At 36.1% G+C, this 288,358-nt stretch overlaps 1 protein-coding gene across 1 annotated transcript; it reads left to right on the top strand.

Moving 5' to 3' along the window:
• The first annotated feature begins 28,212 nt into the window (after positions 1 to 28,212).
• Positions 28,213 to 202,304, top strand: MMP16 (matrix metallopeptidase 16). Its single transcript, XM_054636924.2, has 10 exons — positions 28,213 to 28,682; positions 111,910 to 112,058; positions 119,593 to 119,715; positions 128,073 to 128,377; positions 148,027 to 148,188; positions 151,158 to 151,375; positions 173,979 to 174,117; positions 182,271 to 182,421; positions 186,365 to 186,480; positions 191,045 to 202,304. The coding sequence occupies exons 1-10, from the start codon at positions 28,551 to 28,553 to the stop codon at positions 191,377 to 191,379; spliced, it is 1,830 nt and encodes a 609-aa protein (XP_054492899.1). The 5' UTR covers positions 28,213 to 28,550; the 3' UTR covers positions 191,380 to 202,304.
• The last annotated feature ends 86,054 nt before the right edge of the window (positions 202,305 to 288,358 follow it).

Here is a 288,358-nt window from a genome sequence, read left to right on the forward strand (position 1 = left end):
GTTAAAAGGTTAAAAAAAAAATTAAAAATTAGAAATGTAGTATTGCAGCCAGAAATATTTTGTTTATTCACCTTCATTGACCATTTAAGTTTCAAGTGTTTTGACTGTTTTTTACCTGTGGGTTTAAAAGTTTTACTGTTGGTTGTTAGTGCTGAACCAATAACAACAGTTTTCTTGGTGGCTTAATTGTTAGGCTGAAGGCACCTTTTACAAGGACACCAGTAAGGACTGTCAGAATAATAAAACTTTGGGATTTAATTATTTGTTTATGTAGATAAATGAATCATTGTTCATGATTTTATGAGCCAAGAATGTGGAAATACCACACAGTGCAAAAGATTTCAAGATGCTTACAGTTACCGGGGTTTTGTAAACTCTGATATGCCAATGAGCACTTGTGCTTTTGTGCATTGCACTGCACTGCATATGTGGAGCTTTGGTTAACAAAACTGAACCTTTTCAGAATCTGGGCAAGTAACTTAGGATGTTAGTACAGGTGTATTATCTCTTTTTGAGCTATCTGGTGAATTTACATAGAAAAGTGCATTCAGCTGCTCTCAAACACTTTGGTGTACCTCAATCTCTCAATAAATCTAGTCCTCTGTCTGTCCCCAGAGAAGTTTATTACTCATTTTTGTGGCTCAGTTTGTGGTTGGTCCAGCCTTGAATAGGAAAACGTAACCCAGTGGGAATCAATTAATACAGAATTATTTGTCAGTTATTTAGTTTCTAAACTACTCTTCAATCCCATTAACCATCCTCAATTAACCATCCTCAATCCCATTAACCATCCAGACTGGAAGGAAACAGCAAATTTCTACTCTATAACTTTAAAATAACAAAAGTAGGGAAAGCAAAGAAGACGCAGCACAAATTGAGCCAACCTTATCATTGCTGTCATTCTGTAAACAAGATCTCTCTTTTGTCAGACCTGTCTCCATGATGTATTAGCTGCATTGAGACAGTTTTGAATAAAATTAAGAAGTCACTATGGTTTTGCCAGCTTTGCATTGGTACATCTTGGGGCTTTAAATATCCATTAAAATGATCTGTTTTCTCACAGAGCAAAGTAGGGAAGGTATTAAAAAATCTGCTGCCAGCATGCATTAATGACTAATCCAATAATGTTCATGCAATGCCAGGGCAATTAAAATTATTTTTAACATTTTAAAATCTGCATTCAAAAATACTAACCTACTAAAAAAACTACCTACCCACATTTTCCTACTTTATTTCAAACTCTTTATTTCCCTTGCAGATAAGCTATATTCCAATCCTCAGTTGTTTTTTTTTACTCAGGGAAATTATGTATCACATTTTAAGGCTCTAAATCAGCACTGTAATGATATAGTGAAATGGATGGCTCATTCCAATAAAAATATGGTAGTAGAAACAGAATAAGGTTGTTAACTCTTCCCTTCTCACTTCACATTATATCTATGAACATACGAGCACAATTATGAATGAGAAATTTTAAAAACTATAAAATCAAAGTTTAATCTACATGTATTCAAAATAACATTTCCAGCTAATATAAAATATAAAGCTGTTTTCCAGAGAGTCAATTTTCAAATGCCATGTCAGGGGAAATTTCTCAGTTTTCATGTGCTCCAAATATTTATTGCTAGCCAAAACATTGCACTAGAAGCAATGAGAATGGAAGCAAAGTGTGTCACATAAATGCTCTCATATCACAGCAAGCCATCAGCATCCACAGATGTTTATTTTTTTCCTTTAGCATGGAAGTATGTTCATCCCCATTGTGATGAAAAATTACAGGTATATTGTTAGGTAAGGCATATTTTTAGAGTATTCAAGTAAGAAGTACTATTATAATTACATCTTGTGTATATGAAAGGAAAAGAAATTCACCATATGCCCTTTAAATAATTTATTAATTAGACCATGACTTTTAGGAAAGCATTCAGTTTTCAATTCAGTGTCATGAAAATCCAACACAGTTCCTACTAAACTCAGTGGTTAATTGCTTCCATCAACTGAAGTAACTAATTTTGAAGTACAATATAATATGGTACCAATTTCTTGGTTTGTAAAATAAACCATCTCTTTAGAATATATTCCTACTTTAAGGTTAGATATTCTAGATTCAATCCAGAAATTATATTAAAACCCTGATCATCTGTTTGTGAAATATTAAAAATACTATTTACAGTGACATCTAAGATTAAAGTTGAATCTCTGATATTTTTTCCATAAATAGCATTAAATGGAATAAATCCCTGAATGAATTTATATATTTTGTAAGAATATCCAGAATCATCTGGAGAGCTTTCAAAATAAATGCATCATTTTCAATAAATTGAACAAAACAGGTATAACTGCCTACTTTAAAAAACAAACAAAAGAAAACCCTTCCATCATATTTCATGTCTACATGAGTCATCCAGTATACTAGCATACTTCATGGCAAAATATGTATTTGGTCTATTTTTACAGTACTTGGCACCATTTCTTTCATCCATGCTGCCTGTCTACAATGGATCAGCTGTATTTTTCATTTAAGTTAGATTCCATTCAGTAAGGCTACCTGAAAAATGTGAGTAAACTGTGAAACGGGCACTAGCACATTGTCAGCTCTCTTACAGTCTCACTGAGAGGAGCCTAGGGAAGGTGTTATCCTTCTAAATGCAATCTCACTGTTTCCCATCAAATTTTAACTTGCCCTTTAATTCCCATTTAAAACACTGAAGTTCCACTGGTCCTAATGTGGTAGACACCAAATTAAGAAACTGCTTTGAGTACTCTCATACAATTAAGTAAAACCTAAAATCTCTAACTAGTGTTAATTAGTAAGCTCTTCCCTGATACTGTGAAGAAAAACATTGTATAATTTTACTTTGATGTAATTATGTGACACTGATAAACAGTCCTACCTAGATTAAATTTAGAATGCAAAACACAGATAATCCATTTGTAAGTGTTCTATGAGCATATGAAATATTATTCTATATATTTCCTTAGTATCTATATTTTTCCTTAGTACTATATAAATAGGAAAAATGCAACATTTCTCACTTAAAAATCAAATCAGGGGAAAACTTGAAATTCTGCTTATTTGTGCTATATTTAATTAAACAGATTTTCATCCCTTTGTGTTTGCACTAACTGCCTAAAGAATCTGCACCAAATTAATGTATTGATAAATAACTCACACTTGGGAACATCTGATATTTTTAAGCTATTTTTTATGCATTTTCAGAAACTCTATGTGCTGTAATATCTTAGATATTAAAACAAAGTCTTAGATGGAATCTGGTGAAAAAAAGGAAATATCTTGCCATCAGTTTGAAATGGGTTTGATGTACAGTTGGCTAAATCCAGCTTTTTTCTTGGAGGATAATGGTTGATGATTACTTCTGAATCAGAATGGAAAAAGATCTTTTCAGAACTCATATCAATGTTAAAAAGATTTTGGTCTTTGAAAGTCAGAATTTGAAAGTATTGTTAGCACCTATGAGGATTTATTAGCTCATGTAACCCTTGTTGCAGATGTATTAGACATATTCATTTCTCATAGGATGTCACTCTAGGTCTCTCTGTAGCTATCCTTCTGTCCTTTATATACTGTCAATCTGCCAATTCCGTGCTGTTGTCCACAGTTTTCTCTGCACTGTTCTCTCAGTCTGTGTTTACCTTGCAGGCAGTATTTTCCACAGGAACATGGGCTATTGCCATTGTTTGGCAATTTGATCATGCGCCGCTGTAGATCTTCCTGGCTATGATGGCTGCCCACATTGCTTGAATTCTCCTAACTGTGACAGAGTCTGTCATTTCTCTGATGGGGTCCAGATGACTTCAGGGGATAAAAATGTTTTTCTAGCTCATCACACTCTGTTTTGTTACCTAGGAAGATGTTCTGCAGGATCCAACACTGCTAGGTAAGGATCCTTTTCTGTTTGTTTGCCCTTGTCATCAGTTTCTTGGATGTCTTTCCAAGGGATTATGCATGCCTACTGCTATCCATTATGTTTTCAGATTCCCAGATGCCACTGAACCACTAGAATTCTTCTGTAATATGTTGCTCATTTCCTGACTCAATGTCAGATAGGTCAGAAATCTATCTTTAGTTTTTCATGACACATTTTGCCCTCCGGATAGAGTTTCTACCTGAAATTGTAAATCAATCTTCTGGCATCCAAATATTTCCTAAATATTGATACTATCTTTTCTAGGTCTAGTTGAGAATGTTTGAGGCTATATGTCTTCTGTAGTGCTTGTACTCTTCTCACTGTTTAAATATATGCACAATAATCTTGCATACACAGACACTTGTCTGTATTTGTCCAGCATGGAACATCCATTTTTATTATGTCTGTTCCTAAATCTGCAAGGGCTACCTCTACAGCTCCATCGGTAATTTAGCATATTTTCCTTAAGATCTGTCCATCTATTTAGTACCCTTCTTAGCATTTTCCACAAGTAAGGGTATGCTAGCAACCAGATGGGATCAATATCTTGCTTTTCAGAGCTATTCTCTAGGAATCTTGTTTGTGCCATCTTGCCAACAGTTGTCAGAGGCAAAATACTTTCAATTAGAGGAATTTTACTTATGTTTTATTGACAGTTAACAGAAATTTTTGATTACAGATTCATGTATTTAAAAAAAAAAAAAGGAAAACACACAATTAAACACTAACATTTTCCTTCCTTCTTCCCAGGCTCACCGGCTTTTTGCTGCCAGTTAACATGATTCCAGTTTTTGAGACATTTTTACACTGCATTAGCCACTAACCAGAAGACTTTGTGTACATATACTGGGGCCAGTGATGCATCTGAACATGTTCCAAGGCTATTTTCAAGTCCATTACTTCTGCAAACTGACTAGAGCCTCCAGTCCCTTCACAGGTGGCAGCTCCTCCCATGGAGGGATTCCAATTAGCAGCTCACCACCTCCTGATCCCTGCAGTAATTTTACAAGATCTATGTGTAAACAAACTCCACTGTTTGCTTACAGCATTAAATTCATGATATGCTGGAGCTTCAATAGCCTGAGGAATTTGGTTTGCTCACATTGTTGATTTGCTGGCTACAGACTAATAAACTCACCTAGTCCCAATCAGGATCTTGAGCCAGTGGGTAAAGGTGAGCACATATTTTTGCTACATGGCAGTAGTTGTTCTTCCATCAGTGGGCTTTGAACCCTTGAAGAGAAAGATCAGGGCAGATAGTTTAGGACATAATCACAGTGATTGCTCTGTGCCTAGCATTGCAGTGGTATGCAGAATGTCCTCAACAGCAGCACAAACCTCTTACTCCCCAGAAATGTAGTTATTTTTGAATATTTTGTGGCCTTAGCACTTGAATCCCAACAGCTTGCCTTGCATTTCTTGAAGAGCTCATTTGCCATAAGCTCTTGCTGCTCTTGTCACAAGCTACCATTGCCTCCTGTGCTGGTGTATGGCAGAATTATTACATCTGTGTTTCTGACCAATACTAACGTCACACATAGGCTACCACCTGCTTGACCTGGTCAAAAGCTCAATGCTACTTCTCTTCCCTCTCAAAATTACTCCTTTTTTTTTTTTTTTTTTTGACATTATTATATCAAAGTTTAATCAATTGCCTGTAACTGAGGGTGGGCATATACCAATATGTACCAATGATCAAGGAGGGATTCTTTTTCATTCACCTCTGTGAAAGTATAGTTGAGAAAGGGCAAAACCTACCACACCAGTGGTTCCTGAAACATTTTTTAAATAACCTATTGCTGTTCTAGTTTCTGAAGAGGTAGAATCTGAATCTGTCCACACTTCCACTTTGCTTTGCTCAAAAGTATTTATTTTTTCCCTAATCAAATACTTGTCTTAACTCTGGATCTGGACCCTCAGACAATGCTCTGCCACTATAACTAGCATAACACTAGTTACTTTAGCTACATTAACTTATTATGCAGGTGAGGACATGTAAGATTTCTAAAGATAAATTGATTTTATTTTTAAGAAAATTCTTATTAATTTATTTACACTATGTGCAGCAAAAAGTCCAGTTGTAAATAAGCTGCTTTCTTTCTTCCTTCAAAAAAGTATTCTGCCACAGCTGCTGCTCTTCAAAGTCTGATACTATTCTGGCTACAAGCTAACGTATATGTTTAACCTTGGTGCAGACAGAAGAGACCAGTTACCTTCTGTCCCTGTATGCTTTTATGTTGTTGTCTATTATTACTGTATTTAATGTGCTCTTCCTTAAATATCAATACTCAGAGATAAGTGTTTTCACTTATAGGATGCTTGCAGAGAGAAACTGAATAACATCTTATGGCCACAATACAGCAGTAACAGGAAGGATGACAATATTATTACAATGAAGAAGTAATTTAGAAGCCTAATTTAGAAACCACTCCTAGGATAGAGGTTGGTGAATGTGAGTCATGATCCCTACGTCTGAAATTTTTGTTGGTGCTGCCCAAAGTTTTTAGGTTACATTGTACTGTTTAAAGGTTTCTTGTGTCTGGTATTTCAAAATACTTTGCAGAAATTTCAGGAAATATGGGCAACAGCAATTAACTAATACAGGTATATATGAATTTTTGACAGTTTAAAATGTTAGGGGATCCTTTCTCAATTATTTTGTTCTCTTGTGATATAGACATTGATACTTAAAATCAAAGTACATTACTTTGCATCCAGGTGGATATTTATTTGCCCTGATTTTGTATGGGGGAAAAAAGTGACTGGAGATGAACAAGGAGATATATGTAGTGCTCTGGCTGCATTTTCTCTATTCTTCCCTTTAATTAGCACTTCACACAAAAATCTGCCAGGCTGATCTGGGAGGTTAGAGCAGAAGTTCCACTGATACTTCAGCTATAGCCCTTCCTTGGGAGGGATAGCATTTGGGCCACCTGCTCAAGCAGTCCTTCTCCTCTTGCAAAACTCTGCCTATAGTTATTATTAAGGACAGTTCTGCATGACTGCTTGTCTTTTACCAGACACACTGTACTCTTTCTTACACACCATGGAAAGACCAGCTTCTGTCTCAATATTTTGTAATATACTTCAGGGTACTTGGAATGGAAAAGACAATTATTAAAACCAGATATTATTACATTTTATCATTAGCAAATAGAATAGGGGGGAAAAAAGGACAAGATAAGAATATAGGATGATACAAAAAAGCATTTTGAACTTCCTTATCATCCATTTGTTAAGCTGAGATGTCAAGTTTCATTCTGTGGAGACACAATTGTCTCATTATCAGGTGAGTGCAGACATCATTGTTCTGGTAATTTTTTTTCTTTTTATTACTATTTTGACTAAGTACTATGGGGAAAAGGGAGAAAAACAAACCTTTTATCTGCTTTACCTTTTACTTTGTTCATAATAATGTACATACTTTAGTGAAAATATAACAGAAACACTAACATTAGTTCCATTTCATTAGTATGACACAGCTACTTTCTACCTTGAAAAGAAATCTGTATATAAAGTGAAATGAGCATTTCTTTAAACATGAACACACAAAATTCTTTTCAAGGAGAATCACCAAAGTCACTTGTCATCCAAAGTGACACAGTCAGTGGATCTAAATCAGAGCAACTTGCTTAGAAATTCAATTTTTTTGCATCATTCTGACACTGCTCTACAAGGAGTTTGGGATAATAATGTTATTTTATAGTGGACTTGAGGCCACTTGAGTATAATGGCCCAAGGATATTCATTGCATAATTCAATAACTGATTGATAAAACTTTAAATTTCTAGAAAAAATTGCTACTATTTGTTCCTTTCTTTTGGGAAGTAATAGTAGAGGCCCATCAAGAAAGAAAATAGTGATTATTTTCATTCCTTTATTCACATTACCTTTAAAGAATTGCCAAACAATTCATACAAGGAAACTGAAAAAAGAAGTCAGAGAATAGTCCTTTCATGACTTCTAATGACATGAAAATGTGAATTAGCAAAACTTAAAAGTATTTTGACTGTTGAGATCAGACGTTTTAGCATGCCAAACAATTCAGGCCGCAGTTAAACTGCACTGATAATTATTGTACATCATCAGATCAGGGCATGCTGGCGAATCTCAGCCTGTCTTTGTGACTGACTTTACAAAACCTTAGAGGGCTGCATAAGCAAAGGCAATGCTTTGTAAGATCTGGACACAGATAATCACATTTTTGAACATCCTCTGTATCTCTCTATGTTAAGGTTTCACCCCACATTTCTTACCTTATTTGTCTGGTTCCTTGTGCCTTAGACACAAAAAACTGGTCAAAGACATGAGAAACCTTCCATTATTTTGGCAGCAAGAAACTACAGGCACTTCTGAGGAGCATTAACTACAAGGTATCAAGAATTCTTAAAAGAATATTTTAATCTTTCAGGGTCACCTCATTATAGATACAACTTCCTGAAGAATAATTCTAAAGAAAGGATTTTCTATCTATGCCAATGTCATTTCTTTCCTTAATTTTCTGAGGGAAAATAATTGGTAAAACAGATGGAGAAAAGGAAGATATTGAAACAAAAAGAAAATATCCCAAAGGAATACTTTAGCTTATAAATCAACGTTTCCCTATACTTTTTCATCAAAGGTTTATTTATTGGCTAGTACTTGAGAAAATTTACATATACTTTTCAAACAAAGAAAATTAGCAGATAATCTGATTCAAGCACAAAATAGGACTGCAAACATCCCGTCTATGATTCACTGGATATTAGTCCTGATTTTCTAGAAATACACTATTTAATAATCTAACCACCATACATAACAGCACAATTTCAGAATTCCAGAAAATTATATACAATTTAGAGAAGGCCTACATGTCTGGGCTCATCCTCAGAAAGAAAAAAATATAGCAATTTATTCTAAATATATTTTATTATAGTTATACCCATAATTATGCCTATGCTTTGGCTTCTTATATAATCTGTGTAGATAGTTTCCTCCAGAGGTAGTTCAGCATGTTAAGTTAAAGGAGGAACATTTCTCACTGACAAAAAAGAAAGCTGTGAAGATTATAATTTTTTCTACTCCACCTCCTGGCAAGTGTTAGTAACTCCAAAAAAGAACCCACTAATCCACTTAAAATTGCCTTATAAGGGATATTTGGTAGAAATCCAAGAAAACCTCAATCTTCTAACAGAAAATTAATAAGATTATATATTATTTCTGCTACTTGGATTCTGATCTTGGTTAGAGTGCTTAAGGTCCTTTTAAAAACATGGTGAAAATAGTTTTTCTTCTAAGTTGCTGAAGGATTAATTTGAAAAGTTTCCATATGCAAATAATAGAGGTTCTGAGTTTACTGAAAGTTCACCAAGTTACTGAGGTGTCCACAGACGAGGATTTCGCTTTCCTAAGAGCGAGTATTGCCTTTTGTTGCTGGCATGACACCTTCCTACCAATCCTGCCTTTCAACCATGGGGAATGAACATGTGATTTTAAAGTCAGGAGCACATAGTTCTTGAGAGATAAGACTTCACATATCATTTAATAGTACTCTTATAATGAACCTAATTTTGAGTTTGTGGGAACACAGTAACAGACAAAAATTTCATTGTAATAAAGTGTGGGACTTATTTCAGCTACGCTGTACCTGGATCTACAGTACTGGACATGATGGTTTAAGAAATAGCTAAGGTTAAGAGAACAACATGTTCACAGCTGGACGTGGAATTTATCTCTTCAAGGTTTTAAATTCAGACCCCTATTATTTCTGAAAGCTTTACAGTTATTATTAGTGAAAACTTGCTCAGAAGCTGATTTCCAAGAATCAGAAAGGACCAACTGCTTTGTTAGGGCCAGGGGCTGGAGCCCTGACACCAGTATTCACTGCATTAGGTAGAGCATATGTCTTTCCTGAAAGATTATTCCATAAAACTTCACTTGGACATTCTGGAGATAAAACCTATCTAGGCTTTTCCAATCTGAGTTTTAATATTTATATTTTTTTTCTTATGTACATACTACGGATATATCAAAATTTATACACATGCAATGATTTTACAGTTCCAGTACATTTTGGGAAAAATGGGAGAGGTTATGGACTTAACATTTAGCTGGGTAGAAGGAAAAGATGGTTTCATATTCTATTTCCCTTGCTTCCACATGCCTATCAGAAAGCACAGGGAATTCAGCAGCCCTGGTAAAACAGGGAATCTATGGTGTGCTACAGAGAAGGCTCAAGCAGAATATATTCCCCCATCCATCTAGTGCAACAGTTGAGACCTTCTAGTTTACAGTTTCCTCTTTGAATTCCTCCTAGAGCATATATCAATGTTACTGTATCTTCTGGATTAATTCAATGTTTCTACAAAACAACATTTACTCATCATCTTTGACGTCACATTCCAGTCATTGTAGCAGCATCTCCTTTGGCATCTGGAACATATTTCCATTTAAACTGATTTACCTATAATTTCATATGCATGTTTATTTCCTTAATCCATTTCAGACCTTGCATGTAAGTGTATGTGTGTATAGCAACTGGAGATATCATTAAAGCTTGGTTAATACTAGGATGAAATTTAAAGACAGATTTTATTTCTACTTTCACTGCTCAAATTAATTTGCAAGATTAGTTTTATAATGGAACAGAGTGCTGGATATTTTGTTTCCTAATAAATGCATGTTACTATTTTTCTCAGAATAATATTCTAACATAGTCTTTTTTTAATTTTGTCTTACTTACTTAATACATTTTTTCCTACCCACATGTCCTCTACCTCAAAGACCTAGACCTCTGAGAGACCTGACTAGTGCCACAGCAACTGAGTAATGTTTCTTCAAATTTCTTTAGCTGCTGTTCCCAGGATTCACAGTTAATGGCAATTTTTCCCTGGAGCAAAACTCTGTGGAGAGGACAATTTTCTTATAATACCAAACAGAATAGCACTTAGACAAAACCACATATAGCCTTTATAAAGTATCCAAATTTAGTTCTTGTTTTCTCTGTTAAACATCATTCAACCTTTTTCAAACAAACTAGCAACATTTGGTTATGGAAGGTTTTGTTTGGAATTAAATCTGCAACAGAGGTGTCAGAGCTCCTGAGTCTGAAGGATCTTCAAAGTACTCATAAAGACATAAAAATGATTTCTTTTCATGACTTCATTTTAAAGTATGACTTTTTGTAGACAACAGACAACAGTCATGCAGGGAATTAAAAAAAAGGTCTCTGATATTCACTAACTTTAGGAGAGTGTATTGGCATTGTTTGCAATGAGCATCAGTTGCTGCTTTTCTTCTCTAGTTGTGAACAGACCAGCTGATGTATCAATTCTTATGGTGGCAAAGCCTAAAGAAAAGTCTGATTTTCTTGGCATGGCAATAGAGGGCCATATGCTACACGTACATGCTAAAGCATGTAGTGTCTTTTGTGGTAATAAACATCAAAGTAGAAAAATCTAGGTGAAGGATACCAATAGACTGTTTAAAAGCTTTTGCTAGACTTTGCACTCCAATGAGTATCACAGAATTACAGAAGCACAGAATAAACTGAGTTGGAAGGATCAAATCCAGCTCCTGGCCCTGCACAGCTCCATCCCCAAGAGTCACACCATGTGCCCAAGAGCTTTGTTCAAACACATGAACTCTGTCAGGCTGGTGCTGTGACCACTTCCCTGGGGAGCCTGTTCCAGTGCCCAATCACCCTCTGGGGCAAGAACCTTTTACTGATATCCAACCTAAACTTCCCCTGACACAGCTTCATTCTGTTCTCTCAGGTCCTGTCATTGGTCACCAGAGAGAACAGATCAGTGCCTGCCCCACCTCTTCCCCTCACAAGGAAGCTGCAGACTGCAATGAAGTCTCCCCTCAATTTCCTCCAGGCTGAACAGACCAAGTGACTTCAGCCTCTCCTCATTCAGCTTCTCCTCAAGACTCTTCATTCTCTTCATTGCCCTCCTCTGGACAGTCTCTAATTGCTTCATATCTTCTATTGTTGTACCCCAAACCGCCCCCAGCACTCGAGGTGAGGCTGCCCCAGCTCAGAGCAGAGCAGGACAATCCCCTCCCTTGCCCTGCTGGTGATGCTGTGCCTGATGCACCCAAGGACAGGGTTGGCCCTCCTGGCTGCCAGAGCACTGCTGACTCACACTCATCTTCCCATCAAGTCTGAAATTGCATTGTATTTATCATTTTTGAACACTTTCTGTATAATCCATGGATTAAAATTAGGCTTTCCCTTACCATAGAAACCACTACTCATTTCATCAGATGTGAACCATACATGCTAGAAAGCTGCAGCAAAGCTCTGAGGAACAAGGTGGGAAATGACCAGAATATTTCTTTAGAAATATTCTTTTTGCTATTCCTTAGAGTCCAAACATTTTTGAAAGAGACTCCTAGCTACTCTTCTACCTTTTCTCTGATTCTTTATTTATGTTTTTCTTCTCATACTTTAAGCTTTAGTGTAAACTTCTAAAGCATAGCTTTAGAAGACACTGGTAAGTCTTTCTGGCACTTTGCAGATCAAAAAGGGATTTGATGATTTTACTTTTCCAACTCCTTTATGTATGTAAGGGACATTTTAACTAGTAGGACATGAAATTATTGTTGAGGATAAAGACTAAAGGTCTTAATATCTCAGATTGAATCACACTAGGTAAATGGAGTCCCTGAAATTCTCTGCTTACAAAATTGTCCTTCTGACATTTCCCATTCTCCTCATGGAAAAAAGGAATATCTGAGGACCAGTACATCTGTTTACCATTTGTATGCCTGGGATATGAAAAGTGAAGAAGCTGAATGAGTAGTGTTTCCAGTCTGGAGTCAGTCAAACACCCGGCCACTTAAATGGTTCCCTGTGCTTTTCCTTATTCACTTAAATATTTTTTAATAAAAATGAAATGTTGTTATTTCAGCTACATTAACAATGTTATTGCCCTCTAGTGGACTTATTTATTTGCAATTGAATAAATTAACCTGAAAAAGTTTTCAGAAACATATGCTCTGTAACATAGAACAGTGAGTCTGAACCAGAAAATAACTTTGATTGAAAAATATCCCATTAATTACTTTTCAAAAGGTATTTGCTGGGGATTATGAAATGCAAATTATATTGGAAGACAGAAAACTTCTTTTATTACATCAAACAATGAAAAAAGTCTGTTGCAATAAAGCTTCAAATATCTGTCTGGCAGTGGCATCAACCAGTCAAGAATGGCATGACTGCCTAAGGCTCAAAAAAATACATCAGGCATGTAGTGACAAGACAAGGGGAAATGGCTTCAAATTAAAAAATGGTAGGTTTAGGTTAGATATTAGGAAAAAAAAAGTCTTTACTGTGAGGGTGGTGAGGCACTGGAACAGGTTGCCCAGAGCAGCTGTAGATGCCCCATCCCTAGAGGTGTTCCAGGCCAGGCTGGATGGGACTCTGAGAAATCTGGTACAATTAAAGTCCCCCTGTCTGTGATGGGGTATGGGAGGGTTGGAACTGGATGATCTTTAAGGTACCTTTTAACCCAAAACATTCTACAGTTCTATGGTGTCAGCTCCTCAGTATGCATTATTCAGTCCCAATAACTCTAAGGCATTATTCATATTCTATTGTAGCTTCAATGCTTGGTTCAATTTCTGAAATTAGTAGCATGTAAAACTGTTTTGGGGACAGAGAGCAAGCCTTGAAAAATGTTCAATCTGAGAAAAAAGTAAAGGGTAAGCAGCACAGAAATGAAACAAAAGAAAATAGTGTCAGAAGAATATAAAAAAATTATCAGGCCATGCATAAAATATAGGAGTTTTTAAATTACTTTATAAAGATTAAAATTGAAGGTACTGGTCTAATAAAGACAGCTAAGATGAATAAAGATGTAGATGGATTTTAGAAAGAAACCACATAGGGAGGTCTAAAAGCATTGTTTAAGGAACCTAACTGGCCATTGCAAACTGTACTGAGCATTAATCTAGATAGCATGGCTAGATCCCTTCACATGTGTCTAAATGTGGCCTTTATATATGAAATGAATTGCAATTTGGATGTTTTAACTAACAAGAATCAGTATAAAATATGTCTGAATTTTTTATGAAATACTGAGTATTAATGGGAGTAAAATACGGCTTCACAAATATCACAAATTTCCATGTTGCAGCATGCATTTCTAACGTTAATATAATTTGGTAATTTAATAATTTTTAAATACCTGGTGGGAGTTGTTTTAATATTTGGAGTCCATCAATAATACTTATTTCACACAATAAGGAGCTACATAAATATTTATTAAATGATGCATAATTTTTCAAAACCATTTCTTAGCACATAGCAGGCTTGAAAATTTGACTGAGAGAGACCGATTACTGCAAATTCCATTGCTTATGCTTTGAAGTGAATTGGATTACTCCGGATTTACACAAGGGCCCGGAGTACATTAACAGGCTTTAGCTACCCTAAGCAGGCTCACCTGGATCTTCACCCAGCCACTCTTCTTATGGGCTTGGAGGTTTCATGAAGCTCATGCCAGGACACACAGCCCTGCCCTGCTGTGAAGGTGTCCCCGAGCCCACACCTGCCTCCTGCTGTTCTGGTCCAAGGGAACTGCATAGACCTGGAACATATGCTGTAGCAGCCTTGTATCCAGCCTTGTCCCTGTCACTCCTGAAGGAATCCCGGTGATCTCCCCAGACTTGACCCATGATCTCATCTTATCCGGGACTGCTGATGGATGCTGTTCCTCTCATGGCCCTGCCTTCCTGCAGGAGTGTTGTTCTTTTGTCAGAGCACTACCCTGCCTGTGCTCAGCTCTTCAACAGACCAGTGAACCATTCTCTTCTGGACTACACCAGAGCCCTTTAACCAAGGCTTTTGTTGCTCTCTGGAAAACAGATACATAAAACAAGAATTTTTCCCTAACAAGTTTACATCCAGTATCAGCAAATTAGGCACAAATTTATGCTTGCTTGAATTTTGTGAAACATGTTTAATGCTTCTGAGTTTTAAGGGCAGAGAGGACTTCTATATATCACTCATAAAGAATTAGGGATAAATTTTTCTACAATGTATTTCTTTGACAATTCTGAATATTTTTTAATCTGGTATTATTCTGCTCCTGTCATAAAGAACTCTAATATATTCATAAAACCCAGTCACTTATAATCCCTTTTCAGAGCTTTAACTGATAGATTGTATCTGCAACTTAAAATTTGGCTTCAGTTTGCATAATTTACCAAGTATATTCTCTCAACAACTGTTGATTTAGGAAAAAAAAATGACAGCAAAATCACTGTGAAAGAAGAGACATCCACAGCTGAAAATGAAAATTAGACAAAGACAAATCTTACTTTGACTCTTTGATGCCTACCTAGGAGTTTTCCCTCTGAGGGTAGGGGAAGTGCACAACATTGACCTGCTGGTGAAAATGTGGGCAGATATCTTAAACAGCCTCAGAGAAGAACGCAAGAAAATTTGGCAAGCGGGTGCTTTGCCTCTTCTATTATAAAAAAATGGATCAGTTTAAGTGCTTGCCAGTACAGGTATCACCACACAGATGTAAGTCATCATATACACAGCTTCTAAGGTGAACATGTTGAGATGTGTATCAGTCAAGCAACAATTCCACCCCGAACTATTCCTCGGGTCAGATCAACTACAAAGAAACTCTAATGCAGCTGATGAAAGCAAGCAGCCATTTGGTCATAACTGTGATCCATCCTTAGGCTGGGTAAAAAAATGCCACTAGAGTGGATTCCTCATATTAAGGAATCTCTGGTTATTCTGAGTTTGAATTGTGCTTGGCTTGTCAAGAATTTAATAACATTCTATAAAATTATAGGATTGACTCTATAAATAAAATTGACAGGATCCAGATTTACAGCAATATTTGTGAATGAGAATCTACAACTAGTTTTATCATAAATAAATCTATAGGCAAATATTCAATAAACTGGGGGAACTCACATCTCTGGGTTGTAATTATATGACACATGCCCCTTTGAATTTCAGTGGATGCAGGATTTCCTGATTTCTCTTGCAAGGAATAAAAAACTGCTTTCTGTACCGCACAAAAATTTTGCTCATGCTGTTTTAACATATACCAAGCAATTTCCAGACAAAGGATATTTTCTCCCAATTCAGTCAGGCAGTAATAAGTCTCATAGTTCCACTTCTTGATCTCATCCTATTACTTCACTATTTCTTTGTTCCATAGTTCCAATCATGATGTTCTCAGACAGTATCATTTTTCCTGCTTTCTCTTAGTGGCACTGATACTTCATCTTTACCATATCAAATCAATCTCTGGCCTACATCTAAAAAGGATATTGTCCCATTCAGATTGACTCATCATTTTTTATCAGTCATTATCTTTTTCCTTGTTGATGGTTTTGGTTTTGGGTTTTTTTTCTTTGGTTTGAGGTTGTTGTTGGTTGGTTGGTTTTTGGTTTTCTTTGGTGGTTTTGTTTCTTTGGTTTGGTGGGGTTTTTTTGTTTGTTCTTTTGTTTGTTTGTTTGTGGTTTTTTGCTCTTCCCTTTCCCTATTATGGAGCAATATGAAAGTGGCCTTCAGATGGATGTCACAAATCAAACCAACCCCTTTGAACAGGGAAGAGATTGCTTCTTCCATTCACCATAAAAAACCAAAATGTCTCCCCAAAAATGGGAAAAGAGGCAGAGGCAACAACAGAAAGTGATGCCCTTTTCCCAACTGTAAGTTTAGAGACTGTACTGGTAACTGTTAGGTGGACTCATGGCTTTCAGAAAATGAGATCACTTCCCAAAGCTGTACATGCTGTAATTACATCACAATTGTATTATTGTCATCATATTCTCAGAACGGCAAGCTCATGTCATTCCAAGCAAGTACATTTTTAATCATTAAATGAAAAGGTTTTAATTCCAGGAGCTAGGGCAAAATATATCATCTGTCTGCAAAGATGAAACGAGAGTATTCTAGTGCTTTGAAGAGTAGTCCCATTAGTCAGCACACTAATGTGTTCCACAAAAGCCCACAAAACTTCCCATCATGTGATGATCTTTCCTGACAAACTAAAAAAAAAAAAAAAAAACCAACTTATATTTAATAACCAAATCTATGATCTATGTACTGCAGAAATGCTAATATTTCTTTGTTCTGTATTCCTTCTCAAGGGCTGGAACTATTAAAAAACTTTTATACAAAATTAAACCCTGATTAAATATTAATTTGCTTTTTTTCTAAGGTTGATTGCATTACTTACCTGTAATTCATCAAAAAGATAATTAGTGGGTCAGTCATTTGGTCAATCTACTTTGCTCTCAGGCAGGAGTAGATTGAAACATTTTTAAGTTTGAATTTTCATGGCCTTTTTAAAGTAGCCTCTTCCAACATTTACATATTATTACAGCAAGACAAAAATTATGTCTAACCTAGCTATTGTGGGTTTAAATTAAGTCAAATTTATCCCACAGTGATGAGGAATAATTGTGTTCTTTTCATGATAGTTGTACATTTTCATGGAAGTGATTACCATGTCCTCTGCACTGTCTTTCTTTCTAGGCTATACAAATCCAATTTCCAGTTCAAGATAAAAGCTTTTCTCATCTGTTTTTAAATCTCTGATCACTTTGTTGCTCTTTTCTGTTTGTTTTCTCTTAGAGAATGGTGCCCAAACCTAATTTCTAGATGAAGCCTTGCCAAGACTGAGGAAGGAAGGAAAAAATACCCCTCATAGCTGTTAGTTTTCCATGAGCCATTCCCAGAACAACATTTACCTTTCTTGGCAAGCTATTATAAACCTTAATTCAGACTATGCCTTATTTTTCTGTAGTCTTTCTTGTGTTGCTCCTCCTCCTTTTGTAACTGCCCATATAACATCTTTGCCAATCACGGGACTTGTATTTACCACCATTACATTTAATCAGATTTGGAATCTTTTCTCTGACATAGTTGATCTCCAGAATACTTACAAACTCCACAGTGCCAGTTCAATACCATGATGCCAATGCCATTGTATGAGTACTGTCCAGTTATTTGAAATTTTCCAAAGGGCTGGAAAACTAAGTATTCAGTAATAATACTTTAAATTTAAGAAGTTCTGTGCACATGATACATGTCAGCAAACCATGCTACCTATATCATTGTCATTTAAAAAGTTAATAAAAATCCAAGGAACTGTAAAGCAAGATTAGAAAAAAGGCTGAAATATTTTAAGTGTTTGTAAAGTACCATAATGAAACAGTTCCCTTAATACACACCACTTTTGAATACTGAAGTAATTTTGTTAGACTGAAGACCCAAGTTCTACAGACTTTGCACTAACCTGATATTCATATAATAAAAAATAAACAAACTTATTTTTCAGCATTAATATTGCTTCTCTTATCACATAGACACTAAGCTGATCTCTGATGCATTAACAAAGTATTTAATTTAATCTCTTGTACTGTGCTACAAGAAATTATTTAAGTCACATACAAATTTCCTGAAACAAGTACTTTGGTAGTAAAAGTTAGTTCCATTGAAAACAATTAAATCACTCTACAGCACATGAAGCTGAATGGTGGAAGTGACTCTGTCTGCTTTACACTTCTTTTGGAGTGGAATTTTTAATCAAATTATTTTTAATTCATAGGTTACTTGCAGTCCACTTACTGGAAATTTCCAGGTCTTGTATGAGTCTGTGTAGCCTCCTAAGTCATCTGATTATTATTTATGGTCCCCAAGAATTTTCTGTATGATCACATACTTATAGATGTATTTGAATTCCTCATCTAAATATAAAACCAGCTATTTTCTTTAGACTATTGATCATTTATGTGCTTTGTGGATATTTAGATTTTTTAACCCTCAAATTTTAGTTTTTCAATGATAAGCTTTGCTCAGAATTACATTAAATCGGGAAAAAAAAAATTACAAAGCTTAGAGTTCATATAGACATAGAAGGATTTGTCTTGGAAGGGACCTTAAAGATCATCCAGTTCCAACCCTCCCTGCCATGGACAGGGACAGCTTCCACTAGACCAGGCTGTTCAGAGCCCCATCTAACATGGCCTTGAACATTTCTAGGCATAGTGCATTCATAATTTCCCTGAACAACCTGCTTTTGTGCCTCACCAGCATCACAATAAATAATTTCTTCCGAATACTTAATCAAAACCTACTCTCTTTCAATTCAAAACCATTCTACCTTGTCCTATCACTACACGTCCTTGTAAAATTTCTCTCCATCAGTCTTGTACTTAGAAACCTACAGACTACAACTCTATGTATGTTAACATCACTTTGGTTAAATAAATGAAGCACAAAAAATTAGAAAAATCCTAACTAAATTCTTTTATGAGCTCTAGTCTTCAAGTTGTAATGATAATTAAAAAATAAACTAGCTCTCTTATTTGTTTAACAAAATATGCTAATCTTACAGACTTGAGCTCCAGACAAGATAGAGCCAGTGAAACAGAACTTTCTCAAAGAACGAAGGAGAAAACTTTTGCTTCTATTTTAATCTAAGCTCCAATGTTTCAATCCATATTTAGATATATATGTTCGCACTAGGATTCAATGCATACATTTCACGCTTGTTCTTTTCAATACTAAACATATATGTTTGAAGTTAAGTGCATCTATGGGTTTGGGAAAAGCAAGAAGTTTCTGTCTCAGAACTCCACCTCTCACTCTACATTCTGGAAGCTCACTGGGTACCTCTGGTAACGAAGAAATAGACATCATATTGTGTTTCTTAAGACAATCTGGAACTCTGCCTTCTGTCCTCTCCCTCCCTCCCTCCCTCTCTCTCTCTTTCTCACCCACACCCACCCACCCACACACTTACACACGCGTGTGCACACACACATTGACAGTCTCTCATAGAATACCAACCTTAACATGTGTTATAATGAAAAACCCATGTATTTCTAAGGATGGTGTTTTGTCATCCTCTGTCCTTCAGAAATTCTATTCATCCTGACTACATGAATGACTGAACACAACAACAGTAGAAATAATAAGATTAAGAAAGGTTTTCAGAGAAGTTATTAAGCTGGACAATTGTAATATCAATCAATTAATGTAAATCTTGCGTAAATCTCAGGTGATGACTTAGCAACTAAGTAAACAGCAAATGCACTTTTAAAAACTATATATATTAGTAAGTCTCTAATTCTTCTGTTTGTAATTTCTTTCATTTTTATTTCATGCTTTCCAACACAGGACAATGAAATAGATAATGCGTAAGCCTAGTGTTTTCCAAAATGTCAATCAGTTTGACCAGTTCCAATAAAAAAATTAATGAGAAATAAGTGTTCTAATCCCATAGGTTCCTTTGAAATCTCAATCGGAAAGTATGAGTGCTCTTTGGAAGCTTCTCTCAAACTAAAGGTCTAAGCATAATTCTGCCTCTTCTTCAGTTATGCATCAGTAAGAACATATGCATAGGATTTCTACTGGAAGACTCCTTAATGATACAGAAATACAGTTCTTGTGCTTTTATGAAGTATCTTGCAATGCAGAAGTTAGAGGCAAATAAAATTGAGAAGACCAGAAAAATCCAGGCAGAGGAAAGATAAAAAGCACTGCATGTCTTAGATTAAGGAAGATTAGAAGATATATACATTAAAAACATAATAACTTTGTACTATCTATCTCCAAGAAATAATATCTTTCTCGGAGAAAGATAGTACAAAGCATCATAAGGACCAGGATCATATTTGTATTTACACTTTGTACAGAGCAGAACTGGGCTGGAAAGGGTGCAGGTAGGTGGTGTGTTACAAAAATCTTCAGTAAATTTTGTGTGACTTTGCTGTGCCTCAGTTATAGAGGTCACACTAAACTGAACAAGTGAGTGTTGATAAAAGTCTACAGCATAACCTAACTACTTTATATATGCTCTTTACAGAATACAGATTTAAAACTGGATTGCTTATTTGGACACTGGACACTTTCTTGCCAGTGTCACTGCCACCAGGAGTCACGTATACACAGATTTTTCAAAGCTAATAACCATCATCAAAAGCTGTGTCTCACCTTTTTACAGAATCATAGGATCATAGACTGGCCTAGATTGGAAGGGACCTTAAAGATCATCTAGTTACAGCCCTCTAATCTTCCCATCTTTTTTCCTTTACCAGTGTGCACTAGAAACATAATGAATTTAACTCTATTTTAATAGCTCTACACATACTTACCATACCAGCATATGTACAGATAGGTTTGAAATGTGACTCTTTACATGAGGTCATCACCACCAAAATGCTAGAGTAATATTGTAGTGCATCATCAGATATCTATCCTTTTCTACTTAACAATCTACACCAGCATCTTCATCCTTTCCCACATATTTTATGCTAACTATTACATTTTTGTTGCTACGGTCCTGATTGCCACTGGAATAGACAGGAACAGCCAAGGTGGCCATGAAGTTTGACTGATGAAAAAAGTTAACAAGGCAAAATTTGGTTTCAGCTTAATTATGTTAAAATAATTTCCTCTCCTCTCCTTCTAGAATGTAAATGAAAAACTACCTGTAAGAGGAAGAAGAGAATGTTCACGGTGCTCTAATTAAGAAGTACACTGTATTAAAAACAGAGGAACTGAACATTCTTTAGTCAGAGGAGCCAGGGAACAGGAAAACTGAGTCAGGTCCAAATTTACATTCCCCAAAGGTATGTAAAATCATCTATACAGTGCAACAAGAGTCTGTGAGTGTGCAATGCATTTTCAGACAGCAACATCCTGGTAAATATTATTGCCCTACTATTCTGAAGAATTCATTTTCTGAATCTTTTCTTAACTTCATTTTCCCAAATTTTTCACCTTGGGATTATTCTGACTATAAATATTCACCCACCTTCTAACATTCTTGCACTTAAAAGCTGCATTTCTAAATTTAACCTTTCTTACTAGGCCACTAGCATTCAAGATAAAAAGCTGAAATTGCAAATGGAACCTTTATGCTAGTCTTATGAGAGTATGCATTATTTTATAGTCTTCTATGACCGTACAACTACTTCCCAAATGACAAACAGTTAGTCAATTATAGCAAAAACATGCTAAGATAATCCTAACATGGAAGGTTGTCTATAAAAGTGGAAAACAGATTGTAGTTGGAGAAATAGAGATAACTGAACTCTCTGTGTGTGATTTTTCCTCTTTCACTTGAATAACTGTTTCTATCAGATATGCATCTGCCACTTTGGGTGTATCTGTATGGCAGAGTTAAGTAAAAATAACTGCAGTCTCGTCCCGCGGCCACTGGAGCTGACGGGTGCTGGCTAGCCACTCCCGGAGTGACCGGTGGAGACCATGAATCCCGCCACTCCCAGGTCCTCTGCGAGAACCCCTGGGTAGTGGCTCTGTCTACGGTGTGGTGACGCCGGCGAGAGCAGGACTGCGAAGCACGGAGGCGAAGGAAGGAAGGAGTGGACACGCGTTTGGATGCCAAGGCACTTTATTGACCCAGGCGGGGCCAGTAACAGTGTCAGGGAAAAACCGTTGGGGAGGCACTGATAAAGGGGAAGGGCGTGACACGAGGAGCCATGAGGGACCAATGAACGAAGCCCAGGGGAGGAGCAAGGGACACAACTGAGCCAATAGGAATGGCCCAGGGGAGGGAAAAGGCTCAGGAGACAAATCATATGTTAGATAAGGCAAAATTGACATAGAAAGTTCTTGAAATGAAAGCGGGTTATTTACAATGATAGACAGGTAACTGGCGGGAGGAACAAACCATTATGAGGGAGAACATGGGGGGAACTGAGGGTCAAACCAAATCTTAACTTATAAAAAATAACCAGCTTTACAATAAAACCCGTATAAACAATACAATGCTACAAATAACCTTAACCTTAAGAAACCTCCTCTTTCTTGATGGCTGGCCTCTCCAGATGTATTTTCAAGTATGTCCTTTTAGAACACATTTTCTTTTGTTAGCACTACTTTCCCTTCACAAGAAATATGTAGGTTTTTTAAAGCTCTCTTCTCAACTCTTCTTAAACAAAAGTTCATATGTACATGGTATAAAGTAAAATGATCTTAAGAAGTCATATGTGTCTGATGGTTTTGAGGGAAGTTCCTCCAGTTCTTGGGCTACTAAAGCTGTAGAACTGCTTTTTAGAACCTAAACTATAATTCATGCAGAAGTAAGTAATTAAAGAAATTATGCTGTCACAGTAAAGATATTCCTGAATGTGTATGTCAAGCATAATAATTATTTTCTTTCCCAAGACTGAAGAAAAATAGCTTTAAGAGGTGCAGTGATTTCATTAGTGACACTGGTTATTAACTCTGAAACACTCACCAGAACTCCAACACTCACCAACAATATTTAAATATTAACATTTCCATCTATTTTACTGATACTCTTTTGCCAGATACATCCCATCCATCTGTGAAATTCCAGTCTTAGGTTTACTTCTGCCAAACACAATGCTATTTCTCTCAAAATTCCAATTGCCAAGACTTATCTTTCCCCACATAACACTTCCAACATTCATTTATACTGTAAACATATGGGAAAATATGTATTAAGTATGTTGAAAGCTGAAAAGAAAAAATATATAAAATTCATTTTTATGGACAATGAAACAAATGACACAGGTTCTAAGTACAGTTGACATGAGGATGTTAATTAATGGAGTAATTTAAAAATTGCCTATTTTAAGCCATCTTGCTGTGGAATTTCCAGTTGGGTTTGAGCAACACAAGACCTGGAATATTTATCTTCCATTTAAAATTCAAACTGATATCCAGCTATGGAGGCCTTTGTATTTACATTGTAGCAGCCATCTAGACCAACTAGACCTTTAAACACCTCTGAAATATAATATTTATGACAGACACTTGTTTGTGTCTTTCTTGACCAAACCCTTCAATATTTCTTGGAGGACCTGGTTAGTTTTCAAGCCATTTAGCTATGCTTGTGTATTCTCTCAGAATCCCTCACGTCTTCCTCCTCAAATCTGCCAGACTCACCTGACACTGCTCTGTGTCATTTTTTATGTGTCATGTACTGTGCTCTTCTCTCACCTAATACCAATATCAATCTTAAACACAGGAAACCTTGTAAAAATCAATGAGATTGTTAAAATCTTACAACAATCACTGGACTGCCATTCAGACCCTACTGTATAATCAGTGAATAATCACCAGCACAGTCAAAAAGAAAGATGGACTGCTTTCTTACAGCTTTTGGCTGTAAACATTTTGGGTATTTTTTGATAGACTTGATGCTTGAATAGGCCTTTCTTGCCCTGCAAGAAAACAAAATATTAGAAAGCATGGAGACAAGGCATCAAGAGTGGGAGAGAAAAAAGAAGCATGAAAACTGTCATAAAGCAAAGAAAATAAAGTTTCATGTGAACAGTTTCACAGAGTAAACAAGAAAGGACTTGACTTCTTGTTGTGGTTTGAGAGGAAGTGAGTTTTTTTGGGATGCTGTGATCAAACCAATAAGTGCTCAGATTTGAATATTGGCACCTAGTGTGGCCACTGAGGACATGGATACACCTCTGAGAACACAGGGGGAGGTTGTGAGGTTTTACACTGTCATTTGTCATTACCTTTACTTAGGTTCTTTATAAAGCCATTGATGGAGCTGCAAGAAAACATAGTAAAGTGCACTGACAGTGTAAGTCAGTTCTACTTCCTGACAGGATAACCTTATGCCTACAGTGAACCTTGGGTAAACGGATACCTGAACACAGGCAATATGAAAGTGATCCTGACAGGAATATACATTCAATGTAATAATCCCTCCTATGCTGTTAAACTTGCTCATTGCCTTCACATCCTGTAGGACCTTTCAAACAGCCAAACAGAATTCATATGGACACATCTATGAAATTCTCATTCCATGAATAAAAGGCAAGGCGTTTAAAAAATCTTTTGCAAGCCAGAACTAAATATAACAGTCTAAAATATGTGATATCTACCTTCACTCTTTGCAGTTTGTTACATCTTGTAACAAAGCTCTCTTTTTTAAAAGTTCCAGCTGGTACTATCTGCAGCTAAGCAACACAAACCACAGAAAGGACAACATGCAGTATTTTCTTTTTTTTATTATTATTTATTATATGAATTTCTATTCATAACTGGTAAACAGAACAAGGAAAAATTTTTGCCTTGTGTTCGAAGCTGGACATAAGAATATATCATGTCTATGTCAGATTCTGGTATTTATCCATTGCAAACAGCCATCCATAAAAGATACATTCTAGAGTCTAAAAAACTCTTATGGTATATGAGCTGACTGGTAACACAGTAGAGAGACAGATCTCTTCCTGCCTTTATAAAAGGCTAAAAGTTTTAGAACTAAAACTTTCCCTTTTTAAATTTTGCTTCCCTACAAACTAGCTTACTGCTTAATAATTACTGCTGGTCACTGCCATAGGCAAGAATATAAAAATCATAAGGGTATTTGATAAAGATCTGTAAGATGCTTATAAACTACATGACTTGAATCACACAAGCACTTCAACAAACACTTCCCATTTCTTTCCTGTTTCATTATTCTGCTTTCTTCCTTCTTTACTTGTTTACTTACCCTTTCATCTTTGTTGCTTTTTTTTGTCTTTTCTTTAATCTCAATCATAATCCCATACACACATAAGTACAAACAGTGCTCTGTATGGAGATTTAAATTCTTTTCTATTTTCTTTTTCCTTTTTAGATGTCTCATGAGGCTCTGACCGTTCTCTTGTATGTTTCTGCCCGCAGCTTACTCATAAATATTCAAAGCCTTTTCCCACCATTGCTGGCATTTCTTCACTCAAACAAGCACTCCTGAATGACATCTTTCACTTCAAATATCTTCTCTGTCCTTCATATGCCTTGTCTCTCCCTTGGTGCTCCTATTCATACATTGCTACTCTCTTTCCTTACCAATCTCTCTCTACCTGTGTGATCTTTCCCACTCTTCCTCAAACATGCTTAAGAAATATTAATGTGCCTTTGTTGTCCACCACTCTCTTCATATCATTGCTTTTCTTCGTCTTTCTTCCAATGGATACAGTGTAAAGGAAAGAGATAGCTGTACTTATGGCCCTGAACCTTTCAAAATAAATTGCCACAGCAGTCCTGGCCGGGAAGACAAATGAAATTCCCATTACAGTAACTTACCTATTTTCACTTCTGTTTCCATTTCTGGACATTGCACTAATGGCAGACTGTACAAAATAGACCAGCAAACATAGAGCTAGTGTTTGCTGAGGGACAATAGGGACAGTATAAAGTTAGTGTTTCCTTCATACAGTTACAGTGATGAATTCACAGTAATAAAAGGAAAGAAATTACTGAATTACTTTTGCTAGAAGTGAAAAAGTTTACTAGATTTCATAATACAATCCACTTCCCTAAGATTAGAGAGGTTAACTAGAATAATCTTGCCTATCAAACCTACATATGGAAGAGATTCCACACTTTCACTAGGTAGGTATCTTGTTCCAAATGCTAAATTTGGGACATTATTCTTTGAGTCTATATAAAAACATATATATTTCAGTATATAAACCATAACACTTTAGAAAGTTTTGTCCAACATTGAATCTGAAATTTATGAATAATTTAGATGATTGGGGTTTTTTTTTTCCCCAGAAAGAATATTTTTGTCCTTTTCACAGCGACACTTACCACATAAAGAGATCATTTACTTCTATCTTCTTAAACAAGTGTTCTTCCAACTTCTATACCCATCTGTACTTTCTACATGTCCTACTATTTGGTAATTTTCCTCAGGACTGTCTTCAGTTTGAGACCAAACACAGTTGGCTTCATCAACCCCTTGCAGAAAGGTAATTTGTCCTGTCAGATGTACTGCACACCTATTAATACACTCCACAGTGACGCTGTCTTTTTTCTTTAATGGTAACACATTGCTGACTCATATTTACATTACAGCCCCCAGATTATTTTCTGAAGTGCTGTTATTTTACCAGTATCCTTTTGATTTTACTTTTTAATTTTTCTTCCCAAATATAATTTGCATGCGTCAGTATCACGTTTTCTCCTGCTTCTTCCAAGACATTTCTTCAACTTGTGCTTAATTATTCATTTCTTTAATTTGACTTCCCATATTTGTCACCAAAGTGCCAACAGGTCCATTTAGCTTGCTGACAGCTCTGTATTTCATAATTTCATCATTGAGATCACTAAGGATCAGAAGAACAGAAAACGCCTTAATATGAAAAAAGTGTATCACATAAGGAATTCTGCTTAAAGAGGATTACTTTGATTAGGCAGATCATGATTTCTTCACATAACTGCCTTACTCTTAATATACGGAATGGTGGACAACCTAATACAGTCCTACATTCTGCTACCAGGTGCAGTCAAAATTGCATACATGTAGTCTGCATGTGTTTTAGTTTCAGCCATTGGGCTCAACTATCAGATTATGGAAATTTCACATCGGGTACGTCTTCTTCTTCCTGTTTGTCCCATATAATGACCAAGATCTTGGCATATTTTTTGATAACCAAACAGAAAAAATAAGATTCCAATTTTAATTTTTTTTTTCTTGTCAGTAAACTTGGGAATTTTGGAGGTTTTTTTCCCCTCCCCTTCCCCCCCCCCCCCCCCCAAAATGCATTATTGCAATATCATGTCCACTGCTTATGAATCATCTCACTTTCCTTACACTGGATGACATATCAAAGGGCCGCATAAAAAATTCCCGTTTACTATTAAATCACTGCACGAGTAGTTCATCTGCGGTAATCGTAAGGCATTTTGAATATGATAATATCCAGCATGAAGTTAAGCCTGTGCTATAGTATTTCACACGCTGATTTCCCTTAAGTGTAAGGCCGTGCTTTCGGACGCATTAAGCAGAATTTCATCACCCAAGCAGCACCGCGGGGAGGGGAGCGCAGCGTTCCCGGGCACGGGCACCGCGGGTGGCTCGGGGCGCTCGCTCCGCGCCAGGCGCCTCCCGTGAAGAGGGCGGGGAGGCTTCGGCACTCGTTCGGCTCCTGGGGACGGGACCGAGGGGAAAGGCCGCGGGCTGCTCCCGGGCCGCCGGTCTCCAGCAGCCGCCCACCGAGGCTCCGGGCCGCGGCCCGCCGAGCGCGGCCGGGCGGCGCTGGCGCGCCGGGGCCGCCTGGTGGGGCCGTCGCCTCTAGGCCGCCTACGGGGCGGGGCCATGAAGGTTTCGCCTGAACATTCTGGAGTGGAGGGGAGCGGCGGGGGGCGAGGCGAGCCAGGGCAGGGCAGCGAGCCGAGCCGAGCCGGGCCGGGCCACGCCGGGCCACGGCACAGAGCCGAGCCGAGCCGAGCGGAGCAGGCCCGCCTTCCCCGGGAGGAGGCGGAGGCTGAAGGGGAGGAGGCAGGAGAGAAGGAGGAGAGGTGGAGGAGGCGGAGGAGGCGGGAGCGGAGGGAGGACACGGGGAGGCGGCTGCTGCTGCTGGGCAGAGAGGAGTCGTGCAGGAGCAGCGACTGTACTCGGACGCCACATTCCCTCTGTACGGGGCTGGTGGTGAGGATGAGCGAGAGCTGACCCTGCCGCGCCGCCGCCTGTGCTGTGAAGTGTCTGCTCCTCCTCCTCCTTCTCTTCCTCCTCCTCCCCGGCTGTGGGTGAACCTGCGCTACGGGCTCTTCACCGACACGGGGGAGGCTGGTTTGTTTTGTGCATTTGTTTAAGGCAAAGAGAGAGAAAGAGAGGTCTTCCACCCGCTGAAGCACAGTTCACTATGATCGTACTCGCATCCAGCACTGGAAGCCGGGTGGATTTCGTTTCTCAATCCAGGGTGTTTTTCTTGCAAACCTTCATTTGGATTTTATGTGCTACAGTGTGCAAAGCGGAGCAGTATTTCAATGTGGAGGTAAGATCAGCCGGATGCGTGTGCAAGCGTGTGTGCTTCCCCCTCTCCCTTTCCTCCTTTCCCTTTTTTTTATGTCCCTCAAATCAAATCAAATCAAATAGCCAGCCAGCCATGTCTTCCAGCAGCCAGGGCATACGTCTGTGCAGGCTTTCCTTCCAGCAGCCGGTAGCTAGCTCCCCTCCCCGCGCTGCCCCGCCTGATGGATGCGTTTCAGCCGGAGATCCCGTTATCCCGGCAGCGCGATGCCGGGCGCTGGAGCGCAGCCCGCGGGAGACGGGAAACCCTCGCCCGGGCACGGAAGAAACCTGGGGCGCAGAATGTACATGCAGCTCAGGAAAGGTTCGCTGAATGTCTCGGACTTAAGATACCACTGTATTGCTGAGTTTTCTCTGCCTTTTTTGGTTTGGTTTATTTTGGTTTTTTTTCGAAGAAGAATGAATGAAAGAGCGTTATGGGGACAGGAGGAAGGAAACTTGAGATTTTTGGCACGTTTGTGGTAAAGTATCGGAAAAAAATAAGAGCTTTTTCCCATGTAGACATGAGAAAAATAGTTGCCACTAGAAATAGTGAAACAAATGGCATAAAGGTGCAACTACAGCTCGGAAGTTAGGGGCTGTGGAGGACAAGGAAACAGCATTTTTTCTGAGAGCAAATGAAGATGAAAATGTGGGTATACCAAGATGGGGCAAACCCTAAGAGTTTACACTTACAGTGACCACCCATTTCCAGTCACCCTTGTCTACACACCCAGTTTTCCCATTAGGAGTTTTTACATAGTGCTTTCACTTAAGTAATGTTTCTTTACTGACTTTTATCATCTTTGCATATGTTCTTTCCTCCTTTTTCTCTATCCTGTCACTCCATTTGTTCTGCTATGATCCCTTACTCTACTGCAATGTGATATGTCTATTTCCTTCTTTTCCTTGTCAATTCAACTTATTGATTTTTCTTGCTATGTCTCTGTAATTTATATGTGTTCTTTCAGATTCTTATATGTAATTCTGGTATTCTGTTAGGTCACTCTGTACCTTCACTTTCTTCTGTCCTGCCAACCCCACTCAAAACTTTCTGCTGCGCCCAGACCAGCCTTTTTTATTTTATAGTCTCTTTAGTCTCCTGGGTTCCCATGATTCTTCCTCCCAGAAAAATGAAGTCTGCGTCCCTGTCTCACACATATGCACACTTGCTTATTTTATATCAGCTCTTGTTCTCACTCAGTGACACACATTCTTGCTCCTTTCTCTGACAAGATTGCTCATGCAGATCCTCCTCTGTTACTAGACTGTTTATCTAAAGTTCTTACCTGTATGTCTTCTCCCTCTGTTTCATGCAAGATCACATCAAGTGTATAAAGAACCCACATTTTCTTTCTCTAAGTCTGTTTTGATCCTGCCCTTTCCTTCTCTACAGGCAGTTGCCTGTGCAATTGTCTCAGCTTAACTGCACTCATCCTTTGATTCTTTCTTTGACTTCCATCTCTCCAGAAAGTATTGTCTTTTTACTCAATCATTAAAATCTCTCCTGATTATAAATCCGAGTCTTTTTTCTCTGTCATCTGTGCTCTCGTCACTCCTTTGATCCTTATGACAAATGTGCATCTCTGCTTCTGTTGGATTGTAAGGTCTTTGGAGCAGGACTCATGTCTTCTCACATGTTTATCTGGTGTGTACCATGCTCAAGTCTGGAGTACAACTGTGAGACTTCTGCTATATGAATATTAAAACTGCATATTTAAGAGCACACATTGGTGTTTTATCCTTCTGCTCATGTCCTCAGCTGCCTTCTTTACTGATGAGCAGGGGAAGGAGCGTGGAAGAGAGGAAGTTGCTCTCTGTATCCTCCCTATGCTTCACAGGCTGGCCCCCTGCAGAGTATAGGGATGAAATTCCAGCGACAGAACTTTCTCCTCCCACAGCAGTCTGCTTTGCTGGCATCTGGCTCTCCTGGAGAGACGGGCGGCAGATGGAGCTAGTGTGGGAAGAGAAAAAGATTGGTTTAGTCAAGTGGAATATGAACAGGAGGCCAGCTCCAGTCAGGAGGAGGTTTTCTGAGGAAAGAAGGGAAACACTTTCATTTTTTGCCACCTCTTCCATGTGGAAAACAGCAAATTTTGAGGGTAAAGGCAATATCAGGAGCAAGAAACAGTGTTGGATAGAATGAAGTGGCATGTATGTGTGATGAGGGCACATATTTCTCCTTTTTGAAGTATCTTCTGCTCTTCTTTCCAGCCCTGCTGAAAACAAAGAGTGTTATCATATACCAGTGCTTCCAGTCTTTTCACATTTAAGTCTGAGCCACACATTGCTGGGAGCCAGAAGAGTGTTCCAGGGGATTGCTGTATTATTTGAGAGTTGTCCTAATATGGGGCTTTTTCCTGGGTCACTGCCTTTGACCACTGCTAGTGACATGGTCCTGGCCTAAATGAACTTCACATTTGCCCCAGAACAGCCATTGCTGTGTTCACATTGTTTGGATAGTGCTGAAAATTCAATTTTCTTTTTGCTGGGAACAGCAAAGGCTAAAAGCATGGGAAATTTGAGGCAAAGGACTTGGCAACAGCAAGTATGTATTGTGCTGTAAAACTCTGCATGTCAGCACAAGTGCATACAGCAGTTGTACTTCAGAGTAAATTGTGAAAATGTAACAAAGATTTTGTATGACAATAAGAATAAATATGCAAAGTAGGCTTCAGGAAAAAAGTAGTGTACATACAGTTGAATGAATTGTCACTGGAAAAAATTGCTTAGGATGGTTCAAAAACAGATTTACTTTTCATTCTTTCTTGTCTTTAAATAAAATACAGATAATACCCGTTGAACATTATAAAATATGGAGATTATTTATTTCCTCTTGTTCTGTCTTGTTTAATCCACTTTCCTGATTGATAAGTAAAATCTGTTCAGTCTTGTTGAATTTTTTGGTTTGTTTGTTTCAGTGATGTGAGCCAGGTCAGTTCTTAAGAGATACTACTGTAGCTCAAACACATTAAATAATAATGTTTCCTTTTAAAAGTAACACACAATGCTGAAATTTACAAGCTTGTATGAACATTTCTGTTCCTTGTAATTTGGTTGCCTCTCTGTAAAATTTCTTTTAGCCAAAGAACTGAATGGAGGAATTCCTCAAGCTTCCAATGATAGCTGAATTCAGCTGTCTATCCTGAAATGTATTCATGTATACAGTATTTCATGTAATAGCCACAGCAGAATAGGTTGCAGATCATGGAGTAGGGTACATGAGAGGGGCACGCTTGCACTTTGTATTGATGAGAGATTTATGCTAAAGCTCCATGAGAAATGTTTATAACTCATAGGTTAAGAAATCATGATGAAATTTAGGAATCACTTACTCATATATAAAAGAAGATCTTAACATTAATTTTCAAAGTTCATTGATTATCAGTAGCATTTTTGTGAGACTTTGTTTCTGACAAAGACTAAGGACTACACTCTTAGCTCCCTCTTTTAGAACTGAACTATGGGTACAAAACAGTAACTTCATCAAGTATAATTATGAAAGACTATGTCATCAATGTTGAGTTTTGCTGCTATTTTCAACTATTTCTGTACACTAGTAGGGGAAGACGTCCATCAATGAATGGAATTGAATGGAATAGCAGTTACAAAAAGAGCATTCCAAATATAAGACTGAATCAAACACATAGAGGCTAATTGTTACTCAAAAGTGATAGAGCAGCAAACTACCTTCTTCCTCCTACTAGGCTCCTCACTATAGTAATAAAATTTTGTGTGGCTCAAGTATAGCTCCTTTGTGTGTTACTGGGAGTGACTATAGATGGTCTTTCACAAGTGTCTATATATGCATCTAGTGTGTATACATATATATATTTGCTTTCCTAAACCAAACAATATTGCACTGTTTGAGCTGTATTGTTCTGCAAATTTTTCTCCTAATGTCATCCATTAGCTTTTGTATGTACTTGAATAATAAGTATGTTTATATTATATTATATTTTTGGTTTGGGAAAAATGGTTATTGAAACAAAAATATCTTGATCAGAAGACAGATCAGCATGCATCTAGAATAGAATTGATCTCTGGAACATAAAGCTGCTTACTCTTACTTAGATGAGTATCTGCCTAAGCCCTGTCGAGGAAAGTGTTTTCAGAATTACACCTAGTTTCATTGACTGTATCTGTAATGTGGGAAACACTACAGAGAAAGCATGCCTCATCATCTCTCTCCTCAAGCTGGCAGTTATGCTGTTTTTCTCCTTAAATTGCTAAATGTATAGACTTGAATCCCTAGGGGAGGTCTTAAAATTACTCTTATTTTAGTGTGAGCAGATCTTTAAAACAATGCAGTCATTTCCCATTTTCAAAAGTGGGGTAGTTAAATTGCATGTTGTGGAACAAAACACAGTGGAATCCAAACTTCAGAAAAATAACATCAGTTTCCTCCATGGTAATAAGTTTCTGAGAACCCCATTGTTTTCATTGTTAATAAACTTCACAATTAGCCTCCAGCTCCTGCTAAATGATAAGGCATGACCTTTTATTCCATAAGCTCTTAGTCTTTTAGGCTTAAAACCAGACCATTTTCATTCTTCAGCTGGCATCTTAAAAGGAATAAACATTTGAGAGGGGAATAAATCCTCCAAAGCACCTTTGCACACTTTTGAACTAGTGGTCTTGGTTGTGAGGTTTATAGGCACAACACAATTCTTTTATAGTTCATTAAAATGCAAGCTGAAAACCATGGATAAGCAATTAATGTGGTTTTGGTATCAATAGTGCCATGTGTCCTAACAGGAATTTAGAGGATCTTCTGCATTGTCTGAAGTTACAGTCAGTATGCATGATTCTCAATTACTTAAATTCGGAATCTCACTCTTGTGTAGGATATCAATGAAATGAACTGGACTTTTATTAGAACAAGGAGTTCAAACTGAAATTGTTAGAAAGATGGAGAGGAGTTACTGAATTAGGTGATGAAGATGATTAGTGGGCGAAATATTAGTCAAGGAAAATGCAGATATAATGTGGTATATTTCCTATTTGCTTATATATCTGGATAAGGAAAAGAATTGGAAAATTATGTGTCTGATGGAAGGCAACTGAATGCTTCTCTATCAAAGAAGGAAAATATCTACTATATAATGAACTGCCTCTCATTTGATACAAAGAAATACATGTGAAGAAATACTTAGTAGTTAGAGTGCATTTACTACTGTAAAGTGTGAGATTATTTTGTGCTACTGACATTGCAGAGAAGTTCATGGATTCTGTTGCCTGTATTTTTTCAAAGACAGGTTGGAAGTGTGGTGCCTGTTCTTATGGCTTCACTGCTGACATACTATTTTATACCTTAAGTACAAAACATATTTGTTTATTATTGTAGTTCAACTTGTTTTCCTGTTGTAAATTTTTGTCAGCTTAGTGTTTAGGCATCACAGTTATTAGTGAATCTCAATTCTACTAAAGAAAAGAAATAAAATGATTGAAGAGATTTATGTAATCACCTTATGCAGTGCAAGATAAAACTATGAAAACATGTATTCCTAATGTTTTCTGACATGAGAGCTTACTAAAATAAATACAATATTTATTGGCCTACCAGTAAACCTTGAACAAGCACAGGCTTTCCCATTCCATTATTTGGAAGACATAATGTAAAACCCTTCATTGTTTCTTCAAAGTGGATATACTGTGTTCTTTAACTGGTTTAAGATTTATGCTGCTCTTTGTCAGTTTTATTTGAATCCATCTAAAAGGTCAGTGCTTGCTCTAGGCACCTCAGCTCTGCTTATGCACTCAGCAAGACTGTTGCAAGAGTTTATAAAGATAGAATGTGGTATTATATAGATTTTAAAGCATTTCAAACTGCATCTGTTTTTACTATTTTAAAGTCTGTCTCATTCTTGTACTTTATGGAATGATCATTTTATGATATTAAACAATGGAGCATTTTGTGTTCATACTGTTTGAAGATCCTTAGGAAACAATGTAACTTTAAAAAATATTTTAATTACCCTATTTAAATTGCTTAAATCTCAGCTCTCTATTTCAGATTCCAGTTTAATATCTAACCTTTTTGCCATCCTCAAAATGCACTGTTGACCATAATCTGAAGGAGCAGGTTGAGTCTGTTTAATTTGTTATCTGTGATATGTCAAATGACAGATTTGGTTTCATTCTGTATGAGGAAGGCCAGGATTAGTGCTGCAAACATGATTTTAGCTGGCACTGAAATGGATTTGAAAAATAATTATGATTAGAGCTTTATCCTTTAAAGAGAGGTCATGCTATTTGGAACCTTTATTTATTGGTTGCCTGGCAACTGTTCATTCATGTTCCTGCTTATCATCATTCATTGTAAGCATCTTTGCTGTACACTAAGAGCAATTAAGTGGCAACACTTTATTTCTGTGATGAATTAAATTTGACATAAATTACAGATGAAGTAAAAAATATTTCTGTAGTTTTACTTATTAACCAAAACTGTTAATACAATGTTTCTTTGCTTATTAACATCTGGTTTATACCAGATGAGGAGTTCAGCTGTAACAATAATGTTTCTAGCATACCTTTTGAGGTATTACAGCACATAATTGACTTAGGGGCTTGTTCAGGTATTTTTGCCATTTTTAGAAACTCCTGTTAATTTCAAGATCAAGGTTTCAGGGTGCTAGGAAACTTATGTCCTGTTGATTTCAGAGCTTAATATTAGGCAATCCAATCTTGAGTACCAAAGCTTGCACCCAGTCATTGGGAAAGGGATTTCATATTCTAGAGTTAAAGCTGCTGTGCTAGGAGGTGTGCAGGTGAAGCAATAAGAAGAACATTAAAGTCTCTTGATGCTTCTCTCTGTAGAACAACAGCAGTTTTTACTACACGTTGAAAAAAGCACAAAGCATATTATTCGACAATTGCTTTTTGACTGTGGATAAAAATATTTTGCTCTCTTTATTAATTCATTATGGATCATATCAAGATTGACCCTTGTGTGAAACAGCAGTGTGGACTGAGACTGTCAGGTTATGGAGTATTTGTAGAAGATGTCTTTGTAAAGAATGTTGAAGAAAATTCCTTATGTCTGCATCTTAAAAGACCATCTACACTGGGTAGCCAGGGTGGAAGTAGATCTATGTCTCTGCTGCTACCACTTGATAGGATTACCTCTATTCTGGTTGGCTCAGTGCTTTGGAAAAGAGATGGAAAAGAGGCCATTTCTATTCACATGTTGATAAGAATGTTAGCAGCAGTAGTCAGCATGGGTTTACTAAGGGTAAATCATGCCTGACCAACCTTATTGCCTTCTATGAGGATACAACTGCCTGGGCAGATGAGGGGGAGAGCAGTGGATATTGTCTACCTCGACTTCAACAAGGCTTTCAATACTGCTTGCTCAACATCCTCACAGGCAAACTCAGGAAGTGTGGACTGTGTGAGTGGACAGAAAGTCCAGTTTGAGAACTGGCTGAACAGCAGATCCCTGAGGGCTGTAATCAGTGGAACAGGGTTCAGTTAGAGAACTGTCCCTGGTGGTGTCCCCCAAGATTCAGTGCTGGGCCCAGTATTGTTTAACCTATTAATCAATGACTTGGATGAAGGGGCAGAGGCCTCCTCAGCAAGTTCCCCAACAACACAAAGCTGGCAGGAGTGGCTGATACCCCAGAGTGCAGAGCAGCCCTTAAGAAGGACCCTGAGAGGCTGGAAAGATGGGCAGAGAAGAACCATCTGAAATTCAACAGAGGTGAATGCAGGGTCCTGCATCTGGAGAGGAACGACCCCAGGCACCAGTACAGGCTGGGGGTGACCTGCTGGAAAACAGCTCTGCGGAGAAGGATCTGTGAGTCTTGGTGGACAATAAACCATCCATGAGCCAGGAATGTGTCCTTGTGGTCAAGAAAAAGGTATCCTGGCGTGCCAGGTGGAGAATTGCCAGCAGGTTGAGGAAGGTGATTGTGTTGCTCTACTCAACCCTAATGAGGCCACATCTGGAGAGCTGTGTCCAGTTCTGGCCTCCTCAGTACAAGAATATCTCTCCTACAAGGACATGCTGAGGGATCTGGGCCTTTTCAACCTTGAGAAGAGATGACTGAGAGGGGATCCCATGAATGTCTATCAGTATCTGGAGGGAGGGTGTCAAGAGGATGGCGCCAGGCTCTGCTCAGTGGTGCTGCGCAACAGGACAAGAGGCAATGGGCAGAAACTGGAACACAGGAAGTTCCACATGAATATGAGGCAGAACTTATTTACTCCCACTGGAACAGTGTATGGAGTCTCCCTCACTGGAGATATTTAAGAACCATCTGGATGCAATCCAGTGCCATGTGCTCTGGGATGACTCTGCTTGAGCAAGAGGTTGGACCGGATGACCCTGTGGTACCTTCTAATCTGACCCATTCTATGATTATGTGAAAAAATGTCCCTCTGTGACTGTCCCTCTTCTTTGAGCTTCTGATTGTATTAACTCACAAGTACTCATCATATCATGACACAGTTAGGGCGAAAAATGTAACTGCTGTAAGACAAAACTATATCAATTTTTATCAGATTTTCCCACTCATGTGACATGTTTGTAATACATGAAGATTGTGTTGTATGTTTTTTCTCTTTTATGAAACAGTTGAACTGGTTTCAAAGCTGTGTAGATAATTGGAAAAGAAATGCTAACCTCAGAAAATCTAATTTTTAGTATTTTTTTTCTCATGATATAGAGAAGAAGTTTTATTTCATTGGTACTCTTCATTTTTTGCTGGAATGTAATCACAAATTCACTTACAGATGTGAAATAGATGTTGGCAAGGGGATTAGTTAATTTCTTAGAAAATTACCAGCTGAAAGGCAGAAAGGAAATTATCAATGTCTTTGAAACATAGATAGTAAAACAGAAAAACAAGCCTCCCTTTCAATGGGGAGGAAGTTACTTTATTTAAATGTATTGGTGGATATTTACAAAGTGTACAACAGAGGAAATTGCTTTCTTTTTGTATGGCATGTGGATCTGAAGGTGATGATCCTGTCACATTTTTACCTCAGACATTGGTTGTGTGATGCTCTTCTAGGAAATTGCTTTGACCCACTGTCTTTGCAGAGAAATTGACAGATTGTATCTGTCTGTGTTGTGGTTTGTGTTTAATTGCAAGTGAAAGAAATGATCTTTCATGCAATAAAATGCATTATTATTATTTTTGAGAAGCAATAGAAATACATTGTTAACTGTACTGCATGATTCTGGTCTTGGCATGTGAGGCTTTTTTATTTTTTCTCTCATTGCTTCTATGTATTTAGAAAAATGAAACAATAATTAAAAATCCTCAAACCAACCCAGGACAGTGTTCAGTGGTTTTTCTTGTTGCTTATGAATTGCCGAGCTCTGATATTTCTATCCTTCATTACTTGTACATGAAATGCCAGTTTTGTAAACGTCTTTATTATATTTTTCTCTATTGCATCTATTTTCAAATATGTAGGGAAAAGGGTATGATGTAAATGACTGAGGCATTTTGCTGGGGGGGGCTGAAGATCCAGGTTGTGTGTCCAGTTCCATTATGATGGATCCCGTAGTTTATCCATCTTTGTAACCTAGCTTGCACAAAGGTGCATTGAACTAAATGAAGAGTGTTTCCAGGCTACATATCAAGAGCAATAGAAGAAAAGCAATGTAAAAGAGCCAGAAATATATCTTCATCATTCCTTTACCTTGGGACTGTTTCACTTTTTTTCATAAAGTGTAGTAGAGGAGTATCATAGAATATAAGTACAGCATTTCCATTTAATAATCTGTATCATTGTTCTAGAAGTGAATGTGTTCAAAAGAAAGTGCCAGAGCAGAAAAGACATCTATAACAGTTTGAACACTGGTTTTGATTTTTTGTGGTTGTTTTTTTTAGGGTTTTTTTAGGTTTTGGTTTTTGTTTGTTCGTTGTTTGTATGTTTGTTTTGTTTTTATTTTGGTCTTTTAAAATATGAGTACCAAAACTTGGTAGACAACACTGTCAGAATCAGGTGAAGGATGTCGTTAGATAACTGAAGGTAGAGAGCATCACAGTCTCTTTCAGAATGAAAGTTTGAATAAGATAATTTTTGTTACCCAAACATACTCAAAATGATTTTAAATAAATGTAAAAGTCTTAAAAAATAAATCAGTTTTGGATCAGATTGTAAATACCACAGAATGCACAATTAAAAACTGTTCTGGTTTTGACTGAATGTATTCAACCACGTAAATTGTTCCACAAACATTCATGTTTCCTTTTCCTCGCAATACCTAAGCTTCTCCTTTGGTATTTGAGTATTTATGGATTTTTATGACATACAATAAAAGATGCACTGCTACATGCATTTAATGTTTTATATTAGGCACCACTAACAGGCAGCCATACTGCTCACATATCCCTGGATGTTAGGAAATTATTGGGAAGAGGATAAGGTAAATAAGATTTGCTGTGATGATATGTTAAGTATGATAGAAGTGTAAGCTGAATATTTTTCCTCAAGGTTCCTGTACCATCTGTTCTCCTTATGACTGTTTCATAGGGACTTGGAGTATTTTCCTGAACTCTCCTGTTGGTATTGACCAGAAGTGTGATTAAGTTGCTTACGTGTGGGTATTGAGTGCCTCTTAAAGTGCCCTTGGCCAAGATGTGCACAAGGCTGGCAGAAATAACACGGGACCAACAAAAGTTTCCTCTTTAGGCTACCAACAGGAAGCCAGTCTCTGTGTTCTGAGTCAGCTCATAGGACTCTATTCACTTCTCTTTAGGTAACTAAAGGCTGTTTTTAGTTTTAAATGATGCTGGAGAGTGATGAGATCTATATCTATAGGGCTCCCCAGGGTAGGCAGTGGCATTCCAATGTCGTGATTTGGGGTTGAATCCCTTCCCTCTGCAGTTTTGGATTCATTAAGTTTGTATAGGGACCTGGTGCTGTTTAGGCCCTGTGGTCTGACTTGCTTAGTCCCTAGATACTGTTCCAGAAAATCATGGGCCTCCTAAAAAATCCAGTGATATATCTCCCATCCCCTGGTTAAGGTAGTTCATCTCAGATCATATCAGACACCTATACTCCTGGCAAAACCAATAATAGAATTCTATCTTTATGTCACTACAATTTTTACCCTGTCACTTTGATGCTCTGCACACTATTAAATATATTCATCCCTTAGTTTAAAACGTTAACACTACCTCACATCTTTGGATCTCATATATTCTAAGTATTTAGTTAGGGGTTTAAAGAACACAACATTTCTGTACTGTAACAAGGCAGTTTTGCCTTCAGCTGTAATGAGATCGGGCCTGAGCCCATTCAAATCCATGTAAAACATGTTACCTAACTCACAGCAAACACTTATGGCAGGTTTTATAAATTTACTGCTTCTGACTGTTATTTCATGCCTTACCTTAAATGGTTTTAAAGGCTCTCTTTCTGCCCTAAACTTACAAACACCTAAACAGCTTGAGGGGAGAAGACAGAATGTTAAGCATTTTTATAAAAAGTAAGTAATAAGAAAATATATTTTATAAGAATAAGCTCACTAAGTGTCTATTGCCTGATAGACAATCCCCATGAAGATAAAAAATGAAAATGACATTTTAATAATTTGGCTAAGAGCCTTGGCCTTCAAGAATAATTATCTTGTTTTCAAGTACTTTTGTTAAGTAAAGCAAAATGGGGATTAAGTCAACAAAAATTTACTTTTCTGTGTTAATACCAGAATTTAGATCTCATCATAGGCAGGTATGTAATTTCACTGATTTATTTATACTACTTGCTTTAGGTGTTCAAAATGGTAATTTTAACTGTGTCAGATTAAGAGTGTAGTTTACCAGCTTGTATTTATAAATTTGCTTATTTATTTAATTTTTAAATCCAAAATTTTAAATACTTGAGTATGCTACCTGATATACGATTTAAATGAGCTTTCTGCTATCATGTAATTAGAGAGAGACTAGATTTGCTGTGGATTTTAAGTCTGCGTTTGTGTAGAAAGAGTGACATATCTGCAATCCTTTTTATCCAAAAGAGCTTCCTTTGTAATATATAGCTCTACTCTTGTTTGGCACTCACAGGCTCATTTAGAGATAAGACAGTATTTTAGATCCTTTGTGAATAATTCCGTCATTTTTCCTGACTGTTGAGAGAATTTAGTTTTTTTCTCAGCAGTCAGATAAATATATAATCATTGTTCTTCGTAGGTTAGTTGCTTAGATGCCATTTCCACCAAGATATTAGGGAATTTTTCTATATACAAGATCTTCCTGGGGAGGTGATGTGAATTTAATTTGGACCAAAAGTTTTGGATTCTATAGAAGTATATTCTTTCTCTAACTTTGCTCAAAATAAAAATTCTGTTTCATTAAAAGTTGGGGGATCTTAATGTGTTTGTGAATATTCGCTTCCTTATCTAAATTTTCAGCACCATAGGAAATGATTCTTAAGGTGAACCTAAGCTTTTAAAATGTTGGAACAATACATTCTGTGATGTTTTGTAAAAGTTACGAGTGATAACGGACAGGGGAGCCTAAAGCAATTACTGCTTTTCTCATGTCCCGTCTCCAGTAATACAATAGAGAAGTTCATCATTCCTGTTAGCTTTATCCTGATAACTAGAAAAGGAGAAAGGAACTTTTGACTTTAAATGTCCTGCAGTCTGAGGGTTTTATAGGTTTTCACTTGTTTTCAGAAATAAAATAGCTAAACGTGTGGTTGAAAGTTGTGTTATGGTGTTTGGTGAAGTAACTAATGAAAAAAACCCCTTGGTTACTTTTTAAAATTTGGAACAAAATTCATAGAGTTGTTGAAAGAAGTCTAGAGCCTTCAGAGTTATATAGAAATGGAGACTATAATTTTCCTTCATGCTTTCTTTTTTTTCGGAGTTCATATACTACCTATGTTTTAGTGATAAGAAACTAGAGACAGGAAGAAGAAAGGGAATCCACCCATATAAAATTTATTTTCTTTTTTGTAACTGTTATTTGTTTACTTATGTACTTAGTAGCCTAGTAAAATATCTGGTCTTCATTGGGAAACTTAGACTCTAACTTCGTGGAATTGTTGAGATTGTGCCATTAATTTCATTGCACCCAAGGTTTTACTCCAAGCTATTTGAAAAGCACTGAATTACTAAACATTTTAACTTAGTAAATTAAAATTATGTATATCATAGAATCACAGAATGATTTGGGTTGGAATGGCCTTTTAAGATTATCTAGTTCCATCCCCGCCTGCCATGAGCAGGGACACCTTCCTCTAGACCAGGCTACTCAAATTCATCCAACCTGGCCTTGGAAGATTTCAGGAATGGGGCATCCACATCTTCTCTCAGCAACCTGTGCCAGTCTTTCTCTACCATTTTTCACCACAGTGAAAAATTTCTTCCTGACATGTAATTTAAACCCGCTCTCTTTCATTTTAAAGTCTTTGTCCTGTCATTACATACTTTTCTCAAAAGCTCCTCTCCAGATTTCTTGTAGGTCCCTTTATGTATCAGAATGCTGCTAGAAGGTCCCTGAAGCCTTCTCTTCTCCAGTTTGGGAATTTATATAAATATAATATATTTCTAATATGAATGTTTATTAACTATTTAAGATAAATATTGGTGTAAAAATCCATAGGCTTAACCTATATATAAGGGATGAAATTAGTACAAAATAAATGGAGATGGACTATCTATGCATAAGCTGACTCTTGTAGTTAGAAGAAAGTTTCAAATCATTATTCTTGAAGCACTTTTTGAAAAGAACAGTAGTGAGGTCATTCAGAGAAGCAAAAGTTAACTTGATATGGGATCTAACTATTTCATGTGGGGGCTTACAATGTGTGACCTTAATCATCAGCAAAAATGGACTGGATTCGTTCCTTGTTCTATACTCTGTCTAACAATAATTTCCTCCTCCAGAGAGGCTGATGGCTCTACTGACAGGCATTGACTGTAAGGTTTATTCTTCTTCATCAGTGTATCTACCTTAAGAACCCTATAGCTATTATATTAGACCAAAAATATGGGCTATATTGCATCAATACCTTTTTCTGCTTCATTGCTTTTTGTCATTTACACTTTTCAGTCACTGTGTGTGAAAGTGTCTTTTTTTCAACAGCATTTAATTCAATGCTGAAAATTGTAAATAATGCGCACAGAATCAACCATAGTTGTCTGAAAATCATAAAAAAGGCTTTTAGAATACTTTTGGTTGTCTTCTTTTTGAGCTCTTGGGTTCACTTCTTTTTTTTTTTTTTTTTGTTTGTTTTCTTTTTGAAACAAGAATGAGAAATTCACAGTTAAAGAAGAAACAAAAGATTTTCATTTTATACAGTAAGCCAAGTCTTCAAGAAGCTTTCCAACAGTTTAACATGAAAGCTGTCCAACACTAGCCACACTGCTTCCTTCATACCTCTTTTCAGTTTTGATTGTCTTCAAAATTGTATTTGCTGCTATTTTTGCTCCTGTTACAACCTGCCACTTCATAAGGTCAAAGTACTTCTAACTGCTGACAAACACTGTTTTTCATTATATGATGACTGTTAACATTACACAATTTGCATAACACCTTTAAACTGTTGAACAGTAGCTAACTGGCTGACCTTGTGCATCACTATGGCAGGAGATGCCTGTTTGATTCTAGGACTTAGATGCTAATTTTTTGTAGCTGCAGGGACTGGGTGGTTCTCCTGAAATTTTGCTTTTATTTTTCTAGATGTTGCAACTTCTCCAGTAGCAACAGGAAAACACAGATTTTACTGCTTTTAAACTCTGTGACTTTGTACTCTTGATTTGCTATTTTGTAGCAACTATGAGAGACAAAAATAGGGTTGTAAGTGAGGTAGGACCAGTGTCTCAGAGATTTAGGATTAGACCTTCAAAAGGATCATATCAAAATACCAATATCAGTAGCGACATGTACTTTTAGTCATAAACTAACATTAATTTTTGAACTAAGGAGTTTAATTTAGATTAGTAATATAAATATATTTAATTTAGATTAATAATTAGAGTTTAATTTAGATTAATAATACAAATAATACAAATTATTTTTTTAGATTAATATTTAGATAATATAAATTCTCAGTTCTCTTGTGTAGTCTGGTCCTTTTTATTTTGTTGTTTTATTTTATTTCACTCAATCTCTGATTGAGATACAGGAAATTTTACAAGACAGGACTGCTTAGTAGCTGTCTGCTTAGGTAATATTTTCATGAGAAAAATGCATTGATTGATACATACTCAATGAATATCGGTTAAAGGGGGGATGGCAGAACACTATAGGGAGTTGACTGCCAACAATATAAACTGAAACTTCAAAATTACCATACTGATTGAATTCATGTCATGAATCAGGAGTTGAAAGTTAGGGATGGCCTCTGGAAAACCTGCCAATAGGGATTCTACTTGTTCAAGCATGCAGATGGGGAAATTAACATTATTTTAACCCTATATATTTATAGTAGAGGGTATTTTAAATCAGCCCCATTTTGTCCTACAATGAACATTTCTTGGGTAGAAAGGAGGCAGCAAGTAATGAACTTCAAAAAGATAAACAGACTGTAATATGTCAGAAATGTGTCTTTCAGTTTTGAAATGTGTCTTTCAGTTTTGAAAAAGCAGAAGAGGTAATGCAAAGAGGCATTGCGCTTTGATTGTATTAATTGGGTTAGATTCAGCTCTTTAGCTGAAAGGATCTCTCTAAGTATGGGAGCACCCACATGTGGAGCTGAAGGAATTGAACCAGCTGAAGCAGAAACATTGTTACATGTTACAACATGTTACAACATCAGATCATGACTGACCCAGCTGGCTCTAGTGAAACATTTCCCTGCAGTTTGTGTGTTTGCACTACCCCATAAATTCCATTAGATTATGTAGATAATGGATGATGCAAATGTTACATCATCACCTCACTGTCTGGGCCGTATCTTTGGGTAAAGTCTCACAGTAGATGAAATTTTGCTGGAAAATGTGTTCCCCTTTGGTGGGAAAACCAAAGGCCCTTTGAGGCACGTGGATAGTTGTTTGCTGGTGACACAATTCATATCTGGGATATGATTCAGGAAAAAGAAGAAACTAATTTCTGGAGTCTCCTCTGCTGAAGATGAGGTAAGTCAAGAGAGTTTTCCAAGGCTCATCACTGGATGAGCCAAGACTACTACTTTCCAAGACTGCCAATGAAGAAATGCCACTGAGAATTGATCTATACTATATTTTTGGGAAATGAGCTGGGATTTTTTACTTGTTTTATGTTCTTGTTTTATGTTGTTTTATGTTCTAGCAGCTGTCTGAACTCCTGTAGTAGCAATGGTGTAGTGATATTAGCCTTTAAGACCACATTCAGAGTAGTGCTTAGAGTCTTCCTCTGCTTTATTCCTTTCTATTTCTCTTTATAAACCTCAGCCTGGAACAGAACAGAGGACTTTAGCCTTGATCTGGTAAAGCATGCTATTGAGAACTGTGTTCAGGAAAGCTAGAACCAGTCAGGATGTTGAAAGGAGAAAGCCCAGAGTGGCTTTTTGTCATTGATAGTGTTTGCTTGCTCTGATAGCCTGTGAAATACTGCCTTCAGTATAAACTGTGTAAACAAAATCAAGCTATTGATACCTACTGGGCTTATTACTCCTACACAAGTCAAATGTTTTCTCTTGATCTGACATCTTCCATTCTTGTTTTGAAAGCCACTTCTTAATCTCTGTGAGCAACTCTTCTAATGTCTGACCTTGTAGGTGAAACTACTGTGTGATGCAGCATTAACTGATTTGAAACTGACATAAATTAAATGTTAATTGTGTAAAATTTATATCTGTCATATCAGCAATACATACAGTATTGCTGGTTTCTTTTTGTTTTTTTCTCAATGAATTGAAGTTACTCTTGCTGTTCTATGCTGCATATAATTTTAAAGTTTATACATTAGGCTTTAGAAAGTATTTACAATTTTTGTTCTAAAAGTGAAGTCAGAGTTACTGGATTGCAGTTTTTCTGATCTTCCCATGTTCTTTATGTAAATACAGTTATTACCATATAATTTATAATAAATGGTTCCTTCTCTCTGCTTTTTAACATAATTTCTTTATTCTAAGTAGAAGAAAGGATATTGAAAATACAGTGAGACTAGCGACAATGAAATCCTTACAGTGAAATTGTGTCCTGACTGAAAACAGGAATTTTACTCTGACCTCTGTGTGCCTGTGGTTTCACCTGGAGCACTTCTCTTACAAAGCTTTCAGTTCAAGTGTGGGGGGTAATGTCTGAAGCTGCAAATCCCCTGTGACCAGCTACAGTGCTTCATGTTACTTTGCTCTTGGCTCTTTGCTCCCAGGTGTAGTTCTTACTAATCCTTATCAGTGCTGTAGCTTGAATGCTGCAGACTATGGGGTAGCTGTAATTCAGGGGAGTATTTCTTGCAGGATGATAATGTGGCTGATAATTTTCCAGAAATGTTTCAAGTGTACTTGGCAAAGTTATCTTCAGGTTATTAAGACTTTTATTTTATTTTATTTTATTTTATTTTATTTTATTTTATTTTATTTTATTTTATTTTATTTTATTTTATTTAGAAAATGTTAAAATGCAAGAAAATATCAAGTGAGGCAACATAACTGTTTGAGATGGGGAAACCTGATTAGGAATACTTTCAATAAAGTGTCTAGAAATTTTCAAGGTAGTGTTTAAATTTAAGCCACTTACAAATGTGGCAAATTGTTATCAATATGTTTAACTTATCTATATTCAGCAGGTAGATATATACCAGATCACTAGAAATACTTTTCACAGAATTCACAGAATGACTAGTTTGGAAGAGACCTTCAAGATCATCAAGTCCAAACCATGCCCTAACACCTCAACTAAACCATGGCACCGAGTACCACATCCAGTCTTTTTTTAAACATCCAGGGAGGATGACTCCACCACCTCCCTAGGCAGGCCATTCCAGAACTTTATCACTCTTTCCATAAAAAACTTTTTCCTAATATCCAGCCTATATTTCCCTTCATGCAACTTGTGTGAAATACTGTGTCCTTGTGTTTCATCATGATATAGAATGAGAACATGGTATAGAATGAGACCATGAGAACATGGTCAACTTGAAATTATTCTCTCTTAAATTTGTTTATTCTGATCTGATTAATCACCAGTGGAACAAGGCATAAATGTTGTTACTTGGGCCTAACCTTTTTGCTTGAACTGCTCCTGGGACAAATTATTTGCAGTTTCTTTCCATGTGGATGAGGAGAGTATGAGATAGCTTGCACTACTGCCAGTTCATTGGCATTAGCAGCTACTGCTTCTTTCTTTAGCCAAGGACCAAATTAAGTGTTTCTTTTAAAATATATGAGATACTTATGTCACTATAGTGATGTATAGTCTGTGATGCTGTTTGTGATATGCAAGGGGTATCTGTGCTACAGTATAGAGTAAAACACAGATATCCTGATAATTATTGATTCTACCTGCTGTGCCTGATACTTGATTGGGCTCCCAATAGCAGTCATACACTTCTATACCTGACTCCAAAATCCTCATACCCAAAGACAGAAAAGTAATATGTGCATAAGGAGATCCAAACCTATATCACTTTACTCCTTTTGGACAGAGACCTAGGGGAGATCCCTTCCTAACATTAAAATCTGTTTTTCTGTATTTAATTTTGCTAGTCAGCCTAGCATTTTGTTAAGCAATTGTCTTGGCTTACCCTGAGGAAGCAGCTGAGCCCTAAGCATCTCACTTTTCCCACAGTATCCCACAGTAGGATGGGGCAGAGAATTGGAATGGTGAAAGTGAGAAAAAGTTTGGGAAAGTGAGTGTGGGTTTGGGTAAAGGCAGTTGTAGAGGTAAAGCAAAAGCTGTGCAAATGAGAAGAGCTAAGAGGGTATTCTCCACTTCCCATGGTTTAGCCAAGCCCAGTAATGCTAGGCTCCATCTTGCATAACAGTGACTTGGGAACTTGCCACAACCCTGGGGGTCCCCCCATACCTTCTTCTTCTCCCAGCTTTATATGCTGAATATAACACTAAATGGCATGGAATATCTCTTTGGTCAGTTGAGGTCAGATGTCCTGTCTGCATCCTGTATTTTTTGCATATAAATGTGCCATTGTTCAAAATGCTTGAAAAACATCATCAAAGAAATTCTTGTAACAATAATAATGCTGAGTAAAAGTATTATCTCTGCACTTTCTGTAGCATTTTACAGGACATTTATTGAAACCTTGTATATATGTGTGTGTGTGTGTGTGTGTATATATATTTATCTGTTGGAAAATGTTAGTCATTGTTCTAGACACTCTTTCAATCACTCTGTCACAGTCCCCATAGTTCTTTCTGAGACTCCAGTCTGTACCACTTTTACATTCTAGATGTAATCATTCTGTTTAAATATCCCATTTGGCAAATGCCCACCATCCCCAGTGATTTCTATGGATCTATCACATGCCATAGAAGTTACTATGTTGTTACTATGGTAAAGTTGTTGTCGTGGTGGTAAATCATGTTATGGATCCAAAAGTTCTTGCTTCAGGAGGCTTTCTCAGATATAGCAGTTCAGATATAAGTGAGGCATTTGGTAAAGTGATCTTTGTGTCAAAAGCAAGCCACAATACACCATGCTTGATACCAATACATTTTTACCATTCTAGCCTTGGGAAACTTCAGCAGACCTTTGACAAGAGTATGCCCTCATTGTCAAATGGGATTTTTCTTATATGCTTTTATTAGTCTGTTATAGATATATACATGAGGAAACTGATGTCAGTTTAGCTGCCTGATCCTTGCTACAAGAGACAGACCCAGACATCATGATTTATATCTTTGGAAGAACAGTGTCAGACCACAGTGTCACACATTCTCCTCTTAATGAGCTTTAAAATCCTGTGTACACTAGTGCATAAGCCACACTGGCTGTGACGGTTACACAGGATAAAAAGAAATGGGAGATCAAATGACTAACATCAGAGTGCTTAAGAAATGCTAAAGGAACTTGGAGATAGAAAGAGACCCAAGCAACCATAAAGAAAGGAGAAAATTGCCTCCCTCTGTTTAAAGATGTGGCTTCCTCTGACAGAGGAAGCTTGTACATTCTACCCCATCTTTCCTTTCTCCTGAAAGGATAAAGAAGAAAGAAGTAATTGCTTTGGGACAAGGTGAACATTAATACACCTCATGTAAATAACTATTTCTTTGCCTTCTTCGGTGTTAAAAGAATCCTGAGTTCTGTAAATGACATTCGGGTCTGCTGTAGGACTCCTGTCCTGAGAAGATTGGAAGAGCAGACCAGTAGCTGAAAACTAAGTCTGAAGAACCCATTTCCTATGTCTTCTGTGTCCCACATGATCATGATAACATAAGAGGAAGATGTATATCATGAAATGTGATTTTTCTCTGTTCCCTTTGTTTCTTTGACATATACCCTCAGCAGTCACTGACTCCATCTGTTACAACTTTTTCTAGGAAATTCTTATGCTAATTGTTCTTTCTATATTTTTCCCCATGTTCAATTACGCTAAAGGGAAAAGGTGTTCTAAAGAAAAAATATGTCAAAAATTTATGCTATACCTTCGCACATTTTAAAAATAAATTCAGCTATGAAATATTTTTTTTCTTTTTACAAGCAACAGTTTTTTAAAAAGAGATTTACTAACATAAGTAACTGCAAGGATTTACAGGGGTGTAAGTGCAATATTCCTGGGACAATAGATAAATTTAAGGTAGGTGAATAACAGCCTTTTTTTTTTTTTTTTTTGCAAGCTGTGCATGTTCAGGAGAGGATAAAAGGCCTGGCTCTGTAATAGATTTCCTCAGTTGGTTAGAGCTTGGTGCTGATAACACCAAGGTTGGGGGTTCCATCCCCATACAGGTCATTCACTTAAGAGTTGGATTTCATGATCTTTGTGGGTCTCTTCCAACTCAGAATATTCTGTGACTTGAAATTAAATCTCTTCTAGTCCATTTAAATCAGCGTGGGCATCAAAATCATCAGCACATATCCTCAGCTGTCCAACACTTGCTGGTGTTTGTGTTACCATATCTGGGTTTTTTACACATTCATAATGAGGTCTTCAGATCCATGATAAGCAGGCTGTTCTGTGTGCAGCCTTGGAAGCAAACCAGACCTGTCAAAGCCAATGGAAAATAAATGTAATGGCCAGCTGGCTTAGAAAGCTGCAGTTAGATCATCAAGAATGAAAACTCTCCTCAGAGGTCTTCTCTCCTCCTGAAGTGGCCTTTTGTGTTCCAGCAACAGATCATTCTATCCCTGTCTGAGCTGCAAGGCTTTAAACTTAGGGGTTTTTAAACATTTCATAATTGTGCAAAGGGACTATACTTGTTTTATTTTTCTTTCTGAAGTGTGTCAGAACATCAGCAGAGATTTTTTTTGTGATTTAACATTCTCTTTCTAGACAAGGGAAATCTTGGTTTTGGTGTGATGAAATACTGAAAAGATATCCCACATGCCTTCTGCCCAGAAAATATGTGATGACAAGAATCAGTTTTCTGAATTGTTTTATGCCAATATATTACTCTGAAAAGAAAAATCTTCTCTGTAATGTGAAAAAGTATTTTTTAAAAACTCTTTTGCATCCTTAATAGTTAGACAATAAAGACAAAATAAATTTGTTGATAGGGTGGATTTTGGTGGGTGGATTGAGATTTAAACTAGGCCTGATGGTTCTGACATCAGGAGTTGCCTGAATTTTATCTCCTCAATTGTTTTTCAGAAACTACACTAATTTCCAATTTTTTTCTATCAGCCTTACCTCAGTAGAATCTGGTCTCAAATTCTGTGTGGGTTACATACATGCAATTGCCAGAGGCAACATTGTTGCAAACTGTAGAGGAATTTCTGTTCATTAATTTTATTTTGAACATGGAGAATCTCTGTAGGAATATTGGAAATCAGAAGAGGTCAATTATTTCCGCTCAGACCTCTTGTACTTTGACTACAGTGTTTAGTAAAACAAAAATCTCTAAGGAGAAGTGATAGACAATAATATTGCTGGAAAACATTGAGCCTAAGCAGAAGGTGGGATTAACAGTTATAGAAAAAAAAAAAAAAAAAGGAATTGGTCCATACTAAATAAAGGTTCTGCAATGCTAACAGGAGTGTGTATGGCAGGCAGTGGGAGGCTCTGTAAGACCTTCCAGGCTCTGTAAGATCTTCCAGGCTAAGCAGGCAGAGATACTCTTCTGTTTTCAGGTTTACCACACAGAAGTCATGTGGTCCTCTCACTTGTGTACTTGTGGTCTTATACTGTAAATTTTCCCATTGTCACCTATAGAGAGCTCAGTGTGGCTTGCAAAGGCTATCTATATAGAGTACTATACTGTATTGATGTGATGTCAGCATTCCAAAGAATCACTTTTTCCAATAAATGTGTAAGCTTGAGGATGTGGGAATGTTCTAGTGGAAAGGGTTTTTTACTGTTTCTGGAGTAAACAGGGTTACACGTGAGGGAAAAAAAAGAATCAAGAAATTCGGAAGGTTGCAGAATACAGTTTTTTTAAGGTTTATACTTGGTTTATACTTTATATAGCTAATAAAAACATGACCAGGCTCTTGCTTTTGAGGTGGTTTTGGGTAAAAAAATATGGTGATGTTTAATAACAGGTGCCCAGAGAACAAAATAATCAAGGAACAGCACTACACAGCAGGAGAAAAAAAAGAAAGAAGAGTGGTTATGAAGTTAAGCTGATCTACTATAAATAACTCAGAATATATTTTCATTTTTTTCATTCATAAGGCATACAAAAATGCTGGTTTCATGTTAATGGAAAACATTTAGTGAGAAATAAAACAACCCTTTAATAAATACAGTTCAAAAGCATTTTTCCTCTTTGATGTAATATAGTTTTTCCATTTCTGACTGCTATATTTTGTGTTTGATAATAAATATGCCTGTCTTTTTAAAGAGTGATGAGAGAACTCTAAAAATCAGTATTCGACAGAAACTATGCAAAAGATGGTAAAAGAAATCTAAGCAATAAATCTTATTTCTGTGTTAGGATTTCATTTTACCCCTCCAACTCTATTTTAGTAAAAAATGAGTTCTAAAGAAAATCTATCTTCAATAATTTTCCATCTGCATTGTATAGGATAACCTATTTGTTTGAAGAGCAGCAATAGCTCTTACAAATAATGGGGGGGTTAGTACTTCTTTCATGTAAAATAATAGTTGTGGCAGTCCAAATAGGAACTGCTTAATGACTCATTTGTCATTTCAGGATTTCAACGCAGCTACAGAAGATGCTTTTATATCCTTATTTTGCTGCTTCTTTTTTTTTCTTTTCTTTTCTTCTTTTATTATACCTATTGTTCACTGCTGAAATGAGCAGGGCTGCTCAGCTGATGCCGTTTTTCATAGGCTCTCCCTGCAAGGGAGGGAGGTGAGGCTGCGTTTAGGTCTCCATGGCGACCTCGGTCTTGGCCTGCTGCCTGCAGTCTGGCCTGCTCACAAAACGCTGTGCCATGATGAATTATTTAGCTCTGCTGAATCAAAAAAATGCAGCAACAGGCTCCTAGTGAGTAACTGAGGAGAGCAGTAAGGTGACATCAGTTGCTTATACCAACGTGCTCGAGTGTTCTCACCAGAGAGCAGAGGCATGAGCTTGCTCTTTCCTTTCTTTAGGCTCTTTATGCTATTTATCATTGTCCCTGTTGGATTCCCACATTTTATCTATGTTTATGAACAGAAAATAAGAGAATAATAATTCAGTGACTTGATAGTCTACTCTTCCTTTGATTCTTTTAATTCAAACAATTTTTTCTTCCATTTTTAGCAATTCATATTCTTAGAAATTATCACAAGAATTTGAGAATGTCATACAAACAAATTATTAAGCCCGGAAGTAATTATGTCCAAGATTTCTGTGTTTCTGTGTATTTAGATGATTGGCAATTGTGAATACTTTCTGACAACTGACTTTTATTCTGTATATGCATTATATATAGTGTTAGTTCATTTGGTTGCATGTATTTAACCCTAGACACATATTTGAAGTTTTGGCTTTTGAGGCCAATGTGCAGGTAGGGAGTGCAAGCAGAACAGACAGGAGTTTTTTTGTTTTTTTTTTTTTTTCCAGCAGTATTATCTGCTATAGGTGTGAAGAAAACTTGGATTCTTGGGGGGAAAGCTATTATGTCAAGTGTACACTGCTTGGTTTGGCACCATAGAATTTGCAGACAGATTTTACCAGTTCGCCTGATTTTTACAAGTTTAGTCTATAAAGGTTTTTCTTGTGCATGTACTTCAGGGCAGAGTACTATTACATTAATGTGAGTGACTCAAAAGCCCTCTTTTTCAGAAGAACTCTTTCTAAGGAAGGGAGATGACATCATACTACCACTGACTAAATATCTTGTTCATGTCGATAGTATTAAATATTTAAAATAGTTTTTAGCCTGAACCTGGTATATTTTTGCATGTTTTTGGGCAATAGAATAGCTCTTATCTTATGTCCCATTCTGTACAACAGCACTAGGTAAGGACTACAAATGAGCTGTTCAGCGGGTTCAGTGGGGAGCATGTCTTTGTCAGGGGGCTGAAATTCAGGGATATTTTTTTGCTTGACTGACCAACTCCTTTCAGTTTTGACAGGGCAACATGTAATTGACCTTCTGCATGACATCTGAACCAGCAGAAAGAATGTTGCCTGCTTGGCATTTTGCTTACTTTGTTCACTTGTCAAAATGCTCCCAGTGCTACTCTCCAGCATCAGTGGCTCGCAAAGGAACCTTACATTCACTCCAGTCCTCTTTGCAGCTTCCTTCTCAACCAGAAGAATCACTTTAACAGCTCTGTCAGCTTATAAATCCAAGGCAGGACAGAATGAGGTGGCCAAGCTTACTCTGTTCCTTTGCACTCAGCTTTTGTTTTAACCAGAAGTTACATGAACTAAACATAGCCCGCTAAGATTATTAGAAATAAAAAGCTGCATGTTGACTATTAAGTTCTTATTTTGAAAGCAAGTAAGTTAGTCTAATAATCTCATTTTGCCGTGGGACTCACATTTCATGAAAACGAAACATGCAATAATTTGCTAAAGGGAAAATTGTAACTCCTCTCCATTTCAAGAATTCCCATGTCAGTGTCTCCTGAGTGTAGCTAACATCTTTGCATCTGCCAGCTGCAAATAAAGATGAATTAGTAAACACAGAACTCATTTATAGTCAAGAGAATACAAGAATATGAAGACCTTTCAAAGTCACTGTAAATATATATGACATAATTCAAAGGCAGACAGCTAATGACAAAAAAAAAGAAAAAGAAATAATCTTTTTTTGTAGAGAAAAATACCACAGTATTGACACACTACAGTGAAGAAGCATTCAGCAGAAAAAATACACAGATTGCTGACTATACCAAATTATAAAGTCCACATTTTCTGTGAATAATCAGGAAGTACTCTTCTCTTTTTTCATTAAGACTTACTTTATCACCTTTATTTTTCTTCATTTATAGGAATATTCATTATTCTTTGGGGAACTGGTTCTGAATCTTTGAGTGGTTCTCTACCTAAGGCTATTATGCACTTAATTATAGCTTTTCTTTTTTTTTTTTTTTTTCATTTTTTTGACAGGTGGAATGTCTGAGTATTGTTATTACATAGATTATATTTGCTCCCAAATAACCAAATATGTAAGCTTATACTTAGTTTCACTTAAAAAATCTTACAGAGAAACATCACTTCAAAATTTAAAGAATCTTTGTAGAAATCATCAAAAACAATTGTCTGTGCAATAAATTCCTTGAAATACTACTGCAACAGTAGAGATAAAAATCCATTATAAAATCTCATTAGACTGCTCTCACTAACATTAGTTGGATAATATATAATTTTAAAGAAGATACTGAGAGATGGGAATGGGTTATTTTTACTTTTAAAAGCATGTAAATAATATATTTTATTTTCAGATACGCATATTTTTAGACTTTATTTGCAAGTATCAGTTTATCAGTCCTGGTCATTTGCATTAGTCATCCAAGGTGATGGCTTTCTTGCTACTGCAGAGGCCTTCACCAGCTTTGATTACTAATTGACAGTTTCAATGATTTATGAGATAGATCCTATAGGTCCTATTTTTTCAACTTTGACTTTTGAGAAAACCTGGTGTTAACCTGGTGGACATGGAAAAATTAATTCTGCCAGCAGTGTAGTGTGTGAGTTTGGCTACAATGTTTCAGCACTGCTTTTAGTACAACTGACTCTCTCTGACTCCCCTTTTGCCATTTTGCCCTGGTGAAATACCTCAATTTCCTACCACATCTAGTGAAGAAAGAATTTTAATCTCTGTATCTCTGATGGTTTTATAAAGGTTTGAAAGTCATAGTCAAAATTCTTGAATCACTGTCTTAGGTTTATTGCTGAATACTATGTTTAAAAGTGAGGTGTAGAACTTCTAATCAGTATGCTTAAAAATTTATCAGAGCATTACTTAAACTGATTTTCCAGTGGTCTAGCTGTATAATGTGGTATTAATTTGGAATATTTGCCATGTTTTTTCTTATGTTGTCTTCTTTCACTTAAAGAAGAGGAGTCTGGCACAAGGATAAATGATATTTAAAAAAAATGCTGTGATGCTTGCACATCTTTAGTTTGCGTTTACTGAAGAGTTCCATTAAGGTGATGCGACTTCAGCTAAGCCAATGGAAATGCATTTGTGCTTTGCAAAAAAGAGAAAGAAAATACTTTTTTAAAATGCAATAGTCATGGCAAGCTAAGTTCTCCAAACTAGTCAAAACTCTGCTGTATATTATTTCAGATATTTTCCTGACATGTTTTCTGAATCGGAGAATTTTTTGTCAGTTTCAATTTTATATAGCTTTTATCAGAAAAAAATTCTGTCTAAGTGCACCTGTCATTTTCATCCTAGGTAAAAGGGAAGAGACTTTTGCCCCAAGTTGTTCCACAAAATTCATTCCCCTGTCCTTAAATTTATGGAGAAACTGAAAGAAAATATCCTAATTAACATTTAATGCAGTGTATGATCTCATAGCTTCAATGAAGAAGATGACTCTAATCCATAATTTAAGAGTGTGAAAAGCACTTTTCTTTACTTTATGCAATTAAATCCAACATTATTAAAGAAATACTTTTCATATTAGCTGGCCAGCCTTTCAAAAGTACAGCACAATTTAGATATGCAAGGAGAAGTTCCTATTATGTAAATTCTGACTCAAAAAATGACGCTTTAATTCTTTTTGGTTGGTGCAATGGGTTGAATATCCTTTAGTGCCTGCTTACCTTAATCAGCTTTTGGTATATTCTGTCTGTTGAACACAGAAAAAGAAGCTTGCAAAGATTCTCATGACACATCTAAGCTTCTCTAAAGACTGCAGAGGGGAATGGCTCTCAGGGAAATGATGTTACCTGGCATGGGCTTGGTGATTGGTACAGCTATAAAAGAAGTTGCAAGTAGAGGAGCAAAATTCAGTGTACTCCCTGCACTGCTGGACAGTTCCCCCACACCCCAGTCCTCTACAGCTGCCCATCTTCCTGTGTGTGTGCTCCAGAAATTGCTGCTGGTCTGGCTATACTTTTGTCATGACAATGGGCATGAACATTGCCCTGAAATTAGTCTGCATTATTCAATGTACTGTTGTTAAAATTAGAAAGGATCAACTTCAGATCAACTTCAGACTAACTTGAAAAGCATAAGCTTCCAAAAAGCAGTTAAGAAAGTTAGATTTAAGTAAAATTATAGCAAAAAAATGCTTGAGGGGTATTTGTAGAATGGTTTGGATTGGAAGTGACCTTAAAGATCATTGAGTTCCAACCCTGCTGCCATGGTCAGGGACACCTTCCACTAGCCCAAGTTGCTCAAAGCCCCATCCAAATTGGCCTTGTGCACTTCCAGGGATGGGGCATCCACAGCTTCTCTGGGCAATGTCACAGTTTGAAACCCCATTGACAGTGTTGAGACTAATGGGGCTCCAGAGAGGTGATTGGTGCTGTGGGCTTGGCTTTCCTTGTTTCAAATAGCTGGGTTGAATCTGACTTTTTTTGTTCATGAGGCACTTCTTATGCCTTCTGGTAGATGGTTGTCTAACAGCAGTCAGTCCATGAAGTTGCAAAACTAACAGACTAGCAGAGCTTGATTCTGTTATTAGCTATTTTCCTTGGTGTCAGTTTTATTTATTTCTTTTTGCTAGAAATTTCTGAAGCTTTCCTGTTTTGAGAACTTACTTTTTAGTTCATGGCACCCAACGTCAGCCACTCTCGTAAGGCAGATATGTGTAACAAATTTCCTTTATAAGGAGTTCTTCAACAGAAACCAGAAGGATTTTAAGTCAATAATTCAAGATGTAAATTACTTTTAGGTTTTATTAGAATAGAACTAGATTACTTAGCTTCCTAAGAAAATTCAAAGAGCTTTGAAAAGGCAATACAAATAAGTATAAATGCAAAACCAAGGAATTGCAAAAAAAAAAAAATGCAGCAGATACTTTCAGAAAAATACTCCTGGCCTCTTTTTGAAGTATTTTTTAAAATATTTTTGGTTTTGCATGATTTTAAAATTGCTTTCATTCCTTTACACATGCAGACAGTTTTGTGATTTCATCTGAAAATGATCCTATTTCATTTCAAGGAACAGTGAAAGACTTTTCATTGGGGAGTAACTTCTAAATGTTCCTTCAAAATACACGCAAACAGAAGTATTTCTCTGAATAATGCATACATTTTTTTAATATGATGATCAGTAAATTTTCTTTTCAAAAGAGAGTCTTAAGAGCTGTGATCCTGGTACTTGAGAAAAAGCCATTCAGGCACTGGCATGTTCCTGATAGTGCTGCTCTGCCTGTAAGTGTGTGTGTGTGGGTTCATGGGGATGGTGATTGTGTACATGGGTGAGAGCTTTTTCAGGGGTTAGTCTTGTGAATCCAGAGTCCTTATTCATCCCCTTGGTCACAGGCCAAGTGCCCAAGGAAATGCCACGAGTTCTTTCTTTTCCTTTTATTCATTGTGGAGTTTAGCTGGTGAGGTGTGTAGGTTGGACATATGAAAGCCCTTCTGGTGTGATGTGATAAGTGACTTGAGAATTGGGCACTTACTTCTGAAATAGGTTGTATGGATTTTGTAAGGTTTGCTTGGTGTGCAGCTCTAAATGAAAGCTAAATTTTAGTTTCCATAGAAATATGTACAGCATGTGTTTAAAAGCTTTGAATCATGGCTTTATTTAATACTATCAAAAGAGATATAACAGCAATGTTAATCTGCCTGCTGAATTTGCAAGCTACTTGCCACTTTGTTGCTATTTATAATTTTTCAGTTTCTGGAAATATTTGTATATGCATTGTTTCTCTTATTTTTGAAAAGGATTTTGCATCAGCAGCTGTATAGTAGATTAAACCTGAACATTCATTCATTCAATTTACTGTTCATGTTCACAAATCAAAGTAAGGAAAGAGTTTAATATGTGGCTGTCATTTCTGCTGGTTACATGTGACATATAAGCATTTCTGTCTGTCTGAAGCAACAACAGTGCAAAGCAGTTCAGAAGCTGAAAGACTGTGTATGGAAAAGCTTTGACAGAACATCATACTGGGTGTTATTTGAGTTGGTGGCTAGGTATGAAAAAGTAAAGAGAATGAAGAAAAACAAAGATGGATGTGAAAGTTTTGGCACAACTTGGTCAACAGAGGGTTTCCAGGTCTGTTTGTCATCCTGCTAATGCATAGCCTAATGCATGTTGAATCTTGGAAGAAGTGTCTGGCAAGCAGTTTGTGATAAACTGGAGCCTGTCATTCAGAAACTGAATGCAAAGAGAAGAGGGCTATTTAAAAAGCAGACAGTAAGTTAGTGAGGTCAGCATTTCTTCTGTAGTAACTATTGCTTTATGGAAATGGATATTTTTCCATTCCTTTTAGGATATAGAAAGTTCTCCAGGAGTCTCTTGTTTTGCTGAATAATATTGCTAAGCCAGTATTGCCCAGAAAAAAAGTAAAGATTAAAGGAGAAAGGCAAGTTTACAATAGTTAATGCAATGCAATTTTCCCTTTTCAAGCATTCACTACCATTTCTCTAGTTTCAACCTGCTTGCATGCCAAAATTCTCTAAAGTTGAACACAGAAGTCAGTTTTTACAGTCTCCAAAAAATATATTCATGTACCAGTGTCTTAAGGAGGTGATATGTCAATACAGAAGAAGTCCAGATTTACCTTAGAGAAATAATTACAGAACTTTGTAGTTGTGATTGCATTCTGGAACATTGAAATCTTATTTTTCAATATTTTGCTTTAATAGACATTATGTACTCCAGCAATATATTTTGATGGTTTGCGATTCTTGAGGGGCAACTTGCTAAGTGGCTAGAAAAAATCCTGAACTGTTATGACATATTATAAATTATAACCAGGCATGAGCATAAACATGGTAATGCTGATGTCCTAGCCAAATATGTGATATTTTAGGACAGTATCTAGATGAAGAACAAAAGTTGAATGTATGGAAGAAAAGTATGCATGGTAAAAGAGGGTTATCTCCTTATATAATCCAGGAGAGTTAAAATTCAAATTTGTTTTCAGATCTTTTGAAAACTTTATAAAGAAGTTCCTCATGTCATGGTAGATATTAGTGGAATATCAACTGGTAAATTCATCCACTCTGCAGTGTAAAGTGCTCCTCAGAGTATCAGAGTATCACTTGTAAATCAAAGTGTGAAAGCATAATTTTTGAAAGTAAAATATTTGGAGAATGTGGAAGGAGCCTCCAGGTGAAGGATATGAGTAAAAACTGGCTGTTCTCACTCAGGAATAGCAGGTACTGTTTCTGTAACTGTTTATAAAACTATTGGACTGCTGGGAGTTTAAAACAGTAAAGATATTTCTTGGTATAACATAGAGTAGGAAGATGTGGGAAATCACTGCAAGTGAAATAAGCTTGCATTACAAAGACAAGGCATTTTAAAGACTCAGCTCCCATAGTACCATATCATTCAGGGTTTATTATTGGAACATGTAATTTGGGCATGTGCCTGGAACAGAAGCTGTCAGTCGTTCTTGCTGATAACTATGAAGTGCTTCACAAATTAACCTGAAACTTATTCAGTAAGAAACCAAGAGTTTGTGATAGTAGCCAGGGCCCAGCCAAAAGCAGGTGGATGGGTTTGGGTATTCTGAGTCAGTTCAGATAGGAAAGCTCAGCATCCAGAGGGTTTCAAAGGCCATGAAGCAGTCTAGGTTCAACAAAAGATACACCACCTTGGAAATTAAAATCTAAGAGAAATGTAGTGTCAGATCTCAGGAACTCTCCTAGGAAACGTTCCCATGACATGATGCAGTGGTTAGTCTCATTAGCTGTGGCAGAACACTTCTATAGTAAACTGCCTCCAGTATTTGAGCTGGCTTGTGCAACTCCACAGGCAGCATTATATCCTGCTGACATAGGCTGAATTCAGCTTACTGCCTATGCAGAACAAGAGAATTACAGCTCAGAGCCAGTCTGCATGGAAATTCGGGTGATGAGATAAAAGTACAAGCAGAAGAGTCTGTTTTCATTAAACTCATTTCCTATGTCAATTTGTCTCACTGCTTTCTTCTGACATTCCTGTCCTCACCATGCTCTACCTCCCCATTGTTTCATAATGGAACAGCTGGGCCCTTGATTGTAACTGAGTGAAATGGAATGGATGGGTAAATCCCAGCTTCCAACAGTACCAAAGCAAATGTGCCACTCTTCCACTGATTGTTTTGTGTTGATTTGTCTGTAGTGGTAGGACAATGAGAAATGGGTACAAAGTGAAAGAGAAGAAATTTAGGCTACATATTAGGAAGAATTCTTTACTACGAGTGTGGTGAGATTTGGAACAGGTTTTCCAGGGAGGTTTGTGCATGCCCCAACCCTGATGCTGTTCAAAGCCAGGTCGGATAAGGCCCCATCTAAAGAAAGATGTCCTGTGGGGAGATATCGCGAGGTCTCAAGATATCGCGAGATCTCAAGATATCGCGATGTTACGCTTAGGCGGAACCCCTCCCTTTTACCGTTAACTGACCGTTGCCCCCTGTTATAAATGACCCTGCCTAACCGTTGATAAATGCCAGTTACTGTCCACCACATTGGTGTGTGCGTGTGCTTGGCCCGTGTGGCAGAGGTGCTGCCACTGAACCGTCCTCGACCCGGGACGCCACGCCCCAAGCGGTGGCAACAGTGTCCCTGTCCATGAGAGGGAAATTGGGGTTAGATTAGCTTTAAATTGCCTTCCAAACTGTAACATCCTATGATTCTATGATTTTCTCTTTGTTTAGAATTATCATGGGAAGTTATTTGGAGTTTGTGTACTCAATGCCTGCAGCTGTACATAGAAAATTCCTCCTCCCTTCCCAAGTCAGGAGGTATGAACACAGCTGTTATAAACAAGCCTTTGTAGGGACAAACAACATTTCTGGAATCAGCATTAATTACCTTGATATTAAATAAAATAAACCTTTCTTTGGGGTACCAGTAAATAAGAGAAAAGACTCCTGATTGCATCTTCCTTCACTGAACCTCACAAACAAATGTCAGCAATTGACAAAGATTAGTAGAAGCTTGATATCCAAGCCTGGTTGTTGAAAAAATCTGAATAATTAATTTCTTCTGGCACAGGTTTACTCAATTCTTTCTCTTTTATCTTTGTTACTCATTCCTTTTTTTTTCTGTTCTTCCTGCTCTTTAACCAAGAGTTTCTGTTCTACCTCCAGCTAGAGACCAGTGTTGTTGGGTCTTTCTTCATGATCTCATTCACATACAACAACAATGTCAATGAAAAATATTGGCTCATCCCTGCACAGCTTAGTATTCTGCCTCCCAGCCCAATCTCTGAATCTTTTTTATTTTTTTATCCTCCTCTGAAAGCAAAACTGGAAGGAAACAGTCACAGATGGAAATAGGAATTATAGGGATGAATGCTTGAAAAAACCTCCAAGTAGGACAAAAAATGCCTAGAGAATTCTGTCCAAAATTAAAGATAATGCCAAAAAACTAAGCCATAAATTTACCTCTTTAATGTAATTACTTAGAAGTTTACCAAAAAGACCTCTGTTCATATTGAAAATGAGGGTGAGAGATCTGTATCAGTGGCTGGAATGGGAAAAGAGTGGCCCTCCTGTTTCATTATAATCACATTTGTTGCCTGGGTGTGTTTCATTTGGCATGACTCAACAGATAATTAAACTAAGACGATGTTATTTAAAGATTTTATTTGATCCTTTTAGATACTAACTGAGTTAGCATTTGTTCTACTGAAAGAAGATGTGTTCCTTTTCCATTACTGATGATCAGTTCTGGAAGGACCTTACTGCATGAAGCAGATCCAGACATGAGTGACAGTTTTCAAGTTTTCTGTTTTCAAGAAGGAAGTAACTACTGACCCACCACATGTTTTAGTGATATTGGGCAGTCTGCAGCATGTATGTAATATACATGAAAACATCTTTCATCTCTTTATTCCCTTTTATGAAAATATCCAAAAAGCATTCTGGTACATGAATGGAAATTCAGGTGGAGTGTTAGGACTTGAATTGCAAGAGAGTTCTTCAGAAGCCCTGCTCAGAGTTGATCACTTACCTACAGGTGTTTGGAGATCATGTAATTTTTGTTTGGGTGCTCAGGACCCATAACCCAGTTGAGATTATTGGAACTTCGTGAATGATGAATCCTTAAACTTGGTAAACTCCTCAGCAGTCAATGTAATAGGATGGTTTGAGGAAATTCAGAGGACCTCCATAAAATTAGAGGACCTCTTTTATTACCAATGCAGTTGTGTTTCTTTTGCTCTAAACAAACAATTCCAAGTAATCTCTTAGGCAGATATTTATTATAGAGAAAAGAATTCTGATGTTCAGAATATTAATCAAAAGCAATTCTGAGTGTGAAAATTCTGTTATATTCTAAGGTTATCTCTATCTGAGGCCAAAAGACAAAACATCTCTTACAGATGTTAAGAGAACTCTGAAAGGATTTCCCCTGTTTAAACAGGATTAGATTACCTGGAGGTGCATTTTATGTGTTAAGGGATATGATAAGAAAGTCAAGGCCTTTAAGGTTAAAATATTTAATGAAAAGCAGTATGAAATTTGTCTTTCTAGTTTTCTGGATAATCCATGTGTTACAATTCTGAAAAATAATTTCAAGTATTTGATGAACACAGTTTGGTCAAGTGGTCTTCACACATGAGTGAAGAATGTTAAAGCAATAGTATACTAAATTTGATATATTGTTATAAAACAAGACTATTGTAATTGATTAAACCTTGTGAGAACATGACATCACTGTGGAAATTTTGAAACAAATCTCTAATGTGGTCCTGTCCTGGGCTAGCTTTGTCAGCAGAGCTTTCATTTTGGATGTAGACTGTATAAGGGAGATCTCACAAGATGTAACACTCTGAAGATTTTTTATTGTGTTGTTGGGTTTATAACTTCAGTGGAGCACTCAGTGATTTAGCATAGGACAGGGCAAAGTAAGAGCCAGATGGACTATTTTTATTAGGGAAGAGCATATGTCAGAAAAACAGTTGATAAACCAGAAAAATTTGTAGTGTATCTTTTCTTCTGCACTTATTTTCTCCCATGATGAGGACTCATGAAATATTGGATGGGTTTATTTTTTCTATCTCTATTTCTTTGGGCAAATCCAGACTGGTGATTCAGAATTTGAAGCCTGATGCTGTGAAATGTGCTGGTGACATTACAACAGTCTACCTAACAGAATCATACCAAAGCATGATAGCACTTTCTTGATAACTGAGGTTTGCATTGATTTTATTATATTTTCATTGAATTTACTGATCTACTGGCATAAGTACTGGTAGGAACTGAAGGAGCTCCAAGGGCCTCCACTCAATTTTCTAGTTATATTTATTTTTAAAAGCAATGTGGTCTTCTTAAAAAAAAGGTATAAACCTAGGCTGTAACTTTTAGTATATTGACTTACAAGGTGCCTGACACGTGAAGTGATAACAGCCTATTTTCATCCCTTTCTGTCTATGTTCCATGAGGCTGTTTATGGTGCAATCACTTAATCGTTTGTTTTATAACTTAGAAAGGCTAAGAGCAGAAGGTGTTATTACATCAGATAAAGTGTTGCTATGTAGTGCAGATGCCATGCTAGTACAAGATGCACAGTCTATGGGGACATCCTCCCATATGGTCTGTGGTAAGCTAAACTCTTGGCTGATGCTGATGCCCACTATATTTTGTGTTTTTCTGAATGTGAATGCCGATTTTTAAAACTTGAGTAAGCATTTATTTAAAATGTATCTTCTGGATGGCTGATTGAGTGTTGATTTTGGCAAGCTCTCTAACATATTCAGTTTTTTTTTTTTCTTGTATGTCCACTGAAATTTAAAATGCATATGAAACCTATTAGGATAAAATAAGATTGTCTTTTTACAAATGGTATGTTTTTATTCCACTCTCTGTTTGTGTATTGAGCTTTTATATTCAAAGTGTTGCAGCATATTTTACTTCTATGCCTGAATCTTGAAATGCTTGTACTAGCTCAATATAAGTGATGGCAGCTGCAAAATTTTAGTTAATCCTGGAGGATAGCACTTTGACTGTTTGAATCTTCCAGAATTATCTATGTATGTTTATTTCAGATTGTTCAGAATATGATTACTAGTCAGGTTTCTATAAGTAGGGAACCAAAAATAGTCTGCTTTACCATATTCTTGGGATTGCTATGTTTACTTTTTTATGTTTTGTTTTGTGTTATTTTCCAACCTTAATATCTAACCAGGAGGATATTGCAAGGAGCTACCTGTGACTGGTTGAAAAGGGTATAAATGCCTACAAAATGAAACGTGCTGTTAGGAACCAGTTTTTGATATTTTTCTTGATTTTATAATTTCAAATAGAAACATGCTGCTATTTCAAAGAAGGAAAATGTAAGCAATTCTTAAATTGCAGTTTTCATCAGGTTGTTTTGTTTTTATCTATTTTTTGTATTTCCAGTTAGTATCACATAGTTCTATCTATGTGACTGATGAGGTTTGAGAAGTGTCTTGAATGTTTTTTTGTCTAAGGGAAAAGATACTTTTTGGGGGAGAATCCCCATGGCCCTACCTACCTTTGGTGAAACATACTGCATCAGTTGAAGTTAACTAATGTATTTTCCTGTAAGAAGGTGAAGGCAGAGTTAAAAGTTAAAAAAAAAAGTGATTTTGCTTTCTCATCCTGAGATTTTAAAAACCTTTATTATTTAAATAGACAAAGCTGTTTTTTTCACTGTGATATCTAGAAATTACTGACTAAGGTGAACCTGTTCTAAAATATTTAAAAAGCTCACTATGGCTTCCTGTTTGTTTTGTTGGGTTTTTTTTCTTTTCCTTCTTCCCTTTTTCTGTTCTCCACTTTCTACCATTATCTGTTTGCCTTACTCCCTTTTCCACAGAACTTGACCTAACATTCTACTGCCAGAATGCTTTTATAACTTCCCTGTGTCCCCAAACCTTCTGCTTCTTCTTTCCCTTTCCTTCCTGAACGTTACCTCCTAATCTTTATTACTCCTTTCATTGTATTTCCATTTGTCATTGTCCATGTCCCTCCCTGGACACTGTCACATTAGCTACCTTATTCTGTTCTCCATTTGCAATACCCTGTCCCAGCTGATGAAGTTTTGATAACATCTCAAGTGAGACTATGGGATGAAGCAACTGCAGAACATACCCCGTGTGACTGCAGCACAGCAGGTGAAGCACATATCAAAGCATAGCAGAGAAATGTTTAAGAAAAGTAAGCACTCCACAGGTAGATCTGGCAAAAGCTATTTCAATAATACATTGGCATACCAATATATGCTTAAAAATTTAGAACAGACAAATTTCTGCAAAAGAGTGCATGGGGAAGGGGTGAAGAGAAAGCTTTTGTGTTAAGCTCATCCATATACACTGGAGAGAAACATGCAGTAGTGCCCATTTTCTTGTTCTGTAACAGCAGTAGACAACCTGCACTGCTTATCCCAGAGCTCATCAGCTAAAGGCAGCTAGCTGTACCCAAACCTCTGACCTAAACTTATCTTGTCTGGGCTAAACTGTGGCTGATGAGCTACTGAAAAGTTTAATCCCACAGTACCAGATAGCTAAAGCTATTATTCTATGACTTACTATTGGAAAAACTTTACTTTTCTGTCTGTAAGTGACTGCTGAGTCAAATACATGTAATTCAGAGATGGACTGCAGATCCATAAATATGATGCACTTCTTGCCTACTACAAAGTGAAACACCTTGGACCAGCTCCAGTTTTCTACTGAAACAAAATACATGGAAAATTTTATTATAATTTTTAATATGCTAGGCTATTTAGACGAAGTATTTTTTTTAAATAATATTGTTACACAGGGGCACGCACACAAGAATTTTTGTTGTGAATAATACCTCTGTAAAAATGGGAAATTTTTTTCAGTGTAATAATAACAGAACTCAGAAATTGTCCTCAAGGTCACTCTGTCTTCCTTTTCCAAATGCCTTTGAAGATCTATATCTGCAAGTGACTAGAGTTATGTATTTGTAAGGAAGCTTGTAATTGGCTCCATATATCATTCATTTGCAACATATTATGCATGCAGTATTATTTGTCTGGTTAATTTTTTCTTTGAGACAGAAATAATTCTTAAATACTAATTATTCCTTACTTTTTTTTTCTTCTCTCTCTTAATAGAAGTCAGTCTTCAGGGCATGAGCACAGCAGTGTTTGTTACTATATTAGCAGTACAAGAACCAGCCCCATCTTTTTATTCATGTCCTCAAAGATAATGTAATCAGACTACTTTGATTGCAGTGTAGCCAGAAGACAAACAGATATTAGTCTGTCATGATATATTATTAAGTAATAGCATGTCAGACATCAAATCAGGCTCAGCTACCGAGTGTTATCTTCTGCTGGGTTTTAGTTTTCAAATCTCCCACACCTAGGATGGGTCACTGCAATTGTAGTGTGATATTAGGATTCCTAAAATCACTATTTCTGTGGAGTAGACATTGATTTTGCTTCTTTTCTTATAATATTGATGCATTTGAAAAGCAATCACTATTCTTAGAGTTATGCAACTATCAGTCAAATGGTGGTAGCATGCAGACAGAGATATTTGGAAATGTCAAGACACTGCAAATTGATGTTACTCTTGTTAAACAAATGCAGACATGCAAATTTCACTTCTGATCAAGGCACAAGGAGAAAAATCAATGCTTTCCAAATATATACCAATGTAAATTTGTATCTCTGTCTTCTCTTACTTAATTTCTTACTTAGTTTCTAGTGGATTATTGCAGTTAGTGCACTGAAAAATGTGAACATGCATTGATAATTTTCTTACCTGAAAGGGATAGAAGAGCACTGCTAAAGACAAAATATTTTTTCCTTTAAATTCTTGGTTTATATTTGAAATTGTTTACTCCATATCTGAATGTATAGATTTCTGAGATTATGGAGTTCAAAACACATATGTTTTATGCACTTTATACATTGAAATATCCATTTTATTTAATAATAGACAGCTATTCTTATAAAAATATAAATGAGAATAATTTGCATGGTTAAGAATCAGCACTTGACTGAAATAAGACAATAAAGGGAAGCAAATTATGTTTGATGGGTAATGGGTTTGGTAATAATGACCTCTAGACTAGTCTTTGAAAGGGTTTTATGTGATGTGTGCTCAGATACTAGAACCATACTAATATAATGCATAAGGTATCATTTTCTGAGAATTTAGCTATACTTTGAGCAGTTGTTTGAAATATCATTTGCAGAAGAGAAATGAGACCCTAAAATAAATGCTGCAGATTAAAAGAGTGGTACAGGGCTCTCAGATCTCAAAGGATTTGCAAATTCAGATGATAAGTATCACTTGCAACATAACTGATATATGGACAGCTGTATGGGAAATTAAGACAGTTTTTAGCCTTTGTTCTAATGCAAACACCACCTTCTCCCCATTCCTTTGAAACAAAAAGGCTTTGTACTTTTCTATGGGATTCACTAAATAGTTCTATAGGCAGATATATATAGCCTTTATGGAATGATCTTCAAATGTTGATACGACAGAGAGTGGGTTCACATAATCACAAGTTTTGATTCTTTTATGAGCTTAACCCTTTAGTTTTGCAGGTTGCATAAATATACTTAGCAAAACATGGCACTTTTTTACAGAAGCATTCCCATAGTTCCATCAGGAAGCTTTAGTAGGAAGAGAGTGCACATTCAGCAAATTTCCATTTGAAGATATTATGTGCTTGGTATCTCGTGATGAAAGCCACTGTGTTGCAAATGGTTTGTTTGTTTTTTCCTCTCTTGGAGGGGCTGATATTTATACTAATTATATAAGATTTTTTTTCTTAGCTCTTAAGGAAAAGAAATATTTTTCTCCTCTGCAGAACAACCGTATTTGCAGAACAGGTTTACATTGCATATACATACTACAAAGCATTCATTTATTTGTTTTTGATACACTTTATCCACTCTTTTTTCTACCACTTACTTTTTACCCAGCATGCTGTGAAACAGTGAACCATTGCAGATGCTTTTGAGTAGTTCTTGCTTTTATTATACCCTTTTTTCTTTTTTTTTTCTTTTTTACATTTTACATAGTCAAATACAGAGAACTCTTTAGAAATTGAGTCAAAAGGACAGAGGTATTTGCTTTCTGGAGTTTTGGAGTCTGGAAGAGAATTTTATGTTCCTTAAAAGTTACTAAAACTGAATTAATATGTCTCAAAATGCTCTGTAAACATAAATGGGTTTAATTATTCCTTTGTGGCATTCCTATGAAAAAAATACTGTGAACATTTTTGCACTGAACTTTCCTTTCAACTTTTTATGCACCTGTGTGCTTAAGAGTTATGAAAAAAAGGAGATATTTACACTTTTGATAATTCTATTCTCAATGCATATATCTGATATTATTCTCTATCTTTAAATAGCTAAAATGAGAAGTGTAACTGCTCTGAGGTCATTTTTTGATGTTTGAAAGGAGAAGGAGCATAGTCAAATATTCAGGAAACTTTTGGGTTGCTTTTCTGTATTGTACTGAATTTCAAAACTCAGGCAGTTTTGGACCACGTTACAGAATCATAGAATTATAGAATATTTTGGTTTGAAAGATTTTTAAAGTTCATCTAGCTCAGTGATCCATTCTAGGTCACTCAGGTAAAATGCCACTAGATGAGTGGGACAAAGTCTTGCCTAATACTAATTGTATTCACCCCTCAGCGAGATGCAGGAGTGAAAGCGTTTCTTTCCCTCCAGTATTACAAGGTCCTTGTGCAAGCAAATCTTTAATCTTCCCAGTGCCCTGTATTAGCCTTAGAGCACGACTGCTTCTGCAGTCTGTGTGCTGGTACTAACCTTCAACTTTTCCACAGGAAATTCTCAGCTTTTCCAATAGACCTGTTGGCTTAGATAACATCAATTGCATTCTTAGTATTCTGACAGTATGCATTCTGACAGCCTAATGGAACATCTACAGTACACAATTCTGGGCAATATTATTAAGATACAGTTAATGAAGATAGTATTTAGAGAATGAGGTGAACTGTTTAGCTCGGGAGGAATACTCAGGCAAAATCACTTTATAACATGTTCATAATTGAACACCACTCCTGATTATACCTATATGAGTTTTAATGGGCATGGTATGCTGTAGAGTCTGAAGCTTATATTCTAATTAAAACTTCTGAAAAGGTCTGACAGTAGGAATTGCGACTATTTCATAACCTAGTCATCTTCTTGATCTATTTGAAAACACTTTACTGCTGAAGAATGGTTTTAGGAAAGTCAGCCAGGGCTTATTACTTACATGACTGATGTTTTAGTTGTTGACCTTGAACACTATGGCTCGGTGCTCCACGTTTAATTACACAGCCAAGTGCTGCAAAATGCAGGTGTTTGATTAGGCAATCTAGAATTTAACTTCTGACTGCCTAAAATACTATGAATGGTAGAGGTTCTTTTTTGTGCAGTCAGAATGATTAGCTGCCAAAACGTAATTCTTTATTAACAGAGATGGTAGTTTACCTCTAAATATTACAAATAAGATGTTGATTTATGGTGAAGAGGTAAGGGGGTTTTATTGTGCTTGTGTAGTTTTTGAAAATATGAAAAAGTAATTAAACCACTAATACAAGCAGACATTGAAAAATAAAGTTGGGATGTAGTAATTTGTATCCTCATATAACTTGGATTTACACAGCAGGTGAAGGTGGCTGTAGCCTTCCTCTTTAGTTCTGCTACACAGTCTAAGTGATGCACTTGCTTGACTGTATTGCCTCTCCATATTTTCTGCCTGTCTCCCATCTGCCAACCTCTCCCAGACTGTGGCAGCATCCATCCTGGTACCACTGTCCTGCATGCTCTTCCAGATGGTGATGAGATCCCAGCCCTTACCGCTGATGCTCTGTCTGTAGCAAGAGCAAATGACAAATTGTTACTGAATTTTATGCCCAAAAATATGTATCTAGTTTTCAATGTTGCTTAAGTCACATCATTTTTAATTGAAATACAACTGTCCTTTATTCAAGATAAGTTTCTAGAAATTGAAAGTGGCCAGTCCCTCCAGAACTCGGTGCTTCATTGTGATTACAGAGGAGCATTCTCAAATATTCACATTAATCTTTGGAGCTGCTACTTGTGCTGCCTGTCTGGTGTTGCTTGCCTTCAAACGGTGTGTAAAGACATTTATTTTTCAAAGGTGCATCTGGTATCTGCCAGGAATTTGGAGAATTTGGAATGGGTTGCAGATATATTCTAATATGTGTATCAGATTTCTTAATATTATCAATCAAAAATTATTTTCAGTTAAGATAATTATTAATTGTCTGCATTCACTGATGAGGGCAGTACTTCAGCAAAATGATTCTAGCCATAGTTGTCCCTTGGCTGTGTGCAAGCTGGATCAAGATTACTGGGGAAAATGTGAGAGAAACAAGCTTTCTGGATCCCATACTGACAGCTTGAGAGGGGCTGGAGGTGGGAGTGGTGTGCTTTGTTATAATCTTGTTACTAGTAAACTGATAAATGCCACTAAAATGCAGTAAACACTGAAATATGAGGTGCTGTTTTTGCAGCACCATTCCTTGGGGTTTACTGACCCCTTAAAATTGTCTGTGCTCATTGTATTGAGAAGAGTATTTTGTTGTTCTACATTCTACAACCAGATGATGGCTAAGGTGCTGCCTGGGCTTGCAGTTCTTTGGGGGTGTTTTTTCCATGTATGTGTCTGTCTTTCATCCTTATTTTGAATATGATTTTTGCTAAGACTGTGAGAGTTAACTTTTCTACAAGTGAACTATTGCTTGGTTTGGGAAGATGTGTGAGAGAAAAGCAGTACTATTGACATTGATTCCCTTTGGGAAAAGCGTGAATGTTCTTTAGTCAGGCCATTCTCTCTGAGCAGCTCTCTGGCCAGAAATCCAGTCGCAAATGACAGGAGCATTAGAGTAAAGAGAACTGAAACAGCAGAAGAAAGGACATTTTAAAAGGAGCATGCTGTCTGAACAAAGAAGGTTGCTTTTGCCCAGAAATGTCATAGGAAAGGGGAAAGTGAAGTAGCTTCTGGATAAGCATAAAGTTCATTAGAAGTTTCAGAAGTAAAATTATATTCAGGAACCTATTGTTACCTTAAGGAACTTACTTCTCCCTCAAGACTCACTTTTTTTTTCCCCACATTTTCACATTTTTCTTCTTTTTCAGAATAGCATTTTTGTGTATTCTAGAAATTCCACTGCTGAGGCTGAATTCTTTCTGTCTGTTACCAACTTGTTGTTTCAAAAATTAATGATAAGCCAGCATCTCTGATATAGCTGTGTTTTCTAGGAGAAATATATTCAATTAACTGTGGTGCTTAGGAGGCTTGAAAGGCTGTTTCAGAGTTGAGGCAGCTGAATCTGAAGATCCTGCTCACCTGGAATAGTGTCAGATTAGAATTTGCATTGTGAGAGCCAAACCTAACCATGGTTTTCACCCACTGCTTAAACAGAGGGAACTTTATAGTGTGTCAAGGTCTGTGCATTCTATCACACAGACTAGCTTTCAGTGAGAGCAGCAGAGCTGAACCAAGCTGTGATAGAGGGCTTGGTTTTAACGTTATCAAGGATGAACCCATTGAAAATATCTAGTTGTTGGATAAACGCTGAAAGGGAGAAAAAACCCAAAAACTATATAATGGATTTTAGTAAGTTGAACAGGAAGAGATTATATAGACTTGTCATTTTACTCTTTGCATAGTTGAAGAAAAAGAAAGCAACAGGGTTTAGGACCACAGTGATTGTCAGAGGGGATGGAGCTCCTCTCCTATGAAGACAAGCTGAGAGAGTTGGGGTTTTCCACTGTAGAGAAGACAAAGCTTTGGGAAGATCTCTTTTTGGTCTTCCAGTACCTTAAGGGGTTTTTAAAAAAAAGGGAGAGGGACTTCTGATATGAGCAGGTAGTGGCAGGACAAGGGGCAGTGATTTTAAAATGGAAGACAGCAGGATTAGATTAGATGTTAGGAAGAAGTTCTTTGTTCCAACACTGGAACAGGTTGCTCAGGGAAGCTGTGAATGTCCCATCCCTTGCCATGTTCAAGGCCAGGTTGGATGGAGTTTGAGCAACTTGGTCTACTGGTAGTTGTCCCTGCCCATGACAGGGGGGTTGGAACGAGATGGTCTTTAAGGTCCCTTACAAACCTAAGCATTCTAGAATTCTGTGTTTCTATGATTTTAACCATCCACTGAACTCACAAGAAATTAAAAAATTTTGGTTGCACTTAAAAAGGAAAAATTAATAAAACTTGGGTACTGATATTATTTACAGGAATGCATTATGTTGCAATAGACTATCACATCTCTTTAGTGTATGAGTAGATAGTAAAGAAGAATTCCAAATTTTCATAATGAAAAACTGGATGTATGGATAAAGGGATCTGTTTCTTCGCAGTAAAATATATAACGCTGGCTACTGTAGCATTGTTTTGCATATAGTTTGCATATGGAACATGGTTCACTTAACAATTAATCATATAGAGCTTGGAAGTGAAGTTTAGACCTCTTAAAAGAAACAAACTAGAAAAAAAATAATGTTCATAATGTTTTGTGTCTGCTAGAATTATGGCCTTCACTGATTTGCAGTAGTAAATCTGTAATGAAACGAAACATTGCACTAATGGGAAAAGTAGGGGTGTGGACTTCAGCCAGACATGGCATTTTCTCATTTGCTTTTTGTTCCCTACTTTTGCCTTTCTCCTGTCACATAAGAAGGAGTTTTTTTCAGTGTCTGCAATTAGACGCTTCATACTGTCAAGTGTTCCTACCCAGTTACAGAAAAGAAATTAACTGTGCTACAGGAGTTAACTAGTGCTTCTCATTCTGCCATGCATCAGTTATATTTGAAGCAAATTGGAGTGGTCTGTCTGCTTTGCAAAACAGATGATAGTATGCAGTAGCTGTTTCTTGGGTTTAGCATTTGTCCCAGATAGGAGCAGTATCTCTAACATCACTGCTCAAGCAAATGAGTTTAAGTTTGGAAAAAGATGAATAGGCTGCAGAGTTACTTTGCTCTTTCACAGGGGTAGAGGGATGCTCCAGATGCATCTTTGTGCATTAGATCTACTTAAAAGGAGTGCTAATAAATCAATTCTCACTCTTAGTGTAGGTGCTTTACACTGCAAAAGAGGAGAGAAAAACTGTTAGCACTAAGAAACAGTGATTGTAGGAAGACAAATTGGTGTGGGAATTGTGGGCCTGCAGTGTACATGCAGCTACTTTAAACAGTTTATTCAGAAAGTAAGATTATTTCTTACTCAATCTCCTAAACACAGGTTAATGTTGTGCAGGTTAATATGGGTACAGTATTTTTTTTTCTTCTGTAACAGGAAATTACAATTTCTGACCTTGCAAATACTTAAGGCAATGAGCAGGGTATACTGGAGTACTTTTAAGTAAGATAAGAATAGATTTTATAAGGTTTATTTTAAGGCTTTGAATTTCTGTAGGTCATACATATCCATGTTTTATGCTAACCACGAGCAATGAAAATTTACCCACAGTTGTAATTAAGCAAAGTCAGGATTCAAAACATGATGTTGCTATAGTAGACTTAACTGACAATAGCTGAAAGATAGACACTTGCTTTTTCAATTAAGAAGATAAAGTCTTCCCTTGCCTAAACTACACTTTTAATGTAGTTAGTTACATAGCCACTATATTTCACTATTTGTTTTGAAGCAGAGAGGAAATTTAGTGCCAAAGTGGCACAGCAGAGCAATGGAGCCAGAAGAGCTGGATTCTCTACTTTGGCCCCAGGCCATCACTGAAAAAAAGGAAGACATACTGCTTAGTTAAGATGACCATAAATAAAATTTCTGGGCTTTTTTACAATTTTATTTTTATTATAAAACAGTTGAAGACAGTTATGCAATCTCTTATGAGACTAGCATAATAATTAACTTTTAGCTTTTCAGAATAACAACTGAAAAAATGATGAATGTATGCATAGTTTACCAAAGTAACAGTTTTCTAAAAATAATGTTATTTATCCTAGACTATTAATCTGAAAAAAAATGGTATTATAGTAGATTTTCAGGTCAGTCTTCTTTAAAAAGATAGATTAAAGGGAACTGAAAATCATCTGATGAATTAGAAATCATCTTCTTTCATACGACCTCTCCAGCTATATACAGGTTTAATGGGAAATAAGACTTCACAATTCAGCAGTTCCAGAAGAATTATAAGATTTTATTAAATATCCAGAGGCAGAGGTGTATGAACATTCTCATGAGCAGCTGTCCTTCATGCACTGACATTGGCTCTTTGGTCAAGTCTCCCTGTGATGCCTCTGAGTTGCTGTGGAAATGACCCAGCGGGAGCTTGCACTGACCTGGGGGACTGAGAACTGGCTCAGCAATTATCGCAGTGTAGTTCACAACAACAGTGAATTGGCCTTGTCTGCATTGTGGGTATAAGAAAATAGGGAGAATTTAATGTCTGCTTGATAACTACTGCATATCCACAATGGAATTTCATTTTCATTCAGAATTGAGTGATTGTACCCAGTAGAACTCACCACAGATAAAAAGAAGATTTGTAGGTCTGTAGATTGTGAATGAAATGTAGATTTCAAGGGTAAAGATTGCTTTAAGAGGCTACAATATCCCAGAAGTATTGAGGTCAGAGACAGAGAACCCTTTAACCTGAATGAAAACAGCACAGAGCCCCTGCAGAATGACAATATATATTTGGATGACAGTATATATTTTAATCAGAAATTGAATAAGCACAGTTGTAACAACAAATGACACAAGTAATATCTTAAAATGTTAGGATAAAAGTCTGTTTCAGGTCTAGTTATAGGTCTTTTTCTAATGCAGTTTTGAAATGTGCCTGGATCTATAATTGAACTGTCTTTTTTTGGAGCAGCCCACAATGGGTATTTTTCATTCAGAGAATGAGAATTGATTCTCTTCCACCAATCTAATGCTCATGTCTTTGATCTAAACTCAGGACAAATAAAGATTTATACAATTGGATCTACAAATAAACCAAAAGAAGTGTTACTAGCTACTTACTGAGTAAGAATTTAAGTATAACTTCACAACAGCAAGAGCTGAAAACAGCTCTTTGTTTGTTATTGTTTGAATTCTCCCTTTCTTTCATAAAGTGGCTGTAGGCTCCTTTAGGCTCCAAAGCCATTAGTGTGTGAAATTAGTACAACTAACTTCTATATGTTTGCTAGGAGATATTGAGAAGTTGCCTGATGATGACTACTGTTCATTTGCATCTAAGGTTTAGTGATTAGCCTTACACATAATTACTTCAGATTTTAAGCTTTTTCAAAACTGAGTAAAACCAGATAAAAAAACTGGCAAGCAACCAAACAACAATGAAAGCCCCATCCCTGTTCATTCTTCTGTAACATTTTCTATTGAAATGTTACAAATTCTCAAGCAGGGGCAGATGTTTTCTCCCTAATACTCTGAAGGCATCTTTCTTCTCATTTATTTGACAGCATGATCAAAGCTATTTAGAACTACTAAATATAACATCTTTGCCTTGTCAGAAATAGAAAGGTGCAAATTTGTCTAAGAATTAAGCAAATACAAAGCTTAAGGATTCTGGGAGACGCAGAGAAACAACTGAAAGCTGAGTTTGCTACCTGCATATGTCTCCTTCATTAAACTCATGCCTCAAGCCCAGTCAATCGAAGGAAAAGTTCAATGAGCAGCCTTTAATCATGCACCACTATGTGCATGTAAATCTCTTCAATATTGGTTTTGAGAACTGTTGCAGATTCTTAATTAAATAAAAAGTTAAGTACATGTAACTGTTCAGAAAACATGGAAATCTTGATAGTTAATTTCTTGAAGTTTTAAGTATAGCCTTGCTGTTTTTTTAACATGTTAGTACATGATAAAATAAAATTCTACACTGCCAATTTCTACTGTACTTTTCAGATAACAGTTAGGGGGGCAGAAGTCTTTCAGAATTTATGGTCACCTAGATCCTGTGAAAGTATTGAGTCTCCTAGTAAAAAAGTTGCAGGGAATAAATTACTCATTGCTAGAAGCATTATGTGCTTTCCTTCCTCTGCACTCTTCATTCTACAGCCTACAGATTCTTGTATGTATCCTGAAACTGACTCCAGAAGAGTCCAGGACTTTATTGTAAAGATTAAGGGCAGATTTTTTTTTACTATTTTTTGATTGGTTGGTTGGTTTGGTTTTTTTGTTTGGTTGGGTTTTGGGGTTTTTATTTACTTTTTTAACTTAAAACCGTTAAATAATGAAAACATGTTTGTGAGAAATGAAAGATATTATTGAGAGTGTTTGGTCTAGAAATGTTGGATTCCCTTCTCTAGATAAAAGATTTTTGACATGACCCATATTTGTTTGCAAAACATTCCTTTTGTCTTAAATTACTGTAGTGAAGAGTTTAATCTTCTTTATTTTATAGGACTCTAAATTTCACTGGACTTTTTTCAGAATTATGTTTGGTCATAAATTCTCAGTACAGTTCAAACCTTTATCTGATATTGTAGCTGTGATTCTTCACTGCTGGATAGCAGAGCATGTGATACTAGTAAAAATCTATGAATAGCACAATAACATTGTTGTTTGGAAGAACTGGTAGGAAGGATCTGATTCCAGTAAATTATATTAAATTTTAACATATATAACTTTTCTAAGTGCCTACAATTTATCGCAGTAAGATTTTCTTTACAGATCATTCCAGCCTGTTGACATCTTTTTGATTTGGTGATTTTCTGGCTCACAAGTGTGTTCCTTAACTAAAATGTCTCTTACAGTTTTTGACAAAGTTCATATAAACTGGAACATATTCAACCATTATTTTTATAATCGCCTTTTCAGTTTCTTTAAAATGTTAGTGTCATTCAATGAGAAATATTTTCTTCAATGTGTAAGGTGAGCTTTGGGAATGTTATGGAATTTCTGACATTTTTCTGCTAATAAGAGAAAAAGCTTTGTTCCTCTCTAGTGGAAACTGTAAAAACATCTTACTTTGTTGCCTTAGGCCCTGTAGGCTACTGCAGAAACAGACCAGAGCTAAATTATTATTTTAACATCAAGGATGATTAAGTTTCTTTGTAACAAAGTCTAAGATAGATTCATAACATCTGACCCCTCTATTTTTTAATCTTGAAATCCTTGAATTTTTTAATTTCCGTTGAAACTTTTCCTGGTACTTTTTCACAGACTACATTACACTTTTCAAGACTTCTTTTCAATATTTTCACCACTACAGTTTTATTTCAGCTTTGACATTTTTAATAAATTGGGACAGTGGAGGGATGGTGTTACTGCATCCTAAGGAAATCTAGGTATTGTTGAAGCCAGTGGGTCTTCAGTTGATTTTTATGTTCCTCTTTCTTTTAGAGAGCTATAAAGTTTGCATTGGACCTTTTGGCTTCATCAGGAATGTTTGTGCAATTCCAAAGGTTATTGTGCTGTAGCTTATTTAAGTTGTCTTCTAGTGAAGAGATGTTATCTCTCAGTATTTAGATCTTTGCAGCTTCTCTTCCTCTTCTTTCATTTCTGTTTCTTCTCTGCACCAAAGCACTGCACTCTTTATAAACTGCCATTATCTGATTCACTGTAATAAGATAAACTATGGAAAAAGTGTTTCTCTGTTTTACTCTCTTCAGCACAGTGTGAGGAAGGCATTTTACACCGCCTCTGAAACAACACCAGATTAAGGCACCTTTGAAAATCATGGAATAAATTAAAAAGGTTTTTGCTCTCTCTGATAGTTTTGGGTTTTTTTATAATGCTATCTTGTGGTGGGAAATACTTAACATATACTGTGGTTTTAATGATTAGGTTTACATAACCTTAAAGACCCTAGAAGCCATCTCCTGTGTCTTCTTGGAGAGAATGCAAGAATAAACTCAAATAAGCTGGAGATAAGGTCATTTTAGTGAAATCTTTAAATAGACATTAGAGAAAACTGCTTCCTCTCAGTATTTAGGTCCAGCTAAAAGGAGTGGAAAAACATGGGAGAACTTCCAATGATAGCAGCCTATTACCTTATCAAAAACAGGACAAGAAGCTGAGCTTACCACCTTCTGCTGAAACTTTAAATATTTTTAAGCATGTGTAAGCCACAATGATTGACATTTTCATAAATGTTTGTACTGTAGAAAGATTGTTAAATTGCCAGGCATTTGCTAGTGAAATGTAAAAGAAACCCTCTCTTAAATATTAAGCTATACTGCAGAAGGCTGAAAAAGTTTTACTGTATCACAATTGTGTATAAAACAATACTGAGAAAATGACTACTGATAAATTCTCATGTGAATGCAACAATAGCTTAATTAAATGTAAATTAAACACTTAAAATGCAAATAATGGCTCTCTACCAGTTGATAGTTACAAAATAAATGTTTCATTTTGTTTGTTTTGTGGTAGTTTATGTGAAATGTGAAATATTACATTGTCTATTACAAAAATATTCACTCTTACTGGAATTTATTATTTCTCTGAATTCTTTTTTCATTTAATTTGGTTTTAGGACAAAGGAGTTCTACATTTTTGACTCAGATGCCCAGTATTTTAGTTAGTATTAATCTGAGATATTAAATCAGTCTTATATATGTATGATTTTAGAATATAATGGATCCTTTTAAATTTTCATTGCATTTTTCTAATACATTTATAATGAAAAATGTGTAGATACTTTTGTCATGGTTTGACGCTGGTGCAATGCCAGTGCTCCCATGAAAATACATTCTCCCTGGTGTCTACTGTGAGATGTGATCAGGAATAGAGCAAAGCCGGCTCCAGCTTAGGAATAAAAGGAAAAAAACTTTATTAACTTTCAATATATAAAAGAAACACACAGAACTCAGGATGAAAACCTTCCAAAGGTTTTCATTTCTCTTCCCCCCACCAAATTCCCAATACATCACAGTAAGACAAAACCTTGGATTCTCAATTCAGTTATCATCCCTCAGGTCACCAACTCTCAGTCCATCACCACCCTTTAGATAATCAATTCTCAGTTCATCAAGGAGTGAGGAGTCCCTCTTGTGCCATAGGCTTCCCCTGGAAACACAGTTGAGACCTCTTGTGTTTCCATGTCACACATGGCACCGCCCGTGGATCATTGCCATCGTGACCTCTTCCTTCCATGCCCAGTGCTCTCACCACTGCACATGGACCAGAGCTGCTTCTAGGGTTCCCCTTTTAAGGGTGCTTTGCCCAGTTCCAAAAAGAGCAGTCTCTCACTTTCAGGACACCTGTCCCCCCCAAATTTCACCCCCTGGGGCCGAGGGGTCTCAAAACCAGAGATCTTCTCCTTCACTGGAGATCGAGGGCACCGACCACCCTCCTCACCCGTCCTCACCTGTCGTCTCTGTTCACACACTCCTTCACATAACATCACTGCACTCTCCTGGCTCCAAGCCATTGCCTCCCCCTAAATGCAGTCTCTGTGTCACAGGAAAAATGGTTCTGTCCATGGCTATACAAGAAAAGTCCAGCCAAAGGTCACTCCATCATCTCCTGCCACCTAGAATTCTTCTCAACTTCTCTCGGACATCTTTCACTTGCACAAGCTTGCATCACACTTGCCCATTTCTTGCTATTTATCCCTATCTCTCTTCTCATTCAGCTCCACGAGGATCAGCATTTGTAAGGTCTCCATCATCCAAGAAAAGGGTTAAAATATCAGACTCTGCTTGTCCAGAAATCCCACACTGCCCTGCTGGGCACCTTCTCACCGCCCCCCTTCTCCTTCCCAGCCGGCTATGCTGCCCGCATATATCGAATTTCAAGGTGGCACAGGCACAGACACCGGCTCTCTCTCTCTCTCTCTCTCTCTGGGGGGCTGCCTGATGCCTCTCAGTGTTCCTCCACCCTTCCATCCTGCAGGGGCCTTCCCCTCCCCTCTGTCCAGGGCCCTGGCTCACCTCACGCGGCCGCGTGGCTCCCCCTGCCCCGCCCAGCCCGCAGCCGGCAGGGGAGCTCTGGCCGGGGCTCTGTTCCGGTGTTTCACCCACCGGAACCAAGAGAAAGCTTTCCTGGGCGTTCTCTGCTTTTAACCCTCTGTGTTCTCAGAGGCGTATCCATGTCCTCAGTGGCCACACCAGGTGCCAATATTCAAATCTGAGCACCTATTGGTGTGACCACAGCATCCCAAAAAACTCACTTCCTCTCAAACCAGGACAACTTTCTAGATCTCTTACATCCATTTCAATAATTCAGATTATTTAAAATTTATTTAAAATTATAAATAACTGTGAAAATATTTGCTTGTGTAGATGTATTTACCCATTGCTAAATATGCTCATAAAATTATAGATGTGATTACTGTATTTTTAATATAAAGAATTTTTACATGTTCAGTAATGAAGTTGCTATGCAACTTCATTACTGAACATGTAAAATTGCAAAATTGCATTCGAGTCTTGTATTGTCAGTGGTGGAATTTCCTGTTGCAGGTAGAGCCCTTTTGCACAATTACCTTCATGCAACAAGTGTTGTCCAGTCTTCTGAATGCACACTTTCAATGCTTATTTTAGTGTAAACAAAATTATTTAGCCTAAAGTCACACTTTTTCCATTGTAATATTTATAATTCAGATTTTCCCCACAGTTTTGAAGATAATTTCATGAAAATTTCAGCCGTAATGAGATCAAGGGACATGACTGACAGGTATTCACATTATACATACTACTTTCAAAGGCACTTAGGATTGCATTGCTTCTGCCTAAAGCAATGACAAAACTGTTCAAGTCCTAAAGAACATATCTGTAACAGAATAGTTTTCAAGTATTAATTTTGAAAAATTTGATTAATATGGTTGATGGCTTTTATTGTGGAGCTTACAATGTGGACTTTGTAAATACCTTTTTTTTTCCCTTCTTTTTGATTTTGCTTCTATTAGCGTAAGTGTATATATAGGCACACAATTATTAGAACTCTTCTGATGAATTTCAGGAAGATAACACACTCAATTTTCAGCTCACTCAGCCGTGAGGAGAGGACAGTCAGATTGCAAAGAACCATAGAAAGGTTTGGGTTGGAGGAGATCTTTTCAAGATCATCTGGTACAACCCGTCTGTAGGCAGGAACATCCTCCTCTAGGCCAGGTTGCTCAAAATCCCATCTCATCTGACCTTGAACACTTCCAGGGATGGAGCATCCACAACTTATCTCGGCAACCTGTTCCAGTGCCTCACCACCTCCAGTAAAAAAACTTTTTTCTGTTATCTAATCTAAATTACTCTCTTCCCGTGTAAAATAGTTGCCTCTTTTCCTGCAACCATAAGCTTTGGCAAAAAGTCTCTCTCCAGTTTTCTTATATGCTCCTTTTAACTATTGAAAGGCTGCAGTAAGGTCTCCCCTGAGCATTTTCTTGTCCAGGCTGAACAACCCCTGCTCTTTCAGCCTTTCCTCACAGGAGAGGTGTTCCAGCCCCTTTCACTCAAATTTGAAATGTGTTAATGATAAAGACCTACTTGTAATTTAAGATGTCACTGATAGGCTGAGCTATTCACAGATCTGAAAATTGATGCAGGAATCTGAAAATTATAGAAAGATAGTAGGGAAGAGTGCAGGTTAAAACCTCTAAGCATTGAGACTTCTCTACAGAAATGTCTGAAGGGCATCTAGAAATATTACTTGCTATGAATCACAGGGATGCCATGATTTTGGGCTGATGTGTTAGAAGGGTGAGACCTTAGAAAAGACAAGCCAATGAAAACAAGTAGAGTTACATTTAATTTGAAAAATGTATTTCTACTTTTCTGATGTTCAAGTAAGAAAGTGAGAAGTAGAATTCTTGAAGGCACACCTTCACAGCCTATGAGGGGAAAAGTGACATTATCATTATTGGAATCTATTGCAAGAAACTTAGTCAGAAGAATGGAGACACTAGAAATATCTGAATGAATTGGTGGTTGAGCATTGGAAGAGCATTAGATATTCAGTTCCAAAAATAGTGTGTAAGCGTAGAGAAGGTCTGACATATGAACACGTTTGTTTTAAAAGATAAAGAAAGTTGTTATTATCAAAATCAGATTTGGCTGAGACTAGATTTCTGAAACTAGGTGAGTATCTCCATTTGGAAGCCAATTTGGGTGCAAGTGACTGTAAAATGGCAATATTTATAGGTTTAGGAAGAGGCAAACATAGTAGTAGAACAGGAACAACTAACTTCAAAAAGAGCATACTTAATGAACCTGGGGACCTAGTAGAGGGATCTCCTGGGAAGGTAATCTAAAGGATAAATGAGTGAAGGAGAGCTAGCAGTTACTGAAAGAGAACATGTTAAAAACAGAGCTGAAAACTGTTACAATTGTCAGGAAACATATGAAAAATACTCAAAAATATGGATGCATTAGGCTACATAAATAAACATGAAAACTTTGGGGGAAAAATTCTGAAGGTGCTAGAATGATGCATTAGAGTGATAAAAGGATAGCCCTAGTCCATTACTCAGCAATAAAGAATAGCAAGAAAAAGAAAAAAATAAGTCCCCTTTCTGTAGGCAAGGATCTAACCAAACAACATTACCATTATCAAGTAGGTACAAACAGAATTGGGAAGGAATAATTTAAAGAATATTAATGTAACACAATGTATTCGTGTTGACAGGATCCAATTAAATTTGCCCTTAAGTACTTAGAAAACCTAGCCAGTTTAATCCCTGAACCATTAGCAAACACAGCATCCAACTTAAAAAAAAGGAAAAATAGACTATTGTAGAATTACACATGAATCAGTGTAATTTCAACATCTGAGAAGTTATTGGAACAAGTTATTAGCATTCAGTGTGTTTGTACAGAGAAGATAAAGTAATAAAAACAGCTAGAATGGTTTTGTCAAAAACAATCACATCAATGTACTCTAATTACTTTCTTTGATGGGATTTCCGGGTTAATCGGATCAGGGAACAGATAGGATTAATTTTGACTTCAGGCAAGGTTTCTGACACTGTCCCACAAAGAAGTCCATAAATAAATTAGGTCAATATGATCTAGATGAAATTAAGGTGAGGTACATAACTAGTTGGAAATAATACTTAAAGCTGAGTTATCAGTATCTGACTACCAAGAAGGGTCAACAATGGTCCTGGTTTTTTTCAATATTTTTATAAATGACTTTGCAGCACACTAACAAGTACACTTTATAAATTTTATGGATGAAATATGACAGTTTGGTAGCTTTTCCACAATAGGAAACAAAGATCATTATCTTGGGAAATTTTAGCTGTTATGTATCACATGCTGAAATTTGGTAATAAATAAATAACTGTAAAATGATTAGTGAGAAGAGGGAAATGCACAAATAGAAAATTAGAATGAAGAACAAGGTATTTATTCTGAAGATCATGCTAGAGTGGACTACAGAATTTGTGAGCTGAAAAATAGTGATGGTTTTGAAAAATAAACATCAGATGTTATTCTGGTTTTCTTAACCAGATTGCCATGTGCAGGGTATGTAAGTTAGTAATTTCATGCCAGACCTGATGAAGACTTGACTATGAAGTAATTATGAAGTAATGCATCCACTCTTTGCCTCCCTGCTTCAGAAACGAGCTAAAATTCATAGCATGCTCTGAGGAGAGTGGCAAAATTACAAGAGGTATGAAAAATTGTCTTTTGAGCTGAGAAGACATATTTAATTTATTTCATCTAAATGGCAGAACTCATGATAAAAGGTTTTCAGTATGAAAAAGACTGCTATAAACAAAAAAACATCATGTGTATAAACAAGTAATAAATAGTTTAGTTTTCAAGAAAAACCCTTGAGGTAACAACCAATCAAAGGCCTGTGCTTTAGTTTTGGTATGTAGGAAAACCTTCACCTTTGAGAATGAAATGCAGGAATGCTGAGTAACAGGAAACACTGAGGATTCTTTTTCACTGGGGTTTTTAAGGGAAAAAAACCTGACCTATATAGTCTAGCTGCACCTTATTCTGCTTTTGGGATAAGCAAGTAACTTCATTACTCTTGTACACTCAGGACACCTTCCTTTTTTAAAATTTTTTAATGGTTCTTTGCAAAATCTGTGTCAAAATTCTGGGTTTGTCCTCATCTCTATTCTTTTTAAACTTCTGTTTAGCTAAATGTGACCTTTAAATTGGTCTTTGTATATGGGGAACCTGACAGGTTATCTCAAGTGTGATGCCTTCCTAATGAATCAGTTATTCCAAATAGGTTTACACATACAGAAGCAGAGAACAGAGTTCCTGAATCAGCTCAGGGTGAGTCACTTGCCAGACTGCTGCTATTAATTCCTGCACAGATACTCTATCCACAGCTTTGCACGAATGCTCTTCTGTCTCATGGATGTTCCAGATGTGCATCTGGAGCACAGCAGCCTCTCTCTGCTGTGGACTGAGAATGTCACCTCTCCAGGCTACAATCTTGTTTATTTGGGGCTTTGTGATGGAAATGGCAGCCACCATATCTGAACACATGACATTAGAGCTAGCTGGAATCACAATTTTGTCCCAAGGCAATTCTAGTCTTTTGACATTTGTTTTCTGTCTTCCTTACTAGATTAGATTTTGTCTATCACATTGGTTTCATTTAGACTGCATTGCCTCATGGAAGATGTAGTTCAGACTGTCTAACAGGTGTTTCACCACTGTCTTAGAACAAATTGTGCAGAGTATTCCATTTGCTTGCATGACTTTTGAGCCAGATCAGTTATATAAGTTTTCATAGAGTTATTCCTTATTTGTGTCTGTAAGCAAGAGAACTTTAGCAGATATGTCAAACTGTGTGATTCAGTAACAAAACAGGACCTCATTTCAGAATTGGAGAGTTGGGGTATTTTTTCAAGAATATTTCCTGCTCTTCTTTAAGAACTGAGAAATCTATATGAAACCACAAGTTTTATTTTCATTGATGATGAAATTAGCTTCCACAGATTTACCCATCTTTCTTGCTTCAATATAAGAAAAAAAATATTAAAAAAGGATCCTAGGCTGGAGTAAGGAAAGACATGACTTCAGGAACAGTAGTAATGCAATAATGTAATTTGTAATGTAAATTGCAAAATTTTGTTAATTTTGCTCCTGCCCAGCTGATGGGTGGCACTTAAGGGTATTCTGGTTTTCACTGTTAAAGTGATCATGTAAGCAAAATTGTTTGTTGGAATTTTTTTTTTTATTTCTGGCATAATATTCATATTTTCCCTGAAAATATTACATTCTAGTATAAGTAGTTTCTTTGTTCTTAAAAATAAATAGTAGACTACTGTATCATAATATTTTTCCATGTAAGTTCACTAAAGCTATAATGTTCCTTGAAAGCATTAAAATATTTGCTATTTTGTAGATAATGAAAACAACCTCATCCAGAATTTCTGTCCATTTAAACTGTAGCAACCATATTTCTTCATCCATTGTAATGCTCTCATTTCAGGCTCAACAAATGACAAGTGTAGTTTTCATTATTCATTTATCTTCATTGATTAGTTGTGCATTTGCATTTCACTTCTCTTTGTCATTGGATTTTTTTTCTTTTTTTTTTACATGGCTCACATCCAGTAGATAAGTGACTGGAATTTCCAAACTGGTCTTATATGTGTATAGCAAAACCTTCACAGGTGCTTTCTTGCCTTTATATATTTCTTTCATCGCTCTTGTTTTCAGACTCTGTCCTTTTACATGGGAAGTGATATCTAGTATTTATGTTTTTCTTCAGTCCTCAGCAAGAATAAGTTATTCTGCCTCCATTTCCTTTCCTCTCCTTAGAAGTGCATGGGCAAAAAAACCTAGAAAAATGACTTCTAGGCCAGGGATACCTAGAAGAAGTACCTGTCTACTGGAAAATCCATGTGAGCTTGCTTCCTTGTCCTGACATAACCACCACTGAGATGTGTCTGCTGATGGGGGAGCGTGAAAGGTCTCTGTCATGGCATTAATAGGCCCAGAACGCATTAAGTTAAAATAGGAGCACTTTATTCAGCAGGACCTCCCTGCTTTCTGTTCCATATAGCTCTTCAATCATTTTGAGTTGTGTCTGCTTCTATCATAGTTAGATTTTGACTTGTCAGTCTACTTCTAGTAGTAACATCAAGCAGCGCTAATGGCAGTGTCCCTGCTGCAGAGCTGCATCTACTGTGCTGGCTTTTATCTGTGACTTTAAAACTCCTCAGGGCTTTGTCCCTGTTATTCAGTATAATTACATATTTTAAGCACTCTGTAACTTTTGGCAATACCAGCTTATATAACAGAATGCAGAAAAAATATTTTTGATAGCATTGGTAGTGTATATTTTTCATGAAGCAGCATGTGTTTCAATTTATTTGTTTGGATTTGTGATAAAGTAAAATCTTATTAGAGAAAGCTAAATTATACTGCAATCTCTAATAAAACAGACATGAAGTTGATTAAATAATTTACTACTTTGACTTTTTCTTATCTTTAATTGAATCTAGCCCATCTCAATTGGACAAACAGGGCTCTTTGAAGTTTTTCCTTTATGTCAGCTTGCATACATGGCTCTATATAACCAAGTTTGAAGCTTGTGCTCAACCATTCTTGTAACAGTAATTAAATACAATATTTAAAAAAGAGCAGTAGAAAGCATGGTGATTATTGCTCCAGTACTTTGATGTGAGTCTTGCAGCATGGAACACCAACTTTTTCCCCTGATTGCATCTACAAAAGCAAGGAATAATTCCATCAAAGCTATCAGGATTAATGAGAGAATGAGGAGATCTGTTGTTTACCCAAGGTCTATAGGAGTGGGAGAGAGGAGACTTGTATTCAGGATAGGCTGATTTTGCAATGAATAAAGCAACTGGAGAAAAATGAAGTTAAAATTTGGTAAATCTTCCATTAAAATCCCATGATTTTAAGGCCTTCTTTACTTGGATATTCCAGCTTAAAAGGCAGGTTTTGCTTATTATAGTAAATAAGTGAGAGTCATAGAAGTGGTTTGGGTTTAGTCAGCATGAACATGACCTCTTACCTGGTAAAAAACACCCAGAGACATTATAGACAAAGGAGGCAAATGTGCAGCAGCAATTGAGAGAAAATAAATGAAATCAACTTTCTTTTATTGATGATCTGGGGGGGTACAATCAGCAGAATTAGCTCAGCTCTGGATTTCTTGCATGTGGCATTGCTCAGAAGTGCAAAACTGTGTGGGGATGGTGAACTGCTATCTGATTTGAGCTGACTTTGCCATTGGGTGTCATTAATGAGCCTTCCAAGAAAGAGGAAAATTAATTGCCAGGAATGGAAGAAGGAGGAAAAACAGGGAGTCATGAAAAGTTTGAAAAGCAAGAAATAGACCAAAAGTTTATAGATATCACAGAATTGTTATAGTCTGGGAAGACATCCCTGGAGATAATCTAGTCCCTTTCTCAAAGAATGATTAGCTAAAGCTGATTACCCAGGGCCATGTTCAGCTCGATTTTTAATGTCTCCAAGGAGATTCCAAGACCTCTCTGGACAGTCTGTTCCATGGCCTTACAAACCTCACAGAGAGAAAGATTTTTCTTACATAAAAAGAGAATTTTGTTTATGTCAATTTCTGTCAATTTGTACTTATTGTCTCTTGTCCTCTCTTTGTCCTGTCTTTGGGAACCCCTGACAAGAGTCTAGTTTTTTCTTCTTACTTCTAGTTTTTTCTTCTTACTTTTTCTCATTGGTTATTTACACTGATGAGATTCTTCCTGAATCCCTTTTTCTCCAGGCTGAACAGTCTCTGCCGTCTCAACTTCTGGTATGACAGGTGCCCTACAATAACCTTCATGACCCTTTGCTAAACTTCCTTCCATGTGTCTGTCTCCTGTGTACTGGAGCGTCCTGAACAGGGCACTGTAACTCATGGCATGATGGTTAATGTATTCAATGTGTGGAAATAGGAATCTCAAAAAAAAGAGGCAGCATCAGAAGCAAGGCAGCTGCACCTAAGTGAGGAACAGCCTAGGCTAAGGATCCTCTATATCCACATTGTCTTAAGCAGTGCTGACTCAGGTGCTTTTGCAGCAGAAGTTTTGTGCAAAGATTTTAATTTATTTTTAAATCCCAAACCCTCCAAAACTACTGAGGAAATACCAAGGGTAAACAAGGAGTATTCTTAAGTACTCTTGTCTTTTTTGCTTCATCCAGGAATGGTTTCCACACATTTATATGAATGCATTGTGGAATTTGTGAAGGAAGAAGAATTAGAAGAATGAGGCAATGTCTCTTAAGATATTCCATAGGTGTATTTAGAGTCTCCCATGTGGGCTCTGAGAAAGTGCAGTGTGAGTTGATCTGAGTCTGAAATATCTATGTCTGTTGACAGAATGCTGAGTTTGATCTGATATATTTCATTGTCTCAGGAGGGCTTTTTAAATTCAGGCTTATTTCCATGTAAAGCAGGTACATCTTGGCTGGGTCATAGTGTGGGCAGAATGAACTCATTATCTCCTGTAATGCACTGTGTACACTCATGTGGGCCAGTGCCAGAAAGGCTACAATCTGCCATGGAAGCTGTTGGCTTGGAAAAGGCAGGCAAGACCACAGTACAGCCTGAGTGAAGAGAGTGAGCAAGTACAGCATTCAGAATTCATGATTGTAAATCCCAAGGCAGGTAACAAAAAGAGGGGGAAGGTAACCTTTTTTTGGTGTTTGTAGAGAGGGCAAATGGGGTGTAAGTAGAAATAATCCAGAACTGTGTAAAAGTTGAGCAAGGCAGAGGCAGTGCTTTGAATGTAAGTCTAAGGTAGAGAAGACAGGTGGATGGGAGGAGAGAGAGCTTTAGGAAGAGTGTCAATCAGGTTTTCAGAGACAGACAAGTGGGCAAATAAATGGAAGCAATATACACTGTCACCTAAAACAATATACTTAATACGCTTTTAAGAGGAATGACTGTCTAAATAGCTGGTTCATGAAGGAATGTCTGATTCTTCTAAACTCAAAAAATGTACTGCAATTTATTTAATTCACAAAGAAGCTGTGGTGAAGCACAGTGCAGTTGATATTTACTCTCTCACTGTTCCTACTCCTTTATAATCAGTGGCAAAGACATGAAGTTGTTGAAGATTTTTCCAGCTGCAGTTTCTCTCTTTACAGTATAATCAACACACAGCTGCTTTAGAGCATACTTCAGGTTGATCATATGGATTTAGTTCTGCTGATGGCTGCCTGCATGTTTTTATTTGAGAAAGCTTATGCATGTCATTCTGTAATGGTTCTTATTTCCATTTTAGGTCAGTATGCTTATGATGGCAAACTGCTATAAATGGCTCCACCAGGTGCAAGCATAAGAAACTAAGCAGAAGAATCTCTCATCACAATATACCCACAAGTTTTCCCCTTGACAGAAGTGTTTCTCTTCTGCAAGATACAAACCCTATGTTTCCAAATAAGTTGTCATAACATTCCATAAAAGAAGATGTTATACTGCAGCATTATCATTTTGAGGCTCATGATCTTTCATAGTGGAAGTCAAATACCTGTTATAATATTCGAAAGGTGAGGGACACTTGAGGTTGTGTTGGGCTGTAGGTGATCTTTGGACACATTTGTGTAAATGTACCAGGTTACATGGTAACCAGCAGCAAAAGTGTGGGTGTCCTTTTCTTATGAGACAGATCTGACTATAAAAAAATATTTCTGACTTTTTGATGCTGCATTAGGATAAGCAAAAGGTACCTCAGTTTTCTTTTTATTCTGAATGGAAATATACAAGTGCATATATGTTCCATAAATTCCACAGACCTGTCATCAGCCTTCACATGCCAATTCACCAGCTGCTTTTGTTTCTGAAATTATTATACTTTTCTTTGTATCCAAAAAAACCTTAAGGGTTTTGGTTTTCTCTGGGAGTTGTGTTTTGGTTTATGTTTTCCCTCAAAAGGAGAAAAATATTTCACAAATGATCTTGGAATTATTTACAAAAAGGAGTAATTTATAAAAAAAATCAATTAGCAGTAGGGCTTAAACCATATATAAGGCTTGTGCATCCTGCACACTGTAGGTGAGAAAAAAAACCCCAAAATTATTTACACATGTCATAGGCAAACTGCAAAATGCTTCCTATAGGCAAATATTGGAACTTTATTTAAAGTCAATTGAAATTTTTGTCTTAGAAATACCTTCATTTATGAAGATCTTATACAAATTTGAATGTATACTATTATACTATTCTCATCTTCTGTGTTTTACATCATACTTATATTCCACTTGTTTTACATCATACTGATATTCCACTTTTCTCTCTTCCTCCTTCCCAGTGGTACCTCAGAGGAGTTCTGGCAATTAACAATCTCCCACATTACATGTGATGTTTCATTTGGCTTAAATCTTTTGTACAGTATGTTTTGACCATGGAAATCACCTGCCCCAACCCACTTTTTCCCACAGATCTGAGAGCTTGCATGAACAGTAGCTAGGTGATTTTCAGGTGATCAAATGTTCTGAGAAAGATTGCTGAAAGGATGAAGTAATGGTGTAACATGTATGGAAATGGAACAGGAGAGAAAACTTCAACTGGTTCAAATTGCATGTAATTCTTAACTTCTGTTAACTCTTTTTTTTATTTTTACTTTTAAGTATTCCTTCACAAGTGCCAGAAATATGAGGCTGTGTGGGATGTGTAGTTTCTCTGAATTACACATTCTTATATCTTAGAGTTGTCAGTTTTCCTAGACACTTCAGCTGTGTCATTTCTGCTCTGCTTTTGCTTAAACAATACTAAAGTGTTGCTGGGTTGTATTGTACAATACTACTCGGGAATCATTGGGCTGTTTTTAGAGTTGGGCCTTTTAATTCTATCTATAGCATATAGCTGTACATTACTATACTTCAAAAGCAATAGCTGAACATTGCATTATTTTAAAATGAATTTTATCACAAGATTAAAAGAGAGAACCTTACAATTGAAATTCAGATTTCCTCTGTCATGTTGTGTTTCCAGACTTTTTTTTTCTGCATCTGTACTAAAATTGATATTGTCAAGGTAGCTGGAACTCATTCATAAAGTCATCTGCCTTGACAGTTGTACCATCTGGAAGCTGTTACCTTTTTAAAGTGGAGGATGTAATTTTTCTTCCAAGTAGTAGAGATTTTTATTTAGAGTCAGAACTGTAACAAAGTGCTACGTAGCACATCTGAAGTGGTGGTCAGTGCAAACATCCCTTCAAGCCAGGTTGGTTTCTCAGGACGCTGGTCTCAGAGCACAGGTGTGTTTTGACTTGCACTGGTTGTCTGTGACTCCAAAGGACTTTTAGGACAGAGTGGCTTTGTTTTGCTTTGTCTGTGTTTCCTGCCAGGCTTTACTCCCCTTAGCTGGGGCTGGTGAAAGCTTGGTGCAAGCTGTCAGGATCAGAAGGTTGAATGCATTTCATGCTCTAAAAATGTATGGGGGTCACCGTTCATCTTGACTGTCTGGAAAGCACTCAGCTAAAATAGGAGTGTGCAGTGCTTGCAGTATTTATGACTGCACAATAGATGGGGGGCATCACTCTAATGCAAATGTACTAGTTGGACTTCTGCATGACAACTGTGGAGCTGCACACTAGCAGCAATGGGCTGCAGCCAAGTCTGAATTGATCTTGGGTATAGCAAAACCGTCTGCTGCTGCTGTTATTGTAGTCCAGAGCAATGATTGCCAAACTGCAGCACACCTTTATTCACAATTCAGACACCATCTATTCCTAAGCAGCATACAAAACAGTAATATGACATCTTGCTCCTTTATTCACAGAGGTGATGAATGACAGCTGGTAGCCAGTAAATGGCCCCACCTGTACGTGTGTTTGGCACAGAGATGTGCCAGCTACTACCATCACCATACGGAAGAGGTGGGACCGGAGCTCCCCTAAGTGTGTGAGTGTGTGTGACTCTGCCTGACTCTGCAGGAGAGGCTGCTCATTGTACAGGGAACTCCTGTGGAAAAAATGGCATATTAGAAAGCATCACAAGCAAGGGATTCGAGACAGAGAGCTAAGGGGCATTTCCACATATTGTACCAGTATTTGTCTAGATTTCATGTGCTACATTTTGTTAAAGAAGCCTATGGCACAGATAATGATGATGTATGGTTACAGTCTAACTTAATATCAGCCTTTAGTGCTTCCTTGCTCCCTACCATTCCAATGGGACTTAGAAATACTAAACTAGCATGCATGAAGAGTGGCACCACACTGTGCCACACTCTATATTTTGTTTGGAGTACTCGTTTTAAAGCATCCTTTAAAATAGTGGTATATTTGTGGTGACTTTAGCGGTTTATGCTCATTAGGTGGCACTACAGCAGCTAAAAGATGTGATAATCTTTAAATCATTCTTATCAAATTTGATTCATCTAACCACTGCAAATGTATTTTTAAGGTTGGTGACTGTCCTAGGTTTGAGTGTCTTCTTCATTGTCCAGTTTTATTTCATGTTTGTGCTTCTGCCTCTTGGCTGCTACACTAGATTGGTTGCAGGAGACCAACTAGTCAGCATGCTAAATATTACTATTACTAAATTTTTTCTTTCAGTGCTAGTAAAATGAAAAGGAGAAACAGTTATGCATGGATGAAAGCATTAGAGCATGTAGTACTTCTGGAAGTTATTATCTGCTTATTTTAAGTTACCTTGGTGGTTAAAAGATATCATGAACTATTTAAAGAACTAAATGAATTATTTAATTCAAATTTACTTAACTGCTCTATCCTGCCAAAGAAAAAATCGTCATAATTTATGAATCATTATTGTGCATAGTTTTTCAACAGTGGAAGGTAATGAAAGAGTTCAGGCCACATTTATATTCTTTTTTAGACTTCTGACTGATCAGTTACACCTAGTGCACTATAGAGACCAAGCAGTGCTTGATATTGGTTTCAATAAAGCACTTTTTACCTTTCTGTCATGTTGCTTCTACTTTTTTTTCCCTACATAATTTTCCTTAATTATGCACAGGGTTTGTTGCGTCCATCTTTCTTTTCATGTAGTGTTTGTACTTGAATTTTTCATAGTTACCTATGAAAATAAAAATTTAATGCTGAGCTTCCTTCAAGACTGAAATGTCTTCAGATTGCTGTAGTTATTTTCTGACATGTCCATGGAAAAAGTTGAACTCTGAGCAAAGCAAAGTGTGAGTAATTCTACCTTGCTGTCACATTTTGAAGAGGCATACAGAAGGTCAAAGTGTTCCTGCAGATCAGAAGCTCTGAAAATTGCTGAAGGGCATTGTCTGCATAGACAGGATTGAGTAACTCATGAAGGAATAAAACAATTAAAGTAGGTTCATGGCCTGGGGGTTGTTTGACTGAACAACTTTGTAACTAGTTTACCAGAATTTAAGCTTATATTAATTTTTCAACTAAAAATAAACAAAATTTTACAAATACTTTGAGGCATTTTTAATGCTATGATTTAAAGAAAACACTATTTCCTGAAGTACTTTTTTCTCATGACTTTTCTAATTCCTTCTTTCAGCAATGTCAAAGAGTTTGAAGTAGTCTCCCGAACTGGAGTATTATGTAGATTTGAAGGTGACAGCAAAGAAAAATCAGTATTTGCAAACATGTTTGTACTTTTACTATATCCTGATATTGTATGATGGATCAGACTAAAGAAGAGTATTTTCTTCATCCAAACTGCTGAATTTTGTTGTGATGGACACGACAAGCAAGGTTGTTCTTCAGCACTGACCTTTCTAAAGCTGAACATGTCAGATTCTCATCACAGATGGCATTGCTTAGAGGTTCTTTGTCAGATCTCTTGTCACTGAGATTGTGTTTGAATTTTGGGTCAGTAAAATATAGGCTGATAAAAACCTTGAGAGTTATTTGGATGTTATCTGAAAAATGCAACTCTTGAAATCCTCTATGATGCTACTGTTATGTATCAGAAAGTTAATAAAATTCTGCCAGCAAAAATTCAGCGGAAATAAAAACTGCCCTTCCAAAACACTAGTAATATTTTATTTAAATTCTGCAAATACTAAAAAAGTATTGTTTAGCAATTCTTGATCAAAAAGAGAGCAAGCAGTTGACACCAAGTCTGACTTGGTGCTGCTTTTAAGCATTTCACAAGATTAAACATCTGGTGAGGCTGCTTTAATCCCAATTTTTATAATATTCCATTTAGATAATGAACTTCTGACTTTCATGTGCTTGAAGTTAAGCCTTTCCTCATGTGTGAGCTTGCATGAATCTGTAACACACAGGGAAGGACATCTGGATCTGGATTTAATTCCATGTTTCCACAACCAAGTGTTGAAAAATAACATAAACTTAAAACTTTGTGTTTGCAGTTCGTTTTATTAATTGGAGCACAGTTATCAAAAAGAGCTTGTATGTAACAAGCAACATTAAAAGGATTTCTTTGATGTATTAAAGTATGGTGAAACACACACTTCTATGTATGTGCAGATTTTGTTGCAAAGATGGAAGATATTGAAAGTCAGGCCATTGTTACTGGGCTCAGTTACAGTAAAATGATAGTGTCTAAGGTGTCTTATGTGTCTAATGGGCTTCTTGCTGATAATAGGGCATGAAAAATTCCTGATATGAGCAGTACATGTGGAGCCTCTCTGTCTAAATTTAAAGCTTCTGCCTAGCTGCCAATTTGTGTCATTATTTTATGTTGTTAAAAAACTACCAAATGTATACCATAATAAAACTTAATTTCAAAGTAAATTGAAATGCAGTATGTTAAATCAAATGAATGGCATTTTAAAAACTAGAGCAGAGGTAAAACTGCCTGTGAAGGACAATAAGCAGAGTCAAGTGATAATCATGAAAGTATTTTGAAATTATGAGACAGTTAAAGTGATAGTAAGGAAAATAGAATGCAAACACACTGCAAAATTCACAACTCATTTCTATCTGGCTGCACACGCAGCAAGTGCGTATAAGGTATTTTAGTTTAATCAGACTAAGTCTGTCTGCAATTTCATTGGGAGAAATCCATGCTCTTTTGTTTTGTCACATAATTAACGTAAAAAAAAGATACTAGTTGGGGTTTCAATAGCTCACTATATATTTTATGCTTTAGATGCATTGTATTATTAATGTATATGGACTCTATTATTGTTTCCATTCCTTGTTTTTCATTTTCAATTGGAGAGTTTTTAAACATTTTGTAGTAATGACCAATATAAAATTCAGGCATGTGCAACTATCCATGAAGATATGCATTTTATATGATTTTGTATATATTTTACAAGTCTTCAGATTAGTAATGAACCACATATTGTATGAAAAAAAATTGCTTTATTTGGAAAAAAAACGTTATGCTATAACCATCCTGGCCAGAAATGTGTAATGAAGAAATACTCACAATATGTAGGTTGTGTACAGTTCCATGTGACCTAATCAGATAACTTCTATAAAAGGCCTTGATTTAATTTTTCAGGCTTTTGATTTTAATGGACACATTTCAGGATTATAATTTTTTGCTTTCAACTGACAGTGAATATGTGTTCAAATTCACTATTAGATTTCTGTCTCTGCCTCTGAGTAGGTGCTCTAGTCTTAAACAGCTTAGGCTAGTATTTGAGGACTTTTGAGAATTTGTTGTAATTATTCATGTTATTCTTCCTTTTGTGCCATCTATGAGCTGTGCAAAACCCTAGATGCATTCCAAATTTCACATATAAGGGTGTGAAAGACAGTTAAAATATGAGCTGGTTTTGATCACAAGGGTGAAAGCCTCCCTAGGTTTTGCCTGCTCTCCTATATAGGACCTGGTTTTTATTTTTCCATTGTTATGTTCTTTTTGCTAAATTCTTTGGACATTTTAAGCAGTTCATACTGAGTTCACTGTAGAATATGCTGTGTGCAATCACGTGTGAAAATGTCAGACTCAGGAAAACAAGCAGACCTGATGTGATAAAGCTGAATGTTAGCAGGGCTTAGACTGCAAACATAATTTAAAAAATCATGTCCCAAATCTGCATTCTTTTAACAGATAAGGGAGTATAAAGTATTTATCATCATGAGTTATAAAACACCTTCATCTTCCACTCACAACTATGGACAAGAGAAGTTTGTTTGTGTCAGTTACTCTCCTTAGGCTTTGTCAAGTTAAAAAAGCTCTTTGAGTACCATGGTCTGAAAAATACTTGGCTGCTTCTAAGGAGTCATCAAATTTTCCATTGTATTTTTTTAAATAAAGCATTTGTTCATATTCTAGGCTCTTCTTTAGCCAGTCCCTTGTAATAGACTGTTAGACTACAGGCAGGTTTGAAGTTTCTCTCATCTGGAGAGGTGCTGCCATTTAGGAAGCGTGCTACCTGGGGCAGTGGGAATGCCTCCACATGGGCACAAGTTAACAGAATGGGTTTGTATTTCAGTGGTTAGAATAGAAGAGAGGAGAATAAGACCAAAGGCTGTTGATTTCTCTTCCTGTGAAGGAAATTTTCCTTCTGTGAAATTTCTGTGAATTTCCTTCTGAAATGCATATCTGTGTGATATAAAGATCTTTCTGAATAGCACAAACCTGAATTCAAAGCAACCTGAGGAATCTGGGATGATGCTTATGCTATCCAAGGAAAATGTGTTCGTCTCCAAAAATAAAAGAGTTGAGCTATAGGTAATGCACTAGGAGCAGTTGCCAAATCTACAGAGTTCTGCAATAAGGGTTTTAAAGGAATCCTGGGGTACATAAGTTCAAATAACAGCTTATTTTAATTGTTTTATTTTCTCACATATAAATTTTTATTTCCATAGGTTATAATTATTAATAAAATAACTTAGAGCTTGCTAGTTGGTACTGCATATTTTTCAATATTAGTACAATATAAATATAATTACTTTCTTAAGAATATGAAAAATTTGTTGTTTGCAGTTGTTTTAAGACATTAATGTATGATCCAAAGTAGATTTGGGGTCGCATATGTAAAGGTAGTGAGTAATACATGCAGAGTTTTAAAGCTCTAGTATTTAACCATTATGGGGGTAATTTTTAAAATAGATATTTAAATAGGAAATAAATTATTAATTAGCTAACAGTTAAATACGACTTACCAAATTGGCTGTAGTATCTGAATAGGGATACTTTATAACAGGATATGTATAGTAAGTATAGAAAGTGTACTTTTGTATGTGAGATTCCTTTTGCAAAAGACTTAAATTGTCCTAAAGGCTTTACCTTTGTGGGTATTTTTATGTATTTTACAAAGCATTTAGTCAAACATCAAGTTGAAAGTAGTTTAATCAACTTAAGGCACTGGAAAGTATCACCATGTTTGTTCTGATGGACCAGGAGGAAGCTCACTTGGTGTCCAAGAGTTTTCTGTCCTCTCAGTCTCCTATCAGAGGTTTAGGGAGGCAGTTCCTCATCTGTGGAAGGAGATAACCATTGTTTCCCCCATCTGATCTGCTATAAGAGGAAGTCTTTTAAAACTGCAAAATATTCAGACAAACTATTTCTTTTTTGACAATGTAAGCTCTATGATAGATTTTTATGTGTACGTGTCCATGGCATTAGCCTTTCTGTAATAAACCTATTCCATTCTTTTGTGGAAATTAAAGTCTGAGTATTTCAAAATTAAATTATGTACATTTTAGAAAGAACAGCTACTCTAGAAGCCTTTTAGAATGGCAGAATAATCCCTGAGGGTACCAGATCCATATTACATGAGGAGGTCCTTTAAGGAGAGTTTACAGCAGAATTTTCAACACATGATATGAGAATCAAAAGAGTGTTTTGGAGACATTTCAGATACTTTTCTGCTGTTACAAGTTTTCTATAGTTTAAAGTTAATAAGGAAAGAAGAAGAATTTATTATAAAAACTAGCATGAGTAGAAGAAAAAAGAAGTCTTGCCATGTGTTTCTGTTGAAATGTTGAATTTTGTACTACTTGGCACTATCTAAAATGTTTCATGACCTTCACAAGATAGGGAACAGGCTTTAAAAATATTATCACACTGATTAGTGGTAAGGATTTTGCAGTATTTAGTTCAAGTATTCTAATATGAAAAGAAAAGTGCATCTACAAAACTTGGTATGTCAGCTGCCCTATGTGCCCTACGGAAGCAAACAAACAAAATAGCTCATTTTGAATCTGCAAGCAAATTTTAACTAATATCTTTTTCATCACATGTCAGAAAAATTTGCCTTGATTAAGTTTGAAAGGCTGTATACATATATTCTACCTGTCTAGACCTTGTGTGCACAATAAAGTCATTTATGTAAACAGCTTCTGATCCAATGCACCTTCAGAGGCCTCAGTGGCAGACTTTGGTCTGTTCCTCTCAGACCCCTTTCCCTACAGAGCAGTTCAGTGCTCACTAAAACCACATGAATCTTTTGCAGATCCTTCCAGCCCCAGATTGGTCTATAATAGTCCCTCTGCAGACTTATGTCCTGCTTTTTTTTTTCATTAAGGCTTCTCCACTGTCCCCTGGAGGTTTCAAATGTCAGACCTCCCAAAATCTCATGATGATATTGCTTTTAAATAAACACAGCTTTTTCTTATGGAAACCTTTACCTCTTTTCTTGCACAGCCTCATGTGTTTTGTTGGAATGAATAAAGTGAACAGGCACAGAAGACAAAGCGGTGATTTCTAGATCATGATATCTAAAAATTAAAATCTAATAGCTACTGCCGTGGTGATTGTACCAGTACCCTGTCACATCCTCCTCTTCATGAAAAAATACTATCTCTGAGGATATCATTAATTCTAGGAAGAAAATTATGTGAAACATTTTTCTCACAGATGACTGTTGATCATCCTGCTTCCATAGTAAAGGTTATAAGGCTTCCCTGAACTAATTCTACTTTGCCATTATACACGCCATTTAGGGAAAATACACTCCATCCTGATTTTCATCTTCCCAATGAAAAGAAAATTTCTTAAAACTTCTTAAATTTAAGAAACTTTAAGAAAGTTTTTTTAAAACTTTATTCAATTTGCCACTTAACCTTGCAAGACTGTTGAGAAGCTTATGGTGAGATTTTGAATCGAGAGAGAGAGTGATATATAGAGAGAAAGAGACAGGAAGAAGTTATGTGCTTAGTCCTGTAGTTGGGTTCTTAGCATGTGTGGGTTGGAGTGAATGGTTGTCAATTTATTGAGGGTGACAGGTGAAATTCAGTGCTGATGGGGTAATGCCTGCTAGAGAGGATCATTTGAACTCTTCACACACATTGCAGATTTCTAAATTAATTGTAGACACTGAGAAAAGTGAGTTGGGCAATGTTTTAGACAGCTCAGCAAAAACAGCCATTCAGTGTGCTACAAAAGAAAAATGCTAGGCCATTTAAAAACAATTCTAAAATCCTGAAATATTTTGATATCATTAAGATATTCTGTTACTATATTCTTGCATATGCTTTGTAAGGTTCTGAGAACCTAATTTCAGAAAGTGATTCATCAAGAAAAGACAGGATTCTAGAAAAGAGTGAAAAGAAATTTGAGTATGGAAATGTCATTTTGTAAGGGTCTTTATTAATATTGTTGCATTCAAGAATAAGATCAGACTTAAGAATAAGAAAAACTAAACTGAATTCTATTTATATTTTCAATAATTAATGTGGATCAGTTGAGGCAGACAATAAACTTAGATGTGAAAATTGCTTTTTAAAAATCAACATTTAACTAATTGAATAAATGTGAATTTTCTCAAACTGAATATTCCTTAGATTGGAAGAAAGAAGAAAGATTGCTTTTCATGAAAAATTGCTTACAGAAAAAACTATAGTGGCAAATATATATTAAAAAAATTAACCTTAGAGTAGGTATGATGATGGTTAATTGCAGAATTTTAAGGTAAGTAAGGAAGTAGCGCTTGATAAAAATAGGATTTATACTGCAGATGTTTATCATACAATCATCACTTTTAAACAGTGTGAAAACATACTGTTATCTCTTATCTGTAGAAATTTAAAAAACATAGCCAAGTTTCTAAAATTAGTTCTACTTTAGCTGTCATACAGAAAAACAGCACAACAACATGAGAATACTTCTTCCATGATGTCCACTACTTACTGGAAGATCTCAGTTGGAAATATCATGTGCATCTGTTCTGATTTGGGATAGAATGGACTAGAACAATGAATTCTAAACTGTTGATGCCACATCAATCAGAATCTGAATATCTGAAAGTTTTTGGTCACTGTATATATTTCACAGGTTGCAGGTTTTATGGGTTCCTTAGTTACACTTCTGAGGTACCCTAATCTGTAGAAGAGCTTGATGTTTGAAAAATTCAGGTTTCATTTGATTCCTGACTGTGTTTCCTCTCTTTTTAAACTTTGTTTTTCCTTATTTTTTATGTTGGATTTTGGGTGAATTTTTGGCTTTTTTTTTGGGTTTTTGTTTTGTCTGGGTTTTTGTTTGGTTGGTTTTGGGGTTTTTTTGGTTTTTTTTTTTCACTACAGAAAAACTTATGCTGCTCCTTTTTCCTAAGGTTTTTCCCTTCCATTAGAAGCTGAGAAATACAATATTCAGATTGTTGATTAACAATTTTTTACTCAAGTACTATATTAATTTTTTTTTCTTGTGTCTAAGACCAAAACTGAAAAATAAAAAGTTTAATTCTTCTCTGAAATGTAGATATGCATACAAAGATAAACTGTTGTAAACACACTTGTCTTTAATACTTAAAATCAGTTCTCACTTGCACTTTGAACCTCTAAAAAATGTATGCACACTTTTGGAATTTGGATTTAATTGCTGAAGGGGTAAAACAAGGTCTATTTTTGCCTCTAGTTTATGGTAGACCAAGTCTAAAAAACATAGGTTAAACTAAAAACAAATTAATATCAAATAAACTGGTGCTTGGGATGCTTAATATTGTATTCACAGGATTAAGATACTAATGGCATTGCTATGAGAACACAGGACCTGTGATAATTACTAATTGCAAATGTAATTTTCAAAATGTACTAGGTTACTTAATTTCATGGAAGACCACATCTTTTGGAAGAAGAAAACAGAAAAACATACCATATAATTTTCCCTGGCCTTTTAAATTTGTTGTTGGTAGTGATACTTGATTGAGTTGAGCTGAGTACTGAGTGCTCTAAGCATCCATCTGAACCTATGGCTACTGAGAGCACTCAGGGATTCACAGCATCAGGTCCTAATTAAACAAAGCTGAAATTGTTCTACTACATTTTAAAATTGCAAAACACATGACCACAGCCCATAGGGGAGCTAATAAAAGATAATCCTGTGGCTTGCTTTGTAGCAATTACTATACGTCCCTTTCTGCCTGCAGGAATCACCTTGTCACATCCCTCACATGAATCAATCTACCACTTCCCTTTCCCCTCTTCTATTTTTGTAATTCTGTCCTTTAACAAAAATAGAATTTAGAGGATGACATAAAAAGGAGAGTTGCAGATGTACTGAAATATATTCAGTTTTTCTGCTACTTGCAGGAGGCTTACAAACAGCTGGTGAGTTAGTGTATTGCAAGCAAAATGGACATCAAATGATGTATAAGGACCTTTTTGTCTTTATGAGAGTCGGAGGCTAATAAAGCAAGCCTGAGTTGGTCATATTCTGCCACTAATTTACACAGACATTGTTTTAAGGAAAATAAATATTTTACCTTGGAATTTATGCCTTTATTATAGCAAGTGAGATAGTTTTCTCTATACTTTCTGGTTTTTTTCCTTCACCTTAGTATCATTGGCAGTAGTCAAAAGCTAAAAATTCCTGTACTGAATTCACCTTTTCTTGCTGCATAAGATTTTAACTCTGTACAGAAAATCAACTGTATTCATCTATTTTGATCCATGCTAAAACAGGATCAATGAAAGATATGTGATCATTGCTGAAGATGAAAAAAAAAGGTAAAAATGTTTACCCAGTGATTTTGTTACCTTTTTAGCTATAGGGCACTATGTGGCTCTATTTGAACCACACGTACCAGAGGAAAACATGGACAGGTGTAATTTGCATAAACTATCACAGAGAATCATTAGAAGCTAGCATGTATAAAGGGCAGCACTAGGTTCTGATTGATCCCTGCCCTCCCTGTGGCAGAGGCATCTCCCACAGGCGTTTTCTGAAGAAGTGTTGGAAATGAAAGCGGGAAACATTAATTATAGATCAATATCCCATGGAAACTCTTCTACAGGACCAGCATATTCAAAACTGGGGTATCAGTCAGAAACCAAAACAGTATGGGATAGAAGACAAGCTATTTTCTGAACTGCCTTTTCAGCACAGGGGCCTCTGATCAGATACACGATTGTGTTCCTTGCAAAACAGTGGCTGAACTGGAATGTTGTCCATCTTCCTCATGAAGAAATCATACAATTCAGGAAATTTACTTCCTTTTTTTATGGGCTCCCTGGCCTCCTTGCAGATGTTATAAGGTTTTTATTTTAAATGTTCTGTTGTAGTATTTACTTCTGTTTTGTTTTCATTCCGCCATGTGGACCAAATAAAGTAATTTGGGAAAGACAGAATTACCATTTTTGTTCATTACATTGTCTTCTTATCTCTCCCTGGGAAATGACAAACTGCTATCATACATCAATTTTATGTATTTACAAAATACACATTCATCTTCTGTCTACAGATTTCTGCAGGAAAATATAAATCAGATTTTTCAAAAAGCTATAACAGTACTGTAAATATCATGAATCTTAAACCAGTCAAAAAAGGAAGTATTTCTAAAATATGCAATGATGTCCAGCAAGGAAGTACAGGATCAGAAATTTTGCATCTTACATATCTGATTTTGAAAAGCAGAAGAAAAAAAATAATATATTCAAGTTACAAGTGGATATAGCATATATTTATACATTTACATTTAAAATATCTTTTGACTGTGGTAAACAAACATACTATGCTAAAGTTTATGTTGCTAATAGTCATAACATCATTAATTGCTTAAAAATACATACAAGGAAATAAAAGTGATATTCATCCAAATACAGGAACTAACTGATTCAGTTAAATACCTCCTGTTACCACTGAAGGCAGCTTTATTCTTGACTTTGGCATAGCCAGTTGGTTTTCTACAGACAAACTTTTAAACACTGCTTATGTGTGGTAAAGTACGAATTTACATGCAATCTTATTTATAAAGGTGTTGTAAAAAACCTATGAAGTATAAATCAACAAAAACATTCATTGTGCTGTTGCATTTCTGTTCTTTTGCTTTAATGCAATTTTAGTTTAACCCATAACAAGACTATTCATATTATTGATATCTATTCAGTAAACTTTTATGTAAATATTTAGTGGATGTTTTAGTGGTTCAGAATATGTTTCTAATGTTTATAAAATGAGAAAAACCTCTTATAATGAAGAAAATTAAATAAAGGCAAGATGGACAAAAAAAGTTTGCTCAAGTCACATTTCCTTTAGATGTTTACATTGCATTTTGTCTATTTCGGTGTTGTAAATTAAAACTGCATAAATTATAATAGTAAGGTTATTTTATCTAATGGATTCAAATACCAAGAGCCAAATATGGTTTGATTAATCATTTCCCCAAAGGAATTTTGTAGATTTACCTTTTCGTTTTTTACAATGGTCTACCTTCCCACAAGCCTTTTTAAAGTAACACGCTACCATCTGTTGGTTTCCTACATAAATGTTTTAGAACAAAGTTCTGGTACTTTAGTAAAATTATTTGAAACAACCTATTGGGATATAGAAAAAAGAAAGTGATCATTACTTTATTTTTGGTCAATACACAATGTTTTTGTTTTGGTTTACATCATGGCCTGTAATTTATATTAGTGCCATATAAGACAGGCATACCAAATAACCAAGATTTCTTCACTCTTACAGTAGTATAAAGTTTCTGTTTCTGGTGCTGCTGCTGCTGCTAATGATTTTATAGCCTATGAGGAAAAACCATATTTTTTTAAAGTTTTAGTGATGCGCACACCTCCCTTTTGAAGTACAAAAAAAAAAAAAAAAAAAAAAAGGTTGCCTACAATTATATTCTCAGAGCCTAAAAAATGTGGTCATTTCCAGTTAGTGGCAGCCACATGGAGATTTTCCTGCTTGTAGGATGGAGATTGAAGCAGTGAGGCAGTCCTCATGAATCCATGAGGAAATGCATTGCTTTGATTGTTTAGAATATGTGTCCGAGGAGAGATAGGTTTCTCTTGAGAAATCTAAACCAGAAGAAGCAAAAGCTCAAGCAAGTACTAAGCTGTAGGATCTAAGCAGCAAATTCTATTTCCCTAGTAGTTTTTCAGTTCTCTACTTGCCTTTTTTCTAAGAATAAACAACTGTGCCCCAAAGTATTGTGATGCTAAATGTATACAATTGCTTAGCTGTCAGGCAGAAAGTTGCAATGTTGCACCTATGTTCTTTGTTAGTTTGAAATTCATTAAGCAAAAGTGCTATTGAACAGATATTGTAGAAAGAGAGCTCTGTCCAACCACCTTCCAGGACCATATCCAGATGGCTTTTGTGTATCTCCAAGAAAGGAGGCTCCACAGCATCTGTGGGCAGCCTGTTGCCAGTACACAGTAAAAAAATGTTTCCTTAGACTGGAATTTCATGTGTTTCAGTTTGTACCCATAACCTCTGGTCATGGGTCCGGGCACTGGGGAAAAGGGCCTGACTCCATCTTCTCTGCTCCGTCCTTTCAGATATTTGTGTACATAGATAAGATACCCCTGGAGTCTTTTCTTCTCTAAGCTGAAAAGTCACAGGTCTCTCAGTCTTCCTTCATAGGAGTGATCCCCATGGCCTTAGAAATTTCCTTTTTTTTTTTTTTTTTCTTTTTTTGGGACCAGTTAGGACAAATTCAGCCAGAATATTCAATACAGCATTCTTATGTCTGCAGAGCACTTAATATTTTTCTAGAAGCTATAGAAATTCTAGTAAGATGCAGAGACAGAGTCCTTTAACATGAGCTGTATGATTGAGTATTTACATCTACTAGAAGTTTTATTTGCAGAAGTATTTCCACTGGTCTGGGTCTCTGCCAGACTATGCCAGAGATTTCTATTAGTGATTGAACAAAATTTCCCCGAGCAACTAATGAACAAGGTCCACATTCTGAAGTCAGTTATAAATGTGTTTGAGGAAATGATCAAGAGTTTCTTTCCAGGCCAGCGATTTGTGTCAGAATTGTTATACCACTAACCCACTCTCCACACAAACAGTAGAAGCAGTGAATAAACAATGTAGCTTCTGCCTTTGGAGCTGGGTAGTGTCTAATCTCTGTTCCAGGCATATTTCAGTTGCTGAAGGACAGTGCTATATGTAGACCCCACATCTGCTGCTTACTGGTGGATTCCCATCTGCCTGGGATCTGTAAATGGCTCTGGCCTGGTGCCCCCGGCAGCTCTTTTACACCTCCCACTTCTGCTGCTCTCAAGCTGCATTGATTTTCCCATGCGTAAACGTGGCAGTAAAGGAAATTATTTAGAATATTTAAACTAAACTTGAATTACAAATGGGAGGAATTAAGCACACAGTTTTGAATACATTTTGCCTTTTTACTTTTGTTACTCCTTGGACTCCGAGTTTGAATCAAAGTCACTTACAATGCAGAGCTTCTGGATTTGGGCTGGAGCCTTCATTCTTGAACTGCCTCTCACTGAGAAGAGGAGTACCCTTTTAAAGTTATCTCTGTCACCATACATGTGAGTGGGGAATTTCTAGATTTTCACCTCTCTGCTGAAATGCAGTATCATGTGTTAGTAAATCTAGTTTTCTGCTGTTGGAGACTAATATAGTAAGATTGTTCAGTTTCACATCTATTTTGTAGGTAGAATGCAGAAAAATCAATAGGCAGATACATAATAGAACAGTGGAGGTGCCTCAATTAATTTTGAACTGACTAGCTGCAGAAACACTGAACCCAGTGAAGCCAAATTTATTCTCTTCTGTGACCCACTTTGAGGTCAACTGTATCCAAGTATTTACTGTAGTGCAGGCTGCAACTTAGACATCCCACAGACTTGTCTGAATTATTATGTCCCTGCTACAATTTTTGAAACCCCCAGTAAAGATTACTATCATTAATGTGTCTAAGAATGTTCCAGTGTCACATGTAAATTGTTTCTTGGGGAGGGTTGCCACAATAATTCACAAGAAAATAGGCTGGTCACTTCCTAGTTTATGTCAATGGGGAACGAAATTTTGCAAGATGGTGTTTTGACCTTTTCTTTCTGGCATATTCAAAGCAGTAAAAAAGATAATTTCTTGGTCTGAAGATGCTTCCTTCATTTTAAGATCTTTTCCACACTACTATACAATTTACAAGAAATTGATTTGTTTGTTAGCTTCAGTGCACTCTGAACATGCAAGCTGATTTTTTAATTGTTAAGGATTAATTATCTCAAAGCCACAGGTACTAAACCAATCATGACTATTAAACTTCTGTTTTATCTATCATAATTCTTATTTTCATTCTGTAGACATTACTGATAGACTAGGTAGAGTCTCCTGGACTGTGTGTGTTTTTTCTTGGAAGTATTTTTCCTTACTGGCTGTATGCCATGCACCATATACCTATTCACATCTGTGTACTCGGTTAAGAAGAAAAAACACCACTGATGGGGAACTGGTGGCACTGGAGGCGAGAGGAAGGAAAGACATCAGAAGATTTCATATAATGCTCTGTGTAAACACTTTGGTTTATTTCTGACTATTTGTCTATCAAGTTGTCACTGAAAAGTCAGTATTAGCTACGGTAGGTGGGTCTGTAATTAAACCACAGCATTAGCCATGATCATTTGGCCTAAATGAAGAAACAATTTAGTCATATGGATACCAATTCTAGAGCTTGCTTATTTATCCTTACTATAGTTAAAGCCTTCAATGCCATTCAAAATTACATCAGCACTTGAACAACTAAATCCTGGGGTGATCTCTGTAAGTTAGAATTGTAAATGTATGCTTTTTGAAAATACAAATCTGAATTACTCAGACACTTAAAATAATTTCACTTACAGTGTCTTTGGTGGAAATATATTAAAAAACAGAAGTCAAAATATTTTGAAATTATGAAATATCACAGTTTTACTCAGTAAAGATAGTAACTCTGCAGATAAAATCTAAAACAGGAATAGGAATACATGAATAATGATTATATGCAGCTGCACTACTGAAGATATTTATGAAATTGTTTTTATTTGTGCTTTACTAGACTGATTTACTAAACTTTCAGGTTCATAGAACATAATTGTATTGTAGCTTATACTATGTGCTGTTATTCAGGAATGTTAATAATTTGTTGCTAAGCTTTCTTCTCTCTTAGAAATCAGTAATCTATCTGAAACTCTGATTGTCTTAATAACATTCTTCTTTAATCTTTAATGATAATACATCCATTTTCTTTGTTCTTAATAAGAGTTTGTTGTAGACATACTGTTTTTTAAATCAATCTTTCTTCCTAAACAAGCACAGATCTTAATGATTAGGATTCCTTGGTGTGTTTAATACACTTTAAGTTAGCCCATTCTTTATTCTTTAGAGGAGAAAAAAATACAGCCATGTGAGAAAGTTCTATCTGTTCCACAGCCAGATGATTCACACAGCACAGCATAAGTAGCAGTTACAAACTAAAATGAAAAGATTTTTTTCATCATGTCATTAAAAAACCTCAAACACTAGGTATCTAGTCAATGACATCCAAAATCTGGAAGGTGATAAAGCTCATATGCTGAGCACTTACAGGTTCCATGGATTCCTGTAGAACTGTCAGGTCCTCAACAAACTCCTGTCATGTCTCCAGATTTCCTCACCAGTGGATTCTGTTTCCCATTTTCTTTACAATTATGAGAACAGAAAGTGGAATTAGGCTGAAAAAACTTTTCTGGTGGGAAAAAATGTGTAAAACATGGGTTTACAATTTCAAAATGTATAAACACATGGGACATAAGCCTTGAAGTTCTGTTATTGAATACAAATATTTTAGGGTAATTTTATTTGTGTTTTTTCTGGTATTTTTTTGGTTTTTTTCCAAAGTGAAATATTTGGTCCATATTTTTCTGAATTACTCCTAACACTACAGCTAAACTCCAGTGTTTGTTAATAGGCCAACAATGGGAACTAACAGAAATCTAGTGCAAGCAGATGCTTAGTAAAGATAGACTTTAGCTTCAGGTTCTCTGGAGGTTAAGACAGATAATGAAATATGATTAAGCAAAAGAGGTTTCTTTAGTTCATTTTTAAAATATTAAAAAGAGTGAAATCAGAAAGTTCAATACATAAAAGGCTGCTTCAGAAGGGAAATAATTGGTTCCCTCTACCTGTAGCAGGTAAAATGAAAAGTTACAGGCTTAAATTAGTATTAAATCATAGTAAGAAGAATTCAACTCTAAAGGAAGCTTCACAGTGGTGGGATGCTAAAGCACTGTATTAGAGAGGGAAATGGTGGAACCTATTGCCTTCCAGCTGTGTTTTTCTGTGGTTACCTGAGAGATACCATGGAACTCATTTTGCAGCAGGACAAGAAAGACTTTCCCAAAAACTTGAGTTGAAGTAGCAGTATTTTATCTTAAATTGTAGAAAGGAATGAAAACTATCGCTTATTTGGAGTCTGTGCAATGGCATCCAAGCCATTGCATGTTAGAGGGATCTACTTCACTATTTCTTTGTTCCAAGACCAAAGATTTCGTCAGGATGAGGCTTGCCAAGACACTGTCATTGCTGAAGTACCTTAAAGGCAGACTAAGTCTAATTTCAGTGGGGGGGGGGGGGGGGGGAGTTCTTCTCTGTATAATTTATTTTATAGCTTTCCTCAAAAGTACAAGACCAAGAGAATTTTTTTTCTTTCATTCTCCTTCTCACACTGTTTCTTTTCCTCTTTGCTGTTTTGCTATATATTCTGGGCTTTAAGTTAAGCTTCTCTTCTATAGTTCACAGCATTTGGACTATGAACAATAAAATCTGAGGTGCATATTTCAGATATCTGGTAGACCTAGCCAAGGTCCTTCAAAAGTTTTTATTCTTCTTGCAGAAAACTGCAGAACCAGATTTTCTGTCTTTTTCTTGTTTCATAATTCTTTCTCATAAGGACAGAGTAAAGAATTCTGTAACACTGAATGCTACTAGCTCTCAAACATTCACCTGAGGTCGATTTGTCTGAATTTTCAAAAAGAAACTTACTTTTAGAGTGTCATCTGACTTTCCAGTATGTTGGCTGTGTCTTCTATGCTATTTTGAAGGCTGAGGGAAGACCCAGGTGGTCTACTTCTTTTGTTCAATGATTGGGGGTGGCTTTCAGGCATCCTGTACTTACCTTGCATGTAAGACTTTTCAATAGAGAAAGGCTATACTGTCCTCTCCTGCTGTTTCTGAGCCAACTCTCTTTTCCTTTTCTGCCAAGTGTGTCTGCAGTGGCACTCTGCTAGATTCCTGTTTGTTCTCCCTGCCCTACTTCTCCCATGAGCAGTAGTCCCCAAGATATTTTTTCTGTCTCTATTAAAATCTTTGCTAATTGAGATATCTGAAAGTTTAACTTCTGGCAAGTTTTCTTACTTGCAACCCCCTACTTCTGACTTCTTCAGTTATGCTGCAGTGAGGATAGTTTTGTGTGGTGATAGGTGACCTCCCAAGCTTATCAAGCAATTTTGTCTGCCCTTAGCACCTGAGAGCTTCATAAAAAGCCCTGATCTGTGTCTGCATACCAAGTTCTTGCTGAGAAGGTGGCAAGAAGGTGGCACCATTTTACATAACTGTGACATGCTACTCAAAACTATTTTTCTTCCCTTACTATTTGTTTTGATATCATTGCCTTGAGAAGATGAATATAAAGATAACCCCATTATTAAATGTACTCATTGTAAATATTAATGCAAAGAGACTGTACATACTATGCTGGAATCAATCCACTCTGTGTCAGACATTTATTTCTTAGTTCCATGATCTTGTTTCTGCCTAGTACATTGCTCTTGCCAACATTCAGGCTCTGTCTGGCCTTTCAGAGCTATCTTCCAATAATGTAGGGAAGAACAGGCTTCATCTGCAAAGTGGCACATAAACAAAGTTATTTCTGTACTTACCCAAATCTTGCACACACTTAATGTACACAAGCTCTTCCTTAAACCTGCAAAGTGTAAGAAGGTATGAATATATAACACTGTATGTAGGTACTGATTGTAGCAATTAATTTATATTCTAAATAAGCACATTTTCCCATCTATTAAACAAAATTTCCTTATTCTGAATGGTTCCTGTATACAGAGATAGTGTGAAGATGAAGGACTTTAGCCTGGATCTTAATCCTGTCTATCCTCCCTATCCTGTTATATTTCCCTGTTTTGTGGAGCTCACAAACAGATTGTGGGTTTGATCCCTGCGGGCCATTCATTTAAGGGTTGGATTTGATGATCCCTGTGGGTCCCTTCCAACTCAGAGTATTCAGTGATTTTGTGATTCTGTGGTTGTTGAATTTGTGTGTGAACTGCACAGGTAAATGTGTGTTTAAGGTAAACATGTTTAAATTAGAAATATCTCACCTCATAACCTGAAGATTTCCACAATCTTTAATTCCAGTTTGATCTTTTACTTACACTGAGCCAATGTTCACCTATAAAGCACATTTGGTGTTAGTAAAGTGAACCTTAATAATAAGTTAATTCAAAGTGATCATCTTCACTGTGTTCATAAAAGGGGAGTGCAGCACAGCAGTGGTTAACCTGCTGTAAAACTAAAATGATGGACTTGTCAAGATAAATATAAAACTGGAAATAGACACATAGGTTGGTGTTAGGCTGCATATAAACAGTGTACATACAAGCAGGTAAAAACCCAGAAATGTTGTATGAGGCAGAGATCCCGCAAAACACTATGAGGTGTGGTGGTGGATACCGTTCATTAATGTAATGATTCAGAATCCGTGAATTGTGGTGTGATATGTTTGAAAGAGGTGGCTGAATCAATTTTGATTTTTTTTTTTTTGGTTAAAGAACAGAAGATCAGATTTATGTGGTTGCAAATATTTTGTTACTGGGGGGAGAAAAACTGCAGCAATACATTTTAACTGAATCTTTTAGATTGGCAATATATGTACCTTTCATTCTAGTGAGCACTTCCAGCCCTCAAAGGAAAAGACATTTTTAAAGCTGTATCAGTGTCCTCACTTCCTCAAAAGTCTATCACTGTTTTCTGTATAGTCTTGATTTTGAGAATACATAGAAACATGATAACTGCAGCTACTTTTTAATGAAATGTTGCCTCAAGAGGACAGCAGGTTTCAGAGGGCTTGTCCAAGGGTTCTTAAGATAGTGGCTTTAATCCATAAAGCTTTCAGTAATTTGGACCTCACACTTCTACACAATTAAGCGCATAAGCATTTGGCATTAAGTCCATCTTGATTTTAAAAGGCAGTTCCTCTTATCAGAGAGTTTTCTCTAAGTGAAGGCAGACTCTGCTACTTTACTATCTCCTTGAAACCTGCTTTGCCTATAAGTATGTGATTTTGATATTATTCTCAGAAAGCTGAATATCTCCCTACCCTCTCTTTCATGTTCTTCAAGAGACAATAACAATTTAGTGTAAATGCGTGAGCTATTGTGGATTTGTTATTGTAGATGGTGAATATTATTATGTGCCCTGTGAGCAGTCAATTGTATGTGGCATATATTGCAGATTTATATCTTGTCTGCTTAAAACACTATGTGAAATGCCTAGAGACAGGGTTAGCTGCTTAAGTTGTAGCTTCAAATAAATAAATAAATACATTAAATAAATAATTGAAGCAGGCAGTTTCAGATAATAAAGAGAGATGGCTTCTGGGTAGAAAACTCTGTAAGTCTTACAGCAACAGAATCTTTAATAAAGAAGGTGAAATAAAATTCCCAAATAATTTCTTATCTGCAGATAAAATAAAAAACTCCAAGCACCCAAACTAGCAGGACATATACTTGGTGAATTAGAATCTTCTTTGTGTATGGTATACAACTAATTACTAGGGAGCATTTTCTTTATCTCTAATTTCTATTTAATAGCCACTGCACTTGTCATTGCAGGTATGGTTACAAAAGTATGGCTACCTTCCACCAAGTGACCCCCGAATGTCGGTGTTGCGCTCTGCAGAAACCATGCAATCAGCTATAGCTGCCATGCAGCAGTTCTATGGCATTAATATGACAGGAAAAGTGGACAGGAACACAATTGAGTAAGTAACCAGTACTGAACTGCTCTTGACTTTTCTGTTTCAAGCAGGGTAAAATAGAACTGGGAAGCAGCAGCATAACTGGAGTATCCAAATAGTGTTGCAGCTTCAGATGGGGAGGAAAATTGTTTCTCTCTTCCTTGCCTTTTCATTTTCTTCAGCTTTTTTATTTCATGGTAGCAGGTCATCACCTGCCTAACTGATGTCTGCCTTTGGGCAAGTGATTGTAAACAAGATATCACAGGGTTACCTAAAGTAAGGACCAAAAGGTCATCATTGTGAAAGGGAGAAAAAGTATTTGAAACTGGCAAGAATCTGTGAAATGAATCTCAGTTGAAGGAGTCCTGTTTTACTGGAAAATCTTTAGTGTAAATTTCTTTATTCTTATTTATTCAATTTGGCAGACTCTACTGGCCCATTTGTTTTCTAATGGTTTCTAGTTACAAAAAACCAGGTGTGGTGATTTTAACATGCAGTAAAATTGAATTAGTTTTGCATGCCCTTTGAGATTCTGAAGTTGTTTCAGGCTCTGTGTCTGATTTTGGTGACAGAATGGACACAGAGAAACTCTGTGAAAGAGCTATTACAGGACACTTTCAAACAACTCTGTACTATTCCAAATTTTAAAAATGTCCCCAAAAAAAACCCAAAACAAAAAACCAGGGACTATTAATACACAATTAAAAGAACATATCTGGGATTAAGACAGCAGGACCAGGGCAGTGATTATGCCCCTGTACTTCACGCTGGTGTGGCCTATCCTTGAATCTCCCATTCTATTTTGGGCCGTTCACTGCAAGAAGGACATTGAGGTGCTGGAGTATGTCCAGAGGAGGGTAACATGGCTGAGGAATGGTCTGGAGCATGAATCCTGTGAGGAGCAGCTGTGGGAATTGTGGCTGTTTAACTTAAAAAAAAGGGGCTCAGGGATATGTTACCACTCTCTATAGCTACCTGAAAGGAGGTTATAGCTAGGCAGGGGTCAGCCCCTTCTCCCAAGTAAAAAGTGACCTGACAAGGCTCAAGTTGCACCAGGGGAGGTTTAGATGGATATTAGGAAACAGTTCTTCACCTACAGAGTTGTCAAGCATTGAAACAGGCTGCCCAGGAAAGTGTCGATGTGGCACTTAGGGGCATGGTTTGATGGTGGATTTGGCAGTGCCATGATAATGGTTAGAATCAATGATGGTAGAGGTCTTTTCAAATTTAAACTATTCTCTGATTTGGAGTGCTTGTTGGACTCATTTCAGTTAAATTGTGATAAAGGTTATCTTGTGATTTCAGAAAAAGTTACTTTGCTTGAAAAGCAAGCTATAATTCAATAGTGCTGTCACTGCATATCCAACACTTGCTTCAGTGAAATATGCTTCTACTGCTCTTACTGCTCTAAAATCCTTATTGGAGGAGGGGGGGGGAACTGTCCTTTATTTCCCTTTTACCACCCCCAACCTGATGTGTCATCTTTTGTTATTCTTTTATGGTAAAGTAGATGACATTAATGATCTTTCTATCATTTAGAGTTTAGGGAAGAGACTACACAAAATGCTGTCAGGATTGGAAAAATCATTTTATTCCACTGACACATACTCCATTGCATTGAAAAGCAATAAAACAAAGCAGATTTTGTGGCTGCCCTCAGGGGAGGTGAGTTGATCACTCATCTCTCAGTTTAGGAATTTAAAGGACCACAGACCATGCAGTGCAATAGCAGTAAATGCCTTGTGAGAGAGCCATGCTCAAAGTATGTTTATGGTCCTCTGCAGGGTGAGGAGTCTGTGCTCTTCATAGAGCTTCAGTGACTGATCTTTGAGGAGAGAGTGCTGCCAGTAATAACCAGGACCCTTTTCAAGACACGTTAGTAGCAGCTTTGTCAGAGACAATGTATTTCACTAAAATAGTCTGTTCACAGCAGCAAAAAAGAGACAGAAAGGGGTAACCTGAGGGAAAGCAGAGGCCATCTCAATTTATAGTATGAGCTGGAGAATTGAAAAACAAAACCAACCCAAAATTCTAAACTCAAATGGAGATGGTTAATGTTGCTAATTTGGCATTTTGTCCAGCAAGACTTTCTACACTTCTGCAATTTAAGAGAGCAAGAAATCCATCTGTGCAGCAATCCAAAATATTAATCTTGTAAAGTGGTGAATATTGAGTCTTCGAGATCTTTTGATGCATGATTTTCTTCTACACAAAAAGATACATTAATATATTGCAGTTCTTAGATACATGTAACTCATGCTGGATGAATGCGGCATTTACTTAGATATTTGGAGTCACACTTACTTGAGTCAAGTTAGGAACAGAACAGACTCTTAAAGGCTTGTCACACTTACATTGGTGTTGAAAAAGCAAAGCAATAAAAACCTGATTTTTAACTAAATTCTCGCCTCAAGGTACCATCAGTTCACATCACTGAATATTCATGGTGATATGACTGCATAATAAAGGGTAGATTGTTTTTCAGTTGTTCATTTGTGGCATTATTTTGTAAATTTTTGAATTTTTTTTCCCTTTCATTTACACAGAAAGTATATATACTCTTTAGGTCAGAAATATGTGACAGTTTGTAATTTGTTTCTCTGGGATTAATATGCTGTAATAATTAACAATGCTGATGTTCCAAATACTAAATAAAGCAGGAACCTCATTAAAAATATGTTCTCATCTTATGCAAGAGGATTTACCTGCTTCTTTGACACATCTTGAGAAGAGATTATGATGTGCCTCTTTGTCTTCAGAAGGACAAACAATTTAAAAAGTTATAGTAGCAACTTCATAGGAACTAACTTTGGTGGAATTAACAAAGAAATAATGTCCTACAGCATCAGCACCATCAAATGTCTCCTGGGGGGATTTTGCTGCTCTGAAAAAAAAGATAATCCCTCAATGAATATTTTGGTATGCTTAAATATGAACAGTGTTCATCCTCTCCCTACTACTCAGCATTCACTTGGTTTTGCTATTTTTTTTTTCTCAAGTGTCTTGGAAAGAATGATACATGCTCTCCAATGATACTCACTACTCACTCTTCCAGGGAAGAGTGAGTGGTAGGAAGAGACATCCTTATAATGGTGTAGAAATGTGGGGGAGGTTCTGAATGCAAGTACCATGAGAATGGCTAACCCAATGAAAATACTGTCTAATGTTTGCATGGAGTGCCACAGTATTTTCTGTATGTCATTTATATATTACCAAACACAGTCAATGTTTCATGAAAAAAAGACAGTTCTAAAACTGGACCCACTGTCTTGGCATCCCTAAAAGAAACATTGTAGAAAAAGACTAGTTGTTGTCTTCTCTTAAAACTGCTATACATATTCCCAAGACTTCTTTTGCACTTTTGAGGAGTACACTGCAAACTTCCTGATATACAGGTGCAATGGTCATGTATCAGATACTGACTAAATCTGTGCAATAATAACGAAGCTTTCATTTTATTCTAATGTCATCCTTTTGAAATAAATGGCAAAAATGCTTATTTCAATGCTTAGATGAACTTCTAGTCATGCTCTCTGCTGTTTATATATTAACTATCAGTCACAAAGTAAATTCTGAGCTGTTGGAATTGATCCAGTGGTTTATTTTCTTAGTATATTAGTAATTTTTTTTGTACAAAAGTGTACATAAGGTTGGTACCCCCAGCAAATATCCAATGAGAAGTCTTAAAAAAGGAATCATCAGGGCTGAAATACAATACCTTACATCACTCTTTGACTGTCTCTTTTTACTTACCAAGTGTCAATAAATCCTGTAATAGCAGACTACATAAGTAAAGATGCTTTGAAAGACATTCATAGGGATGTCTTCTCCTCACTACAAGTTTAAGGGTATAATTCAGTAGTTTTCTTAAATAGACATCTATAATTTGTCCAACCACTAAGTTGAGTTGCAGTAACTCAAGCTGAACCTTCTCTTTTAGTTTCCTTTTTTGCTATAACTCTGTCCCAAAAAAACCCCCAAAGCCCAACAACAACAGAACAATTGTGCAACCTTAGCAGCAATTTTGATAAGGGATAAAGCAGTTTGGGCCTTCAACCAAATTTATAATTTTTAATTGTCTGATTCTGTGAGGGTAAATTTTTTTCTTGAAGGCTTAAGAAAAACAAGAGACAGAAAGAGATTTATCCTCCTAGAAAACAAAAACAAAATATGGTTAGGCAAGTGGCTTGAGATAGAAGTTCAGTTTCATCTCTCTACTGGAAGAGCATCACAGTTTTGCTGCATATTTTTCTTTTAATCTTTCTAGATTTGCTGTGAGTCTAAAATATTTAAATTTTCTTGACATATATAGTTCCATAAGATTCAAACTAATGGAGTTAGAAGAGGAATGTGATGTGACACAGTGTACAGATAGAGAACATTAGTCACAATTAAGCCTCTTTATTGAGTACTTATAAAATATTAATTTTGAAGGGCTGCTGCAGAAAAGATTTCTCAAAGTTCAAAAACAAAGTGATGAAAGAGAGGCAAAATCATTACTTGTATACACCTTTTAAAAATGAAGCATATTTCAAAACATTTCAAAAACATGTCAAAAAATTTAACTCCAACAAACAATCAGGAACATGGAAGACCTTGATCATATCACGTTAGAAGAATCTATATTTGGAAGAACATAGAAATCAATGTTTTATTTGTCAATTCCCCCAAGGGAAGACCATATTATGTGCTAAGTATCTGGAATGTCATGAGCATTAATGATAATTACTAAGAGAAGTCTTCCTCCCAATGTGTGTCAGAACAATTACTGTTGAAAAATAAATTAAAATTTTATAGAAATCTAAGGAAAATTTATCTGTCTGAAGTTGTTAGTATTTTGCCTCATTCCTGTGCTTGAAAATACTGAGCTCCCATACTAGGCATGCACTGGTTTGTTTAAAATTTGACATCTAAACTTAGCTCAGCTAAGATCTAGGTGATAGATTTGGTGATGTACCAAATCTTCAGCTGCAAATTGCATCTTTCCTTAAATTTTACATGAAGATAATTTCCCAAAAGCTACTGAACCATGCCTGCAATGACTTCCATTTGATTTATATTTGGATTTATGTTGTGTGAACTACAGTCCCAGACCTCATGTAACAATAGTAAGAACATTAGTGGTCCAGACAGCACGACAACTTGGAACATCCCTTCTCTGTCCAAGCCAATAAGGGTACAAACATGATGTCCTTGATAGGTACATACTACTTCAAAATCAGTACAGGAAAAAATTGTGACTGCTTGAATTTCATAACATGTTATTTTGGGCCACATTTTGTTTTGTTAAAAAAGGATTGTCAGTAGTTCTAGTAAGATAATACAATGTTGACTTTTGAATCCACATTACCTACTGTTCTTGACATTTAGTATTAGTTCTAAACTGTGAAAAAATTTTTACATTAACACGATTTTCTGTAAGATTATTGAATCTTTTGGCTTGAAAAATTTTTTCAATAGCTTTGAAGATGAATTTTTAAATTCAGAACTTAGAATATTTACTCTTATCTGCTCCTAGCTTGCTAGTGAGCAAACCCTGTTATTAAAATAGGTCTCCATCAGTTAAGCTAAGTAATGTAAGTTTTTTGGAGAAGGGAAAGGGCTAATTCAATGACTTTTAAGTCATTGCCCTTGAAATGATACAACTATGAGTGATATATGTATATGTATATTTTATGCAATATCTTTGTGCAGTGTTTCTAACAAAATATAATAGTTATTTGGTTTTGCTTTATTCCTTGCTTCTTGCTCTTGATGTAGGGATATCACCTTAAGGTGAGAACACCAATCTTTGTTAAGTTTGCATCTTTTCCTGCAATGTCTGTGTTCAGTTTCAACAACATAATTTATAATACCCTTATTAAAAAGTATTATTAACAATGTGTCTAAAAGTTTTTGAAGGTCTGAGCTAATTTCAATCTCATGAAGTGTAAACATATCATTTTAATAAAAGAATATTATTGCCCTTTGGTCTGTAACAGAGGTCTACTTCTTTCCTTCATTTTCTTTCATAATTAGAGCAAATTAAACTTTTCAGTAATATTTCACCCCAAAAATCCCTAATGTCTACTTTGCTGCATTCTTATTTTATTTCAAAAATCAAAGGAACCTGAAGTAAAATTTCAGGGCATTTCAGCAAATGCTGGTGGGATAAGGGTTTTTAGATTTTTGCAGTACAGTCTTTGCAGGCACTAGGGAAAAACATTGTTTTCCTTGTAGATCAGCTATTTTATGTGCCATGCATAAGTATTCTGAATAGAAATAATAACTTATTAGAAACAGGCGATTGTGAACTTGATGTCTCCAGTTAAGGCAGTTAAATCCATGAGTTTTTAGTTCTTGACCAATACTACTTAATAGATTTGTCTCACATCAGTTTTTGTTGGCTCTTATCAGTGCCAGTGGGGTGCAGTCCCATCTTGGTACTATCAAGAAAATTTTCCCACAGGCTGGTGAGCTTAACAACTCCTTGTGCCTTTGAAAAACAGTTTGCTATATTCCCATAGCTACTGCATATATGAAGTGTTACAAGTATGAGTGTACTTTTAAACTACTTCTTACACATTTATCAAAATAAGTGAGGCTGATGATTGACTATTTGCTTTTTTTGATTTTTTTTATTACCTGTGAATGTTTCAAAGGGAATCCACTTTCTGAGATGACATTTGAAATTACTCTCCTGTCATTCAATCACACATATATACAGCTGCTGTGTGTACATTTATTTACAAAACAATACCAGTTTAATGATCAGAAGTTTGTCCATGAAAGCCTGAAAATAGGGTATGACTATTCTTCTGTTAAATGTCATTGGAAAACTATAGCTTTTACATAAGTAATTGTTTGGCATGATAGAAATACATTAAACTGGAAAAAGTAACAGGAGATTTGTCTTTTACTTATACAGTAAAAGACTTTAGCCTTACTCTCTTCCTGATGGTAAATTGTCCTGCAGTCATTCAACTATAAAATAATGACTTTATAGCTGTATTTTCTTTGAACTGAATAGTGCCTTACACTACAAGTGAGAAACAGTTCAAGAATATTACTGTGTAAATTATACTTTTGAATTAGATATTATCTTAATTATAATATGTTTGAAATGTTGGCTAGTTTCATTTTTCTTTAAATATTGGAAAACAATGAAATACTGAAGAGCATTGTAGAAATACAGCTTTATCTGGGAAATCTGGTGCTGCTGAAATCATCTTTTTTATTGCAAGAGATTTAGATTTTTCAGCTTGATTTTGTGCAGAACATTAAATATTCTGAAGAAATAATTCCTGAGTTAAATATCTCCATTAGGAGCTTACAGTTGCAATGAGATACTTCTCATTGTGTGGAAAAAGAGTAAGATAGAAGAACTTGGTAGTATCAAAAAGGTAGCAATTTCAGTATCTTGAATTAAAAGAATGCCAACAGTCTTTTGTATTTATTAGTTTACTATGCTCTATAAATTATATGTACAGATAATGTATAATGCATGTTTTTATTAGGGATGCAGTGGCTATGATTTTTCTTCCATGTTGCTTTAAATGTGTGGTGCTGTTTCTTGCAGCTGGATGAAGAAACCTCGATGTGGTGTGCCTGACCAAACAAGAGGTAGCTCCAAATTTAACATTCGTCGGAAACGCTACGCGTTAACAGGACAGAAATGGCAGCACAAACATATCACTTACAGGTACCAAAGATATCCCTATAGGTATACAAATGTCACTAACAGTGATGACTTTCCATCTAAAGTAAATATAAATTCCTGAATGGTTTTCAATACTTTGAGAAGTTTATTATTACTGTATATATAAAAGTGCTATAATGGATACCTCCTATAAAGTATGTATGTGCTGCATAAGAACTAAGTTGTTTTCTTGGATTAAAATTGCGTGTATTTAGTAGCCAGTAAATTCTACAAAACTTACAGCATAAATTAAACATCCAGTACTTCCTTAGGGTTACCTTTCAACTTTCTTGGGAACTGCTCAGGGAATAATGCTCTGAATCTAGGAGTATGTAATGAAACGCAGATTTCTAATTTAAATATGTAAAATAGGGTATTGAAAGGAGTCAGTCTCTGCAAAATGTAGGTGCCTATGGGTCTGTTCTAAGTAGAAATTAATTTGATTATAATTTGATGAGTCACTGACCCAACCATTTCCAGTCTAGGTGATGATGGGCATAGGAGTGTGTGCAGGGCAGTACATCTGTATAACTCCTGAGTCTGGCGCATAGTTAGCACTGTGTGCCTACTGTCAAAACTGAGGCCCTGAAGGGAAAGTTAGAGGGAAACTTTCAAGATGTACTCGCTAGAGCTCTGCCAACCAGAGAAAGTGTCATCATGTATATAATATAAAATCCATAATCTATCAGCAAACCAAGGATTCCAATACAAACTGTTGGAAAATTTACACAGCCTCATCATGGATTCCTGTAATATCTAACAGGGGTAAGTTCTGAGGGATAAAATAGTTTTCAAATTCATTATCTGGTGCCATTATTCATGAACCCATACAAGTATTAAATTTAAAGTTCATAAGACATAATTGTGATATAGATTGTTCCTCATACACTGGTGAAGGTATAGTTTCATTGGTAACCCTATGTCACTACTGTGGTTTACAACTGAATTAGAGAATTCTAGTGTAAGACATTACATTTTGATATAACATCAGCCAATAGACAGCTTGGGGTTGGTATGTTGCATTGGCTGAAGTCCTTTATTGTTAATGTAAATGTAATTTATAGTTGGTTAGAATAAAAATGCCCACCTACAGCACTTTATATCTATTTGCATTTTAGAATTTAAATGCAGTGTGTGCATAATTAGGAGGCATCTACTCATATGTGTGGTTTTCTACCACTCTGATTTGTACAGAGTCTGGTTCCCTATTTCATTACAGGATTTTTTACAACAGTCTAAATCCTAGCCCTTGTATATCTTCTGGAGTGTCACCCAAGGCATTAAACCAAATAACAAATGAAGGTGTCCAGTATTAAACTAAGTGACAACTATCTAGTAATCTTTCTCACTTTGAAGAATTTATAGCAGTTCTTTATCTCCTGCCTCCCCTCTTTGAAAAAGCTCTCTCTCTCACTTTGATAAGACCTCCAGTCAAACAGAGCTTTGAAGTGAATAAGTCTGTAATATTTTTTGCAGTGAATTACAGTACAAAATATATATAAAATAGAAACCCTAAATTTGATTAGAATAAAAAAAAAGGTGTTATATTATCTTTTTGAATTAGAAAATAACCCAAAGGAAATAAAGACCAAAAAAAAAAAGAACTGAGATTCTTTTCACACTTCTCACCAATTCCCTGCTTACAGGCTTAGGACATATTAAATTAATGACATTTAACCTGCTTTGTTTCCTAAAATTTTAATCATATGTCTAGTTTCATTTCTCCATTTTTCTGTGCCATTCCTCAGTCTCTTTATAACCTGCAGGTTTCCAGCTGCATTCTGTGCCTTCCTGGCCAGTGGAACCTTGCAGTCTGAAGTGTGCTTGCTAACCCAGTTTAATAATTCCTCCACAGAAAGAGCAATTTCTCCTTCATTTCAGTGCATGCTACAGCTTACAATTTTTTGGAAACCAAAACCAAAACCCTACAACAAATATTCTCAAAAGCAAGCTCCACCATTCCTTGCCCTGAAACATTTCCATATTTTCAATGTGTAGTTTTTCCACCTGAAACAGTTCTGCAATATTTCAAGATGGAGTTCCAAAGAAGCGACTTAAAATTACAATTATAATTAGTTACATTCATAATGTATTTTTTCCCCATATTACATTTTGAACATTTTTTATGTCCCTTTCACAACATATTAAATTTTGGACTTAGGTGATATTTATTCTTAGAATGTAATGTGTTTACAGAGAGAACCAAAATACAGATTTCCAGCATTGGAAACATCCGCATGGAATGTGCAATGGGCTGCATTAATTATGCTTGCTCTCCCTCAGGGAATGCATCTTTCTTTTCATTTGAACTGATGTGTGATGTTTGTTAGAATTTCTGTTTCTGATGAAATTACCCAGTTTACAGTATTTTTCTGCCTGGTATAGTTCATACTGATAAACCTTGTGAACATTATTAGTACATATGCTATAGAATAACACCCCTTTTACAAATAAACATAAACTATTTGAAACTTTTTACCAGACAGAAGAGTATAGGGGTGAAAGAGAACATCTAGGGTACAAGAAAATTACAACTCCATTACAGAAAAAGCTGCAAAGATCTTAATGATATAGTCCCAATCTTCCTTAGTATTTTAGGCTGTATGAGGTTACACAATGATCTCTGAACATTGTACAGAATCAGAGAAGAAATTTAAGAAAGCTATGAATGGATTTTTAAAAATTAAAGTTTTTTTTAAAAAATTTAAGGGGTATTTATGAAGGCACATATGATTCTCAAAAATATAGTCACCTTCTCTTTAGCTAGAAAAGTAAATAATCCAGTAATTTAAAGAAGGAGCAACAATGTGAATCAATAAAGTTTTCACTTTTGTAAAAATAGAGTATAAATATTTATATGTCAAATTTAGATAAATATTGAATTTGAAGCACTCCTCATCAGAATTCTGTGCATAATATTCATAATCTGAACTCCAGCAGTCAGTAATTTCTCAACTGCCCAGATTATTCTATCTGCAAAATACTTTTGCAAGTAAAATTGGAGAATATTCTGTAAAAATAAAAGATTTGTCTTGATTTATAACCATGAGTTAGAACTTGTAATGATTTAAAATAAAATAATAATTGAAGATCTACCCTGATTTGTTTTTTCTTGTTTAAGTAAGGAAAAAACAATTTTAATCAATCAGCAATATGTAATAAATTTAATTGGTGCAGGAAACTTAGCTGTAGATAGTCAATAGCTTCATCCCAAACCCACTATAAATAATTTCACCTTTTTCTTGACTTCAGTGGACAATGGGTCAAGCCCCAGATAATTGTCATTTTTCTTTTACAAATTAGATATATCCTGGATTTCATTTCTGAAAGAAAATGAAAGATTTGAATGGGTCTAACTTCATGCTGTTCAGATAAATGAATGAATGCTAGCTGGGAGCTTCAGTATGCAATGAAAAGTCTTATCTGGCTTTTAAGCAATAGACTATGCAATTTCTATAGTCTAAATGGTCCATATTGTGTAAAATATGGAGAGATAATTTCTTCTTGGATATTTGAAATACACTGTAAAAAATAAGGAAATACTGGATTAGGAAAAACTTTGAAAATACTGTTGATTCATAGTAGCAATTTTTTTAAATGTATTAATACAAAGTAATATTTAGAACCCATTCCGTGTTTATGTTGCATGTTATTGATTTTAGATTACCTAGTAGCATATTATGACATCAGATTTCTCAAAACAGCTTTCCTATAAAAACATTTGGCCATCAAGTATTTTACTAATCTTGGGTTTTTGTCTCAGAAATATCTTCTCTTTCACATTTCATCTTCTTTTAATGAATGTTGAGGAGAATGAAATGAAAATGAAGAGACAAGATAATTATAAATTCTTTCAATCATGGCAGCAGTAGGTAGAAAATCAAACCCACAGAAAGTCAAAAGTGGTAGTTCTGGTTTAGGTTTAATCAACATGAGCAAGAGCCATAGGAACCAAGATAGCACTCTTCTTGGTCTATAGCTACAAAGAGTCAGCAAACTGAAACTGGAAAAAAGTTGAAGCTAAAAAACCTTACATGAGAGATTAGTGAAGCAATTTCATAGAAACGAATTTCCAGAGAAATTACGGTGCAAAGTGAAATATGTTTTTTGCCAGAAGTAATTTATTGCTTTCAATAAAAGTTATAGTGTGATTAAAAAACAACCAACCACCCAACCAACAAAAAAACCAAACAAACAAAAAAAAAAAAAAAAAAAAAAAAAAAAAAAAACATGAAAACAACAAACAAACCTTCAAAGTTTTGCTTCAGTTTAGGTTTGATTTACATCAATGACAATAAAAAGGTTGTGTCAACGACTTATTCAAATTTAATATATGTTTCAATTCATTTTTCTTAAACAGTTTCATATCAGGCACAGATCTTAACTAGCTTACTTCAAACAGATTATTGACTGCATCTTTTTACCTACTCAGTTGAAACTCCTGCTCTTTCATCTATTTAAATTTCAAATTACTGCTTTTACACTGTCAAGTGAGGTATATCCTGACAATCTTGCAAGGCTCCTGAAGCTGTTACAGCCAAAAATATGCCAGTGAAACATGTATAATTTTTCTTTTGGGATATTCTGGGAAAGTAGTGGGAAGGGAAGGAAAACCCAAAGCTTTTCTGAAATCAATAGGACTCAGGATTCTAGAATAACACTCTCAAAACAAGACTCTTCAGGCAGGTGCAGAAATAGTACATAAACGTGAAAAGTGCATATCAGTGATAAAATCTAATTGTTCTTGTGGAAGACATGTATTTTAAAGTTAAAATGCTTGATGAGCTATCAGGTTGAAAATCATGCAAAACCAGCAATGATAACCACAAAAAAGCATAATCAATTGATACATGGCTGTGGTTGTCTAAAAATAACAGCTCTCAAAATTTATAAAAAGTATCTCTCAGTTTATTAGTTGTTAAAAAATGGCATGAAAAGAAATGTTTCATCTTAGAAATTGCCTTTTTTTAGTAACTACAGGATCTTCAACCTCTTTGTATAGTTGCACTGCCAGTCTGGTCAAGGTCAGCTTTAGATCTTTCTCTCATTTGAACTTTGCTTTGAAATGATCACTAGACATTGAGGCTAGGAAAACAATACTTAGAAAAAAGATGGATTTTTATTATAAAGGGCTTTGTCTTGCTGTGTTTTCACCTTGCAATAAGAGTGGTTCTGAATTGTCACGTCCTACACTTACTTCTATTTGAGTTCCATTATCTGGACATGATGAGTGTAAGATACCCAATTCCTGTCTTTTTTGTTTTACTCCTGTGGGAGTTACCACTATTTCAGGTGATTGCTGGATTTAAGTTGTGGATCTAAATAGGAAAGGGTTCATATGAGTCATTATTTGATATTGCATCATAGGTCTAAACTGAAGACTTTTAAATGATGAATCCTAGTATCTCTGGTAATTGATAGACTGTCATTATGAATTGACTTTATTGTACTTCCCCCTTGGAGGTTGTATGATAAACAACATCAAAGAAATGTAAGATAATTTGGGTTTCTGCACTGGTGAATTATTTTAAGCAAGTTCCCAGCAAGACAATTTCAATGTTTGTGTCACTCTTTTAGGATTGAACCTGGATTGTGTTTAACACATTAAAAGTAGACAGTTGTTTCCTGTAAATACTCTTGTATAGGAATAACTGCTGATTTATGTAATTTCTCTTTCAAACTACACTTTTCAGTACAATCTTGCCCACTCCAGAACGTTGGTTTGGAAGCCAGAAATCTCTCTGGTTTTAATTCACACTAATCATTACTCAATTTAACACTAATACAAAACTCCAATCCATTTTTATCCATTTCCTCATTTCACATATAATAGCAGAAGACCCTTCTTCTGTTTACTTAATACCAAAATGGGACTTTGACTAATTACTAAGATTCCTAAATACCAAAAAACAAACAACAAAAAACAAAAAACAAAAAAAAAAAAAAAAAAAAAAAAAAAAAAACAAAAAAAAATCAAATAAGGAAACAAATAGATTAAAAAACCCCAAAGCCTTAGCTGTATATTTCAGATGAACTTTTTCTATATCAATATTTCAGTTTTTCTAGACATGCTCTATTTTCTATGGGAGCCTGTTGATTCATTTGCCATATTTCTTATACATGGCAAATAACAGAGGTCCTTCACAGAGCTCTGCTTCAGGCAATACACGTGCCTTAGGGAGCACACAGCAGGACTGATTTGGAGCACATCTGCTACCTTCGTAAGGGATATTCTTAGCATAGCAACAGTAAAGTTTTTGGTAGTAGCAGTATAAGTGTGCCACTGTGATGTGGTTTTGATTTTGTGTCACAGGACACATTCCAAAATGCTGTACTTTCTCAGGGGGCACAGACAGCATTTTATGAACTTGCTAATTAAAACATCTCCAAAAATCCTGATTCTCAAAGGCAGGAGCTTTCAGAGAGGGTTCTGCAAGGGCTGATTGTTGGTACAGTGTGTCCAATATGTTTTTAATCACAGAAAATGCAATGCAACTCTGACCATAAATTTACTGATGACCAAATAATTATGAAGGGGCATGATAGAAACACTTTAAATGACATGACATTTACATCATGTAGAGTAAGGTCATGTCTACAGATCAGACAGTATTTTCTCTCTGACAGCAAGATCAGTATTGCAGTACTTTATAGTTCTGACAGAGCCAGTTTTAGAAGAGCATTAGAAATTGGTTAAGTTGAATAAAAATCACTAGAAAATATTCAATTGACTGGAGAAAATATCTTATAACCTGAGATTTAAAGAGTTCAAAATTTTAATTTCTTAGAGACAACAAAAAGATAATGACTTTGCAGTGCAGAAATGTCTTTTAAATGTCTTTGTGTATAGGGGGAAAATTTTTCAAGCTCATGTATGTGAGAGAGAAAAACAGAACGAGAACCAATAATATAAGCCAGGCAATTAATAGAATAGGCAAAAGTATGAATTGATTGGTTAAATCACCTTTGGAACAAAAGATCAAGGAAAACAGGGGATTCTCTACAATGTATTATCTTATGGTTTCTCTTGATGTCTCTTTGGAGCATACATACCAGCTAAAAAAGTTATGCTTTGGTTAGACAGCACTATTGGACTCAATATATTAAAATCATTTTGAGTGGAAGTCCAAATATGTATATTTATGTTTTCTACATAAAGCTATGAACAAAATGTATATATGAAGTAAAATCTATAAAATTACACTTGAAAGATTTGTTTCCATTTATATAAACATAAATACCATATAATCAAGCACATTTAATGTACCAAACAAATCAATCATTCAAAGTTTATTCATGAAAGTATATTTGTTCTCCTTTAATGTGCCATGCTGTGTAAACTGGCAAAAATATTACATACAACTATGTAATTTCTGAAATTTGTGTTGGACATTCAGTCAAGCACATGTCAAATGAACAAAGAGAATCTTATTGCAGCAGTTTCAGAGCAGACACAAACCTAAAAGAGTTTTTGCTGCCCATATGAATCGAGTGGAAATGATGCAGAAAATTGGATAGGTCTGAAATTGATTCTTGACATTCATTTCTTGAATTCAATAATGAAAATAAAGATTTTTTTAAAAGATAATTTCACTATAATTTACTAACTATGAGAGTAAATGTCAATTCTGATATTTTTTTGCCTTTTCATATATGTGTAACTTGAAGAAGTGGTGAAGACTGAAATTTCTCTTTAATACATATTCCTGATTAGCACATAATTGTCTTCTATAAAATTATTTCTCTGATGGATTCTACAGTGTTATGCAAGATTTACAGATGTAATCAGATCATAAATTGACATCTTAGCCTGTACTGAAATCAAAAGGCTTTGTTTCTGATAAGGAATTTATCCAGTTGCAAATGCAACAAGGCTTTGTGAATACTGGTTGGTGGTCACAGTATGGAGTTCTGCTTTTGTTAATGAACTCAGTAATAAGTAAAAAAATTCATTTCACTAAAAACATTTTTCTTTTGATCAGAAAGAATATGACATTCTTTAGCTGTGATGGATTCTAATTGTGGTCCAGGAGGTAAACAGTCAGTGGTTGATTAATCTGGTTATCCCACTGTTAAGAATTTTTCATTTTAATATATTTTAAATCTTCTAAATATAAGACTTTTTGTACTGCTGGGAGTAAGCCAGCTTACATAAGTTCTAGCTTAAAGGAATATACAGATTGACACCATAATTTTGCACCAGCTTGTTTAAAAATACTCTTCCTAAAGTATATAATACCAGTATAGCATGTCTTATTAAAAGCACAGAGCATATAATAATTAGGGGGAAATGGATATTAGCAGTGTCACTTACCACTCTGTTAAATTTAATCTATGTAATGTTTCTCTGTTTCTTTCAGCATAAAGAACGTCACTCCAAAAGTAGGTGATGCTGAAACCCGTAAAGCCATTCGCCGTGCCTTCGATGTGTGGCAGAATGTAACTCCTCTAACATTTGAAGAAGTTCCTTATGTTGAATTAGAAAATGGCAAGAGAGACGTGGATATTACAATCATTTTTGCATCAGGTTTTCATGGAGACAGTTCTCCCTTTGATGGGGAGGGAGGATTTTTAGCTCATGCGTATTTTCCTGGCCCAGGAATTGGGGGAGACACTCATTTTGACTCAGATGAGCCATGGACTTTGGGAAATCCCAATCATGATGGTAAGAGAAGATTTAATTTTAAACAAAATAGATAAGTGGCATGAATTTTCAGCTAACAGAACTACTTCCCTGTTCTCCTGTTCCTAAAGTCACATGGTTTTCTTTCCTTGGTTAACATTACTTTAGAAATATATTTGGTTGATCTGTCTCTTTGAATCCAAGGCAGAAAAGTATCTGCCTGATTGTAATAGTATGAAAACATGTTTTGCTTGAAAAACATTGAATTTTTATTAGGAAACTTCATGATCATTCAAACATTGTACTCATGAATATTTACCTAAACTACTTTACTTTTGCATATTTTAACATGTCAAACTTATGTAGCTTTAGGGGAAATGTGGAATATTTAACAGTGATATAAGAACTACTTCAGCTATCCACCAATTCTGTGGATACTAATGGACATAAAACCTAGTCTTCAGTTTGCATCTTTGATGATGCAATGGCAGAATTTAAAGGCAAATCTTAAAGATGCCATTCCAAGAGTGGAATTGGTGTTTCCCAAAAACTTTTGAATGTCTTTTGGAATTGTTGATTTTAACATGTCAAATCTAATTAAGTAGTACATTCCTCACAGTCAAATGAATGACTGCACAGTGCAGTTTGCACACCTATCATTTACCAAATAAAGACTAAATATACCCTTTATCCTTCACAACTAAAATCTGGCCATTGCCAAGCTCTAAGGTGATGTGACTAAATTACTGCTATTATCTGTGAATGCTAATTAAAAGCTAAGTCTAATTTTGCATCTCTCCAAAACAGTATCAAAGAAGAGATTTTCTGTAGACATATTCTGTGTTTGATGCTGTGACAGGTTTTGTTTCCAAGCAGCTTCTGTTGTCCTGGTAGATCGCTCTAAGCCAGTTACATGAAGTTTGAGACATCTCTTCAGAGATACACAAATAGGATGTTTCTGGCATACAAATACTATAGAGATGGCAAGAAGTGGAGAACTGTTGTATTTCAATGTTACACTGAATTTATGAATAATGAGAGGCTTTATCTAATTCCTTTTCTTTCCCCTTCTCACCTGAGATTCTCCAAGAAAAATTCAGAGCTTTTTATGTTGCTGTATTTGTAGCCTGGGGGTCTGCAACAAAACCTTAATTTAGCATTTTAGGAGTATAAATATGGTGTTGTGACTATTTCATTGGTGCAATACTTCTGCTGTGCTGGAGTCAGTTGAAGCAAGAGGTGTGTAAGACACTGTAAAGGCCCTCAGTTGTGTAATGGGTTCAAGACACTTGAACAAAGTGAAGCACTTGAACCATTGTGAAGCAAGCCCTAGATTCTTACTGGAGCAAAAACTGTGGTATTGCACAGCTCAGATTTGCCTTCTTCACACATTTAGCTCAAAGGAGCACTGGTGGGAGTCCTCTGTTTGTGCAGTTTGGGTACATAGTCAGTCACAGCATTGTGAGGGTAAATGAAGGTGATTTTATGTGTCTGGTTTTTATGATGGTTAGAGACCAGCACTGCACATAATGTTCAGTGGTTTTGGAGCTATTGCTTGAAGCACTCAGGAAAATCTACAGGCATGTGTACATTGAAGTCAGGATGTCAGTTTAATTGGGATAACACTTTTGGAGCAGTTCCACACCTTGTGTGAAAGTGAATGAACTTCTGGCTGTCTCATTCTTCTTTAACTTAAGCAATTTTCATATTGCCTAATGGCACTCATTTCTTTATAGGGCTTTTGAGATTTGTGTTTTGTAGAACAGTTTTCAAAATCTATTGCTTGTATTAATGTATTTTAATATAATGTGATGAAAAAAATCAAGGGAAAGTAAATTGATGCTATCACTAAAACTGTGATTTTTATATATCTTATAACTTTGAACTTTTATAATGAAAAGGTTTGCTATCTATATCACAAATGTTTAAGAGTTATTGGAAATTTTTCTGAAAATTTAATATCTTATGTACTTTGGTGTGCTTATATATACATTTTTTGTGGGACATTCCTGATAAAATGGAATATTAAAAGCAAAAAATGGAAGATTTTTTGAAAATATATGATAATTAATAAAAATATCTTACCAATGCAAGTTCTCTGAAGAATTTTGGCAACTGTTAGTTTCATGGTTGATATGGTAGGAACTGTGTCATAGGTCATAGTTGTTGTCCAGAGAAAACTCCCCATCACTGTAACCTTAGAAAGGTCAAAAGATGTGCATTTCTTCTGAAAATGCAGGGCACCTGTTTGTCTGATTGGTGGCTCTTAGCTATTAGGTAGGCTTGTTTTCCTCATTGTCTTACTAATTAGCTCGTGTCTAGGAATCCTGGAGGATCATGCAGGTTTGGGGTTTTTTTTGGTTTTGTTTGGGTGTTTGGTTGTGGTGGTTGTTGTTGTTGGGTTTTTTGTTGTTGTTGTTTTGGTTTTGTGTTTGTTTCAGGGTTTTTTATTTGTTTTGTTCTGTTGTTGTTTTTTTGTTTGGGATTTTTTTGTTTGTTTGTTTTTTGGGGTTTTTTTATGCCTGGGAAAAATTTCCAGGGGGAAAAAGTAGATGAGCACACTATTTGGGATTGACAGGAAAGAAAGACTTACAGCTCTCTTAGGCTTCCTATCATTTTGAGCTGAGTCTGAGAACACTGAAAAGCAGAAGGTTGAAAAATATATATGTGATCTTAGCTATGAGTCATTTTTCCCAGGCGAGTGTCAATTTTAAGATACATTGTTCCAACAGTCCAATAGACACCTTCTTGTAGTATTATTTGGAATCCAATAGAATGGGAAAAAAATTGATGATTTATTTTTATTTTTAAACTAACTCTCACCCCAAGGGGCTGATTTTCTCTGATTCTTTTTCCAGTATCCCAGAGAGATTCAAAAACACAGAGCAACTTATTTACTTAGCAGCAGGAATGCAAAAATAAGGTCCTTTTGAAAAGCCCTAGCCTCATTCTTCACCTTATACTGTTCTAATGAAAACAGTTATATGCCATCTACCTCAGAAAAGACAGGGAACTTAATGAAATGCTTTCATAAACTGTTGTCTTTATAAAGTAATTTTCATTCCAAATAAGGAATCATGCACAAAATCAGTATTCTGAGTATAGTTAATTACTACAGCAATTTATTCTGACTACTTAGTTGTAGTGTCTTCATACTTCAGGTTTTTGGTTGATTTGGTGGGGTTTTCTTCTTATCACATTTGGTCAATTTTCTTGCGTTTTCTTTTGTTTAATCATTCTCTAGACTCCAAAGACAGTTGCAATAGAAATACATCATCTCCACAGCTCATTGCTGCTTTCCTTTATTCTCACTTCAATGGTATGTTCTTATCAATCGTGTTCTCTGAAGAGATTTGTGCTTTGACTCCTCCCTCATCCTGAAGAATGAATGAGGCTTTTGTAGGAGTAGAGACTAATGGGCCTGTCACTCAGGAAAAACACTCCTGTCATACAATTTTACACTTGCAGGCTTTCTACAAGGATATATTTCTTTGCTTTCATAATACCCTGTAAGCAGAGTACAGCTGATACCTCAACTCCAGCTGAGCTGTGGAGGGCTTTTCTCTGAATTTCCATCCACAGTGCTGCAGGTGATCCTAGAAATATTGCCAGAAAGAAGGACAATAGACTTAACATCACAGGGAAGCAGTGGAAAAAAGGACAGAATTTGTTTTTCCATGGAATGAGGGAGATATGGAGGATAAAATATGGTGCACATTTCTTTTCTTTTTTTTTTATTTCTCTTTTTTTTATTTAATAAGGAAAGGGAATGCTATTCTTTCAACACCTTATACAAAGTGTGTGTATTGGACTGTAGTCTTCCTTCAGTCAGTTCTCATCTTCTATTTTTCCCATTTAGCACAACTACTTTTCAGGTTCCCATGGGAGTAGGCTGTTACACTTACAGTAGACTCCATTTCCTTTATGATCTGCCTATCTAGATTTCAGGTGAGATAAGAGCCTTAGCTTCTTAAATTATTTGGAACAGGATGGTTTCTTCATGCACCTTACGAAGTATCTTGTGCTCCTAGGCAGTCTCAATTAAAACTCAGGTTATTCTGGTAGTGCTTGGCAAATACAGGAGAAGAACAAACAGTGTCCAGGAACAGCAAATCAAAATGGATGGGATTTTACAGGAAAATATTTCCCAATATGTGCACTTAAAATATAAAAAGGTAAAGGGACAAACAGGAAATGGAAATCATGTTGCATAAGTAGATATCTGAAAAATCATCACTTATTGGGAAAAGATTTAAATCTTTATTTTCTTTTGAACTTAAAAACTGTAAATAAAACAAACAAACAAACAAAAAAGTGAAGAAAAAAGTAAGAGGAAGAAATCTTAATATACCAGCCTTGAAAATAGGGAGGGATTTCCTTGTTCCCATGACTCTAATCCATTTAGGTGATATATATCCCCTCATTATTTTTAAATTTAAAAATTATGGACAATGAATGATGCATCTAAATCCAGAAAGTGACAATGACTTCTTCCTAGGAGTGGCAGTACTTTGGAGATATTGTACTGTCAAAACCCTCAACAAAAATCTTTTTCAAAGTATTTTCTTCAATGGTAATATTTCAAATGACTGTGATGAATTTCAAAGTCACTGCCAGGGAGCATCTCAGATAGGTACTGTCTCTGTAAATTTTCTAGTAGCTTGAAGAAAAATCCTGTCTTACATCCTATTTTTCTGTACCAGAACTGAAAGGGCCATCTTATTAGCCTTATTGCACTGGTTTATCAAAATTGATTTCGCATTTGTCTGTCTACATGTACTTAAGTTAGTTTAAACCTTTTTTAAAGCAGTTATTTTTTTTTCTGGGATGTTACTGAATACATCTAAACCTATTTAAGGGAGTGTTAAACCAGTTTAAATTGAGAGTGCACTACATTTAACTAGATTAATTTAAGATTGACCTACTTGCAAAAGTGCAGCTTTTTAAAAAAGGGCAAGATTTAGAAGAAATGCTTGGGGAAAACAAGGATTTCTTGGGAGCTTAGTTTTCAAGCACATTAGACATGATATGTAATGTACCAATTACTGGATAAAATGTGACCACAGAACTGTGTCTTCCAGCAGCAGAAAATATTTGGCAAAAAACTAAGTGTAGATAAACACAAGAGATCAGTAGTGGTAATTTGATACTGTTATCTTCATATCAACAACAGAAATAGAAGTCAAACTAAAATACATTGTTTTTTACCTCTGTAGCAAATTTATCAAGGTAGATAGTGCACCATACTGAAATTCTGCAGAAAATAGTTCTTCCATTAAAGAACATATGATAAATAATAACAAGTGGAACTGCGTTACAGAAGTAATAGTACAGTGACATGTAAGGAGAATATTACTGCTAACTACTTACATACATATGGGATGTTTGTAACTTTGTATATACATTATATATACATATATATATAACTTTGTATATACATTTTTAAGTTTGTAACTTGTGTATACATTAAGCTCTGTCTTTGGGAAAACAAACTTAAAAATTCAAAAATTCAGTTTTGTTTATTTTTTTGTTAATCCTCCAGCATTCAAAAAATTATTCAAGTTTTCAGGCAATAACTAGAAAACAAGCAAAGAAACCTGTCACTTTGTGCCATGCTGTTTGTAGGTTGCCAAGTAAAAGCTTCTTGGAGCTGATGCAAATACAGCGTCTCGTGTAATGTGCTTGGACTCCAGTTAGTGCATAGATTCTGCTGTGGGCACTGTGCTGGCAGCCAAGAAAAATTTATGAAAATCCTGATCTCTGAACTGCATAGATCAACTTGTAGTAAATTTCTTTTGGCTGCCAGTGTGGTTGACACAGTGCAGTAGATATATGCTATTGGAAATATGAATCAGTGGAGTTGTGAAAACCATCTCCTAAGGGAGCTCTGTGTCTTGAACAGTGCTCATGCTGTGGCTTGGTATAAAGGAAGCCAAGCATTTCAGATTAAAGGAAACTCTGTATTACAATATTAACATGGCTTTAATTTCATAAAGCATAGTGCTCTTAATTGATTATGTATGTTTTTTAATAAGCAATTATCAACATGAAATTTGATCTGTAACCAAGCAGTGTGACCTTCCAGTTGTCAAATGCTTATTTTCTAGATCTGTACTACAATAACTTTGTAGAAGATTAATATCTTATTTGAATTTTTATTTTATAGTACTTGTGTATGTGCTTGTAAATAGAGAATTGCAAAAGCAGGCTCAGATCAAAGGTTATCCTACAAAATATCCTATTTCCAGTTAACAGCTATTAACAGATACCTAAAGAAGAGAATAAGAGCAGGGTAAACATATGGCAGTAAAACCCCAGCATATTCCCTCTTAGCTTCCAGTAATCTGTGGCTCATTGAATTTCTGAGGCACAGGCCATATTTTTGTGTTTAGTAGCCTGTGAGGGATTTCCTTTCATTAATCGGTGTAATCTCTTTTTGAACTCATGTAAGCATTTGGTATCCACAACATCCTGTGACAATATGTCCTGTAGTTTAAGCAGACGTGAAAGACTTCTTCTTTCTGATTTTTTTTTTTAGACAGATGGATGCCCATATTGTAAGGAAGTAATTTCCTAATTATTTTATCTATTCCATTCATATTTTATGGGCCTCTGTCATATCTTGTTTACAGGATAAAGAGACTGAGACTGTGGCATTGCAGCCTTGTTTATATATAATTAAGGTTAAGAAAGTACAACTTCAATTTTAAATTGAAACTATTTGAGTGCAAAATGGGAGAATTAGCAATATTGTAAATGATGACAAAACCCAACTATTGCATTTATAATATTACACAGCGATAAAGATGACAGGACAATATTTCAAGGAGCTTTGCATGTTGCAGGCACATTGAATAATGACTACTTCTTTTAATTTCTTCATTTTCCCTGAAATCCAATTTAATTCAGAAATCAATTAACACAAATGATACTTTCTGTCACTAAACCACAACATTTTCAGTATTTAAAAAGAAACCACTCTTTCCCGTATCAATAAGTGCATTTTGTGCTGCTAGAACATCCTCTGTCCTCAAACTATCCAAACCTTCCTGGATTATCCTTGCTGATGTGCACTTGTCCCACATCCAGTCACTCCAAGATCGTACCTAAAATCTTAACTCTCAGATATCCAACCCCTGATGCATAAAAAGTATCCTTGAAAATATCATGGCATGCAAAGCTGCACTGGAAAACCGAAAAATCCCTTTCAGCTATTGAAGAGATGGGAAATGATCATAAAAAATCATAAATGGCCCTGGCTGCTTGTGAGGACTCAGTCATTGGACATAGGACTATGCAGATACAAGAGGATCTCTCTGCTGGACCCCATCTACCAGCTGGAAGCCAGATGATGGAAAATGGTAACTGTTGGCAAAGTACTCACCTCATTTTTTATAATTTCTGGGGAGGATTTTGCTTTCGTGGAACACCCTTATGGCTTTGAGGAAAGCACTTGATTTGCATGTTTTTAAAAGGGAAATCTGTTTAAAACTGGCAGTCAGTGAAAGCAGTCTTGTGGATGAATCCAGCCCCATGTTGACTGGATGCTTTTAATACATCCCAGGGGTTCTCAGTGTGTAATATCTTATTCTCAGCTTCCTTCTTGGCGTAGCATTTCTATATGCCCTATTATGCAAATTGAAAGAGAGGCTGAGGAATATGTTAAGAGAATTGACTTCGTGATATTCTTAATTAAAGCAGTGGGATTGTCGACCGAGATGCACATCTTACATCATGCTTTTCATGTCTATAGAAGCAAGGTGATATTTAAAGTGTAGCATAATTGCTAGAGACAGTCCTGATGCAGGCTTCGAACCAAAAAGGCAGCACAGCTCAAGCCACCGAGTTACATATTGCTTCCATCGTGGCGTAGGTAAACACAGATCTTTGCAACCCTTTGTGGAGTAGTTAGGGAAGCTGCAAACTCAGCTATCCATTCAAACTGCAACTGGAGGTTATTTCCCACATACCAGGGCCAGCAGAACTTGCTTGCTTGCTTGCATTTGCCATCTGCCTCGGTTTGTGATCAGCCAGCCCATCTTAAACTGCTAATGAAAAGTGTTAAAGCGGATCTGGCTGACTTTGCATGGGAATAAATGAGGAAAGTTCACATTGTCTGTTACATCGACTCTGCTGCCAAGGAAACATCTAGCTGAAAGGCAGCATGGGTCCTTGCAGACAAATTTGGCAGCATTTGCACCTAAAAGCACTGAAAAAAAAAACCTGCCTTTTTTTTTATTTTCTTTTCTTTTTTTTTAATTCTAAAGATGTCATTGTCTCGAACAACTGTTTATGCAACAATGAAGTCAAGTTTATCTACCAAAATGGATTCATTTAATCAGACCCTCATACAAGTATATTAGGAGAACCAAGTTTACATGGGGAAATTTAGTTGAAAAATGTTTGTTTTAGTGATTAATAAGTTGAAGCTAACCGTGTTGGAGTTTTTGGCTTCATTTTCTCTTATTGTCTTTCTCATTTTCCTCCTGCAGTATATGAGAAAAGATCATTGGGAAGCCATTTTTTTTCAGGCAAATAGATTTATTTTAAATGAATCCAAACATAAAATGTGGGCCAACCTTTTCATGATTGTTTTTATGACTCCACAACCTTTCACACACAAAAAACCCCCCTAACACTACATATACAAAAAAACCCCAACCAAACAAACAAATACTCCTACCTTATTATTTCCTCCTTTTAGAAAGAAGCTTAACAGATTTTGAGTAATGAATCTAAGAGAGTTTCATATAACTTACATGTTTCAGAAAGTTTTAGAGAATGGGGAAAAAAGGAAAAAAAAACCAAACATGTTCCAGTGCTTTTTATTCTTATTCTCTATGCATTTTATAACTGTTTACCATCAGCCTACCATAAGGCAATATTTCTTTAAAATGTGTGATACCAACTTAATATTAGTGCTAATAATAGAGGAGCTGCCTTAGGAGCTATGAGATTTCACACCAGAGACTGAATTTCACATTCTTGAAAGATTATTTGCTTTGAAGAGCTTGTGAAAAGCCATATCTCAAACATGTTGAGTTAAAAAAAAAAAGAGAAAAAAATCCCTTTATTATTCCAAATTAGTCAAAAGCGGTTTACAACTAAAAAATCAGCTAATGAATGAATGGCTTGAACTTATTTAATTTTCTTTTCAGTCTGGTCTCCTAGAAACAGTAATTTAGGACAGAAGCATTATCTATGAACCTAAAATTCTCTCTTTAGACAGAAAGTGACATTTCAGTCATTTAAAGCAGGCATCAGGCTTAGCATTCCAACTCTCATGGAATCCAGGGTTCTTCAAGTCTCCATTTGTTTCTAAGGCCACTTAATGGGGACTTTTCCTTCAAGATAGATTTAGGAAATACCAAAGATGCTCTATAGAATATTATTACTGCATTGCCATCTCATTTCCCCTGCCTTTTTAGGGGGAAAATCTGAAAAATCATGTTGCCAATTAATATGGACATTGTCATGGTTTCCAGAGAGAACAAGACAAGAATTATACAGTAATTCCATATTTAATTACATATTTATTTATTAAGCAGAAATGAATGCATTTTGAAAAAGTAGAATGATGTAGATAACCCTAAAATATAAGATAATACTATATCTGAATTTTTAGAATAGTATAGAATTAACAAATGAAAGATTTTCTACAATAGCGTTCCCAAGTCTAGAGTGAGTATAATTTGTGCTTTTCCTGACAATTCTTCACTTCAAAATGCCCAAAATATTTGTTCTTGAGGCCAAAATGTTTTTTATCTATATTTAGAGTTCTTCCTAACAGTTTGGGTTCCAAAAAGTGCTGAACAGGTAACACCAATAGCTGGGAACATATACAGCTAAAACATTAGGTTTTGGAAAAAGATGAAAGCAGAAAAAAAAATCCAAATAAGTTAAAAGAGCAACATTTTTTGTGCCAAATATTTTTTGTCTGGTTGTTTTAGATTTTTTAAGGTTTAAGTCTCTCCTTCAAGTCAGCCTATGATAAGTACTTCCTGGGTTTGTACATATATCACTTAAGTCCATGTCCTGTACTTCTATAATTAATGTTTTGCCAGTGACTTAAAAGAAAAGACCTAAGTCAAAAGCCAGAAGACTTGAGGGGGTGGAATTAATCTGACCATATGTTGATGTTTATGTCTGAGTTAATCTCATGGAGTCCCTTTAGAGTTATAGGAGAGATATATTGCCTTCCTGGGTAAGGTTTGTTGCATCCTGAAGTAGGTGTCTAAAACAAACTGGATGAATCATGTTCTGAAATACCTGCTTCTCATCTCTTGCTGTGAGAAGTGCAGGTAGACACATTTGTGTTACAGTGTTGAGTAGCTAGATAACTTGCACTAGTGATGTTGAATCATACCATTTCAGATTATAGGGAACTGTAGTGATAAGAGCTTCAAAATAGCAGCACTAACTGGGGTCAAAAGAAATCTGTCCCAGCCCCAGAGGTGGCTGTTTTGGGACCAGTTCAGTATAGCAGTCAGAAAGGGCAGTTGCAGGCATAGGCTGTTCCCTGCCCCTCAGTATGGCAAGACAAACACTCATATTGGTCTGAATATCATAATTTACAAGTGGGTTGTGCCTCTGAAATTTAGAATGCAAAGTTGGTAATATGGTAATTTGTAAACGTACTTTTAGTTTCCCTTTTCTAAGAATCATACAGAGCACCTTTCTTGTGATGCAGTTTAGAGATTGAAACTATGTTAGTATGAGGAAATGGGATATTCAGGAAGCTGAAGATCCAGTAAAGACATGGAATTAATGTTTTTAACTGTGCTCCAGCTAGCAGTGCTAGCAGAAGCAGCAAAAGTAGTAGGGCCTGAGCTTCAGGAAGAGTTAGCAAATAAAATAGATATATAATCAACAGTCACTCCTTAGCAGTTTTTTGTTTTTAATCATCACTTGTGATGCTGGCAGTGCTGGCCATAGTGGCTTGCAGAGATGTGGTCCCAACCTTCCTGAGTGTGGAAGCCCTGGTCTGAGAGCCATCAAACATGGAGTCTCTGGTACTGTCCCTTCTTCCCGCTGGGGCCCACTGCTCTTGCCGCAGGCTGGGGTCCTGCTGAGCTTCTAATTCAGTGAAGGGGAAGTTCTAGGCTTGACTTCTGCCCTGGCCTGCATTCTCACGTCCAATCTCTCCTGTGCTTTGCCAGGGGCAATGAACTCCTGCTTTCATCTTCCTCTCTAAGCAAATTCTTGCATAGTCTTCCTTCTGCTGGGAGGCCCAGGAGTATGACTGGGCTGCCTGACCATCTTGTCCTCTCCAGCACCCTTTGCTCTGCCCTCTGCAATCTGTCCTTTGGAGGCTGCTCCTCCATGGCAGGGGCCCAGTCATCTCCACGCCAACAAGTGCCAAGAGTCACTAGTGCGAACTGATCATATTCCCCATGTTCTGGAAAGGTTTAGGATTCTAGCTAGGGGGGCATACAGCTGTAGATATAGCTGTAGATATATCCACGTTAGCTGTGGATATAGCTGTGGATTCTATATCTATGGATATAGAATCCTGGGATCTTAGCAGCAGATTCTCCAATAGATCAGAGCATTTCATATGAGTAAATTTTAACAAAGTAAGACCTAAGTAGCAGATTTGTCTTTCTGTCACTTCCTCTGTATACACGATTCCCAGTTTGAAGTTGTCTCAATTTAAAATATGGTGCACACTTGAATGAAGTTTCTCTTTGAAGTCTGCAGACATCTTAGAAAACTTGTCTTCTTTTCAGATCAGAGAACTTTTAATGATTTTTTTCTTCTAATCACTTTGCCAATTAGGATTCAAAATTCCCACTTCTTTTTATCATCAGTTTAATGAAAAAGACCCAAACCATGGACAAATCCATCTTGACTTTTTCTTAATGTGAATTTTAAAAAGCCAGGTAACAGTGAAGGAAGAATTGTTCATATAAAAACCTTACATATATAATATATATATACATATATACATGTATATATATATATACAAACCACCATGTCGCTGTTTAAAAATTCTCAAAGTCTTGTGTCTATGTTAAGAAAGATACAATGGTATGCTGATGAAAATAATAACCTGATTTTGGTGGGTTTAATGTGAGCTAATTTAGATGATATTACAATTACTCTCAGTAGTTTACTGGTACAGGGTAAAAAAATTTATCAAACAAAAATTTAGCCAACACAAGATTTACACATAAATTAAATTCTTTGTGCATTCTATTGAGGGAATTTCATTGATCTCTAGGACTCTTTCAGATTTCTAAAAAGCGGTGAGATGCTAGAACAGGGTGCCCAGAGGAACTGTGGATGCCCCATCCCTGGAAGTGGTTAAGGCCAGGCTGGATGGGGCTCTGAGCAGCCTGGTCTAGTGGAAGGTGTCCCTGCTCATGGCAGGAGGGTTGGAACTGAGTGGTCTTCAAGGTCCCTTCCAACCCAAAGCATTCTATGCTTCTGTGATTTCTGCCCCATGACAGGTTACATCTATTGTGAATATTTGCAGTATGACTTTGACCTTCCTCCTATAATTTATAAATATTTCTTCATAGGAGAACACACAGAATATAGGGGTAAATTAATGAAAAGAAAACAAAAGCAGCCATTGTGTTAGCAAACCTGCAGTTTAGCTGAGTGGCTTACAGACAAACCCTACAATTTTTTTGTCAAGACAAGGGTTCAATTTTAGTACAGCTTCATGAACAATTAAAGTTCTCTTGCATTTATTCTCACCCAAAGTGCCACTTAGGAGTGGTAGAAAGATGTACATTCCCTTCACATGAGTGACCCACAGGGACCAGACATAGAGGACAGGTGAGGACTGTGTGATGCATGCTCTTCTCATGTACATATCCAAATTCTCAATCCCAGCATGTGTTCATTTTCACAGCCTTCAGAAAGCAGTTTTAAGTACTTCTCTAGCTTCTTTTTCCCACTAAAAAATAAAAACAGAAACAAAGAAAATACAGGAAAGAGTATAAATAGGTAAAGCTATTACAGTATTTGCAACATTTGTAATATGAAGACCTTTTCTAGCAAAATGCAAAATTCCATTAAAAGTCAAATTTATTTAAGATAGTCATTGTCTAAACACAACCGTGAAAACACCCAAAATAAATTTGTTTCATTCTGTTCATCAATATGGCTTTATTATTAGTAGAATGAAAATGCCATTTGAGAATAATATACAAATTCATTAGTGGACCTGACTGATGAAGAAGTTGATCCCAGGAGCAAGAGATTCAACATAAATGTAGGAGTTTGTTTAGTTTGCTAGATTTTCTGTCACAGCAGGGTTTCCTCAAAGCATGAAATAAATCCATAAGCATCATATTTTCAGAAAGAACACATTGAAGCAAGCTCTCATGTTTTCTCTGCCTCCCCTAGGATCATCTCTAGCTGCTTCACTTGTCTTTTTTTGGGGAAGTTGGTATTGATTAATTTGTCAGAATGGTTTGCAAATTTTTTCAGTACTAGTGATTGAAACTGTGAGAAAAAAGTGGAAATATTCTTATATCCATGCTTTTTATAAAAAGAAATTGAAGACTACCTAAAGTAATTAATTCCACCCATTTCAAACAATTTACTAAAAGTTCTAGAATATTGTTGGTAACAGATCTAAGTAGTAAGTCAGAAATTCCTGTCTTTTGCATGTCTTTGCCTTCTAAAGTACAGGCTGATATGTGTTATAAAAGAAAGTGGGCTCCTGACTTCTTCTAAATTCTGCCCAAAATATGCAGAAACAGTAAAGCACTGCCAGGATAGACTCACAGGCCACTAAACTCAAATGTTCTCATCATAACTCATCAATGATCTGAGTCACCTGAGGACAGCCTTGCTCTGTAGTAATGTGGCCTTGTCAAAATTCAAGCAAGCAATTTTGAATTTCACACTAATCTGTTAAACTTTTTAAAATAGAATAGTTTATCATAAATATACACATATGGGTGTAGGTATTCTAAATTACAGACATTGTAATTAGAACAGACTTTGTATATAACAAACTGTCTGTACCTTCTCTCCTGTCTGCATATATATATATATCCATCCATATATATATGTGCACATACACATATATATATATATATATATCTCACTAAGCCTAATGGAAAGGAGTTTATTACGCATTTCATGTATTAATAGGGTGAAAGAAGACATTTTTATGTCACTGTATTTTGTCACAATGAAAAAGCCTAAATATATAGATATATAATTGAAAAATGATTGTTTAAAATAAAGTGTGTAAAAATAGATAAGCTAAGTTCATGCAGAAAGTGGATATGCTCTGTATGATATGCTTTTATTTAAAATGACAAAAAATTAGTTTTGTTCTTGATTTTTCAATGGTGCTCCATCCATCTTTTAGCAAAACTCTCTAAAATAAACACAGCTACCAAATTTTAGTGCCAATGGCAGAAGTCTTAGATAATGTCATGCAACTATATATGATTTCTTAGACTGGAAAATGTAGCACCTTTATTTGGGTGAGAGTATTCCTATGATTTATATTTAGGCCCATGTATACTCTCAATATAGCATATATATACATATATGGTGCTTATGTAAGTGCATGCATAATATATTTGCTCAGTTCTGCTCTATTGTAATAAGGTCAGAGACAGAAAGAATCTGCTTTTATGACTGACTGTTGAAATAGCATCTTCAAAATTCTGACCTGTCTGGAAAGGATAATAATAACAGAGATAACAAAGAATTTTTTTTAGTGGGTTTCTTTTGTTGTGGTTTTTTTTTTTTTTATGCTATGTAGAGTAAGGCTCTTACTATACAGTTTGTAGCTTTTAGCTGTTTGGATGCATCAGTTGGTACAAAGGAACAGAATAATGAAAATGAAAATTCTGCATACATCGAACCAAAAGCAATAGGTATTTTGTGTGTGTGTAATATTTCTGATTAATTGTAAGTTTGCCTTTGAGACACTGTCTGGTTGTAATAGGACTATAATAGCATTCTTGTGCAGATTTAAATTTCAGTTTGATGTGACTTTAATTAGAAAACATCTATCTACATCATGAAAAATGAAATAAAATAGTCTTTGGAAGAAAAAGTGTATGTCTATGTATAAAACATCTTTGTATTTTTACAATTGTTTGTAACGTGAAATTCAGTTTCTAGGGTTTCTTTTTCTTTTCCTTGGGATGGAGAAGTCTTCAAAATTGAGGTCACATGTTAAGCCATTAAGTTGTTGCTTTTATAAATTGAACTCACATACCATTTAAAATGGAAATTATTATCTTCAGAACTAGGTTTTCTTAATAGCTTACTGTGGAAAAACATATTAGCTTTGTTTTTCTGTAGATGTGAAAAATAGTGTATATATTAGCTACAGGGAAAGGCTTCCCCATACAACATGCTCCACACTGCTGGCTATTGAGTATTTGATATATTAATACATATTTATATTCTGGAGTTTGGGCAGTGTTTGTAAAGTCAGGCAGATTTAGTGCCTAAAATAGTTTATAGCCTCAGAGAAAAGTGTCAGTATAAAAATAATAATTTTATCTTAGTTCTTTACACACGGAATCTTCTTTTTCTTCCCTTGTGAAATCAAACTTGAGATAAAATTAAAAAACAATCAAAAACTTTTTGAGTTTACAGCCATTCAATTCCAAATCTCCATGCTAATGGGAACACAAGAATAGAGACACACAAGTTTTGGACTTGTGCAAAAATATTTTCTACTACTCTGTGGGTATACAACAAGATGCAACTGAGACTGTGACAATGAATACTCACCATTGTATATCTTCAGTGGCAACATTTGCTTTAAAAATAATTCTAGTCATATGCATTTTAACTGTGCTATGACTTGTTCAAGTTTGTGATGGTGCTTCATTATGCCATGTGGACTGAAATATGTCCTACTTGGATAATGTAAACTGAAATACAAAATGATTTGGGACTCTCTCCTTCAATGGTGGCAACTGAAAATGTAAAAACTCCCCAACATGGATAGGATAGCAAAGCTAGGCTGAATATGAATGCTCACTTGTTTGTACACTTCAGCTTATTCTGAGCACTGACCAAGGAATTGAAGGTGGGCTACCATCGACCTTGCTGTCTCAAATACACTTCTGTGCAGCCTTGAGAAAAAGAGCCAGACTTACAGGAGGTTGTCCTTCTGCACTCTCAGGAGCTTCTTACAGTAAGTTTGAGGTACTCAGGGCAAGTCTGCTCCCTAAAGCTAAGAGGCACTGAATAATTGTTGCCTAATTAGAGAAATCTAATCGCATGCAAAGCAAAAAGGATGGAAACTCAGATAGTAATAAGGCCCTACCTGTACTGGACTCAGACAGCTCATCTTGGGCTGGTTTAAACCTGAGTTTCAATTTCACGAAGTTATTTGGGTCAGTTCAAATTCAGGATGCCCTGGAGACAATCATGACTCTTGATGGAAATTGTTATGAATAATGGGGCTATTTGGCTACGAGTAGAAAATATGTTCCCTGTTAAATCATTGTCACCCCAGGCAAGAATATTATTCTCCCAGCTCTTTCCTCTGACCTTCTCCCTTCCCCCTTATTCATTTGCTCAAGGGCTGTTCTGCCTTTGCCACACTTAATGGCTCCCCTGATGGCTACAAGGTGTATTGCACGAGGGGGGAATGACTAAATCCGGAGCGAGAGCCAGACGCGGAATGGAATGTTTGGGGGTTTTTGGTTCCTTGGTTTCTTGGTTGGTTGGTTGGGTGGGGGTTTTTGGGTTTTTTGGGTTTGTTTTTTTTTTTTTTTGGTTGGTTTTTGGGTTTTTTTTTTGTTTTTTTTTTTTTTATTTTATTTTTCTTTTTACATAATCTCCCCTATCCAAAAGATAGAAGGAGAAACAGGCAGCCTCTGCATAATATCTGTTGTCTGACATGGTCCTACTGTCCCTTAGTACTACTGTAGAAGTGCTCTACCATATATTCATTATCTGTGATTCTGGAAAAGGATATGTCAGTAGCTGAAAGTCAGTTTTATTTATTTCCCTTTTACTATGTATTTCACCTCTTTCAGATCAACATGGAGAAAAATGTAGAAATTGCTGGAAATCTGTAAGGGGACTCAATGAGGACTGAGAATCAAAGGATTGATTCTTCATGTATTCCATAACTGGCACAAATAGAAGTAGTAGACTCTTCCAAGACTGCTGATTAATTGCAGTTTTTTTGAAAGTTTAGAAATTATAACTAGGTAACTTCCCAGACTTCCTGCCTCAAAAAGTAGAGGTATAACATGTAAAAAACTGTTTCATCTACTGACAGTAACAAGCCTAATAGTACTAGTAGAATAAATACTCTTATTTCAAAACAACTTGAAAATAATACAGTAAATAAAATGTGGCCAACTTGTCAGTGCATTTTTAATATAGGACTTAGTTAATATTCTTAGTTATGATGTAGGACGCATAGGTACAGGAAAGAAATTTGCTTTCAGGAGGTCTGAAAAGAAAAAGAATGTTGCTTCTTAAATATTTAAGTTAATACCAGGGAAAGAAATTTTGCCTTCTAATAAGCCTAGTTAAGAAGTTTCACAAAACTCAGAATAGAATTGAAAAATAATGTGAGACTTTTCCTTATAGTATGAAAGCTGTAGTACAGTAACATGCTCTTCTTTTCTGTCTTTCCATCTTAAACCTGTGATTATTTAAAATTACATTAATTATTCCATTATAAGTGCAGACTGAAAACCTTTACAAAGTTCCTTCTGTGCATCACTTCCTATGCTGATGTTAGCTCCAGAAGCTGTGTATTATTCATATGAGATGATGTCAAGATCAGCTTTGTCTGCATATAGAAGGCCAGATTCAGATATCAAGAGCATTTGTCACCAGGACAGCCAGGCTTATCAAAACTATTGAAACAGCACATTGAGATTCTGCTTTGCTGTAAGAAGAGCTGCATCCAAGAAAAATATTGTCATAAAACATTTCATCCGGAAAACACATAATAATAAATGATAGGATAAACTTCTCATTTGTAAAAGCACATTATGTCACATTAATTTTTGAAAGATGTGATTTTTTTGCAGTTATTTTGAATGGAAGATCAAGAACATTTAGTTGTCATATTTTCAAATTAAGAATCAGAAGTTATGATAAGACTGTGAACTAAGCATGTAGTTTTACTTGTGTCTGTTTTCATTATTTCATTCAAAAATTTATTTTACAGACATCATCATGGCTTCATACATCATGAAGGCATCTAGTGTTTCCTATTCCATATGTACTTTGGATAAAGTTTATTTTATTGTGTCAACAAGAGGAAATGCTTGAGAAATTGAAATACTGTCAACTATGTCCTCAAAGTTCTGTAATGTATATACACGCAATTTCGTTGCTGATACAACTTAATATTATTACTACTGACATTTTAAAAGTACTTCCAGATCAAGTTCCAGCAGTGGAAAATAACTGTCTATCCCTAAAGAATCTAAAGCTTATAGGATAAGAGTTAAGGTTAGCATTTTTTTCATATTCCTAACCGATATATGACTATTAGGCCAGAGCACAAGCCTTTCATTATTTATACTTTCAACAACAAGCTACTTACTATAGGTAACACCAGTTTCACATGAGTTCAGCATTTAAAAATTAGATGGTCAGTATAATAACCTGCTAATCTAGAGTATTTCTCTTGTCAGTGGGATAGGATCACACTTCTGGAGGATGGCTCTTCCCATCTCTAGATGGTGAAATGAGCCATATTCTGACCCTTTTCAGACAACTGGAATCTTCCTCCTGATCTAAACCACTTTTCCGAAGTCTCATTTTGTGACAGGTTAAGTACAACAGAATCTGTATGAAAGACTCATAGAAAGATATGCAGAACACAATCTTAGATGAGCAAAACTGGACAGAATTAATACCATAGAGGTCCAGCGCTGAAACTTTTTTTTAGAAAAGATCCCATTGGCTTTCATTCATGTTTGCTTCACAAGAGTGACATATTCTACTGCCAAATGTTCCAGTTTTATCTAATACTCTGTAATAAAAAATTTAAAGATACTTTGAGAAGAGAATAACAAAAACATTAAACTGGTCTATATTGTGAGTGCATGGCTTTGGGGTTTTTCTTTAGTCCTACAAAAATTAAAAAAGCTCTAAAACTTAAATAGAAAACTACAGTTATTACAAGGAATTGCACAGGGGAATATATGAGGACATCTATTTTCCTCATTAGGACTTCAGTCACAGTGATTCAGAAATGGACAACATCTGCATATAGTCAGCAGGGATCTGATTATAAGTGTTTGAATTACTAAGTTCACTGTGGGGTTTATCCTAAATAGGTAGTCTTCAGTTTGTGAAGTTTACCAAACAAAGCCAAGATATTTTCCTATTGGAGCTATGTCTTGATGAAAGCATTTTTACTTGGGTTCATGGCAACATCAACTTCAAGTCACAAGTTGCACAAAAGCCTAGACATAACCTATGACACTTGAACCCTACACTTACCATGTATATCAATTAAAAAAGATTTATGTTTATGATGGCTGTAAGAGTAACATTATAGCATAATGGTTTCCTTGTTAGAAAAAAAAAAAAGAGAGAAAACTTCCTTTTCTGCCACATTATCCTTGATGATCCATTAATTACTACGCATTACCTTGTGAAACTCAAATGCAGTGAAAACATCTTGCAAGACCAGAGTCCTCCGTGTGTGTTATTTTTTTACTAGCTTTGTGGATTTAAAGGTCTTTTTCCTTTCCTTCTTTTCACAGGAAATGATCTCTTTCTAGTTGCAGTTCATGAACTCGGACATGCTCTGGGCTTAGAGCACTCTAATGATCCCACTGCAATCATGGCTCCATTTTACCAATATATGGAAACTGACAACTTCAAACTACCTAATGACGATTTACAGGGCATCCAGAAGATATACGGTATGTTGTGTTCTCATTAGACAACACAAGCTTTTTGGTTTAGAGTAACTTTGAGGTCCTCCTGGCCATATCCCTCTCCAAAGGGCTCATTGGTGTGAACGTCACCGGTTGTTATGCCAGAGTCTCTGTGTGAGTAAAACATCCAAAGATTTTGAGGACACTCTTACTCTTTTTCTTACTGTTCAAAACTTATATTCAAATCTGCACTCATCTGGAACAGTAATTTTAAATGTCTTAAAAATCCATAAAGACAATTCAATCAAAATTATTCCAAACTATGAAAATATTAAGAAATGCAGGTCTTTAACTATAATGAGATTATTTACACAGGTGTACAAGCTCACGTAACTGGATGAATTGATTGCTTCTCAGTTTATCAGTTATAATACAGAAAATTTCTCTCAAAATCCGAGGTCCTGTAAATACCCTTTCTTATGATATATATAACAAATTGATCTCAAAATAGTGTTATAGTCCCTACAGAGGGTAAAGAAGGGACTACTTCTTTAAAATATGTTCATTTCGTTTTTTATGGCCTGATATAAAATACATGTGATGCAAATAAATTCTGCATTTAACAAGAAAATTGAATTTTTTTTTAAATTACTAACAATAGCATAATTGTGATTATGTGTTGAATGTAATACTAACTCCCATATTACTATCCCTTAATCTTCCAAAGACATAGCTTTAGGGTTTTTTTTAATGACTTTGATTCTGTTGGTATATGTTTAATAGTTTTAAGGTTTTGGTTTTTTTCTTTAAAGATCTATTTGACTTTCAGAATTGAAAATTCTGTTGCATCTCCATGTCAATGTTCTCTATCCAGTGCATATACTTTGATATTGCCTTGCTCAATATTCCTTAATTAAATCTGCACTGGATTAAATTCTGTACTTCCAGTTTTTCCTGTTTAGTTTGTTGTATTTATGTTGAATATTGTGAGGGCCATTCCTTCTTTATCCATCCTACCAGAAAGAACAGCTATGATCATGTAGAATTACTGTACTGCTAACTAGAAATCTGTAGACTCCATGGTGTAATAGTAACAGGAATTTTAAAATATCATATTCACAAGCACAGATAGATATTTTTGTAAAGCATAAATAGCAATTTCAGAATGATTGGCTGATCAAGTTTTGTTTGGTTGGGTTTTTTTTCCTGTGTGATTAGCTGGAGGGAAGGTTGTTTCTCATGACCTCATAAGTTGGTAGTCTAGACTTAAGGGCTAGACAAGAATATTTTGCTGAAAACTAGCTGCTAAGCTCAAACAGCTGTGGGCTATACATTAGGAGAAATGTGTTACCCCTGGGAAGTAATATCTGACATCACCACCAAATAGCATAAAAAAACTTTGATTTGAGGTTAAAAACTTTCCAACACGAGCTACTGCAAACTGATTCCTTTGCTCCCTTTAAAATCAAGATGTGATCTGGAATCATATGCCTCAATAAAAATGTCACACCTATTAAAATAATTACTTTGGTCTGCAGTATTCCTTGAAATACTGTTATTAACTTTAAATTATAAATGTCACAAGTCTTAAGATTGTGAATGAAATAAATGCCTTATTAAATCACATGACAACCATTTGGCAAGTTTAAGATTTCCGTACATAATCCATCTTTTTTTTTCTTATAAAGTATGTGGTTTTTCATAAAATTCTCAGAAATTCAAATGTCATTTTTGCAGTTTTAGAGTTGTCTTACTATTCAAAAGTGTTTCTGAAGGTGGTCAAAAGAAACAGTATTTCTTTTTAAAGTCAAAGTGTATTATCTATTTAAATTATTTAGAGAGAGGCCTAAATAGAGTGAGCAAAAATTAAAACATTCATCTTGTTTCCAGACGTGAAGCTATAAGTGAAGCTTCTTATCTTTTTGTCCATGAAAAATAAATATTGCTGATATGCGTAGAGAGGGGCAGGCATTTTCAGTACACTCATTTCAAGTCATTCAGTATGCCATTTAGGGTCATGATTAGTATCTGTCTGGGATGGCCTGATGACTTGCAGGTAGAAAAACTATGAGTTGGATAGTAATTTCATAAAACTCAGTATATTTTGATGAATAATATATTTGAATGAAGAAAAATGTTTTAAGACTGCTCAACAGAGTTTTAGTTTTTCACTTGAAGAAAATATGCCAATCATGGCAGGGGGGTGATGGGGTATGTGTGTTGTATACATGCCCAAAAGTTGAGGTCCAGTTTTAGTAGCTGCTGTACATCCCAAAGGACATTAGAAAAAGCTGGGATTGTCCTGTCTCTAATGAATATGATATTACTTGATCTAAAAATTTGGTCAGTAGTAAGTAGCAGGTATGCTACATATGTGCCTGTGTGAATTGATAACTATATATTCAAAATATACATTGAAAATCTATTGACTGATGATGATCTTATAAAGAACAAGATCTTTTTTCATTTTTTTGTACGAGAGAAAATGTCCTGTTATCAGAACTCAATTGGTAAATAATTTGCTTTGGACTATTTCTCATCTGACATGATGGTGGCCTAAGCATCCTTTGAAGGATTTATTAGAATTTTTTTCCAAAAAGGAAGATTTTAGATAATGAAAACTAATTATTTTCCTTGGTTTTGGTAGCCATTCTTTATACCCTTTATAAGCACTGCCTGGTTGGTAACTGGAACAGGCTCCCCAGGGAAGTGGTCACAGCGCCAGCCTGACTGAGTTCAAGAGGCACTTGGACACTGCTCTCAGGCACACAGTGTGACTCTTGGGGTGTCCTGGGCGGGGCCAGGAGTTGGACTCAGTCATTCTGATAGGCTCCTTCCAACTCAGCATATTCTGTCATTCTATGATTCAATGATTTAATAACATCAGCCAGGTATGTCAGGTCACTTTTTCATTCCCCTTTCACTGTTGGGTTTGTACAGCTTACAGCTGGTTTTGTTGTGTATGTTTCCTGTAGTGGGTTTGTATATTACATCCAGCTGCTGTATTTTTAAAGGTCCACCTGACAGGATACCACCACCAACAAGACCTCTGCCAACAGTGCCCCCACATCGTTCAGTCCCTCCAGCAGACCCACGAAAGAATGACAGGCAACCTAAACCTCCCCGGCCACCCACTGGTGACAAACCTTCCTATCCCGGAGCCAAGCCTAACATCTGTGATGGGAACTTCAACACTCTGGCTATTCTTCGCCGGGAAATGTTTGTTTTTAAGGTAGGAGGCTGTGAATTTTTCAGTGTTACATCAAATGTCTACATTGTTTTTTTTTATAAAGCAAACTTTCATTCGTCATGACTCTACATTCCCAGCCTGCTCACAGTTAGAAAGTTCAAGAAAAAAATTTGAAAATAAACATACACATGGCTTAAACATCTAGCAGGGGACGGCTGTAATGTTCTATTTTAAGAAAATACCCATGTCAGCAGAAACTGTAATGCCTCAAAATGTATGGGTAAATAAATACTGCATGTTATGGAAAGATAAAAAGTGTAAATCAATTCATGAATAATAGGGATGGTTTTGTTGGAAATACAGCCACATGCCATCATACAGTAGATACTGTTAATTCAGTACTTGGTTTTTTTTCATGGAACTATAATTTTAACTTTATGATTAGATCTGTCATTTACAAAGGAAGTTTGTCATTGTGTTGTGGCTGCACTGAAACCACAATATCTTACTAAAGGTCTTTGCCACAAAATTCTTACTGCAAATGTGCCATTATTTATGTCCATTCATCTTCTTGCTCTGAGCTGATAATGTGGTGTATATACAATAAATTGAAATAAACAAATTGGACTGAAAGGCAGTCTTTTAATAGAAGCACTTTGCTGAGACTCATGGACATCAAAGGTATCTTTAGGAGGATGATCTGCAGTATGGTTTCCAGAAGGCATTGAATGTTGGAGAAAAAATTACAGAATCATTATTGCTCAGTCTCTTAAACCAATTTCCTGTCAGGTAATCTTGTGCAAAAGATTCAGAAAAAAGCAAGAAGATAATCTGGTTTTTTTTGAAGTAATAGTGTGCCACATTTGCTTAAGCAATAGGACGTGTGAGATCTTTGTTTTGTAAATGTGTGATAGGATCCTTTTTATCTTCTGTATTATAGGTAGAGAAGAAGGGCCTTTCATGTTACTAGATAAGCATTTTCTCTTCAGCACTAGTGTAAGTGCAAGGGAAAAACAATGTATTTGTCCCAAAACATGAAACTCTCTGTTCAATTTTGTTTCCTTTTCTGATAGGACTCATTTCTCCCGTATGTGTTTTCTTTTTATATAATCCATTTTACCAGATAAACCTTATTAGCAATGCTACCCAGGCTTTCACTTTCTTTAGCATATCTAAAAAACATGTACAAGTAGTTTTATTTATTCATTCAAAATTATTGAGCTAACTTCACAATCCAATGGACAGGAAATATTTTTCCCATAAACAACTAAGGGTTTTTGCAGCCTAGGGCTGTCAGCCCATTCCATTTGAATAGATGGTATATGGTGAAACACTGGGAGGTCCTGAACCATCAGTCTTTTATGACTAAAACTCAAAGGTTGAGGAAGAACCTAATTTTCTAACTTGACATTAAACAGGATATTAAAATACCTACTTCAATCTCATGTCATCCACCTCAAGAGCAATAGAACATATTCTCATTTAGTTTAGACATAAATCAATGAACTGAGAAATTCTGTTTCACTAATACAAAATTTCCTGTCTAGGCAAGCCTGTGTTCCTAGATAAATATATTCACCACCATTAATAATCACTCTTATCTCGTCTGATTGAAAACAAATTAAGTTTTCTTCAAAAATGTTTACTGCTTACTCCTAACACCACATATTTACTATAAAGTGTGTATGCTTGCTAGTGTGCTGACCGCATTTATGTTCCAGAATCAAAAGTCCTTTCATGATGATTCCAATGAGGAAATATGATAAAAGTCTCTCAGAGAAAAGTGACCAGTAACAGAACGCTTCCGGATTTCATGTATACAGTCTGACTTCCCAGATGAAGTCACTGCAATCAGAAAAGCAACGTGCTAGGAAGGGAAGTAAGAGGTCACCTTTGTTGAGGTTGGTTTCTTTAGGGTCCTGCAGTTTGCCTTTTCTCCTCAGGATGCCTAGGAACATAAGGATACTCCTCAGGATGCCTAGGAACATAACAAGGCATGCCTGGGGTAGGGTGCTAAGCAATGGAATTCGCCTAAGTATAGGGATTTTGACTTTGTAGAATGAGTGTCTTTGAAGGCCTGACTTAGTGATCCTTAAGTGTTTTCATAGTAAATTAATTTGCTAGTGAAGATTTTTGTCTGATAAAGGATTTTTATTAACTGTTTGGGATTTTTTGAGGGGGTATCAGGGGATGATTTTAAGGGAGTACTATAAAAGGGGCAGAAAAGAGTTAGAAAAGTCAACTTTGTAGAATCCTGGGGTGTGAGACAGGTTATAAGGAAAAGCTCAGTGTGTCTGAATATAGCAGAAAAAGGGCAGGAATTAGTTCTTAGGAGGTGAAATAGGGACTGAACACAGGGAAATCATCCAGCAAAGGAGGAAACCAAGCTGGAGGTTTTGTCACAAAAAAAATAACCCAAGCCTCTCTTCCCTTGCTCCTTAATGATAGTGCAAGGGAAGACTGGGAGGGCATGAGTGATGGGCTGGGAGCCAAGTACAGAAAGGTGGAGAACGGGGGATTGATGACAGTACTGTACCAGGTGGAAACAATTAAAGAAGAATTATGACCTTCATTGGAAGAATTATTGCTGGATAGTTCCCAGATGAGTTAAATGAATACAGTTGGAGACTAATCAAATTAAAACCTTTTCTTTCTTTGTCTTTATCCAGAGGTCTGAAATTATTGTGTAGTGGCAGATTTTACTGCATCCTGAATGGAATATATGCCATGTACTGATTTCAAATTGAAAATAGCCTTTTTTTTTTCCTTGTGGGCAAGTCTCAAACTCTGGAGCTCAATTTGTTTAAATAATTCTTGAAATTGCTTGGGAACTTTAGCACTTTTGAATAATTAAATTCTAATTTAAACATAAAACTGAAGCCTAAAATCTAACACATTGAGGTACACTGTTGATTTTCATAGTAGATGACAAACATTACTAATTTGAAGATTGTTTTCTCTTTGCTGTTGGGCTACTCGGCATATATAAGAGCATCAGAATATTAGAAACAATTTCTATATTTAGTCAAATTAATGATCTTTGGTTTTAAGACTATATGGCATTCTCAAATGGATATATCCAGGGTAAAACTGAATCACACTAAATTTAAGGAGAAAATGCAATTTACAGTGATCCATCCCTTTTTATTGCTTTGCCATTACTTTGGCAAAGTAACAATCTTAAAAACACTTGATAAAATTTCTAGGATCATAGAGATGAAAAACAGGGGAACTCTTCTTGATCTAACATAAATATTAAATGCAAAAGTGAAGCAATCAACTTACTAAAGATTCCCCAATGATCACCAGAAAAAAATATAATTTTACAGATCAGATTTTTTTTGTAGGAATTATTGGATTTTAAAGAAAAGGTAATTATTTTACGCCAAATATACACATATCAATATCACTGACATATAAATGTATTGTCCCGAGAGGATTTCTTCCAGAATTCTTTAAATTAGATGCCCTTAAAATGTCCCTGCCAGCTGTAAGGTTTGGGGACACAGTATGCTATGCAATGAAAATGTTTCTTAAAATCAATACATCATAACTATTGGTTTCGTTGTCACCAACTGATAAATACTGCTGTTATTTGATTCATGCTTGAATTGGTATAAGGAACTATCAGGGCAGGAGAATTTCTATGCCAAAATTCATGTGTGCCAAGTTTTTAATCTTTGGATAGCTTCTTAGCTTCTGTATTTATACTCTGTACAATTACTATTTTGCTGTCACACTCATTTCCAGCCTTTTCTTCTGTTTAGTTAGAAGTCCCCTGGGACACAGAAAAATGGCTGAAAATGGTGAAAAAAAAAAAGGTCTTTCTTTTCTGGGCAAGCTATGCAAAGTGTCTGCCTTTAATGAAATTAAAGTAGTACCACAGTGTCTGCCTTTAATGAAAATCCTCTCAGCCATTGTGTGTAGCAATATGTGGTATCCAACAATACTGTCTTCTTAATGTCTCCTGAGAGTACCTCCAGGGCTAGTGCATCATGAAAAGAAACCCCATTGTCTAAGGTCTGCAGAAAAAATCCATCAGTGAAGAAGTTTGCAGCATGCACTTCAACTTTCTTCTTTGTGTCCTGGGCAATTCACACTTTGTTCCAAGGCAACAAAATTACCTGAAGCTCTTCTTCATCAAACGGTGTGACTGCTGGCAATATCCTTTTCCTTTACCTTCTTTTCAGTCTCACAGATTTAAAAAAATCTTGCTTTCTTGAGCAAGTTGCATCTCAAAAAGTAAGCATATGTAGAATTTGTCCTTCATAAGCATCAAATAAGAGGGACAAATTACTGTCCTTTTTTTATGTGACACAGGTTTCTGTTTCACAGAAGAACATTTCACAGAGCTTGCACTGGTCCTTTGTTAAACGCTAAATCCCTAGGAAACCAATGCATCCTGTATAATCTCTAATGGTTTTAGTATTCATGTTGGAAAAGTTAACTCCTTGGAGAACAGCATTTTTTAGCTACTTTCATATACTGTGGTGTATGTTGACATGTAATTTAAGTATTAGATAAAGAATTTTGTCCAGCAGACAAATAGCATTTACAGCTCAGAGGAATGTCTTCTGAACACTGCAGAAGAATATATGGTAGAATATAGAACTAGTTTGAGGAAGGCCTTAACGGGCTGTAGTATTTTCTCCACAACTTGCAGAAATTTGTTTTCTGACTCTTGATCTGCTAAGAACCATTGTAAAAACATTTATGACATGCCAAACAAGCCAAGGAAATCAGGCTGTAATTACTCCTTGGCATTAGTTTAGACTGTGATTTCTTTCATACGTAACAGTATAGATTCCATTTAATATCCCTCTTAGAACTGTGTATTTATATGGAGTATGCCATTAAACACAAAAGGAAAAAAAACTGTTTCTTGATATGTGGTAAACACACGAGAAACTTTTAAAGCATTTTAGCATTGGCTATTTAATCTAATTAAAAATCTGTGAGACAGAGGGAAAATAATGCTAATAAAAGCAGAGGCAAAGAAATAGCTATAGTATGAGACTTGATTTCACTGTATTTGAAAGCAGACTTTTCTTTCAGAGCTCTTTTGGTCTGTTTGTGTAGCTGTTTTTTGTCGTGTCATGCTGTGGGTATCTGAGCTGTCAACTGCTGCCTGGGAAAGTTCAGCAGAGGATCCTGAGGAAGCAGGCACTTTGTGATCTGAGAGGGAAAACCACTTAACATCTTAGCTGTTAAAGACTTGGAACCGTGGTTCAGAAGTAGCTATGTCTGCAGAGAGCAGACCCCTTTTACCTTATTTTTTGTATCACATTGGGAAGAACAACTTGATGGAGTTTGCCAATTTTGAACTAATCAGGGAAGGAGAGCTGCTTTTAATTCAGGTAATTCAGTTTATATGTTGAAATGAAGAGAAAAGCAGCAAAAACTCAGTGGGGATTTCAATGTATTATAATATACCAAGCTAACTGGAAATGTACAGCAGGGTTGTTTTATGAAACAAAACCAAATTGTAGGATGTCATGAGGACACAAGCAGGGACATGCTGGGATGCTAAAAAGTCATAGCTTGTCTGTTTTTGAAAATTGAATACTTTCACTGACAGATGTAAAAATATTCTCCAAATGTTACCTCAGCCTTTCAATCTGCTTCAAAGCTAGGAAAGGTTTCTAGCTAACACATTTCACAGGCTTAAAATGGGAAGTACAATCTGTTCCTTACAGTGTGGAAAGTGGGTAGTGTATTCCATCCAGCTGCAGAGCAATTTAGACAAGAATGTAATCACCTGGGTGATAATTGTACCAGAATAGCTTTGTTTAAAATCCTTCTACCATCTCTCTTTTTAAAAAGTTGTCTTGAACTTTATTACACAGTTTGAAAGATGGCAGCCTAGTCATAGGAATACTTATTATCTAGCACCTACATGCATATCTGTATATATAAATGTAAATTTTATGTATAGAAAGTTCTAAAAAAATCCTAACTCTATTTTTAGGGTTTTATTTACAAAGTTATCAATATAATTGATATATATCTTATTGAAACTTACAAGCATCTTGAACTGATTAATAGTCTGTACTATCTGCCTAGTAAAATTCCCATTAGTCATGTAGTAGCCCATTAAGAAGTATAACCTTACCAGGATGTATGACTCAGTATCTTCCACAGGGCTGTAGATTTGTCAGGAGAGGGAGTACTGTTTTTTTCCAAAAGGCTATGTTTTCATTGGCAAACAGTGTGGTGTAAAAGGATTTAATCAGTAGTAGAGCAGATGGTACTGAGTTCCTCTCATGTCCATCATATGTGCTTTGCTTTTAATTAGATACAGTTTGTCCTCTGAGGCCAAACAGTTGCACAATCCATGTGGTTCAGATTTTTCAGAAGGGTAGCTACCTCTTGGACACTGCTGTCTTTGACTGTGGTCCCCATGAGAGTGCACCACACCAGTGTTTCATCCAATGGTGGCTATTACAATCTTGTTAATATGTAATTGCTCACACCATCTTGACCCAAATAAACCCTCACATGCAAAATATATTATTATTTCTTCTCATACAACTTTTTGCATGACACAATTGTACCTGTTGCTTGACTTCCTCCATACTACAAGTTTACATTGCAATACAGTTGAGGAAGATGAGCTAGATTTAACAGCTATGCTGAAGAATTGCCTTGAACTTAATATTCTGAATTTTATTTTCCCTAAAAGAAAAGCAAGACAGCTGATTTGTTTAATTTCAATTTAAACATGAGGAAAAATAATTGTGCCTTCTACGACTTTTTGTAGCAACAGAAATATGAGCACTAAAATATCATAGCCTCCCAAAATGTTTCTGTCACTTATTTTTCCCACTTAACTCCAAAGGAAGTTTCAAGTATTTCTACATACTCCCCTAAAACCCCTAGAGATCCTTTCCAACCTCAGCCATTCTGTGATTCTGTTAGTGTGCTGAAATTTGACTGTTTCACCCATTTATTTCCCAGTAGCATTTGCTCCATCTCCTTTGGAATATGACTGTCAGAGGCAATAGCTAGTGAGATTTGGTCAGGAGACTGTTTTGTGACTTCTTCATTCCAGCTCAGAAAAACAGATGAGGCACAGGAGATTGGGATGTGTGGCACCTGCTCACAAACACTAACAAGAGAAGTGCAGGGGAAGGAATGTCTACCCTTTCTATCTGTGAGACAGACGCTCTGCTGCCTCCCTCCCCTGGGTCACCTTTCAGAGGAAATCATCCTCCTTCCTAGGGTCAGGCTCTGAGCTAAAATACTTCATTCAGAGGCTGACTTGGTCCTGTCTCTTTGAAACTCTCACCATCTCATGATGAGCCATTAATACCCACAAGGTGCACTCGCTAACCCAGAGAGTCCTCACAGATAAAAAGAAGCACTTCAGACTCTTCAAGGGTTTTCACAGAGTTGGACAGTGAGTTTAACACGAATACTGGAGTGAATTGTGTGAATTATTATACAAAGGGGTTGCAGGCTTTGGGATAATATTTAAAAATTCTGGGCAGTTAAGTGTGAATCTAAACAAATTCTGATTTCTGATTTAGTGTTAATCTAATAAATACTGGAAATGTAATACTAAATATTTGCAAACCATTGGCCACAATTCAAAAAATTACTCATTCTTTAGAAGCATTTTTTAAAGTCGAGGGGAACTGGGGGAATCTGAGGCTCTCTGGTATTCCTTTACACAAAAGGATAGAGTGGGTCAAACTTTTATGTATTCTTAGAAAAGTACTTGTTAGTTGAATAAATAAACAGAATTGCTACTTTTTCTCTCTCCAAAAAAATAATCCTCCAACAAATGATAGTGTACTTATATGGTGTTACTTGTGCATTTAGAAATGCTATTTTTATTAGTTGTTGAAAATAACAGTTCCTTTTTTCCTGCCCATATGACAAATTTGTTCTAAAATCTACTTGATCATTAAAAATTGTGTTTTTGATCAGAAGTTCTACATACCACCAAATGTAAGGAATACTGAACATTTATGGTTCTGCATAAAACTATTAAATAAGAGAAATACATTAAAAATACAGATAAGCAAATGCATGTGAAAAGACTAATTTGCTAAATTTATTTCTTGTGCATAAGTCAACAATAGGCAGAAAATCTCAGTGAGGAAAATAACTGCCCTTAATGGACATTCACACTTGAGAAAGAGCTAATGATGTCAAATAAAGTGGAAAGATGTAATCCTGGCTGTTTTCCTGCTTATAGTTACAATATTTGTTTCCTAAAGTCAGGGAATCTTATTCTATGACCCTATTATGTTTTTACTTGTTATTTTAATACAGTAAACATAAATAATCAAAAGATTTAACTGAATTCTAGTGTATAAAAGGTATTTAGTTTTATAAAAGCTACCTTTTTTCAGAGGCTTAGTGTTTGGGTGTACTGATTAAAAATATTTCATTAGCAAGAGAATAGAAAAAAACATTATTGACAAAAAATAATTGCATAAACTCACAGCAAGGTATAATCTAAAATTACATGGAGGCATATCTTCAATTTTGTGCCACCAGCAAGCGTTATCTTGTAATATTAACAATACATTTTAACTGAAGCTACATCTTAATAGAACCAAAGGGAGTAATTGCAGAAACACTTCAAGCACAAGGCTCAATTAAAATTTCTTGTTATATAAAATTGTGGCCTTTCAACTAATTTAGATAAATGCTTTGGAAAACAATTTGAATGGCTTGTAATTTAAGCTTTTTCAAGCAGTGGTATTATTTGCTTATATTTTCTTAATCTTCGTTTACATCCAAAGCTTTCTATTCTACCAGTATTTGTATATTTATAATTTCTTTGATTCTTTTTTTTTTGTCCCTTTCAAGGGGTTGAAGGTCCCCAATGTAAAAATTTAGCAGGGTTTTAAATGCAGATAAACTAATCTCTTTTGTTCCTCTGAATGAGCCATTTCCTATGCAAAATACTGCACTACTACAGTTGAGGTCTTAAATAATGTAAATAAACATGTCTGTTTATTTTTTCAACAACTTAGTGAAACACTATTCACACTCTTGACAATCTATTAAAAAATATCGAAAATTTATAACATATGTTTTCTTAAATGTTGCATTTCCTTCTTTTTTATAAGCTATAGCTTGAATATATATTTCAAGTGTTGCTTTCCTTGCCTATTGATCAAAAACTTGGCCCACTTGAAAGTAATGGTAAAAAACTCCAGTGACTATAATACACTGGTGATTTCACTTGGTTTTAATTACCTTTGGTATAATGAGGGACTATCTATTATGAGTAATACATATTAGGGAAAATCACAAAAGAAACAACAGATAAGCTTGTAATGCCAAGTGTATGAAATAAAAAAAAAATTTCTATGCAAAATCAAATTTGATTATGCTACATTTCCAGTCAATAAATCAAAATTACACAGAGACCATTTTAATTCATTATCTGACATATCTGTCTAATGAAAATATCTTTACCAAGGAGAATAGGCTGTATTAGGTCAAAGGTTATACTTAATAATGGCCGAGTTCAATCCTTTCCCATTCTCTGTAAGACTGCACCAGCATTTCTTCTCAGTCTTATCATGATGTAGCCTTTAATTTTGTGTTGGAGTTATTTTTGGGCCAGCCTTTTATAATAGTCATTTGCCACAGTCATTTGCTGCTTGAAATTGTACATTCCCAGCTTATCTGTAATCAAAAGTGGTTTATGACATTACATAAAAAATTCCTTCACTTTCTACAAGATCTAATCCCTGTATCTGAGTGACAGAGGCAGTGAGAAGAGACAATTGAATATCTATAATTTTAATATTTGTTTTGTCATGACAGGTATTATTGTTGGCTATGGTTTTCTGGATGTATCACTCTTAATGGCCTGTTTTGCTCATTGGCCATAGCTGTCAGCCTCAAAGCTGAGACACTCTAGAACTTATCACTGTTCACCCACTGATTAGTGTGGGATCTTCTACAGTCATTTTTGTAACACTACCACCTCAACCAGGGAGAATATTTACTTAGCCTTGCCCCATACCTTTTGGAGTTGGATTTGGTACCCGGATTTTTATTTCTTTTTTGTTGTCAGCACAATATCAGAGAACAAGCATTAAAATGAGAACAAAAAGCATGTATTAGCCTCTTATCTTGCAGAGGCTTGAATACAAAATAACCCTCATGCACTCACCTACAGGACAAGGAGCACATTTCTCAAAGGAGAGAAAGGACCTTAGCACATGAGCTACCAGGGCTCATTGACAGCTTGGAACTACATTGGAAGGGGAAAAGGGACAAAACCAGTGATAAACAATGGACAGTGATAAATAGTGGGATGGCATGCCAAAACTTGACAAACTGAGAGCTAGTGAGAATCCTTGGGGCTGAAGCTGCCCAGAAATGTGGGGGACAATAAAAAGAGACTATAGTAAATGGGGTTACATCAGGCTGGTGGTCAGTCACTAGTGGGGTTCACATGACTACATCTTAAGGCCAGTTCTCTTCTACACTTTCACAAACAACTTGGATGCAGAACTTGAAGGGATGCTAAGTTTTCCAATGGCACTGTATTGGGAGGAGCTGATAACTCCATTGAGGACTGAGAAGCCCTGCAGATATGTCAACAAATTAGAGGGTTGGGCAATCACCAACCATATGAAGTTCAGCAAGAGAAAGGGCTGGATTCTGCACCTGGGACCTGGGCAAACTTGGATGTACAGACAGATTTGAGAACAAGATACTGGAGAAACTTCCATGGAAAGAGTCTTGGGGGTCCTGGTTGATGGAAAGCTGAATCTCAGCCAGCAGTGCCCTGACAGTCAGGAGGGCCAACCCTGTCCTGAGGTGCATCAGGCACAGCATCACCAGCAGGCCAAGGGAGGGGATTGTCCCACTCTGCTCCGCACTGGGGCACTTTCAGTGTCCACTTGTTATAGGTATGCATATGTAGACAGAGGTGGCATGACCCTGAAATGAGTAGTGTGGTTAGTGTAGGTACTCTTTGATTTTCCTTCAAACAGTGTATTAAAGAGTGAGATATCATCTTGAGAACCTCATCCTGGTTAGAACAGCTTCAGTATCTTATTTATGTATGAACTGTCCTAAACTACTGGAAACAAGAGGAAATATTTTAATTACTCCCTCTTGCTTTCACCTGTCCTTCTGACATGACTCATCATGCACTCTTAAATTCTTCTGGTTTCCTCAGAGATTTCATGCCATGTGCAGTGTGGAGAAGGCAGAGAGACAGGGTAAGTGATAGCATGAGCACATAACTGCATCTGCACGTAGGATCACATTGAATGGCATATATGTGCTAAACCATGAAATTTGGTTTCATGAATTGTGAAGATTCAAGGGAGGGACATGATTATTTTAGATCTCCAGAGACATAATAAATGTCAATATAAGGGTTAGTGACACAGCTGATTTCACATGTTGTATTTTTACTGCATGTTTCATTTATTCATTAAATGTTTTATTTTTTCCCCTTACTTCCTTCTAAATGTTTTCCTATTATTAGTTATAGAATCATAGAATCAGAATGGTTTGAGTTGAAAGAAACCTTCAAAGATCATCTATTCCAACTTCCCTGCCATGGGCTGGGACATACATTTGCATATGGAAATAAACATATCTGCATATGAATATGAATTTATGGATGTGACAGAAATATGAAAATACAAGTGATATAGTAATAAATAATAATTCTTTCTAGTAAAAAGGTCAGTGCTTAAAGGAAATTAAATTTTTCATTACATCTAGAAAAGAATGTTTGGAGTACTAATTTCTGTGGTCCTACAGTATCAATGATAGACTTGGTTGATTTTGGATAATCCTGGTACACATAGTTTGTAACTGCCTCATCTTCAAAAGCTTTTGGCCAACAAGAGTGAATGATAATGATTTCTATTTTATTTTGACATGAAAACAGATTTAGAAGCTTCGTTTAGCTGAAAACTATGCTAAGTGATCTCATAGATATGCTGTAGATCACAAGTCACAATCTTATTCATGCAGATGCACATTATTTTTTTACCAGGTGAATCCTTCTCTATTCTATTTGGAGTTTTTAAATCTTCATGCTTTGCCACGAATATCTATCTGGATTAACGAAACTATAAATAAGTATGGTTTTGGCTTATTCATAATTTCTCCATTTGAATTTTGTCAGCGTTTTTGCTGTCTGTCTCTGGAAATTTTTGGTGAAAAAGGTCATACCCTCTCTTGTTTTATCTGTAACTTTTGTTTATCACAGCCTCCATTCCCTGCTCATTTAACACCCCATATATTTTGTGGGTAAAAATTAAGAAAGATAGTTGAATTTGCTCTAATGTGACCTTTCTGTTTATCAGAGAGTGCTTGAGTCATTACAGAGAGCCTGATGACTCAGACGTATTTGTTATAGTTTTTAAAATAATCTGCTCACCTCTGGCAGACAGTGAAGCATCATATTGTAAGTGATGGAGTCATAAGGGTAGACAAGTAGGGAAAAAACCCAAATTATTCTGATTTCATTGCAGAGGATGGTCAGTATTGTTTGAAAAAAGAGCTATGTCTGTCCTGAATGATTTTCCCAGGTTTATATGTGAAGTTACAGAAGAAATGTATGCACACAAACCCCACTATTTTTTATTCTCTTTTCATGGACCAGGATGGATAGGAAAAATAAACTATGAACAACTCTGGAAAAAAATCCTTAAATTTTCTATAGGATCCTAGGTGGTACACTTGTTCTTCTTCAGGAAGGAAATTTCTGTTTCTGTGCTATTGCTAAGGCAATATAGTTTTGTGATAGGAAATACTGTTTTGTGATAGGGGAAAGAATCTTGAAAATGCTGTTATGCTCATACTCGGCCTATTCCTAGAAAATTTCACGTTTTGAAATCTTTTTGACAGTTTCATTAAAGAGAAAAAGGTAGTCCACGGTTATTGATCTTTTTTTAATGAAATGGTAAAAGAGGTTGCAAAAGGATAGAAGAAAATTGAAGTGTATGACATATTATATCAAAGATTATTTGGGTGATGGAGAGAGTTGTACAATTAGTGTTACTGAGCTTTCAAATAGATTAGAAGCTCATATGTTTTCCAGACTTAATCTATCAAAGTGTCATAGAAAATAATGGGTTATCTAGTTTCCCCAAAGAGTGCATCAAAAGTAGAATGTGTTATTGGAAGAGAAGTATCAATAAGTAGGTGTTGGTCAATGCAAAAGGAGATTTGACTCATTCAAATGATGTTCATCACATGTCCCATGATATTTCAAAGAACCACGACCATGCGTTGACATAACCTATATAAATGCAGACCTCTGAGAAGCCAATCTACATTCCAAATTGGTGTTTTCCAGTATTATTTATAAAGAGAAAAGGATAGCTACTACAAAGTTCATACCTTCACCTCATATCATAATGCAACTACATTTTCACCCCTTTTCATTGTTTATTCCCTTCTATATACCTGCCTGATTTTAAAGATGATTTATCAAAGATCCCTTGTTTGTATCATATGACATAGACAGATGCATGTACTTGTGAAATTGTGGTTTTTTTTTTACATTTGACTCATCTTTGTTAGAATATTTACAGATTCTCACCAAGAAAACTGGTATTTTTTTTTTAGTAATAAAAAATGCCCAATTTTCTTATCTTTCCATGATGCAGAACACAACACTGCTCCATGAATTCATGGAACTCATTGCTTTTATGTTAACTCCCTGTGGGAAAGGGCAACAGAAGTGGGTTCAAGAAAATTTATAGATGGTTCTGTAGTCTCAAAGTGCAATCACTACTGAGGAAATAAACATTTAGCTGCTCTGTAAAGGCCTAATGTTCATTGTATGGATGAAAGGTTTTGTGCAGTACTTCATGGCCTTGTGCTGATACCTACAGAGCATTAGGGGGAATTTGAACATTCTGGAGATTCCTGGCTGCAAGCCTAGATTTGATGTCATTACAGGTCTTTATTTTGCTTCTTTTATGTCTGTCTATTTGTTTCTTCATATTGGATCATAACCATGTGGCAGTGGGAACATTTTATAATGTCTCAGTCAGTTTAGTCATCTGGGCAAAATCAGTATGAATTAAAATGTTCAACTCAGTTAGGAATACAGAAACCCATCCAAATAGATATTGTTTACGGTTTTGTTTTTGTTGTTTGTTGTTGTTATTGTTATTTTTTTAAAAAAATAGCATGTTCAGTTGGTAAAGATAAAACATTAATTACCAGAGTTGTCACCATTTATATATATATTGTGGGACAGATCAGAAAAAGCAAAATCATCTCCAGCTGCATCATAGTGCAAGGTCTATTACTGTCATAATAATCTGTCATAATAATCTCTTTAATCTGAAGAGATACAGTGGACAAGTTCTCATGTGGAAGATTTTCCAGGAGGAGCCAAGTTCTCTTTCAAAATATATGATGGAGATATAGTACATGGTAACCACCCATAGAAGGCCCAAATCAACCCATGGTGTTGTTAGAGGTCTCAAATTTGCTGAGTTTCATGTACAATGTGAGATCCAGTGTTATCCAGCCACTGGTGTTAGCCAAAAACTCCATAGCATGTTTTGTATGGATTCTGCAGAACAGATTTTCCTTGAGCTGAAAGTGTTTTATAAATACTTACAGCTTTTGATTACTTCAGGATGTTTTTGAAAGGTTAATGTATACAAAGGAAAGAAATGCTAAAATGCCATTGGTACTGTCTGCACAGGAAAAATAGAGGACAGATGGATATGCATCAAAAAATAGATAAAAAGTTGACATACAATTTCATAGTGAAGAAATTATTAAAAATATTTGAATAAGACTGAAAGAATTAAAATAAGGGCTATAATCAAAGAATAATTTACTAATGAAAACAAATATAAAAAATGAGAATAGAGTATTAAAAAATTAAATATTAAACAAACTTACATCAAAGTATTTTTAAATTATTTACTTCCATAGAACACCAAATATTAAGAGCAGTTTTAAGAGATGTTTATTTTAGAATTATTTTTTTTCTATATAAAGTAATATAAATTTGTTAATTAGAAATGTAGAGAATAATTTTTTTTTTAATAAAGAGTTTTCATCTGTGCTAGAAATTGGACTGGGCAACAGCAATCATATGACCTTTGTAACATAGATAAAAAGTAAGTTACTGCAGTTATTTTCTGCACTGAGGTGGACAGTGACAGGAAAGGGCAAGGATTTCAATCAAGATATTTTCCAAACAAGAACTACAGCCATGGCTGTGGATGCCTCTGCAAGTAGGCTACATTCACTACCTTCATTGAAAGAGATACTTTCTCAGTCAGTTCACTCTGGATAATACCAAGACTGTTTATAAAAAAAAACCTGATAAATATTGGCCTTTGAGGATTTTTTTTTAAGCCTAGGGTCTACTTTTAAGAAATGCTTTTCTTTGTATGTCTTATACATTCAATATTAAAGGAATCATGCAAAGTATTTGAATACATTAATAGTCAACCAAGTAGATGTCCAAAATAATTTCTGCACAGCAAATGACCAAATGGCACATGGTACTTGGCTGAATGTTTTGTTATATATTGTTTAGGAAGAGGTAGTGAAAGTTCACAATATCGTGTACTTTTTACATATTTCCCTTGTAATACACATGATAATTTATGAACATACAACATATGACAACAAAAATAAGTATCACAAATACATTAAAGGCATGTTTTGAGGCATGTTTTGGTAGGCATGGTGGTATTCCATCAAAGGTTGGACTTAGATGATTTTAGATCTTACAGATCTTTTCCAACCTTAATATTCCTATGATTCTACAGTTCTAAGAAAATTAATAGTTTTATATTCTTTTTATGTTTATGACGTTAGACAAAATAACTCTGCTTTAAGTAGCTGAGCAATGAATACTCTTTCAAATAGAAAAAATATAGCACAAAGGAGTGATTTGAAGAATCTAGTTTAAAAATGAATCAGTGATCTTCAAAGTGTGAAGGCCCCAGAATTCTTGTCTTCAAATGTTTAGTATTTATATATTGGGAACAAAATGAAAAATTTCTCAGATCTGATACTGATCATGAAACAGTTTTGAATATGAAAAAGACCTCTGAATGGGGAGCAACGCTTTTGCCCTTTCTTAAAAGTATTACCACAGAGGCAGGAGATTGGCTGAAGAGCTCAGGCATTCCCTGCAGAATTCCAGCACAGGTCAGCCCTGCTGCTCCCTCTGCCAGTGCTTGGGCACTGGCACCCTGAAAAAATGACCAAAGTACTCATTAGAGTAAGAGTAAAACAAGGAAAATTAGAGACAAAGGAAGAAATCAAAAGACAAAATGAAGGAGGAGTAACTCTGTGTCCTGGATCTATCACTGTGCAGGACTAGAAGTGGGAATACTTGACTGCAGCTTATTGAAATCACTATAAAAATTCAGGATAGGTTTCAGAGGGATTGCCAGTGTTTTGGCTAATTGACTGTACTTCAGAAAATGATGTTGAGGGTAAAGGAGGTATTTTTGCTCCAGCTTCAGTCACTGTTCCTCTTGGTACATCCTGTTGTTCTGGCGGTCCATAAACCAGATTTCAGATAAGCAAGACTGCACATTGCAATTTTGTTGTATATGTGGTCCATGAAGGAGATCTGTACAGCTGTTTACAAATTAGGGAGGAGAACTAGAGGTTTCTCCTGTGATGAGAGTCAGAGTGCATAAGAAATGCCGTAACCCTTTTTTTCTGAAAAATAAATGGATTATTTTCATATTTTCCCTGATCTTTGAAGTCTAATTTCTGGGTTGCTTTAGCTTTTTTAATTTTTTTTCTTTTTTTTTTTTTTTTAAAACATAGCTATAGATTTCAGCATGAACAATGAAAAGCAGTTTTGACATATCTCAAATGACTGAAAGAGACTATTCAGGGCAATAGTTAGGACTCAGAATAAGATACCAAGAAGACAGGTTTTAACATAAGGCCATTTTGGACCCTGAATAAATTACTTGACATCACTTTATTGTGTCAGTAATACAGAAAAGGAGATAAGAACAGACACTAGGAAAAAAATGCTTAGCATACCCCTTAGCAAAGATTTCCTACATAGAATCGCTACATAATATTTTCTCTTGAAAATGTATTTACACCAGTGAACCTCAGCTTAGCTGAAGACAGATACTTTAAACCAATCTCAGTTTAGCACTTCCCATATTCAACAATGGGAAACATTTGCTAGTTTTTCACTTGCTCCTATGCTGAATAACAGTAGTTAATAGTTTTGTTCATAGTGTTAGTTAGCCATAAAATTTTGTTAAGGAAAAGAATTAAGTTCATAACAAACAACAGTTTTAATTTGTCCACAGGAATTCTCCAGTGTCTGATTAGATACCAACAGTAAATAGTTGGTATTTATATAATTGTTTTTAATAACTGGCATCAAAGAAGTAAATTCCTTGCTTGAGAAAGTAAGGAAGAAACAGAACATGTATTTGGCGATGTTTTTGCATATCTTTGTTTTGAATCCAATTATTTGGTCTCATTTCCAGTGAGGATATCAGCAGGAGGTTCAGGATCTCAACATAGGAAGTGCTGATATTTTTCTGAGTGGTGTTTAATGCTCTGACTTCTCACTGTGGCTCTCAGACAACCTTTACACCCTGTTCTAATTGGGTAACCATGCTGTTGTCCCAAACACATAAGCAAAGATGAAATGTTTCTATAAGTTCAAATAAGTGATGCATTGTACATCCATCTGTTAATGAATGGATAAAAGTCCTTTGCAATTTTAAAGGAGCTTTGTTTGTTCTTAATGTGAACCAGCTTCATAATGAGCTGAGCTCTGTGTGTATAAATAGTCCATTTAGTTAATTGTTTCCTACAATGAGATAGATTGGTAGCATCTATTTAATGTCTGATTCTGGTCTCAATAGAGCCAATTGTTTTCTACAATGGGATTAAGTAGGAACTGAAGTAATCCTAGTCTATAAATTTCATTGCGAATTCTATATTGAGAAAAAAAGCAAAACAGAAAAGAAAAATAAATTCATATTTATTTTTCTCATAGGTGAATTGTGCTGATAATTTTCCTGCCCTTAATCCCCTGAACTGTAACTTGAATTTTCTGCTCCATTAATTTTTTTTTCCCAGAAAGTTGCTCAAAAAAATTTTCCCTCCTAATTTGTGCAGTAATTTCCTTTGGCTTAAATGCTATAGACTCCAAATTCAGAATGTTGAAAATGGATGTTACTAAAGAAATATTTATTTGGAATTCCCCAAATGAGTAGACACAAAGGCTTTAATTCCACATGTCATAGGGCTGTTATTACCAACATTGAGATTCCGTGATGAAATTCACAACCTGATAAAGTAGATGTGGAAAAGTGCCTTTTGAGATTAGATCAAGACTTTTAAAAGGATATTCCAAATTTATCTTGGTTTAGATACAATAACTATACCTTTCATTTCCCAAATTCAGTTTCCTAATACCCTGTAAAGGTGTATAGTAGGGGAACTTTATTGTGTCCTTGATCACAGTCTTGAAATAGGCTTTGTCCTTTGGTTGGCTTCTCTGTATAGAACCAGAACTCTTCTTCCTTTTCTCTAAGAGAAGAATTTAAAGTTGTAACATATCTTAGTATAGTATTTTCCACTGGTTATTTTATTTATTTTTTTTTTCTGCAATACTTAGATGAAAAAAGTAGAAGGATGCTCATTTGTCTGAGTGTGTCAGTTTGTTGCTGCTGTTTTGCTTAGCTCCTGGGTATGTTTAATCTTCCATTGACAGAGGCTTGCTTTTGCACATGATCAGAGTATGCTTATGGGAGAACACAAGACCCAGTATGATACCTTGATGTATTTTGTCAATAATATTAAGCTACAGTATTGGTTGAAATTTAGTATTTGATTTGATTGATATTTATTTAGGGCAGAAGTATTATGCTTATTTGGCGTTTTCTTTTTTCAAATTAAATAGGCCAAACAGTTATCCCGTGGAATCTAGAAATAGTAAAACTTCTTTCCCTATCATCTGTAGCTATTAAATTTTGCATCTCACTCTATCCTATTAGGGGAATACTCTTAACAGCACCAGATATATACACTTAGACATCAAGTCAGGCAGAAATTCACAGAGATTTTTGCTGTATAGTGCAAGGATATTTCAAATATTACTGGAGGTTCACACACATTTTTATAGTCATAGTCAAAATAATATAATTTACAGTAGCATTTTGGCCTTGTTTTGCACCTCTCTGTCTGCCTTAAATCTTTACCTGCCTTTATTTCCAAGTAGTTAAAAAAGGTACCAGTTCAAAGATTTCTGGTTTTTTTCTTTCTTTCTAGCTTGTTGTAGGTTTTTTAGAATGTCTATCACAGGGGGCAGTCTTTCTTTTTTTACTGAGTATCATTCAACCTTGAGTGAGAGTGTCACATGTCATTACAGAATTGTAGATAGAGTTCATTAGGTATAATATAAATGCCAGAGCTCTAGACATTTTGTAGCAAATTAATGTTTTAACATTGACAATGGTTGTTGGTCCAGCGACATAAGAGAAAATGAGGTGCTCTAGACAAGAAAGGTCCATTAATTTTGCACTAAAGGCTCTACTAGTTTGTATATTATGGGTAAACCAAAATACCTGGAGATTTTTTTTTAATTCTCATACAGATCAGTTGTGTCCCTTAAGGAATCTGAAATACATTTAAGTTGGTAATAAATACTGAAATGGAAATTCATTATTCATAGAAGTAAGTATTTAAACTTTCATAGAATGAAACATAAAGAACAATTTAACACAATCATCACTAAAAAGGTATATTCTAAGACTGGGAGGAGACTGTATCTACTAGCAAACTATGACAATTATGCATTACGAGCCAGATTTTTTTTCTCTAATACTCTCTTCCATTTAAAATTCTCTGAGCTAATAAAGAAGTTGTTTTATGAGGGAGCTATATGCTATGATCATACACAATATGCTATATTTTAGCCTCTTTAAATGCACTGGAAAAAAAAACATGAAACATTTACTGACAGTGCAGAATGATTTATGTATAACCTTTGTTTAGTTTGTTTTCAAACTCTTTTGTCCTTTTTTCTCAAAAATATCCCATCTTCTAAATAAAATGTCAAAACTTTCATTTTGAGCAACTGCTACTGCTTCTTCATTTGACTGTTACTCTTTATCCATCATACTGTTTCTGAAACATCTTACAGTTTCTTCTCACTCAATGACCATTTTCTGGGTTTTAGATATATTGCTCTATCTTAATTAGGTGTTGATTTTTGTTTGTATCAGCTTTGTTTTTTGAACTGGGAATAATTGCCCAGGCTTAATTCATTTGGTATGTCCATAGTCATAATATTTAATGATCCATTATTATGCTAGATCTCAGCTGCACAGGAGTGATCCATATTTTTGAAGCAATTGGGTATCTACAGATGCCAACAAAGAGGCATTTGCTAGCCTGCAAGGAAAGACACTAAAATCTATGCAATCAATGTATGCATTTGTCAGGCTTTGCATTGGAGTGTGTGTGACAAGTCATGTTCAACCTGTTTGCTGTAGTTAATGTGTTTTGGGGAAACAAAATAATAAAAAGCATATTTAAACAACACAGTGGGAAGGGCAAAGGGATTCTCAACAAACACCATTTCTCAAAAGAGACAAAACTGTGTTTATTCAACATAAACAAATATGCTGAGAAGTGTTTTGCCAGAGAAACTGTTTCAAGCTATTTGCTTAAAGTGTGAAAGAGCTTTATTAGAGTGAATATGCTTTGACTTGGACAATGCCTCTTTTGAATTTCAATAATAGCTAAACTCTTGTCAAAAAGTACTCTCAGTAAATGTACATGTTTATCAAAATGCAGATGATAAAATTGCTGGTAAATATAACTTTGTTTAAGATAAACTAATTACATTTACATATATATGCTGAAATGAGGCATTCTTTCTATAAGCAGAGCCTATCTCATCTGATATTTCAGAAAGATCCTTGGCATGCTTTACAGCTGCATGCTGCATTTCTTGAGTTCCAGAGTTTGAATTCTGTCAGTCTAAAACCATTGAGTCCAGCATGTTCATAGGAATGTCACCCAGGAAAATTAAATTTACATAAACAAATTATTCTATCATCCTCTGCCAACACCTACCTTCCCCAATCTTATAAATGGTCCAAACCTTCAGTTCTGAAGTCAGACATTTCCATTTGCTGATTCTCTGAAATGATATCTATTGACAAATCACATGCCAGCCTCTGTCTGTTTAAGTAAGACCATAAAACCACTAAAACTATAAATTTTGAAAATGTTAGTTTTGTGGAAACGTGTAGGATCCTTACTGATGAGCTATACCCCATTGTCCCTGGTTATTGCAAGGACAGGTACATATGCTGAAAATAGATGAAGAAAATAAGAAGTCTTTGAGATTCCATCAGCAGAAGAGAGAACACTGCATGTTATATTCAAAATTATGCTTCAGAATGGAATATTTCAACATTAAAGGCAATGACCCATATACATCTATGTATGCATATAAACAGATTTAAAAACAAATTCATGGGGATATGCAGAATGAAACAAACATTCCAGTTTTGCTATAATTGTATTATTGTTAGGATTTTAATAGTATAGCAGGAAAAATTATTGGTTTTCCTAAGGAATTTGAACAAATAATAGATAAGAATATTCTAACTATTATACTGCAAGTCAGCAATATGAAGTATGAAACACAGTTTGACATACAACTCAATACCAAATCTGCAAAATATAATTTTATTGGTCTTGTTATAATGCAGGCATACTCCAAAAATCACTAAGTCTGAAACATAACCCATTCTCTAGAAGATATTTGTTGACTTTATGATTTTACAGGTTTTGATGCACTGTGAAATCTGAGTTCATTACACAGAGGAAGAACTGCCATGTAAACTAAGACAGATTCTGGCAGAACATCACTTCCTTTATTGTTAAAGGGGGTTGTTTTACATAATAACTATGCTAGAAAATGTTCAAATGTGTGTAAGTTAAATACTTAACCTATCCTTCAACTTTAAATGAAACAGTTCTGAAGCAGTACAGTGATAATATCTTTATTGATACCGATTTAATGTGCCATGTTTTGGATTAGCTGGATTTAGCACCTATTATATATAAATATATATATATATGGCTGTAATATTAACCATTCTATTTAATGTCACTTGGAAAGACTGTTAAACTTCACTACAGTAAAATTGTCATCAAAGCATAGTTCCTGCTGGACTCATGTAGTAATGTTACACATATATCTATCAACCTTTCACTGTTAGCAGCCACTGCAAAAAATGACCTGCAAAATTAATTGGTCTTCAAAGTCTGTATGTAGTCCCATTTTGGGCATTCACAGAAGCATATGGTTCAGCCTAAAAGCACTTACAGTCAGACCAAAAATTTTAAATTTAGCCCCTTATAAGAATGAACTTGAGAGAGTTACATCATCTCATACAACACACTGTACGTTCTGCTGAGGGGTGGCTGCTCCCAACACCTGGTTCACGTGTGTAGCTTATCCCCACCTCAGCAAAAACCAGTTCTGAAACATTTGTAATGTGAGATAAATGCAAACACAATGTGCTTATCCACTCAGGAAAAGATCTGCTCTAAAAATGCTATGATAGGAGGTTCAGTATTTTCAAGACAGCAGCTGAATACATATAAATGTAGTAAGAAGTTTATGTTTGGTTTCCAGGATCAGTGGTTTTGGCGAGTCAGGAACAACAGGGTGATGGATGGATACCCCATGCAGATTACCTACTTCTGGAGGGGACTGCCTCCCAGCATTGATGCAGTTTATGAAAACAGTGAGGGGAACTTTGTCTTCTTTAAAGGTAAGAAAGAACAAAAGTAAGATTTTGTGTAACACTTTTGAGCGTGATGATTTCTTGAAAAACCTCTTGTTTATTTTTACTAATGATTTGTAAATCTTATTGCAAATTGGTAGCTAAATGATGAGTATATAAGTTAACATTTTCTTGTTTGGCAATTACATTTTAATTTGTGATTACATAATTACAAAATTAATTACATTAATTTATGATATCAAAATATAGGGTCATTTGTTCTTATATATTCAACCAAAATTTGAAAGTATAAATATAAGACATAGAAATGAAGTGATCTGTTATGAAATAATTTTTTAAATGTGTTTTAGGAAGACACAATGAACACATTTCCATTATTCATTTTTTTGTAGTTCTCTTTGCTCTTCCTTTTAACAAATGAATTTCTTAGATATTAAAATGGCACCTCTGCTATATATACCTCACTGTACTGCATTATATTTGTTTCATCTAAGACCTGTGATGTTAGGAGCTTCATGTGGGGAAAAATAATCTTTTTCATAGATGTGTATTTAGTGTTTTTAAAGGAGTATAAACTCCAGAAAATAGGTGATTTAGATCAAATTGTTGCGAACAATTCTTTTCAAATTTCACTCCAGACATCATCTCTTCTTCAAAATTAAAGTTTTTGAACATGTACCTTATTTAGATTTAATGATAAAGTTATATTATATGTTTAACAATGCATACTTAGTGACAAAATCTTCAAATTGCATAAAGTAAGTTTTATAAAATAGTCATTTGACAGAAGAAGAAGCTGAATAGAAAAGAAATATGTGAAAAATTATTCAGCTATTTAGTGTTGTGAGTGATTAATTTTTTTAACTCATTACAAAAAAATGTAGATTTTTTAATGTTGTTATATTGAAAAAGAAATTAATTCATTTTTAGAAGTGGAGTCATTAACGGGGAGTAAGAATATTGCATTCACTACAGAAGCAATCTTGGGAATGTTAAATAAAATATATTTCATAACATGCAGAACCACTTCATAATGGTACAATGAAGTTTATGTTTTACTAAAAGTGAAATTGTATTTTTGTGTGAATCATAAGGAAAATGATATTACATGTAGTGCAGTTTCTCTTTTGATACAGCAAATGCTTTACTTCTCTTGCCATAAAATAAACTTCAAGTCATTAACTCTGGAAAGTTTATATGGTTGGGAATCATGATCAAGGTACCTCCAAATCTCCATCCCACTGCTTGATTTTTAGGTCTGTAGGACATGGAAGGATAAAAATATTATTCTGTAGCTATTCCTTTGCACTACTTCTACAAAGAGCAAAGTAGCTATCCTGGCATTCCAGACTTCTGCCTTGATAATGCTGGGATCCATTATCTGAGCTCCAGACAGAAATGATCAAGCTTATTGTTATAGCTGCTTCTTTTCTTTTCCAATGACCTTGAAATATGTTTCATCATTATTTAACTCTTCACCCACTGCTGACTGGCTCCTGTTAGGTCTTAGAGGAATAGGCTGATCCTGTAGTTTATGGGTTAGGAGGGAAGGAGGAGGGAACTTCTTGAACAACAGAAGGAGGAGGGAACTTCTCCAATTTTTTTCTCTGGGAAATTAAATCAAGATTAATTAAAGCAAGCAGGAACAGCAGGATTGTGGTTTTAGAAGTCAGAATTGTGTTTTCCTTTCACATCATCCCCACCTTACACTATCTGATTTCAGACCAGTTAGTTTTGTGCCTTCTAGCTGATATCATATGATATTTGGATATTCTGCTGTAGGTTTTTTTTTTCCATATGACTTATTTTCAAAGTTCCTTCCATTATTTTTCCAATGACATTTGTATTATCCCCTTATTTGCCAAGGCTAAAGTCTTCGTATTTCCTTGTGCAATTTAAAAAAATATTTTTGCTTCTCTGCCATGTCTTCATGACTCTTAATATCTAACTATTGGTGGTTTTTTTCAGTGTAATTCAGTGTAATTCATGTTTTTCCACTGCTACAGAATCAAAAAATTCAGCTGTCTTCTGTGTGGGTATCCTTGAAAATTCCTGTTCCAAGGATCTCAACTGTCTTGTGGAACATGATTACAGAAACATATATAAATAGACTGTAGGTAAATGATCATTGTCTCATTTCTTCTATTCCATCACAAAATTTCCTGGGAAAAGGTTACATGTCTTCCTTCCAAAGGTGCTAGAAATTGACAAGCTGGTTGTTGCTAAGATGATGAGCAAGTAGAGTGCCTTATCCAAGTAGTGTGCTTTACCAGTCTAAAATTGGTCCAAACAAGTAAGTTCTAGAAGGAACTTTAAATCTGAAGTCTAGCATACGGATGTGTTAATGAAGCACATACCTAAGCCAAGGTCTACGTCTGTTATTCAGAGAATAAAATAGAAAAGATGGATTAAATGCCAGCAGAAAACTTGTACTGGTTTAATGTCACTATGCGCTCCTCTGACCCACATTCTAGTGCCACCTATTCCTGCCCTCTCTTTAGTGCTGACCCATAGTATACTCCAAATATATAGGCTACATATTAGCAAAAAAAAAAATGCTCACAGATGGAATGGATGGGCACTGGAATGGGCTGCCCAGGGAGGTGGTGTAGTCATTGTCCCTGGAGGTGTTTAATAAAAGACTGGATGTGGCCATGGTTTAGTTGATAAGGTAGTGTTAGGTCATAGGTTGAACTTGATGATCTCCAAAGTCTTTTACAACCTAGCTGATTCTGTGGCAAGTTCCTCATCCATCCCAGCAGAGCTCCATGCATGCCAGCAGGTCACTGACACAGACAGCAACACCCCCATGCTCTCTTCCCTGCCCATCCTTCGTAAAGAGCCAGTAGCCTTCCATTCTAACATTCCATTCATAGAAGCCATCCCACTATGTCTCTGTGATGCCAGTAAGATCACAGCCCTGCAGGTGTGCACAAATTTCCAAGCACATCCCTAACTCCTGTTGTTATTCTGGATAATGCATGCGTTTCCATAGAGGCATTTAATTTGCAGCACCCAATGAAACCAACTTACTGACTGGAGTGGCTGGAATTCCTTTGTGCTGTTTCAGGTGCTCTCCTGCTGACCTGTGGTCTCTGTCCAGGCTGTGGACATCTCTTGCTGGCACTGACATCAAACTGGTAGGAGTGGGATGGATTGAGGTTCTCCCTCCACCAGCAACTTTATTTAAAATCCCTCTTTACCAGCTTGGCAAGCCTATGACCAAGATGCTCTTCCTGTTCCCTGCCAGATGGACTCATCAGCCCTCAGTAGACCAGATTATACTCGTAAAGTACAGAGCAATCTGGTGGATAGCTGCTTATAAAAAACAGATGTTTGAATTCTTGTTATTATTCATTACCAGTGTCCATGCTGAATGATAATAAGATGGCATCAAAAAGATACCTTTTTTTTTTTCTTTTAATGAGAAAACATGAATAGTTAAATTCATTCTGTGTACCTTTGGGAATTTATATAGTGCTAAAAATGAAATTGTCAAGCCATCTGTGCTGTTGAATGTTATGGTAAACCAAATGTAGCAATAGAAAGGCTGCTGTAAAACTCATACTACCAGTGCCTCCATCATAACATTCTACTGCACTTACCCCATGGCCTGACAGTTTTATATTGAAAAATAGATTTACTATAGTGTCAGATCATGGAACAGAGAAATGACAGAAACTTGATGTGGGAAATAGAGAATGGGGAAAAAGGAACCATGAATAGTAATTTTAGGATTCTAGAAAAAGACTAGATACAGCCTTGAAAGACCAAAATTAAGAGCAATGTTGGCTGGAATAAACTAACATTTGGGATTAGATGCTAATTTTTTAAGTGATTTAAATTACATGTAATTGTTTAAAAATTTGGAAATTCATCTCACCACTCTAACACAGTCATGATATGCCACACACACTTCTTGCACTACACATACACCATAAGCGCAAATATTATGGACAAAAAACCCAGAAGCACAATTATTCAGAATTCAGATTCTATAAAGGAAGAACTAGTTGCTAAAAACTGGATATTTTTGGCACTAGTCAGTAGAAAGTTAAACAGTCTAAAGAATGTCTAGAAAATTGTAATTTTAAGTGAAGTATAGCAATACAGATGCCCTTTATTTCCAGTACTTTTTTTAGAATGTCAAAGATGGATTTTGAGAGACTTCAAATAATTCCATGGTTCATCCTTCTTAGCTGTTTCCCTACAGTGATGATATTTAACAAAGCATTATTTCAAGAAGTAAGACATTTTTGCTTTTTTATCACTTGCTTCACCCTCAGCTTCTGACCTTGCCAATCTGCTTCTTATTATATTAGACCTTACAAGAGGGAATAAAAGCAGAGAGATTAAACATTCTGAAATTTCAGACTTCATGAAACATGTGGTGCTTTATTCTCTGTGAAAATAACAAACCTACCGATGAGACCTTAAAAAAACAACTTTGCAAAATAAACACAGTGGTGGTTTCTGCCGAGGGCACAGGTTTTGATTCCAAAGAAGCATTAGTTATCTATAGGAAGAATAAAAATATTACTAATTTTGTTATATTTCTTTCCATTATGATCACAATTAATGAAGTTTTATTGACTATTAGTGGAAGTGGAATATGAGCTACATGAAAGCATACTGACTGTAGCATTAGTTTGTACTACATTTAAAGTTTTATAAATATGTTAGAAATAAAATTATCTCGTTCTCATCACAGTTGGGCATCTTTTGCCCTGGTTTTCAGCTTTAGCTTCTCCTAACATTGGGTTCTGATCAAATTCTGTTGATCAGATCAATTCTCTGATAAATAGACACCCACTTTCCTCCAGGTGAGAGACAGAAAAAAAAAAATCCAAAACAAGACCTCCTAAAACCTCCTAAAAACCAACCAAACAAAAAACTGAAGTGAAAGCTGTCAGCCAGATGGAACATTTGGATTTCTTGTATACAGTACTTCTCATTAACAATCAACACAGTTATAGCAGACTAAACATGTCTTCTAAAGCAAATGTTAAATAAAATTCCTGCTAGTTAGCATCAATAGGCTTTGCTTACATATGTTAGAGATCTCAATGTTTCCCTGTCTCTGCAGAATACAGATAAATTTACCTTTTCTGTCTTTTCTAAGAAAGAATTTGTTTCTTAGTAAGAAATTGTGTGAAGAATTCAGTTTCTTATGCCTGTTCCCACATCTACACTTTCCTTTTAGAATTTGTTTCTTAGTAAGAAATTATGTGAAGAATTCAGCTTCTTATGCCTGTTCCCACATCTACACTTTCCTTTTACTTCAGTATCTCTGAATATGCAAAAAAATGCGTGGCTCGGTGGTGCTGTTATTTACAATGGCTTGTGCATAACCATTGTTTATTTTGGTATGACCTGATCTTGTTGATAGTTAACTTTGCCTCCTTGGGTATTGCTGATAACGATATATTCATAACAATTGCTTTGACTTTTATTCCTTGTGAGGCAGAGAGAAAAGTATTGGCATTACATACATCACAGCATATGCCTCTCAATGCTGTGCAACAGCTGTCATTTTGAATGATCTTCTGAAACAGAAATGAGCTGGCCCAGGATCATTCACTGGATGCCATCTGTTGTTCACACCACAAGTACCAACTAGGAAGGTTCAAAACACATGACTTCTCTTATCATTGCATTTGAAACTGCCATTAACATCTGAAGCTTTCTGTATCCAGTCATATGAATTGGCAAAAAATAAACCACATGGAAGGAGGGACAGGGAATGATTGAAGATGCTCACTTCTGTCATTATCAAACCCTATAAGTGAGTTTTTATTCGGCATCTCAGTAAAGGTAAATCTCAGGTTAGCAATGACCTTAATCCCAGGTCAACAGAGAACTCAGCTTCCCCTGACTGCTCTTCATAGATCTCTGTGTCTCATTTTCAGTACTTCAAATGACTCTGTACATACTCATTATTTGAGTCCTTTCTTTCCTTCAACTGGCAGGGGAGAGAAAATGGATCTGTTGAGCAAACTGTAGTGTCTGTGCTTGAAAGTGGGTGACAAGCAGCTGTAGAGAAGCTGATAAAAAATTAACCCTGGAAACCCAGCATGGGAGGGATGGAAACTATACCCCCTCTCCTAATTAAAATTCTGATAAAATGAAAACATGCTTTAAATCACCACAGTACAAACAGGGAGATCAAAAAAACCTTCCTTTAAACAAATGTTTAATACCACAGAGGGATAGATAAAATATAAAACCAACTGCAAAACAGCTCTCTGGATTTTCCCCCTTGATGATTCTGGCATACACCTGATCCTAGGTCTTTGGGGTAATATTACATTTCCTTATAAAATATTTATACAGCACAGTACCTTAACCTCCTAAATCTGTATAACAACCTGTCTAGCCTAAAAGGCAAGTACAAAAACTAATGTGAACAGCCAAGATTTTATCTCTTACATCCTCCTTCCAAATGTGTTTGAGAAAAAATTGTTTTCAACTTTTCCCCTTATATTTCAAATATCATTGTCATGCATAGCAATGGATAGACCAAAGTGAAGAATTTGATATAGATGTTCATGAATGTTTTGGGTTTTTTTTGTGATTTAGCTCCAAGTGTCCATGTGATGTCAAAGAGTATCTTCTCCTTCAGTGTCATTATTACTAAAACTAGCAATGCTTTTTGGAAAAAATGATGATGGTAATGCTTTGAAAAGAGAATAAACACATGGTTCTTTCACAATGGAGCCCATAGTCTAGCCTGAGAAGGGTGTCCTTGTGGTCTAGGGGACAGAACACAAAGACAGACATCCAAGCAAGCTCATCAGATAAGTACATAAATGCAAATTATGCTCCCCCTTTCTTATTTCTAGGGAGCATATGGGGATCTTTATTCCCTTTGTTCAGCCAAAGGTGTGTTTGAAAGAGAAGTCTGCTGAAAAGACACAGGTGAGAAGTGAGTTTTGAAGAAGAATTAGAAAAAAACAGAAATGCAAAAAGGAGAAGATAGTTGCAAGAATAGGACAGGTGGCACAGTATGTTGAGAAGTCCCTAGGAGGACAACAAAATTATCGAGGAAATATTGAGCTATAAGCTTAATATGAGATGGTGAAGCAGGTGAGATAATCATGGAAGTATTCAGTGAAGAAGAACTTGTCCAGGAAGCTAGAGGAAAGACTCACGCTTGGAAAGTGGAGCTGTGGGCTGTTGAGGTGAGCCATCCAGCTGGAAGAGAGACCACAGGAAGCATCCTCTCCCACAAACAGGGGTGCATCTCAACTATAAAACACTGGTGCAGCTGCTAGTTCTGTAGGCATGGATCTCTGTGGACACAAAATATTTGTCTAGTAGCTGCAGTTACCCCTCTAGCAGTAGGGGTTTCATCCACTCAGCACTGCAGTCCAGGAAGCCCTAGGCTGTTATTCATATTTAAGACAGTGACCTGAGTAACCTGGGTAATCTGAGGTTTGTGTAGACACTGTGCTAACAGCAACTGGAGTCGTACAACTTCCTTGTATTTTTAGCACTGAATAAGTCAGCTGGGGGGGTTTGAATGATTTGCCACCTACAGACAAAGCTTAAGTCTTACTGCCACTGGCAACCCACCATTACTTTCAGTAACAAAAGGTGTTCACCTCTGGGATTCAGACTCTCAGTTTGCTGTCTTTAAGCTGCCCTAAAAGAAAAGATGTCTTAATATTAAATTCTATGACTATTTCTGAAACATCCTTCATAAGTAATTTAAATTCTTGGGGACAAATACAGAGTAATAAAAGTATTTGGTCTCTATGAAAATTGTCATTTCTACTTTTTTTGTGTTTCTTACCTTGGTTTTCTTATAAAATTCTCTCTTTCCTCATCAAACGTGAAACTGCTGCGTAGTTTTTCTGTAAATGTATTACATTATCAACCACAGAGTCTCTTAAGGTGATTTAATTTTCACTCTACTTTTGATCACTGCATAGTTGGTAATAAAATATACTGTAGACATATTTGAAGAAAGGTGCTTTATAAATGCAAGTATCCATAAGGCATATTTAATTTTGCATTGTCTGCATGGATGGAACATTTTTAATTTTATTGTATTTGGAAGAATTGCTACTATAGACCCTTGGGAGTCTTTCTTATTTCTTAAGAGTGCATTAATATTTCTACTGACAGTACTGATGACTAATACACATATATGTGTGTATATATATGCTTTTGTACAGGTAACAAGTTCTGGGTTTTCAAGGACACTACTCTCCAGCCAGGTTATCCTCATGACTTGATAACACTTGGAAGTGGAATTCCCTCCCACGGCATTGATTCAGCAATCTGGTGGGAAGATGTTGGAAAAACCTACTTCTTCAAAGGAGATAGGTTGGTATAGGATTTCTGCAAGGGAACAATTCAGTGGATACCAGCTAAACATGTTAACCTTTTCCTCTATTTCTCAAAAAGATGAAATTTACTCCTCCTTTATAGATGGCTGTAATGTTTTCATGTCTTATAATCTAAACTATATTTTATGAGTATCTTAGAGTGGGTATAATTATATCCAGTAGAAAAGTTCTGTTCTAGAAGTCAACAAGCAAGTCACAGTTGTGGTAAATTTAAACTTAAATATTCAAAGTGATTTGTTTCTGTACACTCTTACATCTTTCTTTATCCACATTTCTAAACTCCAGAACATAGGCAGGCTAGGCATGATCCAAAGCTTTTAAGGTCAGTGAAAATGATTTTGCTACTATTTGATAATGAGGTAAAAAAGGGAACATAGAGCTGAACCTGGGAGCTAGAGAAGAATTTGAGCATTTTCTTGGAATTACTTCTAAATAAATCTTATAGGGACACATATCTATTAATAATAATAATAATAATAATAATAATAATAATAATAATAATAATAATAAACACAACACCCTAACAAAAAGAAAAGCACAGGAAAAAAACCATTAAATCCAAGGATTTTTCCATTCCTGAAATACTTGTACTAGTCACTTAGTTTCTGTATCTTTATTTACCTGTAAATAAAAAAAGGAAAGGAATGTTAATCTGCTTTACAGAGACGTCAGGAGAATTCATTAATTTTTGAAACACTGCAAGTTGTCTGAATGATGGATTTTACAGGTTTTCAGTATGGTACTGTGTTTGTTGATTGATGTATTGCTGTGCAAATTTTGTATGCTCAGAGACAAATTATTCCTTATTAATAACTGTAATATTTCTATTAGTCTTATTAAAACTATGACTGCTTTTGTTACTGTGTGGTACTTAGTGTTCTCAGACACTAATAGTATTCATGGATCACTTAAGAAATCAATTTAATGCACATCAGAGACTATGTTTAGGACAGTATAGTTTGCAATTTTTTAGCAGTACTGTAAAAACTGCATTACAGAATGTGCAACAAATTTTATGGTAAAAGCTATTTTTATTATTTAAAAAAATATAGCTCTCCATCACTCATGGTGAGGGAAGTAGATAACTAAGTCAAATTTTTGAAATGTTTTAAAACTAGGTATCATTTCAAGCAATCAATTTTCATAGTGAGTAGAAGATGCCTAAATAATTTGCTTCCTATGGTTCTTTAAAAATTCTTTAAAAATTCAAATTCTTTTTCAGGTAATAATTTTCCAGCTCCACATACATATTATAAAAAAATGTACAGTAGGAATTTTTTGTGACTTTTACTTTCTTTAGGCTTTATTCAGCCATGTTCTTTTATAGTACCATGCATAGGCAGTTACTTATATTCAGGACTTTCCTAAAACACAATTGATAGTAATAGAAGACAAAAAGAACTAGCAGAGAAAACAGGTGCTGGCAGAAAAGTTGCTCCATAGACCTAACAAGCACAATGAAACTCAGCAGGATATAAATGCAATAGAGTATGTAAGAAGAAGATTGAACATAAGCCTTGCAGAGATAATTGAGCCATTATGGGATATTGACCATCAGTAGGAATAAACCCTTACAACAGTAAGTTTCTCAATGTGCATTGCTTATGAGACCAAATATTGGCTATAAAATAAAAATAATAATAAACTGACCAAGCAAAAAAGTACACAAACAAGAAAATCCCATTAGCTAAACCAGTAAGAAGATTTAAAGGTTGAACCAGTAAACAGTCATATGTCTAAAGCAGCTCATGTATGGAACATTATTGTTGTAATTTGAACTTATCTATTTCAATATTCATGATAATTCTTTTAAATAATTGTATGAAACACATGAAAGGGAAAAAATTGACTACTGAAAACATTAGTCCCTCTGTTATTCCTATCCTACCAGAACTGAGTCATTTGGGACTAGAAAATAATAGGTTTCATGAACTTCTTGACAAATGTCCTTGTTTATGCCCCTGTCTGGTCCAACTTTTTATGCACTTTAGAGTTTAAATCAATGGTTTTTTCTTCATAAACCTTAATCATTCAATGGCTTGGGATATCATTAAGTAAATAGGCTTAGATATAGACCATAGTTTAGCAAATATTTTTCAACATCCCTTTTTCTAAAGCTATGAAGTGGACTTGGAATTTTTTTCCCCTCTGTTATTTATCAGTCTTTGAGATACAGCAACAAGTTTATATAGTCTGTAGAGCTCAAACCATCATTAGGGAGTTTGCTTGTGAACATTTGGCATGCCAAATAGAATCAAGACTGGGCTTTTCCTTACCCTGTAGACATGTTCACTACTCCAGCACAGATTGTTGAGGTGGTGTCATGATCAGTCCTTCCCTAGTAGGATCCCTAATCATTCTCATCAATGATGAAAACCCAGATGTTCTGTGATTTCAGAGTGTGCACTGAGTACGTCCTCAAGGACTTTTAATGGCAGAGGACATCTTTGAAAGTCATTTAGGGCTAGTGGGAAACCAGAGGTTATTAAAAGAAGGAGCTTAAAAAGTTGAAAAGATTGGAAGAGAAAATGGAAAAGGAGAGAAATTGTGGACGCCACAAATAGAGTTCTGAAATAGAGGGAGAGAAAAAGAAAATATATTTCTTTAAAAATGCAAACTAAAGACCAAGAAACTTAGACTTTAAAGATGAGGAAGAACTGGTTTCAACACTATTAAAGTTAGAGCTTTGTTTACTACTTCTACATGTTGTTTCTGCATGTAGACTTTCAAAGATGTTTTGTATCCAAATAAAGAGCATTGTGTTGTTGGCTGATAGCTGATGTATATGTGACTAGATTAAGAATTGAGGCTATAAAAATAATTTAAGCATAAGAAAGAAAAAATAAATACAAATGTCTTTTTAATCTAACTTGCCAATGCCTAACTCACTGGAAATCTGCCATCTCTTAATTTCATTGAAAGTTTAAAGCCAGAGAAATGCCATACAGGGAGAAATACTGAGGAGTTTAGACCACCACACTTTTCTAAAAAGATGAAAATGTGAATCAATTAGAGTGTCTAAGTACCTTCACAGTGATAAAATATCATCCACATAAGAATTTTTTAATATATGATGACCATAACAAGGATTTCTAAAAACTGAATTCAAATGAGAAACAGGGTCAAGTTTTTAGCAGTAACCACATTACCAATGATAGTGATAAAACTATGCTCTAAATTGATGGAGTAAATCAAAATATGAAATGACCTACGAAAATGTTAGGATACGCAGAGGACATTAGAGATGCTGTACTCTTAGAACCAACTTGTATGCATAGCAATTTGATCAGCAATTTGATCAGCAGTAAAAGGAAAAAGAAATTATCAATATCCTCTCAAAGTGTAAAAAAATCACAAGTGTAAGTACTTCTCAGATGTTCAGGATTACTAGAATTGCACGCTGAAGCATTTTAAGTTTGAGAAAGGCTGGCTGGCAAAAAAGCACACAAACAGGTTGAATTTTATAATACACTGCATCTATTTAGTGATAATGAAATGAAATTAAAAGCTTCTGTAATGCATACATATGAAGAGTCAAATTAAGATTGCTGGCAGTATTTTAATTTGAATCTACTGTCACTTGCATTATTACAATATTATGAAAAGCATTAATGTACATTGGGTTTTTGCATGTATTGCATCTCTCTGTGTCACTGTGAAAAAGCCCTAGGCATCAAAATTGTGGTGATTATAAGTAAGATGCATGCTGGTTTAGTTGTTGAAGTGCAAAAATATTTTATCTTCTATCTATTTATATGAAATAGCAAATAGATTTATTTGCAATGTATGTTCAAAGAGAAGAAATCCAGTATTTCTACTTGTGGTTAATGAATGTAGCAAGTGTTAGAGGGGGAAAATATAAAGTTACTCATCTGCTATCTTACAAATGTGGGGTTTTTTTCCTTTAAAAAATATTTCAGGTACTGGAGGTACAGTGAAGAAATGAGATCCATGGACCCTGGTTATCCCAAACCAATCACAATTTGGAAAGGTATCCCAGAATCTCCTCAGGGAGCCTTTGTCCACAAAGAAAATGGTATGCAAACATGTTCTTGTTTTAATGATTTATTTACATCCTTTATGTAAGATAGAGTAGGTGATTATAGTAGTATGTAAGATAGAGGGATGATTGACTATTCAGCTTAAGGGGTGAAGGAATTCTTGATATCTGAACAGAGTATTTCCTGCTATAGATCTGGCTTTAGTGAAAATGCTCTTTTAAGTGTTTAACTGCTCTTTTAAGTGTTTAACCTAGGGCTGAAAAAACTTTCAAATTTAGTATTATAAACCTTAATTTCCATTCTTTTTTTCTTTTGTCTTAATTCATTTTGGTTTTGTTCTCTTCTGAATTATAGTACCTCTTAAAACAAGCTTCATGAACACAATAAATCTCTATTGAATTTTCAAGGTGTTGGCTTTTTAAACAGCTTAGGAGGTATTGCTTTCATTTTCAAAAGCTAGCAGAGGGAAGCAAAATCTTTATCTAAGCAGAAATATGCCAATGAATTTATGTAAATCGAAGATGCCATAAGTGCATGATGTAGAAAAGCAGATAACAGGGATTTTAGTATGATGTATTAGCTTTATCAAGATGCATCATCACATACCTAGAGTCTGGAATCTCAGCTGGATACACCAGAAAACAAATGAGAGCAGCCAAAATCTGCTCCACCTTAGGAGAATTCATTGCTACCCAGGGGATGGTGGCTGGCTGCCAACAGAGCCCTCAGTTGCACAGAGGTTTTAGATCCTTTTGATGGGAATAAAAATATGCATTTGTTGCATCCTATCATTGTTGGACAATTGTTATATGGCATATATGATTTATTTATTAGTAGGTTCTGAATTAATTCTGTTTACCTCATAAGACAGTACACATATCTATTGCCATAATATTTTAATTTCCTTTTATTAAGAAAATAAAAATCTTTCTTTCCTTTTATAAAACATTTTAGTCTCCTATTTCAACCTCTAACTTGATTAAGTAATTTGCCATGGAAATGTCTAGGGTTTTTTTCAAAAATATGTTTAATTGCTTCCTTGTTTTGTGTCTGTTGCATCCAGAAGAAGAAACCCTGTCTGTATTTTGGCCTTTTTTTTGCTAGATTGGATTTTCTGTGTTGTTTTTAACTGGAAAGTAGGTCATTCAAGATGATATTGTGCATACATCACACTCAATAATTAACCGTTTTAAAATAGGCATATATGTGGAAATTGTCATAGATGTTATAGAAATATATACATGTGTATACATCTATATCTGTGTGTGTATCTATCATCTATCTATATCTGTGCATAAATATACATATATACATATATCTATGAATATAAATATATTTATATATATATAAATATATATTCTGTACTGAGCTGAGGGACATGTGACTCCCATTAAAAATAAAAATTACCTTACTTTAACACTCAGAGCAGTGAGTTTGAAAGCAGAGGCAGAGCACCCATTCCTAAGGCATGAAAGACTTTTGATTACATAAAAGGCTCTTCTCTTTCTAACCCTATTGGTTTTGATGGTCTGCTGGATTCTTTGGATAAGAAGGTTAGTAAAACATGACATGAGATTGTGAAGGAGGTGAAAGGAAAGAGGAAATTCTTGAGCATCTCAGAAATCCTATAAGGGCCCCAGGGCAGAAAGGGGACTGAAAATGACACCATAAATTTTCCAAGAAGACCACTAAGACATTTTTCCTGTAATCAAGAAAATAAAGTCTTAAGAAACAATTCACAACTTTGCTGTTGTTTGTATGAGAAGAGAAAGAAATAAAAGCAGATTCAAATAAGAAATACCACAGCTCAGTTGGAAAGAAATTGATTCAATTTTTCCTGAAACTGCTTTTGTTTCTCTGGACAGAAGCAGAGTTGATAAAGTACTTTTATTATAAACCTTCACAAGGAAACATCTGAGAGCATGTCTTTCAGGGAATTCATTTCATTTTAAAGTATATTTTTTTCCTTCTTTTATATTTTTGTTGTGCAAACTATGCAAATGAACACCTACAATAACTCTGATCATGCAGGGGATTCCTTCAGTGATGGCAAAAATTCTTGGTAATTGTGCATCAAGAGTTTTGGAAAGGATGACGAAAACCAATTTCCTACTCTAGTCAGTGTCCCAACTAAGTATCCTAAAAGCTTGTTAAGGTCCAGGTACGGGTAACACCTTTGAAACTTGCCCTGCTACTTCCCATTTTGTGACTTGTTTTCTAACACTCTGGTAGAAACTCTTAGGAAGGGATGGAAAAGAAATTTCCTTTCTTTTTGCTACATGGAATCTGAGATCACACAAAGTCTTCCAAATTGGAGAAATCTTTCTTTCTACCTTGAGAGCAGCACAGAAAATTTAACTTGCTGAAGTGGATGATGGGACAATTTTTAGGTAGAAGAAGGAGAAAAGGTAGTCTACTTTATTAGTCCACTGGCCTTTTTTGCCTTATACTTACTACATAAGTACGTTTGAGGTAGCAGTGACTGCTACGCCCTTTGGTGCTGTTTGTGTCAGGTATTGCACTCACTGCTCAGTGACTAGTATCTAGAAAATTGTAAGGAACAGCTCTCCAAGCAGGTTTAACACATCTAGCAGATTAGATTAAATCCCTTTCTACAGTTATGTGAAGTCATTTGCTCTGTCAGGAGAAGCAGTAAAACTACTCAGTGTCTTAGAATTGGCCTTCTCTGCTGGTAGCTTCCATCTTTCAGCTCTAACTGACTATTATCCTGGTTCCTACCTCAGCAAAAATGGCAGAAAATTTTAAACTTTTAAACTTTTTTAAAAGTTTAAACAGATTTTCCCAGTGATAAATGGGCTCTATTTGAAAAAAAAATTGTATTGGATCTCTAGCAGCTGGCAATTCCTTTGCTGCTTTAAGAGTTTTAATTTGGTCTTTTGCTGCAAATTACTGCTATATCAATTACTGCTAACTAAAGTTTGTATTTTGACTTACCACTACCCCTGAGTATACACACATGTATTCTGCATATATATATATATATATGAATATAGATTTAGAGGTGTCACACCTGTATATGGTCTCTATATATGTGTTAGACTATTGATAGAGATAATACATTAAATTTCCATACTTGAAATATTTATCCATGGCCAAGATATGCAGTACTTTGTGAAAGGCATGTTGTTATATGGAATCGAAAGATAGGGTAACTGTGGTTCAAAATACTTAAATTTTGCATTTGATAATGTTTTTAATTAAAACTCTAGATTGCTTTAAGGAACTTTATATGTGCTAAAATTTTAAAAATTCATCATATTTAAAGAATTACAGTCATCTTTTAGGTTTTATTCCAACCAGAATAGAAGGCATTTTCTGCAAAAGTCTAGCTACTCTTTTGATACAGATCAGTACTTTTTGTAATTTTTTTTTCAAATTGTATTAGAGCTTTCTATAAATCTATTAGCATCTTTTCAGGTAATAAAAAATGCAAGGGATTAAGGACAGGAAAATACTTTTTAATTGGCTAGGAAGGCTATTAAAATTACAAAAATACCTAAGGTAGAAGAATGATGAAATGTTTTTCTGAAAAGTGGAAGTAGGTGATTAAGACTTCTTACAGTTTCAGCTGCAAAACAGACTATCAAATATTTCTTTTCTTTTAATTTTAGAATTGAAAGAAAATAACTGTTGATTAAATAGTTGGTTAATAATGTTATCTCCAGATAGGCAGTTACCAGCCTTTTCGGGAAGCATTGTTAACTAAAAAGAGCGCCCAATCTGTCTTAGTAGCCTTGAATACTGCAGGGAATATATGAGATGTATAAAGCAAAGATAAGAAAAAGTCCAGCTATGTCCATTCAGTTCATAAACAGTAGGTGAAAGTTCACCCATCCTGAAGGTTTATGTCTTGCCAGATCAATGGCATTTTTCAGCTGGGATAATAAAATAATACAGATTTTTGACAAGAGTCAAGCTTTTTCTTCATTTAAGCATGTTTAAAAATAACATTGGATTGTGCCTGAATGAACAAATATCAGGTCTTTACAGAAAACTTAAATCTAGTTACACCTTTTATCTCATGTGAAAGATTCTGTTATTTCATCCAGTCTCCTGAAGTACAGAAATAGGCTATGTGAGATTGAAGAGGGCCAGTTCTCATTTCTGCATAGCATAGCAGAGCAGAGAAGAGCATTGCAATTTGTTTCAGGAGACTTACCATCTCAAAGAGGTTGTGATGCTTAAAGTCTTCTCCCTGAGGATTCCAATTCTAGTTGATTTTCCAGTAAATGAACAAACTGGCCAAACCTTGACTTTTCATAGACCATATTCTCTGGAATTATTTTATTATTTTTGTAGTAATGAAAGAAAATAAAATCCCAATTTACTGAATGAAAGAACAATGAAAGTACAAACAAACAATAAAACCAAAACAAAATCCCCAAACTCAACATTAGATTTCTAGAGACAGTAAAGAAATAATTAAAAAAAAAAATTTAAAAGACTTCTAACTGAAGTCTATTCCCTATATCTTTTAATTTTTTTAATTACAAAAGAATTGTTACAAGTAATTTCCATAGTGGTATATTGATGACATGATTTCATATGACCATGAATAATTGCTACTTTCTTCCTCAGGCTTCACATATTTCTACAAAGGAAAAGAGTACTGGAAATTCAATAACCAGATGCTCAGGGTGGAACCTGGCTATCCCAGATCCATCCTCAAGGATTTTATGGGTTGTGATGGACCAACAGACCGAGATAAAGACCGACACAGCCCTCAAGATGATGTTGACATTGTCATCAAACTGGACAACACAGCCAGCACTGTGAAAGCCATAGCCATCGTCATTCCCTGCATCCTGGCCTTGTGCCTCCTTGTCTTGGTTTACACTGTGTTCCAGTTCAAAAGGAAAGGAACACCCCGGCACATACTGTACTGCAAACGCTCTATGCAAGAGTGGGTGTGATGTAGGGTTTTGGTTTTTTTCTCTTTCCCTCCCAGGAGTTTGTGGTAACTTGAGATTCAACACAAGAGCTGTTATGCAGTTTCCTAGCTAGGAGCGGGCATCTGTCAGTCTGAAACAAAGCTGATCTTTAAAACCCAGGGGGTTGCCTGTCCTGCGCATGAGTGGCAATTCGCTCAGCTGGGAAGCTTCCATGATACACAGTATCTGCTGTTTCTTCAGTCCTTTGTCTTTCTTTGTCATTCAATTCTAGGCCTTCCCTCTGCACGCTCAATGCCCTATAAACTATCAGGATTAACTAACAAAGAGGAATAAAAATATCTCCAATGTTTCTACATTTTTTCCTTAAGGCCTGTTCCCCTTCAAAGAATTTTTTGCTGAAAGTAAATTTTTTTAGAGAAACACAACAACCAATAATGGAACTTTCAGGAAAGTGAGAAGACCTAAAACAGCTTTGTCTCCAAAGAGGATTGCTTTCTGTCTGCTATGGATAAAGTCCGATACTCCTACTTCCAGTTTTGTCAGGTGGGAGACTTGGATGACACGCAGGACTTCAGACTGTTCGGACAGCCATTTTCCAACAAACAAGGGGCCAAAATATCTGCAATATAGTAACAGCCTTAATACATTCATTTTGTGTTTTTTACAGCTGCTCTGGGCTATGTCCTCAATGTTTTAAACTCATATTCAATACTATATTCAAGCAGAACCTTTTTATTGGTTGGTTTGATTTCTGGTTAGTTTTCCTACATTATCTTTCCCAAGCTGTACCAAGCCAACTACCCCAGGCCTTTTATAAGTCTGTCAGGAGCACTCATTCCAAAGAATGGTAAAAAGCAGTGTGTCTCTGAAGTGGATTTCAATGAACTAAAACAACAGACAGACTATTGAGAGACTTGACACTGGTATTATGTTGGTGGTGTAACCCTTTGAGAACTATTACGTCCAGTTTTCAGAGTCTGTTAAACTTGGTCATCATTAAATTAGAGAATGTGTTTGGGTAATACAGGTTTCAAAAGAAAATCAGTTTTTTGAAACAGATTTCTTGTGACTGCATTTTTAATTATTTGCAATATTGATAGAAAAGCGTTTGTAACAGGAATAGAAAACAAAATATATTTACCAGCTACTTTCTTGTTAAAGGAACCAAACGTATTTTAATAATTTGTATCACTTACCAAGAATTTTTCTGAGCTGTCAACAATTTTATAGCTTAGCCTCTTATCTTAAGCATCTTGGATTTCTCTCTTGAGACTGTGTGGCATGACAATTCGATTTGCCTCTGCAGAGGTAGAGTTACACTTTCAAAAGAAAGCTAAGAAGATGACTCTGACAGTGCATGAGTATCCTCTGGTGTGTTACCCCTTTGCATGTTCATCATAGTTCTCAAAGGGTTAAAATTTCTGGCCTTCAGTCAAACATGGTATCAACTGACAGAGCCAAGGGACCACCAAAACATTTTGTCATTCTGTGTAATTTGTGCTAACAGCAGTATTGTCATTTTCATGTGACCTGCAGAGCAGGTTTGTATCAATAATTTTTTCCTAGAGAAAAGTCAGCAACTGACAGACCTCTTTATTGATTTTAGGAGCTGCTTCTTGCAGTGATAGGCTTTACAGTCACTGGGCTGTGAACTTATTAAAGATGGTCAGAATGATGCACCCCAAAAGTCAGACACTTGGTTTTTTATGAAAGCCAGGTATCAAGGGGAGTAGCTTTTGCAACAATGAACAGCTTGCCTTGAACTTGATTATTGACCTGTTGACTGTCATTACCAAGTAAAACATTGTCTTCTGTGAACAGCTTCACTGTCTGGATTTCCTTAAAGTGTACTGTCCTATGTCTTTGACCTTTAACTTGCAAACTGGCACAAACTGAAGGGAATCTGGTGTTGCAAATGAACTTAGATGAGTTTTATTTCTTGAAAGGCCTGATAGACGTGATCCAAAATTTGAGAAAAAAAACTGAAGTGTTTTAGTAGGAGAGAAGTGACATAGACTAAAATATTTATGATAGGTCTGTAGAAAGGTATTTTGCTATGTATACATGCACACTCTAAAAATGAATTACAGCAGAAGTTAATTTTTATTTAACTTGAATACAATTTTCAGTATAAAATTATTATTTCTACAAATATCTAGTTATTAATGAAAAGGTTATAGGAAAGTATTAAAATACTTGAAATGGCCAGTATGGGCCACATTAAATGAGACTTTTATACTATGTTCAACCAATTTCTTACTGGTTTCTTAATCCACATAACTGGATCACTTTTTAGAGAGTGTAGGTATATATGCATATATATTATGATTATTATTGTTTTGGTAATGGATAGCTTGACTGCCTTGAATTTATATTCATATTGAGCATAGCATGAAAAATAGTATGCCTTTTTTTCAATTACATGATTTTATATTGATTTGAGGACTTATGAACATATGTGGCATGCTATAAAGCATTGCAAACTTATTTCTTAGAGCATAAACAGATATACATATGTATGGTTAACAAAAATGAAGATTAGAAAAAGATATAGTTTTACAACAAATATGCAATGCAGATGGCATTTTGGAGATGTTTTGTAGAAGTACTGCATACTGTAGGTTAGAAGCGCACCAGTATCAGCCCATAGCATTATTTAGTAAATCTAAGTCAGCTGTTGCTGAAAATATTGATTTATTGACAATTTAGTTGCACAGGATTTTTGCTGTGGATCAGCTCATTTGGTGAATTTGAAATTCTATGCTATTTGTCATATGTATTAAGATGTGTGTTTGTATACTTATAAAAGCACACAAACACACACATACATAGACATGCACATTTTAATCCATTGAGAAATTTTTATTGTCAACAAACTACTATAACTTATGTTCTGCTATAGACAGAACAAAATTACTGATGTTGCTGTTACAATTTTTTTTCCCTTGGATAGTTGGAGGAAAATAAGAGAACTACTTATTCTGTATTTGCTTTTCCTCTACTGTAGGAGAATTTTTTTTTTTAAGTCAGAACAGCATCTCATCAGTCTTTTTATTAATTTGAAAATTTCATTTCAGTTTTGAAATATCTTTCATGGCAGCTTTAACTTTTTCTGCAACCATTTCCCTGTCAGTAATGAAGTGCTGAGCATGTTGACTGTTGTTCTTTGATAAGGTAACAAAAATATTTGTGTTTGGAGAATTTAACTGTAATTATGCAGGAAGGTAAGTGTGATAATTCTAGTGCTTGGTATATTGTATATGGTAGTTACATGAATACATGATAAGTTGATCATTGAATCTATTTTCTTTTACTTAAAAGTGCATATATGCTATATACAGAGAGTGGGAGAAAAAAAATTACATTGGCATGTTTATTCATGCAAAACAAGATTGTGTCAACATTTCTGTTACATACTCATTTTTTCAGTAGGTTGCAATGCAGTCATAAAGGTTTGCTTTAAGTAAAAGATGTAGGAGCATTTGTGTTCACTGTAATTTCCAAATACATATTGGCTAGTTTCAAATTTTAGAATTTCAGAGTGAATTAGTGATGTTGCCTGATCTAATTTTGAACTCAAATTAGTAAAAGTTCTAACACAATTTTTTTATAGTTATTTCTCTACAAGGGCCTATAACTATTAGAATTAAGAAAAATCAAATTGAAAATATTTTCAGGTCTGCAATCTGGGTCCCTGCTCATGTGCCGTGACATTTTTAATAAACATTTCCATATTGCTATTGTCATGATCTGTATTTTGAACAATACAAAACTGAATAGTGTTGTGTTAATCAGCTACAGTCTATCAAGCTGACTACACAAGGTCGTGTATCTTCAGAGTACTATGGTCTATATGATGCAGAAGGCCAGAGTAGATTATGGTAGTGTTTCCTTTGGCCTTTCAATATCTAAACCTATGAAAAGGTTATTGACTGTAGAAAAAAATTAATTTTTATCAAAAAAAATTAAAAATATGTAACTGTATATTTACTGGATAGGCTGGGATGGAGAGACTCAAATGGCTCCAAAGGAGCCCTTTCAAGTCTCCAGAATAAATGTAATACATATTTTATATATTCCTATGAACTTTTGTTCTTTTTCTTCTTTCGAAGTGGGAAAAGGGAGGGGATGATTAAAGAAAAAGATTTTTTAAGGCTAATTTTGTGAATTAAAATAACATAAGCTAATAGATCCAAACATAAGGGGCAGACTTACACTTTTTCTTAGAAGCACACTTCACATCCCCAGTAGCTTGATCAAGACTCCTGTGCCATTAGCGCTGTGGGTTAAGAACGGAGTGTAAGGCTTAATTTTTGAATTTTCAAATTTTTTGGGGGGTCTTACTTTACAATCTAAATGTCAGTTAAATGTAGCTTTTGGTACCAAATTATATAGTATCTAATTCTAGCTTGTTGGTTAGAAAACAGTGCATAGTCTAGGAAGTTGGTCTGCCTATTAGCAATGGAAGTACTACATTCCTATTCTTTTTTTTTTTTTTTTTTTTTTTTTTTTTTGCATTTGAACCATTGTTAAGACAAATCTTAAAACACACATATAGTAAACTGAATAGTGAACGTTCCAGGTACTGGATTTTTAGGGAAGTAGAAATGCAAGCTACCATACCATTAGCAGCCTACTTTGGAAAAAACATGAGATGACTGGGTGGAGGAGCAAGGATATGACTGCAGGGGCTTGCTCTGTCCTGGCTCCCATCTCTCCTTACAAGTTGGCCTAAGTTTCACCACCTATTGCAGAGGTGAAGGAAGCCATGCACCACAGCAGTGGGAGATGTGAAGTAGCCATAACAGAACAGTAGCTCCTGGTTTGCCTTTTGTTGTTATCAAGACTGTCTCTGGACACCTCTGTTTCCAGAAGTACAAATAGATGACTGCAAGTCTATGAGTTATTACTATCAGCTGAGGAAACAAATGCCACTGGCCACTTAGGTGTCCAGCTGTGCTGTAATTCAAATAATATTATCTGGAAGCTGAGGAACAGATAACCTGTTATTCAATACAATGATATACTTTTGATATTCCAGCAGTGTAATGTTAGGCATACTTTCTTAGCTCCCACTACATAGACTGCAGGCAAACAGAGTGGTTCTCATGAGATAAGACCATTTAAACATATGTCAGTTACAAAATCGGGTATAAATGAACCATGTGCTCATAAAATTAATCTCTGATACATGCATGTAATTAAATGAATTGTCTGCCACTAGTCTCATGAAAAATATGTAATGTGTGAGTCAAACCTGTCTAACCCATTCTTGTGGCTTGCCATCTGAGATGTCAGAGGCTGATGGAGAAAGACATTGTCATCAGTGCCATCAATGCTGAAAATATCTGGTAAACATCAAAAGCATGCCATCACTTGTTGCAAACTGGCCCCATGTGAGGCTTGATCTAAGGTAGCCTCTAATGTTAGGCAGCATAGATTTTTTTATGATATGGAATTATTCTATATATGTATGTATATAAGCAGGAATGCCCAATAATAATCAGAAGATGAAATTTTGAAGGATCATCAGTGTGTGAGCACAGCAAGCATCTGTTCCTAAAATCAAAATGTATTTTAAGGAAGGATGTAGACATCGTTAAAGACATGAATTATAAACAGGCCTTCTTTCCCAGTATACATAAGTTTTAGGATATCATCTAAAAATTATGGTCAGTTAATTAACATTTGGAATTGCAGCTGCCCATTTTGTCTTTGAAAGAGGACATTCTGTGAGTGGTGTCCATAAAATATGTTGGCTTTGTGGAGATGGCTTTAAGTATTGCTCTGGTCTACCAACAGTTAGATGAAATAAATTTTATTTGCAGAGAAGACATAAATGAAGAAAGGCTGATGTAAACTAACATGTTAAGACGGTTTTCTGTACTTGGATGTGTATGCAGCATAGTGCTATTTGCTGTCACAGTAATACTTCATAAACAATAATCATTACACAGGTCAGCCACTTATGATGGCATGAAGTTTTCCAGTGACACAGCTTAGTTTCTTCTGCTTCTGTAGAGCACCATTGTTCACAGATCATTGTTATTATACCCACTACATAAACCAAGGTTTTCTGTTTAGTTAATAGTAATTTCTACCATATGAAATTAAATTATGTCCTTTTTATAACTACAACCTTAATCTTCTTGGAGTGGCATATCCTAATTCATAGCCTTTCATGACTTTTTTTTTCCTTTCATTCTTGCAGTAAAATATATACTGAATATTGTCTCCATCCTCATGAATAATCCTGTTCATTCTGTGTCATGCAAGTGTCTTGGATAACCCATTTACTAATCTATCATTCCAGGAAGTGGCTTTCTGGGAACTGGGATTAGCAATAGAATGCTGGCATAAAATAGCTTCCTAAAGTACCCACTTAGTCCTTAACAATATGACAATGGAGTTTGAAGGGTTTTTAGTGAGGTTTTGTGTTACTTACATACTGGCAACAGAACTGTGTAACTCTGCCAATCAGTGAATGTCCATATGGGTTCACAACTTGCAGTGTTCTGTGTTGAGTTATAAAATAAGGTTTCTAATTCATATTTCCATCCTGATGTGTTGGTATTTAACACCCAGTTTACATACACATTTATAGCTTACATGGCTTTGCATAAATTCATCTGCCTTGTTGAAGCCAAGAGTACTTAATGTCAGCAGGTAATCCGTGTTAATAAGGTATAAAATTTTGGTTCCCATACTATCATTTTGAAACCTTAAAGAAGAGAAAATAGGTATTACCACAGTATCACTTTTTCCATAACTTTCCAAAATGATGGTTTCTAATACTCTTTGTCAGTGTTTAAAATTAGATGAAATTAAATATGTCTCAAAAGTACTGGTTTACAACTGATATGTTGCAGGTAAATGCACAGCCTCATATTTGAACATACAATGATTCTAAAGAGAGAAGGACATACTGTGTATGCTTTCCTTGGCCATTGCCACAAAATTGCCAGTGCTCACATACTGGTCACCTTCATATCTTATGGGAACATTGTGAAGTCAACTCAAGCAGTTTGTCTGCTTGGATATAAAAGTAGAATTATGTAGTTTAGGAAATGATACATGTGATGACATGCATTCAGAAGACATCATCAGCAACCTACAGCACTGTTTTAAATGACCATGACAACTACAATTCATACCTGCAAGGCATAGCTGCAGCTTATAGGTACATGGTTGTGTTTTACCTCATATAATAAAATGCCATGAATTCTGGCCATGCATCACCAGGCAGATGAAAACAATCAAAAAGACCTTTCAGAATAGCCATTGTCAATACTCACAGCTTATGGAAATAACTGGATTGTTATACTCAACAAAATTTAGTCTTGAATAGGAATCGAGAATTGGAGGAATGTGTGATGATGAAAATACCGTATTCCCAACTCTTACTCCTTGTAATCAAATAGGTAAAGCATTTTCAAGTGTATATATGTGTATGTGTATGTATATATATATATATATATATGTATATGTATATATACACACACACATAACATCTATCTTTACTGTGTTTCTAAAACATACAGATATCACTTGTCAAATCACAGTATTGTCTGACTGTGTCCTGTTGAAGTCTTTCTCAGAGGATACTTAAACTAGTCATGAACTTTCTTTCCACAACTTCTAGGACCCACAGGAAAACCAACTAGGTCTTTTGGTCAAAGCCTACAGACAGACACAAGTAGCAGAAGAACATTTCCATTTTTGATTACCAAAAAAATAGGAAAAGGAATGAAAACATTTTCACTTATAGGTGCAAGTATTACACCAATTTATCAAAAGAGATGGAGACAAGGATCAGTAATACCACTAAAATTTCATGTAATCAACAATAAAAGAGAAGAGATATTACCAAGAACTTAGTGATAGCTTGGAAAGTATTATTGGCCTCCAACAACAAAGATATCTGTTAGGCTTTAGAAAGTCCACTGAATTTTGTATTTGGATTCATAACCCACCAGATAGGAGTCAGTCAAAAAGCTTCTCAATATAGTTGCTCTAAACCTGACTGCAAATATATATAGTAATACATAGTACATTATTTATCTGGTGCAATCAAAATCTTTTGAGATAGATTTAGTCAAACTAATATTAACCTGAATCTCTGTGCAAAAACTGGTCACAGTGAAATATTCTTCTGTTTGTTCTCAAAAATTAGATCCAAGATGATTTGAAGAACTCCACTGGATAAAATACTGAAGGACAAGGAAGTCTTTAACTTCTACTAGTCTATATTACAATCATGTATCTTTATTTCCATTATAGTCCTAAAGTATTTAATATGACAGAAATACTTTTATGGCCATTGGCTGGATCATCTATTTCTATTTCTATATGTAAATTGATAAATACAGTCAAACTTCTGATTCCCCTCCATACCCTTTTCTCACTGCACCTCGACATGTTTCCTTACTAATAAAGGCAATATTTATTTTTTTATTCTCTTGGTAGGCAAATGGGAAATGATCTGTTCATTATAAAAATTAGCAAAAACAATTTTTTTGTCTATCTCATTTAAGCATGTACAACTTTTTGCACTTTGTCAATAGGAATTGCAGCTTTTTGTGTCTATAAAGAAGAGGTAGTACCTTCTCAAATCTCCTGTGAATATTTGAGGAGCTTGATGTATATCTTTCACTGTGTTTTGTTCATTGTCCAGTACAACAACACTGAGTTCTAAGTTACAGCAGATTATTGAAGCCTTTGCCTTCCATTTACCTTGCCATCCTTAAGTCTGTTATGAAAAAGGCATGGTACAGCCAGGGCTGATCATCATGGATTCTTTATTTGCATCTTGGAACTACTTGACTTGTCAGATGTACAATAGTGTAACACCAGAAACCTACCATTTTTTACCATTTTTACCAGACATTGTATGTCTGGTAAAAATACTATTTGTATGTATGGCTTATGACATCTCTGAAATGTGAGCAGACTAGAAAACTGCATTTCAACAGTCTGTATTATTTTCAGTGTTTCCAGTTCTCATCTTTAACCTGTTCTCTTTCTCCTTTGCATTCTGATGCCTATAATCTGTGTCATAAATATCCAGACAAGGATTTTATGGCTGGACTCCTTCCTCTACCACAAGTCAGTTCATACATATACATCAATTCCATCAATTACCATACTGCTGTAGCATAATAGGCTAGCACTGTTGCATGGCAGAATGCTTTGCTGTTATGCACTGTTTTCCAATTGATCCTAATTTTTCAGTATCACATATAAAAAACTCTCTCTGTCATCTGCTACTGAAGTCTTGATTCATTGCCCAGTTCAGACACAGCTTGCAAAGAAAGGTGCAGGTGTTTGACTTCTGAGGTTTGCTTTATGTTATAGGTGTTCCTATATGATCAGAAACTGTTTGAGGGATGCAGTGTCTTCTCCTTGCCAGTCCTGTGGCAGTATTGTTAGCAGTTAAAGCATGTGCAGCTGGTTTTGTCAGTCTGTAGTCAACTAGAGTTTGATATGGATATATACAAGAAGGGTACATTGTTTTCCAAGCTTCATACACATCCTTGTTTCTCTTTATTAATAGCATGCACCTTACATTCTCTCCAGGTGCTGTATTCTTGAATCTATCAAAACTTGGTTTCTTCCTCAGTTCTGCTTGTTGAGTGTTATTTTAGCAGCTGATTCCATTTTCTATTGTTGACATTCCTTCATCCCTGTAATTCCAACAGAAGTTGTTCTGGTTCCAATATGTTAGCTAGAAGCTACTAAAATTCTGGTTCTGCCCACCCAGTGATTTGCTTATTTATCCTCCATGTCTGAGAAAGAGGAAATCAACCTTTCAAGCAGAGACAAGGGTGTTTGTGCAGTTGATAGGATAGCTCTGAAAGTGGTTTTATGCATAACATGACCCTAAAACTCAGATATTGTTAAACATAAATCTTCAAGCTCTTTATCTTCAACCACCCAACAGTTGTTCATTTATTTTTCAAAGTCTGACAAATAAGTCAGAATATGGATGTGATGATTTCTCTTGTGTGAAACAAATTTCTCATTTTTATTCCCTTTTCTCTGCATAGCTCCATTTTCATTTCATGCCCATGTTCCGCTTATTAGGATGTGTGTTAGAATCAAAATAACTGGAACATTTATTTGCTTTCTGCAAACAAATTTCATTTTATTATTGTTATTTTATTTTATTTTATTGGCTCACACAGCATTCTATACGGTAACCTTTTTATAACTGACATATGTTATTCCTTCAGTTAGCTTCTACTGACAAACACAACGCTTGTTTGTGTGCAAATGCAAGGCTGACTAAATGGTGCTAAAGTGTATTATGACTGTCAGATATAATCAGGCAAAATTTTGTGGTGCTTAGACTGATTTTTTTCATTGATTTTATTGATCAATGCATTGAACAGTGTTTTATTATACACAAGTAGTCTTTTGTTAGTAAATCAAGACCTCATAGTGCATTGTTAAACTGAAAGGGTTAATTAATCTATGTAACAGCTCACCAAGCTAATCTCTTTAACTCCTTATACTGTTGTGTCATTAAAGGTCAAGGGGTCATGATAATAATCTCATTGCTGTAGACCATTAACATGACTGAACATTTTCAACAAATACTTATGTTTACAATGCTATAACCCTTTGACTGCTGCGGCAACCTTTAACCATCGAACGTCACACGGTAGAATCATCATTGTGGTTCTTGCCATGGCAATCAAAGAGTTAAGGGCTGTGCAGTGATTTGTTTTATATTTATTAATTTATATTTATTTTTTGTTTTCATTTGAGAAGGGGGGAATTGGGGTGGGGCAGTTCTTGTCTGCTGTAAGTGTCTTAACCAAGGGAAGGGTTAAAATGGCTTTTTATACTATTGCATCTTATGTACTTACCATCGTTTCATTGTGTTGTAATTAAAAAAAAAATCTGTCAATAAATAAGAGAACAGAAAAAAATTTTCATAAAGGCATTGTGGTTTAATTGGTATATATTGCTGTAAGATTTATAGCTACTGTTCTTTAGGTATTGTATAGCATTAGAGCCAAATTTAGCCTCAAAACAGGAATGCCTTTGTATAATAACAAATAATGACAATTTATGGATATATTATGGATGTAACTGTCTGTGAGCAAGGTGAAGGAAACATTATTTTTCCAATCAAGGCAGAGTAGGAAAAATTAGTTTGTATTGGAAAAGAGGTGGAGTAAGTGACAGTGCACCTACTTCTGTAATGTAGGCTGAGAGATTGCAGTTACGGCCACTACAAAAAATTATGAACAGGTGGCTGAGTTCCCTCCTTTTTTATATGCAACAAACCATGACAAATTTAATGTAAAAAATTGAGTCTAATGATTCAAATTAGAAAAAATAGGCATAGAGTAAACACAACAGCAACAAAAAATTATTGAAATCAAACCAGAATAGAAGATCAGAAGACTATGAGCAAAGGAAAGTTTTGTAAAGCTGGCTCAGTTTTGCAAAGATCTGTGTGTTCTCCCATGTCAACAATAATGTAATTCTTCTTAGGCTATAAAGCGTTACAGGTTTTCTACCCCCATGCATATGTGTGGGTATAGGAAACCAGGAACAAGCTCAGCCTACTGGAAGAAAAACATAAACTTATTATTGTTTCAGTGTCCTTGCAAGAAAGACAGCAGTGCTTATAAGCTGATCCAGGACCTGAGGCCAAACTCATCACATACCTAAGCTACCTGAAGCTTTGTTCTTTTCCATTCTAAATCAGAGGTACATGAGTAAAACAGAAATCACTGACTGCAGTTCTCAGCCATGAAAGAGGAAAAGTTCCCTGGCTGGGCCTTAACTACAAGTGACTGACAGGAAAAACACAAGTTCTAAACTGAATGGTTTGGGGAGTGTCTCTACCTAAACATCCTTAAGTTCATGGAAGTGCATTGTTTCTGAAAGATTTAAAAGAATTCCCAAGCTGATTCATGTATTCTCAATACCATTCATTTAGTAGGTAAAGGTGATGCTGCAGGCAGAAAACTGATTAGTAAACATCAGCAATCACAGTTAACATATGAGAAATTTGGCACAGTTTTCCAAATCTATTGCTTTACAATTATGTGGCTGATAATTAGATTTTTGTTTTAATGTTTGAGACCAAAATCAAGATTTAGCTTCCAGGTATTCTTCTTCAAAAAGCTTTCCAATCAAGAAATATTTACTAGTTAGACAAAAAGGATTATGAATAAGAGATATTCTTAATAACTGCTTGCCAACCTCTTTCTTGTTGCTTGTTTGAATTATTAGAAATGGTAAACACAATCAACTAAACATTTGGACATTAATAGCTCTCAATGGAATTTAAGCTTATGACTATATTAGATATTACTTTCTTCAGGTAAAAACAGTATGCAATGGCATAGAACATATTCATTTTCCACTCAAAATAAACTAAAAATAAAACAAACCAATATTTTATTGAACACTTACTGAGCCAAGTGGGAAAACTCTGGGCACTTACTATGAGTTATAAGGATTGCACTTTAATGGATATCAAACACCCATAAAATCCACAATACATACAAGTCAAACTGCCTTTCTCTAAGTATGTTGGCAGTGCAGTGCTGGTGTTGGTGAAAATGAGTCTGTGTTGGTAAGGAGATTTTGCTATAAGATATGTAAATTTTAGGTGCACATTTGATCTGTGCTTCACTAGTATAAAAAGTTAGACCCTAATCAATGCCTAACCAGTGTTCCCTCAAGTCACTTTCAATCTGAATGAAAGTGTACTATGAGCCTCTGCACAAACATTCAGAATGCAGTTTTCCCAAGACTTGACAAAACCTTATTCTCTTACTTCAATATGTGCCATATTAAAATGCAACATATAGACTTTTTCACTTAAGTGCCTCTTTCCCCCATAAGTTTATAATTTATTTTTATATTTTAAATCTGAGATATTCAGATTCAAGAGAATCCAAGTATTTAGCTGAAAAGGTAAAGCTGCATGCAAGAAAACAGAAAAATAAAAGTATTTGAAAATTATTTTCAAGATATTTTTATATTAGTATTTAATTTCTGAAAGTTTTCCAGGCTGAAATAAATATTATTGCTACCACACCACTCAGTATATTGATATGAAGTTTGGCTTGCAACTTATTCATTCCTTTACAAGTTACTGCAAGAAACAACTCCTAAAGTGCATGCTTAATTTCCCAGATGTTTGTGTGAAATTAGTGTCATTTATAACCATATTGATTGTCTTTATTTCCCAAGGATTCTTCTACTGAAAATGTTACCCTGAAGTGACATGTAGAGACATTCTTGTTATCCATGACTTGCTCACTTGCTGTCTAATTGCTAGATGAGAGATTTACTGTGGAGTGCTTTTGTGTTGTGGTTCATAGATAATTCTTGCTTTGATTTTCAGCACCAGTCAAACATTCTCACTATGACAAATGACAAGTGTGGCTGCACTCCTCTTGTTTCCACACCAGGAGGTTATTCTGTCACAGTGGCCAGCTTCCCACTGCATGTCTTTGATCATACTGTGATTAAAGTAATACATTCAGTTCAAAACTATCCTGAAGAGTTTTTCTATTCATGTTGTATTTTTGTAAAGAAATACTATATTATCTCTGAAGGACCAGTTTTACAAGGAAGATATGGAGTATCAAAATACTGTCACAGTGTCAAATAACTTTGTTCTCAAATCTCTCCCAGGCCTGGCTTCCATGGCAGTCCACACTGTGTGTGCATTGCAGATGTTCTCTTGGAGTGTGCTAGCTAGGCCTTTTAGGCATAAAACCTGTGTTTACTTTTGGGAGGCAGTTATTCCAGGAATCACAATGGCATAGTGGGTAAGATAGAATCATCCTTTCCATATGATCCCAGCAGGTAGAAGAATTTCAGGCATAAGGCATGTTCTCAAAATACTTCAATTCAAAAAGAGATAGAGCCTCACAGTTCAGTTCAGTTAGAACAATTATGAGTTTGTGAGTCCTGTTTAGTTATAATTGACAATGAGTCAGGGATTCTCTAGATTCTGACCTTCTCAAGGTCAGCTTAGTCTATCAGCATAACAGTTTGGGATCAGAAACTTAAATGCCCATTAAAAGTCTAGCAAAGGGAATAATTCCTAACTCATAGCTCCTAACCTGTGCCTAAAGTAATCACAATTGGGCTCTACCTGAAATCCTAGCTGGGGGCCTTTGGAAGTTGGTTCTTTTCTCCATTGAACAGGCAGATACATTTAGCAGCTAATTTAAGACACTTTCCCTTCAAAGGATACATAAGTTAGATCAATTGTATTCCTTTCACCCCTCATCCTGGAGAACAGAGATGCAGACAATAGAACAAACACTGGATACAGCAACACTCAGAGACTCACATGATGAAATTAAATGGGGTATGTCAGCACTGTCAGGAGTCACAGTACAAAGGAAATAAAAAGGAAAATGGAAAGGGACCTCAATACATGCTTCTCTGAGGTTAAATAGGTGACATGAATTTGCATACCTGACTTTCCTACCACTAGACGCTGCCCAGGCAACAGTCAAACCTGAGTATCCCATTAGAGACAGTCCTGCACAAACTGCACAGTGAGTCCTTCCCACAGGCTGCAGTTCTTCATAAACTGCTCCTTTGTGCATATCTTCCACAAAGTGATGTCCTTCAGGAACAGGTTGCTCCAGGTTTGCTCCCCTATGGGGTCACAAGTCCTGCCTGCAAACCTGTTCCAAACCCCTGCAGAGTGGCAGTCCTCTCTTCGTGGGGCCACAGGTCCTGCCAAGTGCCTGCTCCAGTGCAGACTTTCCATGGAGTGACAGCTTCCTTCAGGTATATCTGCCTGCTTGGAGTCCTCCCCAGGCTGCAGGTGACTTCTGCTTCATCATGAACCTCCATGGGCTGCAGGAGCACAGCTGCTTCACCACGGTCTGCACCAGGGCTGCAGGGGAATCTTTGCTCCAGTGCCTGAAGCACCTCCTCCCCCTGCTTCTTCACAGACCTTGGTGTACTCACAGCTGGTTTTCTCCCATATTATCACTCCTCTCTCTGTCTGCAGTTGCAGGGCTTTTTTCCCTCCTTCTTAAATACATTATTCCAGAAGCACTAACACCATCACTGGTGGGCTCAGCCTTGGCCAGCAGCAATTGGCTCTGTTGGACATGGGAGAAGCTTCTATCTGCTCCTCAGAGAAGCCACCTGCTAGTCCCCTGCTACCAAAATCTGGCCATGCAAACACAATACAATCCCTTCTTGATTTATTTTGTTTAAGTTAGCTAAACCTCAGCTATAATTATGTTACCCATCACCTGTACCTGTTGCTTAAATGCTGCTTATATCATGCAGGTCAAGCTTATAACTTGTGAGAAAAGTTACAGCACCGTGTATACTCAGGTCTTTCAGAGGATGAAGGAACAGGTAAATGAGTACACAGAGAATATTAATAATTTTATAAAAATATGGAAATGATGGAAAAATAAACAATTTTTGGAAAAAATGAGAAAAGCAAAACAACCAGTGTATTTAGCAAAAACAGTTCTGAACTGTGCTTTATACTCTATGGAACATAATTTTGACAATGGACTTATTTAACTTTTTGGGAAATCTGGACAATACACATTTTTCTGGCTATATTACTTATAAAGCCCAGGAACAATCAGCAATTAAAGAGGAAGCAGTGAAATAAATCTAGATCAAAAGTACTGGGATAGTATAAAACTATATGTGAGATGTTTTCTCAAATCTTTTAATATGGAAGGGACATTGCCTAATGCTGTAAAGTCCTAGTGACCGTTGAAATGCCAAACAAGGATTTGTAATCTCATTTAAATTTTAATTAAAATAATTGAACCTAAGTGGCTCAGAGAGATGAGAATTTGAAAGTTCTGAAGATTAAATTATTCTTTTGATGGGTCAGGCTACATGGCACTGTGCAGTGGATATGCCTCTGTTGATGTGGGCTGCAGGAACAGTTCCCTGGAGGACAAAAACTTATGCTTCACTTCTCCCAGCTCCCTCCAAATTACACTGACACAATCACATGAGTCTGTTTATCTCAAAAGCTCTACAGTTCATGCAGAGCTTTCTTTATACAAAAAAGTAATTATTTTAGCCTTGGTAATCTTATTCCCCTGAGTTGCTTTTCCTCCATAATCTTTACCTGGATGATTGTAGCAGTTAGACCCAAACTGCAGCCTGGCAACCTCAGGAGTTCCTGCTTCTTTCCATCTGCATAGAACATAAAGCAGTTTTGCAGCTACTTTGATAGTCTTGTGGCTAGAGTGAGAAAGATACCTAGGTCATAGCAACACTAGCCTAACTGGAATAATATTCAATTTCCCAGGACAGTTACACTGCTTTTGTGACCTTTGGTGAATCATATAATCACTAATGGCCAGCTCTTTCAGCACTGTGGTGGTTTGACAGGAAATATGTTTTCTGGGATGCTGTGGTCAGGCCAATTGGTGCTCAGATTTTAGTATTGGCATTTAACCTGGCCATTTAGGACATGGATCCGCCTCTGAGAACACGGGGTTAGAAGCAGGGCTCTCCCCTGGGAGGCTCTCTTGGGTTTCCACCAGGAAAAAGTTCGGGTCTCTGCCCCGGCCCAGCTGCTGGCTGGGCGCGGGGAGGGGAAAAGCCATGTGGCCGAGAGAGGTAGGCCTGAGCCCGGGGGTGGAAGGGTGGAAAAGAGAAAGAGGGAGACACCGGGAGCCATCGGGCAGCCCCCTCCCCCCCCCCCCCCCCCCCTTGAGAGACACAGAGAGAGAGAGAGAGAGAGAGAGAGAGAGAGAAAGAGAGACAGTTACCTTGAAACTTGATAAACATGGGCCTGTGCCGGCAGTACGGCTGAGAAGGAGAAGAAGGGGGGGTTCAGCCGGCCACTTGTAGGAGCTTTTAACCCCTTTTCGGAGAATGAGAACTTTACAGAACATTGACCTTTCCTAGAAGAGAGATAGAGTAGAAGACGAAAAAGGAAATGGGCAAGTGTGAGAGAGGTTTGGGCAAGTGAGAGATGTTGGAAGAATAGAGAAGAATCTTAGTGGGAAGAGATGATGGAGTGGCTTTTGCTGGACTGTTTTTGTAGCCATGGACAGAGCCATGTTTCCTTGTGATACAGAGACTGCATTCTAGGGGGAGGCAATGCCTCAGGACCAGGAGGGTTCACTGTTGGTACCCCTCGGCCCCAGGGGGTGAAAAATATTGGGGGGACAGATGTCCCAAAGTTGAGACTGTGCCTTTTTGGAGTGGGATGAAGCATCCTTAAAAGTCGACCCTAGAAGCAGCTCTGGTCCGTGTTCAGTGGTGAGAGTGCTGGACATGAAAGGAAGAGGTCACCATTGGCACAAGAAGGACTCCTTCTCCTCTTGATGAACTGAGGATTGAGTATTCTGAAGGGTGGTGCCAGACCGAGAGTCGATGATTTGGGGGTTGTATTGTATTGGGAATTTGGTGGGGAGGAGGAGACGTATTTGTGAAGTTTTCATTTTCCTTGTGTGTTTCTTTTTTTTCCCTTTCCCTTGTAGTTTTTTTTTTTCCTAAATGGGAGCCTGCTTTGCTTATTCCTGGTCACATCTCACAGCAGAAAACAGGGAGAGGGTATTCTCATGGGGGCACTGGCATTGTGCCAGTGTCAAACCATGACAAGCACTCTGTATTGAGATGAGCAGAATCACCAATAGTGTGACTAAGCACTCCATACACTGAGTACCAAAAATATGATTCATAATTGTGAACCTGTTGAGCAAGGTGACACTTAAGAGTACTCTTAAGAAGCACTGGAGAAGGAGGACAGTACAACTCTGGCTCTAATCTTCTAGACACATCTGGAGCTCTGAGTCATCATCAATTAATGAACTGGTAAATTTCACATTTGTAGATGGTTGGCTCATTCAAGCATTCTCCCTGGTGTGTGGAGGCTTCTAGACTCCAAAGCTCCTCAGCTCAAGGAAATTTGTCTATTAGGAATTGGATGGCTTTCATTATCTTAGTCTCCTTTGTGTTCAAAAAGAGAAATTTTTGATTTTTAGTTTTCAGAGAGTTTTTGCCATTCATGTACTTAACCCAAAGAGAGAAGAAGGATTTGAGCTACTCTGTTTCTTCAGTGTTTCTCAGTATAGTTTTTACTTCAGCCTTCATTTAGGAAATATTATGGCAACTGGTGTGAATCTGATTCTAAACTGCCTCTCCTGTCAATGCAGAAGGAATTTAGACACTAGTTTTGGTATGAAAACAAAGGCTTTTTTGCAGTGGATGTCTTCAGTTGGGCCACTACTAAATTCTGTGTTTCTTCACATTCTTAATGTTGCATCTGCCACAGCAAATTCTTTCTCAGCAGAGCATGTTGGCTGATTCCCTTCTCAGGGACATCTGGTGGTTTACAGAAAATTTAGGCACTGTATGTGCTGGTAGAACAGCTACAGGGTGGCCTCTGTGAGGCGAGGCCGGAGCTGCTCCATGCTGCACACAGTCATTCCCAGCTCCAATGAACCCTGTGATGGACACAACTGAGCCTCTCAATAAAGTCGATGGTGCCTCTGGGAGAATGGGTGAAAATACTGTGCATGCAGTGAGGAGTGAGCTAAAAAAAGATGAGAAGCATCCCTGCAGTCTCCAGGGTCAGAGAAGGAGGAAGGGCAGATGGTGCTCTAGGTGTTGAGCAGAAATTCCCCAGCAGACTGTGCAAGAGAACACAGTGGACAGTGTGCTCATGGAGGACTCTAATCTGGAGCAGGTTGATTCTGAAGGATTGGAACTTTTGCAGAGAACCCACAATGGAGCAAGGAACAAGTGTGAGGAGGAAGGGTCTGCAGACACAAGTTGTTTCAGACTGACCATGATCCCTGTTCCCTATTCACCTGCTCTGAACATGGAGCAGAATTGTAGAAGAGTCAGGAATGTAAGAGTGAAGTTGAGCCTGGGAAAAGGAAAGGGTGAGGAGAAGGGTTGTGGTTTAATCTGTCTGTATTTTTCAACTATCCAAACTTATCTTAACTGTCAATAAATTAAATTAATTTCTCACCACACTCTGTTTGCTGATGACAGTTATTGCTAACTGATCTTCCTGTCCTTATCTCAATTAATGAATTTTCCAATATATCTGCTGTCCCTGTACTGTGGACAAGAGGCTGTGAATAAGCAGCTAGGCAAGGATACTCCTGCAACTAATTTTTAAGTTCATTTTACTTAATTTGATGGTATACTGGGGACTGCTTCACTTCTATGGACATGCAAAATTCTGCATCTGGCTTAAAAATGGAAGAACATGGAGAGGTCAAACTGTCTTCCTGGATGTGATTGCCATAGTATCATCTTGAGCTGAAATGTCAGTATAAAGTGTTACAGAGTAGTCGGTGGGATTATAATTTGTTTAAGTGTTCTGAAGGAACTGAAAAAAATATTAACTGATTTATGAATTGTGCTGACTCATATCTTTCTAAAACTGCCTCATGACTGGAAGTGATTTTTTAGAGAGCTTTGTACAAAATCAGAAAAATTGCAGCCAAGTAAGCTGCTCTAGAGCAAAACTACCTTAGGAGAAAGATTTGTAAACACAGGGATAAATATAATATATGAGAGTTGAATTAGGATTACTTTAGTAACAGAATAATCTGTTGGAGTTCTTGAAAAATATAAATAATGCAAATCAAGTTGATATACTTTGCATTTCCAAAAGGTATTTAGTAAGATCCTTCTCCAAACACTGTTAAAGAATTTAGTTGTGACAGCAAAATAGTTGAGATTTTCAGATGGATGGGTAAGTTATTAAGCTACAAGAAGCAAAAGAAAGCATTATTACCTAGTTTCTACAATAGAGGCATCATAAATAAAAGTCTCTGACAAGACTTTTATTCACAATACTCATAAATTATCTGGGAAAATTGTGTGAGAAAGTTTGCTGATGATACTAACTAATAAAGACAAAGAATGAGTGTTAATAATTAAAAATAAAACCTGCATAATATTAAGGAAATGAAATGCTACATAAATTAAATTAGGTACAAGGGAAACACATATGAAAGAAATAAAACTATCTATAATTATGTTTTCTGAGCCAAGTATTAGTGTTTGAAAAAAGCTCTTAGGAATATGAGAGAGAAATCTGTGTGGAAATTGAATAGTAGACAAAAAGACCTGACAAATCAAAAATACTGACAAATCATTATGCTGCTGTATAAATCCATTACATACCTTCATCTCAAATTCTATTTGAAATTCTGCCTCCATTCCTCCACTTGAATGGTACAATTTGTGTAGTAGCAAAGTAATAATATTCTATAATGTCTCTGTGTTTGGATAAAGACCACAAGAATGAGCAAAGTTATCAGAGTTGTTTCTTTTCTATAATAAATGACTATGTATAGGAGGACTTTTCAAACAAGATAGCTGAGGGGAAACACAGAAATGGTCTGAAAAACTGAGTTATATGAAAAAGTCTATAGTGAGCACTTTTTCACTGACCTACTTCCCCCGTAAGTGATTCAAATAAAGATAGCAGGTGGTAGGCTTTAAGCTAGCTACAGTAGATTCTTTACACAGCACATGGGTAAGGTGCTCATCTGCTTGTTATAAATTACAATAAACACTAAAAGTTAACATGTACTCAACAAATGAATTGATAAATGCAAAGACAATAAACCTCTTTGCAGTAATGCAGTAGAAACCTACCACCATATGCACAAGGAGTCCTCCAGAAAGCACAGGTCAAAATGTAGGACTGCTGAAAAGCATAATAATGCAAATTTAAAGTAGTGTATTGGAGGAAGTGGCTCAAGATACTAGACTAAATCCCTTATTGTCATTTATGTGTTTATATATCAAATTGATAAACAAACAGCATTTGATGTTTGAGTTGACTCAGTGAGGAATAAGCTACCAAGCTTCCCACTGTTTTGGGTAACTGAAAATTCAAATGGAAATGGGAAGGATCTGCATTTACTGAATTCTGTATTTCATATCAACACATACATAAGTAGACATACTTAATGTCAATATTTAAATGGGATGAGTGGTTGTAATACTTTTCTTCCTCTTCACTGAAACCAGACACAATGATAATCAACCACTTAGGGGATGATGAGTTTCGGGATAATGATCATGAAAATACGTTTTTGAAAGTTATTTTAACAGTGATGCTCACCACTAGAAATTGAATTTTAAACAGATGAAGGCCTAAACTGAGACAAGTATTTGTGTGTGTCATATTATGACAGTCTCCTTTTTAAAGATCTTTACATTGTCAAGATTTATATTGCTACTGCGTGTTGCTACTTAGTGTGATTCATGAAAAAACTGACTTGGCACACTGAGGGCAGCTGAATACCTCTTTATTAAAAACTAATTATTAATCTTTGAAATAATTGAAATTTATCTTTTGTCTCCCTAACACATTAACTTAATCAGTATAATTCTATGTGCTCATCTCTTCTGTAAAAAATGCATGTGCATGGCTCGGAGTCACATTGAGGGTCAGTGAAAAGTGATGTCCCTCAAGGATCTGTACTGGGACCAGTATTATTTGACATCTTCATTAATGGCATGGACAGGCACGATCAGTAGATTTGCAGATGAGCTGAGTGATGCAGTTGACACACCTGAAGGATAGGATGCCATCCAGAGGGACCTGGACAAGCTCAAGAACTGGGACAATGGGAAACTCTTGAGGTTCAAGAGGACCAAATGCAAGGTGCTGCACCTGGGTTGGGGTTTTGGTATCAAGAGCAAGCCATGTCAGAAAAATTTGGGGGTGCTGGTGACTGAGAGGCTGGACATAACCCAGCAATGTGCTCTTGCATCCCAGAAAGCCAAGTGTGTCCTTGGCTCCATCCACAACTGCATGGGCAACAGGCAGAAAGAGGGGGATTTCCCTCTGCTCTGCTCTGCTCTGATCTGCTCTGCTCTGCTCTGCTGAGACCCCACCTGCAGGGCTGCATCAACTCTGGGGTCCCAGCACAAAAGGACATTGACCTGTTGGAGAGAGTCCATAGGAGGGCCACCAAGATGGTGACAGGGACGGAGCAGCTGAGGAAAGGCTGAGAAAATTGGGATTGTCCAGCCTGGAAAGAGAAGATTGTGGGTTGACATGATTGCAGACTTCCAGTACTGAAGAGAGCCTACGGAAAAATAAAGGGAGATTACTTACATGTAGTCACAGAGCAAGGGAGAGTGTAGGTTTAGATTAGATATTATGAATAAATTCTTTAAAGGTGGCGAAGCATTGGAAGTTGATATCCAGAGAAGCTGTGGATGCCCCCATCTCTGGAGGTGTTCAAGGTCACTTTGGATGGAACTCTGACAATGATACACACACACACACAGAGATATATATGCAAGCAGGAAGGTAGAAAAAAACAATGTACCTGAGGTACAGTCTGCAATGAATTAGTTATTTGTCATAGTTTCTCAAGACAAGGAAAGATACTTTTCCGAAGGTAAAAGAAAATAATTCGAAATAAGTGATATAGTATGTGACTACATGTGACAACAGTATGTGATTGAGACTTTTTCAGATGGCTTTCTCAAAGACCATCACTATAAAATAAATTTTAAAGCAAAATTTCATTGATTTTAATAGATTTAATACCCCTTAATGGATTTTATAATGCTGATAAGTTTTTACCACCATGTGGTATCTTACTGGCCCTTGTGAGCAAACAAGGTAACACAGGTAAATTTTGCCTTGTAATTTTGCACTAGGGTTTCTGCAGTACTTGCCTCCATAGTTAACAGCTGCTCTTTAACAATTTTGGATAAAAGAAATAGACAATGAAATTACAAGGTAAAGCCAGGATGTGAGTTTTTAGTCCTAAAAGAATTTACCTTGTCAATGAAATTGAAAGTCTTTCCCTCACTGAAAACTACCAAGTTTTTTGTGGTGTTTCATATATTTGCCAGTGTTTTGAAAGAGGCCAAGGAAAAGTGATTTTGTCAGCAACCTTCATATTACTTATATAGATACAAAATAGAAAACCAGCAAAAATCCAAACAGAATGGGAAAAACTAGCTGACAAAAGAAATAGTACTAACATTATTTCCCCTCTGTCACCATTTCCTCTCCCTTCAGTACACTGGAAAGATAAAAAGAAATGGGTTCTTTATCAATAACACTTGGCCATGAATTTTTGATACATAACAGGAAACATATTGCACTGTATGTGTACAGGACTAAATTGATTCCACAGTTTAGATTTTCCTCTGGGCATTTTTGTGGACAAGAAAGAACCTTTTCCCTTTTACTTGGACAATTCTGTATCAGAACTGCATTTCACCTTAAGTGATACAGAATTATGAATTAAAATATGATTCATAAAATTGAGGTAAGGCAAATATGTCTTCTGAGATTATTTTGTACCAAGCAAAAGCTATCATGTGTTTTCAAGTTGATTATGTTAGCATCCCTAATTCTTCAAGAACGTTTTCTTTTTTCTTCACTGTATATGCAAACTACAAATTTAAAATTGCTCAATGTATTGCAAACATTACTAAAAGACAGCAACAAATAGCATAGCAATCTCTCTGGCTTGAGAAATGCAAAATACACTGATTATCAGCAAAAGGACTCTCCTATTTTTCAACTTTTCTCTCATCTGCATCTCAGGCATGTGCTACAAACTACATTAGATGAAAAAGAAATTGTTAACTAGAGGCAGAGTGGACAGCTGTCTTCATTTAGTTTTTTCTTAGTACTACTGTTGCTGGAAGGATTGATATAAGTTCAATTTTGTTTTCTATACACAGCTGTGAGCCTAACCCTGGGAATGAAAGCTATGAAAAGCAACAGGGTGAGACTACTTGTGAGAGACAGAGGAGACAAAGGTAGTCCTGGGCTCCAGTTTTCAGAATATTACACTTTTTCCACTGCTGGGAGTGTCCATGAAGGGCCATGCTGCTAAGTTCACGTGGAGCCCCAGTGCCACAGAGTCATGCCAGAATTATTGCTGATCTGTTCTCTCCAAAGTATCTCCTCTCACCAACAATATTTTCACATTTCTTAAACTACTTTTAGAGCTGGATCTTCTTATTGAAAATTTCCTTGATAATTCCCTGGTTATTGTTTAACGTGTCTGCTCATCATCATCCTTGCTACTTTGCTCTTTCTGGGGTGAAATGCACTCTCTGGCAGTGTTGGGAGCCCCCCTCACATATGCTGGTACACCAAAGTTCATGTCTTGTCACCTGACCTTTTGGCAATATGTGCATCCCTGTGACCACCCCAAGAGCTGATATTTCTTACAACTGATATGAAACCAAATTTGAACCCACTTCTTTCCTCAGCCACTCATAGCATTAAGATTTTGAAAAAAGAACATAAAAAAAGAAATATATTTGGAAGAAATATTTTATGTGTATTGATATTTAAAACAGTAATATACAGCTAATGCCTATGCTTAGGGTCGAATAGAATAAGTGAATGCTTTCTATATATCCTTTTTTTTTTTATGGCTTGAAAATAATACCATGGAAATATTTTGCATTCCTAGTAAGCCAAGTTTAAACTTCAATTTAAATATTTTATTCAAACAAAATTATGCAGTCAATGAATCTGTTTTTGTGAAGAACATGCAAAATAATTTTCCTTCATATTCTGCATTAATTTGGGATTTTTTGGAACCTAGAAGTGTCTGGGTCTCTAAAATTCATCAAAAATTTGACAGTGACACATTTAGTCTAACTTCGTCTGTTGGAACCTCCTCTATTAGCAAACATCATCTAAGTCTTCCTAGAGCGTACACCTTTGAGTTTAAAATGTGTGTTTTCAGTCCCACTGGAACACAGAACAAAGATCTCCTTTCACTTGGATGCTCTTGAAAGATGTTTTAGTTCTTCCATCAACACTGTGAGTAGCCAGAACATGTAGCCAAAACCTTTTTCCTGTGCCTGTTGGCAGCAGGATAGAGATCCTAACGAATCTATTATCAGTAAACACAGTCTTTATTTTCAGTTTTTTTCAGGCTGTGGGACATTACTTGCTGAGATGTCAGTTTGTGTATGAATGCACCAGTGTTCTTCCTCTGAAAAGAATAATTTTGTCATAAAAAGGGATATTTCTCAGTCTGTGTTTCAGAGCTGAATTTATAAACTGAACATTCCATGACAGAAGTAAAGTTGAAAGAATTAAAGTTATATTTTTATGCAATTTGTCATTTAAGACAACCCTATACATAAAGGATTCTGTAACATAAAGGTTGAGTCTAATTCCAACATAAATTTCTGTAAACTGAAATTCTCACACATTCTCATGACTATTTTGGACACCTTTTCCTATATTCCAGAGGGAGAATTTTGCTTGAGGATATATATGACTTTATTAAAATCCAAAGGTGGATTTATGCAGTTCTAAATCTGTTAAAATAACTTGAGGTGTTTCAGGCAGATGTAAACACCCTGCAACTGATTTGGAGAGATATTACAGTAAAGGTTTTAGGATTGTATATCCTAGTTTGATTTTTTTTTAATGCTGGCATTTATACATTCTTAGTTCATTCACTTATTTTCAAATATTAGTTATAGTAATATAAATTTTTTTCCCTGCAATATTAGTTCAATGTTGGACAGTTTAATTGAATGAATAGGCATGAAAAATGCTAAAGCTAGATTCCAGACTATTTTAGTTTAGAAAAACTGTCATACAAATGCTGAACCCTACTTCCAGCAAGGAAAAAATGTGCAGCAAAACTTTTGTTTCCTAAGGAGTTGATATTTCAGATACCACCAGATGAGAAGTTGCTCAATGAAAAAGTCTTCCACTTCTTTTATGCTTTCTGTACTCAGGAACTAAATATGCCTATAAAAGACTGTGAGTGACTATTGTTTCAGTTCAGAGGCAATGACAAAATGACATTGAAAGGGAGGTCAGGATCCTGTTTATTTAAAACCAACTGGAAATTAAACTCCAGATAAGCCACTCCCCTTCCTCTGCCCCTCCAGCAGAAGAGGGACAAAGGCAGGGACTATGGATCGAGATAATAACTTAGAAAAAGCGCACAGCAATGAAATAAAAGCCAAACAGTAACAGCAGAAATAGTAATAACAAAAGTATCCTCATCGGATGCTGGACTCGTTTCCTCATTGCAGCTTCCAGCAGTGGCGTTGCTGCTTTGGTCTGCTCTGCCTGGTTCCACTGGGCTCCCTCTGGCTTGGCTCCTTCAGCTCAGCTCAGTTCCTCCTCAGGAACAGCCTCAGCTCACACTCGGCTGCACTCGAGCTCCCTTCTGCTGCCTCTCACACTGGTGCTGCTTTCACAGCACCACACCTCAGTGCCTCATCCTGGGCATAGGGGAAGGGGATGGCCACTGGTGGCAGAGGATGAGGTCTGCAGGGCTGATCCCCACAACCTCCCTGATGGATAAAGTAATGCAGCTCCAGGGGCACTTCCATTTTTTCTCCCCCTGGAAGCACAACCCCCAGCAAAGAGGTCAGTGGTATAAAATAGCAACCTAGCAATGCCCACATGGCTCTAAGTTCTACCCCCTCTCCGCAACCAGGACAAGTCTCATGAAGCTATGGAGATTTTTTTCACAATTATACAACAATTAAATAAAAAATATTTAGGGTGCTGACATTGCATCTGAGGTTTAAGTCTGAACAAACTGTTTTTCTGAATTATATAAAGAAGTCCAGATGGTTTAAATGCTAATGACATAATAGGGTCTGAGGACTGGGGAGTAGGGACTTACTAGCAATTTATGATGAACTAAAACAACTCATGAATCATGTTTTCTCTTCCAGTTTTTGTCTCTCTTAGTAACTGCATTTTCATTTAAAAACTTCTTCTGCCTCTTTGACAGACACGTGACCTGAAATTTAAGCTTAGTGTATGTATGTATGTGTATATATATATATATATAAAACTGGTTTAAGTAAAAAACTTTATTATAAATCACATAAGCCAAAAATATAGATTAATACAAGTTACTGGAACAATGACTAATTCCTTAAATAACTTTACCTCAGAACGTCCAGTGAAAACATGAGTCAAGCTATTGGTAATGGTAGATATTGTTTTGCTGTTCTAAAAAATGTAATCTGAATGCCATCTTATTCATCTTCCTTTATCATACTGATCTGCTATGGCAACCGGCTAAACTAGACCCCCAAATTAGCCAGGACCTATAATAAACAGGCCATTATCAAACTGCCATCCATGTTGTGCAAACCCACTTTAGTTAGAAAAGTGTAGAACTAGAATATAATTCCAAAACTCTGTTTTACTTTTAGCTGTAGGGGGATACAGTATGGGTAAATGAAGATGATATAGAATGTAACCTGGTCCCCTAAGGGGCTGGAGCTGAGCCAATTATTAAGGATTAGGAGCAGGCCTGATGTTAACAGGCCACACCTGTAGCCAATAAGAAGAGTGTTATAAAAGAGTGGATTGGTTAGTTGAGAGGAACTGGCGTCAGATGGCTACTGCAAGGACAAGGACGAGTCAGTGCCTAGAGGAGCTGCCTACAAGAAACATCAAGGAGGTACAAAACTCTAGCAATATGGAACCCTTGCAATGTAATGATAATAGAACTGTTGCACTATAATGACAACATTTAGCTAAAGTGATAACAATCATAGCAGCATCTCATTTAAAGTTACTTTTTTTCTTATAACTCAAAATTTTGCCATGATGAGGGCCTAAGAATAACTGCCATCAGCTTTAAACTGCCTTCTGTCATCTTCCTGTAGATTAATGTTTTCTTTGGTTTGTTTGTTTGTTAAACAAACTACAGGAAATACAACAACCAAGTCAATTTGCTTTGAGCCTGAGAAAAACAGGATACTAATTTTTATGGGTTCTTAGCTATCTGCTAAAACTAAAGCTTGTCTCATTCTGGAAGGAGCAGATATGTGATATACATCAGTAATGTTTGCTCTCTTCTCACTGGAGAAAGCCAGGAAAAACAAAGAGAGTATAAAATAAAGGAAGGTGAATCACTGTGGTGGGCATCACCAGACTCCTACACAACACAAAAGGTTTGATTTAGCAGAATTATAGGCAATGTATCTAGGGGCACCTGTTCAGTTCCTGTTTATTTTCTGTTTCTGAAACATCAATCGCTTCAAAACTCCTGCCTTTTTAAAGTTTACTTTTAGAAGTGGTTGAACATATGGTAGAAGCTCCTGTGAGAATGAGTATATTACCATGCATAGATAAGTGACAAGTGACAGCATAAAGACTCGAATTAGAAGGAGATAGAAGTTCTCTTCACATACTTTGCAAATACTGAGGATCCAATCAATTCCTTGAGCAATATTATGAGCATTCACATCAATAAAATTAATGAATTATATTTTTTTTGTAAGTAATTGAAGAATGTGAGTTTCTAAAGAGAGCTAGTGATAATGATACCTTGCAGAAGACACTACCCCTAGGGCACAAAGGGAACAGGCTGCAACCAGGCAGCACTGAGAAGAATATTTAGCTTGATATCTATCATAGAACAGTTTGGATTGAAAGGGACCAATAAAAGCCACCAAACACAATATCTCTTGTAATAAGCAGGGACATCTTCCTCTAGATCAGGTTGCTCAGAGCCCCATCCAACCCAGTCTTGAATGTTACCAGAGATGGGGCATCTACTTCCACCCTGGGCAACTTGTTCCAATGTATCACTACCCTTATAGTAAATAATTTCTTCCTTATACCTAATCTGAATCTACTTTTTTGTAGTTTAAACCATTGCTACTTGTAATTTTGCAACTGATCCTACCCAAAGTTTCTGCCTATCTTCCTCAGCAGCCCCCTTTAAGTATTGTAAGGTCACATTAAGATCTGCCTGAAGCCTTCTATTCTCCAAGCTGAACAATTCCAACTTTCTCAGCCTTTCCTCTAAACCAGGTATCATTCACATAATGGAATTAATATAAAAAATGCTTTTTAATGGCTATATATCTTTTCACAAATGTGTACAAAAGAAAAAAATTAAATGCACAAAACAAACAAGGGATTGTACATGAAAGTGTTCAAAGGACTGAAAGGCTGATATGCATTATAAACTCTGAATTCCTCTCTCCTTTCTTGTTAGTGGGAAACAAACTGAAAAATCCCAAGCCAAAATGGATAGAGATCACCACCAGAGGTATGAGTCAGAGGACCTGAATACTCTTCTGAAAGTGCATCTCTCTCCCCAGCTGTAAAATATTTTTCCAACTTAGATGTCTTGGATGCAGTGAATTGTTCCACCTCATTAGGTCCAACATTCAGATCCGCAGAAGTATTTTAAGTAATCACACGTGTAAATTATCAATCTTTAATCAGCCCATAACAATGCTTCTGTCAATTAAATCTTGCCTTGTCTTCAAAGCCTGCTTAAGCAAGTAACCCTAGAGCATAACTGCCTGAATGACTAGACAGGGGAAGTAGAGGCTTTCTACATCCCATAACCTTCAGACTTTGAGTTCAGGAACTATTTATAGATCTTCTGGCTGGGACTAGACATGATGCTCATAGAGATGTTTAGAGAAGGCAGGGCAAACCCAAAAGTAGCTGTAATTTTCCATTGTGAATCCTTACCTTAGTTGGTGATGCTTATGTCTAAGGATTTGTTTTATTGAAGCGATTGGTAACAACTTTTATATTTGTTTGTTTGGATTATCCTTAGATATGTTCTTTTGAATAAACACATTGATTTCATTCAATGTGTTTTTGTGTAAAGTTTAAAGTAGTGATATAGATTCTTTCCAGAGTTACTGTTTTGAAGTAGATGTATGGAGAAGGGGGATAAGGGCATCCTCTGTATGGATAGACATACTATATAAAAGAATGCTATTTATTTTAGATTCTCATTTCGTAATAGAATGAACGTTCTCATTTATTTCCATTGACCTGACAGGAAGCCTGATCCTCTTCAGAGCCTTCTTAACCTGCTTATTTTTGATGGATATTAGTGTCAGCTTACAAGACAGCATCCCTGTATTTCATTTTGCCAAGTAAAAGGAAGGGGGAAGATGTGTATATTGCATCTGCCTTGTTCTTCAAGTTCTTAGCCTAATTATAGGATGATTGCTCATATATTACTTTAGAAACTACATATTTTAGGGAGAGGAAAGAAAATTTATGCAAAAAAAAAGATTTATTATGTTAAATTAAAGCATATTTGTTTAATCTGAAATTTATCTTGTTTATGTGTTATGTTAAGTGGTTGGGGCATGTAAGTGTGTTTGATTGTTAATAGTTACTCTGTTTAAGATTAGAGGAACTGCTGTCCTTGTATGACAAGTAAAGAAACTTATCAAAGATTTAGCAGTGTACTGTAAAAGACTGAAAAAAGGAAGGTGCCCAGAATCACCCCTTAATGATTTTTTTCCCCCTCCAGAATTTGCATGTATGTAAAATGCTCTTTTGGCTTTTTTTTCCCCTCTATTTTTCAGGCTCAGTTGTCATCTCTTTAATGTAGTAAAAGCAGAGCACTATGGAATAGTATGAATTAAAAAATTACTGTCTAATATTGTTTAAATGGGAAAGTCACATTCAGACTATTCTTGGAATAGGAGTCAAGGTCTGTCTCAAGAAAAAGAATCAGAATGCAAAAGAAAGACAGGATGCTTTGCTTGCTGCTCCTTGTGAAGACATTTTTCTTTTTAAATCAGAAAAAGTAACATAGTGAACAGAAAGACAGATGTGAAAGAAAAAGTTCAAACATACTGCAGCTGTGTATTACCCAAGGGATGCAATAGGAAGCACTGCCTTAGCTGGCAGTTAAACTGCCAGTGGATAGGGGATAATTGAGAGAAGTGTTACAATGCACATCAAAAGGGTAGATTGATCCCATCAGGTGAAAGAGCAAGTGATAAATTGGAATATTTAAGATACATCAAGGAAACTTCTTAGATGTCAGCTGCATTCCTTTGGCAGCTAAACAGAGGGACAGATCCAGAAATGAAGGAAAATCATGGCAAGGCCAAGACCATGAAATGTCAAATAAATTGAAACATCTGGGCAAGAATCATATAAATATATATATCCCATCTTAAAAAGTGATAAAAAACACTTTTACTAGATCATATCTCTGTGAGTATAGCTGATATCTACCTGTACAGCAAAGTAATCAAAATGTTTAAAGTTATGTATAGATCTTTGTGATGCTATTGATTGTTAAGGAAGTTACTTACATTTGTCTTGCTTAAGTAGCTTCATTTGTAAGTCACTTATGAGTCTTCTGTTAAGAGATGTGGCATACTTGCACACCCAAAGCCCCCAGAGTGTGTTACTGTGAAGGAGTGTCTGATGCTGAGACTGTGTCCTCATCTGTTCTAAGCTGAATTTTTCAGGTGGAATAGAAAAGTCTGCATTAGCAGATGTGTTTTCTTTTTCATGTAAACAGAACTGTTTTTTTAAAGTCCTTTCACACCTTTATTCTACCTTTGTAGTTAAGAAAAATGGAAAGTTGAACATCAAAAATGGATTGAGTGGAACATATCTGTACATTCAACACAGTGGCTATGGTCTGCTTCAAAGGGGTGAGAGAAAGGAAAGAGGTTCAAACCAACCCCTATTACAAACATTTTAGTAAAGATATGCCAACAGTTTTTTGTAGAAATCAGGAGCACAAGCACCTATCTTCAAAAAAGCAGTCAGCATCTGGGACTCATCTGGTCACAGATAACTCTGAAGCCTTGAATCTAACTTAAGAGACAAAGTAGGGCTTTGTTTCACATTGGGTGACCTGAATAGAACAAGGATTGTGATGGGGAGTTTTGGACTCCCTCTCAAATTTCAGTGGATAAATGTTGTATTGTGTTTGTATAAGTTGGTCTGTTCTGTTCTCACCTGTGTTATAATGGTTCTGCCCTGGTTCTCCCTCCCGTCCCTGTTACTGTCACTTACCCCAGTTCCTCGCCAGTTTCCCTGGAGACCAATGTATCTTTTTCTAAACCCCTCCCCGATGCCCTGCCAGTCACTCTCTGCTAACACCTTTTTCTCTGGAAACTTCTGCCTAGGGCAGAGAGTGATTGGCTCAGGGGCCGGGGCCCCTTCTCCAAGTTGTTATTATTGGTATTTCCCTTCTGTCAATCCTCTGTACCCCACTCCCCCCTGCATTCCTATTTGCCCGAGGATGGGGTCCTCCCCTGTATTCCTCTCCCTTTATAAGTTGCTGTAGCTGCTCCTTCGTTCTCTTTCATTGTTGGCTTCCCTGGGGTCTGTGGTGAGCCTGGGCTGTGCCCCAACTGGAGAGTGCTCTCTTATTTCCTGCTGGTCGTAGCCAGAGGCGGCCTTGTCCCTCTGCAAGGAGCATCGCTGCTATAGCGCAGGGTGCTCTCCTTAGGTGCAGTCCCAGACACCGAGACTGGGACAGTGCCCCCCGAGCTGCGAGCGGTGCTGGCTTGCCGGGACACTCGGGAAGGTCGGCCCTTCTCCTCTCTTGCCGCGCTGCTTCAGATAAATGGTCATAGAATCATTAGGGTTGGAAAAGATCTCTAAGTTCGTAAAGTCCAGCCTTTGACCAACCACGACCATATCAACTAAGCCATGGCACTAAGTGTTGTGTTCTGACATTTCTTAAATACTTCCAGGGTCAAACAACCCCATGGGCAACTCATTCCAATTCTTGACAAACATTTTAGTGAAGAAACTCTTCCTGATGTCCAGCCTGAACCTGCCCTGCTGCAGCTGAGACTCTCATGCCATCTCTGGTTGCCTGAGAGAGGAGGCCAGCCCCCACCTTGCTACAGCCTCCTTTCAGGTAGTTGTAGAGATTATAATAAAGTATCAACAGTCCTGTAGTTTCCCATATCTTCTTTCTAAATCATCATATAAATGGACATCACACTGACTAACCTCTAGTTTTCTGGGGCCTTCCAGTTAACCAGGATAGATGATGAATTCTGAACAGTGATTTGAGTTTTTCTGCCAGGTCCCTCAGTACCTTTGGATGACCCCCATCTGGCCCCAGATTCTTGTGGGTGTCTAGGTTGCTCAGGCCTCTAACTACTTCCTTATGGATTGCAGGGGCTCTATTCTGCTTCCTGTCCCTGTCTGCCAGCTCATGGGGCCAGTTGCCCTGGGCTTTCTGTCCAAGACTGAGGCAAAGACGACATTAAGTGCCTCACCCTTTTCCTCATCCATCATGTTCCCCTCCATATCCAATAAAGGATGGACATTTTCCTCAGCTCTCCTTTTGTTTTTAATGTATTTATAAAACAATTTTTGTTATATTTTACAGCTGTGACCATATTTAGTTCTAGCTGAGCTTTCTCCTTTCTAATTCTCTGTCTCCATAACCTAAGGACACCCTTGTATTCTTCCTGAGTTGCCTGCCTTTTCTTCCAAAGTTCATAAACTCTTTTTTCTCCCCCGGAGTTCCTGCAAAAGGTTCCTGTTCAGCCAGACATTCTTCCCTGCTGGTTTGACTTTTGATAAATAAGGACAGCCTGTTCCTTCACCTTTAAGATTTCCTTCTTAAAGTATGTCCAGCCTTCCTGGACCCCTTTGTTATTAAGGACTGTTTCCCAAGGGACTCTCTGAACCAGTGTCCTGGTTCAGGGTCTCATTGCTCTAAGCACTGGGCTGTTGGGTTAAAGAGACATCTGCCTATATGGGAAGTCATAACTATTAACCACATTTTTGAAAAATCTACTAAATCAAGCATGAGAGATGATATAAACAGTGAAACACAACACTTGTGAATGTTCCTGACATAGACAAGGAATAATTCACTTCTGCTATGTCATTTATGGCTTTGCAGGAGGTCAGCAGTTCAGCACCTGTGGTATCTTTACTAGTAAAAGCTTAGGTTTCTAAGGAATTTAGGTACCTCCAGAGTTAGCTTTCAGCACAATCCAAATGTCCAGGAAAGGCATGTAAATCCCTAGAGGGGGACCTGAATAGGCAGCCTTAATGACTGGCATTTAGTTCTCAGTTAATCAAGTTCTCATCATTTAGCACCAAGTAGTAATTAAGGCACTGCTATTAAAGGAGGTTCATTTAAAAAATATCACCAGATGCTTATGATCAAATATTTTTTCAAATTAGAATGATGAAATTTTTACTGATAAAGGTGAAGGTTCTTGTCTCACATTTTGACTTTACTGGATTTTAAATCAGAAATCCCATACAAAAAAAATTATTTTAAGTGGATTTAAACCTCCATTTCTCAGAATGTCATTCTGAATGAAGAACCATCAACTCTTCTGATTTTACTGAAGCCCATAGTGATCTCTTCTTTAAATTCTTGTACAGTATTTAAAATTTTTCAGTAGCATGGAAGACATAAAATCATTACTGATAAAATTTACTGTTGACAAGGATTGATGGAGTGGTTATTATAATGAGGAGTACAAATCACTAATGTAGAAAGGTGGATCACCTTGTAAACTGGGCCCAGTCCATATGATTCTGTCTTCCTCCATGTAAGACAATAAATAAATCTGGGAGTAAAGAATGTAGGTTGGGCATCCAATATGAAATGTAGAAAAAAAAGTGAGTCTGAGAGAGGTCATAATGGAGGGTCTGCTGGATGTGAGGTCCAGAGTAGCACTCTTGTTTATAGGAATTGCACACAGAGAGCTGGATGCTTAGTGGTGGTGGCAAGTATCTAATAGCACTACCAGTGAGAATTGCTGCTGCTGCTAAGATGGGATGTGTGCTCAGCTCTGGTGCCTGTCTTTTATAGAAAGCACATTTATAAGTTGGATATGTTCCAGAGAAAAAAGAAAACAATTAAAAACAAAAGTTACAAGGATATTAAAGTATATGATATGTAAGAATGACATTGGTCATAGGTCAGTGTTTCTTATGCTCTCTTCTTCAGGCAACTTTACTTTTACCATAATTTCCCTTGAATTACAGAAATTTCCTTTAAATCTTTCTTTCTCTTACATCTATGCTCTTCAGAGGCTTTTCCCACCAGCTTTACATCAGTAGCCCTCTAGCTGTTTTCCCAGATTAATTATTCAAGCAAAGACTTTCTGGAGGCCAGGTAAGATAAGCCCTTTCACAGTAGCAAGACTTTGGTTCTAATCTTAGTGCCATGTTAGGTCCCATAGTCAGAGGACACATTCTGCACACATAACTACCTCTTTTTTGCCTAAAATATACAGTGGCCTCCAAGATTAGCACATGGGACATAGTATGAAAAGTATATATAAAATTAAGGTAGTTGTGCCCTAAAAGATCAGAAGACACCTTTCAGAGCATTAGATTAGCCTAATGTGCTTCGTTTATGGATCTTCAGTATAGGTGTTTATTTCTGGTAATTTTTTGTTCTCAGTGTTTTCAGAAAAAGTGAGCTGGCAAAATAAAATGTACAAGACAGAGAGTAGATCCAAACTATCTCTACTGATGTCACAGAGAACAGGAATCTCATTTTGCTGATGTGTATGAAAGCCATAAGCATAGACTCCCCCAAATCACACTCCAACACAGAGGATCTGTCCAAATAGTAAGGAGTTAGGGGTGGCAGGGTGGGACATTGCAAACAATCAATGGTTTAAAAAACACTTTATTTTTATTGAGTACAATTTTCAAAGATATTCAGGTGTCTGACTACTGGCTGAAATGTGAAGTCATATGGTCAGACAAAATGTAGCAAAATTCTGAGAATTGATTTTCACCTGTTATCCTGAGAACAAACCTCTGGAAAGAATGGGCTAAGGCTGCTATGAATAAGAAGTGATAAATTCTTTTTAACATGATTAAAAGCTTCTTGGTTTTCAGTCCATCAAAAGCCCTTTGTAATATCCACACAAGAAAACAGAGAATAACAATTTGGATGCCAGTAAGACCTGTAATGTTACATTGTACTGCACCTTGTATTGGAACTTTGAGTGAAATCATCCACTTCAGAAAAGCTAGAAAACAGAAGCTGAGGACTGCTTCATGCTTACACAAGATGAGGCTTCAGGTGTAAGAAGAAGACTGTGCTCTGCGTGCAGCAGTTTGCTTAGCCCATCATAAGAAGCTGATGCTAATTCTTTCACTCTTCAGCTTTCAATTGGAGTTCCTTGCTGACTTACTAAAATTGGATAATCACTTTCTCTATATTAACTTGTCACTGTTATTTTATTCAATTTTAACATTCAGTTATTCTTTGTACACTTACTGATTTTATTGTAAGGGTTGTAGGAGAGCTTAGATCATAAGAAAAATACATCTACCTTAACCTTTTTCTAAACCACAGTCTCACTATATCCTAACAGGAAGATTTTTGTTTTGTTCCAGAACTTATGCATGGTTATTTTATCTTTTGATACCTGGTCTCAAGTTGGTTTGTTTATCTTCTCTTAAAGCAACAGCTGGTAAAGTCTGGAAAAGAGACCTGTAATTAAGAAGAGAATCAGTGCAAAAGATTCTAAACAGAAAATAACCACATCCCTCCTTCAACAGTTTTGTGATGAGAAAATGAGGACTTTGAAAAAGAAAGTAACCTGGATTGGTCCCAATATTGGTATGCAAACCTATATACCAAGAAATTTAAGCAGTAAATAGAGCATCATGTTACCCTTAGCACTGTCAAATACTCAAATAAAGCTATTGTGTCTGAAAACCAAATTTGTTCTGCTTATGCATCCAGGATGCAAACTTGAATTTTCAAAACAAACCCATGGTAACAGAATGTTTCCTCCAGATGGCAAGAAAATGCCTTTAATTATGTCTCAGAAATAAATCACGGAATTCTAGCCATGTTTGTTGCTAAGAGAGGTTGTTCCTTTCTGGAACTGCAGGCTGGAAAGAGCTTTATTGTCTGTAACTGTGGATGAAATTCTGGGCTTGAATTCAGTAGATTCTTGTCATTGATTTGAGTGGAGTGAGAACTTGACAAGTCATACAGTAAAAGAGGGAGTATATATGTATATGGGCTGAATACAAGTATATAAGAGTATATACTGAAAAGCACTTGGAGCTCCCTTCTACAGGTGAAATGAAATGGACAATAAAAATCAATAAACCTGAAACCGAAGAAAGCTGCTCTGACTCATAGTTGGAAATATGAATATTGTTTGGCTTTGGCTCAAAGGAAGCAGGCACATATAAACATTTCTTCAAGTCTCTAAAATATAAACATGGAAAAAACATAATGTTTTTTATAAGAAAACCAGGTCGGCCTAGTTTACAAGGAACCAGTTTACTAGGTCTACCAGTTTAAGAGGAACTGGTTCTGCTATGTGATCTGTAATTGTGAAAATGTGCAGGTAGGAATGTGTTGCCTATTTCTCCCGTAAGACATTGTCTTCTTTAAAGTGAAGATTGAGGGAATGAGCACTTATTAGAAGGAGGGGAAGGCAAACTGTTTTGGAAGAAATCAGAACAAACTGTGTTTTCATAGCTGTATAAACTGTACAGAGTGGGATGTGAAGCACCAAGCATGTTGGGCAGGGAGATTTACAAATATGTGGAGTAGGAAAAGTGTAAAAAAAAAAAGGCTTTAGCTTTCTCTCATCTTCCCCAGAGTTGAGTATCTTTTTATAAGTGTTAGGGCAGTAAGTCAGTAATTGTGAAAGCTGGTGACCTAAGGACCTAGGCTCAAGCTTTTATCAACACAGCTGTGTGTACCCTATGCTTTTCACTTCCAAGAAGAGCACCCTAAACACTTGACCTCCACAAACGCTTTACACTTGCTCTGCAGAAAGTGTGCCACTCACTAGAAAGTCATGTGAGGAGCCAGCAAGGCAGTCTGAGTGATACAGTATTATTCTAATTATGAGGAAAAGATTCTTGAAAGAGAGGGAAAAGGCCATATAAACTTTTATATTGCATTACAAAGCATTTTGTATAAGTAAATTCCTACCTTTAACATGCTCTGCTGAATATTCTGTCTGAATATGTTTCTGGTACCAAGGGAGATACAGGCTTAGGGCTAGTTCAGTGCTTCATCCCTGTAAGTTTAGGAGTCACCTGTACACAGCACTTCTTGCCTAGTTCTCTAAGATATTTTTGGCTGTTGTTATTAGAGCTGCACATTATAACCCAACACTGCATATCAAAATAAATGAGAAAAGGAAAATGAAAATTGCGCTTATTTGTAGTGGAGTGAACTATTTTATGTTAGGGAAGCAGAATGTGCCACCTGCTGCATGAAGGGTGGCTACAAATAGCAATACATGCACGTATTCAGACCTTCCCACGCACAACCTCGTTCACCCACACACTGTGGCTGCTCAGTAAGTAATTGGACTTCATTAAATTCAGCTTCAACAACTTGACTAAATCCTGTTGTTCTTTCTTGAACCAAATTTTCTTTATTTTATAGTAATTCAGTTTTCATAGGACTCAGAATCTCTGCTTGTTTATTTATCATGGCATGGTGCAATGAAAGTAACACAACCTCTGTGAATACAAAACAATGAGTGAGGAATTTTCAAATTTCATTATGTGTATATATATATATATATATGTAATTTTGGAATTTATTGTGAGATTATTTAGGGGTTCTGTGAAGCCTTTAGCAGTCAAATGCGGAAGTGATTATTGCTTGTTCAATGTGCCAGCATGTTCTATTTTGAACATCAGGCAAAGTGTCCAGAACAGATCTCTCTTAATGAATGGTGCCAGCAGCACAGCTAGATCCAGAAGCAGATTCATTGGTATAGCATGATGTTACCACACAAAACATTTATGTGTCAAGCACCTAATGAAATTCATTAATTGAAGCTCAGCATTTAAGTCCTTGAGGTTATTTGTAGTGGGCCTAGTAATGAGAATTCACAGCAGCCAAGAGGCTAAGCTGGATGACATTGGAGCCTGTAGGAAATACTGCAATGCTGTAGCAGTAACACAAATGGCAATTCTTATTCTGAGGTGCTACAGGGAAAGGTGACCTCATTCAACTTGTTTCATCCATTCATACTCACATGGTATCTCCCACATGTTGAAACCCATTAATGCCTGTGTGTCCAAGTAGAACATTTAGTATCCAAGGCTTTTGTATTGAGGAGATGTGAGCAGAATTCCTTGCAATGACATGGAAGATAAAGGGTCCTGTCCTCCTCACATTTCTTTGTGTTGTCTTGTGCTGGTTTTCGATAACTTTTTTGTTCTTTATGAGCTGAGAGTCTTTCCAGCCTTTTAAATCTGTGAGCAATGAGAATTAACCACCATGCTTTGCCCTTCAGTCTGGTGGTCCTAAGCAGTTGCAAGTGAATATACTGAGATTGTCTTAATCTGGGGGACCACTAGCATATGACTTCTTGCAACCATTTTTCTGATTTGTGCTAGTTCCTCCTAGTGCCTCATTCATTCCTGTTCAGAGGCTGAAGGGTGTGCACAGTTTGTGGTTACACTTATCAGTGTATATTTTTTGGTGAACTTTAAGATGAACTGGTGGGTAAGTGAGGCAAGTAGCCTAGGGAACACATAAAGAAATGGCCAGAGTTGGACTCTGGGCATTGGAGAGACCATTGAATCTGCCAATTGGTTACTGGGGGTATCAGGAGGAAAAAGCCAGGTGCTGAGCTGACCATGGCTTCTTGGGTCCAACCAAGGGACATGTCAGTGCATGAGGCAACAGGAAGTGAGAGGATCTCAGGGCAAATTACTGGATAAAGTTACTGGATAAGACCAGTTGCTGACCAGTTATTGAATCCACAGTGTACATGTGAGCATGTGTGTGTAATTCTGCATCAGCAGCTGGAGTGAGACTGCAGGCCTTGGCTCTCCTATGTCTCCTATGTCCTCCTAGATGGAATGGGATACAGGTGCCAGTTTCAGTGCAGACTGTCTAGGTCAGTTACTGGGGAGATCCATAATCGTATATCTTTAAATATTTCCACTAAGTGGTTTTTATCCTGATAGATGGGAGAGAAGGGAACTTGTGGAGGTCACTAGTGTTGCCCATGTTTGCCCAAGTGCTGTGCTTTCTACCTGTTCTAGATGGTGTGGCTGACCATCTGTTTATTCATATTGTACACATGTGTTTAACTGTGACCCTGCTGGGACCACCTGCTCAACCTTTTTACTGGTATTGCTGCTGCTGCTGAGCCTTTGTCATGCTTCTGGATCAGGCAGCATCTAACACAGAGCAGTTCCTTGCCTGCTTCTTGTGCAAAACACTTGACACTGTCCAACATGACATCTTTACCTCTAAACTGTAGATTTGATGAATGGACCACTCAGTGAATAAGATATTGTCTAGATAGTCACACTTAGAGAGTTGTGGTCATCGGCTGAATGTCCAAGTAGAAAGCAGCGATGGGTGGCATTCCTCAGAGGCTGATAATGGGATTGGTACTTTTTAACATTTTATTCATGAAATGGACAGTGGCATTGAGTGCACCCTCAGCAATTTTATCAATGAGACCAAGCTGCATGGTGCTGTTAACACACTGGAGGGAAGGGATGCACCCAGAGGGGACCTTGACAGGTTTGAGTGATGGACCTGTGAATATCATGAGAACATCATGAAATTCAACAAAGGCAAGTGCAAGATCCTGCACCTGGGTTTGGACAGTCCCAAGCACAAGTACAGTCTGGCAAGAGAATGAATTGAGATTAGCCCTGGGGAGAAAGACTTGGGAGTGTTTGTGGATAAAATCTCAATATGAATTGGCAATGCATGTTGCCAGCCCAGAAAGCCAACCACATCCTGGGCTGCATCAAAAGAGGTATGACCAGGAAGTCAAAGGAGGTGATTCTCCCCCTCTACTGTACCCCTGTGAGAGGTTACCTGGAGTACTGTGTCCAGCTCTGGTGTCCCCAACACAAGAAAAATATGGGCCTGTTTAAGCAAGTCCAGAGGAGGGCCATGAAATTAATAAAAGGGCTGGAAAATCTCTTCTACAAAAACTGACTCGGAGATTTGGGGCTGTTCAACATGGAGAAGAGAAGGCTCCGATGAGAAGTTATAGCAGCCTTCCAGTAAAGGGGGCTTACAAGAAGTCTGGAGAGGGACTTTTCATGAGGACATGTAAGAGAAGGGGAATGACCTTAACCTGAAGGAGAGCAGGTTTAGATTGGATATTGATCAGGTATTAGAACAGGTTGCCCAGAGACACTGTGGTCTCCCTATTCCTGGAGGTGTTCGAGACCAGGCTGGATAGGCCTCTGAGTAATCTGGTCTAGTGCAAGGTTCCCTGGCCACAATATGGGATTGGAGATAGGTGGTCTTTAATGTCCCTTCCAATCCAAACCACTCCATGATACTATGATTCTATGTTTTCTCCTTTGTTCTTCCTGGCAGTGATACCAGTGAGATTTTCATGTGCAAAATGTGCATGATTGATGTTGCTATTAACTCAAATTCTCTAACAAGATTAATTACCTCAGTTACCCAATATGTGGCATTCCAAAGAAATACCATTTTAGGAAGTGAACAGTACCTGCCTCATAAAATTCATAAACCTTCAAGCACTCTTTAGTTGGACAGATGAACATTGTGAAATGCAAAATTATTAATTGTGTTTAAAAATATATACCAATATTTATATAGTGCAATAGGATGACATAACAGTCAGTGAAAGTGAAAAATTATTTCTGCCTTGAGAAGTTTATAGCTTTAACTTAGAGCTGACAACATAAGTGATTGCAAACATGGGAGTTAGAATAATAGGAAAGTTGCATTTGCTATATTCTCCTTTTCTCATTTTCTCTTGTTTCTGTCTTAGTGACCAGTTTGTAATTACTTAATTGTGTGAACTGAAAGTTGCTCTGTGGTGAATCAGTCACATAGAGTAAGTATGTGGAAATGAGAGGTTGTAGTAAAGAAAGAGATAGGGAGAAACACCGCACAAGAGGAAGGTAAGGAGTATAAAATAACTGAGTACAGAAACAGTCAAGACAAGAAAAATTAAAAGGAAGGAGAAAAAAAAATAGGTAAAGAAACACAGAAGCCCTGCTACAGAACATCCATAAAACTAGATAAACAATGCCAAACTATTTGTTATATATTTAAGATGAAGATGATGAGAATTTCAATATGGTATATATCCTGAGGACTTGGGGACAGTCCCCTTAAAGAGGGGCTAGAATAAACCACCAGTTTATGAGCAACCCAATCCAGTTACTCTTTTTGTTGGAGCAGAGAGATCTGTAGAAGAAGCTATGGCTTGCTAGGTGCCTGGCTTGTAGATTTTGGGTGGTTCTGTGATCACACAGGGGCCCTCTAGGGCAATGGTCTCCAAACTTTTTTGACTGTACACCCCTATCAGTAAAAAAGTTTTGAGCACACACTGTCAATATATTATGCATGCATTTATTTATAACTTATGTACATTTACTACTGTGATATTTTATATGTCCTTTACAAATCATTCAAACCTCTTGGGGAAAAAAAAAAAAAGAGGCAAAGAGGAAATACTTGAAATACTTTAAATGTTTTATTTATTAATGATATTAAACCCGTTTTCTTTCTTATCCCCAATGGACTGTGCATCTCTGGAGTGCAGGCACCCCAATTTGAAGACTGCAGCTCTGGGGTACCCTTAACAAGATGAAATTATATGACAGTAATATACATTTCTGGGCTGAGTTTTCAATAGTTCTTTGCTCAAACAGAAAGATCTTTTCTCTTCTGGAAGTAGTCTTCCATATTATCAGTAGGAAAGAGAAAGACAGTATAAGAGAGAAATTGATCTACAAGATGAGAAGTGTTAATTGAGCGGGTTCCGTTTCTTGGAAAAACTTCCTCATGGATTTAAATGTGTCTACAACAAGAAGTGAGGCTCCTGAGGTTAAAAAGGCATTCAAAAGTAGTGAGTAAAATGAGAGAAGCTTTTTTGTTAAATCCAGGTTTGATCTGAAGATTGGCACTACTACAGACGGCTAGATTCTTAATATGAACTATTTTTTCTTGGTAGTAATTAATGGCTCTGCTGTAGCCTTCTGTGATTCATGGTCAAGGTGAATCTACCTACTGTGGGAATATTTGTATATATTCTGTAATGTAAATTTTTTAATCAGAAAAATGCAATAAAATTATCTACTTCAGAGATATATCTAGTTTTTTATCTGTGCATAAGTAGTCTATGATAATAGGGAAATTTATTTGTATAAATATTTCTGTGTCCTAGCTATATGATGAGAAAGTAAATTTTTTAACAGCCTAGCCACAAATATGAACAAATATAGTGAGAAACATATTAAAATGGCAGAAAACATCTTTAAAGTCTCACCATATACATTATCTTCTAAATTAAATCTGTCAAATGCTGTCTGTATAGACAGAACCAAAAATGTTAGTTAATAAACTATATAATTTCCAACTAAACTTTAAATTAGATGCACATTTCCTTCTTTCAATTTCCTTCTTTTAGATTAAAAAGTAAATTTGGATTCCATACACAATTCAGCATGTTGTGAGAGTTCAAGTAGAAGATGACCTTTGTTTTATGTGAAGTATATTTTGGATGATCCTGTGTTCCTGTAAAAAGCAAAGAAAAGACAAACAAAACTCACTAGACCATTGCAAAAAATTCTGTTTGAAAAGTTGATCTGCTAGAATGTGTACATATTGATTAAAATGCACCAGAAATTAAATTTTAATTATATTTAGATTATTTTGGAAAAACCAAATTATTTGTGTCAAACTTATAGTTTAAAAAATAAAATTGCTATTTAAAAATGAATGACTTGGAAACAAATGGCTTGTCAAATGGTTTGGACAAACTGAACAGTGAAGACTATGGGTTATGAAAAAGCATTTTCTTGACTTCAATCACTGTCATGGGAATAATAACTGGAATTTAATGGTTGGATGGCAAAAAAAAAATCAAAACAACCCAACCAAAACAAACAAACAGACAAACAAAAAGCAACAACCCCCTGCCCCAAAAAAAACCCCAAACAAAACAAAACACACAAAAACTCCCAAAAAATAACAACAAAAACCCACCATAGGAGTAATATTTTAGTCTGTTACAATAATATCCAGATACAAAATCCTAAAGATCTTAATACAAGATCAATCCCACATTCCTTTCTAATACAGTTCTTATAAGAAAGTATCTATTCACATACTGGTTTTATATACCTTATACTAGTTCACAGCTATATAATCTGGAATAGATGTGGGTTTTCTGCCTTGTCTGCATTTTCACTAACCAATCTTATGTAACACTAGGAAGACATATTTAGTTGTAATTTTTATTCCATGCTAATAATCTGGCAGTGCATGACTATTTTAATAGGTGTGTGTATCTTGATACGTCTTTTGGAATTGTCTTTAAAAAGTGTTGTAAAAAAGGAAAACATCAATATTTAATCTCATCATATTGAGGAGTGATGTTTTATATTACTGTAGCTCCTTGTTAACAGATTTTGCAAATTAGTCTATTGTACAACAGGATATGAATGTTTCCTGCTTTCCTCTTTCATTAATGACGGATAATTACTGCAGGAAAAATCACACAATAATTGTACTAATCAGCAAGATGGATTTTTATACAGTAGACTACAAGATTTGCTACCCTTTATGATGCTTGCATGTAATAAAAATTCCTATGCCTCTCAATGATAAAAGCCAATAATATCTCTCCCACAAGTATTTTTTTGGTTCTTATAAGAACAGTAGAGCAGCAGTACAGGCACAGTCAGGTTCCTCTAACACATTGCATATGATTCAGAAAAAGTAAAGAGGAAGTTAATGATGAAGCAATATTGTAAATCTTCCAAACTCTCAGCAATCAGTGGCACAAGGATGGCTAGATTATAGAATAGAATCATAGAATAGAGTTATTAAGGTTGAAAAAACCCCTCCATGATGATTGAGTACAACCTTTGGCCAATCACCACTATGCAGACTAAATCATAGCATTAAGTGCCACATCCGTTCATTTTTTAAAGACTTTCAGGGATAGTGACTCCACCACCTCCCTGAGCAGTCCATTCCAATGCTTGACAACCCTTTCAGTGAAGAAATTCTTCCTGATGTCCAACCTGAACCTCCCCTGGTGTGGGTTGAGACCCTCTTGTCCTATTGCTAGTTTCCAGAGAAAGGAGGCCAATCCCTGCCTGGCTACACTGAGGCTAAACAACCTCAGCTCTCACAGGTACTCTTCATATGACTCACTCTCAAGGTCCCTCACAGCTCATTGCCCTTTGCTGGACATGCTGCATCTGAGCCAGGATTGAATTTCTTGTTTAAGATTCTTGATAAAGTCTTTTATTTTCCTATGACTTTTCCTTATAATTCTAAGATTTTTTTTCTTGGAATTCCTAAATTTTCTCAATGATGAGCAGGAAAACAGATTTATTGAATCAAATTTGGGGAAAAAGAAGAGTCACAGGAGTAGAGGAAGAGGGCAAGTAGCTACAGACAAATGGGATCTCTGTGGAACAAGGTAAGTGAAAGGCTTGTGTCAGACCTCTGGCACTGAAGCCAGCTGGCAGAACATAGTCCATAGTTAATTATTACATACTACTAAAGTCTTTAACCATTCAAAACAAAGTGCATGAAATTACCTGAGAGGAATGGACTCTGGTCTATATAAATTCATTATTCCAATTTAAATACTGTTTGAGACAGTGTTTTGACTTAGGCCAAACTCACACTAAGGGCCATACTAGAAATGTTAAAATATACAAATAGTTTCACAGCTGATTAAACTTCCATGCCCAAAAATCTTGCCTGGCAATATTGAATTATTTATGAAAGGTGAAACCTGTGTATTTCTAAGGGTGTCTGAAGTTCTGCAGGGCTGTGTTAGACTAGAATTAAACAATCTTTTCAACATGTCAGTTGTTGTTCTAAAACATTTTTAATATGGACGGGAGAGTCTCAAATTACAGGAGTAAGTTTTTTTATCTTAGGAGAAGCTTTTCTCTCTCTATTAGAGTCAGTTGTGCCTATTAAAGAGATGACAAAATAGAACTGAGCCTTAAGGAAAAAATAATTGCCCATTATAAAATGCAGAATGGCATGGGAGAAAATTGATTAGCCATTCAAACATGGTTGCATCCATTTTCATCAGGGTCTTCAGAGATGTCACAGAGTTTTTGTTACCAGTGGCACTGAAGGAGCTTGATTCGTCCTTGTGAAACAGTCAGGCCAATCTTTCTCTCTCCTCCAACGGAGATCATTCTCTGTACTAATAATCCTGATTGCTTAGGTAAGCTAGTCTTCTCCATTTGTTCTTCTCCTGCAGAAGATAAGAATTTAGATCCTAATTTCTGTTGAACACAAATGTTCCCAACTCAGCATTAATGAAATATTTAAGAAACACAATGCAATCAAGACACATTCATTCTTCTAAAATAGGCAACGAATCTTTCCAATTGATGAGCTTAGTGGAAGCTTCCTGAGTAATTAGGTCATATTGATTAAAAACTGAAACTTTGCTTTTGTCCTCAGACTGCAGCTCATTCCAAAATTACATCTTATACATGAAATAATATTATTTAACTATTTTCAGGAAAATTATAATGCTATGAAAACATCTTTTCCCCTGGTTTGTTTTTTTTTTGTTTTGTTTTGTTCTTCTAACAGCCAGTTAGAATTCAAGATTGCCAAGACACTGCAGCCAATAATGATATTTCTTTACAGTACAACACTGATAACTTTGATACCTAGTAGATGTATGAATAAGAGAAAATCCTGCTCCTGGTTTCTTAGGAAGTTTAATAAATTCAGTGTTCACAGACCAGTGGGTACCTGGGTGGATCTCAATGTTGCTCCTTGCAAGATCAAGCCTTTATCAAGCCTATTCTTGAAGTCAATGAACCTTCAAATCAATATATGGATTTTCCTAGGTGAATCCCCTTAAAGGATTGGTACATAATATTGTGTATAATTTTGAATGTAAAGTTGCAAATAACATTGTACTGAAAAGTACATCTCAGTGGCTTGATTGCTGATTACAGTTCATCAAATCCTAATACATTTAAAGTGATATAGGAATGAGAAATCTGTGGAAGGCTTTTAGCATATTCTAGTTTTGTTAAGGAATGTCAATAGGCAGAAAAATAATGTAGAAAATTTTGAATCAGCAACTCTCATTATTCACTGACAGTTTTGCATCCCTCTGTGACTTTTTTTTCCTTTAAAAGGGTCCTAATTGATAAAAGTTAAACCACCCTCAATATTCAAAAACCCTCTCTACTGATGTAAGTCTAAATATATTGTTTAAGCACAAATACCTATCAACTTTTTCAGTCAATTTATTCAATGTCATGCATTTCATAACCAGTTCTAACTTCAAGATGCCATGACTGGCATCTTGAAGCACTTGCAACTGACTGCAAGAGAACTGCAAGTAGTGTTGTGCTTTCATTTGCACAGACATTGCACTTAAAATCTTGTAAATTGTGTTAAGATTAGGTCCTAGCCTAAGATCAGGCTAACCAGTGAGAGGATGAGAAAACAAATGACAAACATGACAAATGACATACAGCAAGGCCTTTTATGTGGTGGTGCTACCCAAGGTGACCTAGCCAGTTTCTCCTCTTCAAATAGCCATTGCTGAGAGGTGGCCTCAAAAAGCAGTATAATGACCTACTAAGGAGCCAATAAATGATTAAAGATCCTAAGCTGTGAGGAGTTTATCAATTTCTGGTCTTTTTGTGATGTGGAACTTAGGTAAAAGAAGCAGAATGGGAGAATTTGCCCCAGGAAGAGAAGCCAGATGCAGCCCTATGACCACATCTGTCAGAGTTACATCCTACTTAAACTTTTGCTTTATTCTGCTATTATCTTCAAAGAACCTGTTAGTTGAAAAAGTCTTTTCACTGCTAAAATGCAGGATGCATCATGCTGTTCATAAGCTCATATTATAGCAGCAATTATAGCTGAAGAGATAACACCTAAGGTGTTTGACCTTATCTACACTTATTTTATTGACTAATGCATTAATACTTCATGATGATTCTACTTAGTGATTACATAAGGAAGATTATACCTAACACTTCAATTCTGTAGCCCATTTGTAAAGTACTATTTTAGCATTTTTGTCATACTATAGAAAAGTTCATTTATTGAGTCTTGTCTCAGGGTGTCTTTGCAATAACTTCCTGTAAAAGCCCAGTAATTCATACTCTGTGGAGACATGTTTTCTGTGTTTAAGGAAATAATAAAAAGTGTGTAATTACATTTTGACTTACAGGTCAAATATAACTATAATTTCTGGAAAATTATAATTTCCTCTTTTATATTTACAGGCTTCTATATTTACAGGCATTATGTCTGTATCTGAAAGCCATTTACCTACTTTATAGTACACACTATTGCTATTTTATGAGGTCTGGGTACCACAAAATACTAAATACTTTGGCTCTGATCCTGAAGAGGAGTTATATGCAACAATAAGAAAACACTATGAAGCCCTTGAGGACTGCATTTATGCCTTCAAAGCTTGATCTACCACAATAATAATATCAAATCAGAAATCTTGAGTATTTAGACAAATGTCCTCAAAATCTGTAGTATGTACACCAAAGAATTTGGCCAAAACTTGTCTTTAATTACTTTACATAAGAACTCAGCCCTGCAGCAGAGTGTACTCCTATGGTCTCAAAGGGACTCAGGCAATTAACGCTTTATACAAACTGTCTGGAATACTTTTATTTCTTCTGTGCTGTTTAGTGAACTTGATATCTCTGCCTTTGTTTGCTGTACTTTATGCAATACCAGTCTGTTTTCTCCCTTGACAGCTTTAGCATGATCCTTTTCACAGCAAAATTACATTTTTCCCTGTCTTTTCAGCAGCTAACTTAAAAATAATTTACTTTCTTCTTCACAGACTGCTTACAGAGCTTTCCATCACCAGGTGTTAACTCAGATAGGAGCTCTAGCTTACTTATCTAAAGACTAACTACCATTCTCTGGGTATGGATACCTTCTTCAAAATTTGCCTGTATCTAAAGGAATGTAACTGTTGCCACTGCAAAAGAAACATTTTACTTATTGAAAAATTCTCAGGTATAGTTTAGGTGTTCTATATTCATTGCCCTTGAATCTCGAGAGACTAACAGTCATATGGCAAGTTCTGTGCAAAAAGACACATAAGATTGAGAATATATAGATAGAACTTTGGTTGCTGTGCAAGATTTTTGGGGTTCACCAGCATTATCTTTATACTAATAATAGTTTCTATAATACAATTAATGGTTTATATATTTATATAACATTTAATACTATTAACTGTTGTATAGTTAATGAAAGACGAGTGTTATGTGAGATGAATGATGTACGCGTCAAGTCCCGAATTCATCCAGTTAATCTTCTAAAGTAGTGTATAAAATTGTATCTGGCACTCTCATTTCATCCTTAAGAAAAAAGATAGAATGCTCATGTTTTTAATAAGCAAGGTCTGCCTCTGCATATTCAAACTTGTGATGTTTCATGTATTTTCATATATATTCCTTTCTACTGGGCCTAAATGTTGGCAACCACCCTTCATATGTTTGTATAAACATGGATTTCATATAAAGCTTGTTTCTCTCAAACTGTCTTCATGTTCAGACATGCAGATCCATACAATATGCACTCAAGAGTCACTGCATTCAAAGGTAGTGCTGGTCAAAGTTTACACAGCCGTAGAGAGCCAGATGAGGCACATACAAAACTTTTCTAAGACTGGAAACTTTTATTCAAGGTCTTGGGAAGTGATAGCAGTGTGTAGGAAGGAGGTATAAGGAAAACCAAGGCACAGTTAGGAATGCGCCAAGCAAAAGGTGCTTGACCATTGGTATCACTTATTGGTTATGAATAACATAAAACTTTTACTGCTGTTAAGAATTATGGAAAAGAGAGGGCTACTTTACTATTAGACTCTCTCCAGCTTTTTCCTTCAGAGAAAAGCAATAAAAGGGATGGAGGGGCCAGAGAGATTGATTTATTTGGGAATAAAAAAGACTTGTGTATGTGTGGCTTGGCTAAATAATGATTAAGGGACTAACACTAACATGATAAAATGCTGCTTAGCAAACAATCATGTGAAGGAAAAGTGTGGGGTTAGATGTACTATTACTTAATATTTGTGTTGCAGTTGTGCTTAGTGGACCCCATCTATGTTAGCTGCAACACAAGCATTCAGTAGGAAATGGTGCCTGGATGTTTCACAGTGGGAACAAGGAGGAGGACATACCTTGCAACAGACTCACACAGCATGGGGGTCACTAAGTTAGCAGCAGAAGTTCTGAGTTTTAGTCAAGACATCTGAGTTTAGCAGTTTCACTGGTAATTTCTCTGAAACACACCTCTGCTTCTGATTCAATAGGCATAACAAGAGTACTATTTCAGAGATGTTGTCTGGTTCTCATTGTGTTGGGCTTAGACCCATTATAACTGTAAAGAATCCTGCAACACTCCTTTGCAAAAGGTAAAACTAGACATCCAGCTAACAGGATACAGACACTATTAGATGAGAAACATGCTCATTATCCATGCTCATCATCTCCTGAAGTAACTAGCAAAGTACAAATAATGGAGATCCATATGTGTGTTGTTAGAGGTTTTCATGGCAAAGCTTTTAAAAAGTGAAAGTGTTTTTATTTGCAGGCCCACAGCCCTTTCCACAGTGAGACCAAACTCTGTTTTGTCTCTTTCTCAATGCTTACATGCAATGAAATGTAAGCGTTTTTGAGAACCCCACCTTCCAGCTGTTCTGATTCACATAAACTTAAACTTGCTGTGCTCATCCCAGAATCTCCTGTTGAATCCAGTCCCATCAGCACTTCATGCATGACTCATTGCCATGGTGAAACTTCCAACGCAGCCAAAATCACTTTCCTTCTGGCCCTTTCATAGTCAGGAGCCATCATCTGCAGAAGAAGTTTCAGATCTGGAGCATTGTCAGGATGGCCACGAAGTCAATGTGAACTCACTGTCCAAAATGGGGGAGCAGCCCTTGGTAGCCACTGCTGAGGCTCCGTTCAGCACTTCCACAGTACGGTGCCTTAGGTGTCCCAGAAGGTCAGAACCAAAAAGAAAGGATTTGGCAGTTGCATATTTGCCTGTGGATTAATAGATGTCAGGGTAACAAGCACATTGTCTGAAACAACACTTTCCATGCACATTCTCTTTGCAGACCAATCCAACACAGGCAAGCTTAGAGTTTAAGATTTTATCCTTGCAACTAGGCTTCATTGTCCCCAGACATATATGTCATAAGCTCTCCTAAGGAAGTAATAGAGGGTTTGACTGCAGCTAATCTGAAAATAATGTTTTCATAGTTCGGAAAATTCAGAAGTAATTTCTGTTCAGAGCAGAAAGAATAATTTCTCTGTAAGACAGATGTGTAGAGAGCCTTAGAGTAAACACCAGTACCATCTGGATGGCAGGTCACCCTACCCAGATGGAAAATTGCTACTTATTACTGGCTATGAGCAGAGTTGTGTAAAAATACTGTAGAATTTCAGATTAAAAATGTTGGAAAATTCATTTAAATTACCAGTAACTACTTCATCATTTCTTGGAGTCTGAAGGAAAAAAAACCTCAAAAAACTCTTAAGAAAATTAGCAGAGCTTACTGCTATAACAAAACAGGACTCTGCATTCAGAAGTTTTCAATTCATAATAAATATTTTCTTTCTTTTAAATGCGCTAAGTATAAATACTGAAGAAAGCTCCAGCTTGTACTTTTTTCTTCTGGCAGGTACTTTGATTACTGCCACTCATTTCTTCTAAAAAACCAAAAAAAAAAACCTGCAAAAAACAACAACAAAAAAGGAAACAATATTGCATAAGAATGATATGTAGATAAGAAAATTGATTATTTCCTGGAAGGTAGTGTTTTGAGATTAGTTCAGATCTAGATTTAAGACTTCTGAGAGAACTGTGTATGTTATTTGACAAAATCTTTGGAGGAGAGAACACGTATATTCCTCTGTCCACTGTTTTTTCTATGCTGAATTAAATCTCTAACCTATCATAGAAATAAATAGAGATCATTCAAAAGAGTTTAGAAACTGTGTTCAAAGGCCTATACAGGAAGAATAAATATTTTGCTTCTGACCCTGTTGACACTGTCAACACTTACAGTGGATATTAAAGCATTTTCCTAGCCCTTCCCAAAAGTAACACCCAGAGAAACAGAGTTTCTAGGAACCTCAGTCCAGACTTGCTCTGATTCATTTCTCTGAAATACAAGAGAACATTCTCATAGTGGCAGTGAATGAAATGAAGCTGTTGCAGTGCTGTGAATGAGAGTCCCCAGGTGCTCCTTGGCTTCAAGGCACATTGCTGTTTACAGCAGCTTCTCACTTCCAGGGATGGAAACGCACATTGTGTAAACATTCCGATTATGCTGTGAGGCCCCATTGTGTGGCTAAGGACAGCAGCCCCTTCCTGCCCTCTCCCCATGCCCTGCAGTCCAGCAGAGAGTGCAGCTTGTTCCTGCTCCCCCATCCTTCCCACACTGTCTGCTGCTCCTTCTGGCACCCTCCTCCAAGGCTGGAAGGTCTTCCTGCAAATACATCTAAGGCAGCCTGATCTAAAACCCTGGAAACCCTTTTGACTTCATCAGTACAGGAGAGTACCCCTAAATAATTCTTCCTTTACTCTCTAAAGGAAATGGCACTGGAAAAACACCACCTATACCTTGGAAAGTCTACCACTTCTGGAGAAGGAAATACTCACTGACATTCCAGACTGTCCAGCTAGCTGGTTTTCAGTGACTGGCAGAAATCTTTCTCTCAGTGTCTGTGCTCACAACCAAGAGAACACTAACTTCTTCTGCAAGCCCCACTGAAATGCTAAAATATATAATAGTAGAAAGAGAACTCACAGTGGCTTTGCTTTTAGGTAAACATGATGGTGTGTATTAAAACCAATTGATTTAAGGAATTTTGATGATAAACAATAATTATAAAAGAAAGAAATATTATCATCAGACTGCATCAGAAAATTTAAGCAGGTCCATGAAGAATGTTGACTAGCAAGGAACAATAAATGCTAATTTTCCTTTCTAACTTCTGCTGCAGATTTGCTGAATTTAAAAGTCTCTCAACTGCAATAATAACAGTTACGCAATATTTCCTAACTGCCCCCAAGGCAAACTCAGATCCTGACTGAAAGTGTCACATTCTCTATTTTGTTTATTCTCATACAGATTCTGCAAGGATGAATTTCTTCTTGCTACATCTATATAGCCATGTTGCCATCAGGTAGATAACCTGGTCTGTATGTGGTTAGTTGTTGATTTGCATGGTGATTGGTGAAAGAGCTGGTAAATAATTTGCTACACTGTTTTTTCCAAGAATTACAGTATTTCAACGTTCGCCCATGGGTACATCTATTGTTCATAATTGATGACTGAATTACAATTTTGTCTGCTGTTCCTGTAATACATATCAATCTGAATAATAAGTTACTTTTGTTGGAATAACTGCCTTTAAGTCAATGATTCACAATAGCTGAAACAACAGCTGAAGCTTTGTCTCCTTTTGTTCATATTTCGGAATACAGCACTGATCATGATTGCCAAAAATGTGCTGAATACAATGTGGAAGTATCTGGATTAAAGGTGAATCAAACCACATGAAGGCTCAAATGCATCAGTGTGTTGCAGCACTTCGTGTCAGTCCTCCCAGTGCAACACATCCTCCTTCTCCTTTTCATCCTTGTCCTTTTCCTCTTTGCCGCTGCTTCCGGCAGGTGATCTGAGCCTGGCACTGTTATATCCTTTTTCCAGCTCAAGTGGGCTTATGATAGGCTTAAAATGCTTTAAACTGCTGTGAACACAGATGTTGGCATGTTGAGTTACTGATCTGTGCTGCTTCTTGTGTGGTTAACTGGCTCAACTCCAGGGAACATAAACTCCACCTGTCCTCTAAGAGGCTTCCTGCCCTGAAGAGCAAATTTTCTTAAACAGGACTTTATTTCCTGATAGATAGACACTTCCATCTGCCAGGTGCATTTTAATTTTCTCAGCTTTATTGGACATCATGATGTAAGTCACTTAATCAACATGGCCAGAATTTTCTAGCATGTGGTTAGAACATACTCAGAGTTAGGTTTCAGATTTGGATTAATGTTTAAATCATACATGGAATTTTGAATTATGTTACTAAAGTATTCTTGACCTTTCAGTTGATAACTGATTTTTTCCAAATATAGTATTCACCTTAGTATTTTTTTTTCCTTTCCAAGATGCTTGCTCAGAGCTATGATTTTTTTCTTGTGCAATGATTATCAAATAATTCCTGAAACTTCAAGTAGATGGTTAAGAAAACCCTAAGGGCTCCCCTGAGCAGTTTAAAGCCCAACAAAAGAGGATAAGAAACAAGAACTTTTAAAATCAGACACAAGGTACCATAGTAGAGTCTTCTTGGTGTGGGGAAGATTTAAGAGTTAGGACCTTCTTTATAAATTGAAGGTGATTGCATTAAGCCAGATATAACAAACTTTCCCACTGAAATCTACATAAAAAAGACATTTGTAAAATATCTGGTGACCCAACTTGTTCAAAATGTGCCCAAGATTTCGAACTAAAGATTTAAATACAGATATCTTTGCAAAAGATATTAACCTTTCCTGCTATGTGAATCTAAACCATGTTTTCCTAGAAAACTGAAATAAGAAGTTTATTAGGAAAAGTATTTGGCATAGGTGGGCAGATTTTGCTTGAAGAAGTTACTGAATCCTTTGGTATGGCTGTATTCATGTGATGTTTTCCACTAAATAGGTCCATGTATTGGTGATTCAAAGCAATCAAGACAGAAATCAAAAGCTGCATGCACAAAAAAGTAAAGAGGAAAAGGTTTTGTCTTTCAGGACAAGATTTTCTGGAGACACAAATCTTTGAGGACATGAGGTTTGACTCAGCTGGCTGAGCCCTCTTCCATGAGCTGATGAATCTGTATTCCTCTCCCCTTAGAGTAATTGCATCATCACTGTCATCACTTCAGAGCAGGGACAAGATGCGTTTCTTTTTCTTGAAATTGTTTCTATCATCTGTTGTGCTTCATATGAAGGAATTTCCCAAATTATTTTGCACTTGTCATTCTCACTATGAGATGATGTATTTTTCCTGTCTTCCCTCTCAGGCATATAAGCAGTGTTTCAGTGTCATTATAAAGCTGTAACTGTCCCTTCTTCTACATGGTTTATAATTTGACTTTAAATTTAATATAACAAAAATTTTTAAAAAAGCATCTTTTGAAATGTTCTTGGCAACAAATTCTTATATTTCTGGGAGCAAGTAATTGCAAGACAAGTGGAGAAATGATTATACATTGTTTTAAAATTTTCTTTTAGTTCTGGTTTTCATACAGGCAAACAGAGAGGAAAATACTGTGGTGTCCAGTGAGGGCAGAGAGGTCTGCTCAGACTTGAGGGAACATGTTAGTTTTCAATAAAAGATGCATTTGTATCCCATGAGCCAGGTTCTGTCCTGGATTCAAACTAAACCAAAACCCCCATGCACAATGTATATATTCAAACTTTTGAATTTCACCTCATCCATGTCAAAAAATCAGTCTCCCAAACTTTTTTAAGGGGTTACAAATCCATTGGCTATCAGAATCCACTTTTGAAAACTTACTAAAATACACAATCTTGTACAGGACACTTATGACCTCCTAAATTAGGATAATGCTTACTGAGCTGGCAGGGAGACTACAAAGATCAGTTATTTTCTTTAAATTGAAACTTTGAGGTTTCAGTCACAAAATAAATGGAAGATGTATATAATATGTTCTGAAAGAACATAAAAGAACTTAGCATCTGGTTATTTCCATTGGAGATGCTACATATGTAAACAATATATTTAGCTTCCTTAAATCACATGAAGGAAATGCTTGGAACGGAAACCAAACCCATTCCAGGATGTTAATGCTTCTAAAATTTAGCTCATATTTCATTTCATCTAGAGATGGTTGATTAGAATGTATAAAATGTTTGAAATACACTTCCTAGTGAAAAACACTAAATAAATACAGGATGTTTTTTTTTAAATTGTGTTAAAAAAATTAATTAAACATTAAGTAATTAATTTACTAGTAATTAGTACTACTAATTAGTAAGTTACTAAATTAAATTATCTAGCAATTAAGTAGTACTGAATTATATAATGAAGCTGTAGGTTATTCCTTCCAGAAATATGTGAAATTAAAGAATATTTGAATTTTTGATGATGTTTGATCCCTTTTTCTTAAAAATATCCAAGCTTAATGAACCTGAATGTTCAATATTTTAAAATTATATTGCTTCACTTCTACATTGTGTTAGAAGAAATTTTAGAGTATACTACTCAATAGGACAGAAGTAAGACAGAATCACTATACAGTAAATAAATAGATTATTACCTACAACACCTGCTTCTGGTGCCATAACTGCTGACCTTCTCTCTTATTATTTAGAATTTACTTTTAGCTCTCTGAGCTGCCCATTACTACAAGTAGAACATCTGCAGCCTCTGGCATTGAAACCATGAGGTTATATTGTGTACTGAAAAAGTAGATGCACCTCAAGCTGGTCAAAGCTGTGACAAGCTGAATTCCAGTAAAATTCCAGGAAGAATTATTGAATTGGTTTGGTTGTTGGAACGTTCAGATTTCTTGCTTTGATATTACTTTGGATATTCTTTTCTCTTCATTGGAGGAAGGAGTTAGATCTGAAATAAAGGCACTTTTTCCACTAAACCTCTTCTGGAGCATTTGAATGAACAAAATATTAAAAGGTACTTGCCAGGAAAGTAAAGACTTCAATTAGCCCTAAATAATTAAAATAATTAAGTTTGAATCAAAAGTTTATTTGTTTACACTATTTAAATTAATTTAGATTTTTTTTTTGCTGCCCTTCAAATGTTCTCATTCTAGAAAATAAGTCATGGACATCTGAGTTAATAGTGTAAAAAAAAATAGCAGAATACTAGAAATAAATAACATTTTTGATTTTCTTAAAGAAAAACCCCAAAACAACCAAACAAAAAATCCACCACCAACAACACCAAAAAATCCCAGAAACCTGTTATAGGTCACTTTACATGAAAAACCATTCAGAACTCAGAATTTGGCAAATGCCAATTGTAACACTTTCAAATACAAGTGATGCAAGTATTTAATCCCTATGTTCCACTATCAGAGGATCTAGAAGGCATATCCTTCTGTAACCAAAGGGATTTCTGGGTTTTAAGATAGGTGAATGAGCAGGTTCAGAAATGTGCATCAGCTCTGATGGGACAGGAAAGCTTTTGCAGCATTGAATTTTATCCTTTATTATTAAATTAACATCAGTTTGGAGCTTAAAAAGAAAAGGCCAGTTGCCAGAAAAAATAAATAATGTGCATGTTAATGTTGCCACCTGACCTGGAAAATATTTCCATGTTCTGCAGTGGTCTGTCATTTTTAATTTGAAGCCATAAGGAAATATAATTAGTCTGGATTTCTCATTAATAATAGAACTTCTGAAATGAGTAAAAATTAGGCCACCTTCAAGTTGCTATAATACAGCATGCTTAATTAGAAAATTTAGTTATTTCTCTCTACAAAATGGTAGAGGCAGAAAGAGACCCAAGAGTGAGGTAAGACTTTCATTTGAATTAAACTGATTCCAATTGCTCAGGAAATGGTTGGACTCTGAGAAAGCACCATTTGTATTAATGCTTTTAAATTAAACCTTTATAATACATCTTGCACTTCTGTACCACCTTCATCCCATCTTTAACACCAACATCCAGAACCATCGCTGAAAGCAGGATTGGAGTGGAAGCTCAAGAACTGTAACTGATGGACCAATGTTCCCCAAAGAAATTACATGGAAAGGAAGGGAGGCACAGACTGGGGAAGACAAAGGCAGTTAAGAGGAAGTTATTTTCTCAGTGATTTACAGCTCCATTTCACATGAGTGACACATCTTGATCTAGTTTCTACACTGGACTTTCTTTCTCACTGGACATCTGCTGCTCAAAAAGATCAGTCTTTTTGTCAGACTCTCTGTGTATGGTCAATGTTGTTGAATACTGAATTAAAGTGAAGAGAATCTGATAAGCAGAAATAACTCTAATACATGAAATTTTGTAACAGTATGAATTCAGGGCAGAAACTAAGTCATCCACAGCTCTCAAAGTCTGAACACAAAGTTGTGTAGTTGACATGCTGCTGTTTCTTTAGAAGCATAATTGGATGTCTGTACCTATGAAAATGGTACAGAATGTTTTTTTGCATATTTAGTTCTTCTCTTGCAAATGAACAGTTCTCTGTTCTGCTTATTACCTCCAAGCATTGAAGAACAGCTTTTGCTGTGATACACTCTTTTTTTCGTCAGCCTTACCTTTCAATAGTGATGGAAATTAAGATGTCCCCCAAAACTTGCAGTTCTTGTGTAATATTTTTGCTTTCTACCAGTTGCACTCCTGTCCTCTCTGAAACACATTCTTTTCTGATGTTCGCCATCCATAACAATTTAAGATGCTTGATAGAACTACAGTTTTTTATGTGAGATTAGGTTTTTCTCTTTAACAGTTACGATTTAACAGTGACTGTCATGCACATGTTTTGGCTTTGATTATCTTATGAACTTCACATCTGTCACCTATAAAAGGAAAGTATTTTCCTCCTCTTCTGAAACAAAATTGAAAAAAAAAGGTTCAGGTTGGATTTCAACCTTCTTACTTAACCATATTGAAGGAAGACAAAATCTAAAAGAAAAAAATGCAGAGATAATTCTGGTATGTTTGCGTTTGGATTGAAGCCTAAAGTTCTGTAGCACAAAGTTTTGTAAAGTTCTTCTAAAATGTTCCTGCTATTAATTTATGAAGATATTGAGGATAACAGTAAAATTTTTAAGAGTTCATAAGTAACTTCATTTCCTAAGGAAAAGAGGCTTTTGTGTGTGTATATGCATGAAGGCTCTTATCAGCTTTTAGAGCCTCTGTCCCATCTCAACCACAATAAATGGAAAAGTGCAAGACATTGTTTCTATGAGTCATAAAACAGAATCATGGATAAAGCAGAAAAACTGTATTAGGGGGAGGTTATAGTGGACAACACTTATATTTCATAGAGAGAATCTGACACAAGAACTCACACTCAATATACAAATCAATAGGAAAGTGAGCTTAGTTGCTTCTGTTCCTCACAGCATCATATTTATGGTACTTAACTCAGTAGTAATCATTTTGAGAGAGAGAACTTTGACTTTTGTGTTCATTAGCAATGATGGCATTCACTTCAGTCAAGGAGTCCACAAACCACATTACAGCCTTTCCTTTCTTGACAAAAAGCTGAGAGGGCTCATACAAAGCATCTTCCACCCTGATTAAAGTTACAGCATTCTTTTTTCCCATTCCTGTCTCATTCTCAAAATTCCAATTTCTCCAAACAAGACAAATTAAAAAAGGAAAAATAAATAAGAAACAATTCCGTGTTTTGAAACAAAACCTAGGAAAAGACATTGAACAAAAGACAGGACTGATTGTTTTAATCTCTAAATGAAAAGCAGTTAAAACTATGTGATACATAAGATGCACAAATGACCAGCCTTTTTGACTACATCTTCTCTTTCCATAATTTTATGAAAAGATAGGATTATTTTGCCCAGTAGGCTTCCCAGTATTTTCTGGATAAATCTTTCACTTTTTAATGTGGCTTCTCCCTCTCTTCACAAAGAGGCTTGGAACTTAATTCAAATGCTTTATAAACATTTTTCATTGCAGTTTTGTAGATAAGAGACTAAACCTAGCATATAGCCCAAACAGCTTTCACATCTCTCCTCATCCTGTAACCAGTAACTGCTATTGATGCTATCACAACAAATTTTCTCAAGAGGGGAAAAACAGTCTAAGGATTAGAGTGTGCAATTTTCAAGATCTGATTTTGATTCTCTGCTTTACCACAAATACATTATGTGATACTAAGGCCATACCTACAGTAGGATTGAGGTTCAGAAAGTAAGATTTAACAACATTTAGAGACCTAACCTTTCATTAGAACAATCTCCACGACCCAATAGTTCTGTTTGCTCTGGAAAATTTCTCACAATGTTGGAAATGTTGCATTAGGAAATTTTGCATAGAAATAGAAACTCCATGAACAAAAGAGAAGAGAAATAAAAGTCCAAAAACTTTATTCTCTGAAGTCCTGAGGAGAAAACATTTTTAAATCAATATCCTCATAAGTCTGAGGTCTTTTAAAGAAGACTTTGTGGTATCTGATATTTTGACACATATAACAGTAGATGTTCTGATCACTAAACAAACATCTTTATTCTTTTTGCAGGCAGATACACCTCCAGCATCACACAATTTTCCTATAGTGATTTCCAATGTGAGCATCGTAATTGCACTATTTATCTTAAACTAGTCATGTATTTGAATAATGTGTTCTGTAGCTGGCCAGTGATTACACACCAGATGTGAGAAACAGAGACTGGAAACCACAACAGATAAATAGGGAAAAAAAAAAAAAAGTAGAGAAAAAATTCAGCAAATTAACTAAAGTAAATCCTGCCCCATAATTCCGTGTGAATTATGCAGTCCTTTTAGAAACTGTTGCTTGTGGTTCCTTTGAAAATTTATTTATCTGGTGGAGGAATTTTCCTTTTCTCAGGGAAAGTATAAAATGGATTTAACTCATAGCTTAGATGCAGATCTAGCAAGATTTTAAAATCATTAATAAATGGCAAAATATTTCAGGCTTGCTTCAATGCTAAAAAAGAAATTGTGATGAATTTCAGGCATATATGACTGTAGTCTCAACATTTCAAAGCTCCTGACACTTTGTGGGGGGGCAGGGGATGTGTGAGGAATTTAGGAAAAAAACAAAGCAGGAAAAGAAAACTTCAGGCAGCTTCGAAAGAATACTAGTTATAATGAATAAAAGCTCTTCCAGCCACATGGTCTGGAGAGTGCATAAGTGCTAGTTCTTAGACAGGGAGAAAACATCTAAAGCACTTGTTACTCTTACCCACTTTGAGGCTTCAGACTGGAGAACAGTTGTATATTTAAGGATGGTATTTATAATTTTAAACACTAAATTGTGGTCATTTTTGGACTACACTATAACATAATGCAAAACAAGACTTTCAAATAAACAATTCTGTTATAAATAGCATGATTTATATCATTTTCTTTCAACATTTGTTTTTATGTTCTGGAGTATTTCCTTAAAGAAAAAATAAATGTATTGCTTCCCTAGAACACAATGTTTAAGCAACTTAATATTTAACACAGGTTCTTGGACATTTTATAATGGGAAAAATGTTTGTCCAAATTTACAATGAAAACATTCAAGGATCCTGTACTATACTAACACTATACATCAATATATTGCTGTGATATTGCTGTGATATTGCTTTTGTGCAGGACAGTTCCAGAGGTTTAATTGAATTTCCTTGTCCTGCAATTTCTAATGATAGCAAATCAGATTTTTTAAAAAATGAAATATTTATTAAGACAAATGAACAGACAAAAGATAACAGATAAAAGGTCTTAATCAGAATAACTACACAGTATAAAACTTAAAGAACTACTAGTAGATTATTCAATGGAGACAAAAGTATATTAGGATAAAGTATTTATTAAATACTCTGAGGTATAAGAATGAAATAATGACTTTCACTGAATTTTCTTGCAATTTATATCAGTGTAAGAAGATGAACAGAACCAAGTCCAGAGTTTTTTAGTCTTTCTTTAGAACTTTGGAGTTTGTATAATATAAATGTGTGGAGCTTTCACACATTTCAATCTTCTTTTATTTTCTAACTTTCATTTTCTAACTTAAAAATTTGATATGAAAACTGTCAAAAAATATCTAGTATTTACGAGTCAGGAGCCACATGTTCACTCTTTCTTGGCACAGGAATGGCCTCTGGTATGCAGTGGGAATTACCCCACATTCAAAGAATAAACCTATTTGACAGTGTATGAATTTTCTCTTAGGAAACTGTACTCAGGAAACTGTACTTTTCCACTGCATAATTACACCTAGTATCTTGCATATAAGTTGTTTGCTGAGGTCTTCACATTACTTTTGAAAGTACGTCTAGAAATAATCTTCTATATTCTCTTTTTCAATGAAACGGTTATTTTTAAAGAATCTTTCTAAATCATAACTTGTGACCTGAATGTTATAGAATAAATGGTCAGAACTCTTCACTGCATTGTGATGTTCCTTGTGCTGTGCCAGTACCTAGCCCTGCTTTCACTCACATGACACTTAATATGCTTACTCGTGTGTTAATCCTGCACACTCCAGGCTCCTGCATAGGAATCTTTAATCCCTTTAGATGTCTGCATTAATTTATTATATTATATCACAATATGCTTGAAAACCAGAGATTTTAATCAAGCAAGCATATATCACATACATATATGTATATATATATATATATATGTCTATATATATAATTTTTTAAGAACCACACTTATTTGTAGGTATTAACCCAGTTAAGTTAAAGCCTTCTTTTGTGTCTTGATCATAATGTTTAAGAAAAAAAATTATCCAGTACTTCACAAGCTCTACATGTCCAGTCAGGCTTGTGCATTCAAGCATAAATCAAATATGGATAATAAAGGCTCTGGCTCGAGGCTGCACAGGTTGAGATTGAGAAGACCTTTCCATGAATGCACAGGTTTTATGTAATTGAAACTTCTAACTACCTCTTTGTCAGTTCCTGGACCACTCATCTTATGCAGAGTCAGCAGATCTGGAAGAAATACTTTTGCTCAATACCTAACAGATGGTGCCACTTAAGACAAGGCTGACTCAGCACTGGGGCTGCAAATATTTCAAAAGAGATTGAAAGATTTTGTTAGCTTTTACTTTCTTAGCTTGCAACATATTGTGACAAAAACATGGGGGAAAATTTCTTGTTTCCCACGTTGGACAGAAGACTGTGCATATTACATCTTGAAAGAGATTTGTTGCTCTCCTTGCAATGACTGCCATTCCCTTTCTCACACCATGTTTGAGTCATTGCCCAACAACATTCTACAAATAAGAATGGAGATTTCTTGTGCAAGAATCAATTACTTATATCTAGTACATAATCAATCACAGCAGTTATTCATGACAACCATGTGCAGCAGAGCCACAAAATTGGACTGAGGCCTTATCTATGCACCCATGAAAGAAATAGTCCCCACCTAAGAGAATCTCAGTCAATAAAGAATAGACAAAAGAATGGGAATTAAAGAAGGGTGGCACTTCCAAAGCACCAGGGGAAGCCTCATATTTCACTGGACATTATCTGAAATTCCAGTCATGCCCTCTCCTCTGCAGCTGACATACTTGCAGACAAGAGAAATTACTTCTTTTTCATTCTCTAGTCTGTGTGTTTTTAGAGAGAAGATTCAGTGGAACTAAGACTGTGTCTCACAGTGGACTGGGAACTTACTCTATGCCAGATTCTTAAACATTTTTCTAACAAAAAAGTAATATTAATGAATTATTAAATTGATGACTGAGAGATATTCCTTAAATTATCTTCTCTTTTTTTTTTTTATTTTAGCAGCTGGCTTCATAAAGTGCAAGATATACATTCATTATAATGCTGGCTCACCATCAAGACCATTTTTCTTCATTTCTACTTTTGCAGTTTGGAACGTGGCTCACAGAAATCCCATGGGATAAATCTTTTCTGCACTTGCAAACTCCTTCACTTGCAGGCAGATAATACAAGCATGACTTTCTGTCACATTAACACATTGGTTAAGTTTTATTTTATTAGAACAGAACACAAACAATTCTGACCTCAGCGATGATGTTAGGAAAGTCACTGATGGACTTTGTCCTCTGTTATCCCTTGCCTGTACTTGTTTATCTGCCATGTTTGTGTGTAAATTTTGGGTTACATCATCCCAGCTTCTTATATCACATTTATATGGCATAATGAACATCTTGCTAAACTCCTATTCCCCTAATTTCACTGTCAAAAAGACATTGATTCAATGATGAATCCTAAATAACTGAAAAAAGAAGAAAACAGTACATTATATTTCCAGCTCTAAGAATGACCTTACAATATAGGAGAAAATCATATCAAAAGCATATTGCAAAGAGAGAACAGTCCCTTATGAAAAAGGAAACCTGTAATGACATGGCACTTAAAAGACTGACTCAAACAACTTAAGGGTGTATACCATTCTAACTGCTAGCTATAGATGCACCTAGCTACTCATGCTACTTCATCTCATCTATCCTATCCTATGTCCCCATCTATCCTATAAAAATTTAATTTTTCATGAATGATGTCGGATGAGGAAGATAATGTTAGAATCTCCCATGTTTGCTCTCAGATAAAATGATTTAACCTTCATAGCTGTAAAGTTATTTCAGTTATTTCTTAAGTCCTTCCTATACAAAACAATAATGTTTTATCCAATTTTATCCAGTGGAATGTTTTTCTTTAGGTTTCAATTCCTTGGCCAATTTGCAATCTGTAAGATTTCAGAATGCCCATTCCTGGTAAATTAATTTAATGTAGACTAAATTTTAATTATGTAAACTTAAACACTTTGAAAAGCGAGTAGACTTGACCACTGCTAGGGTGGGGATTACTTATTTATCTCTTCTTCTGCTGTGGTAAAACTTTTCAAAGGCATAAAATGCAATTCAAATCTCAGCATGTAGCTATCTCTTCATCAGAATTAACATTGAAAAGCTCAATGATGACAAATTCATTTTAGACCTTCTTTAAATGCATTCCTATAAAGAACCCAGGATAAAAGTCAAAACTGAATTTCAATTTTCAATGGTCATCTTTTACAGACCTCCTAATTACAAAAAATAATTAAAAATCTTCCTGATTCCAGCCAGGAAGGGGTTAATTTTTTTTGCAGCTGCTCCTTTTCCAGAAGGAGCATGGCTAGGGCCTGGTGATTATTCTGTACCACCTCACCTTTCAGGTGAGCAGGGGAGGAAGGGATTCCTTCTGGCAGGCAGGGTGAAGCAATCAGCAGGGGTCAGGTCCTGTACTGCATGGTGGCAACCATTTTGAATCATTTGCCTGTCTTCCACACTCTCTTTTTATTATTGCTGTACTGTTCATTTTCTTAACTAATTACTGTCTCCAGGAAAATTTTCTTATCTCAACCCCTGATCTTTACCTTCTGTGCCTGCAGTTCTCCTCTCCAGCCTGTTGCAAGGGGAAGGGGAGGGAGATGGGAAAGTGAGTAAGCAGCACAGGGTTGGGAGTCTTTCAGTGGGAACCCTAAACTGAGGGCTACCATTCCTAAACCATGACATGTGGAATGCATTATGGCTGTGACTTTTAAAAGAGTCTAGGAAGCCAGACATGTTTGGCAGAAAATATGAACATATTAACAATTTGGAAGTTTGGTTGTTCTATACCTTATGAGGCTAGAAGAAAACAGTGTGATATAAGGTTCCAAGGAAAAATTAATATGCAAACAACTAGTCATTTCTAAAAACCTTAGCCTGATAATTTAAAGTCTGATCAGTAGGCTTGGCCTTCTTTACCTCTTCTTTTGCTTGTTCCTACATGTGCTTATCTCACACTGCAGAAAACATATTGTACTTTTAGTAGATGAGTAAATGAGAAAAATTACATCAATATATAAAAAAAAAAGTTGGTGGAGACTGCCTTACATGAGGATTCAGAGGGAAAACATCCAAGAACAGCAAGTGGGTACAATCCTAATCGTGTGATCGCATGCTATGGAAGAACTGACCTAATGTTTCCTTGTTGCTAAGGTGGAGAAGCGACTGTCACCACTCCCATTCATGCTTTCTCTTTTATGATTTCGCTTACATGTTCTTCATCTGGTCTTCATCTGACTGCATAATGAGCCAATGTATTTGAGTCAATTGTCATAAGCTTATTTGCTTTAGTTTTGGATCTGCTGAGTTACCGAGGTGAGTTTATCCAGGCAGGTCAGACAGTGTCTGGATGCAGCCCAAAGAAAAGATGTGCATCACTCAGCTGGAAGGGAGGCCGTGGGAATGTAGATGGAAGGAGGGATGGCTGGGAAGGGAAGGAAGGGAGTGGGAGGGACTCTTGATATTAGTGAGGTAGCAGGAAGATGCAACAGTGTGGTGACACAATAGCCATCCTTCTAGACAAAAACTAAGTAGGTGAAATGCTGGCATCTTAGCTTTATATTTAGTCTACTACACTACTTGAAAACAGATGTTGAATAAATATGTATGCAGCAGCTTATAGAGCCTTTTAAAAAAATGAAGAGAAGACTGAACAAGATAAAATAACCATATGTCAAAAGTGTCAAGGGAAAGGATTCTTTTGGTTAGAATTCCCTTGTTAAAATTCCAAAATAAATGATTGTCTAAAAATAAGAAAAAGAAATTTATAGAAAAAGTCAGACATTTTCCTTCAGATTTATAATGTGGCCTGAGACAAAGCCTTTAGGGCCTGATGCTAGAGTGTACTTATCAACAACATGTAAAAGCATATAAAAATAAATGAAATTAAATAATTTAAAATAAATAAAAAGTGAATGCAGTCTACATTTTACAGAATGGATCAATCCAGAAAAATCTACTCTTTATCAATTTTCTCTACATATTGGTTCTATTTTCCAGCAGGGACTGATCATCAATTTTGCCTAATGTGGCCTAGTATTACCTTTTATACAAAGATGTTTATGTTGAAAAACTTTCCAGCAGATATACTGTACTTTTGATTAACATGAGGAACACTAAATTAGGCTGGACCAAGTATCAATGCCTGCAGAATTTTTCAGAGTATACTCAGACTCTCATTACTCAGTAATTTTCTACTGAAAACTATTTAAGATAGTCCTCCATCTACTTATCTTTACAGATTGAGAACTAACAGTAAAACAAAGGCCTATACAAAGTTAAGGTGTATCTAGATACTTAATATCTAGATACTTAAGTTTAAGAATCAAGCATGTTTTCTTAGGAAAGCAGGAAAATAGCTAAATAGTTTTGGTTTGGTTTTCTGTGGTTTGTTTTGTTTTGGTTTTGGGTTTTTTTTTGGGAGGGGGTTGGTGTTTTCTTGACTGTTACTGACACTTTTTTGACTATGACAACTGGTTAGAACCTACAGTAATTTTGATTCTTAATTAAATCACTACTCTGTTATATCAGTTTTCCTGCCCCCCATCACCTGGCAATGTTTATACTGATAATCCAACTGGACTATAGCTGCCACGCTTGCCTTCTCTGCCCTTTATATTGCTGGAAAAACAGTTTTTCTAGTTTTGCAAAATTCCCTTGGAATCTTCTGGTTTTTAAAAATTCAAAGCATTGGTAGGTTGGATTCAACCAGCTCTTCCAGGACTTTTTGGCTCATATTATTCAGACAATCAGATTAAACATGTATATCTATAGTAGAAGATTTTTTCCAATTCCCTGGGGGTTATAATGGCCTGAAAAAGCATTTCATTTTCTTAATCTGATACACATATAGCATTCTGCTTCTTACTAATTAGAGAATGTTAACATTTCTTGAACGTTAATTCCTTTTCTCCACTGTTGTTGACATCTTACCATCTGTGGCTGGTTATGAGCTTTTACCACTAAGAGAATTTTATTTTGTCTCCTAGTATTCTTTATTGCCTTTACTGTATAGTTCTCTGCTTTTCTGTAAGTGCACATATGTACTACGTTCAAAGGTATACACTATTTATAAGAGTACCTACAGAAGTTATCCAACACTGGATCATCAAGTTCATAGTGTGTGAATGTTGTTATTACAGTAACTGCTAAGAAAGGTATTGCTTTCACACTGTAGCTTCATATTACTTAATTTAGTTTTACTTATAGTACCTAGAGAGGTTTCATAAACTAGTAAAGTCATCTAGAAATATTTCATATTCCATCTTTAGATCAGACATTTATGTTATACGAATACCAGAACGTGTGTCTGTCTTTTCAATAACATGACAAAGATCTCCTTACAAGTTTCACTTTCTTTGAATTCAGAACCTACTTGCAAGTTCAGACCTCATTTCCAAATAATCTCTTCTCAACAGAAATAATTAAAGTAGTTTACTTTTAGACACATGCAGCTTTTTTTTGAAATGTTTAAGTTTGTTCACTTAAATGCATAGGTTATTTAACAACATTTCAAGTCTTATACTAAAATGGCAAATCATCTAGCCAAGGAATGCAGATCATCTTTGCTCCCATAAATCAATTTCTGACCTTTCTGCTTGAGACTGAGTCTGTCTTCTTATCTTCTGTAACTGAACTCAAATACTATTGAGTTTTCAGTGACACAACTCCAAGACTTGAGCACACCTCACGAATTCCTCACAGGACAGCCTTCTCTTCATTATAATTCTAGAGATCATTAAAGAGCTAGAACAAATGGGAAGGGAACCCACTTGATCTCAGGGCTAAGTGAAGACCATCTACAACCAAGGGGCAGGAAGACAGGAGCTGAGGATATTGACTGGGCAATGAGCTCGTGGGCTGAGCAGGGGGAAAGCCAGTAGCTGGTAACAGGGCAAGGGGCTGAGCAAGGGCCAGGAGGTCACTGGCGGTCCCTGCAGCGTGACAAGGTGACAGGGCTGAAGACAGGACTGAGGACAAGGTATAAAATACAGGAGGGGTTAATTCAGAAGATGTGTCTGATTCCTGGGGCTGAGGATTTGGGCAGGGGGTCCAAAGGAGGCTGGTCAAGATTGCTGGGGGATATCAGAGCTAGAAAAGGAGAACATGAAAATATGTACGTAGGTGTGCTACAGGGGACTTTTTACAGATGATGATGATGATGAAGACAGTGACAAATGGCCAGTGTGAACAGTTATTTTTGATGTAGTCATCAACCTTGTTGGAAGGAACTGAATCTTTCTAATGAAACATGTGATGTTTCCTGTCCACTGACCCCAGCAAAAATTGTAAGCACCTTTCTGCACTGTGGTGCATGAAAAAAATTATGACAATACTTAGGATTTATATAAAACTCACGGTTGCAGTAGGTAAAAATGCAGACATATTTAGGAGCTTATTTTCTTTGTCAGATCTTCCCTGAAAGGAAATAACTGATACTGGCCATTTCAGCTGCCTCCAAAAGCCTGATTCTAAGTATTCTGTTATTTGATTTATTTACATATCAAAACAGACATTTCTACTACCTGCTATTTTACAATTGTCTCTTTCATTATTTCAGTCTGAAATAATCAAATTATGCCAGCACTATTCATGCATTGCCAGACCACATTTCTCCCAAAATTGATTGTTTCAGTCCACAGTTGATAAGGAGGTTGAAATTCACCACAGAATATGCTGAATTTCCTCCCATCATCAGAAAACATATCTACCCATAAAAGTTTTCCCTGCTAGCACCACAGATTTAGAACACAGATTCTAAAGGGCTAATGGACTTTACACATTTAAACCAAAAGACTAATGAACCCCCTGCCCCCCAAACTGGTACTACTTTGTATCCTTAGGACAAAGAGAGAGAAGATGCAGTCTGTCACTGCTCAGACACGTCTGCAAGGGGAACCCTGCAGTATCCTGTGAGCCCAGCAAGGTCTTGGAACTGAAACTGTGGGAAATGGTAAGGGAATGGTGGGAAGATCATGTGGAAGAAGAGGCTGATAGGCACTACTGTCTCTGTGTGTGTCATTTTGCACAATCTGCCTTGTAAATTTAGGAATGTAACTGATAGTTCACATTATATATTCTAAATTATATTCTAAAATAGAATTAAGAGTTACCTAAATGTGAAATTTTCACAAAGATTTTCTTTCTTAATTTACTTTTAATTCAGAATCTTGATCCTGAAAAATTACTTATTTTCATGCTATTGTCATTTGCAGAAAGGCTTATAGGTCTTTTAAGTTATATCAGATATTTTGGTCAAAAATATATAAAACTTCTCAACTAGCGGCTTCCACTTTATTATTTGACAGACCTACAATACTACTATTTTAAGTGAGTACAAATCATATGGGGTTTTTAAATATATATTTTTTTTAATAAATGCAGCAAGTGTTAACAAGAGAGCTGTCTGGAGAGAACACATTAACACTGCTCCAAGCAAGCTACAATCTAGGGTTTCTGGTAGGGTCTGTCTTCCAATTTAATATCCTGGATATACAATATAGTCAGGTCACTGGCAAGATTAACATGGGAAAAGATAAATTTCTCAATTCAACTTCCACAGAGCATGATTGCATTCCATATAACACATACCAAGTTCAGGACAGCTAAGAAAACCAATGTTTGTATTTCAACTGTATGAGAAAGTTGGTTTTGGACATGGTAGCTAAGTGCATGAAATCCCTCATTTTTTAACTAGATTAAGCACCAAGCAAAACAGCATTTACTGTCTGACTGAAATAGCAAGTTCTAGAAAACTTTTGAAGCATTTCAGCTTCAGTAGGTTCAGGGGCCTTGGCATGCATAAAGACATGCTACATAAATTTGATTTATATGGGCTTTTTGGTATGTCTCAAACTTTTTAAAAAAGGCTTGTAACCTTCTCCACAAATGTATTTCTATTCCTTAAAGGAAAGGCCTCCTGACAATTTTATCACTTTCTTCCTATGGGCATGCAGAAGGAACAGCTTTTGTGAAAATTGATTGTTTTCAGAGTATAAATATTAGAGCCTGGAGAAAGTAGCAACATTTTAGCATGTGAATTTATAAGATAATTCAAAGTCACAAACCTATAGTATAACTTTTGTTGTTTCAATAAAATATAAAACAGCTCTAAATAAATAAATATAACAGGCTCCTATAAGAAAAATTCATATAGTTAATTTATAACTTTTATTTGCCCTGATTTTTTAAATTTGTTTTTGTTTTAATTGTTTTGGGTTTTGTTTGTTTGGTTTTTCTCAGTTAGTCTTTTTTTATTCCTTTGGGGCTCAGTGCTTTCATGTGCCTGAGTGAATATTTCTTGACTTCAGATGCATATGCAGTTGTATATGGGTATAAGTATCTTGGTATCCATAAAACTGCACCATTGTCCCTTCCACATAAGTTGAAAAAATCAAATGGGGTATTTCATTTAAGGACCTACAAGTATGTAGACTTGTAGACAATATGTGGGCTTTCTTCATTTTTTGCTATTGTTGTTGTTGAATTTCTTCAGTAGATTTAATAGAAAGGCATTATTTTATGAAATATTAATTCATCAATGTAGACCTGTATGAAAATTAACAATCAGAGAGAGTTTAACCACAGGATATGATTAAAATTTATCTGTCAGCCACAAATATCACACCTTTGATATTTTGAATATCTTTATCTCATAAGTTCTACAGAAATAAAAAATACCTTAATAAGTTCAGAATAACCAAAACAAAGAACATTTCTTCTCCAATTGTTACATCTTTGCAAAGTCCATAGTCCTTTAAAAGAAATATCGTCAAATACCAAAGGAAATAATTTTTTTTTAAATTTCTTTCTTTTAAGGCTACCTATTGTATTTTCTTTCCTGTTCAAGTCCTGTTATGAGGCCATATTAAACTTATCACAGCTTGAAGTTTCTTATAAAATTTGTTTGAAAAGTTTGACTCATGACTCTAAAATAACTGTTTTGCAACTGTGTTCTGATTAGATGTATCCTACCATACTTGTAATAGTTTTGGATGGAAGAGGAATAGAATTTTCTTTAATTAAATGCTGAGGATTATAAGAAATGGAATAGAAACTCTGCAGGCTGGTTTATGATGTTTTTATTCATTTTGAACACTTCTTGACTTTAGCAGTAATAACTAAAGTAGAGGGCTGGAATGTAATGGGACTCCTCATGTGCTGGATCAGGGCCAGGATGATAGGATTTGGTAGGATGTAACTCCAAGCTACTGTCCATAGTGTCTTTACAGCTGCTCATTTCAAACAAAGCATTTGGTTAATACATGTCCACCCAAGTTTCCTGCAACTGAGAAACATATTTAGGAAAGGTAATTTTTTTTGCAGACACGAGAATACTAAAACCCTGGCCAAGGAAATGCTGAACTGAAATCACCCTTGTTACCCTCTCTTTCAAATAGTGTCATCTATCCCAATTCAAACTGATCATAGATAATCTAAATTCTAAGGGTGAATCACTTTAAAGTCTAGGTATCCTAAAAATGAACCTACAATTGTCCAATGCCCATGTACACTTTTTAAGCATGCACAGCGATTTTTTTTTTAACAAGGATAATTTTACATTATTTCCATCTGTCAAAAAGGATCTATATTGAACAGAACATGTAGTGATTATTTCTTGGTGTGTATCCCAGTTAAGTCTCTAACATAAGTAGCTCCTTGAAATGCCCATAAATAGTTGTATTAAATAATTGGATGAAAGTTGTTGTAGCTGAATTAACTAAAATTTAAAAGGGCAAACTGAAATATAGACTGCAGTATTAGTAAGATAGTGAAAAAAATTGGCCACAATGTAATGGCAACATTAAGTACTTTTTATTTTTTTTAAAAATGCCTTTCAGCTGTTAGTGGAATACATTAAAAGGAGGGAAAGGTTAGAGCCTGATGCATTCAGTATGCACCTATATGATTTAGAGGAAGATAAAACTGTTGCTCTCATTTCTCTGTCTCTAGGAAACACTAGAGTATTTGGACCAGCCAACAGTACAAAATAAAGGGATCAAAGCTGAAGATATTTAAATGGAAACAATATATAATGAGTTTACACTTATGTAAGTTCTAAATAAAGAGAATACACTTAATAATGGTATTTTATAGGAGACACAATAGAGAATGAGCCAAAACATTACCAGCACAAAGTATGCATCTCATAGAAAAGCAAAATATAGGGCATGCCAAGATGACAAAAAAGACATTTTTACTTTCAGCAAAGGAGCCAAAAGTTGAAATAAATTTTTCACAAGGCCTTAAGGTGACTATGAAAATACTTCATAAACACCTTAAATGGAATAGATAAACCACAGAGCAGAAGGGCTATCCAAAAACACCCCCTCATCCCACTTCTAACTTGCTTAAAAGCTCTAGCTGCTTATGTTTCCTGGCAAGAATTCTTTTAAAAACCTACAGTTGTATTTCTGTACTGTATTTTCTGTACACACTCAGGATTGGCACCCCATCTCCGTGTTCCACCTGTGGTTGCTTGTGTTACAGAAGCTTGTCAGTTCTGTGCCTCCCTTCCTAAACACCCTCCTGAGACTCTGTACTTTGCACTGTATCCAACTCAAAGAAGAGAGGTCTTGTAAAACCAATTCAATTCGGTAGGTACTGACCTAGAAAATGGAAAACTTCTTCCTGCTGTAAGAAAGAAGAAAGTGCTTTGAATAATAACCTTCATATTCAAGGAGAATATCTGTAAGTACCAGGCTGAGAGCTTTTCTAAGTGATGAAAAACAAGTGTCACCCTTGCCTGCTTCTGAAGCATAGACCTGTGCATCCCATAGGCTGCAGAGCACTTGAAGAGAAACTGGTGAACAAAATTTCCTTAGTTAATGATAAGCCTAAAGCTTGCATTGTCTGTCTTAGATTTTGAAGTGTCTAAAAGCCCTTGAAATCTCCAACAGCAGTTCACTGGATTTCAAACTTCAACTAAGCCTTCAGGTCCCTAAAGTCAATGGCTGACTTATTGTTTAACCTTTTATATTAACCTAATTTTAAATACATAACCAGATTCAAAGTGCCTTTTCTGGAGAGATAGGTAGTAATCTCTATTTATTGCTCTTCTGCACTCCAGATTTAGGCTTACAACCATCTAAATTCTAAAGATGTGAAACTTTTAGACTTACTGAGGTCTACAGTCAATATGAAAGGCATAATATTGACATAAGGGCAGTGCCCATGACTAGCCAGGAAATGGAAGACCTAGTGCTAAGAGCTGTATGCCTTAGCTGCAGTAGTTGTGATCTTAAAGTGTTTTTTCGTCTGGGAAGTTATATGTGCCACTGGCAAACAATGATTTTCCATTGAGATGGAAGTTCAAGGGTCTAATGGGGACAGAAAAACATGAAAAAGTTACTTGGAAAGGAAGGAAGCCATTTCTTTGTCCCCTATATGTGGTATGCTGAAGATTTCCTGGACTGGTGTTCAATCCCAGTACCTCCTACATTGCTTCATTTACAGGACTGAAGCAGCTCCCCATTTTCTTCTTTCAATTGGTTCTCAGGTTAGGTTAAGACTGTTGAGGAGAAGTAGAAGGGCAAGTCAAGTTTTGAAGCAGGAGTCCCTAGATTTTGGTCCTACCTGCCTTAACTGTCTATAACTGCCTGATGTTCATGCTTGAATGCAGGCTAAAGAGCAGTACTGGAGGGCTTTCCCCGCTTAATCAAATGCCGTGACACCTAACGTACACAGACACGTTCAGACAGACCCAGCATTGTTCTGCTCAGACTCTGAGCTGGTCAGAACTAGAAACTGCTTAGCCATGCTGGTCTGGTGCTGTGCCAAAGCCAACAAACTGTGGGCTTACCAGGTCAGGCATAGTGCTACAGAAAATCCTCTGTGTGGCTTATGGATCAGAATAGCTTCTTGTAGCCAGCCTCAGAGCTGACTCAGAGAAACTCAAGTCTGCTTCTTCATGTATGTGGAGATAGGTTCAGGAACCAAGCTCCTTGCTGTGCCCTTCCTTTTTTGTCTGAACACAGGAATTTACTGCTATAGGACACACAGTGGCCCAATTCCAAAGCAGAGATGGTGGATGTTTCTTTCCAAGATACTACAGGGGCAAGTTACAGGGCAATATCCTTCAACCACCAAGGGCCTGGACTTTACTTAGTTCTCCCACTCCTTAGTGGATCTCAATGATGTGTAGGGGACAGACTTGTTTAGCCAGGAGTCACAGCTGCCTGAGTCAGCCATTTAGGCTGACTCAGACATTTTAAAGCCATTTAGGAAACCATGTGTGTTGTGAATTTATATTGCATCTTTGAGTTTGAATATACTACATTCTTCTGGATTTTGACTTCATGGTGCTTTTTCAAAACAATTTATAAACTAATCAAAATAATTTCTTATTTAGACGGGTGCTCCACACTTCTCATTTCATTTTTTCTGCATTGACAACTGAGACAGCTGACGAAGCTTAAACAGACAGGTTTTCACAAAACTAATTTTATGTGATGATAGCACCCTGAAATGGTTTGCCAGTTTAATCTATGCTTCAGTGTCAGGGAAGATCAAAAAAGAAAGTGACTGCATTCTGGGGACAAGATTATATCACAACCAGACCTTAGACTGGCCTTTGAAACTTGGGAACACTGTAAAAGTTACACTTCGGTATGAAATTCTAGATGTCTAAATTTAATGGCTAAATTATGAATTCACTTTCTTCAGACTAAGATATAAACAACACAGAAAAACACACACTTTCACATCATTATCCAGAACAGCAGGCAGATACATAGGCTTTGAGCTGTCTTTTGGCAAACCCCGACTCTTCATGAGGTCACAGAAATTAGGACTCCTGATGAAATTGCATAGGTGAAGAGCCTAGAATTGGAGGCAGTGAGCATTTGAATGCTCACACCAAATGTCAACTATCAGTGATTAAAAGTGGGCTATACATAAGACCTCTTCCATGCAGAAGACACAAATGGCAGATGACTAAAAAGGAAGAGGCCTACTGTTGTTCCAGTAAACCAGAATCCCCATGCTGTATATCCATCTTTCTTAGTTTCTTCCAGAATCATTGGGTGCGAATTAGAAAAAAAAATTTGAAAAGAAAGTACTCCCCCTGGTGAGGAGGAAATCTGAATAGTGAGTCATGTTACTGAGCATACCTATCAACCAGTTAAATTATGTGATAATGAGTATGCAGTATTGAAGAGCATTTATGCACCTGCATTTTGAATTTGACACTGATGGGCAAAGCAAAGGGGAATATATATGTATGAGATTGCTTTATGGCCAATCTTGACTATTTTCTTGATTGACTGATTGGATGACTCACTACTGAGATTTGTCTCTTACCACTTAAAAGATTCTCTGCCATAAGACTGTCAGTGGGAAGGAGATTGTTTTTTAGCAAAAGCAGTCATTTGCAGCAATCATGGAAAGAAAAGCAGCCATAGTAAACAGAGCTAGGAGATATGACCTCAAATATCCTGTTAGTACTCAAAATGTCCTGAAACAAAATATCTGCAGCATGATGGAGAGGGCAGGTCCAGGTCTTCCAGATTTTTAATGGCAGCTGAAAGGATACTTCTCTGTCTTTATTTTATGTGATTTTTGTGTTCATCCCAGGTTTAGCTGGAAAAATAAATGCTGCTTACAAGATCCTCTACATGGGCAAATAATCGCAATTAGATTATCTAGCCACAAATAAAATGTTTTAACTAGAGCTTTTCTTTAATGTGAGAAGTTTGCATAACCTTGTAACCACTATGACTGCTATGGTTACCTCTGTGGAACAGTAAATACAAGGCAGGGACTCATCACTGACTCAGAACAGTTCATGTCCTCACAGTTAAACTCTGCAACTGCCCAAACCAGAAAGGCTTTATTCAAATGGCCTGCCAGGAGTGGGTTTTAGCCCTTACTAAGCTCCAAACTGTACATGGATACTGCCTGTGCAAGCACTCATTCACATGACTCTGAACTATGCCAGGGACTATCCTAAAAGTTGCGTGTCAATCCCTTACCTCTTTTTTATAAACAGAGTGACCACAGCCTGTAAAATAAGGAATATGCTTGAGAGAACAAGGTAGAATATACCCTGACATATCCACATGTTCCATCTTTTTGATCATAGTTCAGTTTTTATTTTGTTTAGACAAGGGAAAATATCTTCTGGCAAAAAAGTGGACCAGACTCATGTGCATATCTTTTAAATCATAACAATTTGTATTTACAAGGATGTATTTATCAGCTTAACTTCCATCTCAGTACACTTTGAGAGTACAAGAAAATAGGGATAAATTTGCAGTTGAAAGTGGGTTTACACCTGCATTAAATGAAAGCAGAAATAATGCTTAGATTATTCAGCTTGAGAAAACTAGATGCAGATATGGGCACTGATTTCTCTTCTTTCACTAGCTGTGGTGAGAACCGAGAAGGAAAATACCTTTTTTAGCTTTTGGTAGCAGGTTTCATTCTAGCAGAGGCTACTTGTCATGTGGGGACTTAATGTGTAAGACCAGTAAGGATTTGAGTCTATCCTCCTGAGGAATAATATTGCTATGTGAACAACCTTCATTATCTACAGGAAATTGCTGGAATACCACATGTGTTTGTCACTAGGGAATTTTCTAAACAAAACTTCTGTAAATGCTTATGGAATCTCTTCTGAATAGCAGAATATCAAACATCAATGCCTGACATCTCTGTCTCCAAAAGCAGAGTGCAGATTTGGATACCACTGAGATTCATAGAGACCCAAGGCATTCACCCTAACATGCTAGTGAGCAGCCTTTCTGACAGACTGAAATAAGAAACCTGCCAAACCAGACTCTTGGAACCTATATGTTTATGGTCCTATAAGCCACATACTCTTAAAGTTTTTATGTGGCGATACTGCTTCTTAGACCCTTGCTGCATCAGTTTAAAAATTGTTAGTTCTTGCAGACAGCTGCTGCTTTTGTTTCCCCCCATTTTGTGCTTCTTGCTCTTATCTTTTCAACACCTTTTGTTGCTTTCAGCTCTCCTTTAATCTTCTTGGTTTAATTGCTTTAATCTTGTTTTAATCCATTTGACAATGGATTTTTCTGTTTGCCTTGCCTTTTCTAATACAAGCATTTTAACACATGCCTTTCCTTTCTCCTTGTTCTTTTCTTTGGTCTTCTGTTACAAGCTTTCTGTTTCTCTTATTTTCTGTTTGCCTGCCCTTGTTCCCCAGATGAACTCCTAGATAAATAGATTATAAACAGGATTCTTGTCCCATATTCATCTGCTAGTGTGAGATATTTACCAGAACTAGAAAAGGCTATCTAAAGACTCCTGAAAACTGTCACCTGTAAAGGAATAAAAAAGCAGGTTTTGGTATTCTGGTGCTTTAGTTTTAACCATTTCTAGTAGCAAGGTCGCTACTCATTTGGGTAGAGCATGGTGTTAATAATGCCAAGGACACAGATTTGATCCCTGTACAGGCCATTTACTCAAGAGCTGGACTTGGTGATCCTTATGGGTCCCCTCCATCTTAGAATGTTCTGTGATTCTGAATGATTTATCACACAATTAGAGTTGAAGACATTTTGCCCTGAACTCTTCCTTTTCTTCCTGCAATGCTCATCAAGATTTCTCTAGTTTTGCAAGGCTATGGCAGAATAGGACCCATAGAAAATATTTCACAGACATGTTTGTGGAAGAATGCAAGTATGATTTTGGTATAAGATCAACTAATTTAGTTTAATTATTACATTATGATAGATTTATATGCATGAAGTTTTAAAGTCTGTATGGTATGGATACTTAACTTCTAGTACAAGAGACAATATTTTGACAGTATTTATTTTCAGGGAACATTTAATCTATTTTAAACACCCTCATGAGAAGAAAGTCTCAAGAGATGATGACACGATGGATACATATGTGATTTGCAAAATCACAGAGATGGATTAAAAAGAACCTTGCAGATAAGGTTTAGTTCAACCAATATGTTTCTTTGTGAAAATGATTCACTACTGTTTTGCACTGTCACTTAAAAATACCTTCAAGATTTGAATAGAACAAGATTCCCTTGTTCAGATGGAGACTAAGCATAGAGACTCTGGGTCTCAGAATTAGAAGATTCTGTTGCTACTGTTTCTGCAAAGTCATTGTACACCATATATCCCTCCAAATAATAATAACATATTACAAATATTATTACAAATAATAATAACATAAATATCCCTCCAAATCTCACAATGCTCTTGTGAGATTTGTGTGGCAAATTACAGGTAAACATACCTTTTTTACTGAAAGCCACATCCCTACAGTAAGCAGGCCCCAAGTATACTTTCATCAGAGCTCATTACCTCTGAATCAGTTTCCCCCTATGACTTAAAATATGGGCAGAGTGAGTTTGTAGCCACTCAGAGTGCAGGCAAGGAAAGCATATATTACCTCTGAGTGTGTGTAGCACAGGCTTGCACCTGCCCACAACAGACACACTGCAGACCTCTGTCCAGTGTGTTAAAATTGTATAGAGATTCCCTAAGAATATATGGGGATTGCAGAAGGAAAAATCCAGGACTGAAACATACCTGCATGATAAACTGAAGGAAAGGACACCCAGGAGCATTTTTCATTTTTCAAGGAAAGTGGAGACAGATTACATAATTCATTATTTACCATAAATCCTACTTGTATACAGAGAGATGGATTTTGGACCATCTTTCAAGCATCTGATTTCTCACTGAGCTGAGAAAGCTCAGAAAAAAAAAAAAAAAAGATTCTATCCTATTATTTTACCATATCTATTTTAATGATGCAAAATTTGGTTCTAAAAGAATAACGTTCCGACCACTAGCATGATAGTCCCAGGATTATTTAAATAAGGTTTCTTAAAACTAGGGAAAATGTAGAATAGTTTGAATCAAGTGAGTGGCAATCTCAAGTAAACTCCTAAGTGTTCTGAGACAGGCCTAGACTGAAATATTAAAAATACTTTGGAAATTTTTATAGGTAAAAAACACACCAAGAGGGCATGACAATGATAATACAGCAAAAATAACAGCAAACATGCACTAAGAAAAAGGAAACTTCTTGAAGTTAGAATGACTGAACTAAACAAAAAGGAAAACTATGAATTTGGAAAAATAAAAAGGAGCAGAATGTTTTTTCACTGATAGAACAAGAACTTAGGAAAAAATGACCCAATTTCAGATTTAACAGTGTTATTTCCAATGTGATTTGCTCAGTTTTAACATTAAAACATGTGAAAGTAAAGAAGGAAAAGCAAAACCAAATCTTGTAACTATGCTAATTTAGGATACTTACAGCTATACTGCCATTGATATCAGGGAAAGTTTTTCTGGGGCTAGAGGGGCAGACAAAGAGGTGAAAAAATAACAAAAAGTGAGAGTTTGATCTATTCTGCTTTGGAATTCTGCAAGCTAAGGAGACAGACTTCAGTCTGTCTTCAGTTCCTCTGCTTGCTTTGTTTTTTTTCTATGCTCATAATTTTACTATCCTGACAAGTCCTAACTAAACAATCTGTTTTAACCCACTTAGTGACAAAAGGCTGTTGTCCTAAAATCTGTAACTGTTTTTTCATTCAAGATTTCCTTGATGCAGGAAATTACTCAAATCAGATCTACCTTGAATGGTAGAAGAGCTAGGACTGACTCCTGCAGCGTTTCTCATATAATATTGGGCTCAGGCAAGGGAGCAGCACTGGGGCATCTCAGAGCCCAGGTATCTTCAGATGGCCCAAGCTGTCAGTGGGAGGCCTTTACCAGGGTGAGTGATATCTCTCTAGCACACACCTGGCACAGGAAAATTACTATATAGGACTAATTGCCAGTTTTAAGCACAATCCTGTTTTTACATTTCATCTTCATCAGGCCTGTGATTTGGATGTTGCAATTTTATAGAAAGACAGCTGCTGCAATAAAATCACATGTCAAACAGCATGTACCAGACACAAATCCTATGATGTTACATCTGTTTAACTCTCATTTTTTTCCCATCTTACTCCCCTCATTTCTTTTCTTTGGGAAAACAGGGCCTGGTTTCAATCCAGTTAATCAAATGTAAGCTTTGATGTGTTTGATAAGTCCAAGCTTTAGTTGCCATGGTAAAAGCTATCCTACTTGGTTCTGGCTTTTTATTAATCTTAGTTGGCAAATAGTATTTCACTTAATAATCTGTTTTCTTTCTGAAAAACTAATTCATTAAAGCACGGAGGGTTTTTATTAATAAATTGAAACACTGAATTATGTTTGCCTGCTGACGTAAAATGCTAAGGTAAGAGTTCAGTTGGCACAAATGAAAATCACACTAGATTCTTCCTGTCTTAAAAACTTTTGTAGGATTTTGCTGTTTCCTGAATCGTTTGGTATCCCTGTTGGATGGAATTGTTTCTAGAGCAGGAGAATTTCAGGAGTTATTTTCTCTTGAGATATATTATAAGGAGAAATTTGGAAATTGTTTTATCTTGGACTCTTTGTAAGTCAAATTTGAGGGGAGTTAATAGTAAAACAAACCTTTTTGACATTATTATAAAAATAGCTACTTATTTTGACATTATTATAAAAATAGCTACTTATTTTGACAGTATTATAAAAATAGCTGAATTTTATTGTTGCATAATTATCCACATGCAAAGGGAATACCATAGTTGCTTTGCATTATGCTGCAAGAGTACATCATTGAAAGAAATAAAGAGGACAGGTTCAGTCATGAGCACAAGACTTTTCATGTTATGTAGTTTCTAATGTGGATTCTAACATTAAAAACTAATATTTCTTTTTTATCATTGAAAAATCATATTATGTGGTGTTTTTTAACCATATAGACATCAGCATCTATAAATTATAAGTTACTTTTTCCAATGTAAGTTGCTAGTTTTGTAAAAGCAACTTTTAAAATTTAAAAATGTTACATACTCCTTCAGTTCAGCAGATTTTAAGGTTTGAAGGAATCTATATCTGAAAAATAATTCTTCAATTGCTGAAATTAATCCTGAAAAACAGTACTCTAATATATGCTCTTGATTGTGTGGGACATTCATATCTTCTCTCAGTCATCTCTCAGGGTATTTGGGCAACTGATAAAACTGGTGTAATCAAATTACCCATAGCCAGCAAAACTAGTAAGTAGTGAGTGAAATTAGTCAAGCCTGTGATGGGAAGAGCTTTTAAGACCATGTGGTTTCCGGATTGAAAATTTTTGGTCCTGGTAGAAAATTCTTCCAGTCTCTGTGCACAGAACTTGGAGGCCTTCAGCACAGGGACTCCTATTTCCAGATCTGTTGTCATTTTTTTTTCAAAATGCTGGGGTATTTTTCCAGAGGAAGCTCTGTCTTTTTAGAGCTGTCTCTCTAGGAAGACTTGTGAGATGCTGCTACCTCTGCTACAGAAAGCTCAGCAGTGTCCAGATTGACATGCAAATTGGGCTACTAAAGTCTATTTGTCTGAGCCAATAAGACGTGGACAAAGCCTTTTCTCAAGAAACATCTACAGCTGTGGAAGAATATGACTGCTGCTTTTGTAAAAAGAAAGGATTGACAAATTTATCAGGAAAACTTGCCTGTGAGAAGATCCATGCCTGATCAGTTCTGCTTCACTGCTTTAGCAGCTATTGAACTTCTGCTAAATGCTGTGTGAGTCTAAAAATGAATCCTGGCAACTTGGCTGGTACTGCTTGTAAAAAGGATTGCAATCAAACTCTGAATTTTGCATAAAAAACAAATCATCACACTGCTTGAAGCTTGGAGCTTTCTTTACTGCCCTGTTGAATAATTAATGATAAAGCCTGAAAGGGCAAGATTGACTCAACAAAGTATATTATCTGAAGCACATTTGGAAAAGGTTTTCTTTACTTTTATCCCAAAAAAGCAAATGCATTTTTGTTGTTCTGATGTATTTGTTTCCTTTGCCCTTTTTAGCCATTCTTAGATCATAAGTGCATAGCATTTTGCTTTGTTTAAAGAGGTTGCTAATAAAAATATTGATATTTTGTTGAAGTGTATTGAATTTGCTCCTGAGGCAGACAAGGTTGTTTGGTAATTAGAGCTGTAGGGTTTAAAGGTACAGTTGGCTGGGTTTTGGGGTTTGTTTTGGTTTTCCATCTTATAGAATGTTATACCGCAGCCTGGAAAAGAAAACAGCATTACAAGCTCTTTTCAAATTAATACAGGTGTTTTAAACAGATAAATAAATGCATTATCCTTTAGTTATGGAATAATTATATTATTCCAAAAATAAAGGATATTTATATATAGGATATACATATAGGATATTTTTATATCCTATATTTAGGTGACAGTGAATCTGCTTGTGCTGATTTGTCTATCTCTACCACAGTGAGTCCCTCTAAAGTGATCCTGACATTGCAATCTGGTTGGTAACAGAAACCAACTTGTTCTTTGAAGGGAAGATGTGTTTTTTCTATGCCACTGGAGAATGATGGTTTAAATAAGGCTCATCATAATCACCAATTAACAGCCACTCAAAAAACAAGAGACACTAAAAAAAGAGTCCTGCACATATACAGTATGAATCAGAACATTGCAACACTGCACTATCATTGCAGGGGTTATAGGAGATGTGTGAGCAATTCAGGTTCATGAGGTCAGAGGTGAGAAAACTTTTATCAAGGAGTGCAGGTGTGAGAGGTAAGGAACAGTATCTCCAGCATGTAGGAAAAGGAGGATTGCTGCTGCCCAGCTGCAGGTATATGCTGCAAGGAAACCATGCCCACCATCAGCACAAGGATTTTTTCAGTGCCTTAGAAGACAATACAGTGAAATAGTTATACTGGGTAAATCTTTTGATCAAGGCTGTTTAAAATAGTATCATGGTTTATTACTCTCAGCCTTGTCATATAGCTGATGTTAGCATACTCCAAAACAATTTCCTTTAGAAGATGAGATTGGTGCCAGAGAGAGCTATAGTTTTTGCCTAGTTTGTGTTGGCAAAGAATATACAGCAGTTCTGTTTACCTAGTGATACCTTTTCCTGGTCTTAAAAAAATTGAGAACCAGATATGCTTAAGGGTTAAGGGGTTTTTACCTCGGTATTTTAAAGAGGATCCTCCCTTATTGGTGCACTGCTTTGCCAAGGTGGAATACACCGCAATGTGCATACACGATAGATCGTGTGTACAATTTATAGACCTTACAAATTAGCATATCTAAAAAGCATGCCCCAATGGGAGGCCTGGATGAATGGCATATTATTCCCCCATCTGTGGAATTTTCCCCTGGATGGGCCAAATCTTTTGTTTTCAGGTTGTATTCTAGAGAGGACCGTGGTTTCCCAAGATAGCGTAGGGTTTTCCAGCCTCCAACTGCAAGGCCTTTAGGATGTTTGGTCTCCTGGCCTAATAAAATACTGGGACTATTCTCAGTTATCAGACTTAAAGAGTTACAAGTATGCATGCTAAGAATACTGAGGATACATAAAAGTTTATATAAAAGGTATATTAAAAAAAGGCATAAAACCACCTTGGCCTTCACTAGAACAATCAGGAAAACAACAAATTAATCTTAAAATATGCTTCTATCCTTTCCTAGTTGGACTAGATTTCCAAGACCTTTTTCTTGAGGTAAAGTTATTTTCCTGGTTTTGTCATCTTTCATATTTTGTTTTGGCAAGTCAGTATTTTGTTTCTGACAAATTCTCATCTTACACCAGTCAGAGTAGTGATATACTGGGCATGCAGGATACACAATTGCTGACTGTCTTTATACACAGTATAGGCTGCAATTTTGATGACTTGAAACCCAGTCTAATTGCTAGTTTCTCTAGTGCCATTTCATCTTGCTGGCCCTGCCTATGCATTCCAGTCTCTTCCTTGTGCTGGCTCCAGTGCCTGCCAGCCCCTGTGTACAGCACAGTAAGTCAGCACTAAACAGACCTGACAGTAAAGGCAAGTGTTTTCTCATGATTCAGCACTCTGTGTCAGCTCAGCTGGAGCTGGCCCAAGAAGGCCTGATGGAAGGAGAGTGAAACTCTGGCAGGCAGCACTGAGATCAGCTTAGGCTGCCACAGGGCAAACACTTTCGTGTCTCTCACAGCTATTTCTCCACAGTATCTGTACCTATCTCACAAAATATTCCTTTCCATTTAACACCCGTTTAACACTGATAGGTAGCGGCTAGTGTGTCATTCAGCTTTTGCAGCACCTACCTCACACACACACTGAAGGTACACCTGAAGGCTATCACTAAGACTAGCAATGCAACACTTTTTTTGTTGTTTAACAATATTGTTAACAGCTGGAAATATAATGCATTATTTTTGCTAGAAGTTGTTTTTATCTGCTTAAGAAGATAAAAGAAGACTCAGGATAACAGACCTGCAATCATAGTGTAATAGGAGAACCTGTATAATGACCTAAACCAACAGGAATGGCTACAATGAAAACAAGACCAGCTGGCTTGTAGTGTTACAAGTTTTCATAAAAGAGAATATGGGCTGTATCACATGGCTAATAAAGCATTTAATGCTTCACTTAGCCATATCCACTTCTTAAAAAGGGTGTTTCTATCATGAAGTACATTTGTCACTCACAGGAGAAGGGTGATGACACCTAAATGTGAGATAGCAAAAGTCCCAGATTAATGGTTCTAGGTGATGTTGCTGTAGGAAAGAAGAGTATTGAACTAGAGAGCTCTAGGGTCACGCATTTAGTAGTGAAAAACATCAGGAAAAGATCTGCAAACTGTGTTGGGAAAGCATGTCTTGGGATGTTGTGGTATTAGATAAAAGGTACTTGATCATTTAAGGATGGATTATAAACAGCACAGGAAATGGGTGATTTAGTACATCTCCCATTTGTTGTGTTTGGATAATTCTGTTATCCACCTTTTCCCTTTGCTGGGGATAAATAGGATGAACTCCCATAAAGGATCCTGTTCTGCTATACTGCCATCAGTCGTAAGAGTAGTTTGAGAATCCCTCAAAGAAAGCAATTAGAATGCTAATAATTTTGTAATTTTCCTGTTCTATTTTTTAACTCTCTATCAAGCAGAGATTTATATTTGCTCATCATAGATTTCTTTCATTTAAAGATACAAAGAGAAAAAGAATATGTTTTGCTCTTGCAAAGTTGTTCTTTGCAGTTGCATAGAAAACAAAATAGCTGTAATGTCTAATTAGTCACCTTTTAATTTGCTATGAAAGTGGATTAAATGAAGCTTTTTTACTATGCCTCCTTCAGTCTGTCCAGACACCATGCACTTTATCCATTGATTTTTTTTTAATGGATGGGTCAAACTAATATGGTCACAGTGGAGTTTTAAGCAACTCAGGTTTTGGAAGAATCAACAACTTTAAACACTTGGCCCAGCCATCATGAACTTCTCTGAATTGCATTTAATTGCATTAAGTTTCTTCCAGAAATTGCAGCATTCTTTCATTATTTCCTGAAATTTAGTAATTATGCTTGTAGTGCTGGTATTTTAAGACACACAACAATAACCAGGCTGAAAATGTTTGATGAGTCAAGTATTTCTCCGAGCTTATTCTTCACTATTGATTTGAAAATAGCATTTTGCTTTAGATATAAAATTGTAAGGATTTATTTCTGTATGTGTTGACCAGTAATTGTGAATTAGAGCATTTTCTGTTTACTCTATTCTGGAAGGGTTCTCTGTGTTCCTGGTTTTAGTTTCTCTTTTAATTTCTTTGTTTTGATGATTTTTTTCCTTCTGTGATTTGAATACAATATTACACAGCTTTTCAGTATGGTTTTCATAGCTTCTCATAACAATAAGAGAGACATTTCCTCCATTGTGTTTGCTTCCAAATACATTTGAGTTGTTTCTTTTGTATAATGTTCTTGCAGAAGCAGGTTATTAAACTTCCATTGGGAGGAATACAGAAGATTACTTTCTAGCTCTTCTTTTATGGATTTAGACACATGATCTTTCAGGAATGTATTGCCTACAGTTCAGTAATGTGTTCTACATAATATATATATATGAGGGCAAATAGAGTCACTCTTCCTTTTCTTAGGAATTTTATATTAAAATAAAAAGAAATCTGGTTGGTTTTCTTCTTGCTTATGCTTTTTCCCCCCCTGTATTACTTCCAATTTACACTGAAATACATTTGGAATTAATAATAGTTGTCAATGACTGCCAGGCTTATATTTTACTTAGCAATTAGAAAAATTACAAAGTGTTCAATTTATCAGAAAAGAGAGTGGCTAGAGAATTCCTTCACTCCCTTAGAGGTGGGTTATAATATTGGGCAGTAGTACTCTATGCTCAAAACACTATAAATTATTTTAGAGATATATTACGCAAATTCAATGAGAATTGTATGTAAACTTGCACCAGCTTTGGCCTAAGGGGCTCACATTTAGCACACCAATGAGGTGGAAAAGACAAGCCAAAAAGAAATGAGAAGGAATGATCTTTCTTTTTCTTCCACCAGGAATTTAGATTCCAAATTGGGAGGTTTTATCAGTGGACATGCCTTTGTTATTTTTATGCATGTATTTTATATGGAACAGAACAGTTTCTTCTGTACTTAACAAAAAGAGCGCATTTCTTTGTCTATTCCAAAGGAAAGAATATAAAGAAAATCCATTGCTTCCTTTCACTCTGGCACTTCCTCATTGTGCATTTAAAGACATACAGCAGAATGGCATTTTGATAGCCTTGCTATGCAGAGCTGTTAATGATATACAGACAATGAAGAAGACTTTTTCTGTGTGGGACAGAAATAGTAGACTAGAGAGAGAAACAGATGGAAGAGTAAAAGAATGCTTGGATCGCTGTCAGCAGAAGTGTTGTAGTTGGCTCCTTTCCTGTCCCCGAGGAAGCCCCAGTGCTGGGAGAGGCTCCTGCTGCCCAGCAGATGACATCAGCACGATATGTTCCTGTGATGAGCTGTGACTTCTGACTGTCACGCCTGTCTCTCATGGGACAGCAGTACTTTACACAGACATTGACGAACTTTGGACTTGAAAAGCAGCTTCAGATAAACTGTTCTAACTTTTGAGCACAATGACAATTCTTAACTGAAAAAGACAGTAATAATTGCCCCAACAATTATCTCAACAATATCATCCAGGAATCTTTGCTCTTACTCCTCTTCATGTGAACAGTAACCTGCTTTCTGTTCCTGCACTTTTCACTGATTATAAGCTGGACGTCATCTTTTCTCAGAATCTCTCTCCTTCTCTCTCTCTCTCTCAGACAGCTGTGACAAATTACAATCAAATCCTTTCTAAACTCCTGTTAAGTGGACAATTAAGAGAAAACAGTAAGGTTATGCTTTTATCCAAAAAGTTTCAGATAATATATGTATATCATAACCTGATCCATTGAATCTCAGCATTAAGAATGAATCACTTACTGCAAAGAAAATTACCATATTATAAATATAACCTAAATATTTTCATTTAGGTGAATGTGTTGGGGAAATGAAACACCCTACACATGCTTTAAATTAGTCATTGTGCCTGAGAAGAAACAAAATGGTTTTTTTTGCCTGAATAATATGTTTCTATGATGCAAATTGATCATTATAATCTGAATTTTACAAATTGCATTTATTCAAATGATTTAAGAACATAGATTCCCAAGTCTGAATCTTGCGCATCTTACACAATGAAAAAATTAAAGGCAAATAGAATCCATTTCTGCTTTTATTTTCAATTATATGACTTTCAAGTCATTAACATAATATATATTTACAGATTTCTGAAACTGTTAATTATATCATAAATCATGCATTTCAGGAACGTTAAAAAAATGAGTTAGTTTTACTTGTCGGGGTTTTTTTTCCTTAGTCCATTCAACATTGCAGTTGGCAAAAGAAATTAAAAAATAACTTTTGCTGTGCAAAACCTGCAAAGTTTAGAAAATGCCTTATATCTTATATTACAACTTGTGTGTTTTACCTGCCAAAAATCCAGAATTTCTCCAAAAACTATTCATGTAATAAATGAACACACTTCCTGTGTGAGACTCAGGAAAAAGTGATCAATGCCAAGGGTTTTTTCTCCATTAAACAAATCAGGTTTATAAAATAAAGAGATAAATAGGAAGAGGAGAAAAAAGTGAAAGCAAGAAGATAAATAAGGGGAAAATGCACTAAACAGAAAGAGAAACAAATAACGAAAATCTTCCTTTTCCAAATGCTATCAGGAAAAATAGCACTTTATTTGGTTGGTGTTCTTTGCTATTGCTCGAAAGCTGAAGGGATGATATTTTTAAAAATATAGTAAAGGTCTTAAAGAGGGAGGAAATCCTGGAAAGACTTCCAGGCACATGTGCACACCCTTCCCATAACCCAAGAATAAAACTGTTTGTTTAGCATGATTTAATGCAACATTAACACTTGCAATTTCCCTAAGCAACCTCTTCCCTTCCTGACATTTGGTACCTGTCAGATAAAGATATTTAATTGGTTTCAAACAATTTGTCACTGATAAATTCATATAGTTTGATTCCCTGGGTGCATGTGGGTATGGAATATTAATTCCAATATTTCTGGGTGGGACGTGCCTGGCCTCGTCTGACCCTTGCTGCTGGACCAAAGGCGGCAGCTGTGGTGTTTCACCTCAGAGACACCTTTGGCCGGCTGGGTGCTGCAGCTGGCACTCGGAACAAATCCAGGCATAGCAGAAACTCAGTTTACCTCTGGTGGAAAAGGTTCAGGCGACAGTGAAGAGAAAAGGAGAGGATTCTGCCGTAGAGTTTTAATCCAGAGTTTTATTCCAGGATGACAGACCTCTGAATCTTGTAACAGCTCCAAACAGAATGCAGACCGCATCATCCCGTCTCCTTTTAAGCCCGGGGACAGGGGGAGGGGAGGGACAGGTGAGGCACCAACCAGGTGTGAGGAGGGGAAGGCTCAAGGGGTACAGACACTTGGACAGGCCAATGAGCCTGGACCTGAGGGGCATCTTTTGAACTTCTGCCAACCACACCACGACCCTGCTGGAATGTTAAGATGGATGGACAGCTCTTAGCAGGAGGGCAAAGGGGGAGGGGAAAGGAGAGGTTGGCACACCTGGGGGGTTGGGATAGGTGAAACAGGAAATGGCATCACACTGCAACATGTGGGTAACTCCTGTTAATCTAGTCAGCCTTAAATTTTACCCTGAGGACAAGATGTTAATGAAATACTCCATGCTGGAAACAAAGTTCATCAAGACCAAGGCTTCACTACTAATATTTCAAATGACTTTTTTTTTTCCTAAATGTCCCATTGAACTTTTAAATGTATCTCAAGCAGTGCAACCGGAATCAATTTCCATACAAATGGGATTAATTCAAACACATCCTTCTTGTCCTAGTATTTTTGGAAAGCACAAAACTTCTTCCTTAGTAAATTGGCAAAACAAAGAAATGCAAAAAATAAGTATCCTGTGATGAATTAAGAACTTTGGAGTTGTGTAATATATTTACATTAGCACAGGCCAAATGGAAAGGAAATATACAGGATGTGCATTTTCATGCAACTTTAATACTGGAGGTGTCAGTCCAGATGAGCTGATTTTGTAGATGTTGTTCACAGTTACTGTGATGACATTGTGTATTTTCCCATTAGTTCATTCCACATCTTTCTAGTGTGTGTATTATTGTACACATGATTTAACCAAAAAAAAACCAAAACAAAACAAACAACAACAAAAAAAACAACCAGATTTTTGAGTTGAGATTGCTGCTTTTGCAAGTCTTCATAGCTATGTGAAAATTAATGAAGCGTTTGGAACTGCTGATGTTAATTCAAATGAGGTTATGCTATGGTTCTTCTTTTCACTTCAGAAACAAGAGCCAAGTAAAACAGATTATGCATTCTGAATGAAGAGGATATGATCTGACACAGAGGAGATGTACACAGTGTTTGCACTCTGTAAGGATAGATAAGAAACTAAAGAGACTTCATCTGTAATACCTCAGGAAAATGAGCATCAATTCCTAAGCACATTATAGGTTTTTGTTCTGGAATGCTTCTTAAAGACTTAAGACCCCATTTTTTTTCAGCTGATCACTGCAAAACATGCATTTATTAAGAAAGCCCGAAACCACTAAATCAAGTAAGAGAGTTATATAAACACACTAAATGATCAAGCCATGCTCAGGTGATATTTTCTACAGTTTCACAGTCAACTTGTGAAAATCAATGAGTACTTAAAAATACAGCATGCAAGCTATCAAAAGGTTATTTCAATTTACCATAACAGAACCTCTCTATATCAGGACCAATTAAAATAATCACACTTTCTTAGACTAAGACTATTTTGTCTAGGGTTTTAAAAATAATATTGCACTAACTTTATGACAAGAGTCTCATCTCTATGTATTTCAAGTGACAACAGCCGTACCTCTTATTATCTGGTGGGAAAAATAGGAAATAGTGAAGAGAATCAGAATATGCAAGGATTATGCAAGATAAAGGCTGGTTGACTTGGGTTTATTTATTTAATATAGAGAAAAAATTATTATCTTCTTCCAATATAATGCCTACTTTTTTAATGTTTCCCTTTGCCTGCCAATTGATTATTTATTTAAAAGACACTATGAAAGAGGGTTCTGTCCTGTTGTATGATTCTAATGTTCTGTATATTGCATTTATCTAAAGATTTTGTATATCTATCAAAGCTATCACCAAGAATTTATGTCAGTTAAATTATATCTGCAAAGCCATATATAAAAATCATCTTTTAGTAAAGAAGCCAAACCTAAATGCTTCTACTCTGATAAATATGACTGAGTCCTCACTGTGAAATTACTTCTTCAGTTACTCTGTCTTCCTTGTTTTTGACCCCAGCATCACTTAAGAAGACAGAGACTCCATTGAAATTTTCCACTAATAGTTAAATTACCCTCAGTAAGGAAATAGTTACATTAGGCAAGGCAGCAAAAAGGAAGGAAACTGGAAGAAACAGGAAAGGGAAAATGTGATAACTGAACTGAACATGTAAGATTTGTGACAGTGCTGACTTAACAAAATGTTAGCTCTAAAAGTAGGACCTTCAATAAAGGGAAAAATCCATGGAATATCCACTGAGAGGATAGGGATAGGAAAAGAGAAGGCATACAGTAGGAATCAAGTAATCTGCTAGTGGTATAGAGGATTAGCTGTGTGTCCATCAGGGAATAGTCTTGTTGTCTCTACGCAAATGAGAGAAGTCAGAGTTCAGAGTTGAGTATGTAGAAAATAAATGAATGGCTGTGGGTCACTGACTGCTCCTTTTTCTGTCCCCTGAATGTGTGCAAACATTCCTGTGCATCACTAGTGCCTCAGGAGGAAGGTACTCTCTGCCACACTGGGGTTATCTCTGTCGCTCAAACCTGCTAGCTGTAACCAGACACATCCCCCTACAGCCAGACCCCAATTTATGTTTACTGATAAATATCATATTTAGCAATCAAATACCCCTAGCAGAAAAGGACCCAAAAGCTATAAAGTAGATCTGGGACACTATACAAAAATTCTGAGAAGGCAGAAGAAGACAATTTTAGAAGAAAAATCACGGTGATTTTTTCAGCATTAAAAAATTACCTTTTGACAAAGATTTTCCTGGAGTTAGATTATTTAGAGACCTTATCTAGCAAATGCCAAGTGAACATTCTAAAAAGGCATATTCAGAACAAAATGATGTTACATTTAGATTGAAATACATGTATCTAGTTTAACCACTAATGAAACAATGAAAAAGAAATGTAACATCATAACTAATTCAATGTAGAATGTTTTTAAACTGATCAAATTCAGCTCTTTGAAAAGACTAATTTCAAAGTTAGAAATTACATCAGAAGCACTTTAATGAGATGGAGAGTTATTTTAATTCTGTGCTTGGGGTACAGAAGGGAGACTGAAGCATTCTCTAACTTTTTGCAGGAAGTCTGTCACACATGAAAGGACAGTGACTCAACATGCTTATCTCCATCTGCACGAGAAACTCTCCACCTCCAGGCATTCTCTCACCATACAGATAGGAAAAAGAAAAAAGTTACACTTACCTCAGAAAGTAGATTTTTATCCAGAAAGCAAGGAAGGTGTAGCATTTGGGAAATGGATAATTTTTTGCAAATGAGATCCACCAGCCTAATACCTTAATAATTCAAAACCCAGAAATCCAAATGGATGTGTTAGGCTTCCACTGTTTCTCTCTAGGGCAGATCTTAGCTAACTGGAGACTGTGGGGTATATATCTTGATATAGAAATTATTGCAATTGTCATTCAAGTAGTCCAGGCAATTTCAGATTTTATAGGTTCCATTTTTCAGTTTTTAATTCCTTTCTCATTTTACTGTTTTCTTTCTTTCTGTGTTAGTCATGTACATCTTTGCTTACCTTCCACACTTACCAAAGAAATGAATGTTGTAGAAGAAAAGTTAAATGAATCCTTTGAACACTGTGGAGAAAGTGAAAGAGTGTCTTTGTTTTATAGTAAAGACAGTAAGGGATCTGTGTAAAAACCAAATAAAAGATAAGTTCACTGTTTATAAATGTAAATGACCCCCATGTGAAAGTAGGAAAAAATAACCTTCAAAAAGTGACAGTATGATAGCTTTTCAGATGAACTCTTATCACTCCAGATATTTTGGATTTTTTTGCAGATAAATATATCTGTCTGCAGATTGCAAAAACATGAGCTGAATGGTCACAGCCATCAGAGAACCAAAATGACTTTTAGGAAGCACACAAAGAATTAAATAGGAAACTTCCCTCTGAGGACTATTTAAACCCATGCTATCCTTGTGTCTTCAATTGTATGTGCAGCTGCCAATTTAATCTGAAAAAGAATTGCATGAGGTGGAGGTGACCGGAGGTATGGAATAAATTTCTTACAACAAAAAAGAGGCGAGTTTACAACCTGGAAAAAAACCCCAAAATAATAACTGTGGGGAGTTATGGTACACGTGTATAAACCATAAATTATATGAAAAAGGTCATGAGTGAAAGTTCTGTTCAGTGCTTCTTACAATATGAAATGCAGAAATACAAATTAAGGGATCAAATTCTGGAAGAAATATTGTCATAAGCAATATCCTGTACTGGCACTTGCACAATACCAAACCAGTTTACTGTGACATTTAATGCTGAAGAAGTCTGTTAAATTCATAAAAATAATGTCTGTCAATGGCTGATATGGGAACTTGAATATATGAAACATAACTTGATTCAGGCATGAAGCCAGAACAGGAGAAGGTAAAGGAAAGGGGATGTATTTGGTATATCTTAGTGAACTTTTTTCTCTTTTTGACTCCTGTCAGAAGTATTAGTATAGATACTCTTTTACCATAGTTCAAAACATAGTTCTTATTCACTTTAGCATGTTTCTTTTTTCCTTACTGCCTCTTATTTTTTCCCTTTTTTTACTATATTTTTCCTCTGTCAATCAGCCAGCCTCACTTCCTGCTCAATGCAAGCACATCTAGTTTTTCTATGCAGCAGTTTTGCTGTATTAAAAAACATTTTACATCTACAAAGGAAGTAGATAATATTTTGCTCCCATAACTTCATTTTTAAAAATAGAATTACAGAATCACTAAATGAAATAAAGCACTACAGGTGAAATACTTTAGTAAATGAAGTGAAAATTTAAGTCTTACCTGAAAAATTAATTCAAATCACTTTGGATACACAAACACATATTATTTTGACTAAAAGCTGTGTAGAAGATCATAAACAAAGTTTGATGTTAAAGATGAAAATATTCAATTAGGAAGAAATGTCTCACCTTAGATTAAATATATGTTATTTTCTTTGCTAATGATTTGGAAAAAAGAGAAAAAAACAGCTTGTTGATGACATTCAAACACTGGAATAAAAATCAGAAGTACAGAAAACACAGAGGAAGAGAACAGAATAACATGCAGTAAACAACAAGGAAATCTATTTTATAAGCAGACAATTTAACTTCTTCTGTTTGTGGAAATCATAGAAGACAGGTTGTGAAACACATGAAAAGAGATCACTACTACTCCCCCAAAACTATATAAAAATAGTCCATGAATTAATTGGAGCACTGAATTTTGTTCAATATTCCAGAATTTTGGAGAAGAAGATTGCATTTTACTGTGGTCAATTATTCCAACAGCTTGAAGAAGCACCCATGATAATTTGAGTGACAATGAAGAGAATGAAGAATGCCAGGTACAGATGTAAACAGGTTCCTCCACACTTGAAATATGTGTGCTTATGACAAATCAGGCATGCTGGTGAGAGTTTCTTGTGCACCATGTGAGACAGAGGTCAGACTCCTCTATGCAGAGTGGGCTTTTCTATGTCAAGCTTAATTTCAAGGCAGACACAGGTGTTTTGAGGCTCATGCAATACACACTCACTTTGGTTTATTTCTTCAAGAGGCAACCTGAAAATCAGTAACAATAATAGAATGAGAAAAAAATAGATAGCTGTGCCATTGAAGCAAAGGTTTTTGGCTACTCAGAGACTTGTGTCATACATGAGACCTGATAAGATTTGCATTATTTGAGATAAGAATGAGTGGAAAAAGTGCTATTCTGCTCTACATGGATGATTATAAAAGAAACTCTATGTTATTGCACTTAGGGAACTGCAGGCAGGGGAATAGTTAGATGAACACTGAAAAAGAACACCATTTCTTATCAGTGCAGAGGTGACAGGTCAGTGATCCAGGGCAGTGTCTGCTTTTCTTTAGGATACAGAACATTCTGTTGCCACAACAAGAAAATTTTTCAGCCATATTTCAGTTACCTCATCCTCAGCTTTGTGTCCTGTCTTGCCCTCCATGTCCCATTTTTCATCATTCTTGGCCTTTTTTTTTTTTTTTGTCTGTTCTTTTTCCTTTCCTTATTTCCCACTTTTGGTCATTCTGTATGCATTTCCATCTTTCTTTCACCCTTGTCAAACTAGGCAAGGGGGAAAAAAATTTAAAAAGGAGGGGGTGGGGAAAACCTCTGGTATCAATGGCAGCCAGTGACTTGTCCTTTTGACCTGATAAGCTTAGAAAAGCTGGACAGGAAAATACAGCATTTATCATTTGTCCTAAACTTCTTGCCTTCCAGGAGATAACTTCTGAATTCCTTCTGAGAATGCCACACAGTTATAGATGCTTTCCCTCTACATCATCCTAAACCTTAAACATTTTTTCATCCCTTTGGAACAGTCTGTGTAACATTCCTTGAGAAATCCAATGATTTAAGTGGCATAACTAAAACCTAGATTTATTAATAGATTTAATCAGATTCAAATAAGAGTAAATTTGCATATTATAGCATGTACAGTACTTAGAGAAATTTAAACCAGAAAATATCAGACTTGTTACATTATCATGTGATTTTAGACTGCTTCTCATCTCTTTGACATTTTTGTCTAGCCAGTCAGTCAGAGAAATAATCTTCTTGCTTTCAGATACCTGGAATACTATTTTTCTCTTCTTTGACTCAAATCTTGTAAAACCGTTGGGTTAGCCAGCTCATTTTAAACACCAACAACCTGTTCTGTTCAAACAAGGCCTAAGTATTACCCATTATGCCCTCCCATTGCTTCTACTTACCCTGCTAGTCTGTGCTAAAAAATAAAAATAAAAAAAATAAAAAAACTTTTCATTTTCTTGTTTCACCTTCATATTTTAACATTGCAAGCAAAAATCCCTCTCTCCAATAATATCTGCCCTTGGTGCTGGCCTTAATGACTATGATTTTGCATGTTAATTGTCTTGGCAGGAGGTTACCACATTTTGCATGTTAATTGTCTTGGCTTTTAAGGATGCAGAGTTTATGTAATTATTATAATTTATTCTTGGATTTAATTCTTGTCTGTCACATATGACTCATGAATGGATTAACTCTTCTGTCACACTTCTTCCTTTCTGTCAGAGAGAGACACAGAGAAGAAAAGATTTTAGAAGACATGAACTAGGAAAAAGAAGGAAAGTTCCATTAAACTACTTAACTCATCAGCTCTTATCCTGTACTATTGCTGAATTAGACTACCAAATTAATTTTATAGTAGTAAGTAATGGCAATGTTGGTGACATTTGATCATGCAAGGACATTTTCCTTTAAAATTTTTAGGTTAAATAGGGAAATTTATTGTCATGTAAGTGCATTTAGCATTTTATTTCCAGTACTCAAACACATGTAAAAATGCAGTACTTTTCTGTGATCTTGCTGATCAAATAATAGCATTTATTTTCTGCAGTTTTCCCAAATAATATTAATAATCTATTGCAAAAATAGCATGTATTATTAATTAGAAAGTTCACTATGGAAAGGTGGAAGGTAAATGTCCACTGTTTAGAAAAATAGAGGTGTAATTATCTGTGACTGTGAACGGTGTAGAAGATTAGGAGAAATACAGTTATTACATCTTCATTAAGTAATTCTCCATCATATAAAAATGTAGCTGCATGGAGTCACTGCAGCATGTCAGAGACCTCCAGCCAGACACACCCTCTGATGGCAGATGTTGCTCTTCAGGACTCAGGCTGACAGGAGTCCCTGATGCCTCTCCATGAGACCAGGGCTGACAGTCATTCCTTTTGCAGAAGATATGTTGCTGTCAATGAGCTGTGTCTGCTGGTGAAGGATAGGGGTGGAAGTGGACAATCTGTGTGGTATTCCAGAGAATGAGTGAGATTGATATGTTGTTCTTATAAAAGGCTACAGTCTCTGGAGTCCCGAACTTCCACTGCAGTGGAGATGCAGTCACTGGTCACAGTCACCATGGCTTTATTAGTGGAACATCCTGCTTGTCAAACCTGATTTCCTTTTAGGACAGGGTAACCCACCCTGTTGATCAAGGCAAGTCAGTTGATGTGATCTTCATGCTTTTCAGTAAAGCTTTGATACTGTCTCTCACAAAATTCTTCTGGACAGAA

The sequence above is a fragment of the Agelaius phoeniceus genome, chromosome 1 (assembly GCF_051311805.1).
Source record: "Agelaius phoeniceus isolate bAgePho1 chromosome 1, bAgePho1.hap1, whole genome shotgun sequence".
In the NCBI taxonomy this organism is placed as follows: Eukaryota; Metazoa; Chordata; class Aves; order Passeriformes; family Icteridae; genus Agelaius; species Agelaius phoeniceus.

Bases quoted from the DNA above. Each gene is read 5' to 3' on its own strand.
- MMP16 (XM_054636924.2), top strand. From the start codon at position 28,551: ATGATCGTACTCGCATCCAGCACTGGAAGCCGGGTGGATTTCGTTTCT. The intron at 151,376-173,978 runs GTAGGAGGCTGT...TTTGGTTTCCAG, and splicing joins GGGAAATGTTTGTTTTTAAG to GATCAGTGGTTTTGGCGAGT. The intron at 174,118-182,270 runs GTAAGAAAGAAC...GCTTTTGTACAG, and splicing joins GAACTTTGTCTTCTTTAAAG to GTAACAAGTTCTGGGTTTTC.